General features: G+C 41.5%; 7 protein-coding genes, 1 long non-coding RNA gene and 1 other non-coding gene across 10 annotated transcripts in view; 4 read left to right on the top strand and 5 right to left on the bottom strand.

Moving 5' to 3' along the window:
- Positions 1-3,597: 3,597 nt before the first annotated feature.
- On the top strand, positions 3,598-5,949 carry S100Z (S100 calcium binding protein Z). Of its 2 annotated transcripts, XM_069001922.1 has the most exons (3): positions 3,598-3,684; positions 4,495-4,642; positions 5,794-5,949. In XM_069001922.1, the coding sequence occupies exons 2-3, from the start codon at positions 4,502-4,504 to the stop codon at positions 5,947-5,949; spliced, it is 297 nt and encodes a 98-aa protein (XP_068858023.1). In that variant the 5' UTR covers positions 3,598-3,684; positions 4,495-4,501. The 2 variants fall into 2 exon arrangements, with proteins under 2 accessions (XP_068858023.1, XP_068858021.1); XM_069001920.1 differs by lacking the exon at positions 3,598-3,684 and having other exon boundaries at positions 4,361-4,642.
- A 12,667-nt stretch (positions 5,950-18,616) lies between these two features.
- Positions 18,617-27,458, top strand: CRHBP (corticotropin releasing hormone binding protein). The gene is made up of 7 exons (XM_069001529.1): positions 18,617-18,755; positions 19,192-19,285; positions 19,900-20,057; positions 22,020-22,230; positions 23,730-23,878; positions 25,209-25,326; positions 26,745-27,458. Exons 1-7 carry the CDS (start codon positions 18,675-18,677, stop codon positions 26,900-26,902), a joined length of 969 nt encoding a protein of 322 aa, XP_068857630.1. The 5' UTR covers positions 18,617-18,674; the 3' UTR covers positions 26,903-27,458.
- A 33,960-nt stretch (positions 27,459-61,418) lies between these two features.
- Positions 61,419-85,050, top strand: AGGF1 (angiogenic factor with G-patch and FHA domains 1). Its single transcript, XM_069001171.1, has 14 exons — positions 61,419-61,635; positions 62,666-62,762; positions 63,231-63,436; positions 64,140-64,286; positions 66,094-66,282; positions 74,698-75,049; positions 76,572-76,683; positions 77,988-78,039; positions 80,076-80,177; positions 80,533-80,698; positions 80,948-81,030; positions 82,047-82,174; positions 83,042-83,141; positions 83,956-85,050. The coding sequence occupies exons 1-14, from the start codon at positions 61,450-61,452 to the stop codon at positions 84,154-84,156; spliced, it is 2,121 nt and encodes a 706-aa protein (XP_068857272.1). The 5' UTR covers positions 61,419-61,449; the 3' UTR covers positions 84,157-85,050.
- On the bottom strand, positions 84,511-87,352 carry LOC138103132 (uncharacterized). The gene is made up of 2 exons (XR_011147667.1): positions 87,050-87,352; positions 84,511-85,998 (listed from the first exon to the last, which is right to left on the bottom strand). It is a non-coding gene; the product is annotated as an uncharacterized lncRNA (long non-coding RNA).
- LOC138103923 (small nucleolar RNA SNORA47) lies at positions 86,222-86,350 on the bottom strand. Its single transcript, XR_011147890.1, has one exon. It is a non-coding gene; the product is annotated as a small nucleolar RNA SNORA47 (small nucleolar RNA).
- Positions 87,353-113,091: 25,739 nt separating the features above from the next.
- Positions 113,092-184,743, top strand: PDE8B (phosphodiesterase 8B). Its single transcript, XM_069000982.1, has 22 exons — positions 113,092-113,403; positions 145,342-145,398; positions 149,887-150,077; positions 151,399-151,458; positions 153,402-153,459; positions 157,750-157,838; positions 160,661-160,739; positions 161,197-161,337; positions 162,696-162,784; positions 163,203-163,263; positions 169,550-169,601; positions 172,595-172,672; positions 173,570-173,646; positions 174,849-175,013; positions 175,783-175,828; positions 176,262-176,397; positions 177,567-177,765; positions 178,610-178,827; positions 179,935-180,070; positions 182,244-182,411; positions 183,957-184,086; positions 184,596-184,743. The coding sequence occupies exons 1-22, from the start codon at positions 113,092-113,094 to the stop codon at positions 184,709-184,711; spliced, it is 2,658 nt and encodes an 885-aa protein (XP_068857083.1). The 3' UTR covers positions 184,712-184,743.
- A 95-nt stretch (positions 184,744-184,838) lies between these two features.
- On the bottom strand, positions 184,839-215,103 carry WDR41 (WD repeat domain 41). The gene is made up of 13 exons (XM_069000983.1): positions 215,003-215,103; positions 210,816-210,931; positions 207,863-207,911; positions 205,901-206,032; positions 205,470-205,532; positions 204,891-205,002; positions 203,476-203,538; positions 201,275-201,385; positions 199,850-200,034; positions 196,246-196,367; positions 195,192-195,280; positions 191,573-191,706; positions 184,839-189,701 (listed from the first exon to the last, which is right to left on the bottom strand). The coding sequence occupies exons 1-13, from the start codon at positions 215,051-215,053 to the stop codon at positions 189,549-189,551; spliced, it is 1,380 nt and encodes a 459-aa protein (XP_068857084.1). The 5' UTR covers positions 215,054-215,103; the 3' UTR covers positions 184,839-189,548.
- A 45,946-nt stretch (positions 215,104-261,049) lies between these two features.
- OTP (orthopedia homeobox) lies at positions 261,050-266,833 on the bottom strand. The gene is made up of 3 exons (XM_069002368.1): positions 266,797-266,833; positions 265,437-265,846; positions 261,050-261,580 (listed from the first exon to the last, which is right to left on the bottom strand). Exons 1-3 carry the CDS (start codon positions 266,831-266,833, stop codon positions 261,050-261,052), a joined length of 978 nt encoding a protein of 325 aa, XP_068858469.1.
- A 20,011-nt stretch (positions 266,834-286,844) lies between these two features.
- The window catches only part of TBCA (tubulin folding cofactor A), a 32,981-nt gene continuing 31,467 nt past the window's right edge, over positions 286,845-288,358 (bottom strand). Inside the window, exon 4 of the mRNA XM_069001661.1 lies at positions 286,845-287,984. Coding sequence (XP_068857762.1) covers positions 287,904-287,984 — 81 coding nt within the window. The 3' untranslated portion in view covers positions 286,845-287,903. The remainder of the gene's footprint in view (positions 287,985-288,358) is intronic.

The raw sequence follows: 288,358 nt of genomic DNA, 5'->3' as shown, positions 1-288,358 counted from the left end.
ACCGTGTTGCCCAGAGCTTCATCCAACCTGGCCTTGAACACTGCCAGGGATGGGGCATCCACACCTTCTCTGGGCAACCTGTGCTAGTGCCTCATCACCCTCTCAGAAAATAATTCCTTCCTTATATTGACCGTAAACCAACCCTCTATGAGTTTGCAGCCATTACTGTCCTGTCACTACATGCTCTTATGCAAGTCCATCTCCAGCCTTCTTATCAGCTGTGGAAGGCCACAATTAAATCACCTTGGAGTTTCTCTTCTCCAGGCTGAGCAACCCCAAGTCTCTCAGCTTGTCCTCACAGGAGAGGTGCTCCAGCCCTCTGATCATCTTCTGAGAGAGGTGCTCCAGCCCTCTGATCATCTTCTGGAAGTCATAGTGACTGAGTCATTGCATAAGCCTAGCTAGCCTATCGCTTGAGAAAAGATGGCAGAATTCAGCCTTAGAGAGATTTTGTGACAGGCCCCGTGAAAACTCTGCCCTTCCCCTTCTGACAGCCATTGCTTCCACAGTGCACATTTTAATGTTGAAATACTCATTGGAAAGGCATAGTTGGGACAGTGTATAAGGGTCAAGGACATAACATGAAGGGGACAGTAAAACGTGGAAATGGATTGGATGAGTCAAGGGTTATACTGCTTTCAGGTTTAGTTTTGAGTTTGAGTGAGGAGTCAAGACTGTTGGAAGGAAATTTGTAAAGTCAAAGTATTTGTGGTAGTGGTAGGTGGCGCAAAAAGGGCCAATGCTCACAACTGTATCTTGGGATGCTCAGATTGAATATTAGGGCAGCCACCTTCCCCAGAGAGGTAGTGCAACACCTGAGCAGATTACCCAAGAATTTGTGAAATCTCCATCCTTGGAGGTTGTTAGTATTTACCTGAACAAAACTGTGTCTGTCTAGTCTGATGCTGGAGATTAACCAGCTTTGAGCATGCAGTGGGACTAGGCATCTCCAGAGGTTCTTTCCCACCAACACTGTTGTGATTTGGCAGGCTGTGATGGACAAAGTTTGGTAATGAACGAGGAAGGCACCGTCCTTCACCATGTTCACAGACATGCTGCAGTCCTGCATCCTCTGTCAACCCCGTCTGCTGCTGCTCCTGTGCTGAACCTACTGGAAACCAGAGTGCAGGGTGAGGATCAATGGGAGAATGGTGGTTGCTAACACAGAGTCGGGTCTTGGCCTGATACCGAACTGCTTTGCATTCTGTGTTGACTTTAGTTACCTTCAGTGCCAACTAGATACCATACTAAATCAGATTGTGCTGGAGCGCTGGATGAGGAAGCATATAACAGTTGATTGATAATCATTAATTTTGAGTAGACACTCCTGGCACCTGCCTTCACAGAAGTTATGAGACAGCTGCTGTCACTGGAGCCACTGGCAGGATTTCGCTAGCCAGGGAGGAAAGGACTGGACACAGCAAATTGCGTGGACCCCTTGACAAACAAGCTCAGTGCAGCTGTTCCCTGTGTCACACACTAGTGTGGAAAAGAAGGCTCCTTACACAATTAGTTGGCGTGAAAGTAGCTAGAGAGAGAGTCTGCACCTATTATATCACTGTATAAATTATCGAGCTGCTGTTCTGGAGATAATAGAGGAAACCCTGCTTTATTCTGTCCTGAGGATGGCAGCTCTTAAAGTTTACACCTGCTTCCTGGAAGTTGTACCTCCTGTAAACTCTGCTTAGATAATTATTTTGCAATAATCATTAGCCAGAGGATCAGTGTAATAGTATATAGACAAACAGAAGGATTTCATGCTTACGTAACGACTCAGCTGTGGGTTTTTTCTGGTTGTGGGTGAAGCTGCTGTTGAATAAATGGCAAAAACCCACATAAACCCAACAACGAAAAACAACCAAGTATTTTGATGTTTATCTGGATAATATTTCTGAGCAATAGTTACAATTATTAGTGAATCACAGGCAAGACAGAATCCTGTGGCTGTAGCTACATAAGGGGCTCCGTGCTTTCTCTTCTCATCTGCAGACACAGAGGATTCCCAGAACTGAGTGGGAAAGATGTGCTATGCCTGATTTCACTCATATTCTTCTCCCATATACTGTACATGATCCAGCTAGATCCCAGTGCTTACAGGAGCACAGGGACAACTCCTGTACAAAATCAGGCACCCATGAGCTTTCCCCAAACACAGAAGAGGTACAGAGGGCAGCTCTCCTCCCCAGCTCTCCTCTGACTCCAGGGGAGATTATGCTCCTCTTGTTCCTCTGGTTTCCACCTTAACTTTTTATAAAAAGTCCCTGAGCACTGGCTTGCCCCTTCCCTCCCTGGTGAGGACTCCTGGCCACAGGGATGGCTGTTGGAGGTGATGTCCTGCACACAGCACTATGCATGCCCATAGGGACCTCTAGCCAGAACAGCCTGCCTATTTTGGAAACGACACTTTACACATGGTCACTTCTCTTACCACTGGGATCCAGTATTTTTAGTGTTCCACCCCCTCCTTCCCTCCTTTTTGTCCCAGAGGCCCACACAAGACCCCTCAGGTTGTGCACACTTGTCACAACAGCACAGGCAGAAGAAACATGTCTGAAGGCACAGGAGGCAGGTAGGGGTGTGGGCCAAGATATATGTTGATACTCAAAATTAGGAGTGCTTGGAGAATTTCAGAGCTAAAAACAATGCCCACCTCATTCTCTTTCCCTCTGTCTGGAATGAAACAAGAAGTTGCAGTTCTGTGCCCTGTTCATCTGCACAGTTGTGCTTACTGGACATGTGTGTGCAGCTTTATTGAGGGAAAGCAAACCCTCAAGCAAACTCACAAGCAGTTTTTCATTTCATGTGTCTGTCATTTGTTATTTTGGGTGGTAAGTAGGCCCTACCACAATGAAACTGCTGTTTCCTGCATCCCTCAGCAATCACTTCCAGCATCAGCGAGTTGCTGGGGTTGGGGCAGAGGTCACTTACTGCCCTTCTGGGGCAAGGTCATTTATTCAGAGAGAGATGCTGAGCTACAGTTGTTGTGCAGGGCTATAAAAATGAAGCAAAGTCTGTTGTTCGGTGCACACTGTAATTCCAGGCACACCTTCCACTGAAACTTGTTCCCTGATTTCCTCCTGGGGATACAAGCACTACAGAAAGAATTTCATTTGGCAAGAGACAGTGTTTTAGGTGTATGGAGATACCTGACAATTCAAGTAGATGTTCCAAGGGATATGTGGCAAACTCACCTAAAAGCCTACCCCCAGGTACCCAGGTATCTTTGAACTCTGGCTGCCAGCACTGAGGCACTTAGACTCTAGAAATACTGAAAGACAGATTAGAAAGTGTTCTTTTGAAAAAGGTGGAAAGTTGTTTCATATTGACTTGGTGATTGTTAGCATTTTCTAATTTTGACCTTCAAGACCCTGAATGGGCATATTTGTAAAAGGTCAAATGATAAAAAGTATCCCATGTGTTCCAAATGCAGCCCTTTACTCTGCCTGGTGAATATTTTAGTGACCTAGTTACAGCAAGAGGCTTTTATTGAACAGAGTAGGCAAATGCAGAGGGAAACAGAAGACCTGTCATCCCTGTGACAATTATACGTCTGTCTCTGTGTGTGTAATCCACCCTCTGAACCTGATAAACAAGAGCCTGTGCATGGGTTTGAAAGGAGGGTGACCATCACCTTCTGCGATCTGGGTATTTTCTTGCATGCACCTCTGCTCGCCTGTAAAACAGGTAAGTCTTAACCTTTGCATGATGATATTGCTCAGGACTCCAGTCCTACCCTCAAGTGCATTCTGGCTTTTTAATCTTTCTCCACAGCTTATTCATCATAATTTTTCACTTATACCTGATTTCTCCTTTAAGTTACTTTTTGGGTCCACTACTTTGCATATAATTGTATTTCCATCCGTTTTCTTGGTGTTGCTTCCCTGTGTACCTTCTTATTGTACGCTCAAGTGAGGCAAACCTTGGGGGTGTCCAGCTCACATCCGTTTACTGCAGACAATTTATAGGAAAAAGGCTCAGCCCAAGCAAACAAGACCAAATAAATTGAAAGATGATACTTGTCCTTATTACTGGTGATCTTCCTCTGATCATCTTTAAACTGGTGTGGAGCTTTCTGTATAAAAGTACATTCTCTTTTGCAGATGGAATTTGTTGAACTCATTTTCTTGAGAAAATATTTAAATTAGCAGGTAAGAAGGTATGGCTTCATTTTTCCTGTATTTTCTGCCATGGGTACAAAAGATTTCCTTTTGAAGTAGCTTTAGAAAATGGATACACAGTAGATCATTTTCTTAAATAAAAATCCTTCCTTTCCATTTACTTTTTTGAAGCAATTGCGTGTGAGTTCAGGACAATGGGGTTTTTTTATATAGTGCATCCTTGCTCACACACAGCCAACAGAATGGATCAGCTGAAAGCCCAACTTTTCAGTACTGGTAACAATTTCTGTCTTCATCCAGCCCTCCTTTCCTTCCCAGAGACTGGCCTTTGGTTTGACTGCTGTGCAATGTCAGTGACCGTATCTTTGCCCCACAGCACTACTATGACCACACCACTGGAGGATGCAATGGACACCTTGATCAGGATTTTCCATCACTACTCTGGCAAAGAAGGAGACAGATATAAGCTCAGTAAAGGAGAACACAAGGAGCTTCTCACCAGTGAGCTCACTGACTTCCTTTCAGTAAGATGCAGCTTCTGAACCTCCTGAGTGACTGTTTCATGGGTGGGTTAAGCAGCTATCCAAGTGTTTGGATAGGAATAGCATCTCCTTGTGCAAGGCCCATCCTGTCACAGTCTCTCAGCTGACAGTTCTTTGTGGAGCTGTACAGAAGAACATGATGCCAAATGTCCCATTTGTGCAATGTATTTTCAGAGGGTGTTGAGCCCCAGTGCCCTCCCATGTACTACTGGCAGCTGAGATGGGTACTGGCGCTCTGTATACTCCATGGTGCTTTTGAGCAGGAGGGCTAGGCCAGCCTAGAAGCAGTAGCAAAATCAATACCAAATAAAGTCCAATTAGTTTTTTGTTTGTTTTTCATAATAGGGCATAGATAAGCCCATTGAAGAATTACATGCAGCAACCAGTTCTCATGAGACAGGAAAGCAGCTTGTGCACACGGGCCATACAGTACTGCTGCTTGTGTGCCCTGCAGAGAGGTGCTAAGAAAATCCTTTCAATGATAAGCTGCTCATCTGAATATCTCTTCGCATGTTTGTTATGTTCTACATTACACAGAATGGATGCTTTTATGGAATCATAAGCATTAGTAATAATGTTTTTATGTATCCTCTTAATCGTAAAAATTATTGTGGACCCTATGACTACAGGATTTTTTTTTACATTGTATCCATTTCCTTGAATTGGATTTTCTTTTAATCTTGGCTATTAATTTATTATTATGAGATTCAATACTCTTGCAGCCACTGAATAGGATGCATTGTTTGCCAACCAGGGATCTTCTGAATGTGATGAATGGATATATAATATGATCATTTATGAGTAGCCTGTTGGAAATCTAAGTATTTTTTGTTGAGGGATGATACAGAGAAATGCACTTCACAGATCCATCTTGTCAAAAGGGATCTGTGCTCAGCATCTCCTAAAATCTGTTTGATTTATTTCAGTGCCTATTTAGTACCTGTATTCCTTCTAGGGGTTGCACTGTCTTTAGTTTCTGATGCTGTAGTGACTAGAGATATAATTACTGTTCAGGTGCATATTTGATGCGTTTTATTTAATAACACCAGTCTCATAACATAGCAGTGGTGCCAGGTGTGTCAGAATTGCACAGTCAAGATCTGTATAGCTAAGTCACTTCTCTTTCTCTCTAGGGCCAAAAGGACCCCCTCCTTGATAAAATTATGAATTACCTGGATTCCAATAAGGACAATGAAGTAGATTTTAATGAATTTGTAATTCTGGTTGCTACTTTGACTGTGGCATGTAATGGTTTCTTTGAAGAACGGCTAAAGAAAGAGGGATTTTAAAAATCCTCTATGTAATCATTCTCCTGGCCACAAACACAAGCAAAGCATGCCTAGTTAGGTAGCCCTCACTGGTGTTTAGTGAATGCAAACCATGATTCCCCCAGCTGTTACTGCTGTAAGACATTTATGGAGCTGATCAGCAGCTGGTGTAAGCTGGACCACAGCCAGCTTACATTACTTGAGGTCTGGCTTTTGATATTTCCAGTCTTTGCACTCCATGCATCTGTAACATGCCTTTATCAGTTGCCCAGGTCAAGGGCTTGGGGTGACAGATCATTTGGCGGGAGTTGAGACTTCTATTTCTTAAATGTCAGTGGAAAGCAAAAGGCATGGGAATGTTACTCATATACTTCCTGAATGGAAAAAATTTGGAATGAGACATAAAACTTGCAATTTATTTTTCAGTCATTTTACAATAATCTCATTTTGCAGCTCAAAACCAGCCAATTCTTTTTAGCTCGGCTCTGCTTATTCTAAAACATTTTTTAGATGCTGCTCCCCACACTCATATTTCAGATGTGGTCACAGCTGTCTCTTGCTGCCTGAGCATACGATACCGCTTGCCATTGTTACAGGTTCATTTCCTCTATGTCTCCAGCTTCAATTTTGTTTTGTTGGCATTACTGCATCCCAGTAGTCAATTTCTTCATTCGGCATAAATTAATTTATTCATATGATAAATTATTCAAATACATAGAAGATTTAGTCAGCAAATTGCTCAGAAGGCTGATGGAAGGACTGGGTCTTTGGGGGGAATGTGTAAATGCCTTCTGCTTTCACTCCTCTGGCATGGTTAAAAGGAGGTCTTTTAGAGGACCACTTGTGGAGGATTTAATTAGATGGAATTCCAGGGTACAACTTTGTAGTGTGAGTCATCTCATGGAAAAATGAGATTTCATCTTACACTGATCCACCCCATGGAAGCAGGGGTTCCCTGGACCCCATGGCCAGGCAAAGAGAGAGTGGGACAACCCCTTCCAGAGTTAGCTTGCACTTGGGTTGAATTAAGAGTACTTACACACTCCTGTTTGATTTAAGTGTACTTCTGAAGCCCTGAAAATCCTCAGTGGCAGGATATTGTGGTTTTTTTCTTGCATGGAGAGCTCTCTTATTTCCTTGTTATTTTGTTTGTAACTCAAACTATAATAAAGGGCATCTGAATTAAAAGAAGACTTTCTGTTTGTGTAAGAGGTTATTAAAAAACCACTCCCCAATGAAGATGTGCCCTGCTAGGCAACATTTGGGGAATGTGGTTCACTTATCTCTCCTTCTCAGACCTCCAAATACCATTCAGTAAAGTGTACGATTGTATGAAATTATATATGATTAAGAATATATAATCAATTATAAGCAGGGGATTCTACAGGGTGTAATAAATATTACAAGGGGCAGACATCATCCTAAGAAAGGAGCCACCACCAAATGGTGTTATCCCAGAAAAAAAAAGAAAACTTTGCAATGGTGACAGAGCCACAGCATGCTTTAACCCTTCAGTGGCAAAATTATACACGATTCACAAAATATCTTCTAGACCAACATGGCAGAAAGTATGAAAGTAAAACTGGTAACAACTGGACAACTTTTTGTCCCCTTTAATGTCATGCACCTCAATATCATTGCAAGAGTTGGACCAGGATGGCAAAAGTATCAGCCAGAAAACATGTCACTGTTTTTATGGTTTCTCATGGGTCCCAGACTGTTGCTAGCCTCTAAGCCTTTCACTGTCCTCCAAGGGGAAGTGAAAGAGCAGTCTAAAGCTTCAACTCCAAGCTAAAGGAATAAGATTATGCCAGTAAAAACCAGTTTCTTTTTTACACCATTTGAGCAAGAAGCTTTTTGGAAAGAAGCTCCAGAAAGTTCATTAACCCTCTGCCCATCCCTGATGAATGCTTGGACATGTAGCACTCCATGTGCATAGCAGAATTATGCTAGGTCACAGCTGGCAGCAACAATGTGCCCTGGAGTCAGGCAGCAGGAGTCACTGCTGTGACAGAAGGGCTAGTGGAGCCATCTCATCTGAATTTACTAAGGATTGTGTACATCCTAATTCCTCTGTGAAAGGGGCTTACTTGCACATGAGCTGTGGGTGAATCAGAGGAAAATGACTCAAATAATCTTTTTTCCAACGAAGTTTTAAAACCTTGTAAATCACTGTTTTGGGCTTGTCTTATTAGGTGTTGTTTGTTGCTGTTTTAACTGCAAGGACAAATGTTAAACTCTGTCAGTTTTAAAGAAGAATCCTTTTTGTACAAAGACTGGAAACCAAGCAGAAAAGTAAGAAAATGCACAAAACACATTCAAAAGCTGAAACCCACAAAGCCTTTGCACAATGTGGGGCCCTGGGGTAAGACTCGCCGTCCTATTCTTGGGCTAACTGTGGGCTGACCCGCTGGACCAGCGGTCCTCTCCCACTCCTCTCCTGCAGGAGCCAACTAATGTTCCAGTAGTAGACATCGCTGCTAAAAAAGATACATGAAGATCACCCGAAAGTTTTGAATTGCTTCTGAACCAGAAAAAACTGTGAGCAATCCTCTGTTCTATAAGCACTCCTCAGGAAGGAAAACGGCACTGAAGCCACTTATATTGGCTGTGCATGATGGTTCATGCAAGGCCAGCCTCACTATGAACATTATGTCCTGAAGATGTGAACATTTTGGGTTTTCCTTCTCTCAGAAGGGAAAAATGTCTCCTTCAAATCTGAAGGCAGGATGTTTTTCTCATTGTTTACTGATATTCTCCTGCTGACTTCAACTCTTTCTGCAGTTCATGAATCTAGGAAGCACTATGAAGTTTTACATGCAAATCAAGCTTGTTGTGTGGCTTTCTCCAGAGTCCCTCAACTTTAGTAACGATATCTAATTACAGACGTTTTTTTCCATTTGTTTTATCAGGCTGTCTGAAAAATCTATAGAAAATTGAACACCACCGTATGGCCTAATATTTTTAAGTTACATCAAAGACCAATAAAAATACAACAGTGCCATACAAGATCTTCTCTATATATTGTGAAATTGCTTTGCTTGACATCTAAAGAGCAGATGTGCAGAAGATAAATTCCATTATCTTGAAAGCCTCAGCCTCTGCCATTTGCTTTTATTTCGGTTCAGAAGAGACTTGAAGTGTCAGTGCAACTGGCTACACAAAGCTTGATGCATTACCTGTTAGTAAATTTATAACTTCTACAGTTTCGTTATCCAGCTACCAATCCCAAGTGTATGACACCACCATGAAGACAAGGGGTTTGTAATGGAGCTGTGCCTCCAAGCTGTGACTTACCAGCTAGGTCCAGTAGGAAGGCACCACCTTTCCCACTCCTCAATAGGTGTGGAAATGCAATGGGATAATAGTCCCAAGCAGTGTGGAAGGTATCAAATGCAATGGGATAATAATCTTCTACATTTTTTTCTCCCTGTGAAGGTGAGAGACAAATTTGCCTGGGGTTGTGGAAAGGGAAAGAGAAGTGACCCCAGAAGACCCGAGCAGAACATTTCCAGTAGCCAGCAATGTCATTAATAGCTGTCCACCACTTGTAGTAATGCAGGTCCACCCCACATCCCTCAGCCACCCAAGGTGACCCTTTTTCAGGCTCCATGCTACAGCACAAAGCAGAGTATGGCCAGGAGAAAAACTCTCAGGGACAGCCCAGAGTCCATCATACCAGCTCAGCAGCACACATTAAAGATCCAGCTTCTCTCTGATCACAGCCTTGAAAAAGTTGGGTGAAAGGTCGCATACAAAACTTGTATCTGAAATCAGATTAATCTATATAAAGATTTTTGACTGGCAGGAAGATTTAGATTTAGATTAAGATTTAGACTGTGATGTGACATCATGTGCATGTCTAATAAGGGCTTTGATTGGCAGGCCAACAATTATTACTTGTGGTTTTAGGGATAATTAAGTCTGTTGAATAGTACTGTATTATTTGAAGAAAAAAAAAGGGGTCACATTTTCAATTTTATCTTTCTTCTGCCACATGATATGGCATGAGAGAGAATGTTTAATTTATGATCTGGAAATCCATTTTTAAGCAGGTTCTGTCCACATCCTTTCCTCTGAGTTGGAGTATGCTGGGCTACAGGTCCTGGACAGCCATCAAAGAGAGAAAATGAATGAACTTCAGCAGAAATATTTTCAAAAAAAGAAACACCAAAAAACTTGTCCTTTTTAAATACCAACTCTCAGCCACCTGCAATCAGTTGTGTATAAGGGGCAACTCCCAAGGAAGAGAACTGCAGCTGCATCCACTTATTTTGCCCTTGCAAGTAGATTCTCAGCTGATGTAAAATGACAGAGCCTATTGCACTTAGTGGCATAATTTTGCAGCAGCTGAGAACATGTGCTTGAGACTCTAAATTAGCCTTCAATAGAAAGCTGTGTTTCTGTGAGCTCGTTGGCTAAATAAGGACATGTCTGTAAAACTGCAAATATTGCAACAAGACAGCTAAGAGGAAGACAGAAGGAGTAGTTGTTCAGAGCCCAGGTCTTTGGGGGAAAATCAGTGGAAAATGTTGTACATTTGCTTTAAATTCTAAGCTGTCCTCTCAGGTCCTGTTTGACTGCATGGGTTGCAGAGCAATCATCACAGTACAGCTTTCAAATATCTGCCCTAAAACTCTGTGTATTGCTTTGACTTACATTCCCAGCAGCTGCATGAACTCAGAAAAGCACTACAGAATAAAGCTATGGCAGCAAAAAGACCTGTGGGTAAAACAAGTTATAAAGGGCAGAAAAGCAACTGTACCACCTGGAGCACTACTTAACGTTGTTTTCTGGGAGTTGAAAAATGGCAAGAAGTTGAGAATGCTACAGAAAGATGTGAAATCCTCATCTCTGTCTGGGGACATCAAGCAGCAGTAGCAAACAGACCCCTGTGGCTGAGGAAAATATCTGGATGAGACATGGGGCTGGAGAGCTCCATCTCATCGAACTATTGATGCCTTGGGTAGGTGAAAGCAAAACTGTTTTTGCCGTTGCACTAATGACATAATTCTGCAATTTTCATTTGGGGGAGAGGGGGTTTTTTGTCATTTTTGGTGCCCTAGGAGTTGTATTGCAAGAAGGAGAGCAGTTTATATTTGAAATTAAAAAGCCCATTACTGCACTTGAGGTAAAGATGCTCTGTGACATTTCTATCAAAGGTGGAGATGCCTTTAGACTTCAGGAGGTGGAAAAATTATGACCAGGTGACCTCAAGATCCTTCAACTTACATGATTTTTACACTGATTCAAGATATTCCTCTACTTTCACCTAAAAGCATTTGGAGCCTAACTGATCAAACTGGCACTGTGGGCTGCACAGTGCTGGGGATAACTGGTAAGGAATCACATACATGATAAATAAAGGACTAAATAGAGGGAGCAGTTGAAAAGATAAATATACTATTATGTTGGGTATGCTGACATCTCTTATCTGACTCATACTGACTGCTTGAATTGTGTAACTATTCACAGTGTTTCTGAGGTTGGGTCCATTACTGTGATGTCTAACACTACCAGAATTGTGTTGAATTACAGTTTTTTCCCAGATGAGAAAGATTCAGTCAAGGACAGTCACTTCAGCTAAGAAATACTTGTCCTTCTTGGATGAAAAAAAAATCTCAAAATATCACTTAGGAAAGTGGTGCTTTGTCAAAGATAAAGTTTGTACTTCACAGATTAAACAAATTTTGGAACATGATACATGTAAATACAGAGATTGCCCAACACATCTGAAATTATATTCTGTGTAATAAACTGGCTTAGCATGGAAAACAAAGTGGTGAATATTCTAGCAGCCACAAGCTGAACAGGAAATTTGGGAGAGGAGGAACAGGGGCTGCCGCTTTGGGAAGGGCCGCTGAGAGAAAGTTGCAGCTGTGGGAAAGGAGTTCTAGAACAGGATGTAACCTGGGCCATGAGGGTTACACTTCCAAGCAAAGTCTAGATGCAGTAGCTGTGCCATGTTTTGGAAAGGAGAATGTTCTTCTGCAAGGGCACTGGTACTGATCAGAGTAGCTGCTGCAGCTGGCAAAGGCAAGTATGATCAGATAGAAGAGGCTGCCTGGGAGCCATGCTGACACCTGTGTGCAGCTCTGGTGTTGAGACCTTCCTGCAGCAATCCTTGAGGGCTGAGCTTCTGTGTAGAGGATTCACAGAGGAGAAAGGTCCATGCTATAATTGAACAGTTCAACAAACCTCTGGCACCTCTCCTAACACCAGAGCGATGGCATGTGCCTTTGCCAGTTGCCCATTCTCGTATCTGTTTTCTCCTTCCTGGGAAAAAACTTTTCTCCCACTTCTTGGCCCTGACTGCTTTGTGTAGATGCTGGTTGAGTCACAGGCAGAGCTTGTAGTGATAACCGCCCTCAGGGTAATCTCGGTGTTTGAATATAATGTTTGCTTGATTATTTGTAACCCACTAAACTGCGAGTTTCAAAATCTTTGCTTTTAGACAATGCCATAAATAGAGTTAATGCAACACTTATCATCAAGCCTGCATGATGCTGATAGGCTTTCAGTTCATAAATCACATGTGTTTGTCATCCCTCTAAGCCGCTTAACATGACAAATCACACCATCTCTTGTGTCAAACTGCCCAGAGTTAACAAGCTACACTTACTTCACCTTATGGAAAGTTCAGCTCTATTTAAAGCAAATTTAGACACACAGAGAGAAGTAATAGAAGTGGTGTTACAGAGAGATGTATGGTGAGGCTTGGAAGAGGCTTTCCATACCCAGCACAAAGCTGAGGCAGGCAGGTAGCAATAGAAATCAGTGATGGAGTTTCCCACTGATTACAGGCGGAAGAGTCCTGGGCTCAGGTTGGATCATGGACAGTTGGGACACCTGCCTGACCCTGAAACAAACACAAGAGTAAAGGATTGGAGCACAAAATGTGATCTCAGACTTTGTGTTTCTGCTGCTGGAAATGCTCTCCTTCAGCTGTCATTGCAATTCTGATTGGGTTCTTGCAAAAAGGACATATCAAACCATTGACAGGGCCAATTTACTTCCTTTAGTCATGCTGAATTCGATCTTTCCTATTGTATGTCCATAGTCCAGGTGCTTAAATGGTGTTTCCAGTAGTTGACTGATGCATTTTGTAGAATAGGCAGTTACTCATTGCTAACTGCCATGGCATCAAACTCATTTCTCATGCAGTCTCACAAACAGTTCCTAAATGTAGTTATGACCACGGGCTCTGTTAGCATCCTGAGTGCAGTCACACTTTGGGCCCTCTAGACAGCAAGGGCTTTGGAACTCTAAACTCCACATTTATTTCTCTAGGTCTGTGCTCTGGGTTGCTTCCTGGCTGGGTGTCAGGCAGGGCAGTGACCACTGAAATGGGATGTGGTAGTGAGTGGATGTGCTGGGTATCTTGATAATTTGCCCTTATCGAGAATGGTAACATGAAGCATGGTGTAACTTCTTAGTGTAGAGAAGACTGATGGATGCTATGGGATGTGGCTGCTAAGTTCCTCACAACTTTAGTGAAGTATTCAGTAATGATTTTGAGTACTAAGTATGGATGAAGTTATACCAGTGTTTTCTGTGCTGACATAAGGTATGAGGGAACTGGACCAGGAGCAGGAGCTCCTTACGTTTGTCTTTGTCTCAGACAGAGTTTGAAGCGAAGTCTTGTGCACGTCTGTATCAAGGACATGACTTCCTAATAGCCTTCAGGACTGTGATTTGCTGTACAATCTTTCCCTTGCTTTCTTTTCTGTGGTGTTATTTCAAAGCAGTGACTGATTTAGAAAAGATGGGACAAAAAATTTAGCCTTCACTGTAGCATAAGTGACACTTTAGAGCCACTAGATTTCTTTCTCACCTTAATCTGGGCTAACCAATCGCATTGTTCAGAAAAAATATACTGAAGGATTCACAAACAGTTGAACATGTACAATAAACTACAAATGATGTGTAGTAATCTCTACTCTTCAACGACAGTGACATTGATATGAGACCTGCAACCACTTGATAAAAAGACAGGAATGACTAGTAGTACGTCTCCCAGACACCATGAAGGAAATGAAAAGCTGATCCCTGAATGAATTCTCAGTTACAGTAGGAAAGAGCATAAGGGAAATAAATGTAGCTCAGCACAATGTTTAGCAGCTGACACAATATGAAGTGTAAAGTCCAGTCAGATGTCTCATACTGTGCATGACCCCATATGGCATCTCTTTAGCCAGCTCTGAGCAGTAGTGAGAAATCAGCATGAACAGCTGAGGACAGAGTGCCTGAGGCAGGACTGCTCCCCTTCATTGCAATTGCACTGCAGTCCCACTGCTGCTCCTCTTGGTTCAAGAAACCACCAGTGACAGGCAAGCAGAAGAGCCTCCGTGGGATATGCACAGCCAGGCTGAGCCCTGTGGTGTTGCTTGGGATTGTGTCTATACAGGAAATACTAACTCATGTTTAAGGTCCCAATGCTAGAGAGAGGTTTGCTCTGCTCCAGCTGCTTGTTCCAGGAGTCAGGCTGCAGCCGAGGAGTAAGAAGAGCTGTATTGATGAGCTGGGGACCCAAGGGACCCTTTTGGAGAGCAGAAAGGGTTCATAACACCTGGCCCCTCTTTGCCACAGGGAGGGATCCCTAAGGAGTGCCTGTAGCTCAAGCACTTCTAGCTAAGAAATCTCACTACCGAGCACTTCATGCATATTCTTCCTGCAACAACTACTTTTACTTTTTAGGAGAAGAAACTGCATTTACCTCCTGTATTACAGGACAAAGCATGATTTGATCACAATGGGGGAAGGTAAATGGAGTTTATTTCACTACCATCTTTATTCAGCTTTATTTTCTCCACTTCTTACCATAACTGGGATCTCTTCTTTGCTATAATAGCTGACAAGACACCTACAAGCTTTAAGCACTAGTGGGGCAGGCAGGTACTCCAAAGCACATTCCTGAAAAGCCCACCCATGAGCCCAGCTTTAACAGCCCAAGGCTCTGCAAAGGCTGGGGTGCCTAAACAATGCCATCCTGAACTGCAGCAGAGCAGAGGGAGTGATGCCCTGCACTCAGCCCAGACTCTCACCAGCACCATGGCTTCCCATCATTTCTGCCAGGGAAAGGGGCTGCTCCCAGGGTAAGTTACATGTGTTAGCAGATCAAGGTGACAGTCAACTGGATTAGCCTGTGGCAGGGTGTCACTGGAGAATGCATTTGACTACGTTAAACAATTTGATATTAACAAAAAAATTTGTCCTTCAGGGTGTCATCATGACTCAACTCCGTGAAAGAAAAATTACACTCTCCTCATTCGCCAAGGGTTTGTATCACATTGAAGGTGCTTTTCTCTTCTGAAATGCTGCAGGGGTGTTTTGAACCCAGTTCAAAGTGATTTTTCTTTTCTTTGTTAGTCACATCCTCATCTCCTGAAAATCTCAGTTTCTGCAAGTGACTTTTAACAAAAGCTGTGCTGGAGCAGGCAAAGGGAGGGTAGAGGGGAAGTGGATTTGTGATACACTCTGAGGAGACAGCAGAGTTGAGTGAGAAGATGGCCTCCCATCCTCTCTCACCCTCTGACAGCTGGGAGGCAGGGCTAGGAGATGAACCCCTCTTTCCCCTTCAACTCGTCCCTTTGGGGATCTACCTGTCTGAGCTCTACCTGAGGCAGCAGAGCCCCAGCCAGCAGCAGCAGCTGCAACTCTTTGTGTGTGATTCCCTATCCCTTCCCAAATACTTGCCTTCCCCAAGCATTAGAGCTGCATAAAGGAAAGCATATGACACTGGGGGCTGAGGACGGCCCTTTGTTTGGAGACACAGAGAGTTACCCAAGGCGCTGGGAGGCTTTGTGATGAGGCTGGTCAGGATGTCACCATGCTTCATCAGCTCTTGCTGAGCCCAGAGCTGAAAAGTGGAAAAAAAACCCCAACTTAACACCTCTGTTAAAATTAAGTTCCACATCAACAGCAAAGTTGCTTTTGCACCAATGTTACCCAGAATATTTGTACACTCGAAACTCCTACAGGTGTTGCATGGGAATTCCAACGTCACCATAGGCGCTGTTTGAGCAATAAATTGCAACAGATATGGAGGTGGCTCCTATCCTCCTTTCCACCACCTTGGTTATTGGAGAGGGACAGTGCCCTCACTTCATCTGCCAGGATGTCCTCCAGACTGTGGGGCTTCCTGCTTTTCTGGGCATCTCCACTGGTGAATGTTATGCTAAGCCTGGATCTCACCTATTCACAGGCAAGTGTTTAAACTACGCTGACATCACTGTCGGTATGTCTCATTCTGGGTAGATAACCTCACATCTGGTTTAATAGAGTCACAATAATTTAGCTGCAGTGCCATGCGTCCTTCACTCATTTTTGGAGTTGAATTCTGAAATCTGAAATTTTCAGTAACAAATTCACACACAATTAAGCACTCTCTCTCCTTCACTGAAGATCTACAAGGACTCACAGTAAGATAATGTCCCAGTCTGACCATTCAGGAGGCACTCAGGCAGTCACACTCCCACCACCAGAGACTTCGACTGCTGAGACCAAAGCCCCTTCACAGCAGGCAGCTTAACTGAGCCAATGGGTCCCCACTCAACTCCCTACACATCCCACACTCACACAGGCAGACCAGCTTTCCTCACTGGCTCAATCCCAGGTTTCCCACAGTAGAGCCTCAGACTCCTGTCTCCTTTAAGTAATTTTATAATGGTGCAGCAACAGAATGAAAACCTCGAGCTGGTGCCTCCAGAGAGGGACCCTGAACAAAGGAACCTCTGGGCTTTTATACCCTCACAATCTATGTATATGAACATCTGTGATCTTCCAGCTGATTCCTCAACTCTTGCTGTGTCTCTGAGTGTCTGGTCACCTGGCTTGTGCCACAGGTCCCTGAGCCTTCTGGAATTCAAAGGGTCAGCAGTTCAGTCTCTTGCCTTGGGCTCAGACTCCTGCCCCAAGGAGCTCAGTTTGCAGCTCCCACTGCAGCTACACACCAAGCTCCCTGCACTGAATATTCCTCAACACTCAGTGTCTGAGGTCCAGGCTGGGACTGGCAGGGCAAACTGGGACACTGCAGCCAGAATTTGAGACTGGATTCTGCAAAATGCCTCTGGGGGCGGGGGGGGGGGGGGGGGGGGGGGAGTGGAGGGGTCAAGCTATAATTTTAACCTTATCAATCTCTTTAGATGGTGAGCAAAAGAATAGTGAGTAAGGCTGGGCTCCCCTGCAGCCCCTTCTGATCCTGATGGTCTCCAAGGCACCTCTCACCTCCCTGATTAACCTTCCATTCATCCTCTAATGCAAACTAGGACTAGACCCTGCATTTTTTCCAGCAAAGCTTGTAATTCCCAAGGAACTTCAATGGATTTCAGATTACAAACTTCCTTGTATAACCTTCTGATAATCCTTGCCTAAAATGACAGTATTTAAACAATTCAAGGTAAGCACATGAAGAGAATCAATTCGGTCTCAGTTCATGCAGTGATTAATTATTCATTTCTACAAAGCAGTTTTACCAACTTTTGAATCCAACCTGATGCCAAAGTTGAAAAAGAATGTTTTCCATTTCCTCAGTATTTTTTTATCTCGAAAAATCACAGAATTTCCATGTAGATATGGAACAGTATTATAGTTTATAATAAAGCAAACTGTAGGATAAGAATTGCATCATAATAAGGTCAGAGCCACAGGTGTGTAGACAGAACAATATTTATTTGTTTATTTTTCAACCAACAAATTGTGTGAAACAAAGCAAATGTTTCTGATGTTTATAAATCCTTGCAATGAAATCAGGAGCAACAAACTTTAAATTTTGCAAGTCTTGCTCATATTATTTCTAGGTTTTGTTGAACCAAAATGACCTTTGACATGAAAGCATAGAACAAAAGGATACATTAGCAAGAAGCCTCAGGTGGGGAAAGGGTAGTCACCCTCTGTAGAGTATTGACGGTTCATCCTGGTCAGGGGAAAACAAGACTATACCCACATCTAATACCTCTGCTGAGTTCCTGATTTTTAGTACTCTGCAGAGTTATAAATTTTCACTCACAGGTTCAACTTTTAAAGATCTTCCCAGATTTCCCTTGAGGATCAAGGCTGAAGCTGTATCAGGAGTTCTGTGAAGAATATGCCCTTGGAACCCCAAGTTCTCATAACTTCTGTATGATAGCTGTTTCTGGTGGGGAGAACTGTCTGGTTTTGCTTGTGTACTTGCTGCAGAGCCCTGGAGGGATGCTGGCACAGGCTGCAAGCCTGCCTGGGATGCAGGGGGGCCCACTCAGGCCTGGCCAGCAGGAAGCACCTGGTGCAGGCACTGCAGAGAGCTGCGTGTCACAGAGCAGCAGAAGGGAGGCAGGAAGCCCTGCAGGTCCGAAATACCCCGGACTGCCCGAGAGGAGGGAGGGATGCTCCTCGTTGCTCGCTTCGAGGTAACTGGAAATGAAAACTGCATGAGTGCCCCATCTGCACGGGGATGGGCTCTCTTCCCCGAGGTTGTCAGCTTTTCCACCAGACAGATAAGTAGGAAAGACATCTGCCAGAGAGGGGAATTCAACCGTCTTGAAAATTCGTGGCTGCAATTTGGACCCTCGTCATGCCCACGTACTGTGTCACTGCGAGAGGAATTCAGTTACCATGGGTTACCCTATCAGTACGGGGACCAAGTGCCTCCCCTCCCAACAGCTCTATAAAAAGAGTCGCTCCAAGACACCCCAGCGGCTCCTGCATACCGGCACAGACCCGGAGAAACTTCGCCACAGAGAGGGACGGCCGCCAGAGGAGGTGTCAGCATGCCGTCTGCTTTCCAGTTTCAATGCCACCTCGTTCTCATCTTCCTGGCTGCCTCCAAGGGAGAAACCAGATACCTAGAGGTGAGCAATAGGGCTGATGATTAAACACCTCGCTGTGCTTTTAGCTGCTATCTTCTAACTTGTCTCTCAGCTTTCAAGCATTGTGCCTTATTCTCTCTCCCTTTCCTATTCCCACTTTTCCTGCATTGAACCTACACCTGGGTGATATTAATGCAACAGTCCCATGTATTCTGTACTACCTCTTCATTTATTTATCCTCAGCAATTTTACTGAGGATTTAAGACACTCTCAGTGCACTTAGCTGCTGGGATCACCTCTTAGGTACCAGGTTTATTTCCCCTCTACTGCAGGTTGGCATCTTTCTGCCTGAGCTCTTCCACAGCTGCACTGTTTCTGGAGCAGGGATGTAATGTGCTGTGCCTGTTCTTGAGAGATACAGGGAGAGGGCTGCATTTCACTTTGCCCCAGACTCTTTTTGCCCTCCATCTTTCACCAGGTGAGAGATGCTGGTGAAGATGACCCCTTCCTACTACTCAGTGAAGATCTGAAGCGAGAGCTGTCTGCAGGACAGATCTACCGGCGGTCACTCCGTGAGTTTCTTTGGTGCTCTGGTAGGGACTATTGGCTGGTGGGAGAATCCTGGGAGTACCTCAGGGGGGGAAAAAGGGCTAATTGGGAATGACAGAGCTGCAGGAGCTTTTTGAAAGACTAGGGAGAAGAAGGACAAAACATTACAACCACAGAAACCTGTGGTTTGAGGCAGAGGGTTAGGGTTCATAGTTGATGGTCCAAATAACTGGAGCAGGATGGGGATTCTACACCTATGTACCTGGACAGAGTCACATTGCCAAGGGGTGGGGCAGGTGTAGCAGCTGTGATTAGAGAGAAATCTGAAAGAATAGAGTGTTTGTGCACTTGTGCACATACACACACGGAGTTTTCTGCTCAGAGATGCTTTGACACACCATCTCCCGCATCCCCCCCGTAACATGCTTGTGCTCACACCTGCGAGTTACTATTTATCCTCTGATGCTCAGCAGGCTCCTAATTACTTCAGCTGGTTCTCCCTGTCCTCACAGCCAGCCGGAGCCCGGTGCTGGGGGGGTCTCTCCTATCCCCCCCCCTTCCCTGCACAGTGGGAGCTGTCACTGAGTCTCCCTCCAGAGAAGGCAGAGGCAGCAGCCCTTTGTCCCTGCTTCTCTAGGGTGCATTGACATGCTGAGTATAGAGGGGCAGTTCACCTTCACGGCAGACCAACCACAGCTGCACTGCGCAACCTTCTTCATCGGGGAGCCCGAGGAGCTGATCACAATAGACTACGACTTTGTGAACATCGACTGCCGAGGGGGTGACTTCCTGAAGGTAAGAAGCTGCAAGTGTCTGCTCTCCTCTGACTTGTGAGGTGTTTGCTGTGCTTGCAAGGAGCAGGCGAGTGCACGTGCACATCTCTGTATGTGTGTGTTTGTGTGTGCAAAACAGGCTTTCACAGAGCAACCATCTCTGGGATGGCTCTTTCTCTTCCCTGAGGCACTCTGAGTGTGTGTCCCCCCCCATCACAACTCCTCTAAAGCAAAGTCAGATGCAGGATGAGGATCCCTCTCCAAACTACAGCACTGGAAGCGCCTCTATGGAGTGTCCATACTTTTAGGAATGGCTGAAAGTTTGGTTTTTCTCATTGCTCTGTGAATCATTGCACTGTGAGTCCTGCAGATAATGATACAGCTCTCTGGGTGGTTGTTACTGCTCTGGGACCTCTGCTCACAAGTCACTCAGCATCAGATTAATAGTGAGTGGATCATTGCAGGCTTTCTTTAAAATTTCCCTGCTAGAACTTTTCAGGACACTGGCTCTGAACAGAGAGAGGCTCATGACTCAGAGCCATTGATATCCCAGTGTTAAAAAACTTTACCAGCATGTTTCTCTCGCAGGCAGGAACATTCACCAAGATCTGAACTGGGTCAAGGAGAGAAGGGGAGGCTCGGTGGTCCCTGTCTCTCCTCTCCCCACGTCTTGCCCTTTGTGCTGCCCTGGCCAGGCACAGCACAGACCACATCCCACCTAGTGGCCAGCTGAGGTCCAGGAACGGGGAGAAGGAGGAAATCTGACCTTTAGGCCTTTCCTTGTCTCCTGTTCCCTTTACTCTGGAGAATTCTGTCCTTCCATTCCATACCTTGGCTGAGACCTCTCCCCATGTAGCTACAGGGAGGCTGATTTCAGTCTCTTGTGGGTCCAAGGCTTTTGTACCTGGACTTATGGTCACTCGTAGAGGCTAGAAAAATGCCAGGAGATCTTTTTGTTTTATTGAGCTTTCCTTTCTTTGGTAGCGGTGTCCCAAACTTCTGTGTTATATTGCTGTATATATACAGGCAGCTTTCCCCTCCTGTAATTTGAGCAGCTGCATCTCATTACTTCAGGAATTTACAGTTCTGGCAAATCCAGAGACTGATCCTAATGGTTTTTTGCATCAGGAAGTCCCACATACTCATATCAGAATTATGGGCTGAAGCGATGGCTGAATCTGGTCCTTGAATTTTGGGAGTATTGACTGAAGTGTTTAAGGAATTACCATGTGAGAGCAGCTAGGAGGGAATTGAAACAGCAAGGCAGGCAACTGCATATCTATGCTAAAATTAATAGGTATTTCTACTTCTGATACATTTCTCTGAAGATGGTGAGGGAAAATTGTTACTTTTTTGTTATGAAGGAAAGATTTGATGCTTAAGGTGCAGGATTTGTTTTGCTTTCTAGTGGTTAGGATGAGGTGAAAGAGCCAGCACAAGTGAGAGCAATACCTCTGCCAATAATTCCTCCCCAAAGTTTTTTGTCTTCCAATATCTCTGGAAGGCCACCGGGACAATTTCAATGACAAGCTGTAAAACATGGATGGTGGAAAATTGCAGGCCAGATCAATTGTCATAATGCCCAGAGTTTTAAAAGTTTACTTATATTTCTTGTGGTTCCCAAATAAAACTGGTCAAAAACTTCTCATAGTAACAATGAAATTGCAAAAAAAAATAATATGATGATGCTGAAGCAAAAAGAGATACTTCCCTCAAAAGAAAGATAACCAAAATTGTCACTTGAAGGAGATAAAAACAACATTAAAAGTTATATGTATCCCTTTCCTAAACATCAGTTGAGGCACGAATAATTAGTTAAATGTTAGGAAATCAATAAATACAAAGAACTTTTGTTTTCAGTTTGTCTCTTTGAAGAGGTTATATGATGTCAAAATAAAAGAGTGTCTGTTATACTTCATGTTTCTGTTCTCTGCTAATAGAGCAATAAGCAAAACCCTTGTTTTAAATTATGGAACCTCTGTAGGTGTTTGATGGATGGATACTCAAGGGGGAGAAATTTCCCAGTTCCTTGGACCATCCCCTCACCACTTCTCAAAGATATGTAGACTTCTGTGAAAGTGGGAATATTCAGAGGAGCATCAGATCATCACAGAACGTGGCAATGATCTTCTTCAGGATTCAGCAACCGGGTAACGGATTTACTGTCACAGTCAAGAAAAACAGCAATCTCTTCCGTAAGTCTGCATTTCATACCACCAAAGGGGCTTGAATTTGGGGCAGGAAGCAAAAAGAATGTGTTGCTTTGCACTGGATTCTCTCACTGTGGTTGTCTGCACTGACATGGCTGCAGTAAGGCCAGCAGAGCCATGCATACCCGCAGGCTTGACTCAGACTCGCTGTCTGTCCAAAGCAAAAAAAAGGAGCTTAAGAGATCACACAGGCTTCAATACACAAGACCATACGGCTCCTTCTTTCAAATTAGATCCCTCCCAATCCAATATTGTCGTGTTCCAACACATTTAGCTGGAACAAACAGTATTAATTTAGCAGCTTCAGTCTCAGCATTTTCTAGATCTGGGTGAACAACGAGGAAAAAATATTTGAAATAGTTCAACAGTAAAATCAGCGTATTGAATAGTTATGTGGTAGTTATGAGAGATATATGATCACAAGAATATATTTCAAGTTCTTTCCCTAAGCCTCTGAGCTGGCAAGGCACAAATTATCACAGAATCGTAGAACAGCTTGGGTTGAAAGAGATCATAAAGATCATCTTGTTTCAACCCCTCCACCATGGCCAGGAATGCCACACTCTAGACCAGGTTGTCCATGGCCCCATGCAGCCTAGTGTTGAACTCTTCCGGCAGTGGGGCACCCACAACTTGACTGTACAACCTGTTCCAGTGCCTCACTTGAATTGTTTTATCCAGAGAGGACAGGACATTTAACAATTGTTGTTCAGGCCAGTCTGATTTATCTGCCTAACCATGCAAAGTAATAAAAAAAAAGAAAGGTGGCAGCATGCCTGCCCCATCCTTACTCCAAGTCATTCAGACTTGAGCCTGCAAGCTGGGTCCCCACTCTGGTGTGGCTTCATGCTCATGGATGTGATTATTGTATTCAACTGCTGGAGGTGGCTGGTGTCTTTCACCATCCTGCTGAAGCAGCTGTAGGACCCCAGGTCTGTGTCAATGATCCTTTGGGCTGCTCACATAGATGGCAAGTTACTCCTTTACCTGAACTCCTAAGTTTGAACTTAAAGATAAAATCATGCTCTCATTTCAATGAGATCTTTTGTAGGGTAAGGAACCCCAGTTAAGAGGACCAGAATAGGATTTAGGAGGTTGCTGGCAGTATCAGGCAAGAAACTGTTGAAACTAAACAAAATCCCTCCCTCCACCTGTGTTTAGCCTCCTTCAAACTGACAAACTCTATGAGCCCTTGACAGCACGAGTCCCTGACATATAGATTTGGGGTGTGAGCTCTCCTATTGACTGCTCCACCCTCAAGTTCTGCCAGACCTCATACTATGTAGTAAACAATGGGGAGGGAATTTTTAAGGAACAAATGTTATTCAAGAACTTCAGAAAATGCCACACACACATTTTTTGACATTTGGTTGTAAGTCACAGTAATTAAATTATCTCTGCTTTTTTGGTACCATAGTTATGTAATTTTGCTACGTGCAGTGATGACTGGACAAGTAACTCTTGTACCTTTTCCTGTGTCCCAGCTTGCAATGTCATCTCTCAGACTCCCTCAGGAAGGTTTACCATGGTCATTCCTCACCAGCACAGAAACTGCAGCTTCTCCATAATCTACCCAGTGGTGATAAAAATATCTGATCTTATCCTGGGACAATTAAATGGTCTCTTTTTAAAGGTGAGTTCTTTATTTGATAAGAAAATATTAGCCTGTGCAATTTTCGTGGGCATGGAAGAGAGAAGGGGTGAAGCAGGGATAGCCTGTGACACTAGGTGCTAAGGCACGTGTGCTCCAGACCGCTTGTATGCACGCTGAGGGCTCTTGTTTCTCCTCAAAGAGGAGAGCTGGGGCTGCCACCATTGTCTCTGTAATGTTGCAATGGCAATCAAATTATGCAAAGTACCATTAATGCGTGTAATGATTGCTTGCCATAACAAAGGATAAGGATTTCATTATAAAGAAAGGAGCATTTTCCCCAAAAGCTGTCTGTCTCTATTTAAATTAATGAAAGCAGCAAATGCTCTGAAGAGAGAAAGGAGACATTAGATAGCAAGGTATTATCACAGAGAAAATACAAACGTGCTCACAATTGATTGCCTGCTCCACATGCTGAGCATCCTCTGCTCCATCTGCTCTGATCTGGGGTGTTTGGTGCTCGGTGACAAACAGACAGAAGATGACAGGAGCTGTTGGCGTTACCTGTGCCTGGCAGGTCTAAGAAGGTGCCAATGCCAAAATATCCAGAAGAATAGAGCAGGGAAATTTGTTTTTTCCTGCCAGTGAGTCTCGCAGCCTGAGTTCTTCAAGGAGATTGCCAGTGTCTGAGCAAGCCAGGCTTTGAGAGATGGGCAAGTGAATTAGTTGACTTATTCAATGGTGGGCAGAAAAGGGACAACAGCAAAGGAAGATAAAGAAACCAGGCACTTAAAAAACAGCATAGGGGTGACAGCCCAAAGGTGCTCAAGGTGTCCATGCAAGATAATTTTGGCAAACAGCATTAATTTCAGGAAAATTGTGGGTCTAATATATAGTAAGCCATTGTTTTCAGACAAAACTATTATTTTTGTTACTTTCTACTTTAATTGAACTTTCCCACAATGGCGCATTTTAGCTTTTTTTTTAGGAATAAGTATGGTATAGTGGAACTGAAGTTCCTGCCTGCCAGCTGAATGTAGGCATACATGAAGCCCATACCTGTGTTAATTTGATACAAAGTCTAAGCATCCAGAACCAGATTGCTTATATGCAATAAAAGCAGTTGAATCAACACCTTATCTACATGTCAGTGATTTTCAGAGTCTACTTAGGTCTTTCTTTGGAATCCCTTAAGAAAATTAACTTACTAATGTCATATCAAGGTAGTACTGCTGAGGATGAGAAACTGTTTTCACACAGCTTTGAGCACAGGGGATTTCTAAAACCCCTATTGTTGGCTGCAATCATGTATGGAGAACTGCTACATTTTGTAGATAAATGATAAATAACTTTTAGCCTCTGCCTTTTTAAGAAACCATCTGCAGGCTGTGCAGGAGTGGGAGATTTTGTAGAGCTTCTTGGAGGAGCTGGCTTAGACCCATCCAAGATGTTTCCTCTAGCTGACCTCTGCCACTCCTTTCATGGGTCTGGTAAGAACTCCTTCTTCCAATTACCTCCACATAATAAAATAATTAACCATAATAAGATATGCAGAGACCCACCCCCACACACACCTGGACTTCCTGCTAGACCAGTGAACTTCACATCTAGCAGAAAATGAGAGCTAAAGCTATTCAAGCCTGTGGTTTGGCCATGTGTTACAGCACAGCCATGACTACCTTCATTTGCCCCTTCAGCAATCATTATGACAAGGCTAAATTATACATATTTTAAAAATTCTTGTCCTATGACAAAAATAAATATTACAATGTCAGCACATAAAAAAAGTCTGGAAATTCACAACAAACAAAGGCAGATTGTTACATTTTCAGTTAAGGAGCTTTTGTCTCATTTACTCAGTGTTTCCAAGGCCTTTTCTGCTGCAGGTGTAATACATACCCCAAAAGCCTCAGAGCTCCCATTCTCTACTTTGAACCCTGCTGGGGCTCTGAAATTGTTTCACTATCATGCTGGTGCAGTGACTTTTTTCCCCATGAAAATAAGAATTTCCAGTTTCCCTAATATTCAACAGCAGACTGCAAAGTGTGGCAGTGATATGACAAACTAACTCCTGTAGCACACCTGTCATATCCCAGGAGTATCAACAGGGCACTGGAGATTTCCACAGAGTTGGAGAGCGGGAACGTTCCAGGCCCTTGTGGTCTCCCTTGCCTTTCATCACACCACACCTTAGCAGTCCAGGCACTGTTTGAAGATTTAACTGGCAAGTGCTACTGTTGAGTAAGAATGCTGAGCACTGGAATGAGATTAAAATGTGTTTTCCTGATGGTGTGAAGGAAATGAAAATCCATCTCAGCAGCTCCTGCTCTCCCAGTGACTTACCATTTTCTTCCCAAGTGAGGAAGGTGCTCCAAATTCCCCAAACAAAAAGGCTTTGCCAAGCCTCCACTCAAATGGCTTATCTAAAGCAACAGTTAGTGGTACACTTGATTTCCCTCAGAGTGAGTCCATGTGCTGGGCACTTCCATTTGAGTTTGTCTTGATGGGGCTCTCACATGCCTTTGTTCCTGTGAAGAATGTCCTTACACACAAACCCACTCACGCCTCTAAAAGGAAACATTTCAATGTTGGTAGTTTTGACTATCTCCAGGATAGAGTGCCATTGCCCTTACCCATCACTCATGGTATCTAACAGTAGCACATAGATGTGGAGTGGCATTTGCATGAGGGAAGGACACTTGATTAAATACTCAAGCATTGTAAAGCAAAAGTAACAAACACAAAGGTTGATTAGCAGTATCACCACCAGCAGGTCATTACTACATGCAAATTTGCTTTATTTCCAAAATTGCATGTATCGGTGCTTTAGAATTCCCATCATTATATATCTCTTTTCCCTTACTCTCTTTCATATAAATGTATCTTTATATCTCTTTTCCCTAATTAGCCCAAATGAAGATTGGCTGTGACAACACAGTGCTGCGAATGGTCTCCAGCGGCAAACATATCAACCGTGTGACATTTGAGTATCACCAACTTGATCTGCAGGAAACAGAAACAAGAAAGGAGAACAGCATTGAGGAATTCTGCTTTCCTAGTATCTGAGAAACCAGGACACACATCTTCACATAGCTAATAAGGTTCTATAATAATGTATTTTTTCCTTTGACTAGATGGTGGTGTTGAGCCTTTCTATAAGCATAATTTTTTTTCATATAAATCAGTCATTCCCATGAGCAAGCAGGAAAAAGCAACAAATGTATTCATCTTTGTTATTATCATTACATTCTTTCTGCAGTGTTTAAGCTCATTTATCATATCCAAAATCAGTAGCAAGAATAGAAGGGTATGTTTCCTGTATAAATATTATTAGAAAAATAGACAAAAACACTAGTCTGGGGATATATGAAACCCACAATAAATATAAACTTCATGCAGCAGCTTTATCCTTTTATATCAAGTATAAACAAACAAACAAAAAAAGATGGTGAAATATGCTTCCAGTTTTGTAAGAGGAAGCAACATTAGTGTGCGTAAAAACTACTGGTTTATTTATGACTATAAATGTACTGTTTATTTCTAATGACATGTTTTTAATAAAAATTTATAGCATGAGACTTCCTTACACAAATCCAAACATAAATAAACACATTCAAACAGTTGGCAAACAGTTCTTATGCTGTATTTTTTCTGAAGAAATCTTTTAACATACTGATTAAAATTCCTGAGTCTTGTGCAGTTCTCTGGAAATTAAAATTCTGAATACATGTTCCTGAAAAACCATGAACTATTATGAGCAAAAATTTGGTTTATTTAGGTTGCTTATACCTCCACACAGAATAAGTTTCAGCAGTACACTTACTGGTACCTTCCCTCCTTCAGATTTTTTGGTCAGGTGTCCTGCTGACCTGTGAAGGCCAGGATACAAAAATATAGATTCATTTTTTCCAGGCCTTTGCTATCCCAGAAAAGGAGTGTCAGCCTTGAAGAGCTCTGGGAAGCACAAGCTCAGCAGAGGACCAGAACTGTGTTTTAGCTTTGAGAGCAAGAACTGATTGCTATGTTTTCTGGGAGTGATACCTGGCAGTAACAAGAGCAAACTGTTCTTCCTCCAGGGCTCAATTAATGATGAAACCTAATTAATCCAGCTGCATTCCTGAAATCTTTCACTCTAAATTATGGCTCTTAATCTCACAGTCATTCACACAAAATCAAGTGTCTTGATTATTCAGCAGTTCTGCAGTTAATCTCCCTGACTGAAGTGGGTGAAAACCACAGGGTGCCTCAGACTCTCCCTGTTTTGGTTTTGGAAGCCCTGTTTTTGTGACTGACTCATGAACAGCTGGATGTGTTTAGTGGGCTGGTCAGACTCAGGTGAGCGTATCCATCCTGTAGAGCTGTGTTTACAGAAAAAGTGGAGATTGTGGGAATGTTTCACTTTGTTCCAAAGAAAACAGACAAAAGTACTGCTGGCTACTCCACAACATGAAGCAGCCCTGACTCAGGTCTCTGAGTGGGGGGTCCTTGGCCACTACATCCCTGCTCCAGCCTTATGGAAACCACTGTGGGCTTTCTGAGCCCTGCTGAAGTGCTAGCAGTGTTAGTGTCACCACCCAGTATCAGAAACATCAAGTCCTAGAATCTGAAAATCATAGAATGGCCTGAGTTGGAAAGGACCTTAAACCTCATCTAGTTCCAGCCCCCCTGCTGTGGGCAGGAATACATTTCACTGGACCAGGTTGCCCAGAGCTCCGTCCAGCCTGGCCTTGAATATTTCCAGGGATGGAATATCCACAACTTCCCTGGGCAACCTGTTCCAGTGTCTCACCACCCTCACAGTAAGGAATTCCTTCCTAATATCTAACCTAAATCTACTCTCTTTCAGTTTGAATTCACACCCCTTGTCCTGTCATTGCATGCTCTTGTAAAAAGTCTCTCTCCATCTTTCTTGTAGGCCCCTTCAGGTACTGGAAGGCCACAATTAGGTCATCCTTAAGTCTTCTGTTTTCCAGGCTGAAAAAATCCAATTCTCTCAGCCTGTCTTCATAGGAGAGATGCTCCATCCCTCTGATCCTCTTGTTGACCTCCTCTGGACTCGCTCCAACATCTCCATGTCCTTCCTGTGCTGGGACCCCAGAGCTGGATGCAGCACTGCAGGTGGGGTCTCAGCAGAGCAGAGCAGAGGGGCAGAATCCCCTCCCTGGCCCTGCTGGCCGCGCTGCTTTGGATGCAGCCCAGGACACGTTTGGCTCTCTGGGCTGTGAGTGCCCATGGCTGGGTCATGTCCAGCCTCTCACCCACCAGCACCCCCAAGTCCTTCTGGGCAGGGCTGCTCTGATCTGTCCATCCCCCAGCCTGGGCTGATACCAGGGTTGCTCTGACCCAGGTGCAGCACCTTGCACTTGGTCTTGTTGAACCTCATAAGATTCCCATGGGATCTCTCCTAGAGCTTACCCAGGTCCCTCTGGATTTCATCCCATCCTTCTGCTGTGTCATCTGCAAATTTGCTGAGGGTGCACTTGATCCCTTTATCTGTGACATTAATGAAGATATTAAATCACACTGGTCCCAATACAGGCCCCTGAGGGACACCACTTATCACTGATGTACACTGGAACTCTGAGCCACTGACCACTACACTCTCCATGTGACTGTCAAGCCAATCCTCATCCACCTAACAATCCACCCATCAAATCCTTCTCTCCAATTTGGAGAATTTTGGGGGACTGTGTCAAAGACTTTATAGAAGGCCAGAAAAATAACCCCTATAACCTTTCCCTTGTCCACTGATGTAGTCACTCCATCATAGAAGGCCACTGATTTGGTCAATCAAGGAGAGAAAAATCAGGACTCAATGAAAAAGCTTTTTTCTGAGAAAACTTGAAGTGACATAGCATCTTTGTCCTGTCCCCAGACATCTCATTCAGCTCATCCTTTCCGGGTGCCTGTCACTGTCAGGGTAGCCCTAAGTGCAAGCAGTCCCACTGATGCCATGATGATTTTTGGCCTTTTCTTTTATACCCCTTTTATACACCTTTTGTAGCTTTTGTATTCTTGGTGTTTTTTAGCCTACATTCTTGGACTTGTTTGTCAAGCTAGGAGACTAAATATCTTAGAAGCCTCGTAGTTAGGGATCAGTGTGCCCCAGACCCCAAGGTCCTCTCCAGAACACATTCTGTAAACTAAGATAGAACCATCCAGGGGAAGGTTCCTTGGGGAGGGGGGCTCACTCGAGCCTCTCATTGGGGAATCTTTGATAGATATGCTAATTAGTAAGACCTATAATGTTAATACCCGAGCTATTGTGGGTGTGCACTGCAGTGTGCATTTCAGTGCATTACACCTGGACATGGTGCACCTAAGGATCCTTAAAATAAATACAGAGGCAAAATCCCTTTTTCCCTTCTAACCATGTTTGATTCTTGATTTTAAGACCAGAAAAAGGCATCACCACCAGCTGTTCCTGAGCACCCTTCAGTGCAGTTTCTGGGTTGTGCCATTTGGGAATTAAGATCTTGTGTCAAAGTGTTCCCATTCATATGCCTGCCTTCAAACTGAGGAGAGGTAGAGGTCTCTAAAACACTACACCTTGGTCACTAGGAAACAGCGGGGTTGAAGCTTCAGCAGCAGATTTCAGATCCAACAGCTGAGGACTAAGTCACCGGTGAAGGCAAACTCAGAGTCTTTTGCTTCATGCAGTTTCATTGTGGGATTTTCCACCTTTTGGCTTCATGTGGTACTTTTTTTCAATGCTAACATGGATTAAATACCTCCAAAACACCAAGGCCTTGTAGAAAAGATTCTTAATGCTAAGAGATTTGATAAAACCCACAAAGTCATCAGGGAAAGGTGTGAGTGACAGACTTAGTGCAGACTGATGTCTGAGAATAAACCACTTTTCCTCATCTTTTTTCCTTGTTATCACCACTGATTTTTTCTTAGGGAAGTGATATAAAAGTGTCACGATACCACAACAGCACATGGCACAAAAGCACTGTGCTAGAAAGAAAGAAAAAGAAAAAGAAAAAGAAAACCACAGACCTTGAACTGACAGGCTAGCCAGCACTCAAGCAATGACTGAAAAACTCTTCAGCACCACAAAACCTACTAAAGATACTATTGTTAAAAATTGTTGTTTGCACGGAAAGAAAGTAATCAGCAATTCTTACTGCAAAAAAACCTCTTCAAAGACAGAGGGATACAGGGCATGAATCAACTCCTGCATTGCTGGACTAATATTAAACCCAGGGTGACTGCTCAGAAAAAATAATTTAGTGAGTTGCCCAAAGGGAGGCTGAATTTCGCACCTTAAAAATCTCGAATCCATTGAAATTTGACAATGAAAACTCTTCTGCTTAAAATCTTGTAATAGTTCTTCAGCTGAAATGTTGGGGTTTTTCTTTCCATCTCTACCAGGTATAAATGCAATATGTGAATAATAATGCAGAGATTTAATAGAGGCTGTAAAGTCTTTGTTGTTAAAATTATTCAGAAGAGAAGGGAAATATTCTGGAGATATTGGGAAAAAAAAATCTGTCCCTAGAGAAGTGACTCCAGGCATTTGAAAGAATCAGTCAACTGAAAAATGTTTGTCATGAGTTTTTTGGCAATGGAAAGGAGAACATTGTTACGGAACCCACCAACACAGAGCACTCACAGACCACAGAATATCCTGAGTTGAAAGGGACCCACAAGGATCACCAAGCCCAACTTTTCAGTGAATGGTCCATACTGGGAAACCAACAATCCTGGTGTTACTTGCACTGTGCTCTAACTAACTGAGATAATCTCAGCCAAGAGCCTTATGAAACAGGACTTGATAGAGGAACAGATACAGACTTGTTCAAGCTGTCTGGGATTTTTAAGGAAAAAACAACCCAGAAATTAAGAGTTATTTTCAATAAGTAAGGTGCATTAGAAATCTTTTATAGAAATTTTTCTGATGACACTAAATTGGGAGGAGCTGTTGACTCCCTCGAAGGCAGGGAGACCCTGTAGAGAGACTTCAACAAATCAGAGAGATGGACAATCACCAACTATGGGAGATTTAGCAAGGGCGAGTGACAGATTCAGCACTGGGATGGGGCAACCCTGGATGTACAGACAGACTGGAGAATGAGAGGCTGGGAAGCAGTGGCATGGAAAGGGACCTGGGGGTCCTGGTCACTGGCAAGTTGAACATGAGTCAGCAGTGCCCTGGCAGCCACGAGGGCCACCCGTGCCCTGGAGGGCATCAGGAACAGCATCGCCAGCCAGGCAAGGGAGGGGATTGTCCTGCTCTGCTCTGCACTGGGGCAGCCTCACCTCCAGTGCTGGGGGCAGCTTTGGGCGCCACAGGATAAGAGAGATATAAAGCTATTGGAGAGTGCCCAAAGGAGGGACACAGAGATGATGAAGGGCCTTGTGGGGAAGCTGCAGCAGGAGTGGCTGAGGTCACTTGGTCTGCTCAGCCTGGAGGAGACTGAGGACAGACCTCATTGCAGTCTACAGACTGCTTGTGAGGGGAAGACGAGGGGTAGGCGCTGATCTCTTCTCTGTGGTGACCAGTGACAGGACCCAAGCGAATGGCCTGAAGTTGTAACAGGGAAGGTTTAGGTTGGATGTCAGAAAAAGGTTCTTTACCCAGAGGGTGGTTGGGCACTGGAACAGGCTCTCCAGAACTTGTCACCAGGTGGCCACAGCACCAAGCCCAACAGAGCTCAAGAAGAGTTTGGACAATGTTCTCAGGCACATAGTGTGATTCGCGGGGGTGTCCTGAGCAGGGCGAGGATATGGACTTTGATTCTTGTGGCTTCCTTCCAACTCAGGATATTTTACGATTCTTTGATTCTTTTGATTTCTCTCTTCGGAGGTAAAAACTCAGAAGAACAATTCTAACTTAGAAAGACTGACAATAGTGAGATATTAAAACAATTTCTTGCTTTGTGAAGTGACCATCTGTTCCCAGAATTGGATTCTTTCTTCACAAAACAGTAACAAAAAATCATAGATTTATTGTCAGTAATGTGCAACTCCCTGTAGTAATACATAATAATTTTTTTAAGTTGAAGTTTTTCTGCTAAAATTATGTTAATTTTTATCTTTCACAACTGACAATAAAAATAAGCACTCAGAGAAAGACAAGTCTGGTCTTTCTGAATGGCAGTCTAAGAAACTTCTAAAAGATCTTCTGATTATCTGCTCTGCTAACACTGAGTCTGTGCAATCATACCCTGCTTTCTCTGTGGTGAAGTTTCGATCAATAGTTAGGGAAGAGTTGCACAAAACTGAAAAGTAAGGAAAGTAGATTTGCAGAACACATTAAGTGCTTGACTATACAACTTGCTTCCCACCTAATGTCTGCTCCTGCAAAATTCAAATATATCTCCAGTGCCATCACACTGCACTGGCTTCACATGCTAAGTAGATTTTATGTATCTGCAGGGACTACATTACTTTTTGTGGCTAGGGTACAGAAAGCTCTGAATTCCATTGTCCTTCACTGGAATATATGTAGTACCAATTATGTTACAGAGATCAAACTAATTTTTAATGACTCTCAGAAATTTCACTTGCCTTCATGAAATGCACACTTCTTAGGACCGCAAAGCTGTACTTACTCAGTTCTAAACACAGCTAAATTATACTTCAAGGAAATGATTCATTATAGTCATTTTTATTCAGAGACTCATTACTTCTGGTATCTGAGTAACTTTCTTGTTGATAAATTGACACAGTTTTCAATTTTTTTCCCCCCACTTTGCTTCTTATCTTTAAAGATCAGCAACAACTAATCATAGCAGCTATGGATTTTGTACGCACATCATTTCCTATTAAAGGAAATGCAGTGTATTACACGTGAGTCACTACAAAATGAAAAGTTTTCATTATCTGTTCTTTTGAATAAAATTGATATTCATGGTACCGTGCTGCTGCAAATTACCATCAAACCATCAATTACAGTGTTGACTAATAGTTTTTTTTATAACTTTGCCCCTAACAGGAAAGCAAGCAGATTTATAACCAAAATTTCCTTCCATCTATATACTGGTGCTCAGTGTCCGTCATCAGGACTCACACAGCATTTTGAAGACTCCCAAGCATGTCCTTCAGGTCAAGCACATGATGCTTGTTTCATGAAGGGCACATTGCTCATGGATGTCCCACCACTCAGCACCCACTGTGCCCTGGCAGCCAGGAGGGCCACCCGTGCCCTGGAGGGCATCAGGCACAGCATCGCCAGCCGGGCAAGGGAGGGGATTGTCCCGCTCTGCTCTGCACTGGGGCGGCCTCACCTCCAGTGCTGGGGGCAGTTCTGGGTGCCACAATATAGGAGAGATATAAAGCTATTGGAGAGTGCTCAAAGGAGGGCTATGATGAAGAGAAAGGGCCTAGAGGAGAAGCCATATGAGTGCCTCATTGCTTCTGCCAGGAGCTGACATTCCCCAAACCTGGAGGAGAAACATCTTCTGAACTTGAAGCTCACAAGCACAGCACCCCAGCTCTCCTCCTTTCCCCTGGTGCATCCCTGGCTCTGCCTTGCCCAGGCTCCTGGAGCCCCATGAGAGAGGACCACAGTATTACAGACTCTCTCTTTACAGTGTTCCTGGGAGTCTGAGCAAACTTGTCGAGTGAAGATAATCTTGGCTCTTCTCCTACAGGACTTCTCCTACCCTGGGATGCTTCCCACTGCTGGTGGTGAGGATGTGCTTGGGGAGGACTCTCTTTGGTGAAGGAGAGCAGCAGAAGCTGCTCTATCATTCAGCTTGACCATCATCAGGGCCCACTGACCACTGTGCCTGCCTTGGACATGTGCAGCTAGAGGCAGGCCCTAGCATACATTTAAATAAAATATTATATAAAGCTCAGTTATTAAAACAATGAAACAATAGTAGAGGGGATGACTGAGTACTTACCACACAACAAAAAAAAATTACAGAATTATCATAATGGCAGATGATAAAAAAATCATAATTATTTGTCTGAAGAACAATCGCTGTCTTTGGAAAACTCAGCTTGAATTAACTGACAGATACCAGCAGACATTTACAGCACAGTAAAATGGGCTGAACTCAAAGAAGCTGGATGGTGATGACTCCTTCTGTCAGCTTGTTCAGATGTCAGAAGTTCAATTATGCTGAGGGGGGTACTTGCTGAGAGTCTCAGCTGATCCTACCCGGCTTCCCCCAGTCCAAAACCCCTTCTAGTGGTGAAACGTCACACGAGGTGCATGGCTCAGCAGGAGCTGGACACATGCAGCTCCACGACCTATAGCTGTCACCTAACGCAAGCCAAACAGGTCCCTCCTGATACAGAACTGTCTGCATGTGGATTTTGCAGATCCCAAAAAGCCCTTCAATATGGAGTTGGGTGTGTAGGGACACAATCAAAACCTAAGAACTCTGGAAAGATTTCACAACCTTTGAATTAGGAAATCTATATTTACAAGGGAAAAATACTCTCCTGATGAGTTCTTTGGGCCCAAGGACTACACCAAGCAGACAGGACAACAAGCAGGTTCAAAGCACTTTGTTGTCACTTCTGTGAGGATACAAGCCATGACAAAATCAGCAATATCTCTAAGTAGCTGTTGGTCTCAATCCTGCTCAAATTCAGGTGTTGTAGTAAACTGAGCATTAAACTGGGCACCTTTTGAAGGAGGTCCAAATACAGACCCAACTTTCTGGTTTCTCTTAAAAATCTTTTGGTTTGGAAATCTGGCCAGCTTGCAAGGTGAGTGAGATTGATAAGGCATGTTTCTTACATTGCCATAATTGAACTTGGGTTATAGTAAATCCTCCTTCAGTCCTGCCAGATACAACAATAAATTGGAAGCCAGAAATGAAGTGTCCCAAATGAGGTGATAACCAAACAGGGTCTCTGACTGTTTAATCAGTCAAGCTCCAGCCTCACCTTTGGGAATGTGTAGGCAGTTTCTTATTGTATTAAAAATCCTTTGTCTTTGTGCTGCTGCAAGCTCCTAGATTGAGCTGAAGCTTTGGGAAGAAGCAATATTACTAGTATTACCAGTGAAAAAAAGACTCCTGTTAAAGTACACTGGTTCCTTTAAGTAGAGGAGATGATGAAAAATATGAAAGACCAGCTTAGAAGCAGGAAGAACTGGATCCTCAAAATAAGAGGCAGAAAATTAGTAAATCTGGGAAGCTTCACAGAGCCATCCCTGCCTAATAAAGTCCATTCTTAATGCAGCTAACACCCAGATTTATTATCTCATTACATCCAAACATGTAGCTATTTTTGGAAGGGGATTGTTTTTGGCTGATGCATTTGTCACTACAGCTATATCAGCCCTACCTCTCCAAATACAGTATTTTTTGTGTTAGAAATAGATTCTTCACAAAATATAGAAATTGCTGTGTGTGTACTATCACAATCTGGTTAGATTGAACACAGATAATGCGGATTACAGAAATAAGAAATCTGCTCATTCTCAGCCTGCGTTGTCAATCCCTACAGCCAGAGAATGGTACAATTTTGTGGGGAGGTGAGGATACAGTGGAAATGGTGTTTAGATGATCTAATACAAAATGTAGAATGAACTAGACTGAATCCTGGGAGATTTGTCCCAGTGGCTGTGGCTTGCTCTCATCCAAAACCAGCTTAATTGAGGCACATGATCCATCAGAGTGTGTTCCCATCTATTGGCTGATTTGGACAGTTGTCCTTACTAGCCTTACTAAAGAAAAGTGGAGCAGGAGGGGAAAGTTCTGACAAGGGTGTATTTGAATACTTTACAGGACACATCAAAGTCAAGTAGGTTTTGGAGCCTGCATTGCATGAAATTGCAAAAGGAAAATCATTTGGAAAAGACCAAGCTGGTTCGTCATAACCCAGGGGTGTGCTTAGGAGACCCCAGAATTGAAAAGCCATCAGTTCCGCTAGTGACTTTAAAACAACTGTCACAAAAACTGGAGCACAGCTTAATTCTCAATAATAAGATCACACAAATAGATCCCACCTATGCTCATATTTCTTGTAGAATTGATTAATTGCCATGCATAATTAGTTATTGATTACTAGTGGATTAACTACTAATTCCTGTACAATTTACTATTACTACTAATTACAGCTGTTTTTCCTAGTGGGATATGGTTTCTTTTATGTTTTCTAATTTACAGAGGTGTAGTATAGCATGCAGTAAGCTTGAAAAACTGAAAACTGGAGCAAAACCGAGTGTGTTCAAATGCCAGTGAGCTGTGTGCTCACTGCAGGCTGCAGCCCCTCAGAGCTGTTCTGTCTTGGAGACCACTCAGCAGATCATCTGGGCACTTGCTCATAGTTGCACCCAGTTGCTCAGGACCCTAGCCAGCAAAGGGTGGAGTTCTCCACCGACAGGGAAGCCACAACCTGGCTACTCAGCATTATATGTCCCTCCAGTTGTTTCCAGGGTCTAAAACACCCTCTCCATCACAAGGGAATTGGAGGAGCAGTGAATAAGGTAAGCACCCTGTCCAGCGCCATGGATCCTACTAAACAGCTGCTGTTCTGTCATCAGCCTACCATCACAGACTCTCAAAGCAGGTGGGTAGGAATGGTGTCCTTAGAGAGGCAACTTGCCCAGCTTCACTGCAAAGGGAGATGCAGCCTGGCAGATTGGTTGGAGAGGGTTTTGGAGCAAACCTAATGACCATTTCAGTGGTGTCTCAACATTGACATTCTGATGCAGGGTGGAAAATGGATGCAGAGAGCAACATGGTCACTCCGTGTGCTGAGCAGAGGCCATGGGAAAGGGTTTCCCATCTGTTGTGATTACTGGAGTACTAAGGGAGCTCGGAGGTGTGCTGTGAGCCAAGACCCTCTCAAGATCTGTCTTACTGAATAATTGGAGTCATCCACGGTGTCAGGGCCCTCTCACTGGACAGCGGGGAGAAACAGAGCCTGGGAACAGCAGGCATCCAAAATGGGTCCAGTGACTAGCACCAAAACCCTGTTTGTTTGTCTCTGCTGAGTAGGGGGCCCAGGATTGCCACCTGAGTTGCAGGTATCCCAGCTTCTCCATATGCTCTGGACATAGTACTGGATTAAGTCATAGAGGTGCTTCACATTCATGGCAGCAGTTAATAAAGAAGTTTCTACACAGTCAGATACAAGGATTTATTCATAATTTCTACTAAACAGTAATTTTCACTGCTTTAGAAAAAGCTATTGATTGAGATTTTTTAGAACATACTGTCTGGGTACCCTACATGTGAGTATTGAAATCTTCAAAAGAGGGAGGGGAAATGCTGCCCAACCTGTGACTGGTATATCATCTACAGGAATGGAGGGTTCATACACTTTTCTGAAAAGAGAAACTTAAAGAAAGGGCATTGCTCATATGTAGAACAAGAGAACTTACGTAAATTCAAAGTGATGTTCTATTTTTGCCACTGTTAATTAAATGTTATCTTGCGTGCTTCATGCTTACAAATCACTCCAGCTATTGTCAGATCTCAAGTAGCTTCCCTTCATTTCTTCTTCTTCAATGAAACCAATTTGAAAGTCTCTTTCAACAAATTGCTTTTAATTGGAACACACTCCCAAATGCAAGACTGAACAATATGGTCACTGATGTGCATTGATACTGATAGAGCATTATTTGTCAAGCCTGTGTTTAGAAGTGAACATCCAGCTGGAATCTGTAGTGCGGTTTATTTTCACCCTTTTGTTTTTTCCCCCAAGACTGGATAAGCCTCAGGAGCAGTGAAGGTAAGTGAGCACCACAACTCTGCCAGGGAGCACACAGACCCCAAACTACCCAAGGGGAGTTGCTAGGAGCCTACACAGACATACCAGCAAATGAAGGCAGCAGATAAGTTGTGTTCATATCATCATCATCATCCCTCCTGGTGGTGGAGACAGGGAGAAGGGAGGGTCTAAAGCTGTTTACTTGTCCTTTAAAAATAAAAAAAGCCAGGAAAAGAGTAGGTTTTGTCTGCTCTTCTGAGGTGTCAGAGGATGCTAGTGACTGAGGCTGGAGTCACACTGCTCATGTCCTCCTCTTCTCTCCTTCTGGCTTCTCCAGTGTGTCTGACCTTCCTCTGTGCCACTCACATGGAGAACCTGTCACATCTCTCCCTGCCAAGTCAGAGAGACAGCGCAGTTTAGCAAAGGACTCAGTGAGCCACTGAAATTCAGGGCCAGGCATGAGTAACTGAGGCTGGGAGAGGGTGGAAACACAATCTCCCCTTTCTGGCAGTGACAGGTTGCTGGAACAGCCTGAGCCTTCCCAGTTTGTTGGGAACAACAGCTAACTAAGGATCTGATGGCGCTTTGGAACACGCTTTTGCTTTCCAGGGACAACCTATTAGGCAGAAGATTGCAAATGGAATATTTTAAAGGAGATTATTTCCCTTTGCATCCTTCAGAGCACACTTGGGGGCCTAGCCACCCATCTGATTTGTTTTCTTCAGTATTTATACCTAGAAAAAAGACTCAGAATCAACATCCCTCTCATCCTCTATTTATGCAAGCTGCAAATACCGTAAGGCAAATGGCTCCCCTGAGAAATGGTATACTAAACTCTAACCTGATGTTGCACACCTTTAACAAGAGCTATAAAGTGGCACAATCTTAGCCGAGCATTGGAAATATGTCTCTTGTTCTAGATAATGCTGTTCCTGGCTTAATAGCACTCTTGAACAGGTTATCTGGCCTTTTAAAAGAAGTGTATAGTAATGATTCTTTTTTGGCTTTTTTGCAGGACTGTCATGGAGCATTTGTACCCCCAGTAATATATTGCTCAATGGTAATCCTCATTACACAGATAGTAAAAAGCCACTGGGTCAGGTTTCACTAGAAATTCAAGTAGCTCTTTCACTTGTCTTCTCCAAATTGTTCTGGTGCTCACATAGGTCCTACCTTGCCTCTAGTGACCACTGTCACAGGAGTAGAATCGCTCAGCTTCTCATGGATGCACTCAGCACCCAGTGAAACCTTGCTCCCTCTGACTCAGCTGTGATTACTCACTCCTCTCTGTTAGGGGATTAGTCTCACCTTTGGTTTACCACAGAGTTTCCCCACTGCCACTTACATAAACCATTTTTTATCCCACTGATATTTGTGTTTTCAACATTGTCTATTAAATAATGAAAAATAAATTGGTCTTTAACAGGGATGCTGGCAAGGGCCCAAAATCCCCAACCCTTCTTCCCTCCATGCTGGCTTAAAGAGAATGATTGCAGGGATACATAGTGAGATCATCTTCTAGCTGTAATGATACTAGGTTCTTCTGTCCATTTATTTTTACTGATACTTGAATAAAGTGGACGGAGATAGTACTTTAATATGTGTGTAGGAACTGAAGCCTAGTGGTACAGGACTTTAATAACAAAGATGCCTCAAGTAGGTAATACAGAATTATTCTAAGCCACAACCTGAGTTTGCATGCCTCAAATAAGCAAGTTGGGAAAACCTATGGGTCAAAACTGAAATACAATGGGTCAATGCTGAAATACAGTTGGTTTGGGGAGATCAAAACACAGAGAAGTAATTTCCCCTTTTTTTGGCAATTCACTTAAGTTTATAAAGCAGGAGGATATGTTAATGGGATAGCATAAATTTGTTATCCTGGATGTTGACTCTTGAGATTCACTGAAAACATTTATATCATTTAACCAAAGGGTGCCAGCAACCAAAAAGGGCTGATGAAGCAAGTGTTGACCTGCTGCCAGCCTCTGCTGTGTACCAGATCTCTTCAGTACAAAACCTGGGCATGTTTCAGGGTTCCAGGCAGCATGGACCAGCCTGGATGTGACTATCTTATTCTGCCATAAACCAGGCACCAGTAGGATTTGTACCTTCAGACATCCCTCAGACACAAGGGACAAGAGCTGTTAGACAACGTCATGATTGCAGGTCAAACTAACATTTCCAATAGTAAAACAGACAACAGACATGTGGTTGGAAGATGTCATCCAGCTGAGGTCAACAAGAGGAGCTACGTCCATGCTGTCCCACCTCTGCTGTTCCCTTCACACCAGCCTTGCTGAGAATGCTGCAGAAGCTGATGTCTGGGGCATATATGTCAAATGTGCTGGGGGGTACCAGGTATGCTCTGGAGAGGTCACTGAGCCCCAAAGCCTAAAGACTCAGATGGCCTAGGTGTTCCCAGACTGACGTGGCCTCAGTCACCATATGAAACTATCCAGAACTGGCCACTGTGTTCAGCAAGATGCTGCCAGCTGCTGTAGAGACAGCTGTATCCTCAACAGGGTGGGAGACCTGAGTGTTCTCCCTCATCTCAGATCTTTTCTCTTTATCACATTAGTTGACTTTCTTCTTCTTCTGAGCATGCCCTAGTCTGTATCTTTTGCCAGTGAGCTGAGCTTTTGACCTAGAAATCCATTAGATAGGCGACCTTAAAAGTTCCATATGACCTTGTGAGACCAAAGAAAGTCAGAAAAACAGGTTTAAGTGTTTTACACCTGAATTTTGCTTGCAATGAAGCTGAGAATAAGAGATGCTAGAAATGGAACTGGGATTTCTGTCTTTGCTGTTGTTTCTTCCCATGGTCTCTGCATGTGTGCCTTGTCTAAGGCTTCACAGTCAAAAGGATGCATCAGCTGCACCCCTCATCTTTCCTACAGAGACTTCTTCTTAACAAATCTCTCAACTGATGAATAAATATTAATGTTGATTACATGAACACCATTCTTGACTTTTCAGATGCCTTTTACTGCATTGGCAGAACAGGAATGGGAATGAAAAGCAGTTTGTGTGTTTTGTAAGAAAGCTCTTCACTAACAGCAATTGTTTTCAAATTCCAAAGCTGGTAAATGTCTCTATCCAGCCCCTAAATCTTATTTAACTTCCAAAGGAGGAGATCAAGCTTACTGAAAGATTTGATGATGTCTTGTCCATTACGTGGCAAAGACTGGAGTACAAGAACAGAAAGAGCCAAGAGCAGCACCAACATTTTGAGCTCCTGAATGCAATTACTACTCGTCCTTTATGACTAGAGCTATGACCAAAGTGGTTTTTTACTAGCTGTGAATATGTTTTTACTTCAAGGACCAAGAAAATCTCAGATCTCTAGAAAATCTCTAAACTCTCCATGTGTTTTTCTGAGTGCTTGTGAGTCATGGAAATAACTGTTGTTTGTTTTCTTATTTGGGGTGAATGAGCTCCAAGACTGTACAATGAGCAGGATAAACAATTAAGAACATTTAAAACTCATGTTTACTTCTAACCACCCCTCAGTGCATTTCTTAACAAATGTGGTTGAAAGGGACATTCATGACATTTTGATGTTTAAAAGAAACAAATACTTTTTGTGCTGGGGAGAAGGAAGGGGGTTGGTATTTAGAGCATCTGAACTGTTACTTTGAATTTCTGAAAGATATGTCACATTAAATTAGCTTTAATTTTTTTCAATTTAAAATACTTTACTTCAAAACTGACTGTTTATGATATTTCAGTGCCCATTTAATGTATTAATTATTTGAGTCAGAGGTGAAGTTAAAATGTCAACACAATTCAGGTTTCAATTAAAACATTTTCAATTAGTTATTAGTATAACATCACTGTAGAAGTCCCATTTTAAAGCCACTGAGTCACTAACAAAGTAACAGAAATCACCATTATAATAGTTCTAGAGCAGTCAGAGAAAAGAAACTGAAGACAAATAAGCCGTACTCCTGGAAAAGGAAATGTTAGCCATGACCTTGACATTAGTGATGGGAAAACAGCCATTTTATCCTCTTTCTGACCTACACCTCACCTTCCTGGGTTGCAAACCAAACTTTCCATGTAGCAAGAAACCCATGGTGATGGAGAAGCTTTTCGTTTCCATAACCATGCTTCCCCAGGTAAGGCAACTTCTGCACAGGAAACAGATCTTAGTATTAGTTACACTTCAAGGCTAAATTAAATTGGCTTAATGGACAGACAGTCAAGGCTGAAGAAATTAGGGATGGTATTTGATACATTGCACTTCCCAGCTTCTTCCTAGCCACCCCAGGTCCACAGGAGTTTTCTGGCTACCCTTGGCAAGTGAGGCAGGCCCCTGGCTCCAGTCCCATCACAACCAGCATGGTCCACCAAGCTGAGAGCCACTGCAGGGGCTCTCTTGAGGGGCAGAGGCATAAGCTGGGACTTCTTGCAACCCTTGGCTCTGGTAACTGGTCCAGCCACTTATGTAAGCTCCTGGCTGGCTGCATCACAGCAGAAGCAGCCGTTACAGAAAAACATTTTGAAATCTATCTTTCCTGCTGAGGAAGGGCTTGACAGAATTCATCACTTGGGATGGGGTACTGGAGATCTTGCCTGGTTACTTCCCAGCACCAGTGACACAGAGGCAACACTGTACGGCAGAACAGGAAAATGAGGCAGGATAAAAGCAACCTTTTTTTTTTCTTGCTATTGCCAGAAAATGTTGACAGACTCAAACAGGAGGTTCACAGTGTTATGGTAATACGTGGCTGCAATGCAGAAGGTGGAAATGCTTGTTGGCATTGCAGAAGCAGTGTCTTTGGAGGTTATGACTCAACCAGAAAGTCCTTCCAAATTTCAAATTAATGTATGACAAAGCCCTCAGATCCCAGCTGATGTCTTTGGATTCTCTGAAGAATCAAGAACAGATGAGGACTGAAATGAAATAAAATCCTGCAAATATAATATAAGGCTGAGTCTCCAATGATGTCTCTTGAATGCACTCAAATGTTCATGAGACTAACTGTTTATGAGTTCATAGTGTTTGGGTTTTTATATATCTGCTTCTTTTCTCAAGTATTAAGAAAAACAAACCCTAAATCAGACCTGTATTTACTGATATTCAGGCATTACCAGTCATCAAGGTATCCCTGAAATTGGTCTATTCCGTTTTAGTTCCCTAAAGAGCCAAACACAAGCAGCTGTATAGAGGCAGCACATGCAGCAGTGAACCTTTCCCAGGAGAAATCATGGGAAGTGTTTTGGTAAGGTGTATGTAAGTCTCCCTTGAAAAGATGATTCAAAAGGAAAATGCATATTCCAAAAAATCATTATTCTCGTGATGAATATTTTCTGAAGCCTTTTATTATCAAGCAACTAAAGAAAAAACAAACTTCCTCAGTTCCATGAAAAAATTCAGAGGAAAGGCTTTTAAAATTGTATTTTTGTCAACTAATTAGCTAAGGCTGTAACTTCACATAATTAAATATACCACATTAGTTATACAGCAGAAGACATAATTTATTTATTTATTGCCTTGTGAATCCCTTTGGTTTAACAGTTTGTAGTTTAGGGAGAAAGATCATGTAGAAAGTACGAAACATGATCAGTCAAAATCCATATAAAAAGTCCCAGAGCTAACAACTGGAATGCCGAGCTTTTCCCTCATTTCCCTTTTTTGGCCCTCACACCAGCTTCTCCCAAGAGCTACCAAATACATCTTTCATTTTTGCTGTTTTATGCCAGAATCTTACCATTCCACAGAACAAATTGGAAAACTGCTACATACGTTCACCAGCTAGTCTAGAAATCAAGCCTGTTTTTTGCAGGTTTAGATAGAATCTTGCAGAGAAACTTTTAACTTCCACATTTTAGAAAAATATCCTGTATTTCTTAGGATGTAGCTGTCACTTCAATATGAATGTCCTGAAAGAAAAATATTTTTATATAGTATAATTACATTTTTTCATAGTACCTGCTTCCCAATTCCTGGCACATATTTTCTGCAGTGCTACCTGCTCTGCTTGCTTGGTGATAGCTTTGTGATTGCATTGGTGAAGCAGATAAGGGGAGGAGGGGGAAATGTGTCTCTACAATTTACAGGTTTTAAAAATGATTAGTTATGTTTCTCTTATCATACATTTTATGTATGGGGCTTCTTCTGGAAACAACTATCTGAGTCACTGGAATGAAATTTCAGCGTGAACCCTCTGTGATTTATGTTTCTTTTTTTAGCCCACTGTATGGAATAATACAGATTGTTTTCACTTTGAATAGCTATTTAGAACCACAGCATCATAGAATTGTTTAGGTTGAAAAAGACCCTTAAGATCACGAAATTCAACCATCAGCCCAGCACTTCCAAGTCCACCATTAAACCACACACCAAGCACCACATCTATGTGTCTTTTAAATACTTCCAGAGATGGTGACTCCACCACTTCCCTGGAAAGCCTGTTTCAATATTTCACAACTCCTTCCAAGAAATTTTTTTTTCTAATATCCAGTTAAGCTTCCCTTGGTGCAACTTGAGGCCATTTTCTCTCATCCTGATGCCTGTTACTTGGGAGAAAAAGCTAACTCCCACCTGGCTACAACCTTCTTTCAGGTAGTTGAAGAGAGTGATAAAGTGTCTCCTGAGCTTCCTTTTCTCCAGGCTGAACAACCCTTCATATTTCTATATTTAGAAGTTGGATTTTATGTAAGGATTTCTATTATGACTACTTGCTCTCTCAGGTATTCATAAAAAATGTATATTATTTGATTTATCACTAACAATTAAAGACAAAAGCCTCCTCTTTAACTCCTGTTAGAGAAAAACTATCCCTCCATTACTCTGTTTTTGAATGCAATTCCACTAGATTAATTGTTTCAGCCATTGTTCTGTTTTTCCTGGATGTTGTTTCCATATTTCCTGCCTTTAGGCAATGATGATAAACACAGTCTTCTTTTGCACAGTGACAAACCTACAACACTTCTCCATACCAGCCAGCACCACGATGCAGCAAAGTTATGCAAAAGCCACTAATGCAGCTCAGCTCAGCCTTGGTTGTCCAAAATGGACTTTTGGGGCCTATAGATAGATATTAAAAGCAGTGGGACCATTTAAAGACATCTCTCATAAGCACAGAGACAAAAGGATTGTGCGTTAAAGTTACTGTGCAAAAGGATGGCAAAAAACCAGCTCGGAATATTTGTGGCCTGAAGAGGGCTAATTGTTTCACAGAAGTTGCCTTGCTATCACTTTTTCTTCCTATGCTAAGTTATTCAACATACATCTTGGTCTTGTCCAGACCATATTTTAATTAGTCCTGAGCAGATGGATAAGAACTGGAGTTCTGTCTCTGAAAAACTTTGAGAGCTCCCTGACATCTGGTGGAGTATAATGATTAAGACTCATGAGCTTCTTGAAATACTTTCTCACATCAGTCTGAGTCATACTTTCAGCCCAAGATGAGAGCTTGTTTGGTAAATAGAATCTGAAGAATAGGCAAAAGAAGTTGTGTGACTCCTTTCTCCTAACTTCCAGCACTGGTAACTTCCGGCATTAACAATACTATTTGCAGGCATCCGGGAGCCAAGTCTTTGCAGGCATCTTTGAAGCAGGAGGGGAGGGTACCCAGGCTGCTTCAGTGTGGAGTTTGTTCTCCATTTTGGTCAAAGATTGACTCCTGCACAGACAGGAAGAAGTGGTGATGATTTCGAAATGTTTCTTCTGGTATTTCATGAAAGATATACCATTCATGGATTAATAAATGGAAGTATCCCTCCAAAGTGCCTAAAAGAGTAAGATCATCTACTTAAGTTCTTTCCAAGGAAAAATAATGATGTACTGAAATAGGGTAGCAAATTCATACAATCTTGTAATCAACTGACAAGCTGTAGTATCAACAACAGACATGTTTGATTATACACACAAAAAAAGAAAGTCTGTATTTGAGAACATAAAAAAGACATATGTGGAAGAGCTGGCAAGCCAGTTGATACAGACCTGTGACTAGTGTTCAACTCAGAAATATAATTCTGCTGCATATAAAAAAAAATTTTTGAGACATTATATTACAGTGACAGCTATGTGGCAAAAATTGGCACATTTTTGTAAATGTTTTTTAATGCAGAAATAGAGCCCTGCTCTGTGAGATCCCATTTTCTGGCTGAGGAAAGGTGGTGAGGCAAGAATCAAAACTAAGGATGAAATGAACCAACTTAATTAGGTATGAATGAGCACAGAGGCACTTCGGGTTCTGTTTCCCAGTATTTTGCTAATATATTGTAGCAGGACTTCCTCTCTACCCCAGAAGAGCTTATCTTTTCTGTCTATCAGCTGGTGCAATAATTCAGGGCATTTTCCCCCTCACATGAATCTATCTCACTGCTTGAGATGACCCAAGCTGGATGTCTGTCCAGTAGTGAGTTATCTCTGGTGCCATGGAGGTAGCATTCCCAGCTGACAATAAACATCTCCCCTTGAGAGCAGATTGAAGAAAGATAAGCCTTGAATTTCTGACTGACAGACACTTTACAAATTATAAAAGCTACACAAAATTTCCACAAAGCAGAAGTCTTCCACACATTCCCTGGAAATGTATGGGGACCTCTCTTCAAAACAAGGTTGCCTGTCTTCAGCTACTTTCCCAGGAACTGAGTGAAAGGAAAGTCACGTTCTCCATCATCAATTTGGTGGTAAGTTACATTGATTTCCTAAATCTATAGTATTTCTTCACTAGCTGTAATACAGATACCTTTATCATGCACTGTTTAGGTATCTAGTAGTAGTTCTTTTGTTTATCCTGGGTAGTAAGTAGTCTATTAAAATCTTTTGTCTGTTAATCTTGTGTCTACTCAAAAAAGAATTCATTTTATAATAGACCTAATTGGCCATCTTCGAGAACTTGCAAGTGAGAGCAATTTGGGGTGCAGGTCACGTCAAATAAAGCCACTGCCAGAAATCTAAGCCTAAGGCAGGACTTGTCTAAGCTCTCACTGCATTTGCAACATACATATATACATTAAACATATATTCACATTTTTTAGTGCAAACTTGGGAGACGGTCATAGAATCATAGAATCGTTAAGGTTGTAAAAGACCTCCAGGATCATCGGGTCCAACCATCTTGCTGTGTGTGATCCTCAGATTGTGCAGGAGGAAAGAAGGTGAGGACAAGGATCAAAACTCTTGCAGAGACTGATGGACATTGAAGTAACATGACAAATCCTGTAAAATCTGGTTTGACCTCATTGATGACTCTGCTCTGGGCAGGAGTTTGCTCTAAGGACCTCTGAAGGTCCCTTATGACTTGACTTTTCCTTCAATCCCATAATCAGACACAGACTATATGGATATTGTTGCTGAAAAGTGGAGATATCCACATTTTTCTGAAGTCAGTCACCACAACTGACTTCATTCAATTCACAAAATTCACTTTATTTATAATTTTGATCTCTATATTTAGTGTGTGTAACTACACTTCTGAATAAGAGGGATGACTCCAGAGATGGCTATCTCAAGAGACAGCACCTTTTAAGTGTTAGAGTTGGAGTCAGATTAGCATTCAAGTACTGCATAGCCCATTGGTATCTGTCATGGCTTGACAGAAAAGTTTTACCACATCATAGAGCTTTAGGCATGTGACTGCTCTTTAAGGATTATTTTAAGAAAGCAAGACACCTACGTCTGGAACCCTCTTTGTACAATATCCTAATTTAAACTTTGCAATTAAAGTATGCAGCTGGGGATTTAACTGGAGTCATTATAAGCTACAGTGGTGGCCTACCTGTCACCCACAGCCTTGAATTCACTTGTGATGGGAAGAAAGTCTCCCCTGCTGATCTTTGATTCAAATAGACACAGCACAAATAATTTCCTCTGGTCTTCCTAAGAGAAGGCAGTTCCCAGCCTGAGCAGCTGGGGTTGGCTTTAAGCCCAAAAAAGGCTGAATGGATGGATTTAGGTACAGAGTCATAAAATGACTAATCGAAACAGCAGTGCCTAACCCTCTCAATAGTCACATGCTGTGCTGACATTTTCAGTCAGGTCAGCTCCAGGTGGCCCAGTTACTCAGTGACATTCAAATCAAACCTTACAATGTGGCCCTATTAGGTCCAATCATTAATACCCATTTTTGCCAGTGCTAAAACACTTAGACGAGGCTCCAGGTGACTCTGCAAGCTCTTGAGATGAGAACCAGTAATGAATGTATAACCTGCTGAGTAATGAGGCCATTTCTAGGTAGAGATGAATGTTTACTTGGGAGCAATCTTATGGTTCACTTCACCTGAAAACCTTCTCAGAAAAATGTGAATGTTGCCTTAATGGATTCCAAGGGGAAACATCACCTAAAGAACCCTTCAGGGCTCTAAATTTTAAAAATTTTTATTGTAAAGGATTTCATTGAACAAACACTGGGGGGAAAGACATTTACTTGATCAGATTTTCCAGGATGAAGCATTTTATTAGCAAAGTTAACTTTTGGCTATAGAGAAGAATGCATAACTTGTGGAACACTACCATGACCCACTACCATGGTGGGTGAAAACATGAGTTACAGGCGCTGATAGCATCTGCATGGAGAACTGAACATTAAAGATTTGAAAATTCTTATAGCTAAGATGGATTTAAAGATGCCCTGCATTTTTATTTGGAAAAAAAAACCAGTCTGAAGCTGGAATCTTACATAATGGAAACAAATGTTTTCAGTAAACTTAGTACATAAAGAACTGTTTGCACTGGATTGTGTGGGCTTGTACGAAATGTGCAGTGACCGCTCATGCCCGACATGTGTAGAGTATGCCTTCTCTCAGCTAGAGGCACCTTCACTCAGCACTGATGTGGTTTTCCACATATTGTTCTCTTGGGTTTCTGCCAATCTTCTGTATCTGTGGGGCATTTCAGGGAAACTGTTCTTTCTCATTTCTTGTGACCTGGAAGATCCTTGTGCACCAAAGGCCACTGATTATAGAAACAGGAACTTCCTTTTCCCTCCAAATCCTGCCCCACTCTTCTCTTCTCCTCTTTCAATCAGTGACTGGCATATTTTCTGGCTATGATAGAAAATTCAAGCCTGACTATCAAATGACTCACCCTGTTGTGACCCCATTAGAACTGCTGCAGTTCCATTTGTGCTCACAGGCCACAGGCTGGGGCTCACCCAGAGGGGTGAAATAAGCTCATATCACCTTGGAAAACCATGCTGCCAGCAGCATGTGCTTGCACTGCAGTCTACCAGCACCTCACAGGACCAAAAGGTTTTTCTGAACAGACCAGAACAATTTTTCATATTTTCAACCACTGTAGTCAGGTATCTCTGAGGTATCTTAAGAATCACCATATACTTACATACTAAGAAGTTTCTATTTTATTCACAGGACAACTCTGAATGACAATCCTGTGTGAATATCACCACCTTTACATACCAATTCTGTGTAGAGATAAAGAAATAAGATCCATATATGTGACTCCATACTTCATCTGCTGTTTGAAGGGAAATATACAAAACTTTTCACAATGTGCTTAAACTAGTAGGCAAAGGCAGAAGACAGACTCACAGTCTGTCACATGTCTTCAATACTTCAGCATGGGCCTTCTAATCTGGTTAGGGGAGCAACTGAAGGGATATTGCAGCTGCTCCCTGTGTGTGCTGGATGCTTTATAAGATCCGCCTCTGAAGCTTTATCTGTGCTGTACAGTGTGTCTTGCATTAGTGATTTATAGAGTGGTTGCTAGCAAGCAGGTTTATTTACAAAGCACAGTGCTAGCCCTGGTGGTGTCTGTTACCAGTTCTAGGAGTGGTTCAGCTGTGGTACTGTGATACCTGCCCAAATTAAATTACATTTCCGTGCATGGACCAGATCCAAGTACATCAAAGGCAGCAGCAAGAGCTAGCTCTACCTTAAATCTATCCCAGCTAAAAGTAATTTATTGGTTTTCCTTGAGTGAAGAACTGGAATGTATGCATAGAAGAATATGCTAATTATTTAAAGCAAGTTAGTCCCTGGTTGGTCTGCAATGTTTTGAGGTTAAAAAGTTAGGGAGAACTACAGTTCTTTACATAAAACCCAGGGTTAGTCACAGATGATGGATGAAGACACATACTTCCTGAGTCCAAAGACAAAACCATGCTGTGCTCAGGTCTGAGCTGCAATTCTTCATGGCCACCAGATCCTGGACATCATCCTAATGACAAGATCTTTTCTCTGAGAAACAGAGCATCTCAGCAGCCCACATGAGTACTCAAATACTCCCCCCCTGCAAATTCCGTTAGAAATCCCTGAAAGAAATCTCATTAATCTCAAAATTTTACCACAACATCTCAAGAAAACTGGTCTCAAGAAGGGAAAGGCACAAGAGCCTTGAAGAGTCCTCTGACACACATTCAGTATTCACATACAGCTATGCGAGGGCAGGGAAGGGTACGCTTGCTTGGGTAACTCCAGAAGCTGAGGAGAAGCTGGCGAGGGCTGAATAGTGACACAGTACAGTTGCAGCGACACTAATAAATTCAAGCACACATGGGGACACTCCTGAACACAATTCCCCAGGACAGCCCACTTGTACATCATGCTGGCCCTACCTGTGGCCTCGCCGCACAGGAAGGAAGGGCCCTACTGGCCACCCTTGTCCTAGGGTGGTGGGCAGTTCGCAGGGGAGCCAGTGCCTCTTGGCTCTGACTATGCCAAGGTGAGAGCATGAGGGGCACGGAACCACCGAGGACCTGCTTTTCCCTTCCCCATTCAATTTCTGCATATGCCAGAGGCACTCACAAAACTGTGCAGAGGCTAAGGACTGGGGCCATGTCGGATGTAGCTGCAGCTGTGGTCTTTACCTGCTCTGTCAGTTCTCCACTCCTGTGAGAGGGTCTGACTTTCCTTGCAGTTTTTGTTCACCAAATCCAGGCTTGAGGGCCCAGATTTCCAACTGCTGATGATGGCTTTTGAACAAGCTAGCCTGGCCTCAGGTATCAGCCCTGACCGTTTCAGAGAAGATCTTTTCTGTAGCTGTAACCACCTGTAGTCAGGCCTGGCAATCCAGTTCCCAGCTCCTTCACATAACCTCGAAGGGTATCAGAAAGACTGGAGAGAGAGAAAGGATCAAAGTGTCCAGGGGAAACTTCACCACTCTGTGGAACAAAGTGGTCCAAGATGCTTGATTATAAGAAAGAATTTTTGTGTTCTGAAATTTTCCAGTTTTCTCTGAAGAGCTATTAGACAAGGATGTGTGTAACAGTGTCACAGACCTTTGCCCCGGCAGCCATCCAGCCCCTCTGAAAGTTTTAATGGCTTGAGAATATATTTATTTCTCACTACATTATAGCTGTTTAATAAGTTCCTAATTCTTGCCCAGTTTTACATCAAAATCATCCAGTATTTTTATCTCTCCGTCCCTCATGGCTACTTTGGCAAAAGATAAATTGTTTGCTGTTAAAATGTCTTGAAAAATCTAGCTGGGACAGGGCAGATTTTTTTTCCCCTCTTATCTGAAAAGCTATTAGTATGTTCCTCAGGGTAGAGGTGATTAGTTTATACCGGCATCATAGTAATAAAATTCTCTCCTTAACCCTCTCATCATGCACAGGAAAAATACAGATGTTTTCACCAGAATTATGATGCTGGGACTGATAACTGACCAAGAAGTCATTTGAACAGAGGCATGACAGTGAGTAGCATTACACTTTCATACTACAGTATTTCTGACATGAGTAGCTGGGTTCTGAACATCACTGTGGGTATGAATAGCAACTTCTAGAAGTGTTTGTGCCCCATCTGCAGTGCAAAAGAGGACTGGTGAATGACTTGGCACAGGCAACACTAGCAGCAAGGAAGAGGGAAGAAAGACAAAGAAAAAAAGCTAGCAGCCTCATATACAATTTAGGCTTTCATTCAGTTTTGCTACTCTTTCAAAGCTGGTTTGTCATCACTAATTCAGTAGCTGGATCAGATATCAAAAACTGCAGTAACAATGATAAGTTTGGCTTTCTGTTGGTCTCACTTGTAGCCAGTCTCATACTCCTCAAAAACTGGGCAGGCAAACTGGCACTCTGGAGTGAGAAAAAGAAGTCCAAATAGTGAGTTTTGGTGTGGTTAATAGTGAGGCAGCTGTCATGCCCTGCAGCCGATGGGGATCTAGACAGAAATTTTGTGGTGACTTGTTTATTTGCACATGTAAATCTCAACAGAAATTTAAGGGAAAAATATAATGGCAAACAAACAGTATAGGCTAGTCAATTTCAAGATAATTCTAGCAAAGGAATTTGGTGTATTTGTGTTGGCAAAGAGAGAAAAGTAGCCATTACCACCTCGGGAACAACCTTCTCCTACATGTTTCTTTACATACTCACCCTGAGATGCCAATTAAAAAGAAGAGTCTGGTAAACCCAAAGGTTTCAAAGCAGCTGATTTGTAAGAAGAATCTCCATGTGGAAAGAAAACACTGTAATAGCTTCTGGGAAAGACAAAAAAGCCATATGAACTGAGGACTGCTTTGAGATCATGGTCTTGGTGGAATTTTCACTGCTAGCCTTCCTGTTTTCAAAACACAGATGCATTCCTGCTTACTTGCTGCACTTTTCTAACACATGAAAAAGAAAAGAACTTTTTCAGAGCTCTGCTCATATAAAGAAACACTGAATTTTGTGATTTATTGATGTTTGGGAAGCCAACTAAGCAGAGTGGTGAGACAAGAAAGACCACAAGTTTCACCACCATGCAGAGCAAACCCTCTGAAACACCTGCTACATCTCCCTACTCTGGCTTGTCAGCAGCATGTTTGGAGTTGAGCTCAACCTCAGCTATTGACCCAAAGTGCAGCATGTCCCTTTGAGTGCACAAACTTCCTAGTCATGCATTGTGTCTTCTTTGCAGTAAATAATATAAATATTTCTGATGAAGATTATGTGGAGGGAATAAATAGAGCCCCTTTAAACAGAGTGACTCAAAAAACCCTGCATTTGTCATGATAAAAGCCCTAAATCCTCTTCAATTCACGTGTGTGTGTGTGACATGAAAATACAAGTTAAATGCAGATACAAATTCTGACAGTATATTTACAGTTTTAAAGTTTATACTGAGAGACCTGTTTCACATGGCAGACTGAAAATACTACAGCCTGAATGTTCTCTTCCAGGACTAATGGGCCCCCAGAAGGAGAAACCACAGGAAAATCATAGGGGTATAATTGGGAACAGGATATCATGTTGAACATTGCTTATCTGACACAACTTTTGTTCCGTTCCAAAGGGATGGAAGCTGTTCTGGATGCGAGGAATGAATCAGACTCAAGAGGCTGCCGAGAATGAAAAAAGCTAGAACTCCACAATCCTAAATGTTACTTTATCACAGAATAGAAAAGATGGTAATTTTTGCAGAAAAAAACCTATGCACTAGATAAAAATCAGATGTATTACCTATGTCAACCCAAAGAAATGTAAAAATTTAAAAATTGGCTTCATATCAAAACTACTGATAGCCTGGACATTGAGTTGCATTTGGTTCTCATTTAATGATATAATAATTATATTAAAATTTGACCTTTTTTTTGTTTTAACTAGATTTAATTCCATTTGGCTCCAATTCAGATAATAAAGCTACTGAGATAATTTTAACTCATCAGGCTTCCAGCAGAATTTCAGATAATTCATATGGCATATGAATTATTATGGCATATTAAAACAGGTCACCCCTGATTTATCCTTAATGAGGGCCTCAACTTAATAATGTTGCAATATGAATAGTTACATGCATCTGTCTGTGGCTATAAATGACTACAGCAGTTTTGGGATCACTACTCCAGCTACTTTTTAACAGATTATACACCTATAGAATTTCTGAAGAAATATGAGTCAGGAAGAAACCTGCCAGTTTAATTAACCCAGTGATGAGTTTGCTTACTTTGCTTCCTATTTTCCCTCACAAAACTATGCCTTTTGCTTGTTTTCTCCCCCCACAATGACCCAGATGGAAAAGTACTGCATTTGCAAGAAAAATTCCTTCAAAGACAGCTTTTTAATTGTAAGCATTTGTTTAAGTGTTTCAGATTCACACCTTCACATCATCCAATATTTTTTGCTCCTTTTGATTCTTTACTAAAACCAGAACTTAAAAATTATGCAACCTGTAGCATGATGAGAGGAAGTGAGAATACTGCAACTTCCACAAATACGTGTAATAAATAATACTACAAGTATGATAGTGTTATTACTAGCAATTACTAATATTTAAGCATTGCTGATCAAACAGGTGTAAAACCCTGTTTGATGTTCTTACTGTGTGATCAGCCATGGAAAGATGTGCACATTTTCTGCCCTGCTATCATGTGATAAAAAAACCCACACAGGCAGTTTTCTTGGTTTCAGCCATCTGCTTTTTATTGACTTGTGTGACTGCTGTGTGACTGTTTCTCTTCCTGTAACAAGCACTGTCATCTTTGTTTCTGGGGCATGCTACAGGCAGAGAAAGGCCCTGTAGGCAGTGTGCAGGCAAACCACATACTTCTATGTTGTTGCCTGTCCATTGTTAGCCTAAGGTTTGCCAGAGGCCAGGGTGAAGAGCAGGAGAAATGTCAGCAAGGCTGGTGCAGAAGTGTAGATGGAGCGGATGAAGTGGGTTTGCACATAGGTACTTGGAAAGAGCAGAGTGGGAAGGCATGCTCCTTGGGTGCAAGCAAATGACAGGCATTGGACACCACAACAACACACCCCAAGAAAAGAAAGAACTATCTCTCCTGCTGCTGCACTGACAAAGGGGCATGCATGACATAAGCTAACAAATCCACCATGATTGTCATGCCAGTGGGATCCTTCTGGGATGGGGATGTAGCATTGCAGAGAGTGTTAACTGCAACTATTTTGGCATCATTAGCATGATGATTATGTTTTTTCTGGGATCTTCAGCCTGAGCCCCAGATATTGAACTCTGCTGTCTTCAGAGACCAGTCTTCATTTACTACTTTTGACTCTTACCTGCATTAATCTGTTTTTGCCTTTGCAGCTGAGCAAAGTTGTCAAAGTTTATTTGCAAACACTAAGCAAAGATGTCAGATGTTTGGAAGCTTTATGCCACTGAAAAAAAAAAGTGTTGAATAGCCTTTATAAAACATGTAAGCAAAGTTAGCATCTAAGCGAAAGAGTTTAGGTTGACGTTGTTCCCATGACCTGTCCCTGCTGGCAGGTGGATGGTAAATCACACGTGCTCTGAATGTGCACATGCTGTTTGAGACAAGCTGTTCAGGGGGCAATGACAAAATGCAGGCAATGTTATCTCTTGTACAGCAAGAAAGGCGTATCCATATTTATTCCTCTGCATCAATAGCAAGTTCAGAAAAGAACATTGTGACACTGGACCTGTGGATTAAGGTATCTGTTCACTCTACAGCACTAAGGATAGAGATACCTCCCAGCAGCAGATATTCCTCAGGAGAAGGGTGGAAAAAAGCTGTCCCTCAAAAGCAGGTGATTCACTCTCTCTAGGGTACCAACTCCTACAGACACAGCAGGCAAGTCCTGTTCCTTTACTCTGCTGGCAGCCCTTAGATCATCTCAAGGAACAGCCAAAAGCCAATTTCAGTGACTCTCTCCAGCTGCTGGAGGGACAGAGGAAACTAGGTTAGCAATCCATTTCGCCTACTTAGGCAATTTTCAATACTGTGTTTCAGGGTATTAAAAAAATAAAACTGAAAACAAACAAACAAACAAAACCAAAACAAAACACAAAAAAAGAAAAGAAAAACAAATACAAAGCAAAAACACACCAACAAAACCACAACAACCACCAAACACAATCCTTAAATGCCACCTAGTGGTAAAAGCTATTTTCTTTTAACATCCCTGCCTTACAGGGAAATGCAAGAGGAAAAGGATCACTGCACGAAGTCATGGCTAGACAAGTTTGGATTTTCTGAGTTCACTTCACATTCTTACCCTTGAATGTCTCAAGGTCAGAAGTTCTAGGAATACTGGAAATATGTTCACAGGGCTCAAGCTCTGCAGTGCTATGTGCTGTGATGTCTCACTTTCAAATGCCTCAACATGGGACCATTATCCCCAGCTGCAAACTGAGGAGCCTGTCCTTGCAGTAGGACAATGGGTAGGTCTACTACATGCAGTTGGCGTCTGTGTGAACCCAGAAGCCTTAAGATGCTGTGAAGGGAGACAGCCACCCATCGTGCAGGCACAAAAGGAATCTCACATGCAGAAAATTTAAAGCCTTATTAATACTGGTATCTTAAAACCAGTTCAAAGTTGCTGCAGCAAGATTGTAGCAAGTAGTTCACTGATTCTATCTGAAATCTCTGTGCTCTCAACAGTGGCTGAAACGGTCTGCACAGCACGAATTCCAACTAAAATTACTGACCTTTTGCTGGTACCTGCAGCCTCTCACAAACACATACTGATCCTGCTTGACAAAACCCTCGTGCCACAATACCATCAGTACCTATCAGAACACAGGTCACTGACCAGTTGTCTTCTGTTTGGACACAGTGTTCTGGGGCTACTTTTCTGCAGAAATACTCCTCACGTCTCTGAGAGGATGCTGCTGGGACCTCTGATCAGCTGGGACCCCAGACCAGAGCAAAGCTGATCTGCCCAAGCTCTGAGGAACTGCATGAAGATCTCTGGCATGACACATTCTGCTTTCCTGTAGTTTTAACTCAACATTACAGCAAAGGAGCCTTTAATCTACTGTCTCGGTTTGAAAGACAGGTGTCTGCTAAGGAAGGCAGATATAACCCCTTTCCCTCTGAGTTATTATAATTTTGAAATCAAGGGTCTTTAGGCAAAGATGTGGGAAATAGGAATAACAGTTCTTTACTATATATATATATATATATATATATATAACCAGTCGAACAAAACAACAACAACTATGACAGTAACAGCAAACACAAACCCAGTCCCGGCCTTCTCGGCTGTCAGGCTATTTCCCCTCGGATGCAGTTCCACTCGCAGCCAACAGGGATCGCTGGCGGCTCCCGGTGAGCAGGGCAGGTGCGATGGTTCCCCCGCGGCTGCAGGGGGCGCTCCGGAGCGAGCTCGGGAAGCACGCGGCTGCTCTGGTGCCCTGGGATCCCGGGGAAGGATGGAACAAAGGAGCTTCACAAACCGGTGGGCAGCTGGTCCCGGGTTCCCGGAAACAGCAGGCTGGACTGGTAGGCTGAAGCGGCAGGCACAAACACAAATCCCGGGTGGCAGACGAGATGTATCCAAAAGGGGAATCCCCCGGGGCTCCAGGCAGGCAGGGTGAGCACGGCTACAGCGTAACGAAGGCTCGAAACAGCAGCGGGGTAGGGCGGCCGCAGCCCAGGCTCCAGCAGGGCAGGGAAAGCAGCTTTGGGATCCCCGGTGTTGTTTCCAGCAGAAAGGAAAGACGCCGAAAACGGGAACCAGCAGCTCCTTTCTCTGCACCTTCTCCCTCCAGACGCTGAGAACGAACTGAACTGCCCGCCAGGTGAGAACAAAAAGCTTGGACAGGCCCTTTTGTCTTTCTTAAGTACAGTCATTTGTGCCCTAGCAACGTGCATATGGGAGAAAATTCCTCTAACAGAAAAAAAACTAGGACTAAACTAAAACCCCAACATCTACCCACAGGCAATTTGCCTTCTTCAAAGCAGCACCATGGCAAGAGGTAGACAATGTGACTCCAGTGGATGTACTAAAGAACTTGTTCTCTGAGAAGTGCCATTCTAGACAATGTTCCCACCTTAAAAAAGCTTAGGACCACACCAGAGAGCATAGATCAAGTTTGGAAGCATCTATTTTTCAAGTAATGTACATCCATATGAAAAGGAGGGTGCTGACAAGGAAGAAAATCTCTGTATTCCCTGCTGAAAAGCTCTGCAGCTTGATCTACTTCAACTGGTTTTCTCTTTCATTTCCCTGTAGCTGACTTCTCTTTAAGATATATGTGTATGTTGTGATGTGTGCAGTAGTGCTACTATTGCTTAAAATAGGTTTTTAGGGCACTGAACTTGGCATTTGTCATTGCCTCATCAAACGTGATGGGATAAAAGAACCATTAAGTTCCAGGAATATTTTTGAGGATTTCCCTGTGAAAATACATAGCTCAAGATATGCTATCACCATCTGAAGAATTTTCTCAAGAATCTCCATGTCATTGCAAGGCTAGAAACAAGTGTCTGACAGGCTCATGATCACCACTTTCTAAGAAACCTCAAACCAGAAAAGTGCAGCCAGAGATTTACCCCAAAACCTGAAGTGCAGTGGGGCTGGCACCCACGTGGAGAAAGAGAAGACAAGACACAAGGATACACGACTACGAGCACCAAGCTTACAAATCTCAAGGAATTTGGAATCACTACGTTTAAGGTCATTTTTACAATAGAGAACACACGTAATCATACTCATAGCAGCCTCTACCATTTCAAAAGACAATGCCTTGAAGATGTGATAGCAAGAATAGCTTCAAGCACTGCTCCACCTCCGTGCACTGCCCCTCAGAAGGTGGAACCTGCAAAAAGCAATAGATGAGGACCACATCCTCCCCTGGGGTAGGGGAATGAGGGAACAGAGAGAACAGTCCTGGAGCCATGCATGCTGGGCTGGTACATGTTCCTGAAATACTTGGTTGTTCCTGCATAGCATCAGTATAGGGAAAGAATAGACAGTACCAGAGCTCTGTTTCTTCATCCTTCCTGCACCTCCAGGCCCTCTCTGACAGCTTTGGGCTCCTGAATTTTGCTTGTGCAGGCAGCATGCACTGTGGCATTCTCTTTCATGGAGATCTGGGCTTGTGACAGCTGTTTGGTGAGGAGAGCTCCTCTGGAGATAATGCCCTTGCCAGACAGTCTGTATTTCAGCAGCCTTGTTGTCCCCACTTCCTACAACCACTTCATCTTTATTCCACAGTACTCTGTCCTTTGGTGGCAAATGCCCCTGCGATTGAAGTCCTCACCTCCTTTTAATACAGAAGGCGCAGGAGTTAGGCATCTGTTTTCTGTCTAGCTGGATTGGGATGCCATCTGCACTTCCAAGTGCAACTACCCCATCCCAAAGAATCAAGGAGGAGTACAGACAGGGTGGTTGCAACAGCAGTCCATCAGTCCATGTCAAGGGCCCACTAAGAACATGGGTAGGAAAGTGGCATATTCAGAGGCACTGGCAGCTTGGTGGCAGGGATGCACATCACCTCCACCCTCTCCATTATCATCTGATACAAACTTTTAGGAACAGGCACTGTTTGAAGTGCCGGCATCAGTTTTCATCTTCTTTTCACTGCTTGAATTGCAACATCCATTACTTTTACAATTGAATATTTAACTTGCAGATCAAAGGCCAGTCTTTTAAAAAGAAGATAGTGCTATTCCCCAAACTTAATATAATTTAACACAGGGCAGTGAATGAAATCTGCTCTTTCTTGAAGTATTGCCCTCCAGCTCAGGTCCTTTTTTACTTATACACATTAAGCGAAACCATCCTGATACAAATAAAAGCATTACCCAAAATAAAACACTTTTTTAATAGAGACACTAACTGATGAGATATACCTTTCCAATGAGAAATTTCAGAAGAGCAAAACTGACATCTGAAACTCTGTTAGTTATTTTAGTATCTCTTAGAATCTCCAGGCCATGCTAGAGCTTTACTTCCTTTTACAAAATGCTTTAGTGAGGACAAAATACATGTATTTTTTTCCCATTTCCTTTGAGTTAGGATATGGACAGATGTAGACTTGCTCCTTGCCTGCTCATGTAGCCCGCCTTAGAGAAGTCAGGCATTTGATTCTGGTGGTTTCCAGTCAGAACAGCACATGACTCCATGTCTTTGCACTGAACAGTAGCATTCTTCTTAAGTTAGCACTGCCAGGTACTGTGGTTTTTGAACTCAGGTGTATTCGGACTTACTATTTTTTGGACTTGTAATAATACATTACTTGAAGAAACCTGGTGAAACCCAAAGTCTAAAGGTGACGCATCATTCAGGACATACCTGAAGGCAGATGTAGATGTCCATGTATGCAATACATTTAATATTGCCAGATCGAAAAGCTATTAGGCTATGACCTACTACAATATACCTCTCGTTTCTGCAGCAAGACACAAAAGCAACAGAGTGTATCACAGAGTTTATTAACAACTGAGAAGCACTGCAATCAGCAGAGAAAGCACACTTCAAGTAAGAAGTCTGCGATGCTAAGTTTGGAAAATTATGATATTTGAGATGGGACTCTGGGGGAAAACCCAAGAACCTTCTGCAGCTGCTTCGAGAAATACCAGGAACAGAAGTTTATGCAGGGCTGCAGTACTGCAACTCTCAGCACTGACTGTGAACGCTGTTTAAATGGCTTCAACTGCAATAACCTCCAGACACGGCAATTTCTAGCCAGGATATGGCGTGGTTTGCCACACTGTTGAAAGAGAAGTCTCAAGAAGCTTCCCCCTCACCACTCCAAAACAAACAACAAACAAGCACAAAAAAAACCCTGAACAAAAATGTGCCATACTTTTGTATGAAAGTACACGCTAGAATTACTTTTCATTCTGCTATATGATGCAGCTGGAACCCTGAGGCCCACTACCAGCAGCCAACTCTGCCTGGCACGACCAAGCGCACGTGACGGCGGAGGTCGGGAACAGATTCGAGCACATCCGGCCCCGAGACCGCCCCGCCTTTGGGGGTTGCTGCTCGTCCTTTCAGCTTCCCCCCGCCGCTGCCGCTGGACCGCGAGCAGCCCCGCGGCCCCAGCGCCCGGTGTGGGCCGTCCCCGCGAGGCCCCGCGCTCCGCCCGTCCCGCGGCAGCCGAGCCCTTTCCCGGGCGCACGCGCACTCCCGCGCGCGCCGCTTCCGGCTGCTCCCGGCTGCTCCCGCCGCCTTTCCGGCCCGCGCGCCGCGCTCCCGCCCCGCGGGGGACAGCTCTCGGTGCGGCGGCGGCGCGCGCCCCGCGCCGCTTCCTGCCCTCGCGCCCAGCGGGCGCCATGGCCGTCATCGGGACCGGCGGGCGGGGCCGCGCCAGCGCCGCGGGGCGGGCGGAGGGCGGGCGCTGAGCGGCGGCGGCGCAGGGGCGCCCGGGAGGCCATGGCTTCGCCGCCGGGCGCCGAGAACCGGGCAGACCCGGGCGAGCGGGAGGCGGCGGCGGCGGCGGCGTTGCAGGCGGAGCTAGGCGCGTGCCGCGCGCAGCTGGAGCGGGCGCGGCGGCGGCTGCGGCGCACCCAACGCCTGTACCGCCGGGAGCGGGAGGGCGGCGAGGCGCTCAGGAGGCAGGTAGGGCCCCCCGCCCCGGTTACCGCGGCCTCGGGCCCTTCCACCCCCTCCGGGCCGGGCGGCACGGGACCCCCGCGGCCGCCAGCCCTCGACCGGGTGCCGCACGGACCGCGCTCCGCTTGTCCCGTCCACTCGACCTGCCCGTTCCACCCGGTCCCTCGGCTCCCGGAGCCAGCCGGGCTCTCCTGGCCTGCGGGCGGCCAGAGCCGGTCTGAGGGCTCGAGTCAGACCTTGGTGGTGAGAACGGTAACGCCTTCTCTGCCACAGGGTTAGATTTGCAGTCAAAAGGAAAGATTGCATGTGGCAGCGGAAAAAGAAGTCTGTTAAACGAAACGTGCTGTAAAGGAAGAGTGGAAGAACTACCCTGTAAATGCTTCTGACAAAACAAGGAAGTTTATGGGAGCCCTCATCGCAGTGTACAGCTTCCTTGTGAGGGAAGGCAGACGGACAGCACTGATCTCTCTGGCAGAACCCGAGGGAACGGCCTGAAGTTGTGTGAGGGGAGTTTTAGATTGGATATTAGAAAAAGGTTCTTGACGCTGGGGATGCTTGGGCAATACAAGAGGTTCCCCAGAGAAGTGGTCACAGCACTAAGCCTGACAGCTCAGGAAGCGTTTGGACAATGCTCTCAGGCACATGGTGTGATTCTCGGGGATGTCCCATGCAGGGCCAAGAGTTGGACTTGATGATCCTTGTGGATCCCTTCTAGTTCAGAACATTCTGGGGCTTGTAAATGCCACAGATGTCACCACAGAACAGTGGTCATTGCTTGAAATCCAACTTTACAGGGTGGGCATTTAGGAATAACCTCAGTTAAGTTTCTCTGATCCTTTGTGAGCAGAAATTATGTGTTTCTTTATGCCAGCCGTTCAAGTACAAAATTATCTCCTGCCAAACAAAATCACTTCAAACACCTGTGGTGCCATTATGTTTTGTTTGAATTATGAAATGCAAAATAGGCTGACTCTTTTCTGAGATGCAGACCACTAAAATACAGTATTGTGTTCTTAACATGCAGTTTTTCTTTCAGGTAGAAGAACTCACTAAAGAAATCCATAATAGAAAGGAGAAAGATACGTCTAGTGTAGAAGTACAGACAGAGGACTGTGCTGCATGGTCACAAGCAGGTAGAGAGGGTGGTGATTGTTTAAAAGGGCATCTAGAACAATATCTTAGTTTGAAAATTTTGTAATATAGAATACATTTCAAGTCTATATCCTTTGCTGAATTAAACTCAGAAACTTGACGTTATCTTTCAGATTATTTCTTACTTATTCAAGCCATTAATTCAGGATAAAATGTAGCATGGACTAGCAGAATTCATGCCATTGTACTTTGTTACGTAGTAATCTCATGTTGCAAACATGCATGCTTTACCAATCTTTGAAGTATATTAAAATAAGACATAATTTGTTCAGTAAGAGTAGAGTAAATGCAAAGTAGAGGCACTACCTAATATTTGATTTTCATTAGACTACTTACTTGCATAAATTTCCAGTTTAAGATTTGGTATCCTTAAACTGCATTAGTAAAATACTGCCTTGCTAATTTATGCAACTTCAACTTTTCTTTCTCTTCCCTCCTCCCCCCTGCAGATTATTACTACTATGAAAATTATTACAATCACACTGATACTCAAGATTGTGCATCTGAACTACCAGTGCAGCACAGTCACGGGACTGAAGGCACTGAGCATAATTCCACAGAAGAATTGGAGACAGGTGCTAATATTCCGCTAAGGAAGGATAGCACCAAAGTTATTGAAGATGGGGAAGAGGAAAGTTTCGTCCAGAATTCACAGGTTTCTGGACTGTCTGGGGTTTTACTGGTTTTGAAATCAGTACTCTGTTAATATTCCATCTAAAAGATGTGCTTGTGATCCTGACATTTTATACAAAATTACTTTTTGTGATAGTCTGGTGCTGATAATATCCTTGTACATCAAAACTAGTTCTCTTTAGTATGTAGTAAGTGTATCATCCTCTTAGATTTGTGTTCTGGAGTTTGAGAGTTTTTTTGTAGAAAGGCACATATATCCCACATAGCCTTGAAGCAGGATCTTTTTTATCAGCAGAGTGTGTCCAGTATGTCCATCCTGATTTTCTTAAATAGTACTTAGTATTTTTTCTTCCATTGACATGAGGAAGCAACATATAAGGAGAACGGCGTTGTTGGTGGGGTTTGTTTATTTGGTGGGTTTTCTTCCCTGCTCCTCAGCCTTCTCTTAGGTCACTCGCTTAACTGAGTTTGTGCCTTAGCATCTAGCAGCTGAAATGGAACAGAGAGCAGAGATCTGTCTTAGGAATGCTCCGAAAGATGTTTTCTGTGTGTATTTTTGATGTGAATCACTTTTGAATAAAGCCGGGATAGAATGAAAGACACAGGCTGAGGTCTTGGTCCTGTTGAAATCAGTAGGAGTTTATCAGTAAATCACAGCTAGATTTTTGCCTTCTGAAACAGTCCACGTTCACAGAGCCCTTACCTTTCTTGCTTTCTGTTATCAGGAGACAGAAGAAACTTCAGTACCAGAGGGTTCTTTGGCAGAGAGCTTGAGAGCTGCTGCAGAGGCTGCTGTTTCACAAACCGGATTTACTTATGATGAAAATACGGGATTGTATTATGACCATAGCACTGGATTCTACTACAATTCAGTAAGGATCATTTCCAAAATGCTTGGCATTTTTCTCTATTGCAAAAGTTTTGTTAGTAGAAGTTGATACGAGCAAAGAACTAAGATCCAAGCTGATCTTACGTTTTGAAAAACAGGTTACTGAAGATAAATAGCGTTAAAAGTTTGTTAATTAATTTTTTTATTATTTCAGTCAAATTAAAGATAGCAGGCTAAGATACAGATTTAGATTTTAATTCAGTTCTTTTTGATGTCTCCTAGATCTTTAAGTTACTTGGTATTGTAGAAATTTTATGCTGTAAAGCTGATCTGTAACTCTTTCAAACGTAAGAGCTTGAGCTTAAAGATGTCTTGTTTAGAAAAAGATGTATTTCTGAAGTCAGTTACTTCTCCACAGTGAAAAGCATGTTGAGAGAAAATACACAAAATGTTTGTGCTTTTACTTGAGTACTGTTACCAACTAGTTTGATGCTACAGGAAAGAAAATACTTCTTCAGAAAAACAGATTAGATGATGGATCATAACTTCTTAATGGTTACTTTTTGTTACACATTTTTATATAGCTTTTGACAAGGTTTTCTTTTTCTCCTATGAGGTGTGTATATGTATACAGATATATGGATAGATACGTATACAGTACTGTGCTGAAAACAGAATTTGTTTGCAGTGTTATATTCAACTCAACTTTAAAAAATGCGTGAGGTACACAACTGTTTATTTTTGGGATGCTTCTGGACTTCATTTTTAAGGTCTTAAAAGGATAGCATTGCTTTTGACATAATTTGTGGATTTAGTTATACCTAAATGTTTGGGGCTAGAGATTACAGTTTATGGTACAATTATCCAAAATAGTATCTTTTCTTGGTCAGTAAGTGTTCTGAATTACAGGAAATGTTCTTGTAGTGTGTTTACTGGCAAAGTTTTGGTGGTGGGACCAGGGGCTGCAGAGGTCACCTCTGTGGGAGGAGGCCAGTGGCTGCCTGGGCATGGGTGATTCCACTGCAGGGCACAGCACAGCAATTAGAGAAGCTGGTGGTGCCTCTCTGAAAGCAGTGTGAGAAAGGGTATAACTGTACACACTGCAGTGTGTATGTGGGGGCAAGTGTGAAAAAAAGCCCTGTGAACACCAGGGCCAAAGAGGAAGGAACAGGAGGAGGTTCTCCAAGTACTAGACCAGGCCATTTCCTGCAGTCTGTAGAGCAGACCACACTGAAGCTACTCACAGTACAGTCCATGGAGGATCCCACACAGAAGCAGCTCCTTAGGGAACTGACCTGTGGAGAGCCCACGCCAGAGCCCAGAGTAGGTCTTCCTGGTAGGAGCTGTGGGCTCCTGTGACCTGTGGAGGACCCATGCTTGAATCAGTTCTTGAAGGTCCCATGCTGAGCAGGGGAGAAGTAGAAGCAGAGATCTCAGCCCCTCTACTCCTCATTTCCCTGCACCACTCAGGTGGGGGAAGACCGGTTGAGGAACTGGGGATGAAGTGGTACAGCTGAACTTGTGAAAACAAAAGAGACTGGGAGACGTGTTTTTAATTTGGTCCTTATCTTCCAGCTCTATTTTAAATATTTCCAAGTTGAATCTGGCTTGCCCATGATAGTGACCTCTGTCTTGACCTATGAGCTTTTCATCTTATTTTCTTTCCCAGTCTTGTTGAGGAGGGGAATTGGCAAAGTGGTTGGATGGGCATCTGGTAGCCATCCAGGATCAAGCTACCACAGTTTTTTCATTTTATGAAACTTCAAATGTGGTTCTTTATTAATCAGATGTTTCTTTGATCAGTGTATTTATTGAAGTGATGATAATACTGTTCTTCATTTCTTATAAAGGAAAACCAACTGTATTATGACCCAGCAACTGGAATTTACTACTACTGTGATGTGGAAAGCGGCCGATACCAGTTTCATTCACGAGTGGATCTGCAGTCTTACCAGTCCTCTGGTACTAAGCACACCAAGGATAAAAAGGGGAAAAAGAAGAGAAAAGAACCAGAGTGGATTGCTTCAGATGAGTATAAGGTAACTTCAGAACTGACAGAGAGAAAATGCAAAATCTGTTGGGTTTTTGCCCATGATGCAACTTACAGGTTGTGGGGCTTGGTTTTATGCAGAGAATGTATGCTTATTTTTTTGAACTATTTAAACATACGTAAACTATATACAGAAGGTTGCTAACATGTAGTTAGTTTCAAATAACTTTCCCATTGAATGATTAAGGATGAAACTTTTAACTTGGATTCCCTTGCTTTTTCAATACTATTTTATTACTACCCAACCGTAAAGGAGTCTAAAACTGAGTATCAGTGAAGTTTCTTGATTAGCAGGCACACGAGAATGAATTCAGTGTTGTGTGGGTTGGATTTATGTCAGAAATTAAGTGTTAGTGGCAACGTCTTGGGTTTGGGATTTTGGCTTGTGATTTTTTGTTGGTTTTTTGTTCAGTTGGGTTTTTTTCAGATTACATTAGGAATCAAAAAAGTGTAAATTTTGAAAATACACTCATGTACAATCCTTTCTCTGTGACTGCATTCCAGAGCTTCGTCCACTGGCATTTTACTGTATCTCTGCTATCATTTGGGATTGGTGTCTTGGAGTTCTATTTCTTTGCATATTCTGCTCTCCTATTGATACTTTACTTGGTCAATGTATTTTCATAGTTGTTAGTGTGTGGATAAGCTGTACATCTTAATAAATGCCCATTGTAATTAATTTGTATTTTAAGTTACAAAATTTTTCTGAGTGCTAAGAAAGCATACCATGTGGTGTATAGTGTCTGCCTTGAAAAACATTACTCACTCTAAAACACCAAGAAGTTCTAACACATCTATTAAACCTCAGGAAGCGCTTCCTTCATGAACAGTCTTAATAATGTTGAGTCCTGTTTTGCCAAGTTGTTCTATTATTTTGTTATAAAATTGAATATATTGATTTCTTGGTTTGCATTCTTCAAAGCTATTGCTTTAACCATTACATAGTTTCGTTATGTAGCCCTCAGACAAGCAGATTGGTTGAAATCTGAAATAATTACCTTACTGTACAGGTAACTGTACATAATAGTCACATAGCGTCAGTGCACTGTTAAAAACTTAATCAGGATTGAGGTCATCTGAAAGATTTGAAAATGGAAACTATTTACATTAAAGAAAAGTGCAATTAGGTTAAATGGATAGTGGTTGTTGACTGATAACACGTTTTATAAGCAAATTGTGGCTGATGCAGGAATTCTTACTCCTTGAGGAAACTTCACATGAACCTTCCATTTGGAAAACTTGATCTGGATACTTAGCAACACTAAGTATAATGATTCTTTAGACTTAAGAGACAAGAGCTAATGCAATGGAAGTGCCGTTTTAGCAGCACCCAGGTTCTGGGCTTGCTCTGGGGAAATACTAAATTAGCATTCTGCCGCTCTCAGAAGACATTGGTCAATACGGAACTTTATCCATCATGTGTCAGGAAAGAAACATGAAAAACTTGTAGGAGTAAGTCTTGATCATAAACTGATTAATAAGTCTCTTAAATTTAGTTCTGTAATGAACTGTTACCTAAACCAACAAGAGTGTTTATAAAAGTTCTAAGACATGTATAGCTCTGACCTAGCTAATAATGTTGACTACGTTTTTGAATGCCATCACAGTCTGCTTCTGTAATCTGATTAAACTAGAAATAGAGGTTTGTCTTTAACTTACTTTATACTGATGTTTTTATTTAAATAGTCTCGTTAACAAATCCTTTCTGTGAGACTTCACAGTCGCAAGGTAGGAGGTGAACATCCGTTTTTTCTCGTGTTTTATTGATGGTGAACTGAGTACTTTGCTTTATTTGTAAATTCATTTGTTTGACCAACACAGTAACAGGGAAAACATTTAAGTATACTCTAGTGCACAGATCTTTCCTTCTGTGAACAGGGAGTGAAGGTCAATGTTAAAGAAGTAATCATGGCCTTTTATAATTTTTAAACAAAACCAGGGAGAATATGAAGTGGAACATAAAACACTCTCCATTTTAAACTTCAAAAATAAAAGAATGCCTTTTTGTCAGTGCTCTTCTTTGTAAATGCAGTGCTGGCATTAGAAGAAAAAAGTACTTTACTGACATTGTTTACATAGCTGAGTTAAGACATTTTATTCTTGTACTGTGGTTATTAATCACTTAAAAAATCTATGTTACATTAATATAAAAGATTAAGTTTTGCTAAAATAAAAGATTATATTTTTCTGTTATAAAACTGAAAAATTAGTTTATAAACTGCACAGTCAAGTGCATAGATGCATGGTATTTTTTGGCAGTATAATTGTTGTCCAGTTTAGTCTGGTATTATCAAAGGCACTAATTAGTTCATAATAGAATAAAACTAAAAACATCTGGTTTTAAGTAGGACTTTGTAGTTCAAGCGTTATCTATTGAAATGCTTTTCTCCAAACTTACTGCCCAGCCTTCTGCCTTTTCTTTCCCGGAACGCTGTTTAATTTATTAAAGTTATGACAATGCTTTTGAAGACTAGTACCTCATTATTGCTTTTCCCAGTCAATTATTAAATTGTGCTGCTAGCCTGAAAAATGGTCCCAACATTGCCTCCTTTTTCTACAGATGGTACCGGTAGGAGAAAGTTCTGGTTAAATGCCTGGGCTGTGGACCTCTAGTGTTAAGAAAGCAGGGTGAACTTTTGGAAACATTGTACACCCCCTGAGCGTTATAATTCTTGGGAGAAGCTGAGGTGGTTTATAAGATTATCCATGTGAAGCAGGGGAAGACAGTTAGCTGTAGTTAATCTTAAATTAGCTGTAGAATCTTAAATTTTTTTTCTCTCCTTTTCAGTTAAAGGAATAAATGTAAAAAAATATTGATAGATATTTAGTATTACTTAAAAAATTGCGGAATACAAGAAATAAGGAAATTTAGCAGCTATGTGCGTAGATTATCAAACATATGTTTCTATGTAGATGGTATTGGTAGCTATGGTTTTGGTAGCTATGGCTATACCAAAATATTGTTGCATTTTCAACAAGCTGAGTTACCAAACAAGAAAATACTCGTAAGTGTCTCCTAAAATGAATGTACTTCTAATTGTAAAAAAACAGTAGTGGGGGGAACCATGGGCTTGCTGTCACTTGGGGAATGTTCCTAATTTATACAAGAACTTTCCTTAAAGAAATCCTTTCTTTTCAGTCACTAAACTGAATATATTACAAATAGTGTTCTTTTGACTTATGAAACAAAGTATACCATCTCTACTTAATTGCTTTTAATAGACAATCGGGATTTTTTTTTTGCCAGGAAGAAGTATTAGCCCCTGTGCAGGTCACATAAAAAGATTAGTGGGATACCTTGAAACTTTTAGGCATATAGTTTAGTTCAGGTATCTTTTTGTAGGGGTAGGTTAAAAAAAGGTGGGACAAGAAACACGGTATTTTCTCTTGTACAAGAAAACCCCTTAAATAAGTAAATTTGGAAAAGTTTAAAAAGCAAAAAGGGTGTCATAAATAATAATGGGATCCCTGCCCAGTGTGAAGATCCAGGGCTTCCATACAGTTTGGAGAATAGACTGTGCAGTAGTGATCCTGCAGTTCTACTTGCTGCACTGGCACCATTAGAAATACATAGCAAAATTTAGAAGGAAGGTCTGACACATGCCATTTTTTCCCATAAATTGTTTTTAAATTTAATTTTTTTTTTCAAAGTACCACCTAGTAAATTCTATTTCAGATTGGTGTTTAAAATTAACTTCTAACATATTCTTTCCATTATAGACACATTGTAGCTACTTCTGTAGGAGAGACAAGGCAGTTTCAGTAGTATTTCCCATAGAACTCTTGAAGCAGTGATTTTTACTTTTTTTATCACATGTAGTTTACTTTTTGCTGATATTCATCCCATCTTTTGGTACGTCAGTTGACAGAAACCATGGCTAATCTGAGGATTTCTTCTTTTGGATTGGCAGCTTCTGGTAAAGGTAGAGTTGAGACAACAAACGCATTAGTCCACGGATGTTTACCTTTAACCTTGATATTTTTATTAAAGGAAAAATAATATCTAGTAATTGATGTTTAGATACATTTTTTCCTAAAGGAATTAATACTTTTTTTAAGCTATTTGATTAAAATCCATTCACCTGCAAAGTAGCTTTGAAATATATTTTAAATACTGTGTAAGTAACATCTGAAGAAAACTTTGATGGCATTCTGGAATATTTGGGAAGAGAAGTATTTAGCATCTCTGTGTAATAGAAAGGCTCTGAACTAAAGAAACTACTCATTCTTTAGGTAAGGTAAATTACTGTTCCCCATATTTCAGAGCTGTCCACCAGTGTATAAAATGACTTCTATATGATGTAGGAAGAGCTTTTTTTTTCTGGCATTTAATTAGATTTTTTGCACTGGAAAATTGAGTATTGTGTAGGGTGGATGAGAGTAACTGAAGTACTTGTGAAATGGTTTTAGCACATGAAAGCTTAGTCATTTGAGTGAAAGAGCTATTTTTAAGTGTTTGAAAATACTTCTTTAGTAAAATACTGAATTGCAGATTAGTATTTCAAATTGAGAGAGTCAATGCTAAAGATGTACTATTCAGTCCTGTAGAGGAGTTTTGAGAACCCATGATTCTGTTAAATCACCTACTGAACTTGTAGCAAACCAAGAAAGAACAGGCTACACATTTGAGAAGAGCTGTATTTGTCTGTATTTCTATGTTTTGTATAAAATAAATTGAGAAAAAAACCAGTTTAAACAGTGCAGTTCTTAGAATTGAGCTAACTATGCTCACAATAAGTTCTGATTTATAGGCATGCTGAAGAATTGCATGAACATGGATGTTGATCAGCCATAATACAGAAAAATTGAAGTTTTGAAAGACAAAATGTCTTGCTCTGTAACAGTAAAGCAAAAAGTATAGTTAAATGCTTAAAATATTTTGAATTTTTCAGAAAAACAGTTCAATGACAATGATAATACATATTTTCTAAGTAGAACAATCTGCATTTCAAAAGGTCATTGTAATCAGTATTTTGTGGCCTATTCTTTATGTAAAACCATCAATTCCACTCACATAAGCATGATTTGTTATTCTTTTAAGATCAGTTCTGATGGGATACATAAAAATCCTGATTTCAAAGTACTTTTGCCTGACTTTGTCAGGGATGCAGAAATGTGAACCAACTCAACTCTATTAAAAAATAGTTTATTATTGATCAGATTGATCACACCTCTCAGCTTAGTGAGAAAAATCCCAGAGATAGTGTGGTAATACCCAGTAGACAGAAAGTTTTTCAGATCTGGGTCACATGGAGTCAGTCCATGTCTAACTCATGACTGTTGGTGTCAGTCTACTATTTAGATGTATTGGGCAAAAAAACACTGAAAAAATGTATGTGCCTAATATCATGGTGTAAAAAATGGCTATAATGAGCATGTACTTGCATACGTTGTGTCTTGTAGCACAAGTTTGGGACGAAGAGTTAGTTACTCATTGAGAAATCAAGTGCATTGCTAGAATTTATGGTTTGTTCAGGGTAATATTTACCAAACGTTGTGCTCACTGCCAGTTCCTGGCTTTTAAGCAATGACTGTGTGGAGGCAAGGCATTAGGTGGTGTTTGCATAGTTACGCTTTAATACGTGCTACACGTGTACTGTGTTAGTACTGGTAGTCGGCCATGCTTTAACCTCAGCCAGCAGCTGAGCCCCAGGCAGCTGCTCACTCACTCCACCTTCAGCAGGATTGGAGAGAGAATTGGAAGGATAGGAGTAAGAGGACTTGTGGGTTGAGATACAGCCACATGCGCACAAGCAAAAGAAAGCAAGAAACTGATTCACTGCTTCCCTGGCTGGGCTGGCAGGTGTTCAGCCATCCCCAGGAAAGCAGGGCTCCAGCACAGGTAATGGTAACTGGGGAAGACAAAGGCCAAACTCTCAACATCCCTCCTGCTTCCTTGTCCCTTCCCTGGGGTTAATTGCTAAGCATGATGCTATGTGATGTGGGATACCCTGTGGACAGTTGAGATTAGCTATATGGGCAGTGTCTTGTTTCCAACTCCTTGTGCACTCACAGCCTCCTCGCTGGTGGAGTGGTGCAAGAAGGAGAAGAGGCCTTGGTTTGTGTAAGCCCTGCTCAGCAATAAATAAAACATCTCTGTATTATCAACCATGTGTTCAACACGAATCCAAAACACAGCCGTACACTAGGCACTGTGAATAAAATTAGTTTTACCCCAGCCAAAACCAGTACATTTTATACGTTATGGAAAAGGATTTCTTCACCACAAGATCCTTTCAAATGCTTTAAGGTTCATTCAGTATCCCCATGCTTAATGCTTATACACTTTGTCAAGATCCATATTCAATTTTAAAATCCTTATTTCATACAAGGTTTTCTAAATGTGAAGACAGCATTTTTATCAGTACTTGACTATTTAGTTTGCTTTCTTAACAGCTGAATGTAGCAAAGTGAAAAAATACAGAAGCTGCTGAGAAGAGGCTTAATGGTCATATTGGCAAAATCGTAGAATGAATGTATGAATGGAATCCTTGGTCTGTTTATAAGAGTGTTTTAAAAATTCCTGTTTTCAACACAGAACCAAGCGTGTGTCTTTAGTAGCCAGGCTTTGAAACAGCACCTTTTTACTTTCTAGTTTAAAATACCTGAAATGATGCCAAAATCCTGGGATATCATGGGATTCACTGTGGAGAAGGAGTTGAGTGGTTGGACCATTGTACTTGGGCATTAGTGCATCACAGTCAAGTGTTGTTTCACTTGGCTTCTGATTTGAGCAGCTAGTGTAGTTTCTTTGTTTTCAGATTAGATTAGATTAGAATACCCTGAGCTACTTTGTTAGTTTACAGTATTATAGAAGCAATATGTTTTAGGTTGCAGAACACCTTGTTATGTTTGGTATCAATCTAATACCCGTACCAAACATAAATATAGACAAATGCACTGAAAAATACAACTCATAAAAGGGAAAATCAGATTTTCCAAAAATATTTCTAGTGGAATTAATGTGTTTGGCATGTCTAAACTGTGTAGGCTTACTTTTGGCAGGATTACTATGCTTTTTTGTTTAAAATAAATGACATTACACAGTGACCTTGCAATCCTGTTCCTTTCTGTTCAAGGATTTAGAGGATTCAGGGAGGAGGGTTAGTGCATTATAGAGAAACCCTGAGCAAACCAATAGTCTTTCAGTTAAAGCATGAAAACCTTTTTAAAAAATCACTGGTTTTACCTGAGAACCTGCTGTCTTACTGAAAGTGTTTCAAAAGTACGCTGGCCTATCCAACAGCTGAGAGGACTTCTTGTGTTTGTCTTAGTCTATGCCACTGATACATTTTTACAATTCTGAAAGTGGTTTAATTTCCATGATGTTAACATTCACATTATTTCACATATCTTGAAATGGAAACACACAGAAAGAAGTCGAGGAGGTATTTTTTACCTACTGTATTGCAGTATTTGGTACAATTCAAGGCAATTGAATGCATTCACTCTAAACTCAAAATGATGCATAATTTAATCTGAGATTTTATCTTTTAAAGGCACTTCTGTTCATTTTTCTCTTTTTTCATCCTTTTTTACCTTCTTTTTATTTTTTTCTAAGACAGTTGTCTACTAGATTGAGAATTACATTTTCAAGGTACTCTAGCAAAAATTAATATGAAATTTTAGATTTCTCAGTTAAAAAAATGTTGGGTTTTTTTTTCTTTCTAATGATGAAGTAAGTGGAAGTGGGAGAACCTGTAATAATCCAATCTGTCTGATATTCAGTAGAGAAATTGAGAAGTTTCTTGAAGTAGAAAATGGATTTTTAGTAGAACTGTTTCACATAGCAGAAGTTAAGCTTATACCCTCTATGCTATCTTGATTAAAGACTCTTAAAGATGTGCTTTTGAAAGGAGGAAGAACAGGTCTATAGGTGAAGCATGAGTGGGCATTCCAGATATTCTAGACCGTGGTAATAAAAAAGAAGACAAGAACAGGAGGAAGATACAATGAAGATAAATGAAAGACCTTCTAAGCAAGTTGCAAGAATTGAATAAGAGAGGGACAGAAGTGAGTGTCATAAAAGCAAAATAGGAAAATATTCAAAGTGATGTTGTACGCATTTGAAAATGACGACAAGATTCTAAAGTTTCTAAACATTTCTAAAGTGTGAGAAAAGAGTGAAGTTTAGAAGAGGAGTAAGTGAAGTTTAGAAGAGGAGGGCAGTCACACGTTCACAAATAGAAGATGGTCTCAGTCACATCTAATAAGATATGAAAATATTTTTACTGAAATGTAAAAGTTCTGCCTACTGCATGTGTAAAACTTTCTGGAAATTTAACTATTTCTTAATAGTTCTAAAAATAATTCTTCCTAAGTGAAGAGTTTACTTCCAGGCTAACAGCATTCTTTAGCAAAACTCAATGTGTAAAGACTGTAACATTGTGTAACTCCCCTCCAGGATTTGGACACAGAAGAGCAGAAGTCATCTAACAGTCTGAGTTGCTTTTCCACCACTGAGCAAGTAAGTTCTACTGAAGAAGATGAGTCTCCAAATGTAAGAAAAAAGACTAAAATGGACACAAAACCACGAAACAGTCTATCAGCCAAAGAATCCATTTCTACAGACAGTATAAATTCACGTTCCTATAAAAGTACACCAGATGCTGCAGCATATACAGATCACAGTAGAACAGCAGACACAGAGAGTGAACCAGAAGAGGGTGAAATTACAGATTCTGAGTGTGAAGCCTACAGTGAGGAGGAATTAACGAGTGAAGAAACTGGTGATTCAGAAGACTCAGAAAATGAAGGTGAATTATTGTGGATTATATACGATATAACTGTATTTTTCCAGGAGCCTGTTAAAAAAAATTACAGTTTGGATAATTGAAAGAAAATATACAAAAGCATTTGACTTGAGATACTTTGAATTAAAAAGTGCTGTATGTTACCAGCATTTCTTTCCCTTTCTTCACTTGCACAAAAGTAAGTAGTAGTGTTTTTATGAGAGCTGTTTCTGAGTATAACATCTGTGCTTGTGTAGAAGCCTCTGGGATTGCAAAAATGTGACTTGATTAGGAAAGTGAAAGGAGAAAATAAACTCTGCTGCTAAAATAGGGGTTCTAGACCAGTAATTCACAGTAATTCTATGTATTAACTATCTTAAATTAATATACAGTATTTCTGATACTGTTTGTAAACCATCATGTACAGTTGAAGGCAAGATGGATCTACTGTGGTGAAAAGCAACATGGAGTATTAGTTGAAATCATATTTTGTTTATATTCCAATGGCAACTTGTAAGAAATGGATATAGACAGGAAACCTGTATGCTGTTTTATACCTAAGTGTTCTGCTAGGTCTCTAAAAAAAAAAAAAAAAAAAAAGAAGGTAACCTGTGAAAAGCTTGATGCAGCCAGTCAGAGCTGTGTATATGCAAAGGATATGTCAAATCACAGAATGAAATACAACCTATAGAAAACTGTATTGTATTGTCAGTTTGTTTCTTATGTTTTCATTACTTTACTTAACTACTCAGATTCTAAGTGATTAATGCTAACCAAAATGTGCTTGCTACCATCAGGCTTTCAGACTAAATTGTCTTTTCTTAATATCCAATGCTGCAGTAATGCTGAAGTAACAAAAACTGGAGCATTTCTCTTCCCCTAGTACCTTTAAAGGTTTTGTCTTCTCACCTGTCTATTCCTAGCTGAGATCATTGGAGATTGTTTCTACAAATGTACATCCAAGTACAGAATTCATACAGCTGTTAGAATATAGTATCTTAATGGATAATGATGCAAAAAAGCATATGCGTCTGTAGGCTCTATTTTTTTTCTAATCCATGTTGATGAATAGTGCTCCTAATTGAAAAAACTGGTAGAAATACACTTGACATAGAAATTGTCATATATAAAGTTTGATATGCAGGAGGTCTGTGATGTGGTGAACAAAAAGGTGCTGCCTTTTCTCAAAGTAAAATTGTTTTCTAATCTGTTACAATTAATGATCCATAAATTACAATATACTAGTAAATTTTGTCAATGTATATATATTTTACTGCTGTAACTAAAGACTTGTCCACATATAAATAACTAGAATTAGGAAAACATTTGTAATACTTTGATGTGCAGTCAGAAAGCCTTTGAAACAATAACCTCATCAAAGTTTTCTCTCAGATGTGGTTACACATTTCTTTTTATGAAAGTTGCATATTATTCTGCTAGGTAATGCCAGAATGTTTTTCAGTTTTTTAAAAACTATGGACTATAAAGTTAAAACTGTAATTTGTTGGTACTAATGGTGGTGGGTTTTTTTTCTGTATAATTATAGATGAAGAAAAGATCTGGCCTCCTTGTATCAGAGTAATTGTAATAAGATCACCAGTTCTACAGACTGGGTCACTTTATATTATCACTGCTGTGAAGCCTGCTACAATTGGAAGGTAAAACAGAATGAAACTTTATATATATATATATATATATATATATATATAATATTTATATCTGAAACCACCTCATTTTGAAAGCTGTGGAAAGCACTTAGGATTGCTAGTGTCTACTCTTCATGCTTGTCTTCCTAGGCTGCAGCAGTTGTGAGGTTCTCTGAGTTTGGTTAGTCCACAGTAAGAAATTCAAGTCAGGTCACATAACAGCATGTTGTCGTGATAACATAACAGTATGCACAGTTAATGCAGCTCAGCAGACCTGAAAATTTGTTAGTGGCAACTCGATCTTGTGACCGAGCCCCAGTGGCAGCACAGCTGCACATCCTTCTTTGAAAACTTGTTTCCTAGAAAGTAAGTAAATTTTGTTCCAGGCCACTGAAGTACTTTTTCAAAAATGGAAAAACGCCCTTCAGAAATTCAGGATCACAAGGAAGAATATCCTGGAGTTCCTCATACATTCAGATTTCAGTAGGGTTTGTTCATGGCCTTTAGATAGTAAGTTGGTTTGTGCTAGACTGTATTCTTACAGTTCTAAATCTGGTCTGTTCGTTGTGGATGATGAATTTAATGATGATGTAAAGCTTTTTCCATGCTTACTAAAAACCTCACCCTGGAAAAGCTGTTTCTATCTAATGCTGATAGATGTGTTTTGATTAGCTCTTAAAGGTGAAGTCCATGTATGTGAAGATGAACAGACAGCTCTACTTTGAATTTGCATATAGGGCTTTTACTAGCTGCATTGCTTCTTAAGCCCTTAGTATAAGAATCTAATACACAATAATAATAATACAGTATAATAATACAATAATAATACACAAATCCCTTCTTCCTGCTACAGTGTTTTAATAACAAAAAATGTAGACCAACCAAAACCCACCCTGTATAGATTACTCTTTCTTTACTTGTATTGCCTGCCTAATGCGACAAAGAATTTAACTTCACTGTTGAAGACTGATGCCAAGATACACTGAAGAGCCTGAAGGATGCAGAGTTCAGACTGTTATTTACAGGAATTGCATGACAGTTCAGATAGAAATGTCAGGTTTATAGATAAGAATTTAATGGTACCATTAGATCACTTACTAATTGCCTGCTTGGTATAGTTTATACAAATGGCAGAAGGGACCTGAAGCAAGTCTTTTCATTGTGTATATAGCAATACAATGTTTTGTATCTGTAAAAATTCCTAATAGCTTAGAAGAGAAATATTATATTACAGTTCAACTGAAATATACCTTTTATAAGCCACACAAGATGTATTTCTACTTTGTTGTGATTTGTATATCAACTTGCCTTTCCAGAGAAAAAGATGTTGGACACACACTTCAGATTCCTGAAGTTGGAGTCAGTAAGGTAACTCTTGTTCATGTCTGCTGAAAGGTAGATCAGAGGACATAAATGTATGAATTAAGCTTTAGATTTTATGGCTTTAAATTTGGAAAATCATGTTAATTTTCTGAAAGAACTTTCAGAGTGAGATACGGGTTTAGCCAGACTTGAATCTAGAAACAAAGAAAACACAAACTATTTTACTGAATGGGAACTTAACACAAACAACAGCATGTTTTCAAAGTCTAGAAAAGCTAAATACTCTTCTAAAATTGGAGTTCTACTCATCTACAGTGTAATGCACAGTAAAAAAATTATATTTTGAATCTTGAATTTCATAGTTACTGAACTTGAGGAAAAATCCTGTAAGTACTAATGGTATATAAAATTTTGATGTCAGATAGTAAGAATTTTGTTACCAAGTAATGCAGTCCTTGCAGTATGCTCAGAGCAAAACGGTTTATTTTCTTTTTCTTCAAGCAACTGTGGAAATAATGTAGAGGGAGTTTGAAAAATTAACAGAATTCCTTTCAGTGGTAGATTGAATGGAAATTCTTGTTCTGTTATAAATTCTGTGCTCTGTTTTGCTAAATACTTCAACACAGACCCTAAATATAGCACTCAAAAGAAGACTGTAGATTGACGTTGTGTCATCCAAACAAAAAATTAGTTAAAAAACATCTGTAAATGCAAGTATCTCATGAAACACACTTTACTGTGTCTATTTTAAATGATAGTTCTCAGTAATCAGCTGCTGTATATCATACTGAATAATTTCCAGCGCAAATATTTCCCTGCTATTAATGACTTTCTCAGGCATGTGTTTCAAACTGGGCAAATAAAAAGCCAAAAGGCTTTTATTTTTCTGTAATGTTACCAGTTTAGTACTTCGCAGGTACTGACAGTTTATATAAGAAGTCACTTCACTTTTCAGAGAAGGAGTCAAAGGTGAAAAGATAAATTACATATCTGTGGAAACAAAAAGTTACATACTAGTTTGTTTTCTACAGTATTCTTACTTTTTAGCTGTGGACAACTTCGGTGTTTGCTTTTCTTGAGTGGACAGTGAGATTTTAAAAAATGCTATACCCTGCAGATTTAGCCTCTTTAGAAGAAGTTTTAGTTCTATTCAGTAAAACAGAAGTAGAAAATAAAATATGTATTGAATGAACTAGTCAGTCTCCATCATTATGGGAATATTCCATTTAGTAAGAAATGCTAGTTAATCTTCAAAAAATATATATACTTTTTTTTTTATTGAAAGCAGTAACTTCAATTGCCTGAAATTGTCAAATTTGAAACACTTTTCTAGACTTACTGCTTTTATTGGAAGTTCTAGTAGGCTGGAGAAGTTGGTACTTTGGTTTGTTCAGTGGCCTTTTCTGGAGGTTGTGCATCTCTTTATTAATTTGGCCAGGAGCTGTGCTTTCTCTGGTCTGTGTGGGCTTGGGAGCAATACCTATATTGAACTGCAACAAGACAAAAAAAATAGACTGTTAATCTCAATATGAGAAAGGAGATGAAAGAAACGGCAAAAGATTGGTACTGATTCTGACCTAGGTATTAAGATGCAGGAGGGGGTGAATTATGTGAAAGTTACAAAAGCATGGCATTAAGGGAATTATTTCAGATACGAAAGACCAAGTAAAAGGAAGCAGAATGAGATCTTTTTTTAAATGACAATGCTATAACATACCGTAAAAGCAAAAAACCTTTATTGACAAGAGCAGTTTAAAAGGCTATATTACTGAATCTTGCAGTTCTTTAAGTAAATCACATTTGCCACATTGGAAGAATATAGTTGTCCAGTCCTGAATCATCGTATGAACAGAATAGTTACTTTATTAACTGTATATGTTAGCTCATGCTATTGTGGCTTGTTCATTTACATTGCACAAGAATGAAACCATAAGATGTGAAATACTCAATTAACTTAAGAGTACCAGAGCCGCTCATTTTTAAGGTCTCAAAATATATTCTGAAATCTTACCTTAAAATAAGATTTAAATTGTGAAGTACTCGCTTGACAAGAACATTTAACTTAGGCTTCTATTTGTCAGTTTCATGCAGAAGTATATTTTGACCACGATTTGCAAAATTATGTTCTTGTGGATCAAGGCAGTCAGAATGGAACAGTGGTTAATGGAAATCAGATTCTCCAGGTGAGTACCTATTGTTTTAGTGCTCTATACAATGCAGAAAACTAATCTTGTGGCCATTTAAAACGTGTTATGGCAAATCACTTACAATGCCATTGTATGTCTTCTTTCATACATTAAGGCCTGCCTTGGTTTCTTTCTGATTTTAGGGCCACATACAGTGCTTAATGTTTGGATATACTAGGAAAAATCCACTATGGTTGCAGTTGCTAGAGTGAAATACCCACTGTAGTTAAAATACGTGCCTACATTTGTGGGGCCAAACTGAATTACTGAGTTGTAAGCAGTGTGCATAAAATAGAGTTCATGTCTTTCATGAGTAGTTAACTTGGCTGCCAAAACTTTTCTTTTACTGTAGCCTAAAACAAAATGTGATCCCTACGTCCTGGAGCATGGAGATGAAGTGAAGATTGGCGAAACTGTGCTTTCTTTTCATATTCACCCTGGCAGTGATACTTGTGATGGATGTGAACCAGGACAAGTTAGAGCACACCTTCGCCTGGACAAGAAAAAGGAGCCTTCTGGTTAGTTACATTATCACTGGATATATTTTTTGTTATGGCTGTTTACTCTATAAACATAATAACTAGTTCCGTTTTCGTGCAATTTTCTCATCAACTGGGAATAGTTATATATAATGATGTATTTTCTTCATGGTATTATATGTGTCTTATGTATAATTATGTTAGAACAAAAATTCTCACATTTGTTGTTTGTTTCAAAACACTGTTACATTAGTAATTAGAAATCCAATCCTGTGTTCTTCCTCTTAGTTTGTCCAGCACTTAGCAAAGAAGAGAGAGAGTTAGTCAGAAGAAAAGCATTAAAACAAATACGGGTAAAATATGGTTTACAGGTGAGTTTACAGTAGAAGTTGATTAAGTTTTTGTAATCTTGTGGTTCTTACCACTTTTTTTTTTTTTTTAGTACTTCATGATTCCTATTTTAAGTCATAAACTTCATTAAATAAGGCAAGTTTTCAAATGCCCTTAAATCTAGCCTGGTTTGTCTTATTATTCTTTACAAACCTGTACAGAGAAAGATGATGGTAAGAGGTCATGAAAGTTCCATGGAAAATTAGAAGGAAGATCCTTTCAAAGGATCAACAAGATTCCTAATCCTTTTGAAGTTAAGATTTTGCAAGACACTTCTATTTTTATTTCTGCAGAGTAAGTTTTCACTGAATCACAGTCCTATCTTTTATTTGGAAAGGAAACACAATAAGCAACTGAAAAAATTATGGAAGGAAGAAGGAATTTTTTCAGGTTTTTAAGTCCATAGAAGAATACCAACAGGAACATACAAGCAATATAATATATATGTATTCAAATTACTTCTGTTGTAGAGATAATTTTAACTATGCGGTTGCTTCTGGCATTTTTACTAAGTATTCATGTAGAAAACAGAATGCCATAATTTCTATCAAATTCTTCAGGTACCAAAATAATACTGATACAGAATCTGTAAACATGCTTAATTCTGTCATTTATTCTGAAAAAAAGTAGTTGCTGAGGAACAGGCTAAATGTTTATATAAAAAGCCAGTGGCATGTCCACATGGTTTCCTGCTTAATATTGAGAGATTGACTCTTTATACCAAGAGAAGATTCAAGAGAATCTGTTATTTTATTTACAGCTTCTGAGATTACTGAATTTGACAATATTACATGATGATGGCAATAATGTGATTTACAAGGTATGCCTGCAGGCTAAGAAAATACTAAGTGAGGACTACAGATTTTGTTATAAGATTTAGAATTAATGAAATAGGCTGAAGCTGCTATACTTCTGGAGGGAAAAAGGGAAATTACCAAAAATAAAGAATTTAAACCCCGCCCTCTTTGTCGTGATGCAATTTAATCTGCTTGGAAAGAACACAGAGTATGAAGACAACAAGGCAGTGAAGAATCCAAAGTACAAAGACAGAGCAGGAAAACGCAGAGAGACCATTGGAAGTGAAGGAACCTTCCAGAGAGATGATGGTTCAGCTTCTATTCATATGTAAGTTGGGCATGGGAAAGGTATCCCCCATGTCTTTCTCTTCTGAATCTTAAAAAAATGATCATAAAATAAGTATCAATTTGTTACTAGCATACAGCTTGTCAGATTACAAATTACCTGTATATATTGTGTTAGGAGAGATAGAAAATTTTAACCTTTCACACTTCCCATTTCACATGGTCTCATGTATTAACTCCTCACCTTCCATACAGAAATTATCTTGGCCATAAGGATGCTTAGATCACTTCCTTACCAACTCAAAAATTTAAAGAACTCTCCAGCTGCACTACTGACATCTTCAGTAGTGTCTGTTTTTCAAGTGGCTCAATTTTCATTTTTCCTATTCAGTCCCAGTAATGTGTATATATAAATGCAGACTTTTCACCTGCAGCTTCTCTCACTGTCAATATCCAGCCACTCATAGGACATGTATTTATTTGATGTTCCTTCTGTTGTTATTTTTGTAGCTGTAGTTCGGTTTTTTTTTTAAGAAACATGAACTTGTAGGTGCTTGTAAATTAATAAAAGGAGGTGTGAGATGATGAAATAGGTGTATTAAGATGATTTGGCAGCGATACTGCTTTTATCTTAATGTAAGCCATACCCTGCTACCCATGATGTATCTTTTAACTCCTAAAGCAAGCGAGTAGTTCAGGAGTTTTAAGAAAGCTGATATTGACCAGAGGCTTGTTAACCAAAGATATTCTTGCAGGAACTTGCAAAAGGTAGCAAGGATCTTCTGGATAGCTCTTGATGGATTGATTACTGGTTTCTAGAGCAGCATATGTATGCACATTTATGTTGTTCAGTATTTGAAAACATACTCTATAACTCTTGCTTATCAGTTATCTTAAACTTTCTTTGCAGTGAAATCAGCAACAGCAACAAAGGACATAAAATGTTGGAGAAGATGGGATGGAAAAAGGGGGAAGGCCTGGGAAAGGATGGTGGTGGCATGAAGGATCCGGTAGGTCTTTCTGGTTTTCACTTGAAACTAAAATAATGGAAATGTAGTGAAAAGTATCTAATTCTGTACCACTATTCACTATGCCATGTATCAAAACCCCGGTTAGGAAGAAATCATCTCAGTAGGATTAATCTCAAATTATATTTTCCTTGACTTATGAGGTATTTCGAAATTTTTAAGTAGTGTTGTCCTTTCACTAGACTGTGTTCATTAGAAAACTAAGCAAAGGAAGACAGACAGCTTCTAGCCATTGAATTAATAATCTCATGTTTGAATACAAAGTCTGGAGGAAAATTGGAATAAGTGATGTGAATTAAGATTGGTTTAGGGTGGAATTCTTCACTTTCTCAGAGGCTGATGTAGCACAAAAATCAAGCTAGGTGATGGGCCATTAGAGAGGAAAAGCCAGTTGAAGTCACTGTAGCCACCAAGTTGTGGGTCTCTGGCAGCCACGTTAGTCCCATTTTTGTCACCAGAGATGTATTGTCTTTTGACAGTAATGCTGCTCAGAGCCACTCCATGCCCTGTGTTGTCAAACTAGCCAGCATAGGGATCATATGCTGCTCACGCAGTGAGGTGTATTTCACAGTAGTGTTAGTGGCAGGGGACATAATACAGCACTCTAGATCATAGTTCCAAAGGTGATGATTTGACACATCATTTTCATGGTATTGTTTATATATGATCTAGGTGTATTAGAACATGAAAGAGAGGTGCTTGGGGAGAGGGGGTGAAATGTGTATTAGAAAAATAGAATTTGTAGTATTTAGAATACCTAACTTGCAATTACAACAATATTTAATGTATTTGACAGATCCAACTTGAGTTACACCAGAAGCATGCAGGTTTGGGTACTAGGAGACCAGCCTCAATTGAAGATGTTCAGCTCATCCAGAGCAAGAATAAAAAGAACTGGGATAAAGCAAGAGAGAGGTTTGCTGAAAACTTCCAAGACCCTAAATCACAAAGGGATACACCTAAGAGTACACCTTGGGTTAGAGGGACTGTAGACTGAAGTATCTAGTCCCACAGCAAGGTAATTCCTGAGTATAAATAGTTGGGAGAGAATTTTTTATTCCTTTTGCTTTTGCTAAAGCAGGAGTTTGGTTATATGTAAAATACAGTGGTGGAAAAACTTATTCAAGATTAACTCTGTTATGTTAATTGGTTTTCTGTAGTCTTCATGCTTTTATACACATTTTTAATAAGAAATGAATGGAGTTTAGAGGGATATTCAAATTTAAGTACTTGAAAATTATTCTTGTCACAAGCAGGAATCTCCCATTGTGTTTTTACACTTTACAGAAAATTACACAAAACATCTGTTACATTTAGTTATGATACCTTTAACATTTGAACAGTGATTAAAAATCAAGATTAAAAAAAAAAATCCCCCAGATCCCTACTACCATAGTGCTGTTTCTTCATGTTTGCCATTAAATGCTCGACAAGAGGTGTGCCACCACTCTTAAATTCGTACAGTTCAGTACTAGCTACATGTCTCAGCATACCTGTGGCAAAGGGGGAAAAAGCTTGGTTTTAAATGATTCAACATTACTGTTCATAAATACTGTACTCCATGAAATAAACTACCAGCATTAGTGAAGAAAACAATGTTCAGAGACAGCTTGTAGCAAAATTTTCTTCTGTGAAGAACTTGTTTGAGATTTGTTTAGTAAATCTGTATCACGCCTTTAAAAGAGGAGGTATGTTTAGAAAACTGCTGTCTGTTTGTATTTATTAACGTCTTTTTCTGATACATCCATTGCTGGCAATGGAGTTTATGCCAGAAAAAAAACCAACACAAACAACTGATTTTCGATGGGGAAGGATTTCCAAACTAAAGCTAAAAGACTGGTATTTATTGAATGTTCCTAAACACAATAAATCATTGTCAATTTAAGCAGCATGCTTCTTCATACTCTCTTGTCCATATGTTGAATAGGACTGCTCTTCTAAAATTAGTAAAATTTAATCCCACTTTGTTCAAGTTGAAGTTCTGGTACTTGTCCAAGGAAACATGGTAGTCTCATCATCCTACCAGATCTTGCGGGCACTGTGGAGTAAAACCAGAACAAGTTACCAGCCATTTGTCTTAATCTAGATGCATACACTACAAAGCAAAAGGTCCAATCTACTATTTAAATCCTGAAATGCACCCTAGTTTACAACCTGAAGCACACCTTACTTCTGCAGACAGAGGTGAAGATACAGTTATCTGCACTCAATGCCTGGAGCAGCATAACTAAAATTAGGTCACTGTTTGCCTTTGTAAGCAGTTAGTTGTCTACTGATTTAGTGACAGACGTATTATTGCTGTTGCAATAATATACAGGTATTGCTCTATTATGAACTTGTTGTTGCATTCCTTTTTATTGGCAACTTCACATTTTCAGAGGCTATCCTTTTCTAGCTGTGAAAAAATGTTGTTCTGTAAGTCCTTTTCTGTACTCGTTAAGTTTTAGTTCACTGTTGATCTTAAAAGCTATTTCTGCTAGTAGGAGGAAAAAAATCACTGTATACTACAAGAACATTTTTGCTCTTTTTTTTTTTTTTTTACTTCTGCAGTCTTCAGTGTAAATCAAATTATAAGTTTTAATTTGATGTAAGAACTGCAACTTTCCCTCTCCCCAATTATTCAAGTGTAACAGCTCTAAGAAAAGTGAACCACCGAGTTTGCATTTCATGAAATTTTTGAAGTAAGACATCATTTGCCTTCTGTGAGAGGCATGGACTCATGCAGTCAAAACTGACTGCTTTCAGTACTGCATCTTCCTCTTTCAGCAGTTCCATATAAAGGGCTGAAGCTTAGTCTTGGTTCAGTGTCGGTGTGACAAATATTCTCTCTTGATGCTGCCTAGGGAAGTGGAAAAAGCAGTTCCATTAATACACAGATTGTTAACAAAACAACTGGAAGTAAGGTTTGAGTAATCCTCATCAAGCAGTTGTGTGCCTTTATTGAGTAGGAAGACTTGTATTGAGCTAAATATGACTTAATCCTTTACCTCAGTGACTTCTTGCAAAGTTTTAAGTACAAATGAATGAGGTGAAAACCACCAGTGGTGTGCAACCCTTATGTGCAAATGCAGTACTGCTTTCCCTCATGTCAGGAGGGGAACAGGAGTTGCCATTGCACTATTATAATTTTGGAGGCTATAACCAGTAAGATACAGCATGAAGTTTAACTGTCTTACCTTCTCAGTCCTCCAGCCATCCCACTGTCTTCCCCAACTTAGGATACTTAGACTTGTGTTTTTATACAGCCAAAGTCAAGTTTTAGCAGTTTGCTTTACATATAAATACTGCTAGTGAATAAGTATAATCCTAAAGTTCTTAAGGATAAAATTAATCTGTTTATATAAACAAACTATTTTCTGTAGTCCTAACAGTGAATTTTGCCAACTTAGCGAGCGTATTTCTGAAATTTAAAATAAACAAAGAATAGCAGGTACATTCTTAAGTGCTGAACAATCCAGCTGACACATAAAGACAGGGAGTGCAACCACTGTTGTGCAAAAGACATGAACAAAACACCTATGCCAGCAGAGGCCCTGAACTATCTGCGTATGAACCGCTTTTACAAATTATATCATAGGATGAAACTGAAATGTTTGTTCGAGCAAAGCTGCTGCAGCTGGTTGTTGAAGGGTACCTGACTGGGGCTTTCTGCCAGCAGGTAACAAATCCGCCACAGCAGCAGGAAGAGAGGTCAAAACCAGCATCCTGGTTACCAGCAAGACGTACTGAAAGGTGCATTCCATCGGATTTCTTTCTGTGTCGTCTTTTTCCATGTACTGTGATTTCTCAATGTGGGATTTTTTTTTTCTCTGCGAGTTCTGATTTCTAAACTGAGGGTTTCATCTGCATCTTATTTTAATCCAGCAGTGTCTCTCTGCTGATGAACATACCTGCGTACGGGTTTCAGCAGCAGTGATCCTGCTTCAGCGCTTCAGCGCACCACCCGCTGTCCTCCGTCCGTGCCAAAGTGTCTCGGCGTCATTTCAGCGCTGCAAGCAGTACACACTCTGCCTCTCCTGCCGCTCCTCGTTTAGTAGCGCAGGGGAAGAAATGTGGGTCACGGTCTAGCTCCCTTGCGCTGTGCCGAGGAGGCCGCGCAGCGAGCCGGGCCCGACAGCCGCTCCCGCCGCAGGCACCGGCCGCGAGCCTCCGCCCGGCCCCGGCGGCGCTGAGCTGCCGCCATCTTGTGTGGTCTCACGGCGCAGGGGAAGAGCGGAGCGGGACCCGCCCAGCCCGGCACGGCCGCGGCCGGCACCGCCCCGCCCGGGGCTGCCCCGCCGGGCTCGCCAAGGGAGCGGCGCTGGGATGTACCGCTGAGGTTGCGGCTCATGTGCTGCTCTGCAGCTGAGGAGGAGGGAAGGGAGCAGGGAATCCGTCACCTTACAAGAGGACAATCAGACAAATGAAGACGGCAGCCGTAGATAGTAGTTTAAAAATACACCTACATGACTTTTTTTAACATTTTGACTTACAAATGGTCCTAGGAATGAATGAGAGGCGTCTCAGGAGTGATCTTGAGAAAGGCATGCCAGGAAGAGCCAGCGCGGCCCACCAAGGGAGCCAGCACTGCAGTAGTCTCAGAGTACCTTATTCACATCCAGCTGACTTAAAATTTGCCATGCCCTGCCTGTCTGTTGTAAAAGGTCTTACAGTCCCTGCTCCTTAAGCTCCCTGGGCCCTGTCTTCGTCTTCCTTCCCTTTTCTGTCCAAGGACAATGGTAGATTGGTGGTGTCTTGGTAGTCTTCAGTCAAGCCTGGTTGCTACTGCTGATGGTGTGCTTTGGTCAAACCTCAACTGCCAGACTTCGTGGGACTAAAAAGTTCACAGCTAGAATTTGTAGCACCCTGAGTCTTGCACAAAAACCTGCTTACCTCCAACATTTTCCTCCTTCAGTGCTTTCTTTGTTTCTTCCGTTGTTGTTTCCCCTGCTAATTTTTTTTCTTTTAGATCATCAGATTTCTTCATTTAGCTACTTTCTACACATCAAAAAACAGTGTGCTGATTAAGTAAAACTGTGATACTTAACTTAGCACCATCAGATTCCTCACTGGACTTGTTTATTCAGCCTTTTATCCTCTTTACTCGGCCTGTACCACCTCCAGGCAGGAATAGTTTAAAGTGCCCAGTGATGTTGAGTAAGGTTTATTGTGAATCAGAATTATAGTTTCAGTTCCATAACTTCCTTGGCAAATCCTTAATCTTTTGGTTTGATTCTTTAGCTACACACTGGAAATAATACTATTTTTCCCCCTCTTTAGTGGTATTTAAAAAGCAACCACTTCTATGTGGCCCTTCTTGAGCAGGAAGTTGGACAAGATTGACCACCAGTTCATTCCAACCTCAGCTGCTTTGCAACTCTGTGATTACCACAGTGAAGAACTGATTGGTATTTAGATATTGCAGGGGTGGAGGCCTAGACATATTAGGCAGACAGAAAGAAGTCTTGAACTCACAATAGCAAGAAAACCAACAAAAAGCCCAAGGAGAGTGGGAAGTTGAAGATTTGCTGGCAAGGAAAAATCTGCTGTCCACTTTACCTTTCACCAGCTATCCTTGAAGCTGGGATTCATGATCCAACAGAGCTTAAGTTGCAAGAACAATAAGCATGTGATGAGTCTGAATGGTAAATATTAAACCAGTTTTGAAAACTGCTTGGCAGGCTGGCAAGTCCAGCATTCCTCTACTGAGCATAACAAAGAAACAATAGGTTAAAAAAAAGTGATACAATCAGTAAGTGGCACAGCCGTGTGACAGGAGCCAGAGAGTGAGGAAAGCTGATAGCTGCTCTGGTCTTCTAGCCTTGGTGCCGCCAAAGCTGTGGGACAGATAAAAACTCAAGGCAAGAACAAGAAGCAGACAAAACAAAGCCCAAACCAAGAACAAGAGGCAAACATGGGACGAACAGGATGACATGACCTGAGCCTCTGGCACAAAAGGATGATTAGCCAGGACACCGCTTCACAAGAGGGAATCTGCAAGGACTCAATAGTGTTGCTATGGGAATAGGGGCAGGGGGGGTTGAGCCTATGGATTTGCCCAGGACTAGTAAACTATAAAACGCTGGTAAACTTGTACAATAAGTTGTCTTTGCCTGCTAACACCCAGCAGAGTCCATGCCTCTTCAATCTCCGCAGCAGTGGACCATTTTGGCTTTTTAAAATGTTGTCACATGCTTTTTAAAGAGGCATTCTCTGTTGTGTAATGTTGTGCAAAGTCCTAGTGTTCCCAAACTTTTGCTCAGAGGCATGTCTGCATGCAACTATCTATTAGACTATCTATTAATGAATGGTTGCTCAGTGCAATGTAGCTCCACTCATCCTCCACAAAGACAGTGGCAGAAAAAACCCCACTGAGCCATATCTGGGGTGTGTTTTCTGTTTGGAGGTCTTTCTGAGAGACTTTCTGACCTGTGTTGACCAAAAGGTTTGGGTTTTTTGGTTGTGATTGACGTGGGAGAGCAGAGCTTCCGTCTGGGTGTGTTATTTGACCATGAGCAGCTGTTATCTACCACAAAGTCAGTGTGATGGGAACATGATAACCAGGGGCACTAGAAAGTTGGCTTCTTCTGTTTGTTCAGGTTGACCACAAGATAATTGGGTGGAAAATTATCCAGCAGTTTAGAGTTTGTTTAAAGCACTTGATGAGAAGGAGAATATAACAGGGATGTTCTTGTAAATAATGATTTTTTCAATGCAGTAGTTCCATTTTTCGTTTTACCATATAAATGCTTTGTTTGAGGCTTTTATCTTTTTACAGTAAAGACTCTACTTGGAACTTGTTCACAATACACAAGTTCCTTAAAATAGTTTTATCCACTGTATGTCTTAGGTGTATTTAAGAAGGATATATTTTCTGATGAATTTGCAATATGTGGGGCTTTACTACAAACTGAGATACTCTTTGTATGCATTGACTTGATGAAGAAATACATGTGAAGGATGACTGTGACTTTCTACTTTATCTGTTTTCCCATGTTTGTATGTGTGGCACCCTACAGACCCTGTGCGTTTAAGATGACAGTTGAAATCTGCACCTTGCTTGCTGAAATGCACATTTACGTTGAATTTTGCTATAGCCAGAGTTTAGTGAAAACTGAATGTGGTTTTTAAGCTTGTAACCTTCCACACTTTGGAAGTATGAACAAGCTGCTACATTCCTTCTTCCTCAGGCCTTTTGCAAAAACCAAGGTTAGCTGATTCTTCCAAGTCTGTTTATTTGTAGTTATTTGAGTGATGGTGGAACATTGAAAAAATGTTTAAACAACTATCTACGACATATGGCATGATCCTCACCTCTTTCCTCGCTGTCCTGTGAGTTGCATTCAGTATTTTCATTCCCCTAGACACTGCTGACACCTGGCTATGGTAATATGCCAATTTCCAGTATCGACCATTAAAACTAATGAGCTGTTGAAGCCTAGATAAATCACTTTAGTCATTACAAATAAATATTAAGAAGGCTTAACTGAGTGTAAGGCTCATTTCTAAAGGGCTGCAGTAGATGCATTATCAGGAGACCTTTAAGTTGAGATCTCACTATACTTCAAAGGCCTCCTCTAACAGCTGGCAGGATTATTAATAACTGCCACTACTGATTTAGGTAAAGAGTGTGTTTTCTTGGGGGATTTTAACTAATGAGTCATGTCATTTTCTTCACCATTGTTTTTATTTGTTTTGCTTTGAAATAAACAAGTTTCTGTTCTCCAGACATGGATATAGACAGTGTGCCTGGGTTTGACAGCTCAAAAGAGCAACCTACAAATTCTGGCATGTAAGGGTAGGAGCCTCAACTGGGATTTCACAATGACTTCAGTGAGTGGACACTGGCTGCCATCACCTAATGGCCTGGCTGCTGAAGCTCACAGGACAGTGTTATTAAATAGATAATGGCTTGGGTGTTGGTACAGAACTCTACACACATATACCTGTGCCCTAGCTCTTCAAGCTGGAGGAGAAATAAAAATAGTTGTGTCAGATTTTGCAGGAACAAAGTAGTGGTTTGATGCTGGCTGGATGCCAGGCACTCACAGTGGACAGGAGAGAGAAAATATAACAAAGGGTCATGGATTGAGATAAGGAACTGGACAAGTTGCTCACCAAATACCATCACAGGCATAACGGACTGAATTTGGGGATATTAACTGAATTTATTACTAACAAAATCAGAGCAGGATAATGAAAAGTAAGTTAAAATCTTAAAAACTCCTTCCCCACACCCCTGCCTCTTTTCCAAGCTCTACTTCCTACCTGTGCATGGAGACAGGGAATAGGGCTTAGATTCAGTTCATCACAAGTTGCTCCTGCCTCTGCTCAGGGAGGGGAGTCCTTCCCCTGCTCCAATGTGATGTCCCTCCCACAGGAGACAGTCCTCCACGAACTTCTCCAGTGTGAGTCCATCCCACGGGCAGCAGTTCTCCATTAACTGCTCCAGCATGGGTCCCTTTGCACTGGGTGCCGTCCTTCAGGCACAGCCTGCTCCAGTGTGGGGCCCCCTCAGGGTCACAAGTCCTACCAGGAAACCTGCTCCAGTGTGGGCTCCTCTCTTCATGAGCTCACAGGTCCCTGCCAGGACCCTGCTCCAGCACAGGCCTCCTACAGATTCACAGCCTCCTTTCAGGCATCCACTTGCTCTGATGTGGGACTCCTCCAGGAGCTGCAGCTGGATCTCTGCTCCACTGTGGATCTCCATGGGCACACCTGCTTCACCTGTTCTGCACCACAGGCTGCAGGGGAATCCTGAGTCTCGTGCCTGTATCATCTTGTCCCCATCCTTCTCCACTGACCTTGATGTGTGCACAGTTGTTCCTCTCACACATTCTCACTCTGCTACATCTGCACAATAACTTTTTTCCTTTTTAAATCTGTTATCAGAGAGACCTTACTGCCAGTTCTGATTGGCCCAACCTTGGCCAGCAGTAGGTCCATCTCTGAGCCGGCTGGCTTTGGCTTTGTCAGACATGGGGGAAGCTTGTGGCAGTTTCTAACAGAAGCCACCCCTGTAGCCCCCCTACTACCGAAATCTGTCCATGCAAACTCAATACAGTGTTGGTATAGAAGTCTACACACACATAAACATGCCCTAATTCTTCAAGCTGGAGGAGAAATTTCACAGAATCACAGAATACTCTGAGTTGGAAGGGACCCACAAGGATTATCAAGTCCAGCTCTTAAGTGGATGGTCCATATGGGGATCAAACCCACAACTCCAGCATTATTAGCGCCATGCTCTAACGAACTGATCTAATCTCATTTTGTGACTTAAAATAGTTATGTCAAGCTTTGCAGGAACAACATGATCCCAAACTGAGTTCTACTTTTGCAGCACCATCCTCCTGCCAAACTATGTATGTTGCACTACTGCAATTAGTCAAGGAAGGTCTTTCTATTGTTGTTGATTTAGATCCCCCATGTTTGCTCACCTAAACAAAGCATTTACTGGCTGTTTGTATTCAGCATTTTGGGTGACAGCTGCACTAATACTTGGTGTTATCATAGTGCTGGCCAAATTGCAGCAGTGTTACAAGTGTCAGGATACTTGCTTATTTTCAAAACACTGCACTTTTCAGATTGTGTATCTTTCTTTTCAATAATTACATGTTTTATATTCTTCTACATACTGTTAAAAATAGCCTAGAGCCTTGAAATACCTAACTCTTGACAACTGCAGTGGCATGGTTTTTTCTACTGGCTTCAGTTGGAGTCACTCAATTGACAGTTAGCAATGATTTTAGGAAGTGTATTTTGGAATCCATAAGACTCATTTAGAGTAAAAAATCCTTTTATGCAAAAGGATAACAGTCTTCACTTTAGGCTTTCAGAATGGTATTTTTTGCCAGCTACTTGCCACTTGTAAGATTCTGTTGATTATGTAACAATAGGATATTTTTTTCATTGATGGTTGCATCTGTTTGTTTATTGGGATTTTTTTATGATGACGCCTCTTTGAGTTCAACGCAGTTACTTGGAATTTATGCTAGCATTAATAAGAAGAGAAATACATTCCTAGCCCTAGATCCCCAGAATGTGAGGTAGTAACCAAAACCAAAACATGGCTGAGCACATTGATACATCACAAAGAAAATCAACATGAAGAGTACATTGTTATCCTTGCAATAAGGCCTTCAAGTGTTGCAGAAATGCAAGAACCAGTTTCCAGTTGTTGACTGCTTTAACTGCATGGTGCTAACACTGTCATCTCAATGAAGGTTTTTTTGCTTCATGATTTAATGTATAGTTATATTCTCATGCCCTCTTTACTCCCAGAGTCCCTAGCTTTTACTGTGCAGGACCAATGTGTTTAGCAAGCAAGCAACTGGATCAGATTTTTTGCCTTCAGTTTCCCTCTCCCCAGTCACGTCTCCTATTCTCATCTTCTGGCCTACAGCAAAAATCTCATGCTGTTCCTTGGATGAACATGTTTCATCACTGGGATTCCCATGCTATCTGCTCTGCACTCTACATCAGTACAGCTACAACCAGTGCATGAACATGAGGCTGAAGAAGCTGCCGTAAGTGGTGGCAACAATTGAATTAATGACTCTTTTATGATTTTAAATAGAAGCACATCAGCTACCTACTGTTTTCAAGTAATAGAATCATAGGTTCATAAAATAGTTTGAGTTGAAAAGGACCTTAAAAATACCTAGTTCCACACCCTGCCATGGACAAGGAAACCTTCCACTAGACCAGGTTGCTCAAAGCCCCATCCAACCTGGCCTTGAACACTTCCAGGGATGGGGCATCCACAGCTTCCCTGAGTACCATCTTCCAGTGCCTCAATGCCCTCACAGTAAAGAATTCTTCCTGATACCTGTTATAAACCTACCCTCTTTCAGTTCAAAGTCATTCCCCCTTGTCCTATAATTAAACTCCCTGATAATTACACTCCCTCCCATCTTTCCTGGAGGTCCCCCTTAGGTACTGGGAGGTTTCCCCATGACCTTCTCCAAACTGAACAACCCCATCTCTCTCATCCTTTCCACATATGAGAAGTGCTACAGCTCTGTGGCCCTTCTCTGGACCTGCTCCAGCAGGTTCATGTCCTATGCTGGAGGCCCCACCAGTGTGTGCAAAGGTCTTCTTTGGGCTGTTAAAGTCTCCATAAGGTTTTCAGTACACATGGAAGAATTTGACCAAATTTCAGCCTTGAGAACTGCAACTCCCATTGGATAAATTTCCTGTGCTGAATTTTCTCTATGCTGTTCCTTGTTGTTTCATGTCAAAAGTGATCATGCTGTAGTTATGCACTGGCATACAATTGCCTTGTTCCTGTAGGGTAGTGACATTATCACCAGGAGTGCAAAAGGTGGAGACCACTTTATTTCCAACATGGCCACATAAGTAGAGATTATGATCAGAGTGATGTCACAGAGGAGCACACCCACACAATGTCTCCCAGGAGCAGAAAATATTTCTGCACTGGCTTGACGTGGCCTGTTATAGGTTGCTGAGGTAGAGGCAGACTGAAAGTATGCAGAGAGTCTGTTATTACCAGTCTGGTGATTTCAACACTTTATAATTGCAGGCACAATTGAAAATTCAGCTGCCTGTTTGGCTGATGGTCAGAGGGACATGAGACCTGGGTTTTCTCAGATTGGAAGAGTGGCTTACACATCTCTGCCTTCATGCTTCTGCAGAGTGAAAGCCTTTCTTCTGCATGTAGGAGGAGTGCTAGAAATTTTGGAAAGACTGATTCCACCAAGAGAATGGCAGTGGGTTTTCTCATTATCTACAGCTTCATCTAAATGCACCTCATGCTATTATTAGTACATCTCTCAAATTCAGGCATTTGCAAAAGCAATAGAAATCTTTATTTTTCTGAATATATTTTTCTGAGCTCTTTTTCAGAGTTAAATGAATTCACACGATGCCACTGACCTCCATACTGTGCAACCTTTACATCTTGATGGAGTTGGACTCCCTGTTTTGCATTTCATTTCAGTGTGTTGTGTGAGACTAAGTGGAACTTACTAGGAAATTGATTTTTTTCTAAATGATTTTTCTAATTTATGTCTCTTGGTCATGTTTTCCGTTTCATCTCTGATTTCATAGATCTCTGTGTTCTTGGTCTCAGTTTTTCCTGCTGAGAAGTGCTGACTGCTGTGTGGCATACGTTTTTCTTGTAGAAGCACAGCTATAACAGTAAAAAAAAGAAAAAAAGAAAAAGACTGTCTTCATATTAATCAGGAAAGAACATGTCCCTGGCAGTTTCTGTTCAACCTGAGCCCAACATGGAGGATGATATAACAACTTGCAGTAGTGATTTAAGTGTGACGTCTGCTACTGAGAAATAAAAACCTGATGAGTGAGCTTTTGTCAGGACCTATTTACACATCTAAAAACTCAAAGGCATTTTTAGTGTGTAGATGTAGATTTAGATGTAAATCAGCTTTGACCCAGCTATGCAGTTTTACACTACCTATCATGTATTGCACCAAACACTGTCTTTCATATTGGCAATCTTGCCTCCAGCTATTTAGGACTATAATTCGTGGATCTGTGGATTGGCACATGTGAACATGGCTAAGCAATCCTCAGCAGGTCAAAAGCTCTGGAGCATGGTTTTCTTTAAGGTTGGCCTCATTCTCCAGATCTGTATTTCTGTTTGGATGATCTAGCCTCCCAAGATCATTCAGTGTGAACAAATTGAACAAATACAGCTTCTAATAAAGCTGGCAGGACTTATGTTGCTGAGGTACTCCAAGAACCTAATGCCTCTTCAGCTGCTTTCAGCAAATTTGGAGGAAGTGAATTCCAAGCAGGGGATTTGCACCTATGGTAGCCTGATGTCAGTTACACCTACAAGTCCTGGGAGCATGTCCTGTCTTCGCATAATTGAGGTGGGGTAATTAGAGTACTGTAAGCCTAGATGCAGACTTTGCTTTGTCCAAATGGCTTATTTCAGCATAAGCCTGTGCTTCTCTGACCCAAACCTGATGAAAATGCTGGGTTTAAACTGTGGGAGGACTGATTTTTGCTGGCTTTTGCACTGAAAAAACTACATCAAGGTTTAAATCACTTCTTTGAAAGAAGACACCACAACTCTGCATGCAGACAAGCCTTTAAGCTTCAATTTGTTTGTGTGATATACAGACCAGAGAATACAAAGGCCATCCTTATTCTCCCACCAGCTCTGATCCACACATCTCTCTCTTCACTTGTTGTTCTCTGCTGGACCCATGAGGTCATCTCAGTTTGACTGTTCATTTGTGACTGCAATAATAATTTTTTAGAAGATGACACATGTGGTGAGAATACCTGTTGTTGGGGTCCTGTCCTAGTACTGTTAATGGCATGGTGAAAGACAGGCTGAGCACCTGTCCAGGGCTGAAAGTAGACTCTAGAAGTGCTATTTTCCTGGGACTGATTTCAGTTTCAAGTCTATTTGCCAGTGCAACATGCCAACATGCCATCAGATTTCCAAAATACGCAGAGGAAGGATTTGCACTTACAGCTGCACACTGATGAGTGCCCCTTCTGATTCCCCTCCCCCAGCTCATTAACATGCATGTCTTCCCTTATTAGTGTTCGTCATTATGTGAACAGCTGGTAACTGTTCTGTTTTTCTTCTCATCAAAAAGAGGGCTTCACAGCCATGACGAAAATTAGTATTAGGGACAAGCAATTTTTAATACTGACTCCAGGTCCATTAATTTTTTCATTATCGTTCTCATCATCATCATGGCAAAGGTGGGCAGGTAGGCTATGGACCTGATTCTCATCTCACTGGGAGGTTATAAAGGGAGAGAAAGTCTTTCAAAGGAGCAGACTTACACCAATGCAAACTGGGGTAGGTGCAGATCAGGGTCTGGTTCTCATTACATTTTTCATGGCTGCTTTTAAAATATGAGTCGTTTCTATTCCAAATCCATTTTAACTGTAATTAACTGTAATGAAGATTTTTTTTTCTCTGCTTGTATTTCTGAAATACATGCTCCACCAAAGATTTTAAATGATCCCTCTGCTACATATCTTCTAATCAAGGTATATATTATTTCTGTCACGTATTTAAGGAGAAGATGAAAAACTAAAAGATAATTGGTAACTAGACACATTATCTGGGGTTCTCAATTTGATTTTTCTCTCAGTAGATGACTGGTTAAGAAGGAATATGCTTTTTTAGTGGACCACTATGGCTGTGTTCAGGACTCTGAGCAAGGACAGGTCAAAAGATTTTGTGAGCCATCTGAAATACTCCAGCATTTAGATCTCCACCTTCCAGGCTGTTGACCATTTCGGAGTGATATTTTGCCTTGGATTTTTAAATTACCTGGGATGGTTATTGTCTTCCATGCTTTTCATCCAGCACATATTTTCCATTTTCTCTTCTCCATCCATAAGCCCAAGAACATAGTCATTTTCCATAGGAACCCAAGAAGTATACACATGAAAAAATCTTTTCCTGGTGTGGGAAACTTAGGTAAGCTGTAGTAGAGGTAAGAGAATATAAGAGCTGGACTTCTGTCTGACAGCACTAGTTCAACTCTTTCTAACTACATGTGCTTTTACTATGCAAAGTCTCCAGGAATTATGTCTGGAGGATCTAGAAGTGTTGTAAATATGTGAGATTTCCATAGGAAAAAGAGGTCTCATGCTATGTTGGGTGAATTTTGTTTTTCTTTTAAGAGTGTTTTTAAGTGCAGCTGCTCCCTCAAGGCCCCCTCTCTTCCTCTCCCACCCTGGTGGAATGAGGAGAGAATTGAAATAAAACTTGTATGTTGAGATAAGAATAGCTTATTAATTGAAAATAAAGTAAAATACAATAATAATGGTAAATAATAATAATGGTAATAAAAAGGAAAAATTTAAAATAAAGATAGTAATAAAAATGGAAAAGTGCTGCACTCTGCAATTGCTCAACACCCAATGACCAATGCCAGACCACCCTTCCCAAACCCAGACTGGCCCCCTTCCAAGTAACTCCCCCCAGTTTGTATACTGGGCATGATGTTCTGTGATGTGGAGTAACCCTTTGGTCAGTTTGGGTTGCCTGTCCCAGATAAGCTCCCTCCCAGTTTGTTTTTTTTTTTTTACCTCCTCACTGGCAAAGCACGAGACAAGGTAAAAAAAGAATCTTTGGTTTAGAATAAACAGGACTTAGTAAAAAGCCAAAACATCACTGTGTTATCAACACCATTCTCATTCAGAATCCAAAACACAGCACTGTCACAGCTACTGAGAAGAAATTAACTCTACCCTAGCTGAAACCAGGACAAACAGTAAACTGTTTTTACACTTCTTGAACGTTGAACCCGACTGATAACAGACTGTAAGTCAAATAATTGTGGAAAAGAGCAAACACGAAACATATTCTGTACATATGTAAAAACATCTACGTATGTAAAATTAAGTTTGAATTTTTCCTGAAAAATATGGAACTATAAAGCTGTGATGTATGAACACAACAGATTACATCACTCTCCACTCTTTTTCCAGGTTAAATACAAGTGCAAAATAGTGAATAGCCTTGCATTCAAACCAAACAAATTCAGTATGTTCTGCAATTAAGTTTAAATACACTTTGATGGCACAGATATATTGGAAATCAGTTCAAAATTGATTTCTGTTCCCTCCATATCTCCCTCTGTATTGTTATACTGTCTTACGATTTTTCTTTTTTTTCTAATCTCACATTTCAAAGAAAATTAGTTTAAAACAAATTGGGAGAATAGTTTTAAGTGAACAGAAGTCTTTAACCAGTCAGATGACATGAAAATTAAGGAAATGCTGAGAACACAAAACAGAAAGATAAATAATTAAATTTCTTTTGAACGTTGAGTTGTTACCCTGTCTTCCAAAGGAAAACGTACATACAGTTGTCAGTTGTCCGACCAAAGTCAATGAGACGCTGCATTCTTCGAAGTTCGTCCACTTGTGGGATCACGTTTCCATCTCTGGACCTGTTTATTCTCGGCCACTAGAGGGTGCTCAGATAGCAGTATTACTGGGAATTTATAAATCGTTTCAGGGCTTTGGGGCTTTTATGCAGCTAGCCATGTGTTTAATTCTCACGTTCCTACTTGTTTTGGCTGGTTTGTTTATTTGCTTGTTTACTTTCAGTTGTCTCTTTATTTAGAGCTTCTGCAAGGTGAGGGGTTCTTGCTGAATGAGTTAGTTCTTTATCATCTTGGTGTTATTCTAATGATCAGCACAGCACAAATAGCCTTACTGTGTCGCTCCTCATATGGCCAAACATGCCTTACTACTCTGCAAATGTGAAATCAGCATTAAAAAACAGCTTCCAAGTGATTAAAATAGATGTGATAGAATCCAGGAATTCAGGACCACTGCAGGGTAAGCAATGGTACATGGCTCACTCCCTTCTCTGTCTCCTGAGAAATTCACATATATGTCTTCTCCAAACATACCAACTTCCATTTCCCATGCAAGGAGACATTCCATGTCCTAAAACTATTCACTCTATCACTGGTATTAAAAAGCCTAAGCAAATGCACAAGTCTTGCATAAGCCTCATGCATGATGAGTATTGCCACTCTTCTGTAAGTACATTTCACTGCGCTGTGTAATGTCACCCTGTGTTAAAAACCTCAGCCACATGGGAGCCTTTGTGGTGACTTCAAAAACTTTGTGTGTAAACTCTTCTATATTCTCCAGGGACAAAGATAGAAAATTTTACATAATCAGGACGTCTGAACAGCTAGCAACCAGCCTCAGATTAACTAGACTTTAGCAATAGTTGAATAATCTGTGGAACACCACATACCTAGACAGTGCCAACAAAACCCAAACAACATTATTGTTATCCCCCATTTCTGCTTCAGTCTACAAGATAGACCAAGAAACTGTAAAGAACCATTATTTAATTAAAGATAGGTTTGAGACATTATAGGTCGAAAAAAAACCACCAAAACCAAGCCCACCTTTTAGGGGATTCCAGGAATGAATGGATTGGAAGGAAAGAGAGCACCCAAAGGACAAGAAGAAAAGTGTGTGTGACTGTAAGCTGTTGGCAATTTTCAAAGATGGGTGAAGAAAAGGAGATAAAGTCTCTATAAAGAAAGAGTTCTGGAAAAGTGCCTGACCACCTGTGGATACAGAATTGAGTGCCTTTACTGTATACAGTTCTGCAGGCATATTGTGTATGAAATCGTTCCAGAGTAAGCCAGAGCTTTTAGTTAGTTGGATTAGAATGTAATTTTTCAGGGACAAAGACAAGGAGTTTTCTTAGAGTTTCAATGAATTAACTCCCTTTGAGAATAGATTGTACCTGTGATTCTTTTCTTCACTGTCCTGTGCAGAACTGAGTATCACCATTTCTTCAGGGAGGTTTTGTTGACGTTTTTGCTGAAGCAAATGGATCTGTGCAATTGTGGTCTTATTAAGTACTAGCTGATGCTAAACTACTCCTTGTACAAAGGAAGATGAGAAAGTCATCAATTTGCCTTCAGTATTATTGATCAGTATTATTTCAGAGTCATGTGAGTGAAAGAGCAGCAGTAGCTATAGATGATGATCTTGCAATGGGCAGAAGTATCATGTGTATGCAGTTGGATTAGTTAAATTTTGATCATCCAGCTACTCTTGGTTATAAGAGGATGAACATGTGATGATGGTCACAGATAGGAGAAGGCAGAACTGCATTGGGATAATTTTTTCTCTTGGTTTTATTTGATCGTATCTTTTTTGTGATCTTTTTTGTATTAGAATCGTACTTCTGGTTAGGGTCAATCAATTAGAAATTGTGATTGCCCTGTGAGTGAATGGTCACTATCACTACTAGATCTTCCAGCAATGTGGAGGGCTCAGATAGATGGGAATATCATCAGCCTTTAAAAGAACTGTTTGATGGAATAGAGAAAGCAGAAAGCCGATTTAAGGGGTCACCATTTAATTACAGGAAAATTAGGTAGAGAAAGCAAACAGCATAATCCAAAATCTTGGAGATGAGAGAAAGATGGTGTGAGAAGGCAGTAGCTTTACAAACTATTATTGCTGAGTAAAAGGTTTTTTGGAATAGAAACCCAAGGTGTGGCCCTGTAGACAGGTGGGGCAAAAGGGCAAAAACTGTAAAATGCTCACAGAGGTGGAAAAAGACACAGGGAAGGGAGAAGCAATGGGATGAATTTGGAAGTTTGAAGGGAAACTGAGGCAGGGTAGTCTCTGCAAAGGCACATTTTAATAAAAATGAATGGGTACTGTCATAAGTCTAAGGCAGCATGTTTTTTTTACTGGGGTTTGTTTCCTTCTTTAGCTGAAGTTGTGGTATTTGTTAGTATCTGATATAATCCACTATGGAAAAATAACCCCGCTCATACAATGCACTGAGAAACCCATTATGTCATTTTAAAGGTCAGATTTTAAAATGGATTTGAACTTGGTTTGTAGATATGAGCCTGTAAACATTGCACACGGTGATTTGCAACTGCAAATAAAGAATATTTTACCTACCTGACTTGTGGATGAAAATGGTCTGGGTCAGCAAACAAGTTGCAAAGGGTTGTATATTGTTGCCAACGGTCTTACTTCCCTAGGTTTTTCTAGGAGGTGTTTTCCAGAAGTAGGTAGGACTGCCCTCTGACCTGAGATCTCATGTATATATTCTGTTACTAGAAATAAGTTGGGGAAGAATGGTAGCTTTCATACCTTTTGTCCTTGCACCAGAAGTTGTCACTCAACTGAGTAGTACCTTTGCCTTTGTGAGTTCTGGGAGGAGTGCTTTTCTTCTGGAGATCTCACAGTCTGTGTGGTGGGATTTTCCAGCCTAAGGGGCCTGTGAGAAATCAGCCAGTCTCCTAAAGGGGAGCACATTCAGCTGCTGTAATCACAAAAGTCACTACGCAGCCATGCAGAGCACATACAGCAACCCATCACAATGGCAAAGAAGGTGGCAAGATAGGTAGGACATGGTTACCACTCCTCCAGCAAGCCATCCATACCACTGTGGAGTCTACAGGGACGAACTGCAGGCAGTGACCAGTCTGGGAGTTCTTGGCTTGGCAGATATCATGTTGCCACTTTGTGAGTAAAAGTACTGGTATGCAGCAGGCAGTTCAGTGACTCTACCCCCAAGTTTATGAAATTTCAGGCTGCCTTCAGGTCTGAGGCACCAAGGGGTAACTGCACCTCTTTGTTGCTGCTCTTAGAGCATTATGCCTTGAATACACCACAGCTCTTTGTACTCTCATTTGCCATGTGCAAAGGACTTCTGTGCCTTTTGTGCAGATATGTTTTTAACACATCTACTACCACAGCTGGGAAGAAAGTAGTGAAGACGCTGCTTGGATGCTTCTTGGAGGGCAACACAAGTCATCTTCATTGCTTGTGGAAATAAGCAGATTGCAGCAGTTGTACTAAAGACAGGACTGTGCAGCTTAGAGAGAAATGTATAGTTCTGCCACCAGATCCTTTACAAATTGGTATGTTTTATTATGGTCTTTACGGTTGTTTTTTTTTTTTTTTTTTTTTTTTTAATGTTGCTGTTTTTAAATTCCTGCTCTGGAAATTGTTTTTCTCCAAGCCTGACATAACTACAACTAATCCATAGATATGCTGAGACTAGTGTATGCAAAGGATATACAGTTTTAATGTTACATGAAGTAGAATGGTTTGGTGACTTTTTTTTCTGCCAGCTGCTGGACCTATCAAACCTTCACTGTATTTCTAAATTTACATTATTTTAGTCATTCCTAGAGTAACTCATTCTTGTATGTGCTACACTAATTCATCCATATGTACAATAGAAAGCAAAAATTCCAAAAAGAGGGTTAAACTTTCTAAACTGAGTCTGTTTGTAGAAAGCCATGACTTGCACATCTGTGTACACTATTTTTTGGTGTAATGGCTCTGTGTTAAACATTATACTATGCAACAGAAAGGATTCTTTCTGCTGTGTCTGTCTCATTAGTTGTTCAGGACTGATTGTGTCTGTGCAAGTTCGCTGCATTATTGCAAAGAGATGAAAAAATTAGATTATTTCTGTACAATGAGCTGGGTAGTATTTTCTTAAGCAATAACATTGGAGAGTTTTCAAAGGCAGCTGTTAAAATATTTGTATTCTAGCAGGTGCAGAAGCATTCATTTGTAAACATCGTTTTAACACACGTTTTGCACAGGTACATTATCTTTTGCCCCAGAACTGATGAGTTTTTAAAATGTCACGTGAAGTCATTTTTAAAATGATTCACGTGAAGTTTGTATTCATCATAGTTACCTTGGCATGAGCCCTGTGCCTGTCTATCCATGCATGGATGTCACACAAGTACACAGTCTGTGATGTAATAATCATCTGTGACAAAGGATTGCTTACAACACGGTCCTGCTGTGGAGTGCTCTAAAATAGTGAATTCATGTTTGTGTGTTTGAAGCGTTACCCTGAGAGATTACAGGCACAGAATGATTCATGCCGCTTCCTTCTTTTGTGCCCCAGCCAAGTAGCAGGATTCTGCCAAGTATTTGTAGCTCTTGAAAGCTGTGTTCATGTCTTTCCAGGATGGAAGATATCCTCAGTAAGTACACAGCCTGCCAAAATGAGAAGAAGAATTCCCCTACAATGGCTTAGATGAATACTCCTAGTACTATTTTATAGCAAAACTTATGTCAGTGAATACTCAACAACAAATTCCCAAAGCTATTAGTTACTGTTTGTTTGTGGGAGACAGCAAAAAGTGCAGAGAGCTTTGCTTGAGCTAGAGAAGATTTTTATTTTACACTACTTTTAATATGAGTTTGGTCTGCAATTCCTTATTTTTTGAAGAACACAGTACAAATGAGGAATTGCTGAATTCTTTTAAACTGTTTTTCAATTAGAAAATGTCTCCTTCCTCTGATTCTGTAAGTGGCATGGCTTACTACAGAAACAGGAGTGGACCATATGATCTACCAATGACACATAATGATAGAACAAAACAAAGTCTTCATGCTGACAAAAGGACCTGTCCTTAGGTGTCCTAAATATACTTGAGACTGAGAAAATCTCATCTGAAATATGTGGTGAAATGTATGTTCCCTATTCTAGACAAAAATGTCTTAGAATGCTTAATTCTGCTAGTCTGGCTCCTTGGGCATTTCAGTATCTGTAGTTCTTCTTCAGTGTTGTGTAGTGTTCTCTTCTGGTTTGCAATAAATCTAGAGAGAAATAATATCCCTCATGAGTATTTGCCTTGTGTGATGTTTGTGGCTTTCTAGTTTATAGTTTACAAGTTTTGCTGTGCTATTTTTATACTATTTTTATATTGAATTACTTTTTTTACCTCATAAGAACATAAAAGAATTCCATCAGACCGCATGTGTAACAATAAATGGATTGTCTGCCAACCAATGAACCACTCCAAGGCAAGACAAGAAGCTACTGTATTTATCAACTAATACAATTTATAACATCAGCTGATATGTACTTAAAACATTATGGCATTGGTTGCATACAAAGATTACACTGTGAAAGATTAACTGTGGCAAATTAAATGATTGATACATTCTGAAACCTATAGATAAGAGGATTAGTGAAGTATTCTACAGCTTTTCACTCATATTAGCAGTCCCATCAAAGTCAAATGCTGTCAGGACTGTCTGAAGCCTGCTGGAAACTCTTTGAACTGACACCCCTCACTCCCAAGTGACCAGTGATTCCATTTCATCCCCCCGTGGTTCTGAAAACCAGGCTCAAGAAGTGGGACTGAGAGTGCCCAAGAACCAGGCACCTAAAAAGCAGCATAAAGCCCACAGCTTTGTCACCTTTATCTTTTATATAAAATGGCAGCAAATTGTCCAGGAATGTAAATCTATAGCTATTGTTACTATTGGTGGTGGTAGTAGTAGTAGTAGTAGTAGTAGTAGTAGTAGTAGTAGTAGTAGTACTGTTATTGATTGACAATTCCTCTCTGAAAATGGTTCCTTCTTAGCCACAAGCAATACTTTTCTGAGTATGCGTCACATGATAAATCTCTGTCAGGCAGTCCTGTTCATCCAGCTGTGCTCTACTAGAGAGTATTGTTAGGTATCTGTTTACCTCAGCTTCTAACATCAAACCTTAATGATTTTTTTTCTGTTTGTTCTTGCAGTGATCTGAAAACTTGAGGAGAGATTAAATTCAAGCTGGTATATAAGAACTGCGTTAAAAAATAGTGAAGGAGAAATGCAGGGAAAGGACTGTGAGGAAACTGCAAAAAGTTTGTGTTGCTGTATCCAAAACTTAGTGCTGGGGGCACTTTTGAACCTGTGTGTCCAGATGAGCACCCTGCCCTAATTGTGATGCAATGTCTAGGTAAGATACTTCTTTTGGGTTTTTGTTGCAAACAGAACATGGCTGCATAGAATGGCAAGAGTAATTAATTAGTCCCTAATTTGTCCACCTAGGGAAGCAGGTTCCCAGGGCAGACTGTGGTGCTTTCTTCTCTGACAATTATTGGAAATAACTGGGCAAAACTGATTCTGAGATTTCTGGTTGACTGGTTGATACCTGGCACTTTTGCAGATGAAGAAGAATGGTTATACCTCCTCTGAGACTGTATCAGGGCTGCAGTCCCTGGTATCCAAGAATATGACTGCATGCAGCTGAGGCTGTAGGAGACCTCCCACCCACCTCATCCATGCAGGACCAGGACCTTTGAGAGAGTGTCAAGGACATGAGCTCTCAGACAACAGCTCTTGCAGATGTATGGCCACAAAAAGGGGGATGTTCTGACCTGCTTTTGAGGGCATTTCAATATGCACACTGTCTAGGGTTTCTGGAGAGCTCAGGGATTGTATTCGCTGACTGTGTGTCTTTTTCCCTAGAAATAGGGCAGATCTTCACAGTCCCTAGCCTCAATCTGACATAACTTGCTGATCCATGCTTGTTCTGCTTCTCCTGTCTAGAACAAATTTTCTGCACAGGTTCAGTGTGCTGGGTTTATTTTGTGTAGTGGTTGGTGAGGGTTTTGGTGGTTTTGGCTAGACAGTTGCTGTAACTTGACCACTACTTGTCCCAAAGCTCCCAATCATCTTTAATATTTCTCTGCTTTTGTGACATTCACATGCTCTCCACTGCCTTGTGTGCAACCCCTTGACTTTTTTGGGTAGGGATTGTTTTTTATGGTGTTGTCTGAGTATCTTACAGAGTTCCCTCATTGAGGCCTTGTGTACCTCTACAAAGCATTGACAATATTAATGAACTTTGCAGAAATAGCAAAAATCCAAAAGGAAAAACAGACATTAACTGTTTTTAAGGCAAGAGGGGAAGAGTAAGAAAATGAGAGAGTCAAGTCAAGCCCAAAGATGTCGTACCCAAGATGATGCTTTCCATCTGCCCCGTACTTACTGTATACTAGAATATTTCAAAGATGAAAATAGGCTGTTTGAAGTATGTTTCCAATCCCACCTCTGGCAGTTGAGATTTGCTCCAGATCATGGTTATGCTGCTCTCAACTCCAGGCAATTTGTGTCCCTTCTCCTCCTGGGTTTTACTGGAGGATCCTGAAAAGCACCAGCAAAGAGCTATCAGTCTGTGTGTGGATTTCCCACTCTCTCTCAAAGGCTGTGTAACTTTTAGCCATGTGAATCATGCCACGCTCAGAGCACCTGGTTTGCTGTACTTTCCCCGGGTGCTTTACCCCACTACCAGATGTTCCCGTCGGGGCAAACAATGATCAGTACAGCGCAGGGGCGAGAGGGGAGGCCCGTGTGGGCGGATTAACTCTGGGAAGCCGTTTTGCGCTCCTTCCCTACGGGACGCTCAGAGGCGAAACTCATCTTTCTGGAGCGCTTCCAGCAGAGCGGGGCCGGGCGCGGGGAGGTGGCGGGAGCTCCGGGGGCGGGCCAGCCCTGGGGAAGGTGGTGGTGGCCGCCGTGCCCGCCCTGCTCACCTGAACAGAGGCGCCAGCGCTCCGGCGCCGCTCCCTTCCGCTCCTTGGAGGATGAACGGGCCGGGGAGGAAGGTAAGGGAAAGCCGGGCGGGTCAGGGGGTGGCGGGGCAACCCCAGAGGTGCCCGAAGCCGGGACACGACGGCATCGGGTGCTGACACTTTCCGGGCGTTCTCCTGCTCCGGCCGGCGGGGCTGGAGGAGATGTGTCCCACCGCCGGTGCAGCTGCGGCGTCTGCCCGGCCGCTCAGGGCGGCTCGGCTTCGCCGGGAATTGTACTCAGCAGTGCCCGGAGCCCCAAAGCCAAGGAGTCAACCTTACCGGTGGTGCCTTGACCACCCGAGAGGGATTTGCTGTGCAGATATTCCCGGAGAGGAATAAATAAAGGGAGAATAGTTCTGTTGTTGAAGTAATAACGAGTAAAGAACAAGCTGCTTGTGACGAAACGCCCACTTAAGTGCTGCTGGGGGGACTGTTCAGTGCTGACAGGAGAGCTGCTGTTGCATTTCTTAACTTTTGAGTGCTGTGGAGTATTTGATTCCAGCCATCCCAAAGGCAAACCAAAGAGTTTGCTCGAGAGCACCAGCCTAAACCTTTTACATGTGGTGTGATCACTGTTGTTCTAGATAATTTGCTCATGACTAGAAGTATTTGGCCACCGTCCTGCCAAAAGTTAAGCTCCTCGGGTAAATGCTAGCACCTCTCGCTACTGCTAGTGGCTGAAGACTGTTGTTGCTATGTGTTTCTATATGTTACTCTTCGTCTTCAAAGCAGTGTAGTAAAGGTTTGCTGTGTCTCTCAAAATAAAGCTGATAGTAAGGACAGTACCAATTTGGCCCATTCTAGGGAAAATGGCTGCAGAAGTCCATCCCCCGGAGGGAATCTGCATCCCTGGGGCAGCTCATCATCTCTCACCAGTGAGGAGCAAAATCCCAGGACTGCATCTTCTCCTACCCCTAGGGAGGGAGAAACAACCGCGTGACAGAGTAGGGCAGGAAGGGCAATGCACTTCCTTGCTCGCACACAAAGCGGTGGAGAAGGTAGAGAGTGAAGGAAGACCCCCTGCCTCTCTGTGCGCTCTCAGAACAATTTGTGCCTGGTACACTTATACAGTGGCAAGGGCTGCTAGTGGAAAGGAAACCAGACTGAGTTTCCTCTTCATCTTTGCTGCCTTGAAACAGACTTCTTTCCCCACTTGCAAAACATCCATAATGTAAAGTATTTTCTGAACTTCTGGGCAAAACTGAACTAAGTGGTGTTGTCCAAGCCGGTCAAAATCTGACTGTTAAAGGAAGATCGAAGTCAAGTTCTATGGTGAGATTAGCAAGCAATTCCAGCAACCTCATTCTATTGAATGATACCTACTGGAGGCTATCTTTTTTGTAGGATTTTGCAACAACTATCAATTTTGTAGGATTAACTGGGAGACTGTTATTCACAGTATGGTAAATTAAAACAGTTTTGCTGCAATGAGTGATTTTTCAGAGTTATGAAATTAAAGGAATTTGGGGCAGGAATTTAAAAAAGAATATTTTGCATTTAGGTTGAGTTTGAGAGACGTCATTGGTGCTACTGATGTTCCTCTTTTTTTCTTTGTTGAGTGAGTCATTGGATTTGTGGACTGAAAACCACACTTTGCTCTTTCTCAAGCAAAAGTAACCTTCACCTCTTGTATTAAATAATCTTTTTGATTTCCAAGTGCCATAATTTCTTGTATTGTTGATGAGTAAAAGCATGAAGTTAGCATTTTATAATATATTATTCATTATCAAAGTACCATAAAGATGGGGGGTTTTTAAATTCAACAGAGGTGTACAAAGAAAAGTTCTATTCTAGCTCTCATGATTATTTTTCTCGTATCTAGTTTTAGTTAGAAACAGTGCACATAGTCTGGATAATTTAAATAATTTTTAGGTATTGACTTTGCTCTAATCTGGGTGTACAGGATGTTAGATTTTACTGTAGTTAAGAAATTTGTTGGACCAATATGAAAGGAGTGAGAAACTGTTGAGCCTCCTGAGAGCCTAGTAAATTTTTTTTTTGTACAGGCTTATTTATACATTCTTAAACTGGTTTTACAGTAAATGAACCATGAATAGAGGTAACTGTCTTCAATAGTGGGTTGTCAAGTACCAGATTTTCAAGTCTCTGTAAAATACGACCTCTGAAGTAGTATATTCTTACTGCAATGAACTGGGATTTACAGATGATACTTCCAATAATGCCAACATTATCTTAGCAATCTACTCATAGCATAAAGCCTTAATATTGAGGTCAAAGTGAAGCTTATGAGTGGCTTTGGAAGGGATATAAAGTTTTGAGGAGTATATTTTATTCGTTCTGGAGGGATTTGCAGGTGTAAACACCATAGAGAATGTATATCCACTGCTTTCTACTGGAAAAAAAAACCCAAAATACAAGATGCTTCAGAGTCCCACTGCTGGCTTCCAGAATCACTCATATGCTTAAATTCATCATGCTGAAATTAGTCTGGTGTAAAAAATTGGTTTCCTGTGAGCATAAAATTAGTTAAGATTTATAAAGTTGCAGTTAAAGCCAGCAAAGGCTCTTTAGTAGTGGAAAAACTGATACATGTGAGTATTTTCCTGTAGCTGGATGCACTGACTTCATTCTGGGGCCATACTAAATATGCGTTTCTGAGGGCAGATTCTACTTCAGTATATCTGTCCCTTCTGTAGGTCTTGGCTGCCACATGCTACTTGCAATAAAGCCTTCAGCTTTAGTGCTCGTAAGTCAGGGCACACTGCAGCAAGATGACTTCAGAGGCATGACTAGAGTGTGCTATAAGGTGGTGCAAGTGTACATGAGTGTGTTTTAAATAGTCCTTCTTTCTCCTTTTTCAGTAAATCCATGGTTGTCTTCTCACAGGCAAGATGCAGGAGGAGCACTGATGGTAGGAAAAGGAGTCTTTAACTTTCCTTCAGTTCCTACTTCAGTGACAGACATACTTCCCCTCTGCAGCCATTCACTCAGCTCCACTCCAACTTCTGCTCACATTGATCATCACTTTCTTGTTCTGTCCCTCTGAGTTCCTCCTGAGCACCATGCTTCTGAGGAGAGGCTGAGAGTTGAGACTGTTGAGCCTGGAGAAGAGCAGGCTCAGGGCATATCTCATCAATGTATAACTGAAGGGAGAATGCAAGGAGGACAGACTTCTTTTCAGTGGTGCCCAGTGACAGGTCCAGAGGCAATGGACGTGGAACAAACTGTAGAATGGGGAATTCTCTCTGAACATCAGCAGGGAACTGTAAGGGTGGCTGAGCACTGGAATGAATAGGAAGTCTAGAGGTGTGGTCTTCATACTTGGAGATACTAAAAAATACATCCAGATATGCCCATCCCAAGCAGCCAGCTATAGGTGGCCCTTCTTGGGTGTGTGGGGGATTTGACCAGATGCCACTTTCGAACTCAACCATCCTTTGGTTGTATGATTTTGTGATGCTGCTGCCAGGCAAAGCATTGTTACTCTTCCCACTTTTCTGTTGCTTTTCAGCAGTCACATAGTTCCCCATCCTGCAGCCTTCACTCCTCTCAAGCACTCTGGCACTTTGCACAGAGAGGTTCATTCTCTTTAATTGTGCTCTTTCACCATTAACCTAAAGTAAACAGCATGGGGGTTGCTGCTTGTGGGCTGCATTTAGCAACACTTCTCCAGAATTGTGACTTCTTATTACTACAACTTAATTTCTGGCATCAACTCAAATGTATACCTAAGCAAGGGAAGTCCATGTGAGAATGGGCAGATTCCTGAAATGCTGTCTGAAATCAATAGCAAAGTTGTCACAGGATTCAATAGGAACAGGGCAGAAACTGGAATACTAGGATGTTAAGGAAACTTGAGTATTGACTGACTAACAAAATAACTTATCTGTTAATTGATATCAATTCAGAAATACGGACTGTGAATAGCTAGCAACACAGTTTAGGGTATGACATAGTATTTTCACCAAGCTCATGCTGCAAAGTCAAAATATGGTTTATGTTCACATCCTTTATTAAAATTCTAAGTGCTGTTGATACCTGGGGTGGATAAAATCCCATGAAAAAAGTATCAAACTAGATACTCAACAAATCTTAGAGGTCTTTTGGGTAACATTGCTTACCCAAAAGCGATGTTTGGGTGTACCCCACAAGTGTATGGGTTCTGAATGGCATTCCTGTGCTCCTGGCTCTCTTCCAAATCTCAGTTGTGATGCAGGGCAGCCAGCTCAAATCCCCAACTTAAATTTCCCAACCATTAATAGAAAGGAAGAGATACTTGAGAGTATTGCAAGGAATGCATAAAACTGACTGCTCCTCTTATTAGCTGAGGTTTTAGGACACATTCATCTGCAACTAAGTGCATTATGCCCTGGGAGGCAGCAAGGTCTCATCCAGAACTGCAGTCTAAGCAGCAAGGCTAGCAAGGCTAGCAAAAGGCTACATGGTTGAGTGATGAAACACAGTCTGCTTCATTTTAGTTATACTGAGCCTATCTTCAAGGTTGTCCTCAAAGATAGCCACCAGCAGAGCACTGTGGCAATGGGCAAACATGCGAATATGTAGCCTATGCAGGATGTAAGCCACAAGTTTATTTGTGAACAGTGACAACTAGTGGGGAAAACAATTAACTAGAAAAATGTGATCACCAGGGCCAACACGAGTTCACTGTGGCAACTGGAAATCTGAAAATACTTGGTCAAACAGATTGATGATCTCAGTCGAGTTTCCTGATGGATTTGTGCCTGTCTATATTGCCACAATTGCAATGACCCATATGAACTGGATCAAGAGAGACAGAGGCTAAAGGCTTGAAGTCTCTCTAAACTGAGGCATTTTAGCTGTGAACTCATCACTTATGAATAAACTGATATCTAATTCATGAAAATGCTTCAAAAGCATTAAGAACCAAAATAACATATTCAGACTATTTTGTCATTCAACATCATAATCCTTGCACCAACCATGCTTCACATTTCTGGTATTTTTATACCACTCACTAAAACTAGGTGGAGAAATAGCGGTCAAACATCAGGTAATATTCCAAGAGGAAGAAAAGGTGTATACACAAGCGTTCCTTGGTGACTGGGTTTCAGATAAATGCTTTATTAGGCAGGAAGCATACTGCTTGGATGACATTACCAATTCTTGAAGGATTTATTATGTGCCATTGAAAACAGAGAGATTTAAACTAAAATCTTGCAAAGACTTAAAACCTCCATGTTTCGCTTTACACCTCCTACATAATTTCACTGAGGTCAATGAAACTATTCACTGTGGAAAGCTAAGAAGGTGTGTAAATCTCTGTAGCATTAAACATTTTTCTTGATTATCTCCCCAGGGACTGGAAACATGGATTGGCAGCTATCAGACACCTAGGGTAAAATGGCAACTTGTGTCATTGAATGCTGGCTTAATTGAAAAACAGCATTAAGAATTGTGAAACAATTCTGGCCTTTTTTCCTTAACTTGCAGTGGGTGCTATGTGGCTCTAAACTGCTTCCTTCAGTACCTCCAAACAACTGAGATTTGCTCACCCATGGCTAGGGCACATTTTGACTGTCAAAATAAGTGTTTGTAACTTTTTTTTTTTTTAAGTATTTAGCATAACTGAGGGGAGGTGTGCGTGTGTGTGTATGTGTGTGTGTATGTGTGTGTGTGTGTGTGTGTGTGTGTGTGTGTGTGTGTAATGTTGTCCATACGGGAGGCTTGAAAGCAGACCCTCTGCCTAGGTCGCGAGGGGGCTGCACCACCGGTGATGATCCTTCTCAACCTTCTTCTCATCCTTGTCCTCATCCTCCTCCTCCTCCTCCCCCCACCCCAGGTGGACACAGCCCGGTGGTCGCAGGCGCTTCGTAAGACGCTGCCGAGGAGGGGAAGGGGCTCAGCCGGTCTGGGGACCCCGGAGGCAGCGCGGGGAGCGGGCGGGGGTGACGGGGAGGCGCCGCAGGGGCGGGAGTGGCCGGGGCAGTGCCAGCGGCGGGGGGAGGCGCCGGTGCCGGCGGCGCGGGGTGCGCGGCGCAGGGGCGGCGGCCCCGCAGCCCGGGCGGGCGGGCGGCAGGTGGGAGCGGAGCCGAGCCGAGCCGAGCCGAGCCGAGCGGCGGTGCAGCGGGGCGGGGTGGCTGGGAAGGGAAGGGATGGGCTGCGCACCCAGCATCCACGTCTCGCATAGCGGTGTGATATACTGCCGGGACTCGGAGGAGTCCAACTCCCCCCACCAGACCACCACGATCTCGCAGGGCACCACCACCCTGCACGGCCTCTTCGTTAAGACAGACGCGGCCGACTCCATCCCCTCCGTCCTCGCCTACCAGAGCCGGCAGCCGCCGCCCTCCGCCGGCCCCCGCCGCAAGGAGCGCAGGGAGTCCGGCGGCGCCTCCGCCCGGTCCCGGACGCCCCACTGCTGCAGCGTTGAGGCGGAGACCCAGACCAGCAGCTCCAGCCCCAAGGTAAGCGTCGCCGCTCCGGAGGGTCTCCGGCGGTGCTAATGCTGGTCCCTGCCAGCCGCGGCAGAAGGAGGACGGTGCGCGGAGCCAGCGCCTCCCCCGCCGGAGGATGCTCGGCGGGCGGGATGCAGCTGGCAGGAGCGGTGCCCTAGTGCCCACTGACTCACCGCAGCTGCGGCGGCCGGGCCGGGCCGGGCTGGCACTGCTGCGGGGGGGCCGCCTCGCCTGGAGCTCGCCGGGGGGGGAAGCAGAAGCCGCCGGGCCCCTCGGGCTCTCTCCGCCTCTCTCCGCCCGGAGCCCACAGCCTCGGTGCTGCTCCGGGGCGCCCCGTGCTGGGATCGATCACGCACGCCCAGCGAGCGGGGAAGGGGTTTGTTTTGAGCTCTGTGACTGATGGCAGAGAGTGAGCGCCTCTGGGAGAGGCGGAATACGATCTTCCCCCCGAGTAATTCTCAATTGCAACAAGCCCCGTACTTAGTGCTGGCTTTACTTCATCCCTTTTTCTTCCCGCCGTATCTGGTTAAAATGAACTGTTGCTACTAGGCGTTGATGTTCGGCTGAGAACCGAACCACTGTGACCAGCACACGTATGCAGGTGCACCTCGCTGGTGTAGGGCTGTGGAGATGTTCCTGGAGGGGCGGGCGGGGGCTGTGTCTGTAGGGTATCTTGAAGGCTTGGGTCCCCCTCTCAGTGCTTAAGGCAGGCACTGCTGCAACCCGTCTGTCAACCTCTTCACTTAAGTTTAGCACTTGAAAAGAGATGATTGCGCTGGATTTTTTTTCCATGATGTTTGTTGGGGTTTTTTTTTAATATCAGAGTAGGTTTTTCATTAACTTCCCTGAAAGCCTTTTAGGAATTAAATTGCTTTGTTGCCCTCTTCCAAAGTTTATTAATAATAATAATAAAAAAAAAAAAAAAAAAAAAAAAAAAAAAAAGGTGTCATGATCCTAGCTGCAACTTAGGTTACTTTTATGATGTACTCATAAGGCAGGATATCATGTCACAAAGTAATCCTAGTATTTTGTTAGAATATCAGTAAGAAATTCCAAAGTTATAAAATATTCCCTAATAATTTAATATTTCAGAAGTCATCTTAAGGAAAACATAAGTGGAAGAAATCACAGAAAAAAACCCAAAAGCTGCCACAAGCCATTGTCAGTTCGTTAGTTCAAATGCTGAGAAACTTGTCTGCAGTCACATTTACTGTTTTACTCATTCAGATGAGGAACCTGCATCATCAATGACTGGGACAAAATTCAAGCATGACTGGAGTAAAACATTTCTTATATTTTTTGGGTTTGTGGATTTTTTTTTTTTTTTTTTTTTTTTTTTTTTTACATTTCAGAGTGCAATATTTAGGACAAAATATGATTTCTTTTTTAATGTAGAGGAGAGAAAAATGAAAACATTTTCACAGTTGTTTTAAGGTGAGAGTAGAAAAAAATCAAAAGATTGAAAAAAAAATTTTAGAGTGGTAACTCAGTTCTCAATAGTTGTTTATTATACATTATTACATTATGTGCTGTTATAAACAAATACATTTCCCAACTTCCTAGTTATTAAAACTGAATGTATTTCAGATGTTTTGAACTTTCTGATTTGTATTGTAATATTATTGGTTCAGCAAGGCCAAGTGCTGGGTCCTGCCCTTGGGTTACAACAACCACAGGCTGGGGCAGAGCGGCTGCAAAGCTGCCCACCGGAAAAGGATCTGGGGGTGCTGGTGACAGCGACTGAGCATGAGCCAGGGTGTGCCCAGATAGCCAGGAAAGCCAGTGGCATCCTGGCCTGGATCAGCAATGGTGTGGCCAGGAGGACCAGGGATTGTCCTCCTGTGTTTGACACTGGTGAGGTCACACCTTGAATCCTGTGTCCAGTTCTGGACCCCTCACTACAAGAAGGACACTGAGGTGCTGGAGCATGTCCAGAGAAGGGCAAGAGAGCTGGTGAAGGATCTGGAGCACAAGTGAGGAGCAGCTGAGGGAGCTGGGGGTGTTAGCCTGGAGAAGAGGAAGCTAAGGGATGGCCTCACACTACAACTGCCTGAAAGGAGGCTGTAGCCAGGTGGGGTTTGGCCTCTTCTCCCAGGTAACAAGTGGCAGAATGAGAGGAAACAGCCTCAAACTGCTCCACAGGAGGTTCAGGTGGGACATCAGGAAGAATTCTTTCACATAAAGGATTGTCAAGCATTGGAAGGTACTGCTCAAGAAAGTGATAAAGTCACCATCCCTGGAGCTGTTCAAGAAATGACTGGATGTGGCACTTAGTGCCATGGTCTAATTGACAAGGTGATGTTAGGTCATAGGCTGGACTTGATGATCTCAAAAGTCTTTTCCAACCTAGTTAACTCTGTGATTCTGTGAAAAGATGTCCAAGATTGAATCCAATCTTTGGTCAATCACCTCTGTATCAATGAGACCATGGCACAAAGTGCCACATCCAGTCTTTTCCAACCTAAATGATTCTGTGGTTCAGTGATTGTTTTTGATAGCTTCACTTCTTTTCACAAATTATGAGTTTGTTTGGTGTCTGGGATTTTTAAAGTTATTTATCAACTATTTCAATTATATAGTAGAAATATTTCCATTCTTATAAGAATTAAGATCTGTAAAATTTTTTAGATTTTTTTTTTTACGTTGAGGTAGAGCTGCTGTTCTTACTGCTAGTCCTGTCATGATTTTGTACATCACCCTAAAGTATTGACTAAAACAGGGTTAGATTATTACAGAACTATCATAAAGGCAAAAGAGTATGCTACACTTGACAGAGTATAAGAAGTGATAAAGTGTGGAAACATGCTTCTCCAGTAGTACATGATAACCATATTTATTTCTACAAAAGTGAAGAAAAGTATTATTTATTTTGATACAGAAAGAGTGTCTAGCAATTCCACATGGTTTTAGCTGCTGTAGTGCTTAGTTGCATGTATCAGCTGTATTGGATATTCCATACCATATGGCATCACACTCGGGGAAAGAAGGAGAAGGGGGGGACATTTGGAGTGATGGTGTTTGTCTTCCCAAGTAGCCACTGCACATGATGGGGCCCTGCTCTCCTGGGGATGGCTTTACACCTGCCTGCCCATAGGAAGTGGTGACTTAATTCCTTGTTTTGCTTTGCTCATGTGTACACCTTTTACTTTAGCTACTGAAGTGACAAAATTAATGAGTGGTTTCACTTTTACTCTTCAGATTCTCTCCCTATCCTGCGGGTGATGGAGTGAGTGAGCAGCTGCCTGGGGCTTAGTTGCCATCTGGGGTTAAACCACCACAAAATCTCATCTAAGTGTATTAGGGGACAAAACCAATATACTGGTCAAATGGCTGTTAGCACTATTATATATTAAAATAATCTTCCAGTTGTGTAACTGCTCAACCTGCTTAAACCATGTTTCTTGATGTGTCTTCATTTTGTGTTCTAAACTGTTCTTTAGTTGTTTATGCAATCAAATATTGCACTGTTTACATTTGACCCTGCCTTTTTACAATGTTTTAAAACTCATCCACACCATGGTATGAAACTAGCACTAAAAGTAATCAACCTGTAATAATTTCAACCCTCTTCAGTTCAAATAAATAATAAAATAAAAACCAACCAAACAAAAAATTATCCCATGTCACTTAAAACATATGGCTCATCTAAACCTTACTTTCAAAATCAATTTGATCTGTATTCATTTGGCTTGAGGTCAGTGTTACATTTTTTTTGTTTTGTTTTCTTTTCTTCTCCTTTCCTTAATGAAAAGTTCGGAACTGTCCAGAGCATTGAGATGTGTTGGTCCCATCCCACTCACATTGTTTATGAGTAACCATTCAGCAGTTTTGGTGGGTGTATGTGTGTTTCTTTCAATCTTGAAAGCTTGGTAACAAGTACTGGCAGGTTGCCTGACAAAGATCTCAAGTGGACTTGCTAAGTGTTGGAAGATGCATCTGCACCCTGATTTGGAAAAGGACCCACAATTCCTGGTGCCCAGCCATACACTGTGCTATTAAGGTACTTGGGCAGAAGCACTCAATTGAAAAAACAGACACTCCTTCCCTTATACCCTCCTTAACAAAGCCAAGCAGTATCATGAAAAGAAAGAGTAGTAATATCTCAAACCCTCCATCAGCTTTATATAAAGATACAAGGCATTTAGCTTCCATCACTGAAGCATAACAATGAGATGAGAAGGTGCTGATTGTATAATGGCTGCTTGACCCATTGCTCAGTTATTGCTAGTTCTGAAGTGCAACAGTACCAGCTGTTTAGCAAGAAGTAAACAGTTTTTTGGACACTTCCTTGGGGATTTGAACAGGTAATAAAATGCTTACCTTATCTACTTTTACATCTTTTAATTATGGCCAAATCTTAAGCAGAAGTTGTGAATAGTTCTGCTTTTCTTGAATATCTTGAGACTTTAGCATTATTGAAACCTTACAACAACAGACAAGTTTCAAAGCTCATGTTGCTAACATATTAGCTGGATGGAAAAAAGCCTCCAAATAATTTGCAGTCTTCCATTGATTGCTTTATTATATTTTTCTTCTTGAAATTACAAGAACAGCAGGTGTAATGATTTGGTTCTTCTTATGCTGTGTTCTTTGTGGAAGAGAAAGACCTGTTTATAAACCTCTCTTGATCAGTCACGATAGAAATAGATTTTGACCGTTTTCAGCCTTTCCTGTAGCAAAATAATTATTAGAAGCAAAGCTCAGAAATAAGAAAAAATATGGTGGGACAGTATCTTTTACCAGCATTGGTCTGTGTTAAGTTCCAAGGTGGAAGTGTTGGGACATATCCTCCAAAATGTCAAGGATCTAGCTTTTAGAATTTTGGGGGTGGGTTTGTTTGGGTTTTTTTGGTTGGTTGGTTGGTTTGGTTTGTTTTTTTTTTTTTTATCTGGGGGAATATGTGAAAGAATGCAGCTGCCAAATACAAAGTGGAGAACACTGAGTCATGAGAGAGTTGCATCCAGTCCACAGGTCCTGGAGAAATGCAGTAATAAGTATTGCCTTGATTTCAAATGCAGTTGCCTTTCAAGCAGTACCATGTGTAAGAAAACTCCATGTACTTCTTGCACTTCTTGTTTTGTTTGAAGTGTACTATGGTTTAACTGGCTGCTAGTAAGTTCTCTGGCATGTGGAATATACCAGATGTAGTGTAAACTTGGAAAATAAACCTCCCAACTCTGCAACTTGGTGTGATGAAGGTGCATTTCACAACTCAGTAGGACACCTGAGACATAAGACACCTCTTGAACATAGTTGAGGTCTGCAGAGTTGGCATAAAAAAATTGAGCAGGCCAAAAAGTTTTGAAATATGTTACTGTGCAGGACCTTGTTAATTTAGGCTAGCTGTTCTCTGAGAGATGCTGGCCTGAATAGCTCTTACCATAAAGAAAATTGCTACTATAGAAGTGTTCTTCTCTGAATAAGCCCAGACATCTTAAATGAATACACTAAAAGTACTTTTGCTGCTCTTTATCTGACCTTTCCATTCCTCCTTCAAATGATGCAGGTAAACTTCAGCAAGCACTGTAGTTATGCTCTTAAGCTATGCTAGACAGAAGAACTGTTATAGAACAGATAAAACCATTTCTTCAGAAAATATTAAACCACCTGGCAAAGAGAAGCCTGGTGAATGACTTTGCATTGAATCACACAATGTTCTGGACTTCAAAAACTGCTCTGGATGATATGCATTTAAATGATTAAATATAAAATGACCACATGTGTGTTCACACACACATATATAGGAAAAGTGAATTGCTGAGAGATTGTAAGAGAACCATGAGCCTCAGTTGTTTCATCATTAGAAGTCAACAGGTCCAGGAGCCCTCTAAGTCCTTAAGTAAAAATTTATTTTGGAACATTGGTTTTCAGTACCCAAAATACCAAGCAGTTTTAAGTAAACTGACCACTAGTAGCATCTGTTTTCCACCCCTTACTTTTGCTATGCGTAAAATGAGACTGAGGTTTTATCTTCTGAGGAGCTTGGAGTGAATGTCTCGACACTGTCTTTAGTGTACATGTGTAACTTTTCTAGAAGTGCCTTTAGTGAACACTGTGTGTTCACTATATACCTGTGTGGCTGCTAGAAAATAACATGTGAAGTGCTTTATGATGTAGCAGAGTTTACCTCTTTTTGTAAAACCCAGGACCATAGCTTAAGGAAATCAACAATCACATTTACTCATGTAAAGACAGAAGTACAGAGCATTGTGAAAAGCAGCCTGTGTGTTTGAAGTGATTGAGGGCACAAGCTTACCATAACAACTTCCACCCGATGATCTCTTGTGTAGTACTGTCTCCCTCTGGCACAGATCAGTAGGTGCATTTCTGGCCCAGTAAGTCACCAGCCTTGCAGGGCAGCAACACAACACCTGGCTGTCCCCTTGCTTCTCTGAGGGCATCTTCTCTGGGGCAATCTCACAGGCCATGAAGTAGAATGAGCTCATTCTGCAGGAGCTTCCACAACTCCCCCAAAACACCAGTGCTTTTGGCTTGTGAAGCTTGAGTCACCTTTGCTTCTATGTGAGGAAGAAGTGCTGTCTAAGGATACATTATTAATTTTGAGTTACGGTGACATTCTGTACAGCTTTTTGGAGGTGGTGTCTACTGCAGGTAACTTTCTTCACTTTAGAGAACCATTAGTCCATTTGCTGATGAACTTTATTTTTCCCTTTCACTTCAGCCATTTGTGTCAACCACAGCCCCATCCTTCAGCATCCAATTATTTATAAATGTCTTTCTCACCCATGTTGTCAGCTATAAAAGAACAAAATGCATTAGGGACATGCTGTTCCTTTGTATTACCTCTGGCTCTTTGAATAGAGAGGTACTCTGGAGAATAGTTTAAAAAAATCCCTGTATATCTCTACCCACTGACTTGGTTATCCAGTGCCAAATATTTCGCATCTTGGATATAGAAAGGGTAGAGTGTAGATTTGTGCTGAGAAACCCCTCAGCTAAATGGTGCTACTTCAGAAACTGTCTCAATATTAAACTCTTAATAATGTGAGTTATTCCCTTTGAAAATGCAGATCTAATTTTGATGTAGATTTACAATTCATTGACCTTTTGCCCTGGATTCAGACTGCATCCGAAGAGGCAGCTTTAGTTCCAAAAGTATGGGAAAACTGGACCAATGCAGTTGGTTTCATAGCATGAAAGAGTGGAGCAGGAATTGCAAAGATCTGGACCACCTGGACTCCAGCACACAGAATTCACAGACAACGCAGCCAAGTGTGAACATGCATATAGATATTATTAAACCACATTTAAATTAGAATTGCGATGGAACAATGGCTAGTTGAGAGACTCTGCATCAGTAGGGTCAGTAATGTCCACTGCTGAAATGGGCAAAATGGAGTTTTGAAGTAATATAGGTATTAAAAATCAAGCTATTCAACGTCTGTTTGTAAGCCTAGGAGAAACTGCTCACAGCCAGTTTGCATATAGAACTATAGCCTGTTAGATTTAATTCAAATCCGTTTGTTTATATTTGGAGGAGTGAGGTCTGATTCCTATCTTGTTATATGCTTGTTTTCATCAAATAGTGATATAGTTACAGGTGGTATACCTGTCAGTGCTGTAAAAAAAAAAAAAATCAGTGTAATTGAATGTGGAATTAGATATGAGGTCTCTGGTGTTAGCTTGGTCTCTGGTGTTACCTTTGCTCTTAGGTCAGCATCTTGCCACAGGGACAGTGAGAGAGGCTTTCCTCTTCCCCTGTCACAGATTTGGAAGGCTGTCTGAGGGCACTGTGAACTTGAATGTTGTCAGTGGTCATTGTTCTCCTGCAGTTATCGTGTCCATTATGAAATGCAATTTATGAAGCCATTGTGCTAGCCAGAAAACCAAGAAATCTCTTTTAGAAAAGGAGAGAGAAAATGAGGCTTTAGCTTTTTGTGTGTGTTCTTTTCCAAAGTTAATCAAATTTCTTCTGAGCCCCCAGGACAGGCATTAATGTGATGGCTAGGGTGTTTTCTGGAGAGATACCCAAGCTCAAGTCTCTGTTTTGGAAGAGTCTAAAGAAGTTCTCCCATGTGAGTACCCTTCTTCCTGGACTGTTGGCTATTGTGGGTTTCTTTTTCTCTTGCTTCTAAGACTGCTTCCCTGAAATCATGCATTCTGAAGAGTTCCTCCCTGAATTGCTACTTCCTCTTTGTTGCAAAGACAAATCTTTCTTAAACAGCTGTTTAACTATTTTGTGAAAAAACACAAGTTTTCAGAAAAGGTAGTTATATTACATTTCAGAATAAAGCCATTCACGTGTGTTAAATGGTTAGTGCTGTGTTAATGTTCAAAGCAGTGCTGTGACTCATGGAAGAAGTCAGTAACTGCCATGTCAAACATCTTACCATGGCCTTGTTCCAGGCTGCTTCATTTTACCTCAAATTGCAATGTGAGGGAGACCAGGATAGCAAGACAAAAAAGTTTTCTTTCATTCTCATGGACATGGTGTGCTGGTCTGCAGCTGCTGGACAGCGCTCCCTCCACATGGAGCTCTGGATGGCAGCCACAGTGTGCTGGTGGAAACCTGGGAAATCTTTGGCTACCTTTATTCTAAAGGTTTGTGCAGACATCAGAAAGGTCAGTTGGAGTACTATGACAGTGTGGTGGCTGGTTAGAGAAGAGATGGATGAAGTGAAGATCTGAGATGGGCTAAGCAGGTGAGGCATCATTGTTCAAGTGGGAAAAAAAGTGATCAATCTAGCCTAAGCTGGGGTGGTTGTGGATGGGTCATCTGTTACGGGCTGGGGGAGGTCAGGGCAGAGACATGCCAAAGGAAGTGGGGCTTAAGGGGCATATGGGTGGAGAGATGTTTTGGCAGGAAATAAAAGGTCTTGTCTTGGTGGCACAAGATATCTTTGACACTTGGGAGTCTTGAGGAGATGTGATTCCCAGTCTAGTGATTTCTGTCCAAGTCTTAGAGCTGTACATCAAAAAAGTCTCTTACCGCTCAGTGCTGCTGCAACAGGAATTGCCTCAATGGTGTTCTGTGTACAAAGTTTTAGTAATGTATCCACTACTGCCTAAAGTCACTTGATAGTCTGTGCTTGTCTCTGTTTTATTAACGAGCCCATCACAATAGCGGAGGACTCCTTCTACATCTTATAATTGAACATTTGAAAGCAAGAGAAAAGTACCTAATATTTGTCTAGACAAATTGAAGATTGTTACAGTGGGGAAACTGTAATACGTGTATCAGATAACGAGGCCTGTGGAAAAGAAATATCTATGGACCAATTCATGGTAGATGTTTCAGAGATGTTTATTTCTCCAGCCACATGGCCGGAGCTCTGCCGAGGCACTGCTCAATCACGGGACCCGAGGGTCCTTGCCCACGCAGGGGAACACAAAACAACCAATGGGGAACGAGGCTGACCAGGGGCAGGGAAACCCCGTGTCTCCCCCCCAGGGCCCCTCTCCCAGGACCCCACGGCAGGGGGAAAGGGACCCCGACATTTCACCCATTTATTTTTAACAAAAAGAGATGTAAAACTTAACATTGAAAACAACTGGATAAACATGAGATAACAAGGACAGTTTCAAAACAAAACAAGCCACCCTCCTGAGTCTTTAAATGTCCAAACAGATTCTTTGGAACATCTTAGGGCTCACAGAAGGGAGACAGGACTCTCTGGGCATGCTTTGTGGGGAAACTGAGGCAGGAGAGGGTTTCTTCCATTTGTACCTGTTGGAACTCTAAACAACAATAGTTAATTTCTTCCTTCCCCCTCTTCATCCTCCACTCAGCATTAGAAAGGGATTTTTGGGGAAACAATTGGTAAACGCATGGTTTTGTGAGGGAAACCATGGGTGAAAAAACGGATTGGGAATACACTGGGGGTAATAGGATACAGGAGAAAAGGGAAAGGTGGGATTAGGAAAGGGAGACTGTAGGGGGGCTTATAATGGAGATATTGTCTAACATGACCACAATTTTTAGCATATATACTGCCTTTCACAGAAACACCATCAGTCCTAGTGACCTCTGCCTCTTGTAACCCTTTTCTACCTTGCACAATTTTGAACTCTACTATTTCTCTATCTCCTAAACTTGGGATGTATTTTTCAGGGTTATTCTTTTTAATAGCAGTTCTAGGAACGAATATGTCTTCTTGGTTGTCACATCTTGTTATAAAACCATAATTTTGTTCAACATTATACCATTTTACTATTCCTAAAACCTTGGCTACGATGATCTTTTCCATTTTCCAGCTGGCTGCTGTTTTCTGTCTTGCTGCAATCTTGCTTTCTCTTTCGCTTTTGCTCTCTTCCGTGTTGGAACTGCCAGAGTTGTCAGTGCTGCTGGGGCTGTCGGGGCTGCTCGTGCGTGCACCCTCTTCCCGGGGTCACATTCGGGGCCATGCAGGCTGGGCTGGGCCGGGCCGCGCCGCTCAGCTCCCCGCATGCCGCTGCCTCCACTCTCAGCTGCGCTGCCGCTGCCTGAGGCCGCGCCCACATCTCGGCCGGGCCCCTGAGCAACAACCCCCCTGCGCCCTGCTCCAGCACGCATTTTGGCTAGGTGCAGCTCCGCTCCACCGCCGCCCGTGCACTGCTCCTCTCACGGGGCTCGCTCCACCACGCGCTGCATGAGGCCGGGCGGGCTCCCACCGTGCCCCGCTCTGCTGCCGACACTGCAGCTCATGTTGCTCCGCCCACACGCAGGAACTGCCTCGCTGCTGCTCGGAGAGCGCTTGGTCCACGTGGCCTGGGTCTCACAGACTCTGAGGCACGCTTCCCTCCACCAGGACACAGCTGACATTGGTCAACAGTCTCAGTAATTAAATAATATTCACAAAAGTATTCTTCCATCAGCATATATTTTGACTCAGAAATTTACTGTGTCCAAACAGTCTTCCAAAAGTCTTTGGTAAGAATCAAATCCCAAGAAACGTAGAAAAAGTTCTTAAACAACCATGAAAGGAAATGTTTCAGTTCCTTTTGAGCTTGAATTAAGCTAAAATTTACAAGTCGTTGTTCAAGAATCTTTTCAAGTTTAAGATAAATGTCCATATGCAGCTCGGAGAGCCAAGAGTCCTTCCACGGTTCCTCCATAGTTTAGAGATGGAACAGCAAAACAAAAACAAGAAGAGAAATCCAGAGTTTACTCACAAATCAGTCGCTGTAGGGATTGTGGATCGTTCTGCTCGCAATTCTCTACCATTTGTTACAGTGGGGAAACTGCAACACAATGTATCAGGTAACGAGGCCTGTGGAAAAGAAATATCTATGGACCGATTCTTGACAGATGTTTCAGAGATGTTTATTTCTCCAGCCACATGGCCGGGATCTGCCAAGGAACTGCTCAATCACGGGACCCGAGGGTCCTTGCCCACGCAGGGGAACACAAAACAACCAATGGGGAATGAGGCTGACCAGGGGCAGGGAAACCCCGTGTGTGCCCTCAGGGCCCCTCTCCCAGGACCACATAGCAGGGGGAGGGCCCCAACAGAAGATCACTAACCACCTGTTTTCTGGAGAAAGCTTTGACAAAAGAGAGGCAGAGGTGTTCTCCCCAAAACCAAAATTACAACAAAATAACACCAAAGCAAAACAAGTAACCACTAAGAATCCAAATTGTTCTAATATGGAGATATTACCAGTATAACTGGTTTTGGTACAACTTCTGTGATAACTTTGTTGAATGGCAGCATGCACTCCTGCATTGCCATCCCAATTAGAATATTGCCAGAAGAGGATCCATATGGTGTGTTAGCTCTGTGAGTCTGGTGCATGGGCATCGTTTAATGTTAATGGTAGTTTTTTCTTTCAAATGCAACTTCGTATAAATGTTATCATTTTATTTGGTGCAACAGTTTCTTTGATACATTCTGGCATTTTTTTCATTTCAGTGTGACAGAGCTTTTACTACTCTAGTCCTTCAGGTGAACTTGGACTGAGCAACAGAACTGGGGTTTTTTTTCTTACACCATTAGTTGGTTAAAAACTATGTGTTTGATTGATATTATTTAAGGCTCACATTCAAGACAAGAGTTGTGCAAGTCTTAATATATTTAAAATGTCATAATTTTAAGTTAGATTCTGTGCATCCTGGTGTTAGAGATATCAGTCTTTTTCTTTCAGGTTTGTGGAAGTGAAATATAAAATTATCAATAACAGAAAAACTAGTGGGACTGATGAGTATTACACTCAACCAGAATGACTGTTTGCAGATACACATTAAATAGAACAGCTGATGCACATACAGATCTCTTCTGCCCCTCTGGCATTTTAGTGGCTTAGAGACTATAACCATACAGTTCAAAGAGCTCAGTAATGAACTGTCTTCAAAGAAGGGAATCTTTTTCATGGGTTCCACTGCATTTATACAAGGGGCTATTTTTAGATGAAGGATTTTTTTGCCCCTTTGCAGCTATAAGGCATCTGTGACCTCACCTTTAAATCTGCTGTGCTGGAAGTAACTCCTTTAAGGCCATCCTTTCATGTTTGCTTTATTGTTATTTTTCATTTGGTTGCAAATATTTTCAGATCTGTAGACAGTTTAAAACTGAAAAGGACTCTGTGTTTTTTTAGCTCACATGTAAAGTCTTGTCAGAGAATACTGTTTTCCTGTATGGTTGATGCAGATGATTGCCCATCAAAGGATGACCCTTAATCACCTGAATTTTCTGTGTATCACTTCCTATCATTGAAGAAATAGAAGCATTTTATTTCAAAATCTAATGAATGATCTTAAAATGCAAAACAGTGTTTAATGATACAACAATAAAAACTTGGTATGATTTTGCACTTCCGGCCCCAGTGCAGAAATGGGAAATGCATACATGTAGTCCAGTAGTCCAAATTCAGCAGTCACCACTCCATATGTTAGAATGCAAATCTTGCATCTGGAAGGACTCCGCTGATATCAGTGAGATGAAGATCTGACTTTTTTTAGATAGGCAATGGGCAAAAGGCTATTCAAATTTTCTGAAAATTTTCCCATGTTTTATTTTTAATTAGATAGAAATAAGTGACTGGGCCTTGATACATTCTCTTGCCATTAGGGGACTAAAAGGGATCAAAACAACCCCTGCACAGCCCTTGACTATTTTAGCTGTACTTGGGCTGGGCAGTGCTGCTCTTCCAAACGGCTTGTTCCTAACTGTCCCTGATAACTGTTCAACATTTCTTGATTGCTGAAGGAGGTAGTGGCAGGGCATCAGTGCAACATACAAGATTTGCATCACTTGGAGATGTCAGCAGTGCTTCTTGCCACCACACCCTTTGGTTCATCTGCCACCCATCCTGTCCCAGGATTTTTATTTTTCACCTGTTCTTTCAGCATAGGATCACTGAGGAAGTGATCACATAGGAAGAGGATAGTTTGCCTTCTGTGAAAAATGGGAGATTATTTTGTATGTTTGTACATATACTTGCTGTATTCTTATCTGCAGGTTGGGTGAGCCATCTGCTGGCATCTTTCCTCCAGTTTTGGTTGGTTTTATTGCCAAAATAAATTTTATTTATTTTATTCCCCCTCTCCTTGCCTGTTTGAACAGTTGCAAAGGTATTGCCTTTACTGAAAATGGAATAAAAACAGGATATATTTGAATGTGTGGATTTCTTGGTCCTTTTTGGTCACAGTTCACAGCTTGCTTCTACCAGCTGCTAAATATCTTCAATCATTCTTCCTCACTCTGAAGTAGAGATGTTCTTTGTCTATTCCAAGTATTATCTAAACTGATTAGTATCTGACAATGTACATATATCTTCTTTTCTACTACCAGCATGCATGCCATGGACTGGAAAAATCATGGCATAAATGTGGGACACAAAAAGTACCTTCATGCTGCCTATCACAGGATTAAGCATAAAACAGGGAAGAGCCTTCTGTGCATCTTCTCTAACCTCCTTCCAAACTTCTCCTGCTTGCCCGCTCAAAAATTCACTTGGCAACTGAGTTGTATGCTAATGGGAAGTCAGTGAGAATTGGATTTTCTGTTTATTTGAAAATTTCACTTCAACAAGGGAAATATTTCAAGGACAAAATTCTGGAAAAATGTTTCACATAAATCAGAAGTCAATATAGTCAATTTGAGATTGTGGTTGTCTTTTGATAAAAATCGTCACCTGATTTACTGCTTCTTCAAAAGGCTTTATTTCTAATACATTAATATCTTCTATTAGCTGGGAGGATTCAGCTGAAAAATTTTTCACTGTCTGGTATTGCTAACTTCACTTCATGCTGCAGTGCGGAGGTCCAAAGGCATGTTACCATAGAGATACCCACAGTAGTTTTAAACCAACTTTAGGCTACTGAAGCTTGAGTGCTAATGATTACTGCAACATCAGCTGTGGAATGCACGCTGTCAGGCTGGATATATGCTTCAGCAGCTGATTGCGTTGACTAACCCTAACTGCAGCCCAACAGTGCTCCTTTCTGAAGTTGGAAGCATAGGACTGAGATCTTACAGCTCTTCTGAGACACGGCCACTCTCATACTAGGGGACCTGACCAGGTGCATAAGCACCTCAGTTGTGCCACTATTATAAGGGAGAAGTAGGTGACCTTTAACAACTAGATCAGATCTACAGAGGCCCAGTGTCTCCCCAGGTGGAATTGCAGTGCTTGCTGCTTTTCCTCATTTGGTAACTGACATGCTTTTTTACTTTTTGTGATGATGTATTTCACATCTTGGGCAGAGGTTGAACTGTTAGATCAATATTCAGGGTGAAAAATAAAATGAGTGATTATTTACTCATCTCACCATCAGCCGTAACATCTTCTATGTAGTTACAGATTTGGCTCCACTCTGTGTTTAGTGCTTTCAGATGTGTTCAGTGAGCACGTATGGAAATGGAAGCTTAATCCCTTTTGAAGAAAAAGATGAAGTGGAGCACTAAGGTGAAGAACTTAGCAAACAATCTTTAAATAAATATGGTTTCTGATTTGGTTTCCTTCTGATCCCAAATCAGTCAACAGAAACTAGGCAAGGTGGACGAGTAGGCTGTTGCTGCTTCTGTTGTCATTATGTTTCTTTTTGTGGAGAACCTAGTCATATGAGGAAGCACATGAATGAAATGAAATGCTTTCCTGATACTGCTGGCAGCAATAGAAAGGTCAAGTGTATGACAGTGGGTCGTGTATGTTCTGCTGTGCATACAAAATCATGAAGACTACTGTGCTGCTTCATGCTGTACACATTTCAGTGAGAAGTAATAATCTCAGGCAGAAACACCTGCAAATCTACCTGTCAGGAGCAACATAGACAATCATTAAACCAAGCCACCTTAAATAAGATGGGCACTCTTGAAGCTGTTTCATTTTCTCAGAATCAGTCTGTAAAGTAGTAGTAAAGCATGCTTATAAATCCTTTCCAAGTAGAGTGTATATATTCTTCACTAATCTTCTAAGGATAATAGAATAATTTGTGGTGGGTACCAGTGAAATTACTGTGTTCATAGTATAATGTAGTTACTTGAACCTGTGTAAACACTGTGCAAACCTGTGTCTAAACCTGTGTAAAGTGCTTTACTACTACTTTACAGACTGATTCTGAGGCCTCCCCAGAAAACACTGGCTACAGAGAAAGTTTCTGCTTTGGGATGAGGATTCCTGCAACACTGAAGAGGTTGTCTCAGTGTGACCAAATGGGAGCAAACTCCCTTGGCTGGAAGGGTAGTTTCCAACCCACTCCCAAGAAAAATGGGAACTGTGCCTATACTTACTTTTAGTTTGCCTTTGTAAACTTCTGAATATGTATTTCTCAGCTTACTCATGGTAAATGTTTTGGGGCAGTCATATTTTGAGTGCGGTAAGAGTGACTGAATAATTTAAAAATACCTCTGCATACATCATGATTGAAATTAAAATACAAAATTAGGGAGTGACTTCTTTTAATTTTTTATTTTTAATGGCAAACTGTATTTTTGGGGGCTGTTTTAATGAAGTGAAATGTAAAAAAACCCAAACAGTTAATGCACATGTATTTCATTGAAACTTTTACGGGACAAACTGTATCTGCAAATATATGTGTGACTCTACTGTAAGCTGCAAGAGGAATTGAAACTCAAGAAACTTCTAAAACATGAAATATTAAGCATAAACCAGCACTTCAGACTTTTATGGGGAAATGGCATTTTCTCAGCATTTTGTTTGTATTCAGTATATTTTTTTAAAAAATTGATGCTGAAATAGGTCAGCAGTGCATGCTTCTATAAAATCCCAATAGTTGTCATCACTAGCAAAATGACTTCTCACCTTCTTTCTCATCTTACTGCTGACTTTTATGGAGGCTTTTTTCCTGAGACCTCCACTTGTCTTTTAGAGTACACAAGGCAAACCCCAATCTCAGAACAGATCTCTCTGCCTGGTAAGTCTACCATGCTGACTGTAAAATTGCCTTTAAGTCTATCAGAGCTGTTGTCTTTGACCTACTGCAGATTCATACCTACTGCAGTGGTGTGTCAATGCCGCTTGTTTTTCAGAGTACACAAGGCAAATTCCCATTTCAGAGCAGATCTCTCTGCATGGTAAGTCCACCATGCTGACTGTAAAATTGCCTTTAAGACTATCAGAGCTGTTGTCTCAGACCTACTGTGGATTCAGGGTATGTTGATTCACACCAGCTTTGAAAATATGACTGTATCTACCTAGAGAACTTAAAAATGGCTTTGCTTTATTTTTAATGAAAGTTTTCTGAATAATCTGTATCTTTTACATGGCAGTCTCTATGAAAAACAAAATGACTGCAAATTACAGAATGTGTCAGACTGTGCCGTGCTTCTCAACTATATATAAAAAAGGAGGTAGTGTTCCGTGGTGCACATAGCATGAGCTCCCAGCAAGAGTACAAAAATAAGTAAAAGTGTGATTTTGGGAGGATTAATAAGTTAAAAATTACTTCTGTGTATTTTGGAAATGTCTAAGGCCTTCAGTAGGGAATGGATATGGCAGGTGTCACATGTGCTTACACTGGTCTGGTACATATTATCTTGCGTCGACCCTTCTCAGAGATACGGTGTTAGTTTGGTGGCTTGATATGACCCTGTGCAGCTGTTATGTCTTTGCAATCCTGACCTTCATTGAAGCCTGACTTAGCAAAATATTTAAGGGCACGAGTAGAACCATCCAGCTTGACTGGAAAAACCAGAGCACCGGTTTGACTTAATATTTTTGCAGGGTCATCGCACTCAGAAGAAGTCTAAAACAGCCTTGGGGTGGTTATGACCTGTGTCTGGCGGCAAAATTTGGAGCAGTTGGTTTGTTCCATGCCATTGAGGTCTAAAACGGAAAAGTGGGATTTCTTGAGGAAGTGCATATGTGAAAATTCATTGTTTTATTAATTTTACATGGATCTGAAGACTTGAGGTATAAATTCTGTAAGGAGTAGTAATATTTGCAGCGCCATAACTGAAGGGCTATGGGGTGCTCTTGTGTTAGTCAGTGTGAGGATCCAGCAATCTGCATTACCATTTCATCACAGGATTTCTGCAGTTGGGACCAGTGAGCAAATCAGAGTGTTCTATGTGTGCCCAGAAATAAACTCTTTATGTTTCTTGACTATAACAATTACAGACATTTTATTACAGAGGAAGAGGCCTCCCAGCCCAACATTTCTTATTTGCTTTTGGGAAAGCATTTTATCTTTAACAGTAACTTGCTATGTGAAGTAAAATGTAATTTCTGGACTCTAGGGTCAGAGAGCTGGCCCTTGCAATTGTCGGAAGCCACGTCCTGTATCTCCTTTGGTTTCATCAAAGCCTTCAAAAAGTTTACTTCTGATCTTCTCTGATTTTCTGATGGGACTCCTAAGCTGCCATCTGCTTTTTCTATTGTATTCAGCTAAAAAGCTTCTAACAGATAGCAACATAACTCTTTGTATTGTTTGAATTTCACCTCATTACTATGACTCCTGCAGTCAAGGTTCTCTGCTACCCTACCTACATTGCAGTTGTTCTTTTTCCTCCAGTTTTTTTAATAGCTTTGCCTGTGGCATTCCAGCAAGCCCTTTTTAGCAGTCTTGAACAGGGCAGGTTTACTAAATTTCCTTTCTCTCGAAAATCACTTTTATGATTTTATATGTTTTTGTATTTTGATATACTTTTATAAATATTTAAATATGGTTTTATCTGCACGCATTTTAGAGTGACCCCATACATTTTATAAAATGATATTGAATTGCATTTTCTGTTCAATGTAACTCAATGTTTTTGTTCTTCCATAGAACTCTGTCACGGAGTGACACGAGCGCTGCATGAGCAGCCTGAATGCCCAGATCACTTTACCTGCTCTCTTGGCAGCTCATTTCACCCAGTTTATGCCAATCAAAGATTCTTAACTTCTTTGAAAACTGAATGGTACCCAGTAAGAAACTTACAGAAGTTACTGTTTCCTGTCTTGTGACATGCACTTGTAATAAGTACAATATTAACAGGAAATACAAAATATTTCCCTGCAGACTCCATCCAAAGACGGCTGTAAAATAAAGAGATATGTGAGAGAGATATATAACAGAAAACTCAGCAATATACTTTACTGTTGTAATCTCATGGACTGTAGTCTAACAGTGTGAATAATTTACACATAAGCAGTTATTCATTAGAGTTGTACATGATACAGGGTCTAATCCACTGAAGACATCATGTCTTATAAAATCTGTGTTGGTGAAAATGTTTGTCTGTGAATTGAAATTAAAATATTTTATGGCTTTCAGAGATGGGATTTCTTAATAAGGGTGGTTGGAAAGTGTCAGGCTTTTAGTGCCCATGTGATCTCTTGGAGAGGAATTTAATACTCTTCCACAATTCATGATATGTATACAGTTCCTGTTGCTTAATAAGGGCTTAATTCAGTGAAGTCCTGAACATTTGGGCTATGCTGCCTTTAACTGTAGAAAAAGCCCTTTTTGTCTCCAGAAATATTGCTCATAAAATAGAATAAAACAATTGCTGAGCGGAGTTCACCTTCTGCAATATAAGGTGCATTGAAACTAGTCAATTGCAACTCTTCTTTGGGGAGAGAAAGTTTGGCAGTTAACACTGCACACAGCAGGCAAAACTTCTGCTTTTAATTCTTCAGGGTGGAAGTTCATGCTGTGCATGTGCAGAAGCCATGGGAGAAGATTGATTGCCAAGACATTTGCGAGAGGGTTGTGCTTCGCTGTCTGTGGAGACTATAACAGTGCAATTTTTTTACCTTCTCACTAATGTGTTGGTAGGAAGTTGCATAATTACATCCTAATGATGGGCAATTCCAATGGTGGACAAAAATTACTATATTGTGTTCAAAGAGATGTCAGTACATAAAAACTGGAGTAGCAGTAAGAGGTCTCTGTAGAACATTTGCGTGACTTTTGTAATGCTGGGTCTGAACTGTGCCACTTAATTTGATGGTGCTTCTCCTTGGTAAGGCTGGAACAAAATGTCCAAAAAAAACCTTTTTCCAGAAAGCTTTTAATTTCAAACACACACACTGTGTAAGTAGATGAGTAATACCAAAACTATTATTGCTTATTGCATAAGTAATAATTCACACTGATGCAGCAGACCAGGTGAAGGTCTATGGTATGCCTTCTCTCCCTGCTTTTGCAGAGCTTATTTGGATTGCAACTGTATGCAAAAGTTAAATCCTAAAATCAGATGCTGATCCTACCTGCATTTACATGAATGGAATAATGGCAGTGAAATTTTCATGATTGCATTCAAGTTTGTAAGACTGAGTAACTAAGTTTCATCAGAGCATTTCTCGCTCCTGCAAGGTATGGATTCCTCAGGTACATCTAACACCTGCTGCTCTGTTCCTCTGAGTCAGCGCTTCCCCTTTCTCCCCACTTCATGTATGTAATTTATACCTACCTTGTATAAATACTCCTTCTACTCTTCCTCACTCTTCATGTCTATTTGGGTAGGGCTTATAGGATCAGTCAGCCCATGTGCCCTATTATAAAAGTGAGAGGTGATCTTTGTCTTTGAGAACTGTAAAATAAGTCAGACAAGCTTTGTAAACACTTTAGTTTTGAATGACAAAATACAGAGGGTGGAAATGCTGGGTTTGGGTAACGTCTCTGTGGCTTAGTTTGATGAGTCACAAGTGGGCAAGGCACTGTGCATATCCCAGAAGGTGATATGTGGATATCAGTCTTGGAGTATTTGAGACATGACCGCTGCTCTCTGGATTAGCTGCAATGGCTTTGTCAAAACTAAAATAGAAACTTGAGCTGAATTAAATGTAATCATGAATTATTCAGTCAGCATGAGAGCCTTGGAACTGTTTATTTTGATGAGAATTTTGCTTTGATTTTCGTTGTCTGGACAATTTTTAGTGTGAGACATGGCACAGACTTTCATGTTGATAATTCATAGTTTCACAATAACAGACTGTTAAACTGGAGGCTTTGTTACAGGAGACAGCATCACTTGTGATACTTGAGATGGTAGGGTCTGGTCTGGGAATAATTCTATTTGTGGGTTTCTACCTAAAGGATCAATGGCAAAATAGTTAATTTTGACACATATTTAAATGCTATTTTTGGATTTTAAGATCAATGTTAGACTGTAATGGGAAAAGTGTCCATAAGTGTCTGTTATCCTGAAAACTTGGGAAGATTTAATTTTTGTTTTATTGGTGTTTGTACTGTGTATTTGCAGTTTGGACTGTTGTTGGGTTTTGTATTTCGGGGTTTGGGGATTTTTTCAATAGAGTTCCTAGGCATAATTCTAAAACATATCTTGTGGATGCTAAAGTTTTAATGAAAAGCCAAACTAGCTGTTTTCAGCTGCCTTTTCCCAAACTCAACAGTCAAGACAGAAGTGCTGCAAAACAAACACTGTTTGACAAAGTGAAGGAGCAGGGAGGAGAGAACATCATGTTTTCAAAGGATGTATACCTGTCCTTTATGTAAAATACCAGGTTCTTTACTGGAGTTTATTTTGGTATTTTTGTAAAATGTAGATCAAAGTTCAATGCTGAGGTTTTTTTCTAACTGCAAGACAATTCAGAAAACTTCAGTAAATGACTCACTCATCAGAACATACTGGTTCTCGGTTTTGTTGGGGGCTTTTTTGCTTTTTTTTTTCTTTGTTACAGCAAGAGGAATATATTGTTTTATAGAGGTTATAGTCTGAGATAGTATGTAGGTGGCTTTCAGGAGCTGGCAAAAGAAGATAGGAACAGACCTCTTTGAACCAGGAAAAAAATCCTTCCAGCAATGCCCACCAAGAGAAGAAGTAAGAGGAGGTAATACAAAGCCAAAGCTCTAATGGTGACGTCCATCATGCATCTCTGGAAAAGCAGCCTGGTAACCACTGCAGCCTGGGGTTGATGTTGAAAGCTAGCAGTATCTACAGTGGGTAGTGATGGAGAACAAAGCCACAGGTGTTGGTTTTGCATGGCCTGGTTTTTGGTAGCAGGGGGGGCCACCAAGGTGGCTTCTGTGAGAAGCTGCTGGAAGTTTCCACCCTGTCCAGCAGAGCCAATCCCTGATGGCTCTGAAGATGGACATGCTGCTGGCCAAGGCTGGGCCAATTAGAGATATTGGTAACTCCTCTGTGGTAACATATTTAAGGAGAAATAAAAACCGAAGTGGGACGCAGTTTTTTCCTAGCCAGAGAAGAGGAGGAGTTGAGAACATGTGAGGGAAACAACATGGAGACACCAAGGTCAGTGGAGAAGGAGGGGAAGGGATGCTCCAGGCGGCAGAGCCGAGGTGCCTCTGCAGGCCGTGGTGCAGCCCATGGTGCAGCAGCTGTGCCCCTGCAGCCATGGGGATCCACAGGGGATGCAGAGATCCACCCGCAGCCCATGGGCGAGGTGCCCCTGCCAGAGTGTCTGGAGGAGGCTGTGATCCAGTGGGAGACCCAGTGAAGAGAGGGCCCTTGCTTCCAGGCCAGAGCAGCCTGTCCTTGGAGAACTGCACCCTGTGGAAGAGTGACCCATGCCACAGCAGTTTTGGGAGGACTGTTTGCCCATGGGAGGAACTCTCCTTGCAGTAGTTTTGGCAGGACTGCTGCTCGTGAGATTGGAACCACGTGGAGAGGTTCACAGAGAACTGTCTCCTGTGGGAGGGACCCCATGGGGTAGCAGGGGAAGGACTTCTCTCCCTGAGCAGTGGAAGAAAACCTCAGGTGATGAACTGACCAAAACCCTATCCTGTCTCCTTGTGCTGTTGGTCGAAAGGAGGGGGAGGGGTTGGGGAAAAAAGGTGTTCTTTAAGGGCTTATTTTTACTTCTCATAATTCTCCTCTGATTTTCTTGGTAATAAACTCACTTTGTATTTCTAAGATCAGCCTGTTTTGCCCTTGGAGTGTTTTCTCCCAGTCCTTACCTTGACTCATGAACCCTTTTTCTCTCCTCTGTCCAGCTGTGGCAGGAGAGGGTGAGTGAATGGCTTTTGTGGGTGCCTGGCGCTTGGCCAGTGTCAAACCATGGTGCCACAGCACATACCTTGGGTCAAATTTTTTTTTCCCTTTTAACCTTTGTAGTAGAGTCCATAGTTACTTACATGTGCACTTGCACACCAGGATTTCAGGTCTTGATTCTGACTGCTCTCAGGCTGTTGAGGGGCATAATCTTAGTGCTTTTGTGTACTTTCAGTAAAATGCTATGTAGTTGATGCTAAACAGTGGAAGCCAAGACAACTACATTTTTCAGGTTATCTACTACTGGAAGAATAACGTTAAATTAATTGAATATGCAGATAACTCAGGTGGATGCAGGTAACTTCTGGATGCCTTTTCTTAATCAGTGTTTGGAAGGCAAAGTAAATTTTGCATTTTAAAATGACTGTTTGATTGCAAACTAGCAGTATGCTTCACAAGTTACGGGTATTTACCTAGGCCAAGAGGTGATGGAAGACTACCATGACTATTTATCTAATATATTCCTGTAATATTATGTTCTAGCTGTTTCTGTTCATATTTCTATGATCATCTTACCCGAAATTTCCAGTATTGAAACTCACTTATTGGGGTTTTTGAATCAATTTTAATAGCCATGCCCAAGAATTGATCTACTGCATTGTAAATCTGTCTGCCTGTTATCTTGTCTTGGGCAAGTGTAAGGAGCCTTAGACAACAGAGAGAAAAGAGGGCAGATGGAGAGGGATCACTCCCCGGGCTTCTTTTAACTTATAACTGAAGGGCTTGTGAGTTGAGGTTATGTTCCTGCTGATGTGTTCTGCAGCAACACAGGGGCCTACCTTTGCTAAGTTTTGTTCAACTGCTTTTTTAACAGTGCCACTTCCAGTGGCCTGCTCTAAGTGCAAGCATTGTATTTCTTGTATTGGGAATACTCTTGGTACGTCATTCTTCATTCTGCTCTACACTACTCCTGATTTTAGAGATGCCTATTCAGTTCCTTAGGTAGCTCTCTTCCTGGAAGAAGCAGCCTAGTCTTTTTAGTTATCCAAAGATATCTTGAAATTTCCCGATTATTCTTTTTGCTTTCTCTTTAATTTTTCTAATTTTCATTAATTCATCTCAAGGAAAACAAAAGATTGTGTACAACATTGAAAGTGTTTGTTCACTATAAATTTACATGGTAGTATAAAGTTGTTTTGTTTGAATCTTTGTTCCTATCCCACGTTGGTTGCTTTTTTGACTACCTCAACATACAAAGATGAAAACAAGATTAATTTTTATATCTTTCTTTATCTATTGTCTTGGGTCTTGCTCTCTCCCAGACACAGTGCACAGTGCATTTTTGAAACAGCTCAGTCTCAGTTGGTGTGTTTTTCCCCAAGGTTGATGTAAAGAGATTTGATTGGGTTCCACAGTAATGTATGTGACTCATGCTCCTGCAAAGTTGAGAATGGACAGTAATGACAGATGGATTTACAGAAAGAAGTCTCACCATGACAAGATCCGTAAGTCTGGACATATTCTGTTCAGTCTGACAGATGTTAGGAAAAGTTTCTTTTCCCCTCACCTCTTCACGCTGCAAGGACATTAACATAACTTACCTGCCATGCATATTTAGTGAACTGAAATTTGTGTGCTAACAAAATAAATATACTTTCAGAGAAACTTCTGTTGATAAAGTCAAAAGTATTCAAAATAAACTTGATGCATTCTGTCATTGATTTTCCTTCCAAAAATCTAAGAACACAGTAGTTTGGAAATTAAAGCACTTGTCCAGTAAATGGATTTTAATTCCTCTCTTGTCAGTACAGGCTGGAATGTGGTTGCTGAGAAGCAGCCATGCTGACAAGGGATAGGGAAAGCTGTGGCTGACCTGATCAAGCATTGCAATAGCACCACTTGGAGGGACTAGATGGCCTTCAGGGGTCCCTTCAAGCCAAAAATTTTGTGATTTTTTATTCATTGGTGTTTTACTGAACATCTCAAGCCATTAGCCTGGCCCTTCCTCTTATTCAGGTTCTTAATATCTGGGGGAAGGGGAGGAAGTTTCCCAGTGCTGTAAGTTTTGAGACACTGTACGTGGTCAGTGAAGAAATGGATGATCTTCATTAAATGCCCTACTGCTTTGTGAGCAGAAAAGCCTAAGCTGAGATGAGCTATAAATGTCAAAGTTAGGGGGTGTAAGGGACCATGTCACTCTGTGCTTGCCCTGGTTTTGCCTTTTCCAGTTTTCCATCTGCTTTTGGCCACTTCTGAAGACAGGATATTGGGCCAAGATTGGTTGGTCTGACCAATTTTTTGATTGTTCCTCACAGGATTTTTAAAAATGTGAATGTGTTTAGAAATCTCCCTAGAGATTTTTTGGTGTTTTTTTTAAGGAGCATCTTAATCAAATGTGTTCAGGCAACTGTATCTTGGACACCAAATTTGCTCTGTGCTGACATCAAGAAGCAGAATTTTGGTAGTGGTCCTAGTGGTAGACTGTGATCCTTGAATCCACATAAGAAAAATCTGCGTGGTGAGAAACTGTGTGTACAAATTGCAGGACAGCTTCTAGATGCTGTTTAAAGCCTTAATGTGCAAATTATAGGAATAAAAGGGATGTGGACTACCTTCTAGGGATTGAGGGTTTCTGAGCCTTTTGTAGCCTTGGAAGGTCTCAAAGTAGCTGCTGCTGTGCACAGAATTGAGGACTGCTCAAAAATGGTAGTTTGTATGCCAAGTGTAGCACCCTAATGGCTGAACTAGTGTCTTTTCTGCTTGTTTGTTCTATTGTCCTATTATGATAATGTATTCACAAGGAAGCTGCTACCAAACTGTGAGCAGAATATAAAAAGTCCTAAAATAATATTCTTTCTTCAGTTACATGTTTATTATACTAGAGCTCATAGGATTATTTTACAAGCGTCAGCTTCCTTGTTCAAGAAGTCACCTAAAATCTCTATCAACTTGACATTGGTATTTCTTTCTCAATTTTTGTTCTCCTTAGGATGATCCATTAATTATGACCTGTTGTTGCTAACTGCTTCTTGTTTCCCTCTCTCTTCCCCATGTCTTTCAGAGGTTTACCTGCATTCCCCTGTTTGCTTTTTTTCCCTTACCACTGATTTTAAATTGAAACAGCAAGATTATATGATCATTACTGACTTTAGTTGCTTAAAAACAGATTACTTATGTTCTGGGCTGGAGAAAAGGAGTGAGAAATAGAGAAGAAACAGACCTGTGTTTTTGACTACTAATTTTTCTAATTTCTTGTTTGAAACACAAGTCAGGAAACCATATAGAGAGGAATGAGAATGAATGAGGAAAGAAATCTTAACATGTGTTCCTGAGGCTGACTCTGAGACAGATCTTTTCAGCTTTGCACAAAAACAGTTGTAGAAGCAGACTCTGAGAACCAAACATAAAAAAACCCAAACAAATTAAACATTCAATATGTTAACAACTGTGTAATTCCCACAAATTCAACTTTAGGCATTTTATCCTTACTTTGAAGTTTTTATGAAGACTTCTTCTCGTCTCCAGAACTCCTGACCATCTTATCTCTACTAGGATATGAAGTCTTGGCACATGGCTCACAGTGAAGAACGTGTGGAGTTGGCAGTCAGAGGACTCTGTGGCAGGTCCTCTGAGGAACCCAGTCAGGCTGCTATTCAGAGCATGGGAGAAATGCAGGGACTGCAGTGGGCTGGTGGATGTGATATATGGTGTTCTATGCCTAGCCACGCTTGGTTTGAAATGCTTCACTCCCAAATGGGTGCTCTCCCACCAGGTGAAGGCAAGGTTGGTGGGGAAGAAGGAGATGTGAAAGAAAGTTAGGGCTTAAGGCTCCTTTTCAGACACAGGTCACTGCAGAAAAGGAGCTCAAGGGTCATGGGTGAGAGTATGCAACAGGAGCTGGATTTCATCAGCCAGGAGTAAAAGTAGTAACAGAAGGAAGGGCTCTTTTTCCTCTTGACTTTTTCTGCTCCCTTGTAAATTTCTAATTCTTTTGTGTGCAGTGACATAGCTTTAATTGGGGGTGTCAATATGGCCTTGTCCCAGTTCTGCTTGCTTTTCAGAGGCACAAGAACCAGATGAAGGTTTGTGAACTCTACCCTTGAGCTACATGTAGGTACAAAGTACGGCAGAGCCTGCCAAACATACGTGTCTTGTGGGTTTGGGGTCCAGTGTGTTGCCTGTGACTGTAGTATTTTCATGCTGCACACCTCAGTGTGTGTTGTCACACATGTTGTTAGCAGGCCACCACTTCCAAATGTGTATCTGATGGGTTGGGCTTCTGTTAAGGGTGCTTGCAGAAACTGCAGCAATGAAACTTATTTTTTCTAAGTGGTATGTGTGTTTGATGATTGTTTTCAGAAAAAAAATTGCATGACCTTGCATTAACTTCAGAGTTGAGCTATCCAACCCTCTGATGCTCCTCTGGACTCCTTGGATAAGTGGCAGCCAGCTAGCAAGAGGGGAGCAGCTTGTGGAGCAGAGTGAGTTGGCAGCCCTCTAGTGGGGGCGAGGAAAATGAAGGGCGTGAGCACCTCAGGAAGCAGATGTAAAAGTCATCTGGAAAGCATAGCAAGGAGAATTTGACAGGGAAAAAAAATAACAACTACAAAACCCAACAGAATTTGACAACAGAGGTGGCAGAGAGCAGTGCTTCCTGAAAGAGAGTTGTGACAGTAGCTGTACTGGTGGGTGGAGAGGATAAAGAGGCAGTCAGTCAAATGAGTGAGGTAGGGAAAGATGGTTTCTGAAAAGGCTGGGGAGGGAGGTCAGGCCAAAATCCATCTAGCTCAGGACCAAGTCTCCAGCCATATGAGTATGTACTGTAGGAGTGATTCATCCTACCTTGTCTCCCCCTTTGCCAGCTTATCATTTAGGGGCTTTTTGACTCAGAGTTTTCTCTGTAAATCCGCCCTTTCTTTATAAACACAAATTGCTAAACAGGTCAAGTGATATTCTGTGTAACAGTTGAAGCTGGAAAAGAAATATAGGGAGACTCCAAACAGAGAAAGAGTGGCCAAGTGTTAAAAACTATACAAAAATGCCGGTGGATTGGAGTTGAATGGACCAGCAGTGATAAAAAAAGTAAAAGAGGAGAAAGATTGTGATATAGTTCTACTAAGGAAGACAAGACAAAGAAAAAAAGGGGAAGAACAGAGGAGTGTAGATTTGTTGAACAGTGCAAGGGGAGCTGGGCACCCTGGTGTTGTGTGCTCTAGCACGTGGAGGAAGAGGACACCAGCTCCAGGCCAAGGGTGTTGGAGAACAGCTCTTCAGGAGATTTGTGAAGGCTAGGAACACGTCATTATTTTTGCTGCCTCCTTTAGCTGAGTCTTGAAAGAGAAAAGTGAGTCAGTCACTTATACCTGCAGCAATTTGGGCATATAAATCCAAGGGTCTGATTCAGGTTGTAAAACAAGACTCAGAACTTAAAGACCAGAAAGGAGGATGTCAGACATAGTTTTTGCTGTATCTGTGTCTCATAAGGGAATTCATGCAAGACTAAGGCCAGTGTTGAAGTCACACGTTTGTGGACTGCTGTTTAACCAGGTGAAAAAAAAAAAAGCAAAGGGCCTTGAGGTTCAAAATAGTGGTACAATCAAATCTAGAAATGGTAATAGCCAAGAGAGAGGCTGAGGTGCCAATCTTCACCAGCAGGGTGGATAGAGGAAACTGAGCTGGAGGGAAAGAACAAAAGAGCCCTGGCAAAGATGGGGAGATGTGGCCAAGGCTGTGGTGAAAGCTGGGTCAAAAAGAGATTCCTGTTAACTTGCTTAAAAAACCAAAGGGGCAGGCGTCTGAAAACACTACAGAGCTGAACGAAGGGGTGCACCAGTGAAAGGGTGTTGCAGTGGGGATACTGCAACACGCCTAATATCAAACCAGGAGTCCCGTGGAAAAGAAATATATACGGACGGATTCTTGCTAGATGTTTCAGAGATGTTTATTAGTATCCCCACTGCAACAAAAGGGAAAGGGAAAAGGGCAAGGAGTCCTCAGGGCAAAAGGGCATCCAAAGGGACCTTGGCATCTGTGTGTTGCTTCTCAACTGGCACATCCATCCTGAGCCTTTTTAAGAGACTGAGCTCACCAACACCTTTGCTTCACTGCTTGGTTGGCTATAGCTGCTTTTGTTGCTCTGAAGCAGCACAGAATTATGCAAGAAGATGTTGCTGTACTAATTAGTCAACACTAATTACAGTGGCGTGTTGGTAATTATTGATGATTCATAAACTGCAAGGGCTTTAAGTCTGCAGCCATAATGGGGTGAAGACTTTTGTTCTGGGGATTTAGAAAGGTGAAAATTCGATGAAGTAGTAAGTGCATTTTGCTTAATGGCCCTGCTACGATAGTAAGATAATTGACGGTCACCGATTTACACAAAAGCATAAGAGCTAAGAAAGTGCCATTGACTTTGTCTAACTATTTGTTTCATAGCTGATTCCTTTGGAGGTTGCTTAGGAGATTATAATGACACTGAAAATAGTATTCGAAAGTTAAAGATGTTAAAACTTTTTTTAAACTGTTTTTAAGCTTTTATTATTTCTAGGTGGTTATTTCTTTGCTTTCAACAGAGTGCCTGTTCCTCTGCTCACTGAAATTGGGGATTTTCTCACTGGCCTCTTTGGAATCAGGCTTGTCTCTGCATGTTTTACCAGAAAAGTCTGTTATGAGCTACTACACTAATTGATTTAGGTTGCAGATCTATTAGCAGTCCTTCCTGGCAGCCAGTGAAATAATGAGAGCTTTATTTAAATTGGAAATCATCAGCAATGTGATATTCACTTAAGTGAGGAAATGAACAGAGGTATGGTCATGGTATCACTAATACGGAATGTCCACATGATCGTATTCTTCTGGGAATTCAGAAGATGTGGAATTATTCCCTCCAGGCCAGTGAGAGATCCATAGGAGATTTGTGAAGGCCAGGAACACATGTCATTATTTTTGCTGCTTCCTTTAGCTGAGTCTTGAAAGAGAAAAGTGAGTCAGTCACTTATACCTGCAGCAATTTGGGCATATAAATCCAAGGGTCTGATTCAGGTTGTAAAACAAGACTCAGAACTTAAAGACCAGAAAGGAGGATGTCAGACATAGTTTTTGCTGTATCTAATGAGAAGGTTTATTTATCCTTCCCAAACTCAGGTCCATTACCAGTCTTGATTTGACAGTCCCATCTGTTTCCATCCATTGTATGAGTAATGAAGTTGAGCATTTTAGGGACTTAAAGGCTATACATAGCAATCTTTCAGACGTAAGAGCACCTATTCTGCATCCCTGTGCAGTTCTGACCCCATCAGGTCTGCACTGAGCAGGACAGGGACAAGTTCACCTACATCAAGGCTCTCAGATTTTCTAATTTTTACCTAGCTTTCCTGCTGTTAGCAAAGACAGGAGCACCCTGAAACTGGAAGGAAGAGAGATAGAGAGGGAAAGACCCTGATTTTTTTGTCCTTCTATTCAAGTGTTTTCTATTCATGAGGCTGACACAGAAAGAGCCAGGAGAAAAACTCTGAGTCAGAGTCTGAGTGAGTGGATTATTTTGTTGCTGTTTTAAAATAAACAGGATAAGAAAAGTGGCTAATCTATAAAGTAATCTCTGTAAAGGATTTGATAGACTTGCCTGCATTGATCTGTGTCTTGGACATAGTTATTCCATTTTTGACAATACAGAATGACTAACACTGGATGTCCTCTGAAGTGGTAGAAAGTGGAAAACATTCATTTACAATGTGAGTTCCCTAATATTTCTCTGGCATTAATAAATGGATAATAAAATAAATATCTGTGTCTGAACGTACATGGATGTGCCTGTATTCCTTTGTTGAAGAATCTCAGGCTCTTGATCCACTGATTCTGAGACAGTTTGAGCTATGTATTGTCAAAAAATAAGCTTTTGCTCAGAGACTGACTGAAGTCTGTTGTGTAATCTTACAGATTTGTCTAATAAGATTACTTCAAAACATTTTTTTAATCAAAGCATATAATGATAAAAGATTTATTTAAGAGCTTCCAACTTAGTACCATTGGAGTGTGAATGTGCAGGGTTTGGTTTTTTTTGGTTGGGGGAAGAGGGGTTTTGAGCTTTCAGAGGACTGTTTCTTTAACTTACTCTTAACTCATGGCTGATGATGGGTGCTAACTTCCATTTCTGTTCAGATAGTCTTACTGGCACTGAGCTACGTTCTGCTACAGCAGGAGCTCAAGTGGGAAGTGAAGCTTTTCTGTGAGAAAAGGAGAGGTTAACTACACTTATATTGGGGGCAGTTTTTGCTTTGGAAAACAGTGGCAGGCTTTGTAGTTTAATCTTTTGGAGTGCTGCCTGTTACCACCTTCTGACGTACGTTGTTGGGCTGAGAAGAATCGATGTGCAGTGGTGCATGAAAGTCCAACGTGTCAGTTGTAGCCATACATAATGCCACTGTCTCACATGCAGGCAAGGCTGTTAATGCTTAACACGGTATTGTATTCTCTAAAGAAAAGAGTGGAATACTGGGAACTTCATCTGCTCTAAATGTTTATACACATTCCTTTGAAAAATACATTTTTTAAGGATTAAGTGTTGCCTGTATCAAAGGCTCAAACTTATGAGTACCACAGAGCAAAATACCACAGAAATAAGGCTCCAGGATTCCTGTGTGTCAGGGAATGGCCTTGGGAATCTGCCTGCAATTAGGGGTTTGGTCAGATTACATGTCTTGCAGGGTGATTGCTTTAACTCACCTACACCTGGGGCACCTGGGGTAACTGGTAACCAGGAAACCAAAGAATCTGACTTTTTGGAGATTGGTGACTTGCAACTAATTCTCCATATGCATGAACATTTTAAGGGTTTAAAGACTTTTCTCGTTAAGTATGTGCACCTGTGTGAGGACATATGTATTGTTGAGTTGCTTAACAACCTTCTGTAGCTAATGATCTGAAGTGAAACAAACCAGTAGTGTACAGGAGAAGTGTACTGAAATGTATCAAGACACAAAAATACAAAAAGTATTAGCGTAGTCCAGCTCCTAAGAAATAAAACAAACAAAGCAGTCACAGCCCACGTCTACTGGCTTTCTTGCAGTAGGTTTAAATTATGATGTGCTCTCATGTCTTCTGAAAATGTCACAGCTCACATGGTAGTGATATTTTTACCTGAAAACTAAAGGCTGTGGTTCTGGGAAACAACTTTAAATCTGCAACCCAAACAAGATCCCTTTTCTGAAAAGTCGCTTCTTTCCTAATCAATCCCATTAAAACATTATCATTTAGGATATGCCACAAGACCTTAATAAAATTTCTGTATTACATTCAAATGAATAACTTTTGGCCAGAGATAAATAGCTTTCTGTAGTCTTCAGCAAAAACAATCCTTCTATGTAACCAAGGCTGGGGAAGGAGGGAAAAGGAAAGGTGTGTTTCTTGCTTCCTTATTTAAAAACCCTACAATTTTTAACTTACAGGCAAGTAAAATAAATATACGAATTTGGTAAATATGACCATGTAAGATACACTTCAAAACAACTAAGTTAGGCTGCTAGTCATATGCCACTGTGCCTTTTAGCATCCTTTGTGGTTCTGTTTGATCTTTAATTCTTGTATGTAAAATGCTATCTCGTTAAGAACCAGACTGAAAACAAATATCTATATTACTCTTCTTTAGCAGGCTTCAACTACAGAAGTACAAGTTGGGCCCATGAGACTGACACAACATCCAATTCAGGTAAGATCCTCCTTCAGTTTCTGATAGAGCCAATTCAGTGTTAACAGGTGAAGAAATTAAGGTTCAACCTCTATAGTTAAGTATAATATCTTAATTTCACTTGTACAAGGACTGTGAGATGGATAATGTACATTTTGTGTATCTGATTGCTTGAGAAGAGATCTACAAGTAAATTGACTCGGTAAACAAGACATTTAGATTTCCATTAACATACCCTAATTCCTTTTATCTCTCCTGCCAGTAGGAGTGTGTGTATGTGCATTAACTGGGGAAAGAGCTGCCTCTATGAATATTAAAAACTGTTCAGTTTTGATATACCAAAGCAGAGAGCTTCATGAAGTTTAACGTACGTGTTCAGTTTTTCTGGATTTTGCACAACAGGACAGAGAACTGTAACAGGACAGAGAACTATGTTCTACAGACCACCAGTCCAAGAAATCACACGACCTCCAGCAAGACAGGTTGAACTTCAGCTTAAGGAGCAACAGCTCTTATCCATACCTGCTTCTTTTTCTGTAGATTTTGTTCCTGTGACAGTATCAGATCCCAAGTGGGGGTTTTTTAGCTTATAATGGATGTTGAAACTCTCAGATTATAGGAAATGACATAATTTTAGCCTTTAATATTGTTTTAGTGATACGTAATTAATTTGAATTAATTTATGGGTCACTTAATTCTGTAAATTACAGAGACATTTAGTCTCCAGTCACCCTCTGTGTGAAAAACCTATGTGTGGAAGAAATGCATCATAAGGCTTTACATTTTTATGTCTTTACATTCAGTCTTAATGATGACTCAATCTGATGAAATTACTTGTTGATACTGCAATAAGACTGTGGGGCAGTGGCTTCAGCAGTAGAACAGTCTTTGGTTTTGCACTGAATTTCAACACATAATTGTGGAACTCTTCACAGAAAAATGTTTTTAAGTCATGTTCATCTTCAGAAAGATTATCAAGCAGATATTTAACAACTACAAATACTCTCAGTGCTTTGGTCAGGATATTACTTTCTAGAAATTGGATTTGCCCAAGGGAAAGTTGGATTTTTGTTGTTTTTAAAAACTGACATTCTTCTTGGTATCTTTGCAGATGGGATGTTATTTTGTCCTTACATTGCACAAATGAGAATCTGTGTACGAAAAGAATCTGTCTTAAGCAGAAATTATTAAGGAAAATCATTAACTGAAGAATTTTCCTTCAAGATGTTGCCATAAGTTAACTTACTTACAGTAAAGTAAAACACTTTATGTAAACCCACCTCGTTTGTTTGTGGAACAAGCCACATTACCTCAGATAATTTGGCAAGTATTGCACACATCCACACATTTAAAAAATGTGTGCTAATCTTTTATTCCATCTTGACAATACAATTATGTGTTTCTCTGTGCAGTGCAAACAGCTACTGAATATCACATTTTAAATGTCTATTTGTGGATGATTAATCATGTTTACAATTGTCTGAGAAGGAAGTTCAGTTTGTTAAAACAATTGCTACTGGGGCTTTTCTTAGTGAAGTCCATTTTATTCCTGGTATGTTTTAGGCTGTTATGGGACACCTGTGCCAACCTCAAAATGGCACACATTTTTTGTCTGAGAAGTGACCTTACTTGTGCCTGTAACCTGCCATAAACCATTTAATAGATTCCCCATTGGACTTTATGACCATATATGTCAGAGGAAAAATCTGGTTTCGTTTGTACAGAATTGTGACCCAGGTGCTCCTGGCCTTAAGAGGCAAAGGGAAGAGTCCAAAGCAAACCAGCCTACTCAACTCTCCAAACATCCCATATACAGCTTGCACAATTGCCTAAATTTTGTGCCAAGTCTTGCAAATAGGAATGGTTTGATTTCAAGACCTCAGAAATGACCGTGCTGAAAGTACACGAAAATGTGGCTCCTCCAGGAGACACAGGAGATTGGTGGTTTTTATAAACAATTAGTGCACATAAAAAAGGTGTTGGAACCTCTTGCAGAAATGTTTGCTCATAAATGTTTGGGTGTGTTCCTATTCAAATGCTGCATTTTCTCACCTTTTAGGACATTTATCTGCTATCATCTCTTCCACAGTGTTGGCACTGTGATTTTCCCCGATGAGCTGCAAATGAAGCACGATGATGCACAGCATTTCACTGTTCCTTCATACCAATATAACAGCAGCCCCTCTATAAATTTATTCAGAGATACTATGTCTTTTCCACCTTGAAAGTCTCTTGCTGGGATATGATGATTTGAAAATAATAAGTAACTTCTTAAGCTGCTGTAATTTTCTTTTTCTGTTTGGTAGCCTGTGTGTCCTCAGCTGGTGTTTCTTCTTGTTTTTCAAACTCTTTAAAGCAAATTTCTGTCCATTTTCTGTGTTTGTATAATGAACTGGGAACAAGATGTGCAATGGTTGTGTGAAGCAAATACTTAGAAAGAGGGTAAAAATTTCAGTACATCACCAAAATTGTAAAGGCCTCTACAGAGAAAGTCCATGGTGTTCCCAGACTAGGGCAACACTGAGTAAAATTATCTTTTTACAGTAACATCGGTATACTATGCAGCAAAAGAATAACTACATTTGGCAGTTTTTTGCCAAGGAACACATATTGAATTTAGAGAATTTCCTTGATCATGTTGTTTATATGGATTGTTATATTTTTATCTTGACTTCAACAGCGTTCTTCAAATGTACTTGTAGTTACGTTATGTTTTGATGATTTATAGTAAGCTTCATACAAATGTTAATGAGACAGCATAGTACTAATACTTTAAAACAACTTTCAAAGTTAATATTCTCAGAAGGATTTACAAACTGATAATTAGCTACTAGTGAAAGATTGGATGGTTTAATTAATCTCCATTATTTCACAGCTGGTAAAGGATTGCATTTTGCCATCCTTTATTTCCAAACTGGGAGTGCTGAGAGAAGGAAGATATAAAAATATGAGCCACCCTCAACCTCCTCAAATTTTCTTTCCCCATAATGTTCCAGACTACGAACAAAATAAAACTAATGGCAGCTGGAACCAAACAGAAAATTGTATCAGAGCAGGGACTTGCATCAGGAATCAGCAAAATCTGCAGCTTGGCCACATCACTGCTTTCCAACACTTTGATGGCTGGGAAAAAAATCAGGGATTAGGAGGAAGGACTACAGTTATCTTGGGTGTTAAGTGTCAGTAAACCAAATCTCCTTATTGATAACGGCAATCAAAAACCTTCCAATAAATTGAAACTTTTACATTCTTAATATTTACAGAAATTCTGAGTGTATCATTTTCTTCCATTGTTTAATAAAACTCTGACTGGTTGTCCTGTCACAGTAACAATGATTGATTTTTTTATTGTTTAGAAGTCAACAGGTTGCTTCAGTAAAGTCAGGGGATGACTTTTATTTGTGAAATGAACAGAATTTTGCTTTATACGTAACTAGTCTCTGGGTGCTGACTTTTTGTGTAATTTTAATAGCTGTGGATAAACTTTTGATTTTTTGAGGCCTTCTTTTTCACAGCATATTTGCATTAAATGAGCCCTTTTCTATATCTGACACATAGGGTAGCATGGTTAGTTATCAGCAGCCATGGTAAATATGTGCAGTCGTAATGGGAAATGTCTGCACGACTGGTACGAATAAATTGGGCGCTGATAATGTGTGCATTGTAGGGCAAGGAAGAAAAATTTATTCTCTCTGAAAAACACTTTGTTTTACATGAGAAGCACAGAAATACAGCTGTCCTCAGCCTCTTTTCTCTGTGCCAGCTTGCAAACAGGCTTCCTACAGCATCTCCTTGATCTTTAGAGTAGTGCCTCAGTACACTTCCTACCTTGTGTGAGCAGTTCCTTAAGTGTTCAGTTGAAATTGTCTAAACTACTTCATATGCTTAGGGACAATTTGGGACAATTTATTGGGTAAAAAATTCTCATATTTGAATATTTTTCCTCCATACTCCATCCTGTACATACCTGCTTGTCTGTTGCTCTTTTTGGCTTTGAAGTAATATTGGTTAATGCCATATTTTTTGCATTAAAGGAGAAAGAACATATAAAACTGTGTTAATTGCTTGCCCATGTCTTCAGGGATGATAAGTGATAATTAAGGCAGTTGCATTTCAGACAGTTCATTACAATCAAAAGTGTGTGTGGCTGGGATGGCCTGATGAGAGTGGCAATGATGTTTGAGAGTGGCAATGATATTTGAACACTCCAGCTGGTTGCTGATTGAATTGGAACAGGAGGTAGGAAAAAATCATCATGTGGCAAGTTGGTTTTGTCCTAAATACAAGTCCTTGTTTAAAACAGGTAACTATTGATTATCTATTGATGACCACTTTATCCATTAAGAAAGAGGTACTACCGCACTGGCTGTTTTACAACCTGTGGTTCAAGCTTCCCACTTCAAAGCAGACTCAATCTTCTACAGGGCAGAAGTGTTTGTTAAGACTTGCACCATGCAGAGGACTACTTTATGTGTTTAATGTGGTGCTGCTGTTTTCCATCCCCTGCAGGTTTTGCTGGTCTTTGCAAAAGAAGACAACCAAAGCAATGGTTTCTGGTGGGCTTGTGACAGAGCGGGATACAGGTGCCACGTTGCCTGGACTCCAGAGTCAGCGCTTGAATGTTTCCTGGATAAGCATCAGGAAATAATTGTTATAGATCACAGGAACTCCAAATATTTTGATGCAGAAGATATCTGCAGGTAACCTAAAGGACCTTATGCTTCTCTTAAGCTGCAGAATACATTGTACAAAACCAAACCTCCTAATTTTAAAAGAAAAAATAGGGGGGAAAAAAGATAAAAACAACAAACAATGAACACCTAAAATTGTAGTAAAATGGAAGTTTGGGGACTGAGGCCAGGAGGTTTGCATACATCTGTAAGAGAATAACAATATGAAAACTACACTATGCCAAAGCTGAATTGTAGAACTGTCTCTAGGTCATGGGGCTTCTATCAGAGCATAAGTCAAAGCTGTTGTGAAATTATTCCTTGCTGTCTGTGCTGCATCTTTCCTGGCTTACTGCTGCAGCAAAATCTGAAGCTGCAGACTTCAAAGGAATGTGTTTGTTTGTCCACAAGGTCAGACACTGCCAGTTCTTCACAAAGGTTTGCCTCACTCTTCCAGTCCACATGGTTGTGTCTAAGGTGCATTAAGATTACGAGTGCATAGTATTGGAATTCTTTGCTAAAATACACTGTTTCAGCTGCAGCATGCATTTTGCACCATACTGTGCTTCTAGTCTGCCATGAGCTGAAATTTGCCGTGTCTATGACAAGGGGCATTTTAGTGCTCAAATACTTGTGCTGATGTATGTTCTTCTACCATACTTCTAAAGACCAACAGATGAACATAAAGATTGTTTATTCGGGACAGTGTGATATGAGTCCAAAAACTTATGATTAGACAGTAAAACACAAATGGGGTGTTCTTCTGATAGCTGGTAATATCTTTTTCAGTTTCTCAATAATACGCAGGATGGTGAAATTCTGCTTATTCTGTATATAATAAACTATAGTCTTTCGTAATTTGTTATGCCCACTTTTCTTACTTGCATGCCTTGAAAGCACTTCCCACCCTCTAAACAAAATTTTGTGATGTCTAGAAGGACAGTGGTAAATATAAGAGGGGGCAGAGATTCTTGTTTAAATTAGTCAAGGGCATTGAAAATGCTTTGCATGGACTGACCTTTCTCAGCTCTTGAATTCAGGGCAGTCTGCCCCAGATAAGCTGAGTACACAGGGGAAACCTTCACTAGGTCATGAGAGTGGGTTTGAAAAGCTGATGTTTGTGGTTTTGGAGCTTTTGCCTTCTTACCTGCTTAGAGCAAAATGAGAAATCTGGTGGCAAAATGAAAATGGTTTGTCTAAGTGGAGATAGGCAGGTTTGGCAGTGCACTATCGTATTTTCTAGCCTCAATGGTGTCTTTCAGTCCTGACTTTCATTTATATTTTCAGTGAAGGTACTCAGAGCAATATTGAGAAAGCATTCAATGTAACTGACAAATTTTTGTTTCCTCAGGTCTATTCGTGCCACAGAGCCATCAGAGCATACTGTAATACTTGCTGTGGTTCCACGCATGTAAGTATTACTGGTTTGTGAAAGGTTTTTGTTTTACTTTGTAAGAACAGTAATTTAACATAGAACAGTTATTTAATAACAGAAAGTATCTTAATAGCAAGTGTTACAGAGTAAATGCAGTATTTTTCACCCAAAATGCGCTAGTGATGTTTTATGTTTTATTTGAGTGTTTTATAACTTTCCTTTAGTGCAGATTAGTATTATCACTGTCACCTTCAGAATGGGTTGTATAGTAAGAAAATGAAACAAGTATGTGTTTTTTCTAAGAGAAAAAGAAAATCCAAACCAAAACCAGAAAGCTGTGAATTACTTTCTAAAGGAAATTACTAGAGAAGTAACACGTTGTTTATTGAACTGGGTTGTGGGAAAACTTCAATCCTGTGGATGCTAAATTCACCAGAATGTTGTCCTGAAACCCTTATTCACTAATTCATACCCCATGCATTTAGGTAGAATTCTTACTGATTTAAATATATATTTATCAAATACCTTCAAATAACTTTGTTAGAACTCCTACACACTACTGAATCCATTGTCATTTTACTAATTTCCTAGATCAATTAAAATATTAGGAAATATTAGGAAATATTAGGAGAACTATTACTGGCAAGATTTGAAAATCAACTAAATTTGCCGCTGAACAAGATTTTGCAACTTACCTTTATCTTAGTAACATTTTTTTTAGATTATTTCTCATAGGATATCACAGAATGTCTTTTATCTTTTTCATACTTTCTTTTTGCAATCCCCTTCTGTGTATGTAAAGAGATACAGGACTTCTCTGGATGACCTGTCAGGTTTGCTGTAGGAATAACTATCAAGCTGTATAAAAGCTGCAAATACCTATGATAGAAGACTGTAGCACCAACTTCTGTAACAATATGATTTTATGTACGTATTTTAGGAAAAACTCTTCTCACTGAGTTCATTATAGTCAGAGAACTATATGAAATTTATACCATCTAATCCTCAAGTGTTCTGTGCCCATACAATATACCAGCCCTGCTTAATATCTGAATCAATGTCCTGGACAATGGGATCGAGTGCACCCTCAGTCAGTTTGCAGATGACACCAAGCTGGGTGGGAGTGCTGCTCTGCTGGAGGGCAGGAAGGCTCTGCAGAGGGATCTGGACAGGCTGGATCATGGGCTGAGGCCGATGGTGTGAGGTTCAACAAGGCCCAGTGCCAGGTCCTGCCCTTGGGTCACAACAACCCCAGGCAGTGCCACAGGCTGGGGCAGAGTGGCTGGAAAGGGCCCACAGGAAAAGGACCTGGGGGTGCTGATGACAGCAGCTGAACATGAGCCAGGGTGTGCCCAGGTGGCCAAGAGGGCAAATGGCATCCTGGTCTGGATCAGCAACAGTGTGGCCAGCAGGACTAGGTCAGGGACTGTCCCCTCATACACGGCACTGGTGAAGCCACACTTCAAATCTTGTGTCCGGCTCTGGGCCCTCATGACAAAAAGGACATTGAGATGATGTCCAGAGAAGGGCAACAGAGCTGGTGAAGGGTCTGGAGCAAAAGTCCTATGAGGAGTGGCTGAGGAAGCTGAGGTTGTTTAGCCTGGAGGACAGGAGGCTCAGGGATGACCTTGTTTCGCTCTACAACTATCTGAAAGGAGGCTATACCCAGGTGGGGGTCAGTCTTTTCTCCCAAGCAGCAAGAGATCTCACAAGATGAAATGACCTCAAGTTGTGCTAAGAGAGGTTTAGACAGGGCATTAGGAAAAATTTCTTTCCTGAAAGGATTGCAAGCGTTGGAACAGGCTGCTCAGGAGAGTGGAATCATCATCCCTGGAGGTATTTAAAAGATGTGTGGATGTGGCACTTTGGAAATAGTTCACTGGTGGGCTTAGCAGTTCTGGGTTAAAGGTTTGACTAGATGATCTTAACAGTCTTTTCCAACCTGAATAATTCTGTGGTTCTGTGATTCTGTTTTGTAGATCTGCTGACCAAGAAGAGACTTCTGTTCTTCCCCTTCTTGATGCAGGCTTTGATAGGGTATGTATAAATTGCCTATGTAATATAGAAAACATAGTAACTTCATCAATTACAGACACTTCCACTTCCTCAAATTGAAAATTATACATCTTTTTCTGCCAGAAATTTATTGTTAAGAAAGCAGTGGCAGTTAATTTATTTTTCTTTTCAACAGTGTGTTCTAGAAGCATATGGAATGAGAAGCTCTGTGACCTAGCTAGTCTTTTCAGAATGGCAGGAGTACTGAGATTACTTCCATGTGGTCTGGCTGGGTAGTGGGTGGGTTTTGTTGATGACTGCACTAAAAAACAATGATGGGAGACTCTGATTAAAATATTGCAACATGCTGGCTCATCACCCAGACCCCCCTGTGTGTCTCAGGCTGCTGGGATTTCTCTTCTAAAGGGACTACAAACCTGTCCAGCTTGTGGTGTGAAGAATTTTTTTTCCCATTATGTCTGTTATGTTGGTTTGCACCAGTTCTTCTCAGTACAGAGTTAGAGACACTCCTGTAGGAGCAGCAGAAAGGAAGATAACTGTTTATACTGTTTCTCAAAGGGCTTTGAAGGAGAGAGCCAAAAGGCAGTTCTCAGCTCGGAAAATCTAGGTTGCTTACCCTCTCCTAATCTTTATGTGAGTGGCTTTGGATGGATATTACTGTTACATTACTCTAAAATAAACCAGCTGCATTTTTTAAGTTAGCCATTCAGAGGAAAGGATGTGTACTTAAGCAAAAGAAGCACATCTGGAGTTAGAATTAACTGCATATACTTTCTTAAATATATATATAGTTAGGAAAATTAACTATAGTAAGTAAAATCAGGGAAGAGATGGAATTAACCCAGGCAAAATCTCATGTTCCTATGCTCATACTGAGTCCAGTGTCTGAGCTAACTCAACATTCAGCCCAAGTTTGTTTACACAGCAGAACATGAACCAGAATTACCATTTTCAGATCATCTCCCAAAAAAAGAGGTGTAAGATCTTGCCTCTACTGCAAGAGTATTGTGGGGTCAAAAGCATTTCTAAAGCACTTAGATGCTCTGAAAATTGGAAAAGGTGAATCTAAGAGAAAGGTCAGCCCAAGAAGGCCAGTGCTCTATTAGTGTAGTTTCTCTCTCTCCCTCTCTCTCTCTCTCTCTCTGGCTTTAATATTTTTCAAAGAAAACTTTATTACTTCTCAGGTCTAGGGTTTCATTCGAACACGATGCAGGGCAATATGTTTTGTGAGCAAGATTATAACTGTAGGTGTAGCACTGGGTAAAGTCAGAGGAGACTGTGCAGCTGTGAGACACGGCTCAGTGGTGCTCTCTGCCTTGGAAAGAAAAATCTTTTTGCACCTGACAGCTGCAGTAACTACTCTCTCTTGCTGTCCCAAATTTATCAGAGAGCTTGCACAATATAATAATTCCCTATTGGAATTATTTTCAAGACTTTAAAACGCATCTGATGTCAAGATCTCTACTTTTGCTGTGGGACGCACATAGGAAGCATTTTTGCTTGGATGGGGATCAGTAGGGACTAAATCCATTACCACACAAAGCTTTAAAAATACCCCTCTTCAAACAGAAAGGTGGTATTTGTGGGGAGTCTCTTCCTCAGCAGCAAAAATGAAATTTATTTTTGGAAAATCATACCTGCTGAAATCATAAGTTTTTCTTTATGCTGACTTATTTCTGTTTTTTCTTCCTTCTTCTCAAGAACATATTTTATTACATCTTCTGATTTTCCCCCTATATAATTAACAGCTTTTGTGTTTGTGTATTAATGCTGTTGCTAATCCAGTACATTAATTATGCTGATTCTTTTTTCCTCTCAGCCTCATAAATCTGATAGTGGTGGCCTACTTAGGATGGGCTAATTTGAATAAGCAATTTAGCTTCCTGACTGATTTTTAGCTATGATTTAAATCAGCAAACAGGGGATCTTAACATTTGCAGTTACTGAATTACAAACTTGTCTTGTATTTTGAACTTTTTTCCTAAACAAATGTTGATTCTCATTGACCAGATACTATTAGAACTTTCTGGATTGGAATAAAAGAAGTCTTTAATATTAAACCTAATTTTTATTGCTAAGCAAGAAGAATTATGCATTCCTGTTGGCTTATAACTCTTGTGGTTTGTACTAAGTTCCATAAAGAACAACAGCAGAATCCCATTATAATGAAGTAAAAAATAATTTAAGAATACGTGTTACTTAAATCACAATCTATTATATAAATACGAAACTTTCTGTAAAGAAAGTGTTTTGTCTGCCTTCTAATATCTGAGAGTTCAGAGATCTTCTTATTCTTGTGTCACATTAGAAGCACAGATTACAAAAGGAAATGTCTCCTGCTATTTTCATGTCCCAGTCCATTTCTCAGCTTTGAGTCAGCCAGTGAATGACCAGCATCAGCACTGTGAACTTAGGGAAACTGATTCTGTACATCTGCAGAAGACTATACAACAGTTAAGAGCACAGTTAGAACTTTGATAAGCTGCAATTCTTGATTCTTAGCAAAATATTTGTGCCAAGAGTTTTGTAGGTGAACAGCAGTGGTTAAATTTTTTCAGTAAAACACACTACTGTAAAATTTAGTTTATAAAGAGCCTTAGTATAGTCTAGTAAGTCTATTTCATAAAATAGGTTGCCATCATTGATAAATTTTATATTATTGACAGATTTTTTCTTATTGTTTTAAATTTAGCACAAATGTATTTGATTATTTAAAAGAGCACCCTAAAACTGAAAATCTAAATCTACACTGCTGTAGAAGAGAAGTTTGTTTGCAGGCAGTTTGATATACAAAAACAAAACTTTGTTTGCTCCTTTGCTTCTGCCAGCTTGATATTGTACCTTTTGTTTTCCCATGCATTCTGTAGTGTGTGAAGTGAAAGTTACAGCAATATTTTAAGATCTTAACATTAAGGAGTGAAACAGACCCATGCCAACAGTTGTTTTTAATTTTACCTTTTTTATGTTTTGCTCACAACTTGGAATTAAGCCACTGGTCTCCAAAACAGTTTTTCATCCAGGACAGAAGCATAGATTTCTTGAAGGCTCTTCTTTGGACATTTGCATGCTGCTCTGGACTGTGTGTGCAGCTGTGCTGTGAGAACTAGTGACAATACAGAGCATTTCCTGTGATAACTAAAGTCAGTGCATGTGATTGATCAGTAAACTTTAACTGAAGTCAGAGAATCTACTTCTTTTGTAGCAACATAAAATTTCTGATTTCAGCAGGACCAAGCACAAGCACTTTCAAACCTAACAGAAAGAACATTCTCTCCTGTCTAAAGTAAAAGTTTTTTCACTGTGGTCAGCATGCTTCTACTTTTCTGCACTTCTGAATTCACAGTGACAGCTCAGTGAGATTACTTGTAAAGCAAACTTAGTTCTGTTTCTGAGCTTTAGCCGCAATATTTGCTTGGAAACAAATGCCAAATATAATTCTTTATCTTTTTCTTTTTTGTATGAATGTTTTATGTCTCTAAGGTTTTCCATTTCCCTTCTGAATGAAGGATAGGTGTTCAAAAAAAACCATCAAGGCAATACTGGTTTTGTGTGAGACTGTGTTTGGGGTTCTTTTAAGGGTATGCTTTGGATTGCTAAAACCAAATGGGAAAATTGAGTTAAGGATTTAGCATATTTTTATACTTGCTTTGTATTTAGATGTTTATGTTGTCTTAAAAAAAAGAAACTCATTCCTGAGGAAAAGATGATTATTCACAACACAAAAGGCACAACCAGAGCTTATTTCTACCGGAAAAGAAAGTATGGTTGAGGTTGGGAGGGACCTCTAGGGGTCATCTTGCCCAACCTCCCTGCTCAAGTACAGCCACCTAAAACAAGTTGTCCAGGACCATGCCACACAGCTTTTGAACATTTCCAGGCATGGAGACTCTGCAACATCTCTGGGCAACCTGTGCCTAGGTCACCCTCACAGTAAAAAAAAAAAAAAAAAAAAAAAAAAAATTGTTGCCTGATGTTCAGGTTCCCTGAACTCCTGTGCTTCTGTTTGCTGTTTGTGCCCATTGCCTCTGGTCCTGTCACTGGGTACCACTAGAAAGAAGTGGACTATGTCTTCTTATAGTCTTCCTTCAGCTATTTATATACTTTGGTAAGTTCTCCACTTCAGCCTTCTCCTTTTCGGGCTGAGACAGCTCTCTTGGCCTGTCTCATGGCAGAGGTGCTTAACCACCCTTGTGGACCTTCACTGGCCTCGTGCCAGCTCTCTTTAAAAAGTTTAAGTTTTAGATGCAGGAACAGAAATAACAGTTTAAAACCATTCCAGCCTATTTAATGCACTCTTGGTTTGTCTTCCAGCAATTCACGGAGAACAGCAGTGTCACTGCTTGCTACAATGAACTGGTTCAAATAGAACACGGGGAAGTGCGATCTCAGTTCAAATTACGGTATGTAGAAGTGTGAGAAACTGCAAACATCAACCTCTTGGTCTAAATAATTGTATCATGTTGCTTTCTGCTTCTTGCCAGCTCTGCATATGTGTGTCTTGCATCTGTATTTATGTGTATGTATGTATGTAATATACTACATTTTATATTTTCTCCTTCTGTTATTTTGTAAAGGACGAACTGAAGTGCCTTAGTAACTGGTACCCTAGGAAAGCTTGGTCAGTGTAGGTATGGACTGCAAATTTACATGATGGTAAAACTTCACAGAGTCATTCTTGATCTCGTGTGTCTGAGATTTCGTATTCAAAGGCTTGATCTGAATACGATCTTGGTTCAGCTCTGAGTTTTTATTTTCTTGCTTGGCCGAGACTTGGCAGGCCAGGAGCACAGTTTTATATGTTAGTGAGAAGTTAAATTATGTTTATTCCCACATGCATTTTTTCCTTAATGTGACTAATTCTATATTTAATATAGGTGCTTTTGCATGCATGTAGATATTTGTGCAATGTAACCATATGAAATGATAGGAAAGAAATGCAGAGAAAGGGCTGTTCTCTCTGTGGCATAAATTAATTCCAGTTCCATCTACAGAAAATACTATCGCTTTTCTACAGGTTTCTGTGTGTCTGTTTAGGAAGGTGATTTTTCTAAGATTTTCTTTGCAAACTGATACCAAAGTGACTTCACATTTCACATGATTGTGTGTTCATGCATGCAAACTGCAATTACAGTAAAATTTCAGGGAAAAAAAATTGAATTTTGGTTTACACAATTTTAATAGTTGTTTTCCATAACTCAGCAGGAATGTCTTCCCCCTACCTCTGTCTTATTAGGCAGATGCCATTAAAAACTAATCAGAACTGATACTGGTTATAGCATTCAGGTATAATTCTTTTTTTCATTTGTGTGGTTTAATTAAGTGGGGGAAAAGGTGCTGCACTTCACATCTGTGCCACTTGCCAGTGATCTGCAAGTCTTCTATACAGCTTTGTAAAAGTGAAAGGGAAGAAAATGCAGAAAGTTTGTTGATAGAATTAAACCCAGGATATGGCACATGTTCAGACACAAGAGAAATGTGATGAAAAACTAGCACCAGCCCCAGAGAGCAGTATATGAGGTCACATCAGTGGTCAGAAGTGTCTTTCTGTTCCTAGCATGGACTCCACTTTTCCACATAGCTGGTTCTGGTTTGCAAACTTGGTTCGACATCTGTGTGCTAATTAAAGGGGATAGGGGCCATTTTAACTTGTAATTTTGCTGGCTTGCTTGCCAGATCAAAAGAAAATACTAAGGCTTGAATAGTGCAAATATATCTGTGTGTTTTCTTACAGAAACTCTATGTAATTACATTTGTTAGTAGCTGATGTACCAGACAGGCATCTATCACTGAGACAAATTAGTTCCTTCACACAGCACAAAATCACACTCGGGAACCAGTTTGAACTGCTAGAAAATTATATATATATATATATATATTATATATATATATTATATATATATATATAATATAATATATTATATATATAATTATATAATATAATATATTATATATATAATTATATAATATAATATATTATATATATATATATATATATATAATATAGAATATAAAATTATACTCCGAGCTCCTTTTACTCTGTGAGCAGAAACACTTCTGTCATCTTCTGTATAAAACACTTATTTCCTACAAATCTTCATCCACATAGCTGCGTGTCTGTGTTTCTGTATATATCTCTTCATGTATCCTATTTGGTTTTGAGTTACTTCTGTAATAAGCAGAAGTAGCAATGTTCTGTATTTCTTAATTCTCTAGTCACTGGTATTAATTCAAACTCTGCTATGCAGCCTGGAAGCAAGATGTTCCTTTTAGGTAAATACTGTATACAGGAATGTTTATGCACAGTGCATTTTTGCTCCCTGCAATGAGACTTATTTAGAATATAATTAGTTTGTCTTTAGTGCAAATCAAAGATGAAGTACTGATACCTATCAAAGCAAGTATGCCTGGGTTGTTTCTTCTAGTGTGCACTCTTCCTGGCCATGGTAGGGTGTTGGAACTACATGGTCTTCATGTCCCTTCCAACCCAAATCATCCTATGATTCTATGAGATATACATTTTTCCCTAGTATTAGGAGCCGATATTAATGACTTCCTGTATAAATCATAATTTAAGCAATTTGAATTCTGTAGCAAGAAGGTAAGGCTTCTGTTTTCCTGCATTAGTTCAAGGATAGCCCTGGAAAAAAAATGGGGATCAAAGACCATCTGGGTTCTTAAAGATCAGGATGTATGGAAGTCCAGTCACTGCATTATTACTTGGAAGCAAGAAAATTGGTATTTTTTGAACTAGAACTTTGACATGGTTCTATTGCTTCCTTTAACTGTGTTGTATTACAGTTTCTTTGACAGTGCCAATCTACTTGCTGTATTGAAAACTTTGTATATACCTGCTGTCATGATTTTTGTGTTCCAAATTTTTAATGATCACAAAACATTTTGATGTAATAGTAATGTGTTATTTTTACTGCTCATTGTTAGTTCCTGCTGTCCAAAGCATGTATGTAGGTACAAGTATACTATTAAGATGCTGCAGTATCTATGAGCACTTTTATAATGTAATCTGCAGTAAAAGCACGTTAACAACAGGGATGTCTGAGGCTGGATGTTTTGAAAAAGTCATAATAAAGATAGTGACATGATCTAGTCAAAACAACTGCTACTTTGTGGTTCATCTACTGATAAGTACAATTTAATCATGTATTTATAGTGAACAAAATGTTCTAACAAAAAAACTAATGTGCTAATCATTTGCTAATTTCAGGGCTTGTAATGCAGTGTTTACAGCATTAGACCATTGTCAGGAAGCTGTAGAAATAACCAGTGAAGATCATGTCATTCAGGTAGGGGGGAAAATGTTAACTATCTTATAGAATTTGAAAAGAGGAAACCCAAAGTAGTCCCTGTTCTATTTCAGTATTTTAGTTTTGTTGCCCATTAGAAAGCCTTGTACAATGAACTGCCTAATTTCTGGTTGCTGCACACTGATGCCTGCTGAATTTTTAAGGATTTTCCTTCAGTAACTTCATTTAGATGATAGTTTTCAGTAATGTTTTTTCTGTGCCTTCACTCTCTTTCGGTGCTTTCTGATAGATTACATATCACCTTCTCTGTTCAGCCTCTTACTTGAATAAAATATTTCACCATTACGTAGTATTTTATATGAGAAACACTGAGTTACAGGGATGTGTGGTTGTGCCTTTAGCCATATAACTTGTCACACTTCGATATTTATATAAGTTATTATCCTTGAAATAAATTCTTTTTTGATATTGTCCTAATGTACCTTTGTTTTGGCAGTATGTTAATCCAGCCTTTGAACGGATGATGGGGTACTGCAAGGGAGAGCTTATTGGCAAGGAGCTCACTGAACTACCTAAAAGTGATAAAAACTCTACAGACCTTTTGGACAACATAAACACATTTATTAAAAAAGGAAAGGTAAGCAAATAAAACAAACTCCTTTGAAACTGCTACAGAGTTCTATTCTTCTTTGGTTTTTATTGCTGTAGGTTTAAGAACACAAGATGTGTTTTTCATGAATATACATGTAAGACCAGAATTCTGCTTCTCAGATGTCTAAGCACAACAGCCCATATCACAGACAAGTGACTACAGATCTCATTAGTTTTGCTTTTAGGATCTGACTGAACTCCTGCTGATTTGTTGGCTTAAGATCAGTATCAGAATGTTTTCTGTGTTTCTGTTTTGCTTAGAGCCCATAGAGCTTTTGTTAGTTGGAATGTAACAGTTTGTCCCTCAGTCAGTCTCTCAGGTGGCTGAATCATCCAAACAAAATGTGTAACTGTTCTGTCAAACAGCAGAGCCTTCACTAACTGCATACTTAAAGCACCAAAATGTATTGGCACCCAGTGGCGTTTGCTTTCCTAATAACTGTAGTTAGAATATCGGCAGTGCACTGTGAACTCCTGTCGTTGTGGTGATGAGCCTGGCAATACATTCCCCTAACACATGCAACAGTCTCCTATCCCATCTCCCCTGGGCTGCAGAAATACCTGTTGCCCTTCCCTCTCTCACATTCTGCTTCAAGAACTTTGGGGAGTTCTTCAACCTTTGAGTCACATCCAGCAATGATCTGAGCTTTGTGAGTCACTGTCTGGAGTTGTTTGCAGGTTCACCTTGGTTCATTAGCAGTACCCACAGGCCACTCCTGCTGTGCTCCTCCTCATTTATATGGGCTGCCCAGCAGCTAGCACTGCCTGCTCAAAGGTATCTTTTACCCATTTTCCCACTTCATCCTATTCTGCTGCCAGGTAGTTCCCTCCTTAAAATTATTCCTCCTTGAGATTAGTTGAAGGACATCTTTAGATCAAAGACTTCTGAAATTTAGCATATATATTGCGTTACAACCAACAACTACAAAGCTGAATGGTGCTTGGCACAGGGTTCGTTTCTGCTGGTCCCAAGGGATATCCTTTTGTTGCAGCCACTGCTCCTTATGGTGGCACCTAGCAAGAATGTTTGTCACCTCTTTAAGTAGATGATACCTAAAGTTCCTTGTAAAAATCGTAAAGTTCCTTGTAAAAAATACTTTTTTCCAAGAGAAACATAATTATACTGTCCTTATATCAGTTAAAGGTGCTGCTCTCCATTGGGTGAGTAATTGCTGCGCTCTCTCTGTTATACTTAATAGTATATTAATTTTATACTATTTTTAAAAAGACAACCATGAAATAAAAATAATAATTTAGTACATAAGGACTATGCAATAAGAAATGAATATTTGACTGTAAGCTATGTGTGCTCAGATGCTGTCACTGTTGTGTGTGTTTCCTTAGGAATGGCAAGGAGTTTACTACGCAAGAAAAAAATCGGGAGACAGTATCCAGCAGCACGTGAAGATAACACCTGTGGTCGGCCAAGGAGGGTAACTAATTTGTCCGGAACATAATTGCTTTCTGGGTTTTAGGGTCTTCTCTCTGCTTTCTGCATCTGTAAGTTTGACATGAACCTCCATGTATTTAGCAACTGGACAACCCCGTGTTTGTGTGTGTGCTTGTATGTGTTCCCACCTTCGCAGTTCAGAATGAACACATTGCCAAATTCAGCTCCCAGATGTGCAGAATTCCTGGAGCAACAGAAGGATCAGATGTCCTGGGATAAAAACCTCAATGTTACGCTTCATGCAGGAGTGAGCGCTAGTCACCCAGTTGTCTTGCTGGTTTTGGGCTTGGTATCTGATATCATGAGGGCTTGGAGATCTCTCCTTTAGAAAATATCAGTGTATCACTTCACTTCTCTCTTTACAATTTGATACAGTAACAAGTGATTATTTCTGTTGCTAGGCAAATAAGACACTTTGTGTCCCTCAAAAGGCTACATTGTACCAATGAAAACAACAAACAGGTATTGTATTTCTTTCATGTGATAATTTTCATAGCTTTTAGTAAACTGATATTTTTTGGCTTAAAATTTTCAAGAAGATGTGATCTATATTGTCAATGAGATTCTCATTGATTGTTGGGTCAAGCAAGAAAACTTCAACATTTGCCTGCACCATTCTCCTTTTGCAGGACTCCTGAGCAGAGGAACAACATATTTAATTTTCTGGAGCATGGATATGACAGTTGAGTCCATGATGCTGTGGAGCAACACAGACCACAGTTCAAAGGGAGTTCAGGGCTGTTTTTGTAGAGCTGTTCTTGCCAGCCTGATCTGGTGTACTTATGCCAACTAATGACCTATGCTCAGTGGTCCCAAGATTTGGCAATGCGTGGTACTTATATGAAGTGCAGCCTTCATGCAGGCCCTGAGACTTCACACATCTGCCAGAACAGGTGCTGTGAAAGGGTGCAACTCAAGCCATAACCCGAGTAACGCAGCAGTAGTGGCTGAGGTGGGTCTCTGCAGTCCAGACGCAAATCCACACCAGCTGCTCCTGCAACAAACTTGGTGGTGCGGAGAGCTGTTTGCTGTCATCTTCTCCTGGTTTCCTCCCTCTGACAGTGTCTGAGGCAAATGACCACATCACATACTTTGCCCAAAAAATACTCTACCAAGTGCCCTGTAGCATAAAGTCTGGACTTTCGTGAGCAAAGGAGTGAAGCCGGTCTTTGGCATATGGTCTGTAGGGGGTGAGATAGAAAGTGGGAAGCATAAGAAGTGGCTGGAAACATTTTAGACCAAGCATGTGCTTGGGAAATAGGATATGTTTCCATGTTGTTTAGGGAAGGGGTTCTGTATCTTGTTTTATTTAGATCTTTATGTGCTTTTATCCATGATGTGGGAAAAGACACACAGGAAAAGTATTTAGAAAATCTCTAGCATGTCTAGTTGCCCTTTCTTGAGTAGAACAATGCTGAATATTAACACATTATTGGAAAACCAGTACTGCTAGAAGAATTTCATTGGTGGTAACATTTGACCACTGAAACCATCCTTGTTTAACAAGTTTTTGTGGAGGTGGGTAGTAAAAAATCAAGGAGAAATCTGCTTAATTCCCAGAAGAACTTTGCATGTCTATCACTGAAAAATAAGACTCATAGTATTTTAAACTTAGGAGGGTCTTTGAACTAAAACATGTATTTTAGTATTAACAAAGTGTCATTTACAGTCACAGGATGTTTTAAAATGCTCAGGCTAGAGTGCAACAGAGTTTTATAATAAAAGCAGTGATAAAGTTACATGTATTTCTTTTTAATTCATTGCTTAAACCTCATAAGTGTTGTTTCATTTATAGGTGCTTCGATGTTGATTTGAAAGTAAGACATAATCTGATGGCTTTTTCTGTATTATACACACAACTGAAAGACTGGTACAGGGAGGTGTATATATGATATTCTTAATGCAAGATAATGAGTTCAAAATAATTACAAACTTGTACCCATATGTAAAAACAGCAGTAGGAATATACGAAAAAAGTCATTTTCTTTTGTTTTTCTTTGCCCTGTAGATTGGACTGCTTAAACCAGTAAGAATCATAGAATCGTAGATTGATATGGAAAGGGACCTTAAAGATCACCTAGTTTCAACCTCCTTGTCACAAGCAGGATCACCTCCCACTAGACCAGGTTGCTCAAAGCCCCATCCAACCTGGTCTTGAACTTCCAGGGATAGGACATCCACCACTCCCCTGGGGAACCTGTTCCAGTGTCTCACCACCCTCACAGTAAAGAATTTCTTCCTGATACCTAATTTAAACCTATCCTCTTTCAGCTTAAAACCATTCCCCCTTGTCCTATCACTACACACCCTTGTAAAACTTCCTCTCATTTTCTTGTGGGACCTTTACATACTGGAAGGTGCTACAAAACATCCCAGAGTCTTTTCTTCTCCAAACTGAACAACCCCAACTCTCACATCCTTTCCACATAAGAGAGATGTTACAGCTCTCTGGTCAGTTCCATGGCCCTTCTCTGGACCTGCTCCAGCAGGTTCATGTCTTATGCTGGAGGCCTCCAGCATGTTACAGGCCCTCAAGCAGTCGTGACACCACAAAGCTTGGTGTCTTTAGCCAACCCGCTGCTTGTGCACCTGATCCCACTGTCTGTGTCCCTGACAAAGATACTGGCCCTAGTGCAGACCCTCAAGGAGCACCACTCATCACTCTTCTCCACCCGGACTCCTGGCCAATGGCCACAACTCTTTAAGCAGGATCATTCAGTCAATTCCTTATCTACTGAGTGGTCCACCTGTCAAATCCAGGTCTCTCCCCTATAGTCAAGGGTGTGCCTGGAAGCATCAAATGCTTTGCACAAGTCCAGTTAGATGACATTCCCTTATCCACCCATCGTAGGAGGCCACCAAATATGTCAGGGATGATTTGCCCTTAGTGAAGCTGTGCTTGTTGTCTCCAGTTATCTCCTTATTTTCCATGTGTCTTAGCATAGCTTCCAGGAGGATCTGCTCCATGAATTGCAGAGCACAGAGATGAGACTTACTGACCTGTCATTCCCTGGGTTTTCCTTTTTCTTTTTTAATCTTTAGAAATGACAGTTCTAAGTTTCCCCATTTCCAGTCACTGGAAACTTCACTGGACTGCCATGACTTCTGAAATATGATGGATAGCAGCTTAGCCATTTCCTCCACCAACTCCCTCAGGACTCACAAATGCTGATCAGGTCCTGTGATCCTTCAGGTTCCTTGGATGTTCCCAAACCTGATCTTCTCCTGCAGTGGGTGTTTTTTCATTTTCCCAGTCCCTGCCTTTACCTCCTGTGACTCGGACAGTGTATGTAGCTGGAGCACTTGCTGGTGAAGACCAAGGCAAAATATTCATAGAGTACTTCAGCCTTCTATGTGTCCCGGGTAACCACACCTCCTGTTTCCTTCTAGAGAGGGACAACATTTTCCCTAATCTTTCTTTAATTCACCACAGTACCTACAGAAACTTTTCTTCTTGTCCTTTATGCTGCTGGCCAGATTTAATTCGATCAGGGCTTTAGCTTTCCTAACATGATCCCTGGCTCTTCAGACTTTCTCTCTGTATTACTGCCAGGCTACCAGCCCTTGTTTCCACTCTCTGTAGTCTTCCTTCTTTTGTTTGTCAACAAGTTCTTTGCTCATCCACACAGGCCTCCTGGCATTTCTGCCTGACTTCTCTTTGTTGGGATGCATCACTCCTAAGCTTGGAAGCCATGAGCTTTGAATATTAGCCAGTCTCTTGGGCCCCTCTTCTCTCCAGGGCTTTATTCCATGGCACTCTACCAAGCAGGTTCCTGAAGAGGCCCAAGTCTACTCTTCTGAGGTCCAGGGTAGTGAGCTTGCTGTGTGCCCTCCTCACTGGCCTGAGGATCTCATACTCCTCTTATTTCATGATTACTGCAGCCCAGGCTGCCCTTGAACTTCATGTGCCCCATCAGCCTCTCCTTGTTGGTGAGAACAAGGGAAGTTAAGAAACAAATTTTATTTAAGGACTTGTGTCCAAGGTGACATTCATATTCTCCTGTACTGCTGGAAAGTACCACCCATTCTTGTCTTTTTAGTAGTTTCATGAGAAGCTACTGGCAAATTCAGCACTTATGTGATGATCTATAGGCCTGGGGAGCTTTACAAATTTGGTGATCCCAGGGAATATGGCCTTGAAAAGGTTCTCCACAGGTGCAGAGGTCTGCCACAAAGGTAAGGACCACAGCCTAAGAGAAAATATGCTCTGTGGAGATTTAAGGTCCCTTAAAAAACAAGGTGTATCTGACAGAGCTATGTAATTGTTCTGTTTCACTTCTGTCATGGAAATACCTCATACCTGTAGGAGATCCTGGGCAATGCAGTTTTCCTAATATCCATTCCTGAATACTTGCAGCAGTAGAACTTTTCCTTACACTAAAAAAATTAGGTTCCTTTTCAAGCCACAGATAAATCTTTATGGAAGGACAAAAGGAAATCAAATGAAACATTTACTTAAGTTACAGAGCAGTAAAAGCTGTCATAATTCAAATATTCATGCAAATGTAGTATTTCTCTGCATCAACATAATTTTAAACAGCTTGATTTCAGCATTCAGACAGTGTATATTGACTTCAAAACATCCTTACATTATTATGCATTGTTTCACTTTATCTGTTTTTTGCCATTAGTGACAGCCTGTGTAAGGGATATCAGAGACCACTGGAACCTTCATGTATTTCCATGCCAGATTTATCACACAGAAAAACCTAGCATGTTAAATTTATGCATGGAAAAAAAAATATCTAAAAGAGCATTAAGCATTCTTACAGTGAAGATTTATGAATGGGGATTGACTTTCATGTGACTATTCCTGTGTGCTGAGCCTAGGTAATTATTAATGCTGCCATTGTCAACTTGAGACCTGGCAGGATAGAGTCCAGTGTTTTCACATTCATAAATTTACAAGAGAGGTGTTGTTTCTTTCAAGAACATATTGACCCAACATTAACTGTATAACTGCCCCCATAACTTACCTTACATGGCTCTTTCAGGACATGCCTTGCAGAAGGGGAAGAGGAGTATTCAGAACAGAAATGTGGTTTATTTTTTTAGTAGAGCACTTGGAGGACTGCACCAAGGTTTCTGCCAGTTGTGCAGTAGACAGAGATATATCCATTGGCTTTGAGAGAAGCTCCAGGCTGGGGCCAGAACAAGCAGTTCAGATGCCTTGTGTCACTGCACCATACTTGATGAGATTTCCTTAACCTTACTCTGTTTGGATGAGATTATTTCTCTGAGTTTCTTGGATACAAGAAAGGTGTTCAAGCTTTTAAAATTTTTTTGGATGAAGAGTCACTTCTTACACTCCCCTGAATAAGATTTATATGGAACATGAGCCCAGGGTTTCCCTTTCTTCTTTTTTTTTTTTTTCATTACAAAAAGCCATGCCTGAATTTTTTTGAGTTTTATTCCTTTCCATTTTCTTCTCTTTTCCTTTCACCCTCTTTACCTACCTCCCCCCACAGCAGACAGGAAAAATAAAAGATGTGCAAGAATAACAGAAAAGAGAATTTTTATCATTCCTTTCCTTTCTTTCCTGAATAATCCTCATGAGGACCCTGCAGCATGCACTGTCACAAACTGATACAGACACTAAGGCATACAAGTGCAACCCTGTCGTACTGTCCTTTTACCTCACAGGTTGCAACCATGGATTTCATGCTTCCATGCAATCTAGTGCTTCACTACATGCAGGTGATTGATTTGGTCAGAGGAACCAGTCACCATATGACAGTAATGGACTCCTAAATATTATGTGTACTGAATAATGTGTAATTACAGTGTCAAGCACTGACAATTATTCATCTGAAGTAAGAGGGTACGTGCATCTTCTCTAGTGACTGCAGTAAAAAAAGTAATGTGTTATTTCTAATCTTTCTCCGTGTCTCTGTTAGCTATGCTTAAATACATCATGTGCCAATTTTCAAGGGAAGACTTGAGAAACTGTCATTTCTGGTCAGTTTTCCTACAAACAGCAAAATACTTTCTTCTAACCATGTAACAAAGGAAAGGGGTGAGGTGATTAGCAGGTATTACACTGTCGTGAACTGGCCAGTACTTTTGTTTCTGAGAAGAATGAAAAAGCAGAGGAACATTTAATCTGTGTTATTGCAGATCAAGCAATAGATGTAAATATTAAGATATGGAAATATCTAAATTCTAAGAAAGCTTGAAATACCTACTGTTGGAGCTACCCAAGATGTTTCAGAAGGACAAAGAATTAAGATGCTGTGTTCAATTTTTCATTCTTGAGAATGATTAAAAACTACATAGAAATTAAGGTCTGATGAACAACACCTACCTCTACCCCTTATTTCCTGGAGAGTTATTTTTATAACTGAGTTTTTTTAAGTCCAGTTTATCAGTGACCCATGGAAGGATGCATTCAAAATTTACTTCGATAGTTCTAAGAAAAAAAAATTTTTCATTTTATTCTTTTAGGTTCATATGCAAGTTGCACTTAAAACATTACCTAAAATGAGTATCAGTTCTCTTGTAAACACAGGCATTAAACAGGAATTTAGTACATAAAAGCACTTGTATCTGTGATTTTCTGCATGACATATCTGTTTGCTTTTGTATTATTTCTCTACATCTAATTACACCTGAAGAAGAGTCTTTGCCAAACACTTTTTTTAAAATAGCTGAATGGAAAATGCTGAATATGGACAGTGTTGAATGCAGCCTGTTTAAAGATTTTTTTGTATTGTTTTTCCTTACATATATATTTTACTCTTATCTCCAGCTCTACAAGAGTCACCATGAGGATAAGTACACAGGAGACAATTCCCAGTCAGGTTAGAATACTATAATTTACCTCTACATTCTGCCATGCTGGAAGTTGTGCTGGGGTTCTCTGCTGGTATGAATTCTCTCTTCCTTCTGTCCAGCTAGTGGTCAGAGCTGATGGCCAATGACAGATGCCAGCTGCTTCTCATGTAACACCGTGAATTGGACTTAAAATCATCAATAACTGAGTCTCCTGTGCAGACCTCTTGCTGTGCATTTGAAGTTAAGATGCATTGTTCTTTGTTGTATTAAAACACTGTGTTTGATCCCAGGCTGGTGTACCTTGGCACCTCTTTGTGTTTGAAATGTGGAATGTGCTGATTTGTGCCAGCACACCTGCCACAGTGTTTCCAAGTTTAGGACCTGTCAGCAGGCTGTTGGTTTGGCCCCAGCACAGGCTAAGACAGTTGTCTGAGGTGTCCAGGCCTGAGCAACTCAGTTCCAGTCAGCGCTGAGTTGCTGCAGCATGTCTGCAACCCTTGTCTTGTGTCTCAGGTGGGTTTGCTTACCCACACACAGCACACTCCAGCCCTCTTTGAGTTCTGCAGAGAGCTTTTGACTAGAACGGTGGCGCATAAGGGAATAATCCTTTCCTCCAGTGCTGTGTAGTGTTTGGAATAACACTTTTCCCTAAAGAAGGAGGCACTTAAGGCCAATTTTAAGCTTCTGAATCTAGTGGTCTCAGCCAGACTGATGTCATTATGAGTGAAAAGGTTCTCATGCCTTGTTACCTTCTGGCACCTGAGGCCTTTCCTGCTATGAAAAGTGAGACAATGTTGCTGTGCAACTTCAAGCAGCTTCTGGTTTTCACATGGGAGGAAGATATAACATACTAAGAGCATGTGATGTGACTGCTTGACATCCCCTGCTGTTTCAAGTAGCCTAAGAATACCTACAAACATCTGAGAGCTTTGTGATGCCAAGTAACAGTGGGCAGGGGGAAGAAGAGACCATATGCAATTGGCTGCCCTCATTCCCATTGCTGCCACCAGAACTGATCCACAGTTTGCTCCTGTAGAGCAGAACATGACAGAACCATTTGCTGCTGTATCCCTGTAATAAAAGCAGATTTTCTTCTCACTGTTTATTTCCTGAAAACAGGAAGGTGAAGAAGCCCATAAATTAAGCAGGACACTTGTTACTAATTAACACATTTATATTAGCTTACTAATGTTTTACGTTTGCTCATTGTTGTGACAGATTTCAGCAACACGGGGAAGCCTCATACTAGGCACCACATTGATGAGTACAGTGCAGTGAAAGTAGGCAACCTCAGCACATGTGATGTAGGTTACCCTTCCCTGAAGTCCATGGCTGTGATCCAAGAATAAATTTCCAGAGCCATGGGCACATATACCAATATGTGACGAGCACAGAAAAGTAATCCATGTGTATCATGCTGTTTGAGGTGGTGTGATTTGTAACAAATCTGGATGATTAGATTTGATGCTCACCAGGGAAAGAAAAAATTTTTACCTAGGCATTTAAATATTTACAAATGAAATTGTAGTATGGCACAGAGTAGCTTTTATGCACCTGTGACTCTCTGGGGGGCATAAGCAAAGTTTCTGACTTGCTAGGTGGTATTTAACACAAGGAGAGTTGTTTGTCAGCTACAGCCACTCACAGCTCTGTTTATGTATAAATGCTTGGTCCCACTCAAGTGACTTATGATAAACTCATCCAAATGCAAGAATGGGGTTTGTAAGAGGAGTACTATCAAATAAATAAATAAAATTATTTAACATGCATTAGTTTTGCCTTGCTCTTAGGCGTCAACAGAGGAAAATGCTTCCAGTTTTTCCAGTTCAGACTACAACACAGAAGACCCAAGCTGTCCTATAAATCTGTGGTAGAAAAAGAGAATTAAGACAGAAACTATTTCAGTAATTTTTAAGATGGATGAACTTTTAATTCTAGACAATTGTATATATAAAGGCACAAAGTTAATTTCTGGGCATAGAGCAGTGACATGGGATACACATCATAAAGTCACCCCAGGGCAACATTTTATTTTGCTAAAGACAGGCTGCATACATCCTGTCTTGTGGCATAGTCATGAAAATTGGTCTTTATGTTAAGAATATCGCAGTTATGATACTTCTGATTCTTCAAATGGTTTTATCTGCTTTTGATCCTTGCTAGGGTCTCTGATCCTTGGGTGGCATTTTAGATACTCTGGGAATAGGTACTATAGAGACTCTTGAAAAGAGGTAAACAGATGCATGGTTGCTGTTTTTAAACATAAGGGAGAATGCAGAATTTAATATACTGGAGAAAAATGAAATTTTACCAGACTTTTTTTTTTTTAGGCTCTTTCCTGGCATTTCATCCAGCTTTTGAATTGGACTGCATGTGATTAATTTCTCTTGCTTTAGTAAACAGCAGTTTCAAGAATAACAGCTTGTTGCATGGCTAATTTTCACAAGAAATAAATTGATTGTTTTATCATTCTCAGCAGGTTGGATTTTCCTTAAACACAGGGTACAAATAATTATTGCAAATAAAAGCAAAAGCTGTCTGAGTCTGAATTATGCTTTGGCTTGAAGTGTGTAGACTGAGATGAGATTTTTCTCACTTGGCTGAAGTTTTAGGTGATTAAATTCAGCCTTGTTCAGTGGTCAGAGGAGAGCAAAAAGAGCTCACACAAGGGGTTCAGCCCACCTGCCTGAGACATCTCTCCTGAAGCAGGATATCTGATAACCTTGGATGATGACAGCCTGCAAGACTGCTGCTTTTAGGGAGCTAAAGTTAGGTGAAGCAAGTCTCTGTTACATAAGGCATCTTGACTTATAAAACACCTTTCCAGGTGACTTCAGACAAGTTGCTTTAAAATGATAGGCACTGAGTTCCTTGTGCTGGTGTGCAGAAATTACAGTATTTCCTCCATGTATGTGATATTGCTAAGGTCACTTGATTAAATTTTCATCATTTTAGATGAAGGAGATTTTGTAGAGGTTTTTCTTGATGCATTTTTAAAGCTTTTGTTTTGTACTTACAGAATCTGGTTCTTACAAGTGCAAGAACAGAAGGAAAGACTCAGTTGATGTTAAGTCAATAACATCTCAAAGTAGTGATGGTAAGAAAGCAAACTGCCAAGAAATATTGTATCATATGTATGTACAATACTATATATTAATATATATTTATAAATAAAGAACAAACTTTGCTTGGGCAATGAAACTGCAGACCAAAAGAATAACCAGACAGATGCACAGCTGATTAAACAGAGATTACTCCATTTTTTTGTAACTGCTGTAAAATTTCTTTGTTTTGATTTGAAAAGCAGTGCCCCAGCATGAGTAGCAGCATTGCCATACAACGCATGGCAGTGCTGACTGCCTTCATAGGGAGGAGCAGTGACTGTGCCAAGGGATGGGAGCAGCTTGCTAGAAGTGTGTGGTGAAGTGTTAGTGCCACCTCTCTTAGAAAGCTGCAGCTTATGCTCCTGAACACGAACTTTTGGTTTTTTAATGTTTAACATGAAGGAATCTATTGCTGCTAGTTACTGGAGAGCAGTACTTCTACTAATCCCACTTGTGACTGCTTACAAGTGGGACAGTGGTGGCAGAAATTTCTTTCTGCCCCTGTATGCTGTGAGAGAAGCACTGCTTAGGGGGAGCAAAATGGTTTTCATTAGAGCAGCTGTACCATCAACATGAGGGACACACACAGACTTACAGGAGGAGCCATGTCTGACAGAGATCCATTGCAATCAAAGGGCATGAAGTGTAAGTACAGCTCCATTCTGAAGTGAAGGATGGATGGATGGATAATCTGACATCAAAAGTGAAGGGTGGCTACCAAAGAGGCAGACAACAGTGCAAGAAATGAAACAATGAAGTAAGAACTTGCAGGAGGAGAGATACAGGAGAAATGGGACACAAGACTGTATTTCGTTGTGCTGTTCCCCAGCCTTCCACACTCTCCAAATACTGTCATCTGATTTACACTCTGTGGCTCTCTTTAATGGCAGCTCCAAGTTTACAGACCCGACGGTACTCTTCAATGGCACGGATTCACTCTATGACAATAGAAGCTCCTATCACAAAGGTGAGTCCTGAGCAGACTTTTCCACAAACTCCAGTCTGGAGTTGCACTCATATGTCATTTCTGAACAGAGAAGCAGAGGTTTCCTGTACTTTGTATTTAACAGAATAATATAAGTAATTTTTTTTTAATACCACTTTCTATATCTCATCATGGCATTCCAAATGCTAGTCATAACAAAGAATATTAAGGAGGGGAGAAGAGTGCCCTTGCTAGATGCATGGCTTCTGGCAGGAACGGGACACTGCTCTGCTGGGTCATGTATGAGTAGGAGGATGTTCTTCCAGTCTCACCTTTGCTCTCACTATTGATATTTATAAGATACCAGACAGAGGAGGGAGCACCTGCACCATCTTCTGTCTTTCCCACTTTCTGCAGCCTTTTCTTCACTATCTGTTTTATACAAACTCTGCTGTCACAAACCAGCTGCACAGTCACTTGTAACACATGAGGGTGTCCGGTATCTTCCACTTTCAAACCATTTTTTCCTTTCTCCCCATTTTTTCTTCTATCATCAAGCTCTTACTTCCCAGCACCTCTGTGACTCTAAGAGCAACCAGGTCTTTTCCTTTTCCTTATCCTCGGTTGTAGCCACAAGGGAGGCTTGTAGTGGCTGTGTAGCCTCATCTGGCTCCTGGAGAAGACAGCAATGGGACTTTCTCCCTGTCAGTTTTGGCAGAGCCAGGAGCAGTCACTGCTGCATTCCCAGATCATCACTGAGGCACAGTGTGGGTTTCAAACAGCCATCCTCTTCTCCCACAGCCCAGCTCTTTCTGCTCTCTGCCCTTCATTTCTACATGGAGAAAACTAAGCCTTTACATCCAATATCAGGATATCTGAGTCACATCCAAGAGTTTGTTTGTTTGGGTTTTCCTCTAGGGATTGAATAATTGCTTCAGAGCAGACCTGGACATGCTGAAGGACTGGGACATTGCTAGTTTTTGGCCCACCCACCTGCAACAATTTCAGATACTTCACACCATTCTGCTTTCACTTCTCAGGAGTTTGCCAGTTAAAAATAGCAGATGGATACCAGGAAATCCAAGCACAAATTTACATTTTCAGAGTTGCACTTCAAGGGTTGTAGGGAACTACACTGCATTTCCTAAATGAGAATTAGCATAATCAAGCCAAGAATAAAAATTTTGTAATAAGAAAAAAGTGCCATTCACTTTTCTTTGCCTGCCTCCTTAATCTGCTTTCAGGTTATTAACATAATTAATGCTGCTCAAGAAAACAGCCCTATCACAGTAGCAGAGGCCTTGGACAGAGTTCTGGAAATCCTGCGGACAACAGAACTTTATTCCCCTCAGCTAGGTACCAAAGATGAAGATCCTCACACAAGTGATCTTGTTGGAGGTCTGATGAATGTGAGTAAAATTAGTAAAGACGAAATTGCTGCTACCAGTGTCCTACATCACAGTTCAGTGCTCTGCTGTGCTAAAATTTCCCAAGCAATGGGAAGGAATTCATCACCATATCAGTTAAGTATTTTGGCCTCTTTGCTAGCAGTAGGCACAAGGATGTAGTAAGCTATTGCCACATCTCAGTCTACTGGGTGCCTTCCTCTTCACATACAAGTGAATGAGGTTGCCATTAGAAATTACATCCAGTCTCTGGATTTGTCTCAGAAGATACTGAAGGAGATACTTTTTAGAAACTCTAGAAGCTTATATGGGATTAGAGGGATTGCTCTATAGCTGGTCCATTTTATCAGTGAAGTTGCTTTAATCAGGTTCTGATTTTGGTCCTGTAACAGCAGCAGGAGAGAGACTATCTAAATTTTGTCATGAATTTACTCATTTTTTAATAGACGCTGAGCTAATCCCTGGCAAAATAATATAAAGAAAATTTAAAATAAATTATAGTGGCCAATATGAATGATGAAATCCTGCAGGTGCCAATGAGAGGATCAAGGAGGGCAATATACTGTGTATTTAATATCTTTTCTGGAGATCCCATACCAGTGTTCCCAGGATCCTCGCGTATTTATTTTGAAAGACCCTAAAACAAGGATTATGCTATACTGCTGCAATAGGAGCAGTGCTTTTAGTACCTGGGAATAGTGGCTGAAGTGCATGTAGTGTTCTTGCAACTAGTGATACAAAAAACGTAAGATAAACTTGCTTTCTTTTTCAGGATGGCTTGAGAAGACTGTCAGGAAACGAGTATGTGTTTTCTAAGAGTAAGCCACCATTTTAAACTTCCCTTTGCACGTGTGACTTCTTTTTTCAATACTGCTAACATACAGCTTCAGGCTTATTTGCAGTGGGATATATGTCTCTGGAAATGGTTGTCTAAATGACTGCAGCACAAGTGCTAGACTGCCTCCATTTTGGTGTTGAAGCAGGCTCAAATAATTAAATTAATGTATTTCAAAATGTTAGCAAAAAACCAAACTGTCACTGAAAGAAATGTTCACTGATCTTTTTGGTTTATGTTCAAATGCTCTGTAATAAACCTTTATATTATAGGCATTTACAGACTTTTTCATGGCAGGAAAAAGAGTTGTTTTTCTCAAAGAGAGTTGTTTTCTAAATGGAATTCTGAAAAGGGGCTGTGGTAGTGTAGGGGGAATAACCTGGAAATGTGTTAATTCCCAAATTCCATTTCAACAGATATGAACCTCGGCCATACTCACCTTCCAGTGCCAAACACCATCAATGATGTTCCACCCTGTATTGCACAGCTCCTAGATAATGAGGAAAGCTGGGACTTCAATATTTTTGAGTTGGAGGCTGTTACAAATAAAAGGTACTGGACTCCTTTCCCTGGGTGCCCAGACAAAGTTTGTTGAGGAGCTGTAGCTCTGGAAAAACGGAAGCAAGACACAGCAAATCTGTGAGAGCCGTCTTGCTTGACTCGCATCCACTCTGTCCAGCTGACACTGTTCAACGTAGTCTGATGTTGCTATGTGCTGGATGCCCTCCAGATGGCCCTTTCTCCTCATGTGCAACTGTCATGCTGGAAAAAGCAAACCTCTCCCCTTCCTCACCTAAATCATCCTACAGTTTGGGAAGATCTAAGGCAACTATGGCTTTTGATTATAGGGATAAAAAAATGGGATGGTGGATAAACCAGTGATAGGATCAACAGACTGGGATTTTAAAGCTTATAATGAAAACAGACATCAGTAGCCTTGAGGTCATGCAGACCGCAAAAATAAGCACATCATCCAGAGAGAAAAGTGGTTTTCATTCCAAGATGCAAAGAATCAAACAAACTACCCGTTCTTTTGTACTCTCTTAGCACAAAATGGCCACTTTCAAAATTTGGATTTGTCCGGTTTTAATCTGCAGATGTTGGGGTTTGGTTATGCCTTTCTCAGCTCAGAGGCTTTGTAGGTCATCTTGCAGGAGTGAAAAATGTGACTGATGGACTCTCTCACAGGGAACACAGAGTAAAAGACAACCCAGAGTGGATTTGGATACAAGAATCAAAAAGATTAGAGGCTTTACTCTGTTTACTGTTTCACACATGGGCTTCCCAGCATTGTGCAAACACACAGACACAGCACTTGACAATTGACATTTGACCTTTTTTTTGCTTAGGGCTTTTTAGCCTTTGGGATGTGCCCATGTCATGTTCAAAGTCTGCTTTTTCTCCTCAGGAAAAAGATAAATGGAATTTTGTTTAATTGACAGATACTAAACACAAGATTTTTTTCCGAAGCCACACGAATTGTTGAAACTCTAATGGAACTGCATCATTTCTACAAAACATATTAAAATGATGTCTGAAAGGATGGTAGATGCAATAATTTGTAACCTTGGCCAGACTTTTTAGAGGTTATAGATATGCAATTTAAAAATGTTTAGCATTCCCCCTTTTTAAGGTCTTGGTTTCTTTGTTGAATATATCGCTTTTAGAACATCACAAGTTCCTATTTTACAGCACTGCTTTTTTCTTCTATTGTTTTTCAGGCCATTAGTGTATTTGGGCTTAAAAGTTTTTGCCCGGTTTGGGGTCTCGGAGTTTTTAAACTGTTCAGAAGCAACACTACGGGCATGGCTGCAGGTCATTGAAGCCAACTACCATTCCTCCAACTCATACCACAACTCCACACATGCGGCAGATGTCCTGCATGCTACCGCCTTCTTTCTTGGGAAGGAGAGAGTTAAGGTAGAACCATCACCTAGGAGTTCTCTGGGCTAGGATTTCAGCGTGTTTGCCATTTTATGTGTGTCATTCAGAAGTCAGATGTTTAAATAATGGTCCTGGCTTCATAAACTCTCTCTGTCTTTGAAGTCTTCCTGTGATGAAAGCAAGCCCACACTGTTTCTCTAAAGTCTGTTTATAAAAATTTACATTTTTAAGTAGCAATGATGGGGGTGGGGAGGGAACCTGGTTCTTTTCTGTCTCTTGATAACTGGCTGTATGTAACAGTTCTTAATAATGCTTCACAAAAGCTTTGGAGAGGGAGATGTGAGCTATTCTCCCTGGTACTCAGCAACAGGGCATGTGGGAAAGGTTCAAAGCTGTGGCAGGGGAGGTTCAGACGGAACATTAGGAAACATTTCTTTACTGAGTGGTTAAATACTGGAACAGTAATTCCCAGAGAGGGTGGTTGATGCCCCAAGCCTGTCAGTGTTTAAGGAGCATTTGGACAATGCCCATAATAAAACACAGAGGGTGTGCAGGAGCAGAGTCCATACAGATGCATTCAGGCAAGCATATAAAGTGCAAGGAAACCATTAGGTGATCTATCCATTAAAGAATGCTACGCAAAGATATTGCTTGGGTGACAGCAATGTAAAAAGCTTCATTAATGAAAGCATATTTGGGTAAGGGTAAGAGTGGGAGTTTTGTGGTAGGTAGTCTGTGGGCACAGTGAATGGAAAATGACTGCAAGGAGGTAGAGCCCCTGCTTAAGTTTACATTTGTGTAATTGTGGGTACCTGGAAGTTATCAGAAAATATTTACTGTAATTTTTGTGCCACATCATAATTTTTCTCTCTTCCTGTAGGGAAGTCTGGACCATTTAGATGAGGTAGCTGCATTAATAGCTGCCACCATTCATGATGTAGACCATCCTGGACGGACCAACTCTTTCCTGTGCAATGCAGGCAGTGAATTAGCTGTCCTTTACAATGATACAGCTGTATTAGAGAGCCATCACACAGCACTGGCATTTCAGCTTACAACAAAAGACAGCAAATACAACATTTTCAAGAACATTGATAGGTGTGTCTGCTGGAGAAGGGGAGTGTGCTTGTGTGGATTGCTTGTTTGGAAGTTTTAGTTTGGGGCAAATTGAGAGCCTATCTTCTAAACAAGAATACACAGTTTAAATACACATATTAATATTTAACCTCTTGCAGAATCCTATGTTCCATGATTTATAAAGAGGCTTTCATTTCCCCCTTACCCTCCCTGTCTTCCAACTTGTAATTATTGGAAGCTTAGATAGATGTTCAATAATATTTTATGGATTACATTAGGATTTCAGGAGTACTTTGCACAGGTACGTATATTTTTATGATTTAACTATTGTATTATGTCCAGAAGCACACACTGGCTGATCTGCTGTTCCACACAGGGTCTGCCTGCTGTCACCACACATAGTCCAGTTTTGGTCCCATTAACAGCCCCAAGGTGGCATCTTGGCCCACTGCCTTTTCATTGAAGGACCCTGGGCATTACTTTTCTGGGGTGTGTTTTCCACCCCAGCAGCTAGATGCTGCATGTTATGTCTGCACAAGGTCCTGTGCATCCCAGCACTACTGCATTCACATGGAATGGAAAGGGTGATGGCAGAGGACATAAAGCTCTGGGAGAGCTGGAAGCTCCCTGTGGTTAGCTGGGCATGCAAGTAGCCCAGGAGTTCCCACTGCATGACCCTAGCTTTCGTAGGGACAAGGTGAGAGAGAAAGAGGTCTGAAAGGGAAAGGGCCTGACCCCAAAGAGGTAACTGATTTGTTTACTTCCCACAACACTGCTGTTTTTGAAAAACCTGAGATGTGCACTCCAAGCTAACATACTAACATACAGTGCAATGGACGCATTGGTGCCATTCCTGGAGAAGTTATCTTATTCTTAAAGCATTATGAAACTGAGTTGTTTTTGTTGACCTCACAGGACTGATTTTCATTAGCTAAAAATGACAGAGCAGGGGGAACTCAGAGAGACATCTTGTCTATTCCTCCATCCCCAGACTGTTCCTAACTCTGAAGGTGCCAGCTTGTGGCTGAGCCCCTGAGCAGTGTTTTGCAGTGCTGTCTGGGCAGGGATGAGGAAAGGGCAGAGTTCTGTCTGGCAAACTTGTGAGCAAGAACTCTTTTTCTTTCCTAGAAATCGCTACCGGACATTGCGACAGGCCATTATTGACATGGTTTTGGCAACAGAGATGACGAAGCACTTTGAGCATGTGAACAAATTTGTGAACAGTATCAACAAGCCTGTGGCATCTGAGGAGACCAGCCCACATGTGAGTGCTTGCAGGACTTCACACCTTGACACATTTCAGTGAGGTTCTTCCAAGACAACCTTAAGTATCATTTTCATACACCTTGCATAAATTTGCACTGTGGTAATGCCAAAATTACACAAATGGATTTGTGGCCTCACACATCAAAGTGTGAAAAAATACTCTTCTTTTCTTTTCTGCTCTTAGTTCATTTAAACACTTCATTTTATAAGCCTTGTGTTCAAAGCCATCTTGTATTCAGGAAATGTACGGGTGGATGTTGTTTTACATGGAAAATTCTGTGCATGGAGCCAGGTTGGCACCTGTGCCTATGGTCCTGTCTTCAAACAGTGGGATTTGTCTGAGCCTAGGACTGTAATTGAGGAACCTCCTTGACAGTTTTGTGTCTCTGTAATCTGGAGCCTTCAAGTCCTGAGGAATAACTTCCTGAGAGCTTTCCACTCCTGACTGTATTGAGATGTCCAAGCCTTTTTGTGTAACAGTTATACACCCTAATGTTCCACCACCAGCCAGGGTTTATTTATAAGCTGCCTCTGGGTTTCCCATCCCCTCTTACATGCTCTTGCCACCTCTTGAGGCTGAGCACTCAGGGCCTGACCAGGTTCTTCAGGGCAGTGTTACCTGAGGAAAGACTATCTTAACCCACCTTAGTGAAAATAATGCTTTGTTGGAAACATGCAAAAAAAAAAAATCATACAAAATTGAAGGTCAGCAATACTAAACCCAAATAGAAGTAGCTTCTGTTACCTATCCATAACTGGACTTTGTACTGTAGACTCTCATGGGTGCCGTTTACAACTTTAAAGACAACATTATGTCAGCTGAAATTACCTGCTTCTAGGGACTTCTGAGCTCCACTCTTCCAACAGTCTGAGCTGGAAATCACAAACACTGCTGAACTCATGTCACAATAAAAATCAAGGACAGAACCACTTGCACTACAGACTTCTTGTTTTCCCTCAGTATTAGGTTGTTCTGTTCTTTACTGTTAGCAGTGGCTCTTTCTGGTTTGGATCTTGAACAGCAGTTAAGGTACAGGGCTAATTAGAAAGCTCTTTGATGGCCTACCCATGCTGAAAAAGGATTAACTGCTAAACATAAAGTTAGAAGATTAATGCCTGAATTGGCAAAAGTCACTGCAAAGTATTTCCCCATAAACCACAAAGACATTAATTTAGCTGTGGTGGCAAAAAGTACTTACGTTCAGTTTTTGACTCAAGAGTTGAATTTAGCAGTGAAGGGAAGCCAAAATCCCACAATATATTATTTCGAGAATAGCATTAATGCCATGTGAGCAGAGGTGGAGGCCTTTCATTACTCTATATTACACCTGTGCCTTTCTGAACTGTTCAAGACCCAGAATATGATGCCACAGCAGGCCTGGAACAACTACCTTGTCACCTCCACCTGGTCTCCAGAGCAGTCAGTAAGAAGTTTGGTTTTCAATGTCTAGGAAGCCGAGAATGTCTGTAGTCGGTCTGTCGCTCCTGTGATTTCCTACTGTTAATCTCATAGATTATGTAAGATTTCACCCTCACTTGGAACTAAAGTCAAAGATTATTCCAGGCTGAGGGTTCAAAATCTGGCACAAAGAAAGCAGTTCTACTCAAAAACATGCTGGAACTGAATGTCAGCAACCGGCTTTTCAGTGTGTAAAAGGAACCATTGTGCAAGTCAGTTTAGCCCCCTGTGCCTGTCTCAGTTTTTTCATTTAGGAATAAAAATCTAACTCCAGAAATTCCCCTAAGTGAAGTAGTCGCCTACCATCACCACCCCTGCATTTAAACATTTAGAAGTGAGGAGTGTTTATGAGCTTGAAGTCAGATAATGCATCCCCTGTCATGGTCCTCTTCCAAGAGGGCAAGGCTGGGATGCAGAGAAGGTAACATCTTACCTGATGAAGCCTGTGGCTCTTTATTTCATTAACTTTGATATTAATTTTGAGAATCTTCACAATTATAATATGTATTTGGGTTATCATTAGTTACTTAGCAAAGCTCCAGCTCTCAGACATCACTTTCTTCTCCAAGGTCCTGGTGTTCTGCATGAAATTGTAAGGCAGCAGACTGGGTGCCTGCTTAGTGCCTAAGTGCAGGAGAGCTGATAATGACGCCCTCACTCCTCCTAGCAGGGGATGCTGCCACTGGCTCCTGTAACCAACTCTCCTTTACAGAGCGAAGGCAGCGACAGTGAAGGTACAGCCAACATAAAGAATTTTCCAGACAACCAGACACTGATCAAGCGCATGATGATTAAATGTGCAGATGTAGCAAATCCATGTCGCCCCCTAGAGCTATGTATCGAATGGGCAGGCAGAATTTCAGAGGAGTACTTTGCACAGGTACGTATATCTTTATGATTTAACTATTGTATTATATCCAGACGTGCACACTGGCTGATCTTCTTTTCCACACAGGATCTGCCTGGTGTCACCACAGAGTCCAGACGTATGTTTTGTGTTCACAGTCAGAACCAGCCCCTCAATTTCATGCAGAAAAATTCACTCCAAGCAGTTAGCTAGTTTGCTTACCGTGAAGCTTGTTGTACAGAATGGTGGAAAGGAGGTTTTACACTTTCTTCATCTGACCAAATTATTTCACTAGTCCTACTCAATTTAACTGGCTGAAATTCAAGACAGTCAGCACTCTAGCTTCTCGTCCCAGTACCTTCCCTGAAGATTCATGCCTCAGCTGAACTATTGGGATGGCCCTTTCTCTTCTAAGATGGCACATGAACTACCATCATTGTAGGCAAAAGTAGTGCAGGCATGTGGGCAATTTAAATACTTACCACACATGGGATGTCTCCAGACAGAACTGGAAGCTCGGCTTTCTTTCTCCAGATTCAGTTTTTCTGACAGAAATGCAACCAGCTTCCTGAAACACTCTTTTAGGTCTTCAATTAACAACTGACAAAATCATAGCTTTTATTTGCCAGTAATGGCGTGGAAGCAACAGCTATGAGTGGAGAGAAAGAAGTAGGCATGCCTACCCTTCAAATTCAGATCACACATGTGATAGTTACTACTGAAAGAAAATTGTAGCTACTACCTGAGACATGTCTGAATTTCATTTTCATCATAGTAAATAAATTCTGTCATGTCCTAAAAAAGATCAAGAATTGCTTATGTCGTATCTCCCTAGCAGTCAAGGTATCACAAACTAGTTTTAAATTGCCCAAATTAAGCACTAGCCTACTTGCAGCAATGTGAGGTGCAGAGAACTGTTGTGGTGTCCATTCACCTCTGCTAATTTTGGAGACTGCTCTGTTGCCAATTCATGTATTAAGTGCTGCCTGTACTACTTAAAAGGGGATGTTATTTGGAATTATATTCTAAGAAATTGCTGAGGTGATCTGATCCTCCACCATACCAAGTACAACAAAACCAGGCCTTTTCCAGCTGGGGACACAGAGTTAAAGGGCATACTTTTACTTCCATTCATCTTATAACCTGATACAAGCAGAGGAAGTAGCACCAGCAACAACCTCTTCTTACTTAAAAGAGAAATGGTTTGAAACACGCACTGCAGATGTGGAAAAATGAGAGATCAAGCCTGTTTTCTGCTGAAGGACTCTGCAACCCCATTTTCCATCTTTTAGCTGGTGTACCCTAATCACTAGATCATAGCGTTCTGTCTTGTTGGAGCTAAGTGCAAGTACTTACTTTTTACTGAAGTAAAAAAGAGTACTTGTGAAAGGGAAGAGATGTTGATTTCAGTCCCTGTTCCAGACAAAATAACATGCATGAAACTATGGCAGTTCACCTCAGAGGTTCTAAGGCTTGTCTCAAATCTCCTATTGCAATTCATCTAATGCCCTGACCTCTGCTACTCCAGCATGAAAGTCAGCAAAGCTCTAGTTGCTAACTGGAGTTTTATCTTCTTAGACTGATGAAGAGAAGAGACAGGGTCTGCCTGTTGTAATGCCAGTATTTGACAGAAACACGTGCAGCATCCCCAAGTCTCAGATTTCCTTCATTGATTATTTTATAACAGATATGTTCGATGCATGGGATGGTAAGTACAGTTTTTTCTTCCTTGCCCTGAAACAGAGATTCCTACAGACCAAAATGACCAATCTCAAGCTGCCCTTCTGTCCACTTTTTTCAGACGCAGTACCCATATATAAGCAGCACAGCACAGGACACTGTGCAATCATGACACTAAAGCCTGTTTCACGGCCTGCTATGAAGTTGCCAGGCAATCTATGTAGAGAAGGAGTAATGGCTTAAAACTAAGCATTTTTTTTCATCTATGTATTTTTTTTCCTTTAGCAGTGTATTTCTTCTGAGCAGCAGAAACTAAGACCACCATGGCTGCATGTTAGCATAATTTAATGAAGTCACCATGCATTTGGAAAGGGATTTTCTTGAAAGAGAAACACACCAAAAAGAATCTTTCCCCTTCTAGTATTACTTTAAGGAGTTGGAAGACAAAAGAGAGTAGAATGCCAATTTCAGATTAGGCTGGGCTGTTCTTCTGCCCATTCTATATATATGGTAAAACTCTCTTTCCTGCTCTTTCAGCATTTGCACATCTGCCTGTTTTGATGCAACATTTGGCTAATAACTACAAACACTGGAAAACACTGGATGATTTGAAGTGCAAGAGTCTCAGGCTCCCACCAGAAAACAACAACTAACACTAAGTCAAGAAAACCAGACCTCCAGCTCTACCAGTTTCACTGTGAATCATTTACAGAGACTCTTGGCTACAAAGGGGATTAATGTTGCCTTTCCAGTGAAATTAAGACTGCGTGACAAGAAGGAAATATTTTACTCATTTTTACACTTCTATGAATTCTACAGAAAAATGTTTTTAGAGGCTGTATAAACCACAGATGACTAAGTGCTCTTTGGAAATAATATTTTGTGGCAGAGAATGTACTTCTGAAACTAGTTTCTAATACTGAGTATACACTTGTTGAATCTTGTAGTTGATACAACTGTATTCACTAACACTTCACACAACTGTTTCTCAGAGAGAGGGGTAATCTAGTCACCAGGAGAGTAAGAATAGCCTGACAAATAAGCATAGAAACATCCCACATATTTATCATAAATTTGTTCCAATTCTATCAATGTTCTTCAGCTCTCTGAAACATACTTCTAAAGAGAACATGCACAGCAAAACAAGTAAACCTCAAACTGGATACATAAATAAACCAAACACGACATTTTTTCCATATAAAATCTTGGTAGGAGTCAATGTTCTCTAAAATTGATCATATAACAAAAGAAAATAAGCATGTTCTGTATAGTTAGTGCCATCCACATGGTTCTCTGCCATCTTCCAGATGTTATCACACACATCTTCATCAAATTTTACACAAAAAACTATTGTGGCACTTGATCACCACCCTTTTTTATAAAAATGGTGTTTGTACACATGGTCATCAGTTTTATTACACTGATCTAAATTTTACAGTAAGTTCATTTATTGTGCAACTTCTAGGACGAACCTATCACTTTTTAAAAAAAAGTTTCCAGGCTATAATTTATAAAAGCATTATAATTTGTACTGCTTTATCCTCCTAATAAAATGCTGGTTGGTTTTGTGATGTAGAAAGTACTTCGAAGTATGTAAATCAGTTGAAAATCAAACATAGTTCTTCATTAGTTCTAAGATATGAAATTTATGCTAAGGCTTTCAAAGTACAAATGCATATTTTTGTACATCTCATTTTAATCACATGCAGAACATTAGTTTAAATTTTAGATTTTTCTCAGAGTATTCAATAAATAAATACTAGCAGAACTGCTGATTTTTAACACTGTGCACTCTAGGCTGCAAGCAAGACTGTCAAAGCTGTGGCTGCAGTTAAAGAAGCAGTCCACCTACCCTGTGCTGTATCAAAAATCAAACTGGGTAAAGGAAAAGGGGGAAAAAAATAAAGCAAACAGCATAGATTCTACAGAAGAATAGTGACAATGCTGTTTTCTGCAGGTAGCTTACATATGTGCCAACCTTTTTTGTATGTTTTGTACCAAGTTCTGAAACAAAAGGCAACATTCATAAAATGTATGTGCAGAAAAATGTATAGAAGCTATATTTTTGTTAGAATTATAACAGATCCTTACTTTTGTCATAGCCAAGGCAGGTTGCTGTGTATTAAAATGCCGCATTGTGTATTTTTGAAGAATGGTGTTTCTGGTGAAGCATGGTTATTCATTCTTTCCTATTATCTACGGCAACATTTTTCAGTGGATTTTTATTCAGAGAACTTGAACCTCTGCTTTTTAATACTGTATACTGTTTGCTTTTACTATTTCTTTATTTAGAACTAGTGCTCTTGGTGGTTGTACCTTAACTATTCTGATAACTGAACACTCACTGCAGCTTGCATTAGAGAAAAGAATTTCCCAAGATTTAAGCTTTGTTAATTTAATTTGTTAGATACAGCAACATTGTAAGACCACATCCATGTAAAACAATTCATAATTTCTGTCACACTTCTGTCACACAGAACAAAATGTCAACAGTGGAAGGCATCAAAAAAATAAAGTTCAACTTGTGAACCAGAACTGAGGCCAAGGCATTAATACAGAATCAACATATTTGTTGCAAGATCTTGTGATTCTTCCTAGAGTCAGACAAAGCAAAAAAAAAAAAAAAAAGTAGTGTGGATATAGGTCCTCTTTAAGAGCAAAATAAATCAGCACAGATTAATCATCATCTGCCACTTGTGTCAGATCTCCTAGACTAGTCCAGTTTACTAACAGCTGCTTGTTTCATGCTGTTGACAGTGCACAGATGTAAAACAGCCACCTCAGAGTTGTAAAAGTATTAAGAGTAGGTCTGATAAAGATATTTACTTCCATGGTGCGAACATACGAAATTCAGTGTTGCTATAAGCTGGAAAAAAAATTTAGAAGGACACCAGTTAGATGTAAAAAGTCTCATCTGGTTACCATAATTCTGCTCTCTGCATCTCCCAACAGCAAGTAACAAACTCTTACTTAACAAAGGAGTGGGATATATACCTATGTTCTGTGTTACACTCAAAGTTCATTTGTAAAACAAAGAACTCAGTACTTTCAAGTCAACCATCTTTAAAGATGAGACCCTTGGGAGATTTACTGCCAATGGAGTGTATCTGAGAACACTGGCACTTCTGATAAATAGAAATATTTATACATGCATGTAGGACTATTTAAAGCTGAATTACATCCCTGTAAAATGCACAGCGAGTTTTGTGACTAGAACTGTTCAGTTAAATAGGTCTGCTTCTCTACCAGGTATTCACTTAAAAGCAGTCACATAAAAAGGAAATAGTTGTTCTCATGCTATAAGAGAAGAGATAATAAAAATATGATCTTCCTTCTCTCTAGTTATAACTGATGATAGCAGTAGGCTCTCCAAAAAACCTAAGTTTTATAAGCTTTCACTGTAAAAGTTTCGTAACAATGTGTAAACACAAGCATTATATACAACCAAATAGTTATTTCCCCACTGAAACAAGAAAAAAAGATACAAAGAGAGGTTTTATATCCCCAGCTCCTCCTGGGTAAGCCAAAAATGCAACATCTGCTGATGAAGACAAGCTGAAGCAACGTAGACTTAACATGCCTTCCTCTCTCAAGTTTAATACCATATACCCAAAGGCATGTTATCCTCAGCTGTAATCCAAATGCCTTTCCTACACTGGTCAACAGAATAGCCAGCCCTGGCAAAGAAAATGCAGCTCAAGCTTTAACACTGATTTAACCTTCCTGAATTGAAAGGAGAGGGTAATTTAATAATTCCTCCATCTGTTTTGTGGTTTTGAAATACGTTATTTTGAGCTCTGTACTCAAGTAAGATTAGCTGTACAACTTGGCTAAGGTAGGGAAAAAATACAATTCAAAATCTTACTGTCCCTCTGCTCTGCTTTCCAGAGAAGATTACAGTCTCATAATAAGACCCAAGAGGCAAAGGTTGGTTTCTGGATGGTTGGAGAAAGGCAAATGCCCACTGCTGCTGGGGGAAGCAAGTCTAAAAGGTTCTTTGGTTTCTTCTAGGAAGCTAGGAGCTTTCTCCTTTTGCTTCTGCTCTTGCGATAATCTGCTTAGCCCTTTGTTTTAATTGCACTTACTGCAACCACTGTATCTGAAGTCTGGAATCACAGCCATGTATTTCCTGTACTGAAAACAATTCTCACTGATTCAAAGGGAAGAGATGGCACTGAAAAGTTGCACAAGACTTGTTCCTACACCATTTAAGTGCTGTATCTTCTGAATAGACCTGAGGACAGTAGCATCCTCTTCTACACAGTTTTATGACCACTAAGTTCCCAAACTTGCCCTTTTCCCTAGCTCTTCCCTGTTCAAATAGTAATGTACCACTCATTATCTTGTCTTCCCTCACACTTTCTTTGTATCAGTTCTGGGTTTAACTTTGCTTCATTTTTTGGTTTGTTGTGGTGTGGGGGGTTGTTTCCTTGTTTGTTTGTAGATTAGGTTTTTGCTGTTGTGTTTTTGTTTGAGCTTTATGTTTTAGTTTGCATTTCTTTCCCTTCTCCTGTTTAGCTACTGCTATCTCAGACTGTTAGTACTTGTGTAGTTAGATGCTTATTTTTTAACTTTGAAATACTATTTACCCTTACAAACTTGGTGCACATTTCTCTGAAGTCAGACTTCAGCTGATAATTTAGTATTCGTATGGCAAAACACAGTTTCACTACTGTTGAACATATCAAGTACTACTGCTTAAGAAAGCGTTCTACATTCTGAAAATTCATGGTAATGCAAATGCTTTTTATTAAAGACAAATTAATTTGATGAATGCACTATGGAAAGACCAAGCTAAACTAATCACACTGCATGCTAGATTTGGTAATGGTGCTGTATAAACTCCAGTAATGTAGGCTAATCCAAGTAAAACTGCAGCTACTACTAGCAAGAAGTATCTATGTACCTCAGTTTGCCAAAAATTAAAACCAGACAAACTGGCATTGCCTACCACTTTTTCTTGCCACTGGTGCAGGATAGTAAGTTCAAATGCAAAAATTCTGTTTGAGAACACTTTCTTTCAGGGTTACTGTATACACACAAATCTGAGCCACCACTGAGGAAAGTTTAGCTTCTAGAAATAAATTAGATAAAGCAGAAAGGTGCAGATTTTTTCCCATGCCTTCTTCCTGCACATAGCACTGTGGATGCTCTCAACTGCTTTATTTATGATCCATCTAAGGTATTTCACAGTTCTTAATTTTGACATTCACCCATGATAATTTTAAACGTTAGGAATAATATTAGAAACTATTTAATGAGTCATCATTACCTTTGGTCTTTCAAGAGAACACCATTTCTGCTGACAGAGTATACCAACATGCAAAATTCTCCTTTGAGAAGAGTAGCAACTAATAGAAGTTCCAACACAACACATGACATTAAGTGTAAGCCTTACTGGTAGTCAAATTCCCAGTAGCTCAGATGTACCTTTACACTCATGTTTAACACATATCCAGTTCATATATATGCAGCCTATATTAAAAAAATTTAAAGTTTGAGCTGCAAATCACCATTTTGTGCCAATTTTTTAAATAGTGCTAAACTGCGGAGGCTAGATTCTCGTTCACCATCCTTCCACAAAATAATGAGGTGGTCAGCAGAGCATGTAGCCAATCCCAGTTCACCAAAGTACAGGAACATCTGCAATGAAACAACTATTATTACCATGATGCTTGCATGAGATAGTCAACTTGCTTAATTATTTAGTGCATAGCTGGACTAAACACATACATATATCTGAAATGGCTCTGCTTATAGATAGGAATACGAAATTACATACTGTCTCTATGTTTGAGATGCCATAAAATTGCTACACAAAAACAACTCCCTAAAATTGCTACACAAAAACAAACTCTTTAAGCACTTCATACTGAAATATCTCCATCTAAACAAAGCAGGAAAGCCTTACAGATAGGGAAGCTGAAGGAGAGAATCCTGAAGAAACTTGTTTCAAGTCAGCAGTAGAAGAGTGAATGACTTGCGTGAACTCTGATCTGTTTTTTTGGGAACAGAAGCCACTGTTCTGTTCACTAGGTACACTGTCCCCCCTCCCCTCTACAACAAAACAGGGTACTAGCAGCAGGTCTGGAAAGATCAAAGAATGAAAAACTGTGACAGACATCAGCAATCAGCACATGCCTAGTCACACAGAGGAAGTCGAACAAGCAAGAAACACAACACTGGAGGGAAGTACAGCACCAGTGGAAGGATTTTGCAAACCCAATGGAGCTGACAAATCATGAGTTAACCTCTGACTTCTGAGATCTTCACAAGACTGCCTAAAATTAACCAGTAACTGCAGTTTGACATGACAGCAAATGGAACCAATGATGTCACTATGACATACTCACAGTGCCCTTCATTTTGTTAAATGGATCTGTCTGGGAGAAGCATTCAGGCCAAAGCCTACATGCCCTGGAAATGGTCACTTATAGCTACAGGGTTCCAGTAGAATCAGTCTGCCAAGCCCTCATCTTGGCATCACATTTCATCACTACTCAACATTTTCTTCCGCAACAGCTCCTGTCTGCCCAGAGTTTAAAAAAACCCAAAATTTTCCCTATGTAGAATATTGCAGGAAACCACATCCACCATCATCTCCATTACTCCTTTGCTCTGCATCACAGCCGAGATCCAACATATGCCTCTCACCTTCTTTGTGCCTCTTGCTGAATTGCACACTGTGTCCTCTTTCTTAGATAGCAACTTTCCAAGTGGACAGTAAGACCCTTTTCAACAGTTTTTCGAGAGAAAGATGGCAGAAAGGAACAGAGAGCCTTGCAGAAATCCCTCTAGCAAAAGAGTTTACCCTAGCTATTAAGAAAAGCTTTCAAGTTTTAGCAGCAGCAGTTCTGAAATCCAGGCTGTCTCACAAATACTTGTGAGTAAAGCTACTCCAGAACCACGCCATCCCCTTCTATCTGCCCTTCCCCCTGCTCCTGCCAAGAATGTGTGTAAAAGTCCACTGTAATGAAGTGCTTTGTTACTTCAATATGTTCTTCACAAAAGAGTGCAGAGGGAAAATGCCATTTAAAACAAAAACATACTGTATTAGGCAGATAGAAGCATAGAATAGTACTAGTAGGACTGCTAAAATTAAAAGACCTCCTTAATGCTCGCAGCACAGAGGGGTAAGAAATTACTCAAAGTATATTCGTTTTGGGTTTTTTTGTAGGAGCCCTTGTTTAGATTGTGAACTTAAGATGAAATGTGGGTCATGTACATGGCTCCCAGCTGTACTGGCTGCAGTCTATGAACAAAACCAAATACTGTCAGATTATCTCTAGCATATATTTGCACATGCAATCCTCAGGCGTCAGAGAGAGCCGTCATTAGAATATTAAGTCAGTATGTATTACTGTTTTCACACTGCACTAAAGGTACCCCACAAACAATGTGCTCCTAGCCTCCAGAGCCAGACAGTCAAAAGTTACAGCTGTTTAAGAAATGCTGTCAAATTTATGTTACTTACTAACATTCACTTTTTCTCATTCTTACTACAGCTGGCTTACCTGCACAGCTGATGAATGACCAATCAAATCACCAACCAGCTCCAAGAAATACATAGGTGTATTCTCCTGCATCTTCTTAGCAGCTTGGTTTGCCTGTTTGTTTGCCCTTCCAAATCCCCACATGTTGAAAAACCCTGAGAGGGAAAAAAAGTCTCTTGTTTTGGCAAAAATCACAAATACAATTTATTTCCTCTAGCTAAAGAGAGAACTACAAAAGCCACATAAAATCTAAAAGCAGGACACTCTGTATGGCAAAAGCACAGAAGCATTGTACTGTGCAGCACTTTAATATCTGGATTATTCATCTGGAGAGAAAAGGAAACACAGATACTTAAATTACTTAAGGTAATTTAGAAAACAGGCTGAATTACCTGGACAAGACAATACACAGATTTAGAACAAACACAAAGACTTCTAAAAGAACAAACTGAACAGCAAAGGTAGATGCAGGACAAGGGATGTTTATCTTTGCTCTGCCCTTCTGAACTGTTACTTGTGTAAAGAGCACAAAAATGAGGTGTCAATCTCTCCCCTGTATGTTCTGCCCTACAGCATTTAAGTGCTGGCTCATTGCCTCCTTCCTTCAGGTTTAAAAAGATCAGCCAGTGGAGAGTGTAAATGTTCCATTTAGATAGCACAAAAGTACACAGCCACAGCCCCCAGAACTGTGCAATACTACTGACACAAGTAAGAAGGTTGGCTTCTGTTGACAATGCAGTTCAGACTTTATTCCCAATCCTTCCCTCAGCCCTATCAGCACATAAAACTAGAATTGTGCTAAACCACTGCCCTGGTGCAAGGGAGATAACTGGTGAGATGAACAACTTCTCAGGGGATCCCTAGAATAAAAATAGTGCAAATCAACAGCAAAAACTCCCTATGGTTTTTTCAAACATCTTGATTCATAGAAGTTAAAAATTTCTAATGTGAAACCAAGTACCATCTGTCACTGTGTAGATCAGCCTGTCACCAGCAATGCTGAAGACAGAACATTCCTGAAAAAGTATTTCCAAATCCACCGAGGCAGCAAAAATGTATTTTCAAAAGTTACCAAGAGATGAACAGTCAGGTAGACAAGATACATCAAGAAAATTATTCACACCTTGAATAAAAAATTCCTTTAGAAGAGCAACAGTCTATTGCTGTTCCCAGTCCTTGATACTAATTATACTGTCCAGAGCACCAGTCGAAGACCACAAGTGCCAGTGTGCAGGGGGGCATGGTCAAAGAGTAGCAAGTACTTCAAAGGAACTGTCATTACTTAAGCATGAGCAGGAAATACATGGGAGATGGAAGTAGGGTCAGGCCACTTGGAATGAATATAGAGAGGCTGCCAAGAGTAACTAAAAAATGGACAAGGAAGGCCAAGATGAATCTGGAATTAAATCTGCCCAAGGATGTCAAAGACAACAAGAAGGGCTTCTTCAAATATATCAATAACAAAAGGAAAACTAAGGACAATGTGGGCCTGTTACTATATGGAGGGAGGGACCCTGGTAAAACAGAATGCAGACAAGTCAGATCCTAAACTGTGCTTTGGTCTTCAGTGACAAGACCAGCCCTCAGTATTCTCTGACCCAGGAGACTAAGGTAAAGACATGTTTGAAGGAAGGCTTTCCCTTGGTCGAGGATTAGGTTAGAAGCTGTCTAGGCAAAACTGACATCCACAAGTCCATGGGCCCTGAGTGGATGCATCCACGAGTGCTGAGAGACCTGGTGGACACCACTGCAAGGCTGCTCATGATCATCTTTAAAAGGTCATGGAGATCAGGAGAGGTGCTGTGGACTGGAAGAAAGCAAATGCCACCCGGGTCTTCAAAAGGGGCAAGAAGAAGGAACCAAGGAAACTACCAGCCAGTCAGCCTCACCTTGATCCCTGGGAAACTGATGGTGCACCTCATTCTGGAGACCATCTCTATCCACACGGGTGCCAAGATGATGAGCAATAGTCAGCATGGGTTCAATAAAGGTTAAGTCATGCTTGACCAACCTGATTGTCTTCTACAATGAAACTACTGCTTGGATGGATGAGGGGAAAGCAGTGGATATTGTCTACTTGACTTCAGCAAGGATTTCAACACCGTCTCTCACAACATCCTCATAGACAAACCCAGGGATGTGTGCTGGATGAGTGGACAGTGAGGTGCGTCAAGAAATGGCTAAACAACAGATCCCAGAAGGTCAAAATCAGTGGTACAGTTGGAGGCCTGTCACTGGTGGTGTCCTCCAAGGTTCAATACTGGGCCCAGAACTGTTTAAATTGTTCATCCTTGACTTGTAAAATGGGGAATGTGCCTCCTCAGCACATTCACTGAGAACACAAAGCTGGGAGGAATGGCCAACACACCCCGGCGTGCTCTGCAGCCCTTCAGAAGGACCTTGACAGGATGGAGAGATGGGCAGAGAAGAACCATCTGAAATTCAGCAAAGGCAAATGCCAGGTCCTGCACCTGGGGAGGAACAAGCCCAGGCACCAGCACAGGCTGGGGCTGACCTGCTGGGGGGCAGCTCTGCAGACCTGCGGGTCCTGGTGGACACCAAGCTGTCCATGAGCCAGCAGAGTGTCCTGGTGGCCAAAGAGGCCAATGGTATCCTGGGGGGCATTAGGAAGGGCATTGCCAGCAGGTCATGGAAGGCGATCCTGCCCCTGTACTCAGCCCTAGAAAGGTCACCCCAGGAGTGCTGTGTCCAGTTCTGGACTCCTCAGGACAAGCAAGTGGGTCAAGCAGAGGGCTGCAAAGATAATGAGAGGACTGGAGCATCTGGACAGGCTGAGGGAACTGGGCCTTGAGAGGGGACCTCATCAATGTCTATAGGTATCTGAAGGGGGGGGGTATCAAGACAATGAACCAGGCTCTTCTCAGGGGTGTCACGCAATAGGACAAGATGCAATGGGCAGAAACTGATGCACATGAAATTCCACCTGAATATGAGGAAGAACTTCATTACTGTGTGGGTGACTGAGCACTGGAACCACGTGGACACAATCCCATGCAATGTGCTCCAGGATGATCCTGTTTGAGCAGGGAGGTTGGACCACCTGACCTACCGTGATACCTTCCAGCTTTACCCATTCTGTGATTCTGTGAATGTCTGTACTTGGGGGAAATGCTTCCTGTAACACTACCACCTAGCTCTGAGGACTCTGTGTGCCCAGTGAGTTTGGATACAGCTTCAAAGTAAGTCCCAATATCATTCCCAGTTCAAAGAGGAGATGTGGAATACACTTTTTTTTGGTACCAGCTGCTTATCTGCAAGCTTTCTTCACAAGGTCCTGCAACTATTTACTCTTGTATGGTATGGAATTCAGCACTACTCAGTACAAGGAGGAAAAAATCAAGGTTTGTCAGGTCATTTTTTTTTTAACCGGCTCATACAACCGTAAACTCTAAGCAAGCTTTATGGCACAGAATTGCTTCAGCTGGACCTTCTACCATCCTGTATCAGATCCTGGAGGACTTGTACACCCATGCTCTCTTCAGTTTCCCTCCCACACCTGTAATCAATTGGTTAAACACAAGACATCATCTCTCTTTACAAAGCCTGAAAGTCTCTCTGATCCTATATGGTGAATACTGGATTTTTTAATTTTTTTTTTCACTTCCCACTACTAGCAAACCTGTTGGAACTGGTTCAGCTGGCAGCTGCTGCTTTTCTCTGAGTTCCCAAATGCGTACACTGCCATCTTCTGAACAGGAGATCAGCTGCCTGTAAAAACAGTTGATAAGCAACACTAGCATGGATAGCTCTGCAAATCACCTTGTGATGCTTCTATGAAAGACAGTAAATGCCTTAGATTCCACACAAGTTTACTAAAACTCTTAAATGTAGCAAGGTGTGCAGATGTTCCACAGAAAACAAAATTCCTTAGTAGCAAACAAACTATAATAGACTTGTAGAATAAATAAAAAAAAAATAAACCTTTTCAACCCCATACTAAAAGCATACCACTATGTAAACCAAAACATAACCAATCTAGACTCTGCAAACACAGTTCCACTAATTGGTTTCCATAAGTTTACTGTCATTAAGCAAAACCCTATTTTTTTCTTATGGAAAAATAACTAAAGGAAAGGTACGCTGTTTCATTACACATTTAAAACACCTTAGCACATGCATTTACAAGACCAAGGCCTCAGTTTTTATCTTCTGACAGACTCTGCCCTATTGAACATAGGATCTAGCACCACTATTAGCATATACATATAAATGCAGCAACTTGTCCAAGTTGGCTGTCAAAACAAGTTCCAGCTGGAAATTCTGCACTAACAAGCAAAAGCTGCAAGTTATTACTTTTTGTTAAAACATTTCAAGTGTTACAAAATATTTAGTGAAAAATATATTCTGAATATGCCATATGCCTTTGCTTTCTCGAAGTAAAATGCCATTAAGCTATATTTCACAATACAGACATAAGGGCTTCATCAAATCTGATTTTGAAAATAGCTGAGATATTTTCAGCCTGTGTACCTGTCATACTGGAATATAGGTTTTCCCACTGAATTACAAATTTTCCTAAATCAGATCAACAAGCTCTACCTAATAAAAGCAGTTCAAACTGATGATCAAGTCCCTGCCCTAGAAATCCAATGTAGCTTTGCAGTCTGTCTCTAGTCACCCTTCCAAGTTTTGCTTTCCTTTATTGCATTAACAAAATGTACTATGTTCTGTACCTGTTTGGAAGCTTCTCAATGTGCAGCACAGAGGAGTCGTGAGCAGTTCTCTGGCAGGCAATCACACGCTTCATTTGAAGATTATATACGTATATGCCTTTCCCAACAGCAGCAAACACACACTGGAAAGAAAATTCAATAGAACAACTTACAGAAACATACTAAAAAATCACCTTGCATGTAATGAATTTCCAGCAATACTATAACCCAGCTTGTTTCTGTCCTCATGTTACTGCTTTATCCCAAACATATTAAATTAGCGACATATAAAAAGAGATAGATTTTTTAAAAGTAAATGTGGGATATGATCCTATATTACTCTAAGCAGTAATTTAATGTCTGTATTTTTCTCCTGTACCTCACAGTCTAAGCAGAAACTAAGGATACCAACAAATCAACACACTTCTGCAATTAAATGCTTATGTTCTTCCAGTAAAATAATGCTCCATGTTTTGAAAAACTCTTGGTTTATCAAGAAAGACTGAGAATACAGGAAACTGTTCTGCATATTTGACTTTTTTTGAATTTAACTGAAGATAGAGATAGATAAAGAGGCCTTGCTCAAGTATTTGGGCTCTACTGAGTACAGAAAAGGAACTCTCACAAGAAAGTATTACAAAATAATCCATTTTGCATTCAATGCTCTTCTTCAGAAGAGTGCAGGCATTCCACCTCATAACCATCATGACCCTATGGCCTAGGTTACAATGTAAGATGTAACCAAAAGTATGTGTTCTATTATCATCTTCACAAGCTGTTAAAGCAGATGGGGCAGTGCTCGTTATCTCCTACCATGACTCATCCCTGATAACTCCCTCTGGAAACTATCTCTGTTTAATGGGCTATCAAGGACCCTCTGCATGACTCATAAAATTACATCATCCCATTGTGAGATGCTCCACCCAGGGGGAGGAACCAAGCATTCCCACCTAGATATAATCTGGGGTTTGGAACAGCACAAGCAGCCCTTACCTACTGGGTGTCCAGAGGACAAGAGCTACATAACCACCACTGGACCTTCAGAGGAAGGATCAGACCTTTCTACAGGATCACTGCTTCAACAGAACCACTTCAAAGAGGACTGCAGCCACCACTTAATCAGACTTCTACCACCACTCTGCCTGGCAGGGTGTTAGGTCGTATCCTGACTCTCCCAGGTTAAGTCAGTATTTCTGTATTATTGCCTTGTTATATACACTAGTAAAGAACTGTTATTCCTATTTCTCATATAATTGCCCAAAAGCCCCTTAATTTCAAAATTACAGTAATTTGGAGGGAAGTGGCTTACATTTTCCATTCCAAGGGAGGCTCCTGCCTTCCTTAGCAGACACCTGTCTTTCAAACCAAGACACCCTAAGAAGCCAGAAACAGTTTACAGATCTTTGGACCTGGACTGCTTCATGACTTGCGATGAACTTAAAGAGGACAAGTGTATAATTGTATGTATGTGCACATGATTAACATTCAGTACCAGAGGAGTGCAAGGTGTTTCCATTCAGTACATATTTGCAGTTCTGAACACACCTTGTTTAAGTGACAGTGTGCTAGAACATTTCCCTGAACAGCCTGCTTCCATTTACACAACCCAAACATTAACATTTCATATGCAATTCACACTACATGCTGTCAACAGTTTGTACAACTTGAAACCTAGGGTCTTTGACTAAAATTTCCTATATATGTTCAACAATGTTTTACACTGTTCAAAACTCTTTGTCCAGGTTTTTAATCTTTCTTTTTTTTCTTACTTGTATCTGTTGTGGGAGAACGGAAACTAAACAGATAGCACCATTGCCAAATCAAGACAAAAACAAACCACTGAGCCCATTATCCTAGTTTTGCATAAGGTTCAAATTCAATGGCCTTTCACATAACTCTTCTACTTTGAGCCCTAAAGTTTTGCAAAAGATGCTCTTCATGGAGCACTCTTTTTTTTCCACAAGCCTTGGCAAAATCCTCGTCATCTCAAAATCCAAGAACATAAAAAGATGAGAAGCATAAACTGTACACCTCTCTTAACAGGCAAGCTAAACACACACATACCAGGAGAGCGGATGCACTCCTTAGCACTGTTTCCTAGTATTGCCAAACCTTTACCATCCCATTTGTTTCTGAACCATGTTTGGCCTACAAGCTCAGTGTCATACTAGACAAGTGTATCTTCTCCAACTACCTAACTACCAGGTCTAGAAAACAGAGAAAACATACATTTTACACTATTTTTTTTAACATGAAGAACAGTGTTCTGCTTTGAGGTAGCAGGTAACAAAGTAATACATTATATAAATACATTTCTGCACCACCTTTTAAGTAGGAACTTTACAATACAGACAGCTCTACCTTAAAAGCACCTTCTATTTTGATATGTAACACTAGAACCACCTTTATTCCCACCATTCAAAACTCTCACAATAAAAAAAAAATTCACAGCAATTTATTTAGTTCAGTTACATGAATGGAAGAAAGACTTCAGCTTTCTTTTAAACCCTCAGATTCCACAATGGATGTTTTAACAACTTCTGACCTTCCCCAAATTCTTTTCTACTCCCCTAAAACACATCATATGTAGCTTTCAAGCATGGAATGAAAGTGTTTTGAAGCCAAATTACAGAACTTATTGTAAACAAAATTCACTTTTGGTTCATTGTAGAAATAAGCACTGACAACAAAATCACTGGAAATCCCACCTCTAAAGACAAACACATCTTTTTTAGCCCCCACATCCCACAGTAATTCTCTCTCCAGGGTTTTACAAAAGTTCTACTCAGAAAAAGGCAAATGCATCAGGTGACTTATATTCAGGCTTTTCCACAGCTTTTATTTTGTTATAGCTTATATATCTGAATTCATTTCCAAGAATCCCTTTCTTAATCATTCCCAATAACTGTGTAACTCCCTACATACCCCAAAACAAAATCCCACTGTACCTCAACAATGAAACATCTTTTACTTTGCCACTAACAGCTGGTAACATTTCACAAAATTAAACATCAACCTCAGTATTTTTAGTGTTTGCTGAACAGTAACTGGATTCTGACTGAGTATTCTGACCAAGAACTTATCTCTAAAATATGTATATAGTAGACTGGATCTTGGAAACGTATTTGAGTATACAACTGCATACAGCCCATCTGAACAGAAAGAGCAGTACTGATTTACTATAAAGCATAGACATATTCCTACTCTTAAATAGTACCCTCATAGTATTCTCACAGTACCCTCAGCTATAACTGCTCAAAGAGGTGCATTATTGGGAAAACTGCATGTCCAGAAGTTGGAACACGAAAGATGCATGCTATCAAAACACACACCCTCATATGTATATTTCTCTAGTGTTAACAAGTAATGAATCTTTGTTAGTCAAAAACAAATGCTGTTGTGACAGTTTGTTATGTTAGTTTCCATACCATCAACATATTTTAACTTTCATACAGGTCAACAGCCAATATTTTATATAAAAAAATGTGGACCATATAGAATAGCTGTGCACATTTAAAAGAAGTCTCTCATACTAAAACAAAGAAACTGAAAATAGAAACCACTCAGTCTTCCGTGGTAAGATCATCCTAGTTTACTTAAAGTAATTTACTCTGAAGCTTTTTACCTCCTCGTCAGATGTTAAGTGTTGAACTGAAGTTTCATTAGGGCTTTGGGATAACTTTATTTCTGGCTGTACATCTGGATGGACAGAGGAGTCCCAGAAGTTGCACTCAGCTGCCTGCTTTGTCCAGTCAAGTGCATCCCAAACTATTAACTCACCTACGTGAGAACCTGTCACAAAAGTCAGATCTGGAGGGGGAAAAAAACCACACACAGAAATCACATTATATTAAAAAAAATAAATTTCACACAAAGTTACAACCCTAGAAAGGGAAAACAGCCCATTTATGCAGAAAGCTATGCAGAGTGTGCAGTACATAACTGACTGGACAAAAACCTCCCTCTCTGAGTAAATACTCACCTAATTACCTAGCATAGCTCAGATGAGCTCTAGTGTAAAATTAGAACTAGGAAGGAGAACATTCACTGGCCACAGTGCACAGTACAGAGTTGCAAAGGCAAGGAACACCACCAGAAGTGTGTAGAAGTATTTGAACTTCATTTCTGCATCTAAAGCCCTTCTATTCCTTGGAGAAGCAGGTGTACAGACACAGCAAAGTATGTCTTTGCCATAAATAGAAATACTGATCACAAGTTAAATGAATGAGTTAATGGCAATATGGAAGTAGCTGCTCATGGATTTGTTTATCACACATGGAAAGGAACTTCTACAACAATATTTAATGCAGGTAGCATCTTGTGTTTGTAAGCCAAACACTGCTTGCATTTCATAATCAAAAAGGAGAAAATAATGGCAGCACTTAAGCTGAGAAACAAGTACCATAGAATCCAAGTTTTCTCTTTTCCAGCCACTTGTTACCTCTGTAACATAGCCCCTTTGTGCCAACCAGGCAGACACAGATACACCCAAGGATAAATATACACTCTCTATCTCACCAGTAATACCTTTTCCTGGGATCTGGGGGTGCTCCATTAAGAAAAAAAGACAGGGAAGAACAGCATAGAAGGAGATGATACTTGCAGCAGAGTAGACAGAATTTCAAGTATTAGTTCAGTATTACCCTAATGAGCAGCATAGATCACATCATCTTCCAGACCCTATCTATAATGGATCTATATGCAGGCTCACACCTGCACACACAGAACCTTCAGTTACCTCAGGACTACAACTGCAAGGGACGTGGCACTGCATATCCCATTTTAAGAATAAGAAGAAACAAGAAAAAAAAAAGTATTATTTTTAGTTTCCCAACAGAAAGACCAAGAGTTCCATTTCCATCAATGACATTGACTCTTCTACAGTGCAACTTGCTTGGTTTCATTTCATTGTTAATCCATAAACACAGGAATTAACATTTTGTCATATCACTACCTTTGCAGCTACACAAAAAGGTACATCCACTAGTTAGTAAGTGAAATATCCCACTGGTAACTAAGAAAATCAGTAGCATTATAAAATCACTCTTACCATTGACACTAACTAATGACGAAATGTTATCCTGATGGTCAACAAGGCGCTTTACTTCAAGGACGTTCCAACCTTCAGACCCATTCTTAGACGCACTCAACCTAAAAATTACTTCAAAGATAGAAAAATTGTCTAAATAAGCTTTTTCATTTGGATTAAGATGGAGCTAAGCATAAATAAAACATCATTTTCAGAGACACAAACTAAAACATTATAAGTGAGACCATACAAGAGCCACTTATGATCACTCATAACATCAAAAAACAGGAAGGAATTATTTCAGCGTTACCACTAAAGCCTCTTACCACAGCACATACAGGATAAAACACGTCATCCTAGTAACTCTGAAATTCAAAGAACTGGTCAACAACAGAAGTGCAAAGTGTCAGACACCTTTATGGATAAGCAACTAAAACTGAAACATGTTTCTTGAGGACTCATCTCACTGAAAAATTAATATTCAAAAACAATGCAATATCCTCTAGTAAGGCAATCAATATTGTCAGAAATTAAGAATTTTAATGAGTCTTGGAATTTCTTTTGTATCTCAAGGATACTACAAAAGAAGTATGGGATGTTCAGATGAAAGTCTATATTGTATACCAGTGTCTAAACACAAGAGGACTGTTTTTAATTTGTTCCCGCTTCTTCGATCAGAGTATCAGGTTGCTCTTTTTCAACTAGGTGTTTAACCACCTCATTGTTTTGCTGATATAGTGCTTTACTTTTTCTCTTGGATTTTATTCCCTATTTTGAAATCTCAGCTATTTTACACAACACTTATCAAAAAGCTTCTTCACCAACAGCTAGCCAATGACTTACAGTTTGCATACACAGAAAACTCTGTCTCCAACTAAGCAAGAGAAATCATCATATTGTCTCTATAGCTTTGAATAGTAAGAAATCAGCAATATCTCATACTTCCAATCCTGGGATAAGGAGGTTCTAGAGAAGCCAAGTATCTGACAGCTCAAGTAAGCAGTTCCAGACCTCCAGAAGAAAAAATGCCAATTGCTACAATCTGGATCAGATCTGGACAGAGTGGCACTAACGCTGAAGGGGCTGGCAGAGGAGCTCACCATTTATCATCAGTCCTCATTAACCAGGGAGGTCCCAGTCAACTAGAGATTGACCAATATGATGCCCATCTGCACAACTGATTGAAAGAAGGATCGAGGGAACTACAGGCCTGTCAGCATAACCCCAGTGCCAGGTAAAATGATGGAACAAATTATCTTGAGTGTGATCACACAGCACATACTGGACAACCAGGGAATCAGGCCCAGACAGCAGGGGTTTAAGAAACACAGGTCCTGCTTGACCAACACGAGCCAGGGCATGCCCAGGTGGCCAAGAAGTCCAGCGGCATCTTGGTCTGTATCAGCAGCAGTGTGGCCAGCAGGACCAGGGCAGTGATTGTCCCCCAGTACTTGGCTCTGTAGCCACAATCGCCACTTGATGTCACACCTCAGGTTCTGTGTTCTGTTCTGGGTCCCTCGTGACAAGAAAGATACTGAGGTGCTGGGGTGTGTCCAAAGAACAGCAATGGAGATGGTAAAGGGTCTGGGACACAAGTCTTATGAGAAGAGAGCTTGGGTTGTTTAGCCCGGAGAAAAGGAGCCTACGGGAGACCTCATCACTTCTTAAAGCTACCTGAGAGGAGGTTGTGGCAAAGTGGGCACTGGCCTCTTCTCACAGGCCACAAGTGACAGGACAAAAGGAAGTGGCCTCAAGCTGTGCAAGGGGAGGTTCAGGTTGAACATCAGGAAGAATTTCTTCACTGAAGGGGTAGTCAGGCATTGGAATGGGTTGCCCAGGGATGTGGAAGGAGTCAGTATCCCTGAAGGTGTTCAAGAAATGACCGGACATGATACTCAGTGGTATGATTTAGTCGGCATGGTGATGATTGGTTAAAGCTTGCACTCAAAGATCTTGGAGGCCTTTTCCAATCTTAATAATTCTGTGATTCTAAATATAGGAAAGTTTTGTCTTTGTATGTCATGCAGCTCTCTAAAACGTTCTTAAGTAAGATTAGTATTGCTTCCTCTTTGTCAAATAATGCTAAAAGAAAAAATATTGCTGACCACACCCTAAAACCATTTTCTTTTCCTGTGCAAATCCAGCAGCATGCTCTTCATACGTATCTCTGATAAACAGCCGTTATGGAGGAACATGAACACTGGAAAACGCAAGATACTCACTTAGCTCTTTGCCAACTGCTGCTGCAACACAATTTTTGGGCAATTCAACCAAAGCACTGATGCCTTTAAAAAAAAAGGGGGGGATAAGGGAGAAAAGGATAATAACTGGTCACACAAAAAGACAAGAAACTGTTAATTCCTTATTAACAAAGTTCTTAACAATATTCTTTCCACTTATCAAAACAGAAGTATATTGCCTGAAGTGAAAGTTAAATGGCATCAGAAATGAACAGATTATCTCAAACAGAGGTACAGTCAAGAGTCCTGGTCCTGAATCCAGCAGAATTCTGAACATCAAACTTGGGGTGAGGCTGAAAGTAAATTATCTTTTTGTTTTAAACACTATTAAGATATTTACATCCTAATGCTGGACAGTATTTAAAAAACATGGAAATTATTGTGACTCTAAATACAGGCAATACCAAAATTATTAGATACTGATGCTACCTCAGTATGCACAATTCTAAAATACTATGCAGAGCAAGATGAAGAAGAATTAAGCATATGATAAAATACCCAGCTTGCTGTTCAGAATTTCCACAGTCTGTGCCAAAGCACTGTTAGAGGAAAATTCCCCAAGGGATAAGTAATCTCTTTCCCAACAAAGGAACTCAGAGATTAGGACAGAAGAGAAGGCCCATGCCTCACATTCCATTGACTCATTGTACCAAAGTTGCAACAGCACTTCATGCTAAGCACCACAGCATGATGACCAACTGGTATTTACCATGAGATTTCATACTGAACCAAAACAAGTATTAATATCCTCAAGGATTCAGAAGGCTTTGCCTACCACTACTCTATTCTATGACAAAAATAAAGCCATATTGGTTCCACCTTTGAATGTGATTCACAGCTTTGTAAGCATTTTGGTAAAATACAGCAAAAACATGCAACAATTTTCTTCACATGGACAGATAATATAAAAGTTTATTAACAGAAAAGCATGATTAACATTGATTTCTGATTATGTTTATTACATTCCTATCAAAACGTGCATTTTCTACATCAAAAGTACTGATTCTTAACAATAAAAAGTCACCTTTACTGCTCTACTATTACAAAGCTTCACTTAGGAATATAATAAAACTCCCACTCAATCACACAAAAAGCCAGTCAAAGGATCTGGTACACATTATGGCAAACACATAAATTAGCATCTGAGCTCTAGCCCTCTAAGTCCAAGATAATGTACAGTTACTGGTATCTGAAATATTCTGAAATTCACAGCACAGAACATTAAAAGCAGTCTTAGTTTGGAATCCTATTAAATCTGACATTAAAAAAATAGAGTTGCTCTAATACATAATGTTATCTTTAGAATTAAAATGAATTTGTTGAGTTGGTTTTGCATCATTATAGAGATCCATTTTACTTGGACTTTAACAGCTATAATGAGTCATTTTCATTTTTACCTGCATCAGTAAGATGACTGGTCTTACACAAGAGATCTAATTTTCGGTTCCAAACACATAGATCACTCCCTCCAGACAACCATACATTCAGTCTTTGAAGAACTGTCAAACACTGCAGAACAAAAATCAGATATATGTCTCCTGCATAAGTTCTACAGGGAATGTCTGTATTTCTCAGTGAAATGACCATGAGCCTTAGCTAGATAAATCTTTAAGTACTTTGAAATACAATATCAAGGTCTCTGAGAAATACATATTTAATTACATACTAATACGTTAAATTTTTCACCAACAATGCAAAAACTTTAAATGTTGCAGGTTGCCTTTTCCAACACAGTAACAAAACCGAGTCACAGCATTACCTTTGTTGTACGTCCTTTCAAAAAGAAAACCGAGGTACTAAGACTTCCAAAAACAAATTAAGAATTGTGCCCACTTCTCAGCCACTCATTATGTACCTATTCTTAAACAAAATGCCATTCATTCTTAACACACCTGCCCGCATGACCCATGAGCCAGACATAATAGCTTAATGTATACAACAAAACAACAGACATTCATAGGGTTTCCTCAGCATACCTTTACAGTAGAATGGAAACATGACACTTTCTGAACCTGTCTGCCACTAGTGCAGTCCCAAACCTGTCTTTATTCATTAAGGAAACTGAAAGGTTTCTATGCGTTATAAATGTAAATGATGTGTTGGTAACTAAATGACAGATTAGGAAAGAGCTATGCAGAGACTCAGTCTCCTAAATCTGGCAGTCTTTTCAATATTCAGCCTAAATGACATATTCATAAAGGCCTGTTACAGATTCATTTTTGTAGCAAGGATTGTATCTACATGTCAGCAATAACTAGTGAAACCCCTGTGTAATCCAATTACACCCAGTGGATATTATTAGCCATTAAATTTTGAAATGGGCTGCAGCCTGTGTCAGTGTTACCTTTAAAAGTAAAAACCACAAAAAGCCCATACAAATTTAAATTCTCTCCAGACCAAAGGATACAATAACTGTTCTATCAGCTGATGCTGTTATAATCATATCAGTTTTTTCTTCAGTACCATCTGATGAAGAAAATGGTGCTATAGCTGTAATTTTGTGTGTGTGCCCATGAAGTTCATAAAGTTTTTCTCCAGTCTGAAAAACAAAAACACGGAAAACTAAGGGTAAAATACAAAAATGCCTCCTGTAGCATCAAATATAGGTATTAAATGACTTTTGAAAGCAAGAATTTCTAAAGAGTCTAAAATTTCCCTTCCTAAAGTAATTTAAGGATTTGCTAGTTACTACCTTCAGTGCTGTTTAAGATCTTAAATTAAATAACATATTATGTGTAAGTTTAAAGATGTGGTACATAATGCAAATTACTCCCTGAGTAAAAAACTGCTAAAAGCCCTTAAGAACAAAATTCTGTATTAAACTCATTTAATTTTAAGGCAAATACTGGCCATTCACCCTTCTTAATGACTACTACAGCAATTCAGATTTGTTGATAATCCCTCACTTTAAAATGTATTTATTTTCAATTTTAATTATTGGAAAAGTCTGACCTATATTTATGGCAAACTTCCTGCCAGATTTGTTTAGTATGCACATTATCTATAGATTCAAGCTGGTGCTTTAGACAACTACAGCAACTTCTACTAACATTTTTAGTTAAATGGCAAAACACTACAAACAAACATGCAGAAGCATAGTGGCATTTTAAACATGCAGCTAAAATGCAGGGTAATTTAAACTGCAAACTTCTTTACAGATGTGGATTAATGTTTTAAATTAAAACTACAAAGATTTGCTTTAACAAATACAATAAAAGTCCTACAAAAGTAGAAGATGAAACTCAGTTCATAAGTTCGATATCCAAATGAGTTTTACATTCACAAACTGCTCAGAACACTGGGCATATATATTCACATACATGGGTTTTAATATTCAAATCCCTTTACTTTTCCAAATTATAGAATTATAAAATTATAAAAGGTCATCAAAACCAGCAAAGCACTAATGGAAACTGCTTAAAAGAGAAGTTTCAAGTCTCTCCTTTTGTACTTTAAAATTACACCATCATAAATGTCACATAAAATTTTCAGAAGATTTTAAAGAAAATTTAAAGTCTGAAATTTTTTCTTCCTCAGTTCAATGTTACTGTAGACAGTACAGTATGCCTCCCCTTCAAACTTCTTATTAAACAATGTAACTCATTGTTATACTAGAGATGTAATTCATATACTAGACTTCCTTAACAAAGGTCTAATATTCATCAGTTCTCTACAATTTTGTCAACAAAACAGAGTAGGAGAGCAGAACAGAAGGTGTTACACTTACAGAGCACAATTTGTATGATAAAACTAATGTCTTAGTAAGGTTTTAAAAAGTTATGAGAAGATTTTTATTACAGCAAGCAATTAAGGGTCTGTTCCTGCAAGGCATGCAATGTTTAATTTCTACTGACTTTGTTATCTTTCCAATATAATTTTGTGATAGCTCTCTATTAGTCAGTCATACTACAAAGAAGTATTATTAATAGAGCCATTGAAATGCATCTAAATCTTAAGTGTAAGGCAGGTTTGGGATCTTGCTACCTATTTGTTGAGTTACGAGTCAGCATTTCAGCATTTACAGCAAACACAGAATAACCTTTCAAAGAGGAATTAAAGCCACAATTTCATACACACTTCTGCTTTTAACAACATGATTTAATCTGAAATTTCTCTAAAATCACTGTTGTCCCAAAATATTTTAACTTTGAAAACTTATGCTTCTCTCGGGTTCACCCAACTTCTACTTCCCTAACTTTCCCTTGTAAACTAAGATTCAACAGACTCCTTCCACTTTTACATTTTCAAACAGTAGCTCTGCAGCAATTCTTATTCATTCTGCTTTTTTGCTCCTAGACATTTCTACCTCTTCTCTACAACTTCTAACCTCTCCACAGCACACAAGCCATCCCTATAAAAGACGCCTAACCTGAGCATTCCAAAGAAATATGATCCCATCATCTCCTGCAGATGCAAACCTGGAAAAAAAAAAAAAAAACCAAAAACCATAACAAACTGAAAACTTCATTATAGCATAATGTAATGGAAAAGCAGTAAATACTTACAGAAAAAAAATGCTTACAAGATGTATCAGACTAAAGAATAGGCATGTATTTGTAAATTACAGTTTCTAAACTGAAGTCAGTATATCAATATATCAACTGAAGTCAGTTATCAACATATATTAATATAAGAACAAGACTTAAGAATTCCAATACTATTATAAAAAGAATGTTCTCATGGATCACCTCAGTCTTTTCCAGTCATGATCACCATTATCTATAACCTTGTCTGTTTCCTGAAGAAGCAAGGAATGGTCAAATGATCAACAAAAAAAGCCTATTTTTAAAATGTGTTATGAACACTGTTTAATTTAATGTGTCAATGTAGAGTATTACTTGCAATTTTATCTCAGTCAGTTTTTGGAAGACTCTTGCTGAGACTTAGCCTTCTTTAGTGATCTTCCAATCAATATGAGCCTTACTTCATGTTCAAAAAGTACAAGAGCAAAGAAGAAAAAAAACAAAAAACCAACAACCTTTCTGTTACATTCATAGAGGATTTATTTAGTATCTTCAAAAACCAATCTGAGAAAATTTTCCACTCACTGGTTTTAGCTGAGCCACTGAGAAAACAAGAAAATCCTTCTGTAAAATTCTCACTAAGATGATATTATCTAAAGACTTGAAGCGTGAAACTTGGCTTACAATAGTTGACAAAAAGCACACAACGGAATAGCTGCAGAAACTAAATAAAAACATTTCAGAAGCTGAGTAACAATACTAATCTTACTGAAAAGAATCAAGTGAAAAATATTATGTGTTTAACAATATAGAAAATACCATATTCTTGATAAATAAAAATTTAGAATTACTGTCCAGCAAAACAACTCCATTAAACTCCTCAAACTCTCAGAATACTAACCAGCTATACAATTTACTCCTTATCCCTATGCTATTTGATAACCTACCTTAAATGTAGCCACTCAGGCTTTAGTTTTACAATGATTATCATTATTTTAGCTTTAGTAATTTACCTGCTACCAAATAACAAAGTGCAAAATGGTAAAAGAATTCTTTGTAACAGACAGTGTGTGCAAGCTAAGAATACTGGGGTTGTTTCTACAAAGATGAATTACACTGATTCAGTATGCATTTTGAGAAAAACATACTTTGATAAAGAGTTATTTTAATAACTTGTCTGGGAAAAAAAGGACTGAAGAAACCACATGAGATTCTTCCATTTTAATATTAATCTTCTGGTGGACTACTACAATGTAAAAAAATAACTTTCATGATAACACATGTAACTTTTCTGACATATATATATTTATGACATTAAAAATAGAAACTGGCAAGCCAAAAATCCTCCATGAAGTCTTCTGTAAAATTTTTATTCATATGTGTGTGTGTGTGTGTATATATATATGCACACACATATATATAAAATATATTAGAAAATAAGATTCTGTGAGCATTTCTGAACTGGAAGAGACCACTGGCATGGTCTCTTCCAGTCAATGTGCATGGGGAGGGAGAGAACCTTTCTTCACAAAACACCTGCTGTATGCTACAAGGATATAAAAGAAACTTTTGCCCACGTTAACTTCATGTAGTGAATTGATGAATATATTAGAATTTCCCTTCTCTGTCTAATCCATAAAATATATAAATTACTACAGCTCCTTAACAGAGCTACTCTCACCTATTACTTATGTTCTTAGTCATTAAACATTTTCTATTTAATTCTCCGCATCAGCCAAGAGTCACTACATTTTATGACTGACTAAAGACTTCACAACCTTACTTTTAAGGCAGTAGAATTAAGTAGAATTAAGTTAAATTAAAGAACATGCAAGGCTAATTTAGAGAAAACTAGAATAGAAACTAGGTTGTAATGTACAACTATCATAATTCATTCTCTCAATCACACTTCCTAAGTGACATAGGTAAATACAATTACTTCATCTTTTTAACCAGTTTTCCAGTTTTTAAATAACTCTGTCCTCAGAAGATAGATAACCCAGTCTTCAGAAGTTACTGATAAAGACTGTCAGGAAATATAAGGACAGGTGCATACAGCTGAAACCTGAAGGAGAGAAACAAAGGAATTGTCAGGTTTCAAAGAGGTATAGCAAGTTGAATCAGATCAAACTGGAAGAGAAATGTAACGCAGAGGTTAGGCACATGGTGACTTTTGCTAAGTAGTCATTCTGAATAAAGTAGCTGAAAATTTTAAAACTTGAAAAGTTAAAAAAAACCTGCATTAACCAAAGCTCAAGTGAATTTAGCACCCTAGCACCAAAAGAAAGTGCAGCAAAAGATCCGAAAGAGAGAAAAAGCAACACTCAGTATTGTTAATGTCCTGTCCAGTTGCTACAGCGTATCTGTAGGAGTCTATTACATTCTTTCATAGAACCAGAAGGTAAAATAACAGCTATCCTCAATTCAGAAACACACAACACATGCATCCTGTCAGAACAGCAGCAGACAGTACTGCATATTGTTCTGTGAGAATCTATGCATGTACAAAGGGTAACACTCAGATCAGGAACAGACTGAAAAAGAATAGCTGAATTAGCTAAAGGCAATTCATACAAACAAATGAATTTGTACTGAGAAACATAAACAAAACAATTGCTTTGTTTATGTTTCTCAGTCAAAAAATTATCACCATTATTTTCTCATTAAACTATAACTTAAAAGAGAAACCAAAAGACACAGTAACATAGCAAGAAAAGGGAGTATTCATCCCTTGCCTTTTTTAACACCAGTTTTTCCTGCCCTCCCCCATCAAAAGTAAAACGAATTAAAAATGTTACTACATTTTTACAAACATATTGCTAAGGACATTGTGAAACAATTTGAAATGGCATTTCATACCTGCAATCATCTATTTGCACTAGAAATCGCACTATATCTTGATGGCCTTTCAACACAAGGAGCTCTGTGTAAGGATTCTGTATTTGTTCTTCACCAATTGTCTGTACAGAGGATTTCTAAAATTCATAAAAAAGGAAGTAAATTTATTTTGCACTAACATAATTATTTTCATCATGTCTTTGTAATGTCTAACAATCTAGATAGAGACACGTGTGAAGTTTCTGAAATACTACTCTGCCTTAATGAAAATCATTATAAAATACAATTTCCTGTTTTTTCAAGTAAATAAAAGCTTTCTATAGCATGTATTTTAAATTATGATATACCATTTTCTGTTTAACAAAAACATTTTGTACCGATTTAATCACTGATACAGTGAGATGAAACCCCAGCTTACTTATGAGCTGTCATGAGGAGCCAGTTTCACGACTCCATTCACGATATATTCAGATTTTCATTAAATTACACCTCTTACGAGATGGCTGTGAACCTCTCATATCTTTCATCTACTGTTCAATTTTAAAATCCTATATTAAGACAACATATTTAAAACAAATAAGAACAAATGCTGTTCTGTTCCATAATATATAAATCACCCATTGGTACTCTACTCACAAAATACCAAAGCAAACCGCTTAAAAAACCATAGAGAATAATTAATCATTTTATAGAACAGCATCTGCAATTACCCCCAACTAGACTATTAATTAAAAGAACAATCAATCACTTGGAGAAAGCTGATCACTACGCAGGGTCAATAAAATACTGCATAGAACTGCATTTTCAAGGCAGAGGAGTTCTGCCAATCTCAATCATAATTTTATTTCAAGACAACTTTTTTGTAATTAAGGTCTAAACATTCTGCAACAACTTGCTGTCAGATACTATTTTTTAAAAAAACCATCCAAACAGTTCAGTAGTTACTCAGTGACAGCACTCTCTTCCCTCTGGATTTATTTTACACAACAATCAACATCACACTATTTCCAAGACTGTCCTTTCTTTGAGGACTTCAACACAATGTACATTGTAAAACAGCAACCACAGAACACTGTACAACATCCAGCACACACGACAGGTAATACCACACAAAAGAGAAACATGTTATCCTCAGAAACTTGAACTTTTTCTTGCAAGATTAATAAATTATTTTCTATTACTTTGATATTGGTACTACGGTAATATTCTTCAGAAACTAAGAATGACATAGTTAATAAATATGGATGGAAAGAAACCTTTATTTGGCTTGTGGATGGAAAGAAACCTTCATTTGAAGAGTTCTCAATTTTTAAATGAAGCTCTTGTGATTTTATCTTGGTTTTGTGCTGTCTGGGGCATTTCATGAAGCAACTGTTCCTCATTTTATGCAATCACATGAGAACAGCAGTTCCAATTTATAATACTACAAGTAGAATCTGCATGGCTATAATAACAAATATAAAAACTTAAAATTCAGCCATCCAAAGCTAATCAAAACATTCCTTAAAATAAATGACAGTTCTAAAAATCCCAAGTAAATCTCAGTACATTAGCAATACTGCATTTAGAAAACATTCAGCAAACAATTTTAACACCATTCAGAAAAACTCAGAATTTGTATCATTAATATTCCAATTCTACAGTCTGTTGTTGCTTCCTATTCAGTACAAGATAGTGCTATTTCTTCTGAACAATATGTCTAATCTTAATTCTAACAATGCCTGTGAATACTGGAAGATACAGTGCTGATGAGGTACCTATAGATGAGAACAAAATAACATCTTTTCCCCCAGAAATGTCATACAACAAGTTATGCTCTCTTCAGATCTTCATTCATATTTACTCAGGTGCTGGGTTAGATGAGCGTTCTTTCTCTGAAGAAATCTATACACAAACTATTAACTGGTCTCTCTTCCAGCAACACCAAGATTTTTGGCGATAAAAGCTGGATGCTGATGTTAATGGAATCTATTCCCAACTTGCACATTTTTATGCATGACCTGCAAGCAACACTACAATAATCAGAAAATACAAATAAACAAACAAAACGTTCATCTCAACCTCAAAATTTTCTATAACCTCCATGATGTGAAGCACTTAAAAAGTGGGATTTTCAAAAGCAATTCATGAAAACCACGTATACAAGACTACACAGGAATACTGATTTATGGACCACGGAGCATGACAAAACAGCTCCTATGGACCATGATGCTCCTGCACTTAAGCACTCCAACTACCAGAGCCACCCTGCCTAAACCATGGCTGGCCATCAGCTGAAGAGATTCAGGAGCTTAAGTCTAAATGACTTCCAGTTCTACAGTAAAATAAAAAAAGAAATGGGTAAGGCGAAATTTCCATTTCACAAACTTAGGACAGCTTTGCCAGAGGCTTCCTCTATTCACCCAGTGCAATGCCACTCTAACACATCTGTCTGAAGTCACAGCACAGGAAACAAACACTGTAAGTCCATAGCCCACACACTGCTGTGGGCTTTCTTACCTATTGAAGAACTAATGGTTATGAAGATTATTAGATGAAACAGTATTACATCGTACTACGGGTCTAACCCTTAGCAATACTTGCTCTTCAAATTTTCCACAGAGAAGCAAAATTATTACTATGATTCCACAAAATGTGGTGACAATGAGAACAAAAGTCCGGCGGATTTAACCAAGGCATAAAGAGCAGAACAGAAGAACCGGGCCACACCTTGATTCATGCTCATGCTTTATTAAATCACAGTATACAACCAGAGCCAAAGTTTAAACTTTGGAAAGGGACACACAACACAGTTTTCTAGCACATCTTAGAAAACTGTATTTTTACACATTTTACACATTTCTAGCACATCTTAGAAAATCGTATTTCCCATCCTCCTTCTAAAAACAACCGCACACAAACCTGCAAGTATGGCTGCAATCCAACTGCCATTTTGACTGACAACAAAAGTCACAGATAATCCCACACATCGTCATTCCAAACTGGTGCAGACCCAAATTTCCACCAAATTAAGTACTGACCTTTGAAGTCAACCACGATATTGGCATAACTTGCTCATGAACAGCAGCTGGAAAATACTTATTTCCTCATACTTGTCTAGATTATAAAAGCACTAAGTATATGGAGCACAGCAATACTTTTAATTAACTCTTGTTAAATCCGCGATGAGAATTTCAGCAGACTCTCAGAGACATGAAAATTCCAATAATCTCTCCCTCTAATTCAGTAACATTACTCAATCTGAGTAGCAGGAAGGATGTCAGCGTACTACATAACAAAGCATATTTCATGCGTGAGGAACCAAGAAGAAATGCGGGAAGGCTACTACAAACTACTGTGACACATAAATAAAAACTCACTGCCTATAATTTACATTATCGACCTCAAGAGTCCTGAAGGCAGGACTTGCAAGAACTGCATGTAAGCTACACACCATAACCCCACCGAGCGGGAGGGGCCGGGATGCTCCCGATAGCTCCCTGGAGAGCTCTGCTCGGTCGTTCTGCTGTTCACAGAATCAACTAGGTTGCAAAGGACCACTGAGATCAAACCCAACCCACGACAAACACCACCATGTCATCTAGACCACGGCACTGAGTGCCACGTCCAGTCCTTAATACCTCGAGAGATGGTGATTCCACTACCACTCTGAGCAGTCCATTCCAATACCTTTCTGTGAAGAAATTCTTCCTTATGTCTAGCCTGGACCTCCCCTGGTGCAGCTTGAGACTATGTCCTCTTGTCCAGTCACTGGCTGCCTGGGAGAAGAGACCAGCCCCCACGGCTACAGCCTACTTTCAGGTAGTTGGAAAGAGTGACAAGATATCCCCTGAGCCTCCGTTTCCCCAGGATAAAACACCCTAGCTCCGTCAGCCGCTCCACACAGGACTTGTGCTCCAAACCCTGCACCATCTCCGCTGCCCTTTTCTCGACACGCTCCACCTCCATGTCCGCCTTCAACTGAAGTGCCCACACCGGGACACAGTCCGTGAGGTTCGCCTCTCTGCCTTCCCACCTCCCCTGGTTCTCTTCGAGGACGCCCGCAAGCCGTTCTATCAGTCCGACTGTCTCGAAGGCCGAGATCCGGCCCGGAGCACGGCCCATCACGGGGCCCAGACCCACCCAGCGGGAAAGGCCACGGCCCAGCGCATCCCCACCTCATGGCACCACTCGCCCCAAGCCTAAGGCTCCGCAGGGAGCCGCCTCACCTCCGCCAAGCCCTGCGGCTCCCGGCCGCCGCCGATCAGCCACCGCAGCATCGGGAGCAAGCCCGGGACCGCGTCCGGTCCCCACGGCGGCAGCGCTGAGGCACAGGCTACTCAATCGAGCTCCGCGGGAGACCCGCCCGCCGCTGGGCGGGGCCGGGCGCGGCCGGAGCAGTCGATCGCCGAGCGGGTGTGCCGTGAGGGGCGGTGGGTGGTGTGGCCGTCCCGAGTGTGTTTGCACGGCTTCGTAAGGCGGACAAGTGAAATATTTACTGGCGTTTTACCTCGCTGTCTTCCGACGTCAGAGAAGATTTATGCTATTACCAGATTGATGCTATTATTTTACATATTACCATATTGCATATTCCCCCATCACAATTACGTTATTGCCATTTTATTGTGACTGTCTTCAACTGTTTTGTGAAGTGGAATGAGCACCAAAATGTTTTCTAACTAACAGATTTCCCTTGGCTATGGCTATTTCCATCCTCCCTGAGGTCTTTGATGGTCCCATCAGGATGGAGCAACACATACGAGTAAAGTCACCTGATTCACTGTCCTGCTCCTCTGCTGCCCTTCACGGAATCACAGAACCCCAGGATGGGTCAGGTTAGGTGGGAGCACAGTGGGTCATCTGATCCAACCTCCCTGCTCAAGCAGGATCATCCTAGAGCACCTGGCACAGCACTGTGTCCACAAAGTTCTTGAATATCGCCCGGGAGGGAGACTCCACAACCTCTCTGGTCAGTCTGTTCCAGTGCACAGTCACCCACACAGTAAAGAAGTTCTTCGCCATGTTCAGGTGGAATTTCCTGTGCATCAGTTTCTGCCCATTGCCTCTTGTCCCATTGCTTGGCACCACTGAGAAGAGCCTGGATCCATCTCCTTCGCACTCTTTAGACAACTATAGACATTGATGAGGTGGTGCATTAATCTTGGAAGCCTTTTGAGTTTTAGGTGAATGTGGGGCAAGATCACAAAACCTATCCCGAAAGGCCACACAAACCCCATTCTTGAGCAGACACAACTGGCAGAGGAGGTGTTCAGACGCATCCAACAGGCACTGCTCTGAGCATCTGAATATACACAGGTCACTTGCCCTGATGGTTTTTTGCCCACATTGTTTCAGATAACACCACACAATGCCTGAGATTTCTCACAGGGCAGGAGATTATGGTGCTTCTCTAGATCACAGAACCACTGAATTGTTTGGGTTGGAAGGGACCTTACAGATCATCTAGTTCCAACTCCTCCACCATGGGCCCGGCCACCTTCCACTAGACCAGATTGTTCAAATCCCCATCCAGCCTGGCCTTGAACACTGCCAGGGATGGGGCATCCAGAACTTCTCTGGGCAACCTGTTCCTGTGCCTCACCACCCTCACAGTAAAGAATTCCTTCCTAATACCCAATCTAAATCTACCCTCTTTCAGTTCAAAGCCATTCCCTCTTGTCCTGTCACTTCATGCCCTTGTCAAAAGACCCTCTCCATCTTTCTTAGGTCCCTTCAGGAGCTGCAAGGCCACAAAGGGTTGACTCAGAGCCTTCTGTTCTCCAGGCTCAACAATCTCAATATTCTCAGCCTTTCTTCACAGGAGAGGTATTCCACCCCTCCTGAACGTCAGTTAATGAGCAGCCTCTGTGTATAAAGCATGGGATGCATCCCAGATCTAGGATGAGATGACACTGTAGTAACCCTATGTTCAACAAATATTTGTGATGTGTCACCTGAGTTTTGCCATTTGTTAACTGCTGTGAATTCCTTGCAGCTTTGTAACAAACTGAGGTTGATAACAGTCATAAACCAGTTTTAAAGCAGTTGTTTACCTATTTTAGCAAACTTCTGCTTTTTCATTTCAGTGCAATCACACTGATTTCCATCTTAGAGGTGCAATTCCTGCAGACTAAGGGCACAGCCAGTGGAATTACTTGGTGCATGCAGATACACCCACAAAGGTTTCCATGGTAATGTTTTGTCATCGCCAGTCTGGTCCTCGGCAGTGTTCCTAAATAATTTGGTATATTCTCCAAACTGGCGAGTGTTGAGTCATTTTGTTAAATTTTATATATTGGAAGGAAGGACTGCACCGCATAATGCTACTTACAGCTGTATGACCTGTATGAGCACGTGAGTTGAACCAACCACAACCTCCTTCCACCATCCCCCTGCACATCTGAAGGAGGAAGAGAATTTGTGAGTAAAGTTGAGCCCAGAAAGAAGGAAGAAATGGAGGGAAGATGTAAGATGTTTTTTCTCTTATCTCTCATTATCTTACTTACTCTGATATGATTGGCAATAAATTAAATTAATTTTTTCCCACGTGTAGTGTGTTTCCCCTTGATGGTAATTGGTGACTGGTGTCTCCCTGTCCTTATCTTGACTCATGAGATTTTTGTTGTACTTTCTCTCCCCTGTCCAGCTGAGAAGGGGAGTGATAAAGCAGCTCAGTGGCTACCTGGCATCCAGCCAGGGTCAACAGACCACAGATGGACTTCAGAAGAGTGCTTTTTGTCTCCTTAATTAGAACTGACTTCAGAATTCTGCTTCTGAGCATCTTTTAATTCCTTCTTATGCTGTCTGCTCCCAGAATTTTTACTCCATTTTCCATTTCTCTGCCTTTGTAGGTTGTATAAAACTTCTGTACATTTCTTCTTTGAATCCTTCTTGCATTCTTAAAAAAACAGTTCTGTTGTTACTATTTCAAACATCTAATGTACTGTACACTTCCAGGAAGCAGAAGCAACTTCTCTGTTTCCCGGCGTGGTTGGTACAGGTGCTGTGTTTGTCGGGATTCCTGGGTAAAGAGTGCAGTCGATCACACCATTGCATTTACCAGGCCAAGATGCAGTGTCTTCTGCAATTTATGGCTTGTTGCTGTCAACCATTGGCAAAGGATTGTGCTCAGGCTCTTAAACTATGTGAAAGTGGTGGAGTGTTGGAGGATAACACTCACTGCAGTAAATTTGCAGCACATGTTGTGATTACACATGCACACTTTTCCACAAATATGACATTTCTCGTCCCCAGGCTTTTGTACCTGAATGGAGGAATACTTTTTCTTCCCGCCTTCTAGCACAATGGCTTCCCTTTCAACTTGCCCCAGTGAGATCCTGGCTTCTTCTGTAGGGACTAGGCATAGAAACTGTCGCTAGGTTACCTCATGATCTCTTAACTAACATTTCCAGTATGTCACATTAATTGTATATCTCTTATAAGTTGCTGAAGCCTATTACAGTTCCTCAAGTTACACAGTTCAAATTTTTCTATAGATTTTATTCATTGAATAGAGTCCCTAGGAACAAGTGAACAATTTACAATCAGTCTTATTTGTAAGAATTACTTGGAGAGATTTTTACCAAGGAAGTACTAGAAAACATTCTTTTTAAAGTGACTTCTCTAAATCAGACCATATACCTTTGAGATAAAATTGTGATTCAATTTCAAAATGCCTAACCCAGATAGCATTTTCCTTTATATCAGTTGAAAAGGGCCTGCAAGGATTTCACACTCTGCCAAGATCAAATACAGTCCAAAACACTTTACATATTAAAGAAACAGAGTTAGAAACAGAGTAGTCCAGACAACAGATGATATATCAATGGACAGCATATGCTACAGTCCTCCACAACCATCTTGTAAGTCTTAAAAATCCATGCTGTTCTTCCTTGTGTTTAATGGTGGTTAAATCCGCCCCCTCGGGAAATGGCTAACTTTGCATTCCCAGTTCAGGTGAGTGATACAGAAGCTCAGATATCTATTATTCCTACAGAGAAATTATCCCTTTCAATCCGTACGCCGTCTTAGAAGTGCAATGTGTCGGTGATTGAACACGTGCTTCGATGGGTGTGTGCAAAGCCGAATTTTATTGCACAAGGCACATCTTTACATAGTGTTACAAACTAACAGTTCAGCATCTACAAAACTTCAGTTTCTAAGGTTACATGTTTTACATTTCCAACAACCACAGATTACAATCTCCTTGCCCAATCTCCCGTTAACTATCCTACTCTTTTTTTCGCCCGCCTGCTCCTGGTCTCACCTCTGCCAAATGCAGCCTGCCCATCTCTCCCAAGGCCCTATGCCAGACAGAGCCATTCTCCTTGGCGACACTCTGAGCTCTCGCACAAGGTGGTCTGGGTGATGGGGGCTAACACAGCTGAGTGTCACTTGCATCTTTCTGGTGCTTGAGGCCATGCTGTCTAACCAGTTCACTTTGTGACTGAAGGTGATAAAAAGTGCTGAGAAAAAATGGACCCAGTGTCTCCTGCCAGTTCAAGGGTGCTCTTGTAGACCTGCAGTGTGCCACCAGGGCACCCTCGTGGCATTCCTTAGAGGATTCAATTTATTTTGTCACATGACCACATATCTCCCAACTAACCACCAGCATCTAGAGGTTTAGGAGAAGAGTAGGAGATCATCCAGCAATACCACTTGAGCACACTGAGTTCCCCTTCTTGACCTGAATCCTGGTTGCACTAGACCTGGGATATTGGCTTGATTTAGGTGAGCCTGAATCTAAAGTCTAGGAACTTGTGAGGGAACGGAAGTTCAGCCATGGGTGGTAATTAACTCAACCCTACATATCCTAAGGTGATCTCTGCAGCTCCAGCCGTGGCATTGTATCTGAGAGAAATGTTTCCCTACCTTCATGGAAGGTTCAGATGCTTTCCTCATGAAATTCTGGAGTTGCTCACAGGCCAAAGAAATGTATGGGTTCAGATTCGTAGATGAAAATAAATAAATTTGTATTTTTTTCTAGATGTTTGTGGCTGCAAGAAAAGGCTTTGTTACCCCTACCAGTCAATGGCTTCAGCTACCCTTGAAGCCACAGTAGAAATTCACGTTGCCAATTATATGGGGTCACCTTTGCATTCTGTCTTTTTTCTGTGTCAGTCAAATGACCAATGATGTGAGCAAACACAAAATAGCTCTGCCCCTAGAGACAGACATCCTTCATGGTCCACAAGGACACCCAAGTTCCCAGATCCTTGGCCCCAGAGCAGCTCACTCAATGGAAGGACCCATGAGTAGGTACTTGAGTGCTTCAGGTCTTAGGACTATGATGCAGCTCATCATACAAGCTGAGATGGAGCCAAGCAGTGCAGTGCTCCTATCCACCCCTTCACGGAGAATTTCAGCAGACTGGAGAGAAGTGGAGAAGGGTATCACACTGCTCCTGGCCAAGGGAAAACTAAATGGTGCCTTGATTAAATTCTCAAGAAAATCTCCTCTCTCCCCTTGGCCTTAGATTTAACATCTAAGTGTGCAAAACATGTATTAATTTCTCCTGTCTGTTCAGATTCAGAAAAGTTCACCAGAAGTGCAGATGAATACTAGTAGTGTGGAGATGCTACTTGCATACTAACAGCCTTCGTTTGTATTAAGTTGTAATTTCTGGGAAAGACTCATGTCAGTTCTCACTTTTGTCATACTGGGTTCACAAGCCCTGAAAATAAAGTTGAGGAAACTCTTACTTTTAACACTAGTTTAATGGATTAGAGTTATTTGCTGTATATTTCCATTTTTAATGCTTTGATATTGCAGTTTATCTGTGCCTAAACAATCACTTTTCTGCTTCTGCAAACTGTGGCCTTCTCTGTCTTATGTAATCTAGTCTTTTCTATGTGTTGTCAATAAATAAGCTTATTTTTGTGTTTCTTGTGTTTGGTTTATATTTAACTGTGAAAAACAGAGTACCTCACACAGTGTGTAATGCTGTGTTTCTCTTCACAAAGCAAATTGGTTTGCTTCTTCACTGCCTATTTCTTGTATTGTGTTCTTGCTGAAGGTTTAAGGAAACAAGTGCCATAAAATGGAATAACACCTGCATGAACTCCTCAAAGTCTGACTGTACTTTGTGAAGAAAATGGAGGGAACAATTTTTTTATCTGACGGTACAAATTGCATGCTGCTCTGATCTAAAGTGGAGTGTGATGGCAATATAAGCCCCCAGGTGGCATTCTAACCTTGTTTTTCTAAATCGTTTGTTTTCATAAGGAATGGATCTGATTATTTTGTTTAAAAAGAAATTTTCTTCACCCTCATGGTAGATTTAAAAAAAGAAATTAAAGCCATAAGCTGATCCTTTTTTTTTCTTGAGTTTTCCAATTTGTACATGTTTTGTTGATTCAAATGCAGTAGCCTAAAACCCAGCTTGAAATCTGATAGATGTTTGATGGAATTATGTAAATTACACTATATCCCAGATATTAAAGTCCATAACCGGATGATGTCCTGCAACAGCTGTTCAATAAAAGATACCATTTGAATTTGGAAGATCACAGTTGCAGTAAAGTACTTTGCAACTAATTTATGAGAAAAGCGTAAATCCAGTTGTGGCTAATACCTTACAACATACGGATATTAACTGATGCTGGGTTACAATGAAATCCAGGCAGAATTCAATATTATGGCTACATGAAACCAGTGTGATTCTGGTTGGATTTCTATTTGCTTCCAGGAGTACCAGGTAGGCCTTTGCAAAGAGCACAACTTGTACCTCCTAGCATAGTCACCCTGTTTATGTACGGAGGATGCTGATGGTTCATCTTCAGGTCCCTCATTCACCAGAGGAGGGATGGCTCCCACAGAGATTTACTCAGACTACCCCACGTAGCTCCTCAGCTGAGTTGCTCCCTGCTGAAGCATTTCTTTCCCCATCAGCTTCACGGTTCAAAGCTGGTGTCTAGTGTCACTTTTGCAGTGTTTATTCCCTTTCAGCTCTCTCATACCCAGATGCTACTTTGCTAGTGAATACCTAAGTGCTTTCTTCCACACTGCCTGGTACTGTCTGGTGGGAGGAGTGCCCACAAAAAAACTTCATGTTCGCCCCTCAAATCCTTTCTTCCAAGTTTTCTCTGCAACAAAACCCACAACACCCTTAGAAACTATTGGGCTGATGTGCTGCAAGTTGTCCTTACATCTCTGACCAAAATTGTCACCTAGTCATGTGCACCAGGGGCTGCCCCACCTGCAACTCTTTGCATCCTCTGCTTATATTTGGATTTTAACCTCTTTGAAAGGCAGACCATTTTAGTTTGTATTTGTGCAACACTCAGACAAATGGAATCTTTGTCCCTCTTTAGGATTCCAGTGGGATACAGAGCACAAACACACAGTAATCATATTTAATAAAGCAAATGGAGCTAATTTAAATTACTGCTAAAATATATCAGTATGTAATAGGTCATAAATAAAAATTGACCTACACACTGCCCTGGATATCTTCAAGAGTGTACTTTAGGAGGAGTCACTAAATCAGAGTATTATCAATTACAGTTCCTAAAGCAACAAAACCCAAATTGCTGCCGCACTGTAAGACTGTGAGTAGCCAGAAGGCACAGAGGGAATGTTTGAAATTCAAGCTTCATCTGTCTTTGTTGTGTTTCAGCCCTAAAGCTCTCAATAGTCTTTCTGAAAAGTCATTCCAGTATATTTTTCAGTATAAGGACCCAGCCTTGGTTTATACAAGATTCTTGCCGGTGGTGGGCTAGACAAATGAAAAACTTCTTGAATTTAAATGGATTTTGAAACAAAGCCATGTATGTTTGTTCACAAAGGTTTATGAGTTACCCTTTGGGCTGTCTTGCACTGTGTACATTACACATTTCTGTTTAGTTGTTTTTGTATTTGTCAAACACATTTTTTCATCCTAAGTTTTCTAGCGATATTTAGTTAAGGATATGTTTAAGTCTATGGATAGACTTAAAATTTTAACACCCTGTCCCCTTCATAGAAAGTCCAAAAATTATCACAAGGTATTCTCTTCTTCCCTAATTCAGAAAAGCTTGAGAGAATCCCTTGCCTTTACAAAAAAGAAAATTCATCTTGACAGGTAAAATATAGCCTGACAGCTGATCACAGTAAAGTTTCATACATGTAGCAAAGAGGTCGAAAATGGAAAAAGCCTCACTGTCCCAGCTGTAGTGAATACTCTGGCAGCTACAGCAAAATACCTTCAATACCTACAGCACATTAAGTAATCACAATGAAAGGACAGGTCACTTCTTACCTTGCCAAAGAAGTTATTGAGTGTCCTCTACTGTTAATTTTTTAATTCTCTTGGGGTGACACTCAGTTCTTGGCCATATGAGTGCACTGGCAGTGTGATGCAAATGTGCAGCTAATCTCTGCAGCTACAATGGTGAGGTACTTCTAGTACAGATATTTATAGAGACCAGCATACAGGATGCTAGGCAAGACCTGATGCACCACGTCATCTGCAAGTCTGGCTCTCCACTCAGAGAACACTAAGTTACACCCATGCATGAGTGTGGAGCAGTCACCTTAACCCCAAGGCTCATCATATCATGTGACACCAGAAATTCAGCTCAACCAAACACAGGTGAAAAGGGGACAACAGCGCTGCCTTGTGTATCATGGAGACACTAGAGGGAGGCTAGTAATTGGGAAGGTTTTTTATCAAAAGCAAGGTTTTGGTCACAGAAGCTCTTAAGGGGCTGCATAATGGCACACAGAGGTGGTGGTTATCCTGGAAAATCCCTTTGATGCTCCTGTCATTGTGCACCAGTCTGGCAGAAGGTCACTAAGTAATGAGCAGGGGCATGCAATTAGATAGATGTGAAAGATGCGTATACCTGTCTCTTATCTCTGAACTGAGCAAGGTGTTGATGGGGAAATTTCAGCATTTATTTGATAAGATCCAATATAGCAAAGTATTTCCATCACATGTGCTATGTGCAGTACCTGAATTGTGTCACCAAAATATTAAAAGGCATTCTGTGTGTAAGAATGCTGCCTGAACACTATGTGGGCCACATGCTGATAACTGGATTTCATGCCCTTTCTGTTATTCAAGAGAAATCTTCCTACTCAGATTAAAAGAATAAAGCCAAATCCTTGAGCATATTATTTATTAATTTATTCCAAGTAAATTACTGGGAATTAGTCAACTAATTCTAAATATCTGAAGGAGTAAAGGCTCAGTCATAAAATACAAGATATGGTGTGACTGTGAAGTCCAGCCTCCAGTTAAGAAATACACCAAAGTACAGGTTACATGAGCACCAGATATTGAGGTTTTTTTCTTTCACATTTCAGTCTTCAGAGTTTGAAATAAAATGTCATTCAACTTTACATAGTAAGTTCAAACAAAAATTATAATTGATGAGCAATAATGATTTAGAAGATTAGCTAGGGAAAAGTTCCTTTCTATGCATACCATGGTTAAAAAATATTACTATGTTAATTCATACTGTGTCAATAAGTACAATGATTTTCTAATTCTGACTCCCTTCTCTGTGTGAAACTACTGAAATGCCACAAGAAGACCAGTGGTATTAGGCCTTATCCTTTGCTGCCTTTTCATACAAATTCCCCCTTGAAGTAATATGTAAGGTTAAGTCAGGGAGGTCCCCATTTTCTTTGGCCTTGATCTCTTAAATGCTTAGAGAATGTACAGTTGGAAGCTTAGAAATGCTATTCTCAAGGCCAGTTTTGGGGCAGAAGAGTCTGGATGATATAGCATTGAGTGTCTGACTGTTATCTAACCAGCTGTGTCATTTGTTCTGTTGCTGTGTGGCTTTCCTTGCCTCCTTCCAGTTGAAACTTACTGTGGTTGTTTTCCAGAGCAAGTACAAGCAAATGCTGCATCTGGACTACACGACAGTTTGGGTGAGACTGCAATCTTCCATTAAGTGTGTAAATGATTCAAAAGAGCCTGTTCCCTTATACCTTTCATGACAAAAAGGGTAAAAAAGACTCACAAAAATTGTTAAAATGAATGACCAATGATAGTGGGAACCTTGGTCGACAGAACAATCTGGTGTAAAAGCAATATGTATTTCAGGAGAATCAGATTCCCTGGCTAAACAGGGATCCTCAAAATTACACTCTGCCTCCTGTCTCCTCTTCCTCTTACAATAGGACAGGCTATGTTGATACCAACATTGGTCAAGGTTATCTCTTCTATTTCAATACTGCTTTCTTGAGTAGTGCATTGTCTCCACTGTGTCCTGGCTTGAGGGGCATTTCAATAAGCTTTCAGACCTCTCTAAACATTTCCTCTTCTTTTCTCCCAGGCATTCTTCCAAACAAGCCTATCACTTCAGAAATAAATTATAAGCCAGAAAGAGCTACTTACTGTGTTTGGTAACTCATATCTTCCATGTAACACAAACCAGAACATTTCACCCAACCATTTCCATAGCCAGCTTCCACACAAGCTGCAGTGAATCCTCATAAAGGCAGATGTTCTCCATGTAGGGATTTCATGTGACCGAATCCAGCACACACATTGTCCAGCTACTTCAGGGCTTGATTCACCTCACTGTTTAAAAATGTTTAAAAACATCTTGAATTTTTTTCTGACTGTGACATCCAATGACAAGGATCATGGTATGTATTCTTCTGCCAGATTTCAATAGCTAATCTGTTAATTCCCAGACAAGTCAGCAAAGTAAGAAACAAAGTATTCCTATGTACTTTTCTGTACTTCTGAACTGTTCTTTTTCCTTCTTTCCAAGATATAATTTTGCTCTCCACCTCAGCATCTGGGCTCTCCTTCCTGACCTCTTTATTATACTAATGCTGGGAGGTTGCAAACCCATTCATACCTCCTCTTTGGTCCATAGACTTGTGAGACTGCAAACTTTGTAGCATAGTCTCATCTTGTCTCACTACTCATTTTTGATTAAATAAAGAATCAGAGGATGGTGTCTATCAGAGACCATGTGTAATTTTGTGAGAGGATTGTACTTGAGGGAACCTACATAAGTAAAAACTGAAAATTCTGATATGACTGAAATGTAGACTTTGAGGACAGATGGTTTTAACATTTTGTCGTTCAGCATGCAGCTGAAGAGACAAAAAGCCCAGTTATTGCTTTTTGCAGGCAAGAGCTGCTTTTTGCAAGGAGCCACCATACAGGCAGCCTCAGCCTGTCTGAAAAAATTAGGGGACAAAAAAGATATGTTCCTGCCCTGGGGCTAGCCACAGCTCCTGCCTCATGTGAGGGAATGAGGAAACACCAGGCCCATTGCTCCTCTCCTTCCTCTGACAGCCTTTAAAAATTATGGTGCTCGGAACAGATAAAAATGATGTGGTGCTGTGATTCAGCAGCTTTGACCATGTTCAGCACCCTGGCAGGCTCAAAGATAACCTCCTGGGTATGAGCGGGGAAGGAGGGAGGTGAGACAGAATTGGCAGGGACTCAGTCCCTCAGGAGTTGAAAAACGGACATCTTTGGTCTCTTGCTCTTCTCTTCTAGGGACATGTTAAACATGTTTCCCATCAAGAACTACCAAGGGTCTAAATGCCAGTGGACCTTTGAAGAGCAAAGCTCAGTAGCTTCCACCTTGAATGACCACATTTTGGGGTGTTTTGGTGTGGGGTGGCAGGCTTAAGGTGCTTTTTCAGAAGTGCTGAGTGCTGTTCACCGAAGAAAGGCTGCCTGCAGCTGTCAGTGCTCACTGCCTCGGGGAAACACAGCTTGAGGGGTTCTAAACAGCCAAAAATCAGGAACAGCTTTTGGAATGTGTAGACTTACAAAGCAGCTGAAGCAGCTGTGCCACTAACCGGGCAGCTTGCTACACTGCCATTCAGGTCTGGTCCAGCACTAGCTTTTAAAAAGAGATTGTTGAATAGCATGACCATTTCTGCAAGTGCTCCTTTGTGAATATGGCCTTGGAACCATCACCTCCTTTTTTTTTTGTAGCTGTGGTTATATCCAAATGGTACCTTTGCTGCATCAGTTCTGGATCCAAGTGAGAATTCAAGAGAAGCAAAGGAAAAGGATGAGGTTGTTAAAGGAGAAGCCACAGCCCAAGAATTCTCTCACCATTCAAGGAGTGTCACACACACCACCCAGGCTTTCCCTGCTGGGACTGGAGTCTGTTCTCAGCGGGGCTGATGGGCTCCCTTGCAAGTCCTTGCACAAACGCTCACTCTCAGGTGTACTTCTCCCTTTAGGAACCCTTTATTTATCCTGGGTTTTCTGCAGCAGAGTCTCAGGTGTCAGATTTATGAAAATAAATAATTTAATAGAGTGGTACAGCACCAGACCAGCTTAAACTGACCCAGAAGAAAAGAAATCTCCAGGCAATTAGACCTTAGGATTTATGTACCTGCCCTCACGCTCTCTTCATGTGATTTCAAGTCCAGTGGTCATTTTTGGGCTGGGGTCTTCTAACACCTTATTGGATTCCTTCTCTGTCTCCCCTCAGCCAGGCTGTTAACTGCTCTTATCTTGTCGAGCTGTAGCTTCTGCTGATGGCTGCAGCCTCCTTGTCTTCTGGTTTGTGTTTCTTGTGCACTAAATCAGTCAGGACATAGTAATGAAGAAAAGGCCTAGACTTGGGATAAAAATCACTTAGCAAAAACTAAACATCACTGTGTTATTAATATTCTTCCCAAACTAAAGACAAAACACAACACTGTACCAGCTAGTAAGAAAATCCACTCTGTTCCAACATATCTGGGTGAAAGTTCCCAGCTTGAGGCTCAGGGCTCCAGCAAATCCAGCTGCTTGTGCTGAGCAAGTAGAGCCAAGCAAAGAGCAGATTAAGTCACACAGTATTATAATTTTGAGCAACCCATTCTGTTTAAAACTTCCTTATTTAAGCTAAACAAAAAGTATCTCTTAAGAGAGTAGATATTTTTTTCTTCATAGCTAAAGAACAGTCAGAGCCCCTTGCCCGCACTTCCTAGATAGCCATCTGGAATTCCATGCATATCCACCTATGTATGGATCTGGATATCCACGTTAGCATTATATGAAGGTGATGACAGTCTTCCCTTTTTTATTTTAGTGGGGCTAGAACTTCACTCAGATTCTTCACAGAGTCAAGGAAAATTGTGTATACATCCTTGGAGACAGAGCTTTGCTTTCTTGTGCAAGGTACTAGAACTCCTAACAGTCAGTGTGTGTAGAAAAGTCTGGTTCCTAGGCACGGTCCTTGTCAACACCAACTCTGCTTTCAGACCACACCAATGAGTTGCTGCAGTTGATACCAACACTGCCACCACCTGCACTGCACTCTCCATGTCAGCCTATGAGTGAGATGTGGACTCAGGGTACAGTGGATACCTTTTTGCTTTCTCAGGTCTGGATTAGAGGCAACTTTTGTGATTAAAATGGATGTGAAACAAAACAGAGTTACTGGATCTGTGATTTAAGCTCCACGTTGTGTCATACTCTATGATAGTGACTTAGGCCGCTTCTTCTTTCTCCCCATAGCTGCAGGTGAGGGGAAGTGTTTCCCTGGACACAGGCAGCCAAAAGATACCAACAACTGAGTGAACACAAAATGGCAAATACATAAAGCTTGTAGGCAGTCATTCCCATCTTTGCCAGGCGCCTGAGCTCCTCTTGTCATCTCCTATGTTAGACAAAGAGCCTGTCAAAGCCAAACAGATTGGTAGATTACAAAAGCCCCTCTGACCCACTCTCTTCTCCCAAGAGGATTCTCTTCCTTTCAGCTTTCACATCATTAGCACTCTCACGGCAGGCAGGGGGTCATTTCTAATTTGTGAATGCCCTTGGACCACAAGCTGGGATTTTAATTTGTTTACCTTGCATATTAAGCAGTACTTTCAAAGGTACTGTCAATAAATCCTCTATGAATCAGGATCTTCACTCCAGACCTTGTTGTTACTTTCACTTTTTTGATTTGACTAGACAAGATTAAAAAAATTCTGTAAGGGCAATCTCAGTCACCAAACACTGTGTCATCCCCGAAATCCCCAGGGCAAACCTCTAGGGCTTTGTGACACGAGGGAAGAGCATGACTTTGCAAAGGAGAAGTCAAACCAAGCTGCTACATTGTATCTACAAGTGGGGATTCAGTTCCTAGGGTTGTGGCACTGAAAAATGCCTCTTGGGAGAAGCTCATGCAGGGCCTCTGCCTATTAAGAAGGATAAAGGGTGCTTTATCACCTTGCCCAGGGTACCCTTGGAAGTACCTAGACCTAAGCACCACACAAAAGAAACCAACAGGGAGATCTCAATTAGTTCATCATTGTAGCCTTCCCTCAGAGTCCACGCCACGAAGGAAAGTATAGTACTCAACAAAGCTGTTACAGCCTTACATCTTCTTAAAACCTTGCTTGTAACCTTGTCCCTCTTATCTCTTCTCCAAGGGTAAAGGAGGAAGTTTTATTTACTTTTCATGTTTTGAATTCACAAAATAGTTCTATTAAGTTTATAGGGCAAAAAGGGAAATGCTTGCACATATTTGAACGTAAATGCATGACAGTAGATCACTAGTGCTCACGCTTTCTCCCCATCTCTGGCTGATAGGTGGTGTTGCAGGGCTATTGAAATGTGTCACTGTTCACATATAGAGCCACATGAAACTCAGCAGTTTTAGTTCACAGGGTTTCTGCTAACCTTGCTTCCACTTTTAGCTCCTGGGAGGTTTGCTCACACATATAGACCAGGTCTGAGTCTCAGGACATCTAAAATTTTGGAGTAAATCTTAACTCAGATTCTCATGGAAACTGTGGCAAAGACATCACATTTAATAATATGTAATCAAATGGTCATTTGAAAGAGGCACAGTCAAAACCGTCCCATACTTGGTCCTTTTTATTCTAAAATTAATTCAAAATTTTGTCCCATTTCCCAAAGGTGTGGAAATTAGAACAAATATGTAAGGACCCAAGAGATCCCCACTGAGCACAGGTGAGTTTAGTGATAGATTGGTTTCCTGGTCCTTCTACTCTGGTACATCTCAGTAAATTTCACTGGATGCTTCGTAGGAAGCTGCAACAGGGGAAAGAGATAAAAAAATAATATAAAATAAAAGCAAACCACAAACTACCTCTCAAGCAGTTAAGACTTCACCTTCTCCAGGGTAAAGGGTAAACTATCTTTCAAATAATTATGTTTAGAGCTTACCTTATATCCTGAAATGTCAAGGATATTCTATAACACAGCATGGGAAAAGAAAAGAATATTGTCAAACTAAACATACACTTGAGCAAACACTGTCAGCCAAGGGACACTTACTATGTCAAAAGATACTTTACATTTTCATTACCTCCTGGGCTTCCCCTCTGCTTCATCATGAGCAACTGCTGCAGTGGTCACAGCTTCCTCTTCTACCCATCCTCGTCTGTGGTACCTGGGTCTTCCAGGTAGGGCTGCTCCATCATGGAGAAGAGTTGGTTACATCAAGCAGTCTCTCCAGAGGGTAGCAGGAGTGTGAACAGAAAAACAAAGCAAAGAAGAGGCAGAGAGGCAGTGGGTAACCTTTGGCTGAGACCACAAAGAGCCACCTCTGCAGAATGTCTCAGCATTTATCTTCCTAGCTGGATCTTCTCTCCAACATTCCTCACCAGCATTCTCTTTCCTGTGTTCAGTGCCATGAGTCTGGGCTCAGGGATTGTGTCCTGCCTATAGTCTTTTTGCACAGGCACCTCTACTGCCCATGGAAAGCCAACCAGTGCAAATGACCATCTGTGTCTAACACAGCTGCACAAGAAATGCCGTAGGGCGTCTGTGAACAGGGGTGTGGACCCACACTGGTGATGGGAGCAGCACCACGAGGGCCCTGCATAGGACCCTCCTGCAAAGTGGTGCACTGGAGTGGAGAGACTGTGGCCACACCAAGAGGGACAGCCAGCTTCATAGACTCAGGCCCCTGGAAAGGAGAATGAGAGGCCAGAAGAGCCCCTTAGACAATGAATTATCTAAATCAGGCAGTAAGATGTAACACTGATTGAAAAGCTTGTTCAAATTGCTTTCACTGTGATTCATAAACTCTTCATGTAAATTCATATGTTAGGATGAGCACAAAAATTAGAAAGCTGGAATAAGATTGCTTTAATTTAAATAAGAGACATGGTTGTGAATATTAGGCCTTTACACTGTTAGCAGTAACCCATCAGATGTTAACAAAATCTGATATGCAACAGTTTTACATATCCCCTTGTGGGAGAAAGATCAACTTGCAAACCGTTTTATAAATCAGCCACACTGTTAGAGTTAGGCTACTGTATCTAAATGGCTTTTAGATATGCTTCCTGTTTTCAGCTACCATATTTACAAATGAAAGCTTTTTCAAACCACGTCTTTTAATATAATTTGCATATTTAGTAATACATTGATTAACATTAAACACGGATTATTGCAATTTATTTCAGAAACAGATGGGATGCATTAAGTGAAAAGCCAGAGCGTTTAAACAGAGCACACTCCCAAGCTGACTTCAGATGATTGATGAATACAAAAACTTTATTAACTATCAAGAAAAAGAAAAAGGAAAAAGGAAAGGACACTTCATACTGACTTCTTTTCAGGCAGCTCCCTCGCTTAAGAGTATACAAAACTGCCATTATGGGGAGTTTAAATAAAATAATGCCATTCAGATGTGTGCATGGCTTTATGGAAACTCTGGCACAAGGAAGACAAAATTCTGACCCTAGGTCTCAGCTAAAAGGAGGAAAATCCAGCCCCCAGGAGCCGGGGACCAGTCCCCCGCCGCGGACTCGTCCCCGGTGCCAGTAGGTGGCAGCCGCCCACAACGCACATTTCCAAGGCACGTTTGGGTTGGTTTTTTGGTTTGTTTTTTTTTTTTTCAGCGTTCGCGGGAAACTTCTCGGGCTGGGGGAAAGCTCCGTTAGGTTTCCTTCTCTTCGCAGTGGCCTCACACCACCTGGCTGTCAAATACGCTGCCTTCAGTTGGTACCTGATAGTAGGAAAGCCCTGAGATATGCTGTGGTACTCCTGTGTGTGTGCGGGTATATAGGTGTAATTTTGACACAAAACCAAGATGCACATAAACTGCATAGAATGATCTATGAATCAGTCACATGTATAAGGATGTGCATGGTTTTTTAATAGCAAAATGAGCATTTAGAGCAGCAATGCAATGTAAATATGCCCTTCATGTTTACAAATATTCTCCTCGAAGGGAAACCTGCATTTCCCAAAAACAAGGTGGCAAGTCTTTCATCTTTATTTAGGAATATACATTGCAATAGTCAAGAAAGGAATAGGCAGCGTCATTGAAAGGTAGGTCCATGGGTGGTTTTAAAACATGACAGTTCATGAGCTATGGAAGTGTGATACAGGAGGGATTACTTCTGTATATGCCCTGCTTCTTACACTCTTTTAAGAAAATGTATCCACTGCTGGGCACTGATTAACCCACAGCCTGACCCGGTGCATTGGTTTGTATCTTATTTAAATTAGCTTTCTGTATAATTAATGATGCAGCCAATTAGTCTGACAGAGCCTGGATACCATAGCTAAAATAAGCTTTGACACTTCAATAGATCTCTTCAAGTAGATTACATAAATGTTATTTCTATACTACCCATTCAGAGCCTTTCCTTTTGTCTCACATTTCTAGCAGGAATGGTCCTTCCCATAGCAGGAGGTGGAGGTCTCCAAAAGGAAGCAGTTTTACCTTCCCCCTTCAGATAATTTTATTTCCAAGTGGGCCTTATTTTCCTCTCATGCAGTTGCACGTGAGCTTTGCAATTTAGTATAGTGAAGGAAGGGAAAACATTCTGTCCTCCACACAAATACAGACTCACATGAAGCATAATTGTATTCTTTTCTTTCTGCATGCAGAATATATGTTACTGTAGAGCTAGGAAAATAAGACTCTGTCCGTCAGAGCATACAGTTGGTCTTGGGGGAGTAAGAACAACCCCCCTTGAGCAAAGTCTGAGCGAAGAGACCTGGGAAAGGGAAGGCAATTTTATCTAGGGTTCACCTGTGGGGTCTCCAAAATTTGTCCAAAGAGAAGAAGCAAAATCAGCTGGGACTGATTGTACTGATGCTGGGACTTAACTCCCAAATTCCCAAATCTTCCCGAGTTCTCTGTGAACCCAGGGGAAGCTAGCAGAGGGAACCTGTGTGCTCAGTCCTCAGTAAGTCAGCCCATCACCCCTGCAGTGTCTGTAAGATGAGAGGACACTCCAAACTCCAGGCCCAGGGCTGAGCAGGGAGATCAGCCACTGGTGGATACAGGGGAAGAAACTCTTTCTTTTTTTATCCTTCACCCCTGTTCCTCCTTCTCTGTCCTCTTGATCCTAAGGCCTCTTTAGTGGGAAATGATTTTCAACACCTCTACTTTCTGTGAAAGGAAGAAGGAGAGCTGTGTATGACACAGGCATCTCCTGCCCAGACCCCAGCAGGAAGATCAGCTTGTACATATCCACACCAGTTTGGGTGATCATATGCAGCATGGCTAGACATACAACCTGGCTGAGACATGGCACATGGCTTGGCCAGTTCATACCCTACTCTTCAAACTCTCCTCATCTCCTTTCAAATTTGGCAGTAGACCTGTGTTGACTGCCTTATTTAAACCCCTTAATCAACAATCCCTCTATTATGTGTTTGTTTATCTTTGCCTGCTGTTACAGTATGCAAATCTGGACATTCCTTTAGGTCACAATTTTAGGAAAGATGCTCTGCACAACTGTATCTTCACTTAAATCTCTTTCAGATTAATCCACTGTTTAAGGTTACTTGAGTAAGTTTCTCTGCATTTACTAGAATAGGGAGTATTTAGGGAAAAAATAATAGAGAGTACTAATTCATGAGCTTGCTAATACATATGAGCTCTCCCAGCTCTGGGAAAGAAATTCTTTGTTAATATTTTGGGTTGCTGTGGCACAGAGCCAATGTTTCAGTTACACCACAAAAAGCACCCAAAAATTACCAATACCTCTTTTCCCTGTCTTCAAACTTTTATTAAATACTCAAAAGTATTTAAAAGGTCAGTTACCCATTTTGCTGCTATCAGGAGATTACTCTAACATGATGTGTTTGTCTCCTATTGTGAGTAGTGAAAATCCCCCTGTATCCAGTGTGTTTTGTTTGGATTGAGATGGCATGCAGCTGATGGCTGTGACCTTCATGGTGGCTTAGATCCCTGGCTGGCACTGATTTTTGATTTAGTGCCGATCTGCTGCGCTTGTCACAGGCTGCAAGGTGCTTTCCATGCACTAATGGAACAGCTCAAGGGCAGAGGGGCCCTGTAAATGTCTATCTTTCACCAACACTGTGCTAAATAGAGAGCTGAGTTTTCTACATGTGAATGACAGAACCTGAGATTATATACAGGAGTGAACTGGGAGTTCTTTCACCTGGGCTGATGTTCAGCAGTAAATAAATGTCACTGTAAAATGAGAAGTTTTTATTATTCTGAGTGGTAATGAATATAAGTGTACAGTATTAAACAGGATACTTAATATTGCCTATATATCCACATCTGAAGACAGGAACTAGCTCTATACAGGCCATGTCCTCATAAGCAGTTATTTCCTTTGAATACCTGAGGATTTGTACCAGAGTTCAGTTTGACTCTGTCTGCATTAATAAGTCATTAATAAATCCTGTTCCTTAATGACATATTCAACTGAAAATGAATTCACCCTGAGCTCTCCCTCGCAGGAAACCAGAACATCGGATTGCAAATGGCAAAGGATTCCAGGTTAACTCTTTGCTTATTCACTAAAGTTAGGAATGGATGAAGGGCCAAGACAGTGCTATCTACACAGGAAAAATCTCCTACTAGGCTTGATGGAGGTTTCTTTGACTATGAGTGCTTGCCTCAGCCTCCCTCTTATAGGGAATAAAGCAGTGTCGTCTAGCTTCATATTAATTTTATAGTTTCTTTTTAACAAAACAGGTTTTAACAGGATAAACGTATTTCTTGCGCTCAAGACCTCCTGGGGAACTCCATTGTAGTTTCCATATATTAGACACAAGCTGGAATATTAGATAACATAAACAAATGGGATAATAAATACATGCCCTCTAAAGTATAGTGAACCAGATCATACATCAGTTTCTGCAAAGGAATCCTGAGTGAAATCAAACTTAAGAACTACGCATGGGCTTGAAGTGGAACGAAGAATTCTGCTTACAAGCCAGAACTGCCTCTTTCTCTCAGTTGATCACCTCTCTCCTCATAATTGGAAAATTGTCTAGGTTTTAAATACTTAACTGCTTTTTTGAGTTGTTGGTTTAATCAGTAGGATTTCCATCACTAATTTCTAAGGTGGGAGATGAAAGGAAAGAGGCTGCTGCTTCCTTGTTCTGCCTCTTGACAGCTAAGTGCATTCTCAACACTACAGAAAACAGCATTTTGCTGTCCATTGCCCCATGGAGAAGCAAGGGGTAATGGTAACCTGGGAACACTTTGGCTGTGGAGTTATGCCCAGGACCAGCTTTGCTGACTTTGGTCCATGTCCTGGGTGAAACCACTCAACCACTTTTCTAACCAAAGGGGCACAAAAAAGGCATAGCAAAAGAAAATTATTTAAGTCATTTTTCAAACCAGTTTTCTTGCTTATGGAAAACAAACAAACAAACAAAACTATGACATTGAATGAATGCATTATGAGTATATAAATTATTAAATCAACCAAGGAATTTTTATGGAGAAGGTAGAGGGAGTAACATTCCCTATAGAATTTTGTAATACAGGGATTTAGTGTCATCTTCTCCAAGCTCTCTTTTTTCTAGCAGTAATGAGTACTCTGTGAGTTTTGTCTATAGGAAAAGACCTATAGGAGAGGACCCATAGCCCTCTCATTTGGCCCATGAATGTACTTTCACTGGTTTTGACAGTCAGAGGCCAAGCAGGATCAGGCTATAGGCCACAGAGCCTCAGTTTCCTCATCTGTGGCACAGAAGTGCTTTTCCTAAGGGTCTTGTTGGGCTAATTAATTGCCTTTATCAGACTGCAACAAATCTCACCTGGACAAGAGTGAGAAGCTATCAGTCCCACCTAGGGCTGAGCTCTCTACTGGGCTTCAGCCTGAGCCTTGGCTCAGAGGAAGATGATTTGGGAGATGAGGGTACAGTACACATGACACGGTACAGTTTCAGGCTGTAGAGGACTGGGCTTTCTCTGCAGCACCTGCTGCTGCCTGGGGTTCATTTGAGCACTGTGGTGGTTTGGAAGACCTTGAGAGGGACACCTGGAGCTGTCAAATCACACACTGCCCAAAGCTGCCAGGTTGGCCTCCTGCCTACGTCCAGATTGCAGCTGGGCACAAAGCTATCTCTGCCACCCGTAAGGGAGCCAGCATCTGGCAACCCCATACCACTGCATTCCTCCTCCCTGCATAAAATCAGACACTGCAAGAAGTTCAATATCTCACAGTCTTTTCTGCCACAAGTAGAGGGCTTAGTGTTTTTTGGATGCTGTTCAAGTACGTTGATGTGCACTGTGTTGTGACAAAGCCTTGACCTCACTTGTGAGGAAACAAGTGCCACCTCCTCTGCACCTTGCCCTGGGGCCGTCCCCATGGTCCCAATACCCCGATACCTGAACTTCTGGACACGACTGTTTAAACAGTGCTGGGACAAGGCTTGTCCTGGTGGTAAAATCGGGATCTTGGAAATGCTGCTGCAAGAAAGGCCTGGACATGACTAGTAAAGATCTGGTGTAGAATATCACAGGTGTTGACAGGGTGATGGGAGACTACAGACAGGCATGTGTATTGGTGGCCATACTTAAAAGACAATATGCCTTTTGCTTTGGTGTGCATGTGATGGTTTAACACAAATTAGCATACCTGGATACTCATACATTCCTTAGCATGGAACTAACTTAGGGGAGGAACAATAAAATTACTCAGTTCACCTCTTCATTGTTCTTATTTTATAAGAAACTAACAGATCTAGGAAGTAAATGGTTTTTGCCCCAGCCACAATAAAACTATCATTGGAAATTCAAGACCTATATGGACAGCATGTGAGAGCACGGATTTACCTAACATGTAAATGATGTTATTTGAGAATGCTTCACCTTCACATTAACTTTTTCCTATAATGCTGCCAAGGTCAGTGAGACCTTGGTTCATCTGCTGCATAAGTGCCAGTTGTTTAAAGCAGAGTTGCTGTGGAACAGGACTCTTGAAATATTCCTACCTTCCAAATTTGTGAATTTGTGGAGAATCTCAAATATATATTTCAGAGCCTTTACCAGCTCTCCTTATCCCCTACTGCTAATGCAGCAGTATTTCTGTGTGTTCCTCTGAACATCCCTGCCCTCTGGTATTTTGAGAAAATCAGGTATTACCTGAAAACTTGCTTTGCAAAACTTACAGAAAGTATTCAACATGCTCTTTCTTGTTCAACTTAACAGTGACATGTACAGTACATAATGCATGTGAACAATAGATCCCTATGGCTGATCCACTCTGCAGAGCTGTCAATAGATGGATGATGCAGTCATCACATCCTATGAAAGACCTTTTCCTTCTTTTTAATATTTTTGCCATTGCCTTTTTGACTGGGGCTAACTTAAGACCAAATTCTGAGGGAGTCCCTGGGCCCACGGCCTGATCTCTTTTTGTGTGCATGACGCTGAACACTCAGTCGCTCAAATGGCTGGAGAGTCCCAAAGTGAGGGATATTAAAACCTAATTTTCAGACTTAATTTTAGAAAAAGCTGCTTCAGTGTTATGTGGTACAAGATATCTCATTAGCTCTTACCAGATCCCTGCCTTTGGAGGGCTCTTTCACTGTGCTAATGGCACTTTGACATTTTGTGGATTACTCTTTCAGGTTCCATAATCAATTTAACATTAACATTCATGTAAACTATTAATGAAATAATATTAAAAAAGAAAAATGTTCCTACAATACTGCAACATTTTAATGCCTCATTAAAATCATTAGTAATGCTAATATTAAAGAACTTACTTCATCTTTCAGAGAACCCCAAAATAAATCATAATCAAATGTTTGCTAACGTACAGCCAGAGAAATAATTTATACATTGCTGGCATATAGGCATCACGTACACTAAAGATGACACCGTAAGGTCACATTATGAAGCACTCACAACTAGTTCTGGGTTTGGAAACTCATTGTACACAGTATTATTTTATAATTATCATTAAATGTACTGAATATTGTTTGTGGTTTTTATTTATGAGGAAAAAAGTATATAGTGTGCCTCTCAGCCAGCCAGGGCTTTCATGGAATTCAAGTTGCAAACAATGACATGCTTCACTGACCTCAATGACTTACAAAGGCCATTTATATTCAGTACTCTCATTTACTCTATCTTTAAAAATGAGTAAGAGACATATATTAATAGCAAGAAACTGGGAGAATGATTGCATCACTACCCATCTCCAGACTTATTGCAACACTTCATTCTCCAGGACTTGAACTGGCATGGGAATGTAAATGTCATAGATAATATTTACATAAATTTTTCCTACATGTGTAAGGGTAGGTAGGCCTGTGGTCCTCCCTTTGTTGGCCAATTTTTGCATACCATCCTGAAGAGCTGTAGCCACAGTGGAATTTATTCAGTGAATTGTAAGGGTGAATACCAAAGCAGAGTTCTGATTTGGGGCACACCAGAGCTTTAGCCATGTAACAGGGACATCCTTAGCAGTGGGCTGGGAGGAAAGCTGTCTCCAGGTGGGTTCAGCACTTCATCACACCAGCACCCTCTAGGGAGTGGTCTAGAGGAGTGACGAGGCAGATGCTCCAGGTGAGCTGGAAAGCTTTCTCAAATGGGTATATCATTTGGTTTAAACCACTGTGGACATTCATTTACACCAACGAGCCACCCATTCCCAGACCAACAGTCCTGTGATGTAAAGTGGCAAATGGGCCGGTAACTGAGCATCCAAACCCACAGCAAGGAACCAGAGAAAGACCCCCTCCAGCCTTTCCCTAAGAGCCCCACACTGCCAACCAGTTCAGCAGTGCAGGTACCAGGATTCAGCCCCCTAGCCCCTCTCAGGGTGAACCCCATGGACACAAGCTCCCTTTTGAGTCAGGGTTGCCCCCTTCAGCACAGCTGAGCTAGTCAGGGCTGCTCCAAGGGCAACTGCAGCTTTCCCTGCCATGAGCCAAGGTCATTATGTTAGGCTGGGGACATGCTGTACTGCTGCACTCAAAAAAGGAGTTAGCTTGGCTTGGATCTTCTCTCCGTTAAACCACAGTATTCAGTTCATCCCTCATTCTGGAGCAAAACACACACAATTTTAAAAAATCACCTCCTCACCACTGGGTTTTGCTGGTTGCTGTGCCAGGTATTTGAGACCACTGGATTAAAGAGGAGCTTTAGTCTTAACTTCCAAAAATGAGATACCTGACCTTTCCCAGACAGTGTCCCAATCCACTCATGGAACACCATTCTCCCTTATAGCAAACACAGCCTTGAATGTCCTCCCTTAATTTCCAGTATCAGCTGAACCAAGCCCTCATTGCTGAACAGATTTTGCTTTGCATAACCTCCTTGAGGAAGCTCAGCAAATAAATCCATTGGCATAGCCTTCTGAATTCAAAATCAGAGGGCTGATTCTGGCATGGTTTACGTTTTCTGTTTTAATTTGCCATTTGGTTTAGATGAAAGGTTAATTGCGTTTTCTCTTAATATATTTAATATATTGTAGTAACAAGCAAGCTCTAGAAATGATGAAGTAATTTGTTAAAAAACTCAGCTACATCATCTTTAGCCATTCATGTTCCCTTCAGAGAGAAAATTAATTGTTCCAATCTAGTAAGCTACAAAAGAAATACAGCCGACAAAGGGTGAAATATGAACATCAATGGTAAGTTTCAAATTTACCCTATTTATTTTGAATGTAAGATCTCGTGACCCACTAAAATTCAGTTCACAGTGTTTTATGAAAAATAATGGCTGAAATTGAATGTCTTAATTTACATTTAATGCAATTAAGAATGGTTTAAATTATGACTGATGAACAGCACACACAGATGTCAGTCAGTTTCATCAGAATAAATTGAAGTCAGTGTCAATGAATGCTCCACTGATAAATCCCACTTTACATAAAATTAATAAAAATACGGAAATATAATCCTTGGCTAATTGCAAAATGTTCTGGAATTCCCCTGAATTTTGGAGGGGGTGGGGGACTGTAAGTCGAGAAAGCCACAAAGTAGAGTATGAGGAGTGATTTATTTTCAAAGATGCCCTGTGTGAAATTGTGTAATGGTCTGAAAGTTTACTGTAAAGGGTGCTTCTGTGCAGAAATACCTTGCCTTACTGAAATGAGTTATGGCAGATTGAGGAAGACGCCTGTAATGTGCAGCTGTGCATGATCACAAAAGAGCTGTTCTCCTTGCAGTTTCCTGGGAAGTGCTGTGCCTCCACACAGGGTGCAGCAGCTGAATTGGTACTTCCCCTGCTTTTGCATCTTGTTGGGGATCTGACTTACCTTCGCCAAACCTGGTGCCAGCAAGAATTAGCCCAGAGTTTTCAACCCTCTGCAGTGAATGCAATGGAAGTATCATTTAGTGCTCTCACATGTAAGGAGTGTCAACTCCTCCACACAGGCATCATCTTTCAGCTCTCTGTTGGCACAGGATCTGGCACAGCAGCATCGTGGCTCATTGTGGGTCCCCTAAACACTTCCACAGTTAGGAAGGTAATTTTCATAAAATCAATGTAAATTTAGACTGATTTATAGAAAGTCTTTGAGGTAAAACAAGCATACACTGGAATTTCACCAAACATTTGATAAATGTTTTTCATGCTAACACACGAGGGCAGCTTTCATTCTGCATTCTGCATTGAATAGATACTGTTGCTTCCTAAACAAATACAAAATATTTTTCAGTCTGCCTTCCTGGAGTAAACATCAAATGTAGGGAGTGCTGTAAGCTCAGCATTTGGCTTACAAAGTAGTTATGGAACAGTCTTGCAGTCCTAGTGCAGGAAAGAGAGATCCAACAAATGCTGAAGTCGGGAGACTTTTGAGCATTTCTTCTGTTTCTCTAAGGACTGCAGAGGCTGATTTTAACAAATCTAAATTCTCAGGATAAACAAAAATTCTTTTTGTGAAAACCAGGGCAATGCAGGAGAACACTGAGCTTCCTCATCGCAAATGCCTACACATGCTTCTGTGATCACTGTTACCAAAAAAAGCTCTGGAGAACAGGGTTATCTGACACACGTGAGCTGTCTCCTGTGATTTCAAAGGTTTCATAAACACTTTCTTTGGTAGAGGCTGCAGGTTACCAACCATTTGTTTGTGTTTCCATAAAGACAAATACGTCTGAGATACTCCCTTTTTCACATCAAACTATTTTCAGCCAAGTTGGAGAAGTTTTGTGCAAAGGAAAAGCCATACTCTTCTAAGACCAAGGCACCACACCTTCTAAAATGGTGGGAAAGACAAATTATGATGCTAGTGTAACTAAACCTCCTAATAGTATTTTGCAGTTAGAAGCTTATATTTTCACGTGGCAATTGTAGAACAGGTGGCAACAGTGCAAGCTGAGGTTGGAACTTAAATGTACATGGTACACATTTGCATAGGTAGGAAATTACTCCTGACCTCTTTCAGGATATGCCTACTTCCTGTTTTATGTCTGTTCTGTGGTATCAGATTAATCAGGATGCCTTAATTGTGTATTCTCTCTGGGTGCAAGTGTTCATTGTCTGTGTGTTAAAGAGTTGTGTGTCCTACCTGTCCTTATACTATATGGCCACTGGGCCAGTCTGTGCCCTAGATCGGTCAGTTGAAAAACATATTAGCCCAAGGGAACTGGAATGATTTATGTAGCTCCTTTCTGGTGCCCAAAAGCAAAAGGACACAAATTTAGGGCACCGTAGTGTCCTGCACTCCTGCTCACACTTTCTACTCCTGTGAAATGTTTGCCTGCCGTGCCAAGTTCAAGTTGCTGGGCTTGCATTTCCAAAGCCTTGTGCAAAACCAGACACTGACCCAAAGCCATGGGGAGCACCTGCCACCAATAGGAGCTGAGCACTACTCCCTGTTCAAACCCATAGGAGCTGTGGATGCTTCACACCTGGTGTTAGCCAAGTCTCTCAGTTCGCCTATGGACCATACAGCATCAAACACAGCTTGTTTAATTCTTGCCAGAGACTGCAAAGGCACCACTTTAAGCACTTACCTAGGGCCAAATTCTCAAAATGGAAGTGCCCAAGACTGCCAACCAAAAAATGACGTATGTTCAGAAGTGCACTCAGAATTGCATGCAGTATTAGTACAGTGTGTCTTTGCTATGCCCTTATTATCTTGTAGATATATGGTGTAATTTATGCTAATAGACTGACTCCCAAATTTACCCTTGCTGTGTTAGTTACTTTTCTAGAAAGTAAAAATGGCACATTGTTAGCAAAGAACCAGAAAAAAATGGAAACAGAGGGCAGGGGAGCAGCCCCTGGTGATCCATCCCAGACTGCAGTGCACAGAAAAGTGCCTTATCTTTTATTCTCCTTATATTTTCTAATGCTTCTTCAGTTTATTTTCAAATGCATAGGGCTTCATGTGACGGAGCTCCTCTGCTTCACATGAGAAATTGCTCCAGAGCTGTATTATATATTTTGCTCTCAGGAAGCTTTTCCTGATTCTTAACCTAAATTTTTTGTTTGTTAACTTCATTGTATTAGTCCTACTTATATCTGTTTTGTCGGCCTGAATAACTTTCCTCCTCTCATGTGATAGCTGTACGCTTCAAACATTTGTCGCATGTCATCCTATTCTCCCCTTGTGTAGTCAAGCGACATATACTTTGGGGGTTTAACCCTTTTTTTCAGTCATTCTTTCCATTCCCTTACTCACATTTGTTGCTCTTCTCCACAGTTTGCCCTTTTGCTCAGACCAGAAAGCAAAGTATATTTTAAATGCATGTTTCTCTTGAAAATAAATGCTATGCTTTTTTTGCTTGCCTCCTCCATCTACAAATTTTCCCCCTTGTAGGCCAAACATATAGAGGAGAGCACAAATGAAGGAGGCAGGATTTGCATAGGCATGTAGACTGCCTTGGAGTGACACAGAATGCTAATAAAACTGGTTTAAGGGGTTTTTCTAAGTGCATTTTTTTTTCCATTTGACTTTAAGAGATCATCGCTCAATGTTATTTCTTAAACTGAAGAATCTAAGGCGAATGCTTTGACTTGATTTTAAAGACATTGAATTTTTTCTGCTGGTATAAATACTATGGACACAGTAAAAGTACTTGAGAGAGCCTAATGAACCATTTCTTACACCCCATTACCTTTAGTCTGATATGACTGAGAGTACGGGCACTAATTATCCTCTTTTTCACAGGCACCGACATAGATCTACAGTAGGTCTTAAAACACAATATTCCATACAACTCTTAGCAGTACTTCATGTAATACATTTCTGTATTTTTTTCTAATCGAAATTTAAATTAGAGGCATGCCACTTTCCATCTACCTGCCACTTATATATGTTTTATGAACAATTCTTTTAGATTATTTCCTCCCAAAAAAAAAGTGCAGGTAGCACACAGCCAGTCACCGGGTGAGTCCTAAAAATTAAAGGATTTTTCTTTGAAAGGAGTGAGGCAACCATACTGCTCTAATGACAGAGAAGCTCTGCACAGTGGAGACTAGCACAGGAAAACTGCCAGATGAGGGAATCAAGGGAGTGTGAGATGAGCACAAGATCAGAGCTCATTTCCCCTGAGTCTCTCAGAGAATGGAAAATTGCTTTTACTAGTTTAGCTCTGCTCTTCTGTACAAGAAAAGAGCGGGGAGCAAGGCTGATCTAGGGGCATAGGAAATCATGCATTGCTCTGCACTGCTTTGCATTTCACAGATAGCCTTGCCGAGGTGATGCAGGTGCATCAGGCAAGATGTATGCCTGTCACTGCCAGTGGCTATGCTTTTGCACATTATTTGCTGGACTTCCCAGGCACAGGTCATGTGAGGAAGCTTGCCGGCATCCTCCAAATTCGAGCCTTATTGATCCACCTGGAATGCAAAGTGCAAGGCTCCAACACCTCGCTGCCCTGGGGCAAATGCTCTCACCTGGAGTGCTGATTTGCACAACTGTAACTGAGCTTGAACCTTTATCTCACGTCAGATGGAAGATGAAGTTTTCTGCCGGTTAACGAGGAAACACTTGGAAACATATGAGCTGCATATTGGGATGCAGATGGTTCTATAAGACAGTACATACATTTATAAAGGAGACATGTAAGGTCATTGGGAACCATCTGCTTTAAATATTTAAATGTCCTTACACTAAACGTATGAGTAGTTTTGCCCTGGACTTGTAATATTAGCCATCTACCAATTTTTTATAATAACGGTGAAACAAAAGAAAAATGGGAAGGTGGGAGACAAGGCATGGCAACAAATTTACAGCATCTGGGCCCTACACAGCCAGCTCAGCAGCAACACAACCTGTCCAGGAGCAGTTTGCTCTTTTTGCAGTGGTTCACCCCCAGGCAAGAGCACATCTTCTGGGGCTGTCATAAAGCCCTGTGCTGCTCTGACCTGGCAGAAGGGAAGTCACTAAGCAATCTTAACTATCAGGAAACCTCTATGATCCTGCTCCTCTTGGACAGGGTGTTTCCATAAGGGGGTAGTTTTGGCATGATTTGCCTTGTCCAAACAGCAATCAAAGAGATTTCCCTTGCACTAGTCCATAGTCTAACTGAGCATCGGAGAGCTATGGCTCCTTAGCTGCCCTAAGTCCCACCTATGCAGACCCATTATTTTTCTGAAGACAAATGTAGTGGTAAACCACTTTGGTCCTCCTTTACTCTACTGAAATATTTTCACCAAACAGAACCACCCAGGTAAGAGAGAGGAGCTGGAGGTCTTCCAGGAATGCAACCCTCATTCTCCAACCCTGACCCTCAGCCGCTCCTGTGGAGCCCACAGCCTTGCAGCGCTGCCCAGATGTCCCAAGGAGGAGCAGTCCAAAAGGATCCACATACTCCAGGTTTAGTTCCTCACTGCAGCTCCTGTAATCAACACGGGAAGGCAGAGAGCACCAGCTTCTTTCCATCTCTGGGTTTCTCATCTGAGTTTGTCTAAGACAGGTGCCTTTGGCTCCCTGGGCTAGCGTACTCATGGTGCTAACAGTACTGAACAGCCCTGCTGGGACAGGCTGGACATGGTACCCACAGCAGGCAGAGCTGCTGCTTGTGCCTGTGCCACCAGCAGAGTAGTTTCTTCATGTATTTTGTGTCTGTACTGCTATAATCTGAGGAACAGAATCCACACAGTCAATTTTTTAAATGGTCATCCAGTTTCACACCCTTTCCTGGGAATATGCATATACCATATTCATATGGCTGTATTATTCCTGGGGTCACATTTTCTCTGAGGTCTGTCCCTGCCCTGCAGTTCTCCTGTTCAGTCTCTCTATCAAACATATGCCAGTATAAGGATTGTAGTGGTTTGGGCTAAAATACTCATTACTGTTGCTAACCTATGACAAGGATTAATGAATTTACCAGGACAGATGGACTACTTTTAACGGTAAAAATCTGTTACTAAAAGAAGGAAAGCTGATCTGTTGCTCTTCTCTGGAAATAAATGGGGAATAAAGCCATAGCCAAAACCATTTGTGAATGTTTTTTAGTCTGAATCATTCTCCCTCAGACTGCCTTGAACTGTAAGAACAGTTCTGCCTGCAATTACCAAAGCCTAGGAGCATACCAGGATAACCTCCTTCTGCAACATGAAGCCTTCGATTGTACTATTGAAAATGACAGTTGGTTGTTGTTGCTATTGCATTTCACTGATGTTATGATTTAGAGCCTTGTCTTACACCTACTGAGGAGAAAAGACAAACTCCACCACCTTCTGGGAGCCCCCATGCTCTTCCAAGTTCTCTTTGAGATTGTTTGGTTTAGGTTTGTTGGGCTTTCTTCATTTTCCCCAGGAGACCTTATTCTGTGTTATTACAGATTCACTACATCTAGCTTATCTTCATTTCAGTATTTCTGTTCTTTTTAAAGATCACTTTACAAATGTTACTTGCACCATCTTGATAGCAGCTTTCAATTCAGAGCAACAATTTGATTTCTTAATGAAATTTGTGCATCTACGTATCCTGGGATAATATTCACAGCAAGCCTCAAATGGCCACCCAGAGAAAGAGTGAAGAATCTGGGAAAAAGGATAGATGAAAAGCAAAAGTGTGAGAAATAATTGCACTGCTCTGCTCACACAATTAAAAAGCATATTGCAGGAAAACAGTTAAATTAGCTCACTGAGTTCATACAGGAGTTTTAAAGCTCTAGTGTCAGCTCAATTAAAAACATACCCTAACAACAGCACACTGATTTATAAAGCAGATGACATTCTCCAACAACATGAGATGGTCTCTGTGACACCACCATCAGCCACCTCCTCCTGCTTTCCTTGTCCTTTGGAGCATTATAGACTACCCAGGATGATTTCAGACTGTCAGGGCTCAAAAACAGCTGTTCCTTTTCTGGAAACTAAACAGCCCAGCCTTCCACTTTCTATGGCAACAACAGTGAGCCCTTCGCAATCTGACCTGCTGAGGAAAACCTGCTGTTAATTAAATGTTAATTGCCTTAATGCAGTATGCATTATGTGGAAAAATGCAAGTTATTTTAATCTGTATTTTAAAGAACACATCTGAGGCTTAAAATGCCAGGCAGAAGTACCTTATAAATTGACCAATATATATTGCTTTTGCCCCTTTGGTGTTAGAAGAGACTCTTATGAGTTTAATAGAGGTGTTGTTCTTTTATTTTTCAGACTTTCAGGTCTCTTTCCGACAGTTTAATTTTATTTCTGTGAAAACCCAAATGCAGCATTAATAAGCAATTTTGAGTGATATTAAGATGCATTTTTTAATTACCTCAATTATTTAATTTTATTTTGAAATAAATCAGAGGCTAAGCCTTTCTAATTCCTGCAGACAGAGTGTGTGATTTCATTGACAGATCTTTACTCCTGGAGAGATACGAACACCTTTGTGTTGCCCCCTCTGTGGAAGGCAGGCACTCGTACAACCATCCTCAGTGGGGCCATGCCACACACCACTTCCAGCACCCTGAGGGGAATAGGATTGTCTGCTTCTCAATTTGAAGGGCTTCTCTAAAGCAAACTGTCTCCCTCCTGCAGCTTCTGCTCAAACACCTTGCCTTCCTTTAAACTACTTAGCACTTGGGCAAAAAACCTCATTACTGCAGCTATTTTTCTGCCAGCTTGGCCCAGGCCCTGAAGAGACTTTCCATCCTGAGACTGAGGTGATGGGGATGAGAGGAACTAGAAAGCACAAATTCTTTTTTTGTGTGTAGGGAACAACTTCTCCATAGCTGCTCGTTCTGGCCAAAATTCATTGTAATGGCTGCCATGGAGTGCCTGAAGGCTCCTGTCCAGGGCTGGCTGGGTGTGTTACACTGCTTTTTCTCCAGGCTAAGTTTATTATTGTATTTTACCTTAGACTGCTGCAAATGCTATGATGGCCTGTGCGGGGCATTGCAGGTGATGCAACAGAAATCCCAACACAAAAAAAAAGTTCCATTAACTTTTGGCTGACTCAAGAAGCAGTGGGGATGAAACAAGGTATCCCACAATGAGTGCTTGTGTAAAACCACTGATCATGTACCTATGTTGCCCAAACTGTCTTTTGGGAAGAATAAAATGTGCAGGGATATAAAAGACAGACCTGATAGCACCACCAACAAATACATCACTCTCCCTCCTTTCCTTTTTCTGCAATTCACAAAGGCAAAATACCGAAGTTAACAGTAGGGAAGGTCTGCTGGTCAGCTTCTTTGCTGTGCAAACTGATAAACTGAAGCTGATGAAGTTCCACTGGTTGACACTAGCACCAAATGCCACTTAAAATAAGCTGCACACGTGCTGCAGTGGTCTCATGGGAATGTGGGAATACTGCTTCTGTGATTTGATGCAAAACTATTTATAGCCTCAGAATTTAACCTCCTAGACAAGAAGGTGCCAGAAGGAAGATGTCAGTGGAGGCAAGTGCTGTAGGGAAAGTGATGGTACTGCCAGCACAGCCCAGGGCCCTGCCTAAACATGGAGTCAACATCCATTCCAGAGACCTGAGCCTCTCTCGACCACATTTGGATTTAATCTCCAATGTTTACAAATCTGGGGAGTGTCTCAGTGGTTTTGGACTGCTACATGCATTATTTTTCTCATCTTAAAGCTGCCCATGTAGAGCAAAACACAAGACTTCAGTAACAGTTACCAGCATGATTTGCTTTTATTACCTTTCTGTTCAAGACCCTTGTTTCCCCTTGTAGCATGTCAAATTGCCCCCAAAACCATATTATACAGCAGAGAAATGTCGTTCACACTTCACTGGCTATTGATTTACTTTACTTATTGGCACAAAATCAGCCTGAGATAAACATTTTGTCCCCCATTTCCACTATTGTAAGCAATATAGTTCACTGCAAGATAGGCAAACCCCAATGTGCTGGGTCACAATTCGACATGGCTTTCTAATCAATGTGTGAAAAATTACCTAATGAATAATGGGTTGCACATTTCCACAAACAAATTAACCAGGGTGAGACTGAAACTAATGATTATATTTATCTAATGTAATTTCACATCTGTTACTAGAGCTAGTAATTTTTTTTTCTTTCCATGGCATTCTTAGAATTGCAGCCAGATTTTGGGAGATAGATATTTTACATCCATTCAAACACATAATGTTCAAGTTTCTTATATACATAATTTTAAAACCACAACATATTTGGGAAATTTATTATTATTTTACAACATTTTCTGGGGGTTGAACTGCCTTTTGGAATGTGGTGTGGTTCTCACACCAGAGCCAGGGTGCTCCAACTGACAACACCTCCCACACAAGGAACAACAAAAGCAATCTTTTCCCCAGTATGCTGCCTGATAATTTTCACTGGAGTTAGGCTAATGTTATTTGCAGATGGAAAAGTGTGACAGTGGGAAGAAACATCACAGGCATGTTATTTTTCTTCTTCTTAAAATAGATTTGTGTTTTCCTGATGAAATTATCAGTTTCGGAAAGCAGATGTTCCCAGAATCTGACTGCCAACCCCACACATGTTCAGAAAGTAGCCAGGACCCAATGAAGTAGGATCTTCTCAGAATGGGGAAAACAACTGGCTCTGTGGGGTTTGCTTTCCAGTTGGGGCTTTTTATTCTCCAGGCATATTAAAATGTTTTTCTTGGGGTGGCAAAAGTTGCTTAGACACCCTCCCTGGCCATCAAAATATGAGGCATTAACTCGTCTGTCCCTCTCCCAAGAGAAGTGTTTCAAAGAAGTGCTTGTAAGACAGGCCACCAGGGAAGGACAAAGAGGACAATGTTGGAGTTTCCTCCCCTAAAGTTGGAGGACACAGAGCTCCACTTGCAGCAAACACCTTCCTTCCTACTGCAGGGGGCTGTGTCTGCTCTGTAACATCTGCCAGCTTCCAGTTGTCTTTAAAGATGTTGCAAGAAAAGCAAGAGTCTCCAAATTATGTCACTGCTTGAGTCAACATTATTAAACAATTTCACAATCTGTCTCAGTCGTGGTGGCAGCTTTCATAAGGATTTATTATCCAGAAAGAGAAGAAGAGAGGGGGCTGAGAGTGCACAGAGGTTTGAAAGTCATTGTACCGAGAGTTTAATTATTGTATTTTTCACTGAAGTTTAAAGTATTGAGGAAAATCTAACCTATTTCATATTACCTCATTTGATTAAAGAAGTTGTATGATTGTTCAGAGTGTGTAATTGCCATTCAGTACAGCTGAGCTGAAAAAAGCTTTTTGACTTCACATTCTTAATACTTGGTGATATTTTGTAGCCTCATTGGACTAGCCAAACAAAACTGGGAAAACAGAATCAGCTTTATTCTGAAAATATTCTGATAAGTGTTTTGACTGAAAATTATAGTAACTTAATATGTATTTTTGTTTGGATTTGTGTGTATGTGCTGGTTTTTAGTAGTATATGTTTATCTCATCACCATCAGGAAGAGACCTCTATACAGCTATGTCGTATATGGTGCAATATATAACTTCACATGTGGGTTTTCAAACAACAGGAAATAAAGCTTGACACAATATCTTGTTTATTACAAGGAGTAAGACATGCAGATATCCGGCAGTTCTGTGCCTTATAAGCCTACAGTGATGTTTTGTTTTTCAAGTACTGTTTTTTATTTGGCTTCTTGTTTGAGAAGAGAGACTCTAGGTGTGTACTACTACAAATAATTTTTTTTTAACTGCAGATAGCCCTCATTCCTTTCAATGTTGGTTCCAGAAATAAATAACCTTGTTCTACCCAGAAGCTTTAGGACAGCTGAGGAACATTCTGTCTGAGTCACTCTTAAACTGCTTGGTTACATAGTAGACCTCTGGATCTCCTGATTTGGAGACTCCTTGTTCCACCAGCCACACAAGAGGTGTCTGTGTACTACTAGCACACCGCCTAATGAAAAATGGATTGCACATTTCTACAAACAAGCTAACCAGAGAAATAGACACTATCAAATGTCAGCCAGCCTGGAAATGGTTGAGCTGCATCCTTCTGTGGGGGCATCTTCTGCAGTAGCTTGTTAATCCCCACCTTTGCAGAGGAGGACTGTGGTATAACACCTGAAGAGCAGTGTTTCTGATGTCTGGAGTGTGAATGGACTGGGATAACACCAGTGCATCCATTGTTGTAACTGCTAGATTTAGCTTAGCACGCTGTAGCTCCTGAGAGCTGAGCAGGGGTTACCTAGGGCAATGCGACCCGGTCACATCCCGCAGTCCATTTCGGATGGCCCCATGATATTGCTCTGGTCAGTTATCAGCATTACAACAGTAATGACAGAGGAGGCGAGGAGGGTCTCTCATGAGGGTTGAGATGGCTTTAATCACATCTTGCCCTGGTGACCCTCAGAGGCAGAGAGACCTCGTGGTCTTGGTGCAGGATGGTTTTGTCAAGGGCTCAGGGGCGGTCCCTGGGCAGGGTTGGGGTACAGGAACCAATAGGGAGAGCCCGAGGGAGTGGCCAGGGCTTGGGCAGGGGAGAGCAGGAAGGGGAGCATGGCATCACAAAAGCAGTGGGTTAACAGGCTAGCACAATCCATTCCAGCTGAAGTCCACTCACAGAGATCGAGATACATGCTGGCACTGGGGGAGGCGGGACGTGTGTAGGTGCCAGGCACGTCCCTCTGCACTGGGGCAGCTGAGCAGCTTGACAGTCCCCACCTGACTCACAGGTAACTTTGGTGGAGTTCTGGGGCCCATGTGACAGCAGCTGAAAAGCAGTATGAAAATAGAGCATGATATACTAGAGACAAACTGGTGTGTAGCCGCCCTGTCCCAAACGCTTGATTTCCCAGATGTACCGTTCTTCCTAAAGTGCCTTCTTTTCCCTACTGTGAGCAGGATGACTGCAGACTGCAGCAGCCACACAGTGGGAGAGCTTTGACAAGGCACGGAAAACCCAGAGATCTCTTTTTTCCTGTGGACCACAGTGACAGATACAGGTAGAGTTGCTTGGGGACTGAGCTCAGGAAAACATCTGATGCCAGCTGAAAACAAGCATATTCACTCAGTTATTTTTACTTCTCCTTTATCCAGCACATTTGCTTCAGTTAATGCCTCTTAGCCTAAGTCAGGCTCACTCAGTCCTGAAGATACAACTCAATAAAAGCAATTCCTCTTTTAATAATAATTCACTGTTTGCTGCATAGGTGTTTGTTGCTGGAGAAAGTAGTGAACTCTGTTGACTGAAGAACACAAAGAATGTTGATGTAAGCACAGTGCAGAGCTGTCCAGAGGGACTCAGAGCACTTACAGGGAAAACACACCAAAAAAATAATCTAAGCATCAGGTTTTCTAGCAGAGGCAGTCTGAATGTCTCAGCCTGAGTCCGGAAGGAGGTCACACAAGAGAGGCATGGCGTGACGACAGCCTCCGCGCCTTTTCCTGATAACCAGCCTGCACCATTTGTGTTTCTCATTTTCCCTCTGGTACAAATTTCTCACTGAGGGTTTTGACAATTTTCAAATATTGTCATGGAGAGTGTGACAACACGAAATGAGAGTAGAGCACAATGATGCAGTAAATAGTTACATTATTAGAAAGGCAGATGCTGGCATTGAAGCAGGGTTGTTGGCCTAAAAAAAAATAGATTAGGAGGGAGAAAATAGAAAAAAATCTGTGAGATATCAGAAGCAGTTGATAGCATAATAACATTCATATGCAAGCAAGGGTTTTCTGTGGCAGTGTGAATCAGCTCACATGCTAATATGACCAGTAAATAAACCATAGTAGGATTCTGCAATTGATATTATTACTCACCAAATACAGCTCCAGGGCAGTGATTCATGTCAGGGATTGCATTTTGGACTCCAAACCCTGCCACTGGTACCCAACAGGCAAGACAAAGTCCTGCAGCAGTGCTTGAGTAATACCCAGCCATCTACAGAAAATCTAAATTCATCATAAACCTGGTGTTTTGTATTTCCTATTGGCTTATCCTTGTCACTACTTAGAGCCCTCAGAGATACACCTTGAGTGAGTGCAGGGATACTGGTGAAATTGGGGACTTTTGAATGTGCTGTGGTACCTAAAATTTGGTGAGCAAGGCTGCTGCAGCCTGGTCCTCGACTTAGGCAATTGTGAGGAATGGGTTCTCCTCATCCTGCTGTGAAAGCTGTTGCCCATTCCTTGTGCCTATTGTTCTCTACCCAAAAGATTATAAACTGCTAAAAAAGGCTAAATTCAGCTCACAAGAATGAACTTAAGAGTATCTGAGGATCTTCTACATGCTTCCAGGGTCCAGTGACTCATGTAACAATCTGACATTCTGATTCTCTGAGAATTTAATATTCTCTGAGAATCTAATATTCAGAGAGCCTAGGCATCAACAACTCCAGCTTGAAGAGTTTCAGCAACCACTACCTCAAAAATCAACCCCAACTGTATTGATGCAGGCACCCAAATAAACTGAATTTCTGCAAAGGCAAACTCACTTTTAGCAAATGTAGGAGTGCTGCTATAATCCTTGGTAATGCCATGGTAAGTGAGAGCCACTTGTTCTGTAGAATAATGCTGTAAAGCAGAACAGTCAAAGCAGTATGTCAGCTGTCTGTGCTTAAATGCAGCATGTTGCATTACGGATATTCCTCCACAGGAAAGCAGAGAGAAAATTTCATGTGTTGCTTTCTTGCACATGGCAGGGCAGACTCTGAGGGAAACAGAGGCATCCCATGGAGGTACTCCCTGACAATGTTAGTCTCTCAGAATCTGTGGAAGCAATGGCCTGGCCCCATGCACAGCTACTCTGGCCAGAGCGTGTCAGCTAGAGTGCAGGTGGGACTCTGACTGCCTTTGCCAGTCAAGCTGCTTCCCTGGGAGCCCCTAGAGAATGTGCTGAGGGAAACAAGACATCTTTGGGATTTTCCACTGCTGTATAGACTCTGATATGAGGCAGGACCAATTAAAATTGCCCTAAGTAGAAGGAGGAAGGCTTTTGCCACTAAACAATTTGCTGATGAGTCAAGTGCCATATGGTTTGAATTTTGTCTGCCAATTTGGAAATGAGAAGACCTAGAGGTAACCTAGATATATCAAAGTCATTTCATGGAGGTTCAGTGCCACCACCAGTTGAGTGGCACCCATGATGACAGCTGAAGGTGAGGGCAAAAGGCATAGCCAGGAATGATGCTTCAAATTGCTTTTCACCTGGAGTGATTCATAGAGGTAGTCACAAGAGTATGAGATGTGTCAAATCCTAGAGGCAGCAGTGAAAGCAGGAGGAGGCTGGTAGATAATCTTTCACATGGAAGGACATAAACTGCTTTGGATCTGTACTGGGTCTGGCTGAGATGGAGTTCATTTTCCCATAGCTACTCTCACAGTGCTGTGCTTTGCACTGGTAGCTCATTATGAAGCTAGAGGCAAAATACAAGGATCAAAATCATATTTAAACATGAGATGGGACTTTGTGGCTTGGTAGAAAGAGCACCTCTGGAATGACTGGACAACTGCAACATTAAAGGTGGCCAGAATCAGAAAGGTGCAGTTAACGGAAAGCAAAGGTTTGTGTATTTGTATAGATTATCAATAGAGCAAGTAGGGATGACATCGTTTGATAAAGAAGAAGGTCATGAACTAGTTGTGGAGTTTGATAAGAAGCTAGTGAAAGTAACAAGAGCATTAAAACTGATGAAATTTGGCAGCCTACATTACTTTGAAGAGGAGAGTTGGGCACCAAAACACTTGGATGCTTTTCAAACAAATACCTGCACCACTGGATGCTTTCGTTTAGTAGGTAATGGTGTAACCAGCTGCTGTCAGAGTTATAACACTAAGGAGGAAGTGTATGGAAAGCATCAACAAGCAACAGGCTGGCTTTGTGGTTTGGGTGTAATTGATTGACTATAGAATCCATGAATGAAATCTATAGATTTACACCCTACTGGAGAGGCCAAGAGAGGAGGTGATAATGAATGAATGACTATTGGAGCAATTTATTGTAGATGGAACAAGAATCATCATCATCAACTGAAATGAGAAAGGTCTGATTTAAGAGAGGATACAAAGCACGTGATGAGTGAGTCAGAGGCAGCAGCTTCCTGTGTGAGATATGAAGACAGGCCAGAGCAATTAGCTAATAACACAGGGTCCTGCATCCTTTAGAAAACATCTCTATTGTAGCTGTCTCTGCCTAGACAGGGTCCCCCAGAGCCCAGCAGCATTCCCCATACTGGCAGGGATCTGTCCAGTCACAGTTCGAGCAAACACAAGCTTAAAATTGCAGAGCAGTTAAAGCAGAAAGGACAAAGTGACAATAATATAAAATATAGCAGAATTATCTTCAAGTATTTGTTACAGTAATTAAAATTTAAGGAATAAACTATGAGTCATTTATTTGCTACCAAGACCTGAAGAACACAAGCTGACAACGAATACAGTGGTAATTACTGCTTAAAATAGACAAAAAGATTAGAGCCACAAACTGTACCAAGTATAATTCTTTATTTAGTAATTTAATATTCTTCCCTCTTCATTTCAATGCATTTTTATATGTCTGACCTTCTGTAGACTCCTCATTTTGTTCTCCAGTTGAAAGAGCAAAGCTGGTTAATTTCTGGTGACATTTTGTAGTCATGTAGAGGCTGAAATACCTTTTTACACTTGGTTTTGTTTATAAATCTGAATTCAGTGGATATCTCCCTAGCCACACAAGCCTGTAAGCTGGATGATGTTACTGAAGTGAGAGCCTATTCCTTCCCAGGGACTCCCTGAGTGGAGTGTATCCTGTTCTCAAGGGCCCAGGGGACAGTGAAAAGTGCCCTATAATGGCTTTAGCCATGGCAAACAGCTCGACCACTCTATGTCTTCTTCATGTGTCTTCTACTCTCCCAGTGTATCATTGACTCACACGGACTGTGGTTATGGCACCACCAAATCCTTCAGAGTCAATGGCCTGGGGAGTCTTGGTGTCACAATCAAATCAAGTTTTGCCTGGGCTTTGATATAAGGCAGGAAGCTCAAAATCACAGTACATTGGAATTTCATTATAAAGTAATGTTTATGTCTTGAAATGGGGACTGGTGCTCCCTCTTAATTATTAGACACCAAAAACAGGGAAGGATGCTCGTAGCCATTCTGAACAGCTCTTTAAAAAGGTAGCAAAAAAATAAACCTTAAAAGCTTGTAAAGGAGCCATAGGGAATCATAGCTGCCACTTAAATTATATTAAGGGGCAATAAATTGAAACCAGTAAAAAAGAAATGTGTCCTTACAGGGTGCATTGTCAGCTTATGAAATTCACTGTAGCGGGAGGTCAGTGAAAGAAAGTCCATAGTTTGTTTTTTCCCAAAGTACTTTTTGGATCACTACCATGATACTTCCAGTGCTGTGAGAAAAGGCTAATCAAACTTCATACTCCAAGGCACAAACTATCTATGGGGGTCAGGAGAGAACTTCACCCTCAGAGACAGTGTATTAAGCATATTCTGCATTTTTCCCTCTTGACCTTCGAAAGAGGGTAAGGATCTCTGCAAAATTGTTATATAACCTCCAAAGGCAAATTCTGCACAAGTGCCTCTGGATTCCTTGCTCCTGGGGAGCGATTCTCCTCTGGCAGATTTCAACACCTCTAGAAACATAATTTTAGCTCTGAAAAATGTATTTAAGCATTAGGATTGATGAATGATGCAACATAAAGATGCAGCAGCACTCTCAAGCCTCAAAGACAGCCATGGGAGAAGCTGAAACAGACACCATTTATTGGCAAATAAGAGAGGTGGCCTCCCACCCATACCATTGTACAACGTCCCAGGTGGAAGACAAAGACAAACTCTTCTGTGCATGAGGCTTGGCTGTGAGAAGCATGAGAAGGGAATCACCCTCTCCCAGTTTTTCACTGAAGAGTAGAAGTAAATCTCACAGAAGGCCTTTACATGACTATTAATAAAGCCCCTCAAGCACAGCTTAAACACAAGGGTGCTGGTTAATCAAACAGCATCCCCTACCACATCCCAGGCAAGACCATCCCCTTTGACTCTTGCTGCTATTCATGTGGCAACCAGGTGAAAAATTAAAACTGGTGTACCTACTGTTCCCTTCCACCACTGCCACCACCTCTGTTTTTCTCTCCCAGTTCCATCACTGCATGGGTAATGATTGGTCCATGATGTTTAAGAAGCAGCCAGTGGGTTCTGCATCTGCTTCTCTTAAGTCATGGCTGCCAGCTGTCTAATAAAGTTTGGGTATATCACATGCATTCATGAAGTCAAACTGGCTCTCAAGCCCCAGCTTTTAGCCTCATTGATGGCTGGGTGAGCTCATGTGGTATGAGCTGTGGTCAGACACTTGAATGTGATTCATGTGTGGACCTCTTATCTCTTCAGAAAAGGAAGTTTCTTATCTCTTTCAGAAGAGGAAGTTGCTCACTGTGAGAAAGATGAGTGGCAGAGCAATTTGGAGCACCAGTCCTGCAAATGTTCACACATGCATCTGCTGAATTCACTGCCAGGTCAGTATGGGCTTTAAAGGCTGCAGGGTCAGGGTCTTTGCTTCTTTGTCTCTACTGTCCACGCTGTAACTCTATTTCAGCTACCAAACACTTGAGACATATCTGTGACTTTACAGGTTGCTAATTTCCGAGGATTCCTCTCCCATTCCTTTCTGTGGAATTTGTATTTTCCCTGCTTATAACACACATGAGGGAAAAACTAAAATTCCTTTGTTCTCCCTTTCACCTCTATGCTGAAAAGGCCATGCTTCCCAGAACAACTACCCTGAGCTCAGCCTTAACAGCAGGCAAGAGGTGGTTGTCTCCCTGTCAGAGCTTGCTTTAGAATGAAAGGAAACTTAATTCCAGCACTGGGAATTAATAAGATTTTTTTTTTAGCTCTCATGTTAATAATTTAGAAAATACATGCCAAATCACTGTGTTCTCTCAGTTCTCTCTGAACACAGCTGCAAGCTGCATTAGGTGTTAGAGTGAATGGATATATTTCAGATGAAATATTTGTACTGAATTATTAGAGTAGTCTGTATTACGAAATTACTAATAAACATTGCTTCTGGCTCAATTTAGCCTGAACTCAGTGAACCTAGCCAGTGGTGAGAAATCGAAAATTCTGAAATACCCGATGAATGAATCTAACTAATCAAGAACCCCTGCAGGAAGTAGATGCCAGGATTAATGAGCCAGTGGTTTCACCATGCCATGCTGTTATTTCTTCACATAAATGCCCTCAGATGAGATTACCTTTGTCATGAAAAGGAGAAAAGGAAGGTTACATACTTTCAACTGACAGGTTAACTGCCATACCTCCATTACTGCAAGATACATTTTCATGTGCAGAGATTTTTATTCTGAAAAATGAAAATTTAAATACCACAACACAAATTAAACCACATTTTCATTTCTAAGAGCAAGGATCATTACTGCTAGTACAATAATATAATCCGTGCTGCAATGTTACCTGATCCCTTGCCTTGCACAAACTTTCTTCCCATATTAGTAATTGCTCAGTGATTGCAATCTCCAGCAGCGGGCAAGAGCAGATCCTGCCTTCCGTGGGGATTTAAGCAGAGGGAGAGAAGAGAGAGAGAGTGTCAAAGCATTTCATCAAGAGAGCAAATGAAAGGTTCAGTGACATTATCTTTATGTATATTCCTTAGACATTAGGGGTGATGTTGTGTTTAGAGGAAAGTAGAATTACATGAATATGTGCCGACGTGGAAATGAATCCATACATAAGAACATAAATCTCAGTCTACTTACACACTGGGTGGAACAGCTTAAGGCTAAAATGCACCTTAACATAAGCAAACAAGCCCAGCTTGTAACAGCCCCAGTGCCTGGTGTTACCTACTTAGTCAGTAATAGGCTAATTGTTATTCAGCATAACTATTCCCTCTCAATTTATATGGAATTCACTCATTTATTTTGATCACTTTATGTGAATGAAGGAAAGCTGTTCATGTTGTTAGACAGAACTGGTTTGTGCTGTTTAATTTTTATCTTTTAACATCAGCAAGATTGAGACTTTATAGTAAAATAATTCAGACAAAGCAGGTAGCATATGTGAGTGGAGCCTGTGGTCTCCTTCCTTTCACCCACGTTAAACACATAAGAGCATCACCTTAGATGTTTTATGCTGCAAAGCTTCAGCGGGTGCTAAGGGTACATATAATTTCAAAAATCTCCAGGACTCAGAACACAAGGATCTATTGCTATGGAAACAAATCAAATTTGTATCAAAGTTGTGTAGGATCAAAAAGCTTTGCTCATAACCAGGGCTACAGTTGCATTAGAATATGGAGGAAATGATGGATGTTTTAAGAGCGAGCATTAAGCCAAAGGACCTTTGTAAGGCCCCTTTCACAGAGCTGGAAATGTTCAGTGTCAAGAGTTGGATCTTACAGGTTGCATCTCAATCCCCTGCCCCCATCCAGAGAGATCATTTTTCTCCACCATTAAAAATTTTTTTAAGATCTTCCATACCACACTTTACAACATTCCTACCTCATAAAGCTGTCTTGCTTATAGCAATATAAAGCAGGTGTAAAAATTACATGCTTGTAAACAACCTTCCATACATTTGGAAGAAGTAAAGTGAGATTTGTACTCTTCTGCATGTAAGTGGAGACTTTTTGCCCTCCTGGTAGGCCACAGTATGGGGAAGAGAACACTGTGGAACTGGGAAGACCAAGGGATATCCCAGCTGGGCTGCTACTCCCCTTGGCCCATGCAGGGTGACCCATTAGGTAGGGAAGCTGGAGGTACTCTAACCAGCTCTGCTCCATAGGCACCCTGTGTGCCCACACCTTTGATGGCTGGTCTAAACTGATCACAAACTTCCATCTCAGAGCTAAGCCTGGGTGTAGAGAGGCAGCTGCTCTGCCCCAAGGCTGGGCTATGGGCTAGAGGGAGGGCTGGAAGGAGAGACAGAACATGGTGACTCCTTTTCCCAAGTGCTACCATGGTATGGATTGTGATATGGCACATCTCTTGCCTAGCCTAGACTACCTCAGGTTGAGCATCCTGGGTTGTTTCAGCACCTGCAGGAGCAGACTCCTGCGGAAGGGCATAGGGCTGTTTCCTCAGGTGACTCCCCGAGGACTCACTCGTGGTCTGGATCACCAGTAATTTATTCTGCTTTTATTTCTCTTTTAAATTAAATATGCATATGTAATATGTACTTTGGAACGGGCAAGGACCCTTCTGTGGGTGCCTGTGGAGTCGGGCATTCTCAGGTGTGTAATTAAGAGGTGTGTAATTGATGTACAAGGAGAAGAGATCTCAGTGTATTGCATAAAAGGCAAGGGCGAGGGGGGAAGAAGGAAAAAAGAAGCCTAAACCTGGCTGTATGATGCTTGGAAATGTACTGCACTTCTTTTTCCCACCATAACAAAGTTTGCACAGGAGTAAACCGAGAGTTCTCTCTCCATGGGGTTCGCTTCACCAGCCATGCCCTCATTTCATGTTCTGAAAAAACGAATCATCCCTCCACTGCCTGCTGCCCCGGCCTCCTGCTGACCCACATCTTCACCCCTTTCCCCTGCCCTGCTTCGCCCCGGAACTTCTTGTTACTTGCAGTTTAAAGGCCAACCACACAGAAAGATTAACAAAAGTTTATTAATCATGAAGTATTAAAATTGTGACAAGTGAAAGGCATCAATGCAAAGTTAAGCAAGCAAACTATCCCCAAACTTGTGACAAAGGACTCAGTGAATACCACAGAAGGAAGTCCTGTCTTTTTTTTTTTTTTTTGCCTGCAGTTGAAGACACCTCTCATATCTCACACGCCACATCAAAATCTATAATTCTTCATATCACATACTGAAAATGATTTTATTTATTCATTCACATTCACTTGATATAAACGTGTCCAGAAAAGTCAAGTAATATGTTTTATATTAGCTCAAACATTTATTAAGTAACCCAAAATTCAATAAATAAGCACAGACAATAAGTTAAAACATATCACGAATCGACCAGTATGTAACAAGAATGCTTTATCTACACAAAACATCCTATTTCACATCGTTTGTTCATTCCTCCAGCGGCCCTGCCCTGCGGCGGGGTGACCGGCACATGCAGGCGGGCGGGCCGCGGGGCCGAGCCGGGCCGGGCCGAGCCGGGCCAGGCGGGGCGGGGGGCGCGGCGGCGCCTCCGCCGGCGCTGCGGAGGGACAATAGCAGCAGGAACGTAAATAAATGCGTAAATAAAGGTAGGGAGGATCGGCAACTCAACTGTCACGAAATCAAAGATCCGAAAAAGGGAAGCGCTCTTGCGCGCTTTTTTCTTCCCCCTTTTATCCCCTTTGTTTTTTACAAAAAGAAGCTTTTAGGTTTTTTTCTCTTTTCCCCATCACATTCGCTCTCGATCATCAATGCTTAATCAAAATGGGTTTGATTCTCTCTGGGGTCTCCGTGCCGTTTCGCGAACCCGCCCGGCCGCCCCCCGACGGCGCCCTCGCAGCTGAAGGAGCCGGCGGCAGGTCGCCGCTCCTAAATAAACCATAAAAATTATGAAAACAGAAACAAAAATGCATTTCTTTGCAAAGCCAAAGCCGGACGGGCGGACGGCGGGAGAGCCGGGTCGTGGCGACGGAGGGAGGCAGAGCCGGGCTCGGGGCGGCCCCGAAATCCTCCCGCCGCCGGGCGGAGAAGACCGCGGGGCACAGGGGTGCGCGGGTGATGCGCGGGGGTGGAAGGGGCTTGGGGAGGATCGGGGGGTGTTTCTCGGCCCACAAACCAGTCTGTTGGTGTCTGATTTCAGATCCTGAGTCGACTCCCTGGTAAGTCGGGTGGGGGAAGGCGGGGGCGCGGGGCGAGGCGGGGGCGCGGGGCGAGGCGGCGGGGGCGGCGCGGGGCGAGGCGCCGGCCATTAGGTGAAACTCATGGAGACTGTGTGCTCTAGTGCTTTGCGGCGGAGGGAGGCGATGCTGGTTCCCCGCCACACGTCGCTGCTGTCCGGGGAGCTGCAGAGCTGGGGCGAGCCCGTCACGTTGCTGGGGCCGGGCAGGGAGGCGGGCACCATGCCGGGGAAGGCGGGCTGGTAGAGGTGGGACTGCAGCCCGGCGCCGTTGGAGCCCGCCAGGCTGTTGGAGAGGCCCATGGAGTTGGGCGGCGGGCCGGCCGCCAGGCTGCACTGGGACAGGGACTGCGCCATGGCTTGCTGCCGTCCCAGCGCCGGCGGCAGCGGCAGCTGCGACACGCCGGGCATGGCGGCGGCGGCCCAGCGCGTGTCGTTGGCGTGGAAGGAGCACAGGCTGTCCCCCATGGCGGCGGCGGCGGCGGCGGCGGCCGAGGGGAACTGCGGCAGCCCCGGCGTCGGCAGCAGCGTGCCCGGGGCGCGGAACACGTTCGTGGTCTTCTTGCGTTTCTTCCACTTGGCGCGGCGGTTCTGGAACCAGACCTGCGGGCGGCGGGCAGCGACACGCTCCGTTAGCCACCACCACCCCCCGCGGCCGGGGGCCCCCGCGGGACCCCCGCCCCGGCTCCCGCCGCCCCCCGAGCCTCGCCCCCGCCGGCCACGGTAGCTCTTCACACCCGCAGTCCCACGCGTGTCCCCGTCACAGGTTGACGAAACCGCTGGAACTTTTAATAACGAAATCGATCGATTTGTCCGTCCCGGGCGGAAGACTGCAGGAGAGTAGCCTGGCCTTCCCACGAAAAAAGAAAAAAAAAGAAAGAAAGAAAAAAAAAAGAAACAAGAAAACCCGACCAGCCTACATCTCTGGCCCTTGCGTGGACGCGTTCCCCAGCTGCCATCGGGGCGCGGCGGGCAGAGAGCTCTGCCCCGGGCCAGCCGCCTCTCCCCGTGCCGCCGGGGCCCGGCCAGGAAACCCTTGCACCAAACCGCCCGCATTTGGGTTTAAAAAAAAAAAAAAATAGCAAAACCAAACCTATAACAACAAAAGCAGGGGTGGTTTAGGTGAGTGGGTGCCCGTGGTGGCACCGTGGCAGGGATGACTTGGTGGGTCTCGCCGCACCGCGGCCGAAAGCAACTGAGATAGTCCTAAGATGGGAGGACACGCGTCCACCTGAAATCCGAGGGAGCGCAGTGCCCCGATCTGCCGGATTGCACGGGCTCAGGCTCCATACGCGGACTGAGAAAGGCGGACGCCCATTAGCTGGAATGAACGGCCGTGAGGGAGCTAAATATTATATGAATAATCGAAAAATCGCGTTCAATTATGTTTTAGGGTTAATAGTCAAATTGCGGCTACAAAATCTTTTTATGTTTCATGGTTTGTTGGTGGTGTAAGGAATCTCCATCAGGTCTGATCGCCTAAGTTCATAGCTACGCTGCATATGCTTTTAAAATGTGAATGTTTCCAGTTGAAAACTGGTGCATGACAGATAAAAATGCAAGGAAAACCTGGGGGAGATTTTGAAAATGCACACATGACAACTCTAGAAATATATTAACCATGAGCATTTGGCAACTTTGAACTCCTTTTAAAATGCAACTAGCCCCTGAAAATTATTAATACAACAGTGAGAATCTAATGGAGGTTGGAATCTGAAAATCTACCTTGATGATATCTGCTGTTACAGTAATATAGACATACTGTAAATGTATTTTAAAATATATAGCCCATTTAATTCCCCAGCTATAAACGGGTGAGAGAGAGTGAAAGCAATAGAGAGAAGGGGAGACAATATCACTTTTGTTTTTCTTCTCTTTTTTCTTTTTCTTTCTTTTTTTTCTTTTCCTTTTTTTTTTTTTTTTTTTTTTTTTTTTTTAGAAGCCGAAGCTTTATGAAGATCTCATTGGAATCCAGCAGATGATTAATGTGAAGATTTGGTAGGAAATCTGGAGAGCTGTATTAAAGCTCAGATCTCAGGTTCATTTCGATCAGCCAGCCGTGAACTCTGGGCCGAATTCATTACACTTTAATAGTGCTGGGAGAGGAAGAAAATGCAATTTCTCATTCCATTAGAAAACTAGAAAATACTCTCAGCTTGTCCCCTATTAAGATGTGGCAGGTGACGGGACCATTGTGGGGGACACGGTCAATGGAATTACAGCACATTATTTTTGTTCGTATAAAATATTGGAAGGCAAGCCTGACTGTGCAGAAGTTATTTCACTGATTTAGTTTTTATGTAAATAAAATATTGAAAGTTAATTAATCCGTGCTAGAGACTAATGATTATGCTTATTATATTGCATTTGATCGCGTAATTTGCATGATTCTCGCATTGCTGCTTAATAAGCCATTCCAGGTTATAAATAATTCTGAAATTGGTTTCTAATAATGGCATGCTATAAAAAGAATGGTTTTATTACAGCAGCTTGAAAAGCAGAGCAATATCAGATGTGGAATTGGACTCCTGTTTAAGCATCAGCCAGTTTAATAATTATTTAAATGTATCATATACATTAAATACGGATCTAAAATAAGGAAAGTGGTGATTTATCCTAGCATCTAAAACCCTTAAAAACATATACAGCCGCTATAAATTAAGCATTTGGAGCATTCCTTGATCAGTGTGGAGCCCACTTACTGAAAAGAATGTATAGGCTATCTGTTAACTATAAAGAAAACTGAAAAGTACTTGTATAAGAACATAAACTAATTACTATTTAATTTAAATTTGATCAAGGAGCAGTGATACATCGGATTGTGAAGTAAATATATTAAATTTTTTTTGCCTTAGATTACATAATGTTAATCATTTTGAAGTGTTAATTAAGAAGGTTATGTTGATCTGATTACTTTTTAAATTACAAAACATTATTGTAAAAAATATTTAAATTGACACTCTATTAAACTGTTTTTATCAGCAGTCTCGAGCTATTAGCATTGGTTTAAGATTATGCCAGGGCCATTAAAACACTTTGTCTTTCCTCCTACGAATTTCTTTGATGTGCTGTTAGAAAATAACTATTTCCATTTTATATTTTACTTCATTTACCACACTCCTAATATTGAAATTGGTATCATTAACCTTTGGGAAACCCAATAAAGTTTAATAGACCTCGTTTTCTTTTTTTCATAGAGTCAGTTGTCCAATTATATTTTATTTGTGAATCTAATTTCTTTTTTAATTTAAACTAATTATAGTTCTGTGCAGGCTGAGTCAAATTGTTTTACTTTTTAAAAGCAGACGTGCTTTTTCTGTCACATTCAAGAACGGGATCTGTTTTCCTTCATTAAAACGCTCATTTAGGGATTTCTCTTGACGCGTCTTTATTTAGCTCAGGAGCCTATGCTTGCCGAGAGGGATTTTGAGCAGTGACTGCGCTGAAGTGCGGCGGCAGTCCCGGTGCACGGTACTGAGCTGGGGTGCGCATCCCACAAGTGCTTCTATTGTGCAGGCTTTCACTCGTCGGAACGGACTCGCCCAGAAAGTCGCTAAAATAACCTTATACACACGAAAGCTGCATCTGAGCAGTCTAGCGCTTTGAACCTTCTCCCCCTTTACCAAATTTCGTTTGCATTTATTTGCCTAAATAGTTTCCTACTGTCCTGTGTGCAAATATATATATATGTCTATGTACATATGTATATATATATATATATATATATGTATTTTAGAGAACAAAATGCACCCTAGATGTTGAAGTTACTCACTACCCCTGCCATCGCCAGGCATTATAAAAGCCAGTATGGGGAAACTCCGAGTCCAAACACAACTGGCTTTTAGCGAAGTGCCTTTTTAGGAGCCGGTATGCCTTTCCTCGCACCCCACCTCCGCTCTCAGGGCGGTGGGCTCCGGCGGACGCCCCTTCCCGGCGGTGCCGCGGCCGTGCCGCCGTCAGCACCCTGGACAGCGGCCCTGGCGTCGGCTCCCTGGACAGCAGCCCCGCGGTCGCCACCGGACTGCGCTCCGGCGGAAAAGGAGTCATTCCCGGGAGGTTCGGCTCGACCCTTAGCGCCGGGCTATTGCGAGGACTGAGACCGTTCTTCTCGGGCTGTCCCTCCCCGGACTTTTTCCTGCCGCGGGTCGGGCCGTGGAGCTGAGGGAAGCTCAGCCCGCGCCTCGCTCGGGACCACCGCGCTGCAGGTGGGTAGGATAGAGGACAAGGGGACACCCCAAGGTGACAGCTTTGCGGAAAGGGGAGCGACGCATGTCTGATTGCAAGGCTTCCTGACCAAACTGTTGCTTTCAGGGTTGGGTTATTTCCCACGCCGTCGGGCTGAAGTTTGGGGCACCCACCCCCTCCCCGTTGTGCCTGGCCTCGCCGCCGGCCGGCCGTGCCGCCGTCGGTGCGACCGGGTAAGGGCCGGCAGGCGCTGCGCGGGGGCGGCTTTTCATACCTGCACCCGGGACTCGGTGAGACCGATGCGCAGGGCCAGCTCCTCCCGCATGAAGATGTCCGGGTAGTGGGTCTTGGCGAAGCTCCTCTCCAGCTCGTTGAGCTGCGCCGGCGTGAAGCGGGTGCGGTGCCGCTTCTGCTTCTGCTGACCCTGCTGCTGCCCGGCCTGGCTGGGGTTCTGGCCGCCCTGCTGGCCTTGCTGCTTGTCAGGGTCTTTGGCGCTGACAGCTAGGGAGCTGGGGTTGGATCCCACCGTGGTGATGTCCTCCCCCGGCAGCAGGGTGGTCCCTTCCACCGTGTCCGAGTTGGGAGCCATGTCTCCCGGGTGTCCCCCCGGATCCGAGCCCCCTACGCCCAGCCGACACTTCACCGCCTCCCGGTGTCCCAGCAGCTCGGCCGCATCTTTCATCCCTGCGGAAGCAAAGGAGCGGTAGTCACTCGCCTGCAGCTGAGCATGGATCCATCAGAGCCGCTCTCCAGTGCATTGAACTGGCGAGAGACATCCAATCACCGCCACCGCCTCCGCCCCGCCGTCCCCCGGCCGGCCGCCCGCCAGACCCGCAGCCCTGCTCGGGTCCACGACACGCAGAGACCCTGGCCTGGCGCGACCCGGGCAGAGGGGAGAAAACTTTACATCGAGCAGCTCCTCTTCCTGCTGAAATAACCAGTTCCCTGCCCGGCCTCCCCTTGCGAGACCAAGGGAAGGGAAGAGAGGGAGAGCAAGTTTTCCCGGGTTCAACTTGGATTTTCCAGCGGAGCTGGTAAGAGAAAGAGATGGAGAGAAAGAAGTAAGGCTCGAACCGCCCTGCTGCCGGGAGCATTACCTCCCCGAAAGATGCGCGGGGACCTCGGTCAGTCTTGCCGATCTTTCCCCTCTCCTCCCTCCGCTTCTCTAAACAAACTCATAAATAACCATAAATAGATAGACACAGATATTTCTCCCTTTTTTTTTTTTTTTTTTTTAAGAAGGAAAAGAAGGAGGGAGAAAAGCAAACGGGTGAGCAAGAAAAGGCCACACAGAACTCCGTAAACATCGTAGAGCTCATCTGTCCTAAAATAATAATCATCATCATAATAATGTGTAGGTACGTATATAAAAACTGGGTAGAGAAAAATTAAATGATCCACAACTCGCTGTAGATCTACATACTCCGTAGGTCTCACTCTCTCTTCTTTTTTATGTTAAATCAAATTAAACTTTAACACAGTACAATTACTTTTAAAGGAATTAGCCCATTTAGATCGCATTAAGGTAAAATAAGGAACAAATTGTCAATTTCCTGCCCCGGCTTCTTCCCCGCTCGCCGCCGCCGCCGCCGGTGCAGCCGCCGCGGGGCGGGGGGGTGCCGGGGGAAACTCACCGAGACGGGCATCCAGGAGGTCGGCGTGAGACAGCATCGCGCACCGCTCCAGGGCGAAGGCTGTTCCCCCCCAAATTTTAGCGGCCTTAAGTTATTTAAAATAGATATAAGATATGAGATATATATATATATATAGATATATATATATATAGATCGTCTAAATGAAAGAAAATTCGGTGTGTGGTTAAAAAGGGGGTCTCTTGCATTATAATGTCCTTTAGAGAGACGGGGAGGTGCTTAACACTTCAATGAACCCGTGAGCAGCTCGGCGCGGGGACCAATCAGGAGGGCAGCCTGCAAATGTCAGCGCCCGGAGCGCCCCGCTCCGCCCGCCCGCCGCCCGCCCGCCGCCGCCGCCCCGGCCTCCTGCCGCCCCGGCCCGGCCCGGCCCGCACCGCGCCCGCGCTCCCTTACCTTGCTCCGCTCGCCTTGGCCGCCCGCCTTCTCCCTCTCTCCTTCTCTTCCAAATGCACAATTGCCACACTCGTCCGCTCCGGGTCGCCCCTGATTTATCGGCTTTTACTGTTTTTAATGCCTCCTCGGAGCGCACCCTCGCACCGACCCGATCAGTCTCCCGGGGGTCTCGTAAGCTCAGCGCCCACCGAGGGCTGCGAGCGGGGGAGACGGGCGGCGCGGGGTCGGGCAGCGCTGCCCGGCCGGCCGGCGGCCCCGGGGAACCGGTGGCGGGAGCGGCAGGGGAGACCGCGGCCAGGCTCTCACCCACCCGAGCCCCGACGGCTGCTGGGCGTCGAGGAAAGAGAAACTTGCCCGAGTTCCCGCAGCGGGCCGCGCTGCACAGGCTCGCCTGGCCCCGAGGCTGCCCGCCACCTCGGCCCTGCCCCGCCCTGTGCCGAGGCAGTGCGCAACGAGGGGCAAGGGAGCCCAGCACCATGCGTCCCGGCCGGCCGGGGAGCTCTGCCTCCCCGCCCGGGATTTAAACGCCCGTAAGCCCTATTTTTCGGGTAAAGTCTCCAAGTTCGGCTAACCTACAAACTCAGCTTAAAGCAGTAAATAAAGTTAAATGCTTTTTATTTTCCTCTTGAATATGTTAAACTACTTGAACAATTTAAAGTGCTTTGCAGAAGTGAAGCGAACCATTTCTAATGTTCTGATTTTTCAAAGCCAGCCAACAACAAAGTTTAGATTAGTAATATATTTCTAACCAGAGTAATTTTCAAGATCATTAGGCATTTATGTAATTAGTGCCAAATCTATAAGCTTTTATTACGATTATTAGAGTAAAATCAGTATAAATTTGTACTAATTTACTACTGTTTAGACTTGGCTGTCAAGCCAAGAGGTTCTTATTGTAAATGATAACTGAGGAAATTAAGTGCAAAATTCTGTACCATTTCTGATCTGCTCCTAAACAATCCGTTTCAATTGTATTTGTAGCAGAACATAATGCCCTTTTAAAGTTATTTGACTTGTATTTTTATTTGCAAAACAAGAAAAATACCCTCTACCCGGGCACAATGAAAACTGATATTTACTACTTCCAACTTGATTAACATTGATTTTTAATTCAAAAGTGATGCAATTAGGATTATTCATTTAGTGCAAATAAAGCTTCCACCAAAAAGGGATCCCAGTGAAGTCTATGTTAAATAATACGGCGCCAATGGCTTTTTTTTTTTTTTTCCGCCATCCAATTGACTTACACAAAACATTGTAAATACTGCATGCGAACAGATGCAAGAGCGGTTTTGTTTGCAGCTCAGATGTGCAGGGGTTTCGGCAGAGACTGAAGAAGGAGACAAAGGAACCGGCCGACCGATCTCTAGGGCAGTTTTGCTGCCTTTTTTTTCCCTCCTCCCAGCTCAGGCTACATTGATTCAATTCAGCTTTCGAGGCGTCGGGCTGTTGAGAGAACCGGAGTGTTCGGGAACGGCCGCTCAGAGCAGGGACAGAGACCCAGAGCCGGGCCACAATTTAGCCGGAGACAGAGAGAGAAAGAAAGGAGATGGAGGTGGGGTGGGACTTTCGGGATTTTTTTTCCCCGGCTGGATGGGGGACTGCGGAGATAGCACATTTGCTGTGCTTTTTTCCTTTAAAAATTATTCTCTGTGCGCAGCTGAAGGGCAGGAGGGGAAGACCCGGCGGTGGAAATTGCCGGGAGGAGCCCCCCGGCCCGCTGCCGGGCGTCGGGACGCGCGGAGCGGAGCCGGCGGAGTCGCTGGCGGGGAGACGGGCCGGCGGCGCGGGGCCGGGGCGCAGCCTTCCGCGGCCGCGGGAGTCTGGCCCTGCCCGGGCCGGGGTGAGGCGCGCGGTCAGGGGCTGGCCGGGGCACCTGGGGTTCAGTTTCAGCTGTATGTGTCGGCACAAGAATGCGGGCGCTCAAGGTGCTTCCAGTCGGCTTCTGCCGACCGCGCCGCGGGCAGGGTGGCACGGCGTGTGTGTGCATCTATTCCGTGTTGTTGTATGTTTCAGGTCGATAAATAAATGTGTAATAGTTAATGTGCAGACACATCAGAGTAATAACAATGGGATGAAATCAAAGGATTATCAATCTCTGTTAGTAACTGCTGAATAACAATGTTGCGGTGTGATTGATAGCGCGCTTCATTTTATGACTTTTCTATTGCTCTTGATTTTTATAGCAGTATAAACAAACTAAATCATTTCTTCCAAGACTTCAGAGCGCAATCGTCTTAAGGGAAGGGGGGAAATCAGAGAAGGAATTTTGCGGGAGAGAAAAGAGCGGACTGGGCTGACACTTAGACATGTCAGAAAGAAAATGACAGTGGGGCACATGTAAAATACCGTAATCACATTCCGCTTTCACACACTCCTGTTTTGTCAAGTGCCCGAATTCACCTGGGCAGCGCTGGAGATGTATTTACAAGGATTTTATTCCCCGTCATCTTTCCATTTTCCCAGTGTAGCCAGAAAAGTGCCAGTCAAGTCCATTCCCTGTTACAATTTACGGTATTCCCCACATGATCATAGGAACTGAAGTTCCTAACAAGGAAAGGCTTTAGCACAATGGCCAAAAATCTTCAGAGTGACACGAGTGTCTTCAGAAATCACTTCAGAGCAAAGTAAAAGGATTTTCTATGACGGATCCAGTGATTTTTCCTCAATAAATAGGTTTTAGATTGTTACACACACGTAGAACTGGAACAAAGGGCAGTACCAGAAAATATATTGGTTGCCCCTAATAAAATTTATTTAGACAGTTTATTTCTCATAAAAAATAGAGATTGAATTTCGTACAGAAGCGCCTGCCAAGAGGCCAGGCACTGGGAGATCATCTCCCCCCGCACCTTCCTTTGCCTTTCTTTCCTTTTACATCCCATCCCTTCCTTTCCCTGCCCTGCCCGGCGGCGCCCGGCGGGCCCGATCCCGGGGTCCCGGCCGGGGCCGGCTCAGCTCTCCCCTGACGGCCCCCCGCCCACGGCAGCCGATCCGCCCGAGCGAGGGCCGCGGGAGCGGGGCGTGCCGCGTTTGGGAGTAATATAACCCTAATTCTCCAGCGCTGTGACCCTGGTAAGAAAGGGTAGAGAACTTTCCAACCCCCAGAGCTCCCCCTCTCCCCTCCGCTCTAAACTCAAGCCCTGATTGAATGAGGCTGTAATATAAACAAGTGTATTTAACCAATTCTGCTCTGATTTAGAAACAGAACCTTCTTTTATCAGAATAATTATATTTGGAGCGAGAAACACAGTAAAATAAGGTTAAACTGCTAAAGTCAGCAGGGTGGCTTTGCTGATAAGATGGCTGATAAGATTTGTAATTTGATATTTTATTTATGTATTTCTTGAGCATCCATCCAGTTAAGGCGGCTGCTGTATGCAGAGCACCGTAATTGGTTTTTACACGTAGCAACGCTCACAGCGTTTACCAAATACAACTTTTGGTTGCTGGCTTGTTCGTGCGGCTTTGTTTTTTAATTTTTTTTTTCATTTTTATTTCCAGACAGTAGCGCTGAAATATCGGATATTATTATTCACATTCCAACTGTTCAGTGCTGCATTGTAACATTGTTCGCTTTAATGAGAAGCGCCTCCCTCAATAATTAACGACCTCACATTTCCCTATTTTCTTGCCTGATGAAAAGAATCAATTTTAATTCATTGTAAATTACAGCTATGCTTTTGAGTGTTATTTGCTTACTTTTCCACATCGACATACCCTAAACACAAATGACAAATCAAACTATATCCTTTCGTTAGGGGTAATTTGGAGTTAAGAAATGGAAAAGCATAAACACGTGTTTTCATTTCAATCAGCCCTCTCGAAAATATGACTTCTTTGGAAACGAAGGACAAGGCTGCCAGCAGCTACAGATCCCAATTTATACATTCTAGTCAGACCTAAACGTGACGATGATCATCGCCGCTTTACGACATTAGGCTGCATGTAGCGTTTTGTCGCTGCAATAAATATACTTCTTTGAAAACAACTTTATGAAGTTTAAAGGCATCCGTGGCAAGAGCGCTCGCAGCTCATCAGAAACGTAGCCGTCAGGTGTCCCGAAAACAGCCTCCCTACGGTCGGCGGGGAGAGCTCGGGCCACCTGACACCTCTTCTCAAACACTGTTAAGAATAGCATTTTCCCATTTGCTTATTTATCTAAACATCTGCATCCGGCTACGGCGGATCCAAAGGCAGCGCCTGCGAGTGTCTCCTCGCGGGCAGGCTGCGGGCAATCTCTCGACAGCGAAGCGGTTACTTTAGATTGAAAGGATGGCTTCTATCAATTAATTTTAATCAGAGCGATGACAACCAGTCTTTTATGGGGAAAAAGCTATTTTAATATAAAGGAATGCCTGACACCCCTGCCCGCTCTCACCCGACCAGATGCAAACTCTTTATACACAAAAGTCACCTCCCCCTCTCCATCCAGCTTCGTACCCATGCATGTATTATGTATGTATAGGCTTTTGACATAATATTAAGTTTATAAACTTAAAAATGCGGAGCCCAAGCACGGGGCACGGGGCACGGGGCTGTAGCTTATGCAGTCGTACAGGAATTACTTGGGCTGCCCCGAAAGGTGAAGGGAACACTGGTATAAATAATTTTTCAGGTACATCTCCGTTTAGGCAAACAGCACACTTCCGGGAAGACTTTTACTACTGAGCCTTGAGGAATTTATTTAACACATACCTGTATTTTTTAAAATCCCCATCTGCCAGATGTAGCAATGACAAAATATACACCAGAGGCTAACGTGGATGGAGTATTTAACTTTCTCCCCTTTTAAGGCCACAGTTTTAATCTCTTCAATTGTATAGGTGGTATATAGTAATAAAGAACATACATATTTTGTTTGTATGTGTTAAGTTGGCTGCTTTTCTGATTTCTATTTACCCAAGATAAATAATCATATATCAGTTATTCAGTTAGGTGACAAGTCTAGTAATTGGAATAAAAAGAAAACATCTCATCCTTATCTCTTCCTCTAACTAGATATAGCGCTAATAAGACTGCATCAATCTTATCTGGCAAATAAATAAAATAGACAAACAAACAAATTCGCCTCCAACAAGTTAATGTGGTGTATCTGAGTGGAAAGTAGATATTTTCACGCATTCTGGAGATGAGGAGTGACTTTTAATAAAATCACAAGAAAAACAAATGTAATTCTGTAAGCAATTTCAGAGCTCAGCCATCTCTCTCCCGCGCCGTTACTTAGCATTCTCCAGCCGTCCTAACCTTTTCTTTTAAAAACCAGTTAGTTCCAGAAATATGACTGTCACTCAATCGGGGACCTTTCGATCCACCTTCCTTTATTATTTGGGGGGCAATCCTAGAGGTAATATGGCTTATTTTACAAGGATGATTTTTGTTGACTTTTTTCTTTCCCTCCCTCTCCCTTTCCTTTCCCCTCTTGCCCGAGCGCGGCTAATTCGGGGCGTCTATATTCACTCAATTAGAGAAATCTAAAGAGAAAATCGATCTTCCATCTGCAGAAATGCCAGCTTAACAAATTAGATTCTTGTTTCGTGCAGGTGATTTGGTGACAGTCGGGGAATTAGAAGTAATAAGTTGTTGTGTTTGAGACCACCTCCTCGCCCCCGGCCCTCCGCCCTGCCCCCGGCCGGGCCGCGCCAGGGGAGCGCCGCGCCCGCGCCTCCTCCGCCGGCCGGGCGGGCGAGCCGCCGCCGCCACCGCATCTCCCGCTGTAATTAGTGCTGCTGCCCTCCATGTGGGCTCGATTAAACCGTGATTTAGCCGAAAGAAATATAATTATGGCTGCAAATAAAATAATCAGCATTGAAGAGCGATTTCCTTAATGAGATGGAGCGGTTGCACGTCACGGAGTAAAGGGGTCTCATTAGGAGGTGGTAATGAGGCTTGGGTGAATATTGAGAGTTACACAAAATATCTAAACTGCTGAGAACACCCAGCGCCGGGCTTAGGCTGTGGTTCCCGCTCCCTGCTGGGCCCAGAGACCCCCGGCCGCTGTCCCCCGCCCTGCCTCTGTGTCTCAGCCACCCCCAGCCCCGTCTTGGGTTCCCTGCCTCCCCCGCCCGCGGACGCCGCCGCAGGACGAGCATTCGCGGCCACTGCGCTCTGCCCGCCCGCAGGCAGCGCCTGGAGATGCGCGTTTCGAGTACGGCTAATTTAAAGAGTCGGCAGCGCGGCCATTTTAACGAGAGGAGCAGCAGCGCCGGCGGCCGCCTCCCGCTGCGGGCCCGCCCGGTGCTCCCGGCGGCCGCCAGCCCCAACCATCGCGGCTCCTTCGCGGAGCGCGGCCCGGAGAGCTGCGCCCGGCGGCCAGCACAGCGCTAAAGCTGCGAGGCCCCGAGCCGATGTGACCAGCCCGCGCCCCGAGCGGCAGCGTAGGGCCGAACGGCGGAGTCGGAGAACGTGAATTATTCCCGATACAGCCAATTAGGGAAATGGATCCCGGCTCGCCCGTCATAGAGCGCCTGGGCGCCGCAGGCGCGAAGCCGCCAAGATGGTGGCGCCGGCGGCCGCCTGCCGCGCATGCGCCGCGGGGGCAGCGAGGGGATGGCGGCGGCAGAGAGCGGCGGGGCCCCGTGAGGGGCAGGCCCGGGCTCCGTGAGGGGCCGGCCCGGGCCCGGCGGGAGCGGAGCGCCCGCCTCGCCGGGAATAACCGGGAACACGGGCTGCTTCCCCCGTCAAATTGTGTGATGGCTCTGCCGTGTAGCGGAAGGAAATGCGCTGTTTTGTATTCTTCTCCGCTCCCCCGCAGCTTCGTGTTTGATTTTTAATAGTGTAAAATGGGGCACGTCTTGGTGTTTTGTCGTCTAATCAAGAAAAACGACTCGTATATGAAATACTAAAATAAAGGCCAGGGTATTTGTCATTCTCTGCTCATGCGCTCCGTAACTTAAAGAGGAGATGGAATCTACATTTTGTTCTCATTATCACTGAAAACATTTCACTCTTCAGCCTGATGCCTGCAATAGATATAAAGGTCAAGTTTCTTGATGAGGAACAAAGTCTGTGTGACATTAGCAAAAATGTGGGGAGGCTGTGCTTGGCAGCAGGGGAGAGGAGCTGCAAGAGCACTGATGACCCCTGCGTTGAAGACTTGTCCTACTCCTCTACCGTGGAGAGGTGATTTTTATTTATTTTTTCTCTTTTTTTGGCTTGTTTTGTTGTTGGTTTTATTTTGTTTTTAACTGATTATCTCTGTGTTTTCACTGTAGCAGTGTTTGTAGTCTTAAGGTGTTTATAACATATATATATATACACATACACGCACATACACATCCCAATCAGTGACATTTGTCTCCTATTTTGGTACTTTGTACAACAATGGAGTTGTGCCAGCACCAGCCAGACTCTAGTTCAGGATATCCTGTTGGAAGTACTTAATGTTTATAACCATAACCATGTTAGTTCTAAGGGATGGCTCTTTCTTAAGGCTGTGTTTGTTTGGTTTTCTTCTTCTGGGAAAAAAACATTTTGGGTTTTGACTGTTTGGTTCTGTTGGGATAAATTGCAGATAATGTTTAGGGAAAAAAAAAATCAGGATTATCAGGAGACTCTCTTGCTGGTTAGAAAAGATAAATGTTTTCTCAACAAACACTCTTTTTGTGTTTTTGGGTTTCATTTTCAGACCTTCTACCACTGTTTATTTAATCTGTGTTCTTTTTTCTGTACCGACACAAACTCTTTTGCCAGGTCTCTGTCCTCCTGACCAGTGGTTGATAGTTAGTCATGGCTTACAGTGTTTGAAATTACATTCTGCACAAAGAAGCATCTTTGTCTCCTAAAGTTGTCATGAATGTGGTACAGTTTTCTTATGCTTCAGCTGTAGCAAGGACTTGTACAGACCTCAACCTAAGTCTTTCGGATTTCCTCACATTTAAAGCTACCTGTCCCTTCTCAACCAAAAACACAGGCTACCTACAGTAGGTGTTTACTGTACGCAGAGTGCTACAAGGTAAGCTGAGAGTCAGCACTCAGAATTTTGTATCTTCTGTTTCTGGGGAAGCTACAGAATGGAAAACCAGCTTTTCTTTATGCTCCAGTTGAGAATAAGGTAGCAGATTTTTTAATGAGCAGAAGGTACTTGATGTATTGGGAGAAACAGTGTGTTTGGGGAACTGCAGCATGGTACAGAAGAAGCATTTTATTTATGTGTAGAATAGTGATCAGACATGAAATTATCAGAGCCTTGAAACCTCTTTTGCCTGACGCTGACGGAGAGAGCAGGCTCTTGTGCTCATGGTCCCATGATTGCAGCTGGCCTGGCTGCAGGTGCCTCATTCTTTAGTGACAAGCACAGGCGGGATGGTACTTGAGTAATAGAGGCTTCCAGTCAACACAGTGCAGCAATAACATGTCACAAGCATGGTAAGTGTCTGACTAGATTTATCTTCACCTGGCATTAATGAAGTCTGCTCTAAATGAATTACTTTCAGCCTAGAATAATAGTTATTACCTGGATGGGTAAACTTCTTTGAATGCACACCCGAGAGTCATAGCATGAAAGAGTTTGATATGATAGACACAGGGATCTGTGTTGGGGCCAGTCCTGTTTTGTTACAGTGGGGATACTGCAACACGCATATATCAAACCAGGAGTCCCGTGGAAAAGAAATATATACGGACGGATTCTTGCTAGATGTTTCAGAGATGTTTATTTCCCCAGCCGCATGGCCGGGCTCTGCCGAGAGACTCTGCCACAGTCACAGGACCCGAGCTGCTTTGCCCGCGCAGGGGAACACAAACCAACCCATGGGGAACGAGGCTGAGCAGGGGCAGGGAAACCCCGTGCCTCCCCTCAGGGCCCCTCTCCCAGGGCTACAGGGCGCGGGGGAGGGACCCCAACATCTCACCCGTTTTATTTTAATAAAAGGAGAATGAAGACAACTGGATAAACATAACAAGAACTGCTTCAAAACAAAACAAGCCACCCTCCTGAGTCTTTAAATGTCCAAACAGATTCTGCGGAACATCTTAGGGCTGACAGAAGGGAGACAGAACTCTCTGGACATGCCTGTGGGGAAACTGAGGCAGGAGAGGGTTCAATCTCTTCCCTCCCCCTTTTCATCCCCCCATCGGCATCGGAGAGGAATTGTAGGGGAAACAATTGGCAAAGGCAGGGTTTTGTGAGGGAAACCATGGATGAAAAAACGGATTGGGAATAAACTGGGGATAGGGTAAACTTAGGAAAGGGTTCATATTGGGTATAGGGTAAAAAGGGAAATTAGGCTGTGGGTAGGGAAATGGATATTGTTTATAATTTTGTGCATAACGGCTGCCTTTGACGGGAATACCTCCAGGCCCAGTAACATTCGCTGCTTGTAAACCCTTCTTTCCTTGCACTATATCAAATTGAACAACTTCCCCATCTCCTACACTTTGCAGGTAATTTTTAGGGTTATTCCTTTTAATGGCAGTTCTATGGATGAATAAATCTTCCCCTGTATCATCTCGTGTTATAAATCCATAGTTGTTTTTTACATTGTACCATTTCACAGTTCCTGTGACTTTCGTTGCTAGAACGTCTCCTATCACGTGCTTGCGTGTTTGTCGTGGGTGCCGGTCCCGCGTGGCCGCCGCCTCGCCGACTCCGACGTCTCGGTCAGGCCCCCGCGCCGCAGCCGCTCTGCGCTCTCTGCACGACGCTGCTCCGGTGCGTGTCTGGGCTCTGCACGGCTCCGCTCCGCAAACTCCACGCCGCTTTGAGAGCGGCCCCGTTTCGGCTCGGCGCTGCGCTGCGCGGCTTCTCGTGTCGCTGTGGAAACCGCCGCTTCTCCCTGCATAGGGCTCTCTGAGCCGTATGCACAGAGCGGGCTTCCACACTGACCTCCGGTTCCTGGCTGCTCGTGGCCCACGGCACCCGCGGCGCCTGCGGCATCGCTCCCTCACTCGCGGCAGCGTGGCCAGGGACCCCGAGACAGGGATGGGGTCCGCAGTAAGGCGCGCGCTCCCGAGGGGGCCGGGCGCATCCAGCGCAGGCACCTCCATCGGCACAGCTGCAGTCATGCGCTCCCAGGATGGCGGCCGCGCGGTCTCGGCCACGGGAGAAGTATGATCTTCTGCTTTAGGGGTAATGGGACCATACAAATGCTCCTCAAGAGCGTCAGTGATTATAAAGGATCCACGGACAGCTTCTATCGCTCGTCCATCCCTTAGCTTATCGCAGATCTCGTTCCAGAAACACTCCTGATGATATCCAGAAGGTTTGATATCAAAAAGTAAGTCTCGGGAAATATAGGGGAACTCTTTGAAAAGCCACATAAAGAAGTGTTCAAGATCTCCCGGTTCAAATACTTTTTTGTTTTGTTCAAGGATTCCTTTTACTTCTAGATACATTTTTTTCTGTGGCTCAGAGAGCCCCATTTCCCACGATTCTTCCATAGTCCAGATATGCAATAGCAAAACAAAACCAAGAAGAGGAATCCAAAGTTTCCAGGGTTTACTCACACAAATCAGTCGCGGGGATCGTTCTGCTCGCAATCTTCCACCATATGTTACAGTGGGGATACTGCAACACGCATATATCAAACCAGGAGTCCCGTGGAAAAGAAATATATACGGACGGATTCTTGCTAGATGTTTCAGAGATGTTTATTTCCCCAGCCGCATGGCCGGGCTCTGCTGAGGAACTCTGCCACAGTCACAGGACCCGAGCTGCTTTGCCCGCGCAGGGGAACACAAACCAACCAATGGGGAACGAGGCTGAGCAGGGGCAGGGAAACCCCGTGCCTCCCCCCCAGGGCCCCTCTCCCAGGGCTACAGGGCGCGGGGGAGGGACCCCAACACTGTTTCATATCTTCATTGATGATCTGGACAAGGCGATTGAGTCCATTGATTTACCATCAGTAAATTTGCAGGTGACACCAAGCTGGGAGCAAGTGTCAATCTGTTGGAGAGTAGGAGGGCTCTGCAAAGGGACCTGGACATGCTGGGCCAAGTCCAACAACATGAAGTTTAGCAAGTCCAAGTGCCGAGTCCTGCACTTTGGCTACCACAACCCCCTGCAGCACTACAGGCTGGGGACAGAGTAGCTGGACAGCGGCCAGGCAGAAAGGAACCTGGGGCTACTGGTTGACAGCCGACTGAACATGAGCCAGCAGTGTGCCCAGGTGACCAAGGCGGCCAATGGCATCCTGGCCTGTATCAGGAATAGTGTGACCAGCAGGACCAGGAAAGTAATTCTTCCCCTGTACTCGACACTGGTGAGGCCGCACCTTGAGTGCTGCATCTAGTTCTGGGCCCCTCAATTTAGGAAGGACGTTGAGATGCTCAAACACATCCAGAGGAGGGCAACAAGACTGGGGAAGGGCTTGGAACACAAGCCCTATGAAGAACGGCTGAGAGAGCTGGGGTTGTTTATCCTGGAGCAAAGGAGGCTCAGGAGAGACCTTATCACTCCCTACAACTGCCTGAAAGGAGGCTGTAGCCAGGTGGGGTGGGTCTCTTCTCCCAGGCAACAACTGACAGAATGAGAGGACACAGTCTTAAGCTGTGCCAGGGGAAGTTTAGGTTAGACATTAAGGAAAAATTCTTCACTGAGTGATTGGGCACTGGAATCGTGTGCCCAGGGAGGTGGTGGAGTGTTTAAAAAAACACTGGTGGCTGGACATGTTTAAAACAAGAAAGACTGGAAGTGGCACTCAGTGCCATCGTGTAGTTGATGAGGAGGTGTTAGGTGATAGGTTGGGCTTGATGATCTCAAAGGTCTTTTCCAACCAAGTTCATTTTGTGATTCTGTGAGAAAATGCAGAACATGGTGGCAGTATATCTTGTAAGACTGGGCTGAAAGTGGCCTTTTCAGCAATTCCATCATAATTACTGCTCTTTTCATGCTCAGATGGGCAATGTGAGAGTTGTTTTCAAGTGGAAGTACTGGGTTTTCTTTTTTAGCATTGGAGGCAAGCATGGTGTTATTCATTTCCGCTCTGAGGGTGAGGAACTAGAGAGAGAGTCGTGTGTTGGGGTGTCCAAACTGGGAAGGGACCAGAACCTACTGTGGGGCTTGGTTGCTGGTAATCAGCAAATCAAGTCTCCTTGTGCAATGCTGATCTCTCCGAATGTTAAAAAAAGTTCTTTTTCCTTCTTAAGCCACATCATTTACAGCTAATGAAGCAGTGAGGGGGTGCAGGAGACAGTCTATTGTAAGGGATGGTGACATGCTGGGGGAGGAAACCTCCTTGCAAATGGCCTTCCTTACTTTAGTTGGCTCCCAGCTGTCACTGCTCTTCTCTCCTCTGAGAGACTCTGCTGTCCTCAGAGTGTGCTGCTTTTTGCACTGCAGGGAGAAAATTAGAGAGGCAGAGTTAAAATATCCTGATACAGTCAGGATGAGTGTGTTCCTTTTTGAATTCAATGTTTGAAAACAGTAGTGGGCTCCTTGGCTGCTTATTGAGATTCCTAGTGGAAATAAGAGCTCAAGGGAGGCTGGTTTCCATGTAAGCATTGGTTAAATTCTCTTACGTAGCTGTAGCTCAAAAGGAAGCTGAAAGGATGAATGTTTTGTCTTGTAACATCTCTGTAAGATTTTTATTCTGGTTTGCAAAGCATTTGATCCTTTGTGATCATCTTGCCATGATCTATCATGGTTCTACTTTTAGCATGGCGTATGTGGTTTTGAGCAGCTTTTGGGTTTCAGAAGGCACAGCCATTCTCTCTTTGGCTTGAGGTAGCATTTGGATTCATCTCCAGCCTGTAGTCCAAGTCTTGTGCATACAGAGTTAGCCTAACCACCTGGCAAAAGACTCTCCAGCTCATTCCTCTTCATCCTGCCCTCTCCTCTCCACCTGGACACTTAGTCAGATTTACCACCATTGACAACCTGAGCTCTAGTGCAGAAGACTTTAAAAAACCAGCTAGAGATTTCAAGTACCTTTCATATGTTACTCTTGCAATGTGTGTGATTCTTCTCTTGTAAGGGAGGAATTGCTTCTGTTTGGTGAACAGTATTAACTACCTGTATTATACTGCATAATCCTGGGATGATTAACTTCTGTGCTTAAAATTGTCAAAAAGTTCTGAAGCTTGTGTGTAAACTTAAAAGCACTTTTCGCTTTTTCAGTTCAGTGTAGTTTGTTCACTTATCCTAGAAAACAGAAGTACTAAAATGAAATAATCATAACATCACCACTGGGAGAACAAACTTGAAACATTTAGGTTTGAATTGGTTTTTTGGGGTTTTTTTGGGGGGTGTGGGTTTTTTGGATTTTTTTTGTTGTTTGGGGGGGTGTTGTATTTGGGTTTTGGTTTTTTGGGGGTGTTTTGTTTGTTTGTTTTGGGGCTTTTTCTGTGGAAAAGTGAAGTAAGGGTTGGAGAGACTAACTGATGTTCTGAGTAACAACAAAATGAAACTGTGGTGCTATTGGTAACCTGTCCTGGTACGAGTGGTCTACTGCTCTGCCTAGCAATCAAAGACGAGGTACAGTTTGTCTGGCTAGTCCAGTGTGTGGGCTTTCCTTTTGCCCGCAGACCTGCAGAGCATTCTCTACATTTTCCTGTTTGAGCTTCATGCAGGAGATGTAAACTTGGAAGTGAATTATCTAATTCTGAAGGAACTCTTATCTGAAGAGTAGCATATCTCTTTGACATTAAGCCAGCTATGAAGTGCTTTTAATCATAGGCAGCTGATGATGATGTAATTTTTGAGTTAAGTTTGGTATTTGGGTATCTAAATAAAGTGTTAGTCTAGTTCCAATTGAGTTTTTTTATTAAAAAGTTAATTGGAGCCTTTCTGAAAGGTGCTGTGTTTGGTGCAGAAGGAACTGGAATTTTCTCTTTATCTGCAGAAATGTTGTCTTGAAAAAACGTCCCCATTCTTACCTTGACTCCTCATTTCTGTGATGTGTTGTGATGTTACTTTGGCAGCATTCTTTTGGCAGCACTTTTTTGTCAGTTTAATGAAAGAAAGCAGTTTCCATGTCAGCTCAGATCTAGGCTCCTTTGAAGGGGCTAGTACTGAGGACATGGGTTCTGCCCTCTTGCCCTGGCACAGTGAAAACCTAATGTGTTGGCTTTTTAGGTCTGTCTTTGTAAAAGTTCAGTGGTATTCAGAAATGGACAAGGTTCACCAGCTCACTTTGTGTAGGCTGGTGAACAGTATGTAGGTAATGTTGATAATTACCAATTTAAAATTGGTTTGAGCGAGTAATCTGAGGTTTGTTAGCTCTGATGTGAAAATTGCTTCATTTTCATCACTCTAAAAGCTTTTCTTTCCTCCCCACTGGCTCCATCTACTGTGCCTGAGGATACATGTAGAATTTCAGATGTTTTCAGAGTGGATTCTCATGAGTTCATGGTAGCCAGAAATTGCCAGTTGACTCAATATTCCTTGAATTAGTGGGTAGCACTCCAAAAATAGCAAAGACAAACAAAATGAGAGTTTATTACTGGCTCATTAAAAACCAAATGGTTTCAAAAGTTCAGTATACAGTAGTTGTATATTTTTTATTATCACTGTTTAAAACTTTAGTTTCAGTTATCATCTTCTTAATTTAAAAAAGTATAAAACCAAAGTTTACAGCTGTTTAATTTGCTTAACGAAGAATCTTTAGTTAATTACATTTTTTCCCACATTGTTAAAAAGCCAGTTTCCTCCCTTGTGCTGGTTAGAGTTGGTATTGCAATTTTGTTTGAATGTGACAAATAGTATTTGATGGATTTATGGAGGTGAGGTCCATCAGAAGCCATTGGCCATGACAAAGCCTTTGAGGAAGGAAGCTTCTTAACTCACTGATTTCTCTGACAAAGCCTTCCTAGTTCTCATCAAGGGTTACTATTAACACTTGTTGTTATTCTTGCCTTCCCTCAAGTTTTGGCTATTGGCTTTTGTGCTCCCCAAATGTCCCCAGCTCAAGTGTGCGAATACAGCTTCCTGATGCCACCACAAAATGCAATGGAGTTTCCTTCATTTGGGAGAACAGCAGGGAGTGTCAGGGTGTATGTTTGCCCTCAGGAGCACTGCAGTCCTGCTTGACGTGTTTTCTCTGACTTCTACTGATGGCAGGATGACTAGGGGAAAAGACCCCTTGGTCAGGGTCTGATATCAGGAGCTGTTCTGGCTTCTTACAAATCCTGTTGTGTTCTGAGTGTTAGTGCTCAAACCTTCCTTTTACAGATTCAGCATTGGTTCAGTTTGGTGCCTAGGTATTGTGTAAGTGACCTGAGAAAATGAATAACCGATTAGTCCTTTTATGGAGGCACTGATTTTTATACTTTATAAAATACGAAGGTTATCTTTTGTGTTGAAAACAGAAGACAAGCCAAATTTGATCAATTCGTTTTGAAAGATACTCTCTTTGTTTACAAATGAAGGGGTTTTTTACTTATTTTTAACCTGCTCCTTTAGAAATGTGTAGAAGCTGTAAAAGAGCAGAAAGCTGAGTCACTAAAAGCATCCAGAGGAATTTCATTTTATTTTCATCAACTAATCTACCCACTCACATCTATCTGTGTAAACTAATTACTTTTTTAATTAGGTAGCCTTTTTGATTGCTTATGGAGAGCTGTGGTGAAATCTACTGCTAATTATGCAGGGGCAGGAGGAGGCCTCTGGATTGTTAGGAAAGATGAGAAAATTTTATTTCCTTTTGTTGAAATGGAGAGCAAGTAGTAATTGATACATAAATAATGTGCTTATTTTTCCAATTTCAACCTATTCAGCCTCTGTTAACCTTATTAATTGAGGCTCTTTCTGTGGGTTACTGAGTTTCCTTCTATCTAATGTAACATCTACAGTAACTTCAGGACGGTTCAGAAAACAAAACTGTTGTAGAATTTTTTTTCTTTCTGTTAAAGGTAATGTTTATGTTGAGTGGTTCTAGAGTGGAGATGTTTGCCCTAAAATGCTGGATCCTGGGACGTGCTAGCAAGTAGTCTGCAAAGTTCAAGAGCTGATTTTTTTCACTGTGGTTGAATTTGTATTCAGAAAACTGGGGAAGGTGGCCATTACACATCCCTTTTGCTATCACCTTTGAAGTCCTAAGCCTGTTATTTGGATTTATTGTGAGCCCTCTGTTACTTGTGACAACAGAGCATAGCCAGGATTGCACATGGAAGAGAACCCAGAAGTGGTTCTCCTTCGTATTTTCTGTTCAGTGTTCTTAAAATTGGGTTTCCTGAGAGACCGGATAGAAGGCTTGTTAAAATGGTTAGGCCATAGGAAACAAATTTTCTTCCTTCCCTCAGCTTGTAGTCCTGCTCCCAGTATGAATGGTGAGACTTTGAACTAAATTTGCTACTTCCCTCACAGGTGTTTCCAGCAGGCCCCGCAGTTCACTTCTTGCCTTGCAAGTTCCATCCTTCTGATTTCAGCTACATTTCAAATTTTGGCTTCCTATCTTTGCCCTGAACGAGCTAGTTTGTGCACAAATTAACACATAAAATAAAATGACAAGTGGGAACCTGAAGTACTTTTGACATTTTGTGTGTTTCATGAGTGTCCAGAAATGTGAATAGGAAGTGGAAAGTCATAAAAAACTATTTCATCTGGTTCTTTCATTAAGGAAGACCATTTTCACCTTCTTGAGTCCTCTGTGTTGTGCAGTGCAAGATCTGAAAAGTTAGGTAGGTATCACTGAATCGTCTCCTTTGAAGGGACTCTGGGGATCTCCTCTGTGCTGTGTTCAAAGTAGTTAATTTCAGCTGTGTCACAAATCTCTTGTATTTTTGAGTGAGGTGGTAAGTGTTGCTCAGGAAGGATGAATGCTCATGCACCTTTGGATGCTCTTGTAATGTGTAAATATGAGGAAGGATCAGCTGTCCCTGTGTCATGAGTGACTGAGCTGCCTGGTCATGAGAAGACCTCTAGGAAGGCATCTCCAACAGCCTCCGTGGGCAGTCTGTTCCAGAGCTTCATTTGTCTTAGTTGTTTCCTGAGGAAGGAACCTGTCCAATATTTTTCCCCTCATTGTAACTAAAGCTCATTGCATCTTACTCTGTCTGCCAAGAAAATGTTATTATTTTCTTCTGTAATTCTGTATATGCTTGAAGACTATTACCACTGCTACCCTCAGTATTTTCCAGGCTAAAATGTCTGGATTTGTTCCTTCTTTTGCACAGACCATTTTTCAGTCTTTTTCGTAGTTTTCACTGTTTTCTTGTGAATCCTTCTTATTTGTTCATCCCTTTTAGTTGCAGCTTCTAGCTGCAATAATGCTTCTAGATAAAGCCTTTCTAAAAAGAAGGGGAGTGTAAGGGTTGTTGCCCTTGTCTCATGAGCTAATGTTTTGCATGTAATTCACTAAAATTCTTTTATATCTCTCAGAAATGGTGTCTAGCACTTACTTTTTCCTATGTTGGTGAAGTAGAAAATTGCTGCTGCCATGTGTAAGTTTGCTTTCTTATTTAAATACGTCCTTACTAAAAGAAGTATTTTAAAATTTCTCCAGTTAGTCAGAAACCTTTTGATTTCTGATATTGTCCTTGAAGATACTGAACACCCTTGTATCACCCACATATTAAATGCATACACTTCCTATTCTACTTCTTTTGTCATACAGGTCTGTTGAAGAGAATGTCAGAGACTGAAATATTATAATTTATGACTTAAACATTCTCTTGAAGGACTTTTAAGACTGTATTACAAAAGCTGCAAAGAAGACTACTGCACCCTGAATGGGGCCCTGGCTGATGAAGATAAGATAAAAACTTGCTGGGGACATTTCACAAAGCACAGGCTTAATACCTCCAAAGGTGGAGACCACAGCCCCAGGGCTATCAGCTGCCAGGCTCCCACAGACCCTCCACCAAAGGGCAGAGGGAGGAGAGGCTTTGGGTATCTGGGAAAAGCCTCTGGTCAGAGGCACAGTGACTGCCCATCCTCCATTGGGCAGATGGTGTATGGTGTGGTGTGGTGGCGTGGCCACAGCAGCGACGGGGGACCCTCACCACCAGCAGAGCAGATGGAGAGGTGCAACAAGACATGGCTGGTACCCTCGGATGGGTGATTTGCTTCCACCTAACCCCTGTCACTTCTCCCTGTCCCCCACCCCACACACACTTTATTCCCTTTCTTTCTTTTCTCTTCCCTTCTCTTTGCCTCTTTTACTATTAAATAAAATACATCAATTTTTTGCCAACAACATCTAACCTCGTTTGGTTTAATCTCGTTTCTGGGGATATCTTGAACCTTCTAAGTTCTTTCCGGTTTATGCACAGAGACTTAGCTTGCTTTGCTTTTCTGGGTTTAAACTGGATCGTAACAGAGAACTGTACCTTTTAGGGTGATCAGACCACCCAATTTTAGTAGTAAATTCTTGGTGATTGCCCAGTCTTAAGGAGCTGTGCAGCCACCAGTCATACTAACATGGCAATTCTGAGGACCCAGCCTATTAGGAGTAAGTATGGCCTGGTTATTGAGCATCTCCCTTGATCTGAACCTCCCGAGTTAGACCAAGGACTTGAAGTCCCTCCCCCACCCCCACGTGTTTGAATGCAGATTGACTGGAGCTCTGTTGAAAGGTTTCACCAGATACGGGGAAGGTGGGTTGCCAAAACAGGATGTTGTTACAGGGAAATAGAACAGCTCTGTGTGGTTTAGGCTTTTTGTGGATTTAACCCAAAATACTTGTGTACAGTTAGCTCTTTCCTTCTCCTAAAGGATGTTGGCAGTCTGAAAACATGCTGCTGTCCCCTTCAGAAGTTACAGTTCCAGAGGTATCTGGAGACAAAGTATTTTCAGGTGTGAACATACCTTGATTTTCATCAGTGAGGCTGGCTACTTCCTGTACTACAGAACATGCTCATTTTTAGATAAGTCAGTGGTATATCACAGTATCATCTTGGTTCATGATGCAGTAGTAGGGAGCTAGGAAATGGCTTGGACAGAGACATATTAGACGAACATGAGAAACCAGTCACCCTAGAAACTACTGTAGCAAGAAACTTTTCCCTGGAGTTTATGTAACAGTTAAAAGCTGTGTGACTTTCATTCTAAATGCCAACTTAAACCATATGACAATCCTACTTGCCTTTAGCCACTATGGGTCACCCCTGTCTAGCTCTCATATACATTTCTTGTGGTACTCAGCAACTGCATATCATTTTTCTGTGGGCTTTTTTCCCAGAAGTGTATATTCTTTCTTCTCAAGAAGAGCAATTTTTATTCTAAACCCTGTTTACCCAGCGGACTTGGCATCTCCCTACACCTCCTTTTCAGCGCAGCATTTATTCACCACACTCCACTCAATGGCTGCAAGCAGACTCATGCTGCAATCTGTCAGCTGAGACACACGACCTGGTTTGTGCACTCCAGCCACCTTTCCCCGTGAAGGTCCATAGAAGAAAACCGGTGAAATGAGTATCCAAAGACAGATGTTTTCCTCAATAGCAGTTCATATGTGCTGTGAACCAGGCAGTGTCTGCTTGGCAGATCCATGCCTAGAACACAATGCTGGTAAGAAGGTATGCATGTTCTCTTATGAAACTATACTGTCAAAGCAGGTTTCACCTCTTAGCCCTCTATGGTACTGGTCTGGGGCCACTTCAAAAGTGGCCCCACTTAATATCATTCTGACTGATTCAATCAGCAAACTTTTGGTGTTGATCTGTCAGAGCAGTGCTTAAGTGTGATGGAGAAGTAGACATTACTCTGAATGTGCTTAAGGTACGTAATAAGTACTGAAACAGCAGTTTACTCCAACTCAGGCAAATTAACAAAGAATTTTATTGAGTATTCAATTTAGCACCACACAAAAGGTACACTGTGCTTTGTGTTGCCTTTAAGAAACATGCCAGAACACTTTCAAACTATAAAAACTAATGTAAAAAGCTTTCTTGTTTATCAACAGAACTTACTATTTGCTTAAGAGAAGCTACTCTGAAAAAACCACAGCTTTTGTACATAATGTTTTAATGGTCTTCCAAGGCAGACTAAGTGTTGTTCCCTTACCCACTAGCTCTCTTTCATGTCCTGGGGTTTGAACTTTGTTAAAAAAAAAAATCACTTAGGCCAAGGTGCTTTCGAGAAAAGCATTCAGTCCAGAACTCTTATTAGCAGATGCAACTCACAATATACTAGTCACCTGCTACATTCTGCTTCTTGAAAAGTAGAATAATTTTGATCAATGGAAATTGTATGAATTGGGCTCTACGAATCAGTTCCATGCTCACTGAGAAAGATCTGGAGTCAGCTTTTAGTTTTGTCTTGGACTCAAAGATAAACAAGGAGTATATACTTGATAAAACTACAGAAAAATTGTACCACAGAGAAAAGGTGGGTGACTGGGAAGGGTCATTTAGTCTACTTTCTCTTTCAATACAGATTTTTATGCTGTAATGGCTTGAAATTATTCCAAATATAAGGTGCTTCTAAAGCCCATGTCAGGAGGTTGGAACTAGATGGAACCTTTCCAATCCAAACCATTCTATGATGCTATTTCATTCTGAACTATTTACTGGTTCCTCACATAGCCAAACTTTAACTGTTCAGATTTAAGTTCTCTATATTAACTATTACACTAACATTAAATGGGCTTTATTTTCCTTTTTTTAATTGAGGTGAACTGGAAATATATCTGTTTTGCCTGAATATGGAACACACAAATATTTCAGAACATTCTTTGATGCACCTTGCAGTTAGAGAAAGCCCAGTTTGCATAAACGGAACTTTAGCAAGTCAACGATAGTAGTAGAGCCATAGTCAAATGAAACTGTGGAATAGACCCCGTGCTAATGCATATAAAGAGAGAACTGGAAAACAGCTAGGCTTCCAGCTTCACTGACTCCAGTATGGAACGTGCTTCTTTATACTCTTCAGCTTCTTCCAATTCTTTTTCGTTTTCCTGTAATCAAAAACAACATTTTTGAGTACTCTGAAAATAACTGTTGTGGGATTAAATTTAAGAAGGTAAAAAAACTGCTAGCAAATGTTGTTGTCTGTTCTAAGCTTCCCCTCCCTGAGACAAGCCAGGATTTGCCTCTGTCATGTGCTCTGAAGCCCTTTGTTCCAAACGCAGGCAAAACCAAATGTAACTCAAACTCTTTAGCAGTGTCTCATTGGCCGGTCACCCCGGGTCCGCCCCCAGTCCTCCCCTTTCCCCTTCTCCCAGTAAAAGAAAGGACCAAGAGGGGGCCCGGCCTCTTTGGCTTGCACCCTTTTTGCGAACATCTTGTCTCTGTTTCTATTTGAAAGCTTCTAATTGCAGGAATTGGCAAC

Source organism: Aphelocoma coerulescens (genome assembly GCF_041296385.1).
Source record: "Aphelocoma coerulescens isolate FSJ_1873_10779 chromosome Z unlocalized genomic scaffold, UR_Acoe_1.0 ChrZ, whole genome shotgun sequence".
Taxonomy (NCBI): domain Eukaryota; kingdom Metazoa; phylum Chordata; class Aves; order Passeriformes; family Corvidae; genus Aphelocoma; species Aphelocoma coerulescens.
The sequence above is the reverse complement of the archived record's forward strand: the minus strand, read 5'-3'. Positions and strand labels throughout refer to the sequence as shown.

Bases quoted from the DNA above. Each gene is read 5' to 3' on its own strand.
- S100Z (XM_069001920.1), top strand. From the start codon at position 4,361: ATGGATCAGCTGAAAGCCCAACTTTTCAGTACTGGTAACAATTTCTGT. The intron at 4,643-5,793 runs GTAAGATGCAGC...CTTTCTCTCTAG, and splicing joins AGCTCACTGACTTCCTTTCA to GGCCAAAAGGACCCCCTCCT.
- CRHBP (XM_069001529.1), top strand. From the start codon at position 18,675: ATGCCGTCTGCTTTCCAGTTTCAATGCCACCTCGTTCTCATCTTCCTG. The intron at 19,286-19,899 runs GTGAGTTTCTTT...CTGCTTCTCTAG, and splicing joins GATCTACCGGCGGTCACTCC to GGTGCATTGACATGCTGAGT. The intron at 25,327-26,744 runs GTAAGAACTCCT...TTCCCTAATTAG, and splicing joins CCACTCCTTTCATGGGTCTG to CCCAAATGAAGATTGGCTGT.
- AGGF1 (XM_069001171.1), top strand. From the start codon at position 61,450: ATGGCTTCGCCGCCGGGCGCCGAGAACCGGGCAGACCCGGGCGAGCGG. The intron at 66,283-74,697 runs GTAACTTCAGAA...ACTCCCCTCCAG, and splicing joins TTGCTTCAGATGAGTATAAG to GATTTGGACACAGAAGAGCA. The intron at 75,050-76,571 runs GTGAATTATTGT...GTATAATTATAG, and splicing joins AGAAGACTCAGAAAATGAAG to ATGAAGAAAAGATCTGGCCT.
- PDE8B (XM_069000982.1), top strand. From the start codon at position 113,092: ATGGGCTGCGCACCCAGCATCCACGTCTCGCATAGCGGTGTGATATAC. The intron at 176,398-177,566 runs GTACTGGACTCC...ATTGTTTTTCAG, and splicing joins GAGGCTGTTACAAATAAAAG to GCCATTAGTGTATTTGGGCT. The intron at 180,071-182,243 runs GTGAGTGCTTGC...TCTCCTTTACAG, and splicing joins CTGAGGAGACCAGCCCACAT to AGCGAAGGCAGCGACAGTGA.
- WDR41 (XM_069000983.1), bottom strand. From the start codon at position 215,053: ATGCTGCGGTGGCTGATCGGCGGCGGCCGGGAGCCGCAGGGCTTGGCG. The intron at 207,912-210,815 runs GTATGAAATGCC...TTTTTTTTCCAG, and splicing joins GTGCAAATAGATGATTGCAG to GTTTGCATCTGCAGGAGATG. The intron at 203,539-204,890 runs GTAAAAATGAAA...TTTTTTTTAAAG, and splicing joins CAGTCATCTTACTGATGCAG to GCATCAGTGCTTTGGTTGAA.
- OTP (XM_069002368.1), bottom strand. From the start codon at position 266,833: ATGCTGTCTCACGCCGACCTCCTGGATGCCCGTCTCG. The intron at 265,847-266,796 runs GTGAGTTTCCCC...TTGCTTCCGCAG, and splicing joins CCTCCTGGATGCCCGTCTCG to GGATGAAAGATGCGGCCGAG. The intron at 261,581-265,436 runs GTATGAAAAGCC...CGCCGCCCGCAG, and splicing joins TCACCGAGTCCCGGGTGCAG to GTCTGGTTCCAGAACCGCCG.